This window comes from Pleurodeles waltl, chromosome 4_1 (genome assembly GCF_031143425.1).
Source record: "Pleurodeles waltl isolate 20211129_DDA chromosome 4_1, aPleWal1.hap1.20221129, whole genome shotgun sequence".
Taxonomy (NCBI): domain Eukaryota; kingdom Metazoa; phylum Chordata; class Amphibia; order Caudata; family Salamandridae; genus Pleurodeles; species Pleurodeles waltl.
Window position 1 is genome coordinate 656,126,288 of NC_090442.1, and position 270,076 is coordinate 656,396,363.

Consider the following 270,076-nt stretch of genomic DNA (forward strand, 5'->3'; position numbering starts at 1 on the left):
TCACTGCCTTTGCAAGGCGGGTGTCACGAACTTGGCCTGTTTTCTGATGTCCCTTTGATTCGACCAGCATTTCATGTACTTTTGAATGGAAGTTATGTGGTGCTGAGCGACCAAAGCTGTTGCGGTATGCGATCAGGAATTGCCTACGCAATTTTGGTCTCTAAGGTTGTTATGTGTTATGGACAAGGTTTATTCCCCCCCACACAAGAGATAAAGGTATCAGACATGTGGCCTCACATTGATACTGCTAGTGTAAATTATGACAAGCTGAGCAGACTAAAGGTGCTACTGTTTCAAAAACAAGACGCGTTGACATCAGCTAGAGAGACGTGGACCTGCACAAGAGACTACTATGCACTACCGCTCCATGGATCCGTCTGCCCATCCTGTGATCGATCTAACATCTGACTATGTGGCCTCTTTTCTGAGGTCCATTCCATTCGATGGCTTCGAAGATGCTCTTTAAGATCATGACTATTGTTAGAAAGATTTGATGATTGGCTTATAATACCAAATTCAAAGTTTACATCTATTGCCCTTACTTTGGCCTGCTGTGCTTGTCATGATTGCCATTATGGTGGTTATTATGACATTGGCGGTAAGTGATAAAGTGGCCGAAATACCGCCAACACACCTGTGGTAATTACTGCCAAATTATGACTATGGCGGTGAGAACTCCCATAGACAGCCAATTTACCACACCATCCGCCAGGGTGTTAACACCACTCACCACTGTGATAGCCATCAACAGCCAGGTGGAAGGCAAAGTACCGCCCACCATATTACAACACAGCACACCACCACGTTTTCTGGGACGGAACCAATGCCATCAAAAGCCTGGCGGAAACACTGCACAGAAGACAAAAGACTCACAATCAGAGACACAGAGAAGGTCAAACGTCACCATGGAACCAGAATTCCAAGTCTTCCCGATGCTCTTCTACGCTATGCTCCACCTGGAACACCAACGCCGACAAGATGACGGTGAGTACAGCCGCCTAGCACACAAGAGAGGGAGGGGGGAAAAGGAGAGTGACCTACACACGCACAACACACACCAGACACACACAAACCATACACACAACCAGCTGCAGATGAAAAACAATGGCACATGACACACAGCATAATAATACAAGGACAACAAGAAGGTAGTAATGAGAATATCTGGAGGCCCATACAGCAATCCGTACTGTGGTAGGACCCCATCCATCAATCGCTCCAACTCCTCCACAGTGAAGGCAGGGGCCCTTTCCCTGGTCACACGGGCCATGGTAGGTTCCAGACACAGGTCGCAGCATCACACGCAGTATAGGTGTTCTTCTGTTGAAGGTCAGGAAACAAGTGACGATTCAGATAGAAAATGGCGGTCACATCTGCGGCGGTGTATACCGTCACCACCGGCGCTGATCCCCAATGACCACTGTACTCCATAGAGCCCCATATTATCAAATGAGGAATTGCACGGCGGTGCAAGACCGCTTTCCGCCACGACACCCAACTTCAGTGGAGTTACCTCACTTCCACTTGTCCCTACATACAGGACAGGCGGTCCCCATTTCATGGTGGTGGACAACGATCAGATTCACTTTAACTGCGTCACTGCCTAGATTTGCACATACCTTGTCATTCCCACTGTCCCAACACATAAATGCACTATGTCCACTGATGTGGGGGTTCCAGTGTTACAATTGTGACAGCCTACTCACTCGTGTGTCCCTTAGATGCCTACCGCTTCAGATGAATGGGAGGAGAAGACAAACCCCCATCTACAGATCCCTTGTGGACTTGGCTACACTGGAGGACAGGCACATTATACTGACTTATAGACTGAACAGGGCCACAATCACAAAGCTGTGTGCCCAATTGGAGCCTGACCTGATATCAGCTATCCATCATCCCACTGGGATCCCTCCTCTTGTTCAAGTGCTATCAGTGCTCCATTTCCTGGCAACTGGTTCTTTCCAGGTGACAGTGGGCTTGGCAGCAGGAATGTCACAGCCAATGTTCTCAATCGTGCTGGCAAGGGCTTTGTATGCCCTGGTGAAACACATGTGCAGCAACATTGCTTTCCCCCAGGTGGAAGATTTGGCCACTGTGAAGGCAGAATTCTATGCAATGGGGCATATCCCCAACATAATAGGGGCGATTGATGGAACACATATTGCATTTGATCCCCCTCTGTCAAAATGAACAGATGTACAGAAATCGTAAGAGTTTCCACTGTACGAATGTGCAAATGGTGTTCCTGGCGGACCAGTACATCTCCCACGTCAATGCTAAGTATCCTGGGTCGGTGCATGATGCCTTTTTCCTGAGGAATAGCAGCATTCCAAATGTGGTGGGCCAACTACAGAGGCACAGGGTGTGGCTAATAGGTGAGCCCTGGTCCCCACCCAGTATATGTTGGTCTATGGGAATACTGTGGGCCATATGGGATACTGTGTGGCTAAATGTTGTCCCTCAATATTTGCAGGTGACTCTGGTTACCCCAACCTATCTTGGCTGCTGGTCCCTGTGAGAAATGCCAGGACAGGGGCAGAAGAACGTTACAGTGAGGCACATGGGCGAACCAGAAGGATTATAGAACGGACCTATAGCCTCCTGAAGGCTAGGTACCGGTGCCTCCATCTAACAGGTGGATGCCTGTGCCACTCACCCAAGAAGGTCTGCCAGATAATAGTGGCATGCTGCATGTTGCACAACCTTGCCCTGAGACGCCATGTGCCTTTTCTGCAGGAGGAGGAGGCCGGAGATGACCGTGTGGCAGCAGTGGACCCTGTGGACAGTGAGAAGAGGAGGCAGAGGATGAGGACACCAGAACAGCAGTCATCAGACAGTACTTCCAATGACACACAGGTAAGACAGTGTTACTTCACATTTCATTGTAATTATTTTTAACTTCTGTGACACTGGCATGCTTTTATTTCCCACTTCTATGCCCACTTACTGTACCCTTTGGCAATTCATTTTAGAGATGTTGGTGCCTCACAATAGTTCCTGGTGTGATCACTGCAGCCAGCTACAGGTCATTAACATATGCTCATTTACTGTACAGTTGAATTGCATTGTTTGAACCCGGTTAAATGAATACATATTTGAAAAATTTGACATACTCCATACGCCTATTTTTTCTAAGGGTGTTTAATAGAGTGCTAAGAAAAAGAGGGGCAAGTGCAATGGAATCGGGTGATGATGGAGGAAAGTCCAGGGTATTGTTCCAGTCTATTTGTAGCACAGATGCATTGTTCAAGGGGACATAGGAAGGGGAGCAATGGCAGTTCAAGGTGGACAGGGTGACTGTGTGGGACACAAGGGTGACAATCAGGATTGTCTAATTTCCTGGCGGGCATCTTGGGAAGTGTCTCTGGCTTCAGTCTGGATCGCAGGGAACGTTTGCGGGTGGTTCTCCTTCTGCAGGGGGAGGGGTGCTGGTGGCCTGTTGGTCCTGTGGCGGAGCCTCCAGTCCACTAGCGGCAGTGGAGGTGGAAGGCAGTTCAGATGTCTGGCTAGTGGCAGGATCCCGCTGTTGTGAGACTGCCTCTCTCATAATATTGGCCATGTCTGCCAGCACCCCTGCTATGGAGACCAGGGTGGTGTTGATGGCCTGCAAGTTCTCCCTGATCCCCTGGTACTGTCCCTCCTGCAGCTGTCTGTTTTCCTGTACATTTTCCAGGATCTGGGCATATCATAATGCAGTAAGTAAGATCTCCAAGATGGCGTCTGAGTAAGACGCGCATTAGGCAACACGTTGCCGTTTCATTCAGAAAAGACAACCTTAATGGTATTCGGACCACTATTCAAAACGATGTCATTTCACTGAACATTATACCGCCTTGAGAAAGCCCCAGGTAAAATTACCGTAGGGGGCGAAACACGTGTTGGCTATCACAACTGCATCCTAACCATCGGATTGTGGCATTTGATGGACAAACAGTCCAAATCTGGATAACACCCATACAATTATGATTGTTTAATCTTACTGCATTATGATATGGATTTGTGATTTTCTAAATAAAGACTATCTGGACATATAAAATAATTGATGAAAGTGGGTTATCATCATTACATAGACTTTGGACTTATTCAGAAGTTTTTTTTTTGTCCATACCCCTAAACTTTGAGTTCCCACTTGTTAGAATTGGGTTTTTTGGTTGGCAGTCAGGTTACCCTCTGTCCAAGCAAGAACCCTCACTCTAGTCAGGGTAAGTCACACACAATCCAAATTATCCTGTGCCCACCCTCTGGTAGCTTGGCACGAGCAGTCAGGCTTAACTTAGAAGGAAATGTGTAAAATATTTGTGCAATAAATCATACAATAACACCATATAGCACCACAAAAATACATCACACAGTGTTTAGAAAAATATAGAATATTTATCTGGATATTTGTAGATCAACACAATAAAAGATGCAATAAGAATTTGTAGGAATATTACCGAAAAGTTATATAAAGTGTCTTAAGTCTTTAAAAAGCAAACAAAGGCCCTCATTCTGACCTTGGCGGTCTTTTCGCAAGACCGCTGAGTTACCGCCGCGGTGAAGACCGCCGACCGCGGCGGTGTGCCGCTGTGCGCATTCTGACCGCTGGGAGCGTTCCGCCGGAAAACCGCCAGCAGCCACACTGGCGGTCGGCGGGAAAGTGGAGACTGGTCAACCTCCACCGCCACGCCAGCAGAACACCGCCCACAGAATTACGACCCACATTTCTGTGTGGCGGTCTTCTGTTGGCGGTCTTCTGTTGGCGGTCACGTCCCTATGGCTCCCGTCGCCTCCCGGAGGACCAACGCACAAGGTAAGTTGATCGTCCGTGAGGGGAGGGGGTGGGGGGGTGTTGTGTGATGTGGGCGTGCATGGGGGTGTGCGTGTGAGTGTGTAGAGGGGTGCTGCTGTGTCTATGGGTAATGTGTGCTGTTCGGCAGGTGCGCATGTCGGCATGTATGTGTGCGGGTATGTGTCCCCGTTGTGTATGTGTGTGTAGGGGGTGTGTATATGTGCATGTTGGGGGTGTGTGCATGTCGGGGTACATGTATGTACATGTCGGGGTGGGGGTGGGGAGGGGGTTCGTACCACCTCTGGGGGGTGGCAGGGGGGTGGAGGGTGTGGGGGGAGGACTCGGGTGGGTAGTGGGGGGTGGGGGAGACCCCTATCAGTGCCAGGGAAGGAATTCCCTGGCCCCGATAGTGCTTACCGCCATGGTTCGCACGGCGGTTCCCGCCCGCAAGAAACCGCGGCGGTAGGCAGGGTCATAATACCCTTGGCGGTCTTGGGACGACCGCGGGGCCGGAGTGCGCAAACTCCAGCCCCGCGGTCATGACCGCCGCGGCGGTCGGAGTGGAGAAGTAGCGGTCGGTCGCGGCGGGGACCGCCGCGGTCAGAATGCCATTTTTAATACCGCCGGTCTGTTCGCGGTCCGACCGCCGTCTCTCCGCCGACCGCCAGGGTCAGAATGAGGGCCATACTGTTGAAGGACTTTCTGCAACTGTGAAAGGCAACTTTCCTAACTTCTCTATGTGAAGCATGGTGAAACTCGCTTCCCTTTTAGCCATTGTCTGTTGTTCCTTGGATAATTTTTTTATTTTTTATAAAGAAGTTTTTATTGTTTTAGGAAAAATGAGGAAGTAAATGTACAGCATACACAAATGCTTAAACAAAATTAACATAATGGAAATGATCCAAACAACATACTTTAAATACTTTAAACGCTCGGTCATGATCAACCCGGTCCACTTCAAACACAGTGCACGTTGCCTGTGTCTCATAATGGTAGAAAGCATCTTGGTCTCGAACTCGTTCATGTCCGCACGCGCAGAGAATATGAGATGGGCCGGGGGCCTGGGCCTCATCTCTGGGGCGAGTACCCCAACCATGTGCCGAGCTCTGCTTTACTCTAGTCTCCTGCCAAGGCCTCCCATTTCCCCCATATTTTGTCGTATTTACTTGGGCATCCCCTGGCCTCGTATACCAGTCTCTCACGCTGCGCACACCAGTCCACTCCCCGCCTTCATTTATTCAGGGATGGTGCTGCTCCTGCTTTCCACTCAGTCATAATCTTTTGGCTATTAGGCATGCTATTCCCAGGAAAGTCCGGTCTGCTCTCCTCAGGTCCATGCCTCCCATTACCACCAGTAAAAACGGGAGTTGAGCAAGTGTCACCTCCACCTGCAAGACCCTGGAGATCTGTCCTTTGATTGCTCCCCAGTAGGCCTCTATAATTTGGCATGCCCACGCCACATGAAAGAAATCTGCCTCTGGATGAGAACATCGGGGGCAGCCAGCAGTGGAACGGAGGCCTGTCTTGTGTAGCCTTGCAGGTGTTAGGTATGCAGTGTGTAGGTATAAGGATTGGAAGAGATGGAATCTGGTGGACATCACCAGAGCTCGAGGTGCCATCAGGGCCTCTCCCCACTCCTCCTCCTCGACTGGTCCCACCCATCCCTCCCATCTGTGGCGGAGTCCCTCCAGGGAACCCGAGGTGTTAGCTATCAGTGAGCGATAAATCTGCAAAACTCCGCCTTTACCCAAGTTACCCATTAGTACCTTCGATTCCATGGGGGCATACTCAGGAACGTGTTCACCTACTCGCATGTGTGCCATCAAAGCATGGCGGAGCTGAAGGTATTTGTGGAATTGTGTTTTACTTAGTGAGAAGAGTCCCTGGAGCTCCTCAAAGGACCTCATGTGAGATCCCCCCCAGACATCCCCAAGTGTAGAGATCCCTATTTTATCCCATTTCTGGAACCCCTTCAGTCCCGCCACCTCAGCAAGTAGCTTTCCATGCCATAGCGAGGTCTGCTGGGTGATTCGATTCCACCACCCTGAAACCCTCTGGGTGTCTCGCCACTCCATCAAAATCACTCTAGTCACCTCTGGGATGGATCGGGGAATCGGGCACCCATAGAGAGTGTTGAAAACCCCGGGTAGCCCAGTGTGTGGAGCTCAAGCCGGTACGCAGGGTCTGACCAGCCTCCTCCGACCCAGTCATTGATGACGAGCAGATGTGTTGCAAGGTGGTAGTAGTACATATTTGACATTCCCAACCCTCCATCGTAGACATCTCGTTGACATGTGGTGAGTGCCAGTCTGGGGCGGGTTCCCTTCCATAGGAAGTGGCGAATCACTGAGTCAATTTCTTTAAACCATCTCTTGGGGATTGGGCATGGAAAGTTCTGCAGTAGGTAGAGGAGCCTAGGGAGGACCATCATTTTAAAAAGCGCAATTCTCCCGAGCAGATTAAGAGGTAGGGTTTGCCAACGCTGAAGATCAGCCTTGATTCTAGCAGTGAGTGGTGTGACATTAAGCTCCCACGTCAGTTCTGGAATGAGAGCGACGTGGACCCCCAGGTATTTGAAACTATTCCGTCGGATGGGGATGGTCTGTTGCCAGTCAATACAGTCCCTCGTGGGGTGTAGTGGAACCAGCAGAGATTTGCGGGGATTTCGCGTGAGGCCGGAGGCTTCTGAGAAGAGGTCCAGGATCTGTAAGATACGCGGACCACTTGTGGCCGGATTGGCAATGTATAGGAGAACATCGTCTGCATAGAGCACCACTCGGTCCTCCGGCCAAGCAGGCCAAGACCATCCCTCAATCAGAGGGTCCTCCCGGAGCAGTTTTGCCAAGGTCTCTATTACGAGTGCAAAGAGCAGTTGGGACAGAGGGCAACCCTGACGAGTACCACGGCTAATGTGGAACGGATCAGATACAATTCCATTAACCTGCACCCTAGCTGTTGGATGGGAATATAGTAGTCCCACTAGCCTTCGGAATCTGGGACCAATTCCGTTGCTCTGTAGGACTTGATCAAGATACAACCAGTCCATGGTGTTGAAGGCTTTTTCAAAGTCGAGAAGGAGTAGGGCCTTGCGAGATTGGGTCAAGACTCCACGGTGTGCGAAGGCCAGGTGGAGGCGCCTAACACAATGCCTAGTACTTCGGGAGGGCATAAAGCCACATTGGTCGGGATGGATCAGCGATGGGAGGGCTGTTTTCAATCTGGAGGCGAGAACTGAGGACAGTATTTCAACTTCAATGTTTCGGAGAGAAATGGGCCAGTAGTCCGAACAATGCCGCAACGAAGGCTGAGTTTTGGGGATTACTGCGATCATGGCTTGGTCGATGCCGGGAGGGAATCGACCGTTACTCTCCGCTTCGTCGTACATGTAAAGGAGATGGGGACCTGGTATGTCACCGCATCTGTTGTAGAGCTCCGCTGGGAAGCCGTCTGGACCTGGGGTCTTGCCTGAGGCCAGGGTGGCTATTGCGCCCAGGACTTCCTCCAGACGTATTGCTTCATCTAAGCTATCTCGAACTGCGTGAGAAATAGTGGGGAGAGTGATGTCATTGAGGAGGGCGGACTTCCTCTCTACCGGCGGCTGGGGGCGTTCTTTGTATAGTCGCGCATAGTAAAAGGCAAAGCTTTGCGCAATTTCTCTAGGTGTCTTGGAGAAGGTCCCGGTTACATCTAAGATTTCCGATATGATCCTGTTGGCCATAGGTCGCGTGGCCAACCAGTGTAGGAGTTTCCCATTTTTATCTCCCCAGCCGTACACTCGGGCCGCTGATGCCCTCCAGATGTGTTTGGCGGACTCTAAAACTAGGGTTTTAATCTCCTCACGCACCTTTATGAGCTGTCGCAAGCAAGGGGCGGAGGGAGTGGCGAGGTGCCAGCGCTCAAGGCGTACTGCACGAGTCTCTAGTTCTGCTACTTGGGAATTTCGCGCACGTTACCGCACGCGAAGGAGGTGTTTGGCTTGCCCTCTAACTGTCGCCTTACACACGGCCCAGATCGTACCTGGGGATTGTACCTATCCCAGGTTTTCGTCAAAGTATTGTGTGAGCTGATTTCTCACTGCCGTTTTGTACTCCTCGTCCTGTAAGTACCAGGCATTCAAGCGCCACACTGGGTGGCCGATTGGGTCTGCGCCGCCCAGCCGGATGTGTATTGGTGCGTGGTCGGAGACTCCGTGGGGAAGGATCTAGGCCCCAGTGACGCTGGTAATGTCCAGCGCGGGCGTAAATATGAGATCGATTCGGGCATGTGTCCCATGGGCTGCTGATGTGTGTGTGTAGTGTCTTGCTCTGGGGTGCCAAGTTCTCCAGATCTCGCATAGGCCGAGGCTGTCAGCCCAGCCCCTAAGGGCCGATGCCCGGCTCGATCGGCTAATGGTAGTGTCGCCGTACACGTCTAATTCGGGGTCTAGGACAACATTGAAGTCACCTCCTACTAATGTGATACCCTGGGGGAGATCAGCCACAGTCCGACGGAGGGAGACCAGGAAGGCATCGAATCCTGCCAGGGGAGCATATATGCTTATGAGGTTGAGGGGTTGTCCGTACAACAACCCGGACACTACAACGTATCTATCTTGTGGGTCAGGTTGCGTAGCTATAATCGTCATGGGTAGTGAGCGGTGAAGCAGAATAGCCATCCCCCTGGAACCTCTGGAGAAGCCTGAGTGGTAGACCCTGTCGTAACCTCCCCTAGCCAGCATGGGGCACCTGGTCCCAAGGAGGTGTGTCTCCTATAGCAAAACCACCAAAGGGGTGTGTCTGTGGAGAGTGCTGTATACTGCAGACATCTTAATTTTGTCAAAGAGGCCGTTCACGTTCCAGGAGAGTATTTTTGTCAGTGATGGCCACGCGTGAGAGGAGTAGATATGTCTAGGTGCCAAGATTCATTTTGTGAGTGTCGGGTTGACTACCTTGAGCAATAGGACAAAAAAGGGAAAGAACAACAGTAAAGGAAACTTACAAAAACTCTGTTGCTAAACTTCGGTGTAAACTTGCTACCCCCCAGCCTCCCCCACCCCATACTTCCACCCAAGAAGCATCTGTCGCCCAAGTACCCAACTTAAACAATGCAGCCAGAAGGACTGACATTGGAGTGGAGTGGTGGACCCCTCCTTTGAGACGGATCATCTGCAATTTATGAATGGAAGGCCGAGTCAACTGTAGCGTGCAGCAGCCAGGTCCTTACTTTCGGGTAGGTATTCAATTTGGTCCGACTGCGCCCGGTCAGAACTGGGCCCATCAAGGCTCGGATGTCACTAAACAGGTACAGCAAATCTCGCCAGCCAAGCGCCGGGGACTGGCTCAGTCGGTCGTCAACCGTCACCTGAGCTGGGTCCCGGTCTCCCGGGGCGTCCATCGGCGCCTCCCCAAACCCAGGGCCGGGATCACAGTCTTTGCTCTCACCCGCCGAACTCTCAAGGCCTCTCCGACCTCCTCGTCTGGATCTAGTGTGCTTTCGGCTCCTTCGCTGCTCCGTCTGAAAGGGAAGTCGGCCTCCAGGGGGATCTCCAGCCAGCCCCCTGGGGCCCCTCTGGGACCCCTCTGGGACCCAGGACCCTCCTCGGTCAACCAGACCCAGGCCTCCTCCGGGGTATCGAAGAAGTACGCCTTTCCGGCCATGAGGACCTTTAGGCGTGCAGGGAACTGGAGCTTGTAGGAAAGCTGCATGGCCCTAAGTTTCTGTTTAACGTGTTAATAGGCCCAGCGTCTGGTCTGAACCTCGGGGTTATAGTCTGGGAACACCAGGATCTTGTGGTTGTCCCAAAGGAGGTCGGTTGAGCGTCTGGCCTCTCTGAGTACGCTGTCTCGGTCCTTGAAGTTTATGAAACGTACAATCATCGGCCTCCGGGGACCACCCGGAGGAGGCCGAGGGGCCAGCGCTCTGTGCGCCCGCTCAATTGAAAACCAGGCCGACAAAGTCTGGTCAGGCATCCAGGACCTGATCCAGTTCTCAAGGAATTCAGAGGCCTTGTTGTCCTCAGCTCCCTCTGGAAATCCCACGAATCGTAGATTATTACGCCTTGAACGATTTTCCGCGTCCTTGGCGCGTTGATGGAGCTCCCCGGTTCGGGTTTGTAACTGAGCCACCTTGGTTCTGAGTTCGGCTAGTTCGTCTTCTGCTTGTGAGACCCAGGTCTCCACTTCTGTGATGCGACCCATCGCGTTTCTGAGGTCTTGCCTGATAAGGCCCATGTACTCTCGTACCTCTCCTATTTTAGTTTCACGGCCAATTGTGACAACTGGATAGCCAGGAGAATTGCGCTCACTCCGTCTGGTGCGGGACCTCCGGAGGGCGCGCCGCTGTCCCCTCGGGAGGTCGCCGAGGTGGTGAACTGGTTGATTTTTTGCTGCGAGGCCAGAGGTTGCTTATTTGCTCTATCCTTCCCCATTCTGCTCCCTGGGTGCCCCCCGTATCTCCTCACACCTTGCGGATCCGAGAGGAGACTAGTCTCTGCCACCTCGCAGCCTCGGGTGTCTCTAGGTCCAACAATGGCAGTCCAGGGGAGCAGTCGCCGGGCTCGGTTCGGTTCTTCTGTGCAAGGCGCGCAGGTCGCAGCCCGTGTGTTGAGTAGGCACTCCTCCGTGGATCACCCTCGGATTCTCCCCCTCGGAAGCGGGCGATCCCCAGTCGATCACTCTCTGACAGCTTATTGGTGACCCGGTCCAGCCCCGCCGGGTGCTAGTCACCCTCTGGCACCCCCACAGAGAGGTGTGTCGCCTCAGAGCGTCCAGGGCCAAAAGAGGTTATTCCCCGCCTACCTCTCGTGTCTTGGACTCGTAGCGCCTCGCTTAATATATTACATCTCACCTTCTGATCCCGCACAACTGCCCTATGGTCCACTCCTCCGGGTCTGCTTTCCTCTTAGGTCAGAAAGGGGCTCAGATCTCCGGTTCCCCTTTTATTCTCTGGCATAGCATGTCTATGGCTCGGAGTGTCTGGAGGGATCTCAGAAAGAAGGGGGGGAGCCAGTAGCAGCAGCGGAGCCATCCTTATTGTTGTTTCATGGGACTGTTCACAGCTCAGGGAGAGGACTGGAGGCAGCGCCCCAGCGGCCCGGCATCCTCTCTCCGCGGCCCCGCACGTGGCAATCCGGACCACCAGCCTCCTCTATCGATCGATCCCGGCAGCCAGGACCACAGTCTCCACTTTCTTCCCAACACGGGGCACTATGGCTACACATCCCCGCAGGGAAGAGATCCCGATCAGGAGAGGGGCCCGGGGACCATGTCAGGCTGCCTCGCGATCCACTTGGGTCTCCCTGTCACCTGGGCCTCCGGCTCCATGCTTCAGAAGTCTGGTGTCGCCAAGGCAGGTCTGGCCGCAGCCGCGACCCCACTCATCTCCAGCCGCTACAATGGAGACATCTTACCGCAGGGCACCCTGTCGCACGATTGCAACCTCGGTGACACACCGCAGGGTAGGTTCAAGTTCAGGGCAGCCGCCCCGCCCGGGCCGCCCGCTCTCGTTGCCTTCTGGTTCTTGGGTAGGGCACCGGGGACACACCCGTGGGGCCAGCACTCGGGGTCCGGCAGTGTCCCCCCACGGGGCCCCCACAGAACTCGGCCAGTCTGTCCCCGATGGGCCCACCTCCACTCTGGCCCGCCGCCTCCGTCCCGCGGGCCCCGGCTCCAGCACCGGTCTCAGTCCCGGAGGCGAGGTAGCACCCACGGCCGCAAGTGCGTTCGCTCTCCCCACAGCCGGGCCACCTACTTCAAAGCTTCTGGGAGGAGGCAAGGATGCCAAGCTCTCCCCACTCCGAATCGGGCCTGTCCCCCAGCCACAGTCTTGGGCAGCTCGCGGTCGGATTCTGGCCTCGTTTCTTTTTGTTTCTCCACCCCTCGGGATCTTCAGCAAACGGGGAACACCCGGGGGCCAGCGGGTAGATGTTTTCGGATGAGGTAAGGGTCGGCCTTCTCAGGCGGATGACGGAGGGGACCAGAGCACTCTCAGAGTGCGACTGCCATCTTGACGCCCGAAGCCATGCCCGTTCTTTGGATAAATTAAAGGCTGTGAACAATTCACTACTCTGAATGTACTTCCATGGAACTCAGCCATTTTTCAAAGTCTGTAACGTCCAAACTAACTGCATGATGGAACACAGCTGACTTTGTCCATGATATAAAAAGGGACATGTCTGTCTGAATGATATCAATTGCAGACAACACTATGTTTGTTAGGGAATAAATCCTGTTGGACAGAGTGTTCATGCCGTTATCGACAACAGCTAAAGCCTTTCTAAGTTTTCCTTGTCTATCTGCCTTAAATGCGCAGCAGCTTCTATCTGAGAAAGCTTCCAGGTCTCATTATACATAGCATAGATTAATCTTTTAGAGCGTGGCTTTCTAGGACCTAACAAAAAGTCCTGCAAGTCTACATCTTCAGAAAGAGTGTTAAGATGTTCTTTAACTGTGGCTAACATATTAGTCTGTACCCATTGTTGGCACAGTTTACTCACACTGTATGTTCTAACTATACCCGTGTGTTGACCCGAAACAAAGCGAGGGTCTGGCCAGCTGATCTAGAAACCCACTGAGGAATTCACAAAACGTGCCTGACATCCATTTGTGTCTATTGGCCAAATCAACCACCCGCCGGGACTGGAAAGTGAAGAGTTATAGGTACCAGCCTGAACCTTTGCATCTTCTTCTGTGACATTCAGGAAGAATTGCTCATCATTAAACTTTGCCGGTGTGGGGATACTGGGCGTGTTCATTTATTTTATTTTTGCTAACCCCAGACCGGATGTCTGTTGAATGGTGTTATTTAAAAAGATCATTTGCACAGGTATCCGGCATGCTCTAAATAAAAACCCTGTATTTGCCAATCTTGTGTTCCCCATACACTCTTTAATTCAACAGTGTTCCTCTCGTATTATAACCTTCAACTGCAAGACCGGAAACAAAGAAATCTGAACAAGTCTGCTTTGTATCAGTTAGCAACATTTTCTTAACTTTTGAAGGAGGTAATTTGAAATAGTATGACTCTGGATTTTTTGTGTCATGCCTCAAAAAATAAGTACATTTATCTGAATAACGTTTTGGGCTCCCCATAGGTGGTGTTGAACAGTGTTCCCACTGAGTGTAGTTAAGTACTAGTCTATGGGGGTCATTACGACCCTGGCGGTCATGGACCGCCAGGGCCGGGGACCGCGGATGCACCGCCAACAGGCTGGCGGTGCATCCAGGCCAATTCTGACCGCGGCGGTAAAGCCGCGGTCAGAAAAGGGAAACCGGTGGTTTCCCGCCGGTTTTCCCCTGGCCTGAGGAATCATCCATGGCGGCGCTGCAGGCAGCGCCGCCATGGGGATTCCGACCCCCTTACCGCCAGCCTGGTTCTGGCGGCTTTGACCGCCAGAACCTGGTTGGCGGTAACGGGTGTCGTGGGGCCCCAGGGGGCCCCTGCAGTGCCCATGCCAATGGCATGGGCACTGCAGGGGCCCCCTCACAGGGCCCCACCAAGATTTTCAGTGTCTGCATAGCAGACACTGAAAAACGCGACGGGTGCAACTGCACCCGTCGCACCCTTTCCACTCCGCCGGCTCCATTCGGAGCCGGCATCCTCGTGGAAGGGGGTTTCCCGCTGGGCTGGCGGTCGCCCGCCAGCCCAGCGGGAAACTCAGAATTACCGCGGCGGTCTTTTGACCGCGCAGCGGTATTCTGACGGCGGTACTTTGGCGGGCGGCCTCCGCCGCCCGCCAAGGTCAGAATGAGGCCCTATGTCTGTTAACACGGTGCAGGTAGTAATGTCCCAAGTTGTTATAGCAGAACATTTCCTCATAATTCATTGTATTGGTATATACATCATCACTTTCAAATACTGAATAGTCCTTCATTTCAGTTAACATAGAATCAACTGTCTGGACACCCCAGTCATCAGATACAACACCCGGTGTAATTACATCAGTCATCGAAATTTTGAAGACACATGGAATTTGAATGACCTCAGTAGGCCCCTATATACCAAATGGAACGTTGTCCCACACAATCCTATAAGGAATTGGTACAGCCAAAATGTTTACAAGGGACAAGTCTCTTTGGACCTTATGTGAGGAAAGATATGGAGTTAAGACCTCATCCCAGGCGCAACAGAGAGCGCTAGTGGTAATGACCATTTATGGGCAAAAAGACAACAGTCACGGAACCAATCCACAGAAACAATGCAAAAAATGTGAAGCAGAACCTAGTTCCATGGGTGAATAAAATAGTTATTTTTAAGCCATAGGTACAGCTTACATGTCTTTGATACATTTTCAATTACTGGAGTGGATGAGTCTGAGGAAAAGTCATCAATGTCGATTAAATAACCAGAGGCAGTCTCTGTAAACGCAGGAGAAGGTGCATTACTGGCGGATGGATCCACTTCGCATGGAGACTCATAGTAGACAGTGTCGTCAGTCTGTGTAGTGTTGGTGTGAAATCTGCCAAATCTTGGACGGGTGCTGTTGTTGAAGTGGTAACTGGAATCAGCAAGTGCTCGTTTTCTGCCCTCCCCACGGTCGAGGAGGCATTTGTAGCATCATTGGACATTTTTGTGTAGTCCGAAGTAGTGCTGTTATTCCTTTGTTGAAGAGGTATGTCCTGTTGGGTAGTGAGAGAGGACTAGGAACTACCCAAGGGACCTCTGGGTCTACTGAGCAGGATCAGCCACATGGTGAAGTTTGACATCATCAACGGAAATTAATCTGTTTCCTTTGGAACCAGGCAGCGGTGGTAGGATGACAATTCTGGTACCTTGTACTCCCGGGACTGAGACCGGTGCTCTGTAGGATGTACCAAATTCCTTCCTCACAGCGATCTTCTCACGAACCAGATCCCGACTTTAGGAATCCAGCCAGTGGAAGTTGGTGTTAAATCCCTTATTCCTAAAGTGGCAGCACTGGTGGATGAATTATCATCACGAAATTGCTGAAGCTCCTGTAAAACAGTTAGACGTTCATTTATGTCAAAAAATGTATGTGCTGCCACCAAACCAGGGCCATCAAGATCTGTGACATACATAGGTATCCCAAAGAGAACCTCATAGGGAGTGCGTCCCCCCCAGCACCGTCTTGGAAGATTATTCAGTGTTCTCTGGAACCCATATAGGTGATGCAGCCAACTACGGCCAGAACCTAATTGTGAGAGGAGGCCTCTTTTTGCATGGTTAGCCCCAACTTTTTGCCTGATGTTGATGTTTTCTAGAAGTTGGTAGTGCCCAGGGCCCCTGCTAAACAGGTTCCCTGGGCCAGATCCCTTTCCCTAAAACTGTTGTGATGCTTGGCACCATTGGTTACACTCTTAAATACCCCTGTAAGTCACTAGTAAATGGGTACCCCAGTACCCAGGGCAAGAGATATTAAGAGTAGGCTCCTGGGGCAGCAGCACTGATTGTGCCACCCCTAAGGGCCCTGCACCCAGATGCACCCAGCATTGCCTTTGTAGGCTGAGTGTACTGGCAGAACCCTACAAGGATAAATTTGACATGCCACACTCTCTGTGTGCCCTGTCCACCATACACTGCATATATTATGGGTAAGTCCCCCCTCTAGCAGACCTTTTAGCCCAAAGGCAGGGTGCACCGTACTATGTGTGAGGGCATAGCTGCATGAGCAATATGCCCCCACTGTGTCTTTGCTAAACCTAGGACATAGTGAGTGAACAGAGCAGCAATTTTAATGTATGTACTGGGCACTGGTCAAACATGAGTTCCCCAGCTACATAATGGCCACTCTGCACCCTGGGTTGTTTGGTATCAAACAACTCAGAATATTAAATCCAAACTGATACCAGTGCTGGATGTAACCTTAAATGTACCCAGGGGCCACCTTAGAGGTCCCCCCTACAAAAGCTAACCCTAACTGGCAGAGTTGCTGGCTGGTTCCATCCAGCTGCCACTCCAGACAGCCAATATACAAATGTGGGGAAGAATCCTGGCTCTCTGGTTTGTAAGACAATGCCCTTCCTGTGTGGAGGAGCTAAGTCCCCCTCCCTCAGGAACGTGAAACACCCTGGCGGTGAGCTTCAAAGTACTCCTGCCCCTGAAACACGAGCCTTCAGGGCTTCCCCCTTTGCAAACCCCCGCTTTTGGCAGGAGCAAATGCGGGTAACCAGACAAAGGGTAGAAGGAGTGCTCCACCCCTAAGGGCTTGCATGCAAAGTGGACCATCTGATTCAGATTTCTCCATACTGAAATGGAGAAAAACAGTCGATGAGGTTTAGGGAAGTGGCCCTTCCCACAGGAAGTGGTTATTATCGTGGGTGTAGCCACCCAAGGGTAGATGCCCCATTGGACACTACCAGGTTCCCCCTAACATGCCCACTAAATTGAGTATTCAGTGGGCTCCCTAGACCAAGATTTTAGATTTGAAAAGGACTCAAAGAAGATTCCAAGAAGACAAGAAAACCAGCACCAGAGAAACCACCAGGACGAGAACTGAGGACCTGCTGCACCAGAGTCCCGACAATCACGACAGCGGAGGAGCTGAACACTGGACTGGCCCCAAGAAACCCAGGGGACCTCCAGGCTTCAAGGATCACCCCAGATATCCCTCCTGAGTGAAGGCATCACTCAAGAAAAGCAAGTAAACTGCAAAAGACCAAGAAACCAGTGGAGGACACTTCATTGAATTGCTGATATCTCCGTGACCAGAAGTCACAGCTGGACCCAACGACACGCAAACAGTCCTGGAGTGCTTCCCAACTGTACCGAGTTTGGTGGCGCTGTAACCCCTGGTGGCCGAAACAGAGCAATACCCTGGGTCCTGGACAGCTGACGTCGGACCAGGAGAAAACCAGCTCCCCCAGATTTAACAAAGGATCAGGAGGAAGCCCCAGTCAAGGGATTTCAGGAACACCCCAGACCTCTGACCAGAGTGCCCCCATTGTCCTGCAAGCAACCCCAAAAGAGACTTACCTCCAGCTCCAGAGGACTTTGTTGCGCACAGCACCCAAGACCTCCAAAACACCCTGCACCTGGCCGTCCTGGGCCTTGCATTGCGGGTTCTGCTGTGTGCCCCGGGGTCCCCAACCCCTTGTGACCTCGACAGCCAAAGGGGACCCCCAGCCACCACTTTGAATTTGCAAACCAGCTCCTTTTCCAAGTGGCCCATCCAGGTGGCCCTGTGCCTGTGCCAAGAACTTTGCCAATGCTGCTCCCACCAAAACCGGGAGCTGCCCGAAGCTCTCCAGCTGGCACAAGGTGCCCACCGACCTCTGCAACCATCCTGCAAAAGAAGAGACTGGTAACTCAACCGTACAATTTTTTATGCAGTTTTAAAAGTGACTGCCTATTGATTCCTATGGTGCGTATTTACGCACAGAAAGACTAACTTTGCTAAAACTTTAAAAAGTAATAACAAGAAAAATACTTAACCTTGTCTAAAGATTTTGGTCTTAAAAATTATATAAAAGTCTGAAGTACTTTTATAAATTCTGGTCTCGAGTTATTCATTGAGTGTGTGTGGTGCATGATTGGATTTGTAAGTACAGCAAATACTTAGCACATCTCCTGGATTAGCCTAACTGCTCGACCAGCTACCTTAAAAATTAGAGCATTAGGTGGTCTGATTTTTACCCCTGAAAACTAACATGTGGTTGTTCAGACCCTCTGCATAGTGTAATTGTTTTTTGTACACTACATATAGGGCCAGCCTCCAACATTTGGTGTTTCAGCGGTGGGATAAAGACTTTGGCCCTCATTTTGACCTTAGCGGTAACCACCATGCCGACTGCCGCCAACATACCGCCGCTGCGGCGGATATTGGCTACCCATACTATGACACACACACACCAATCCGTCACTATTCAGCCACACACAAAAGTCCCCCAGCCCAAAGGTCAGTGTTAAACTGGCGCTATCAAAACCCACACCATTACGCCAACAGAACTACGCCCACCACATTATGACCCACGAATCACCACAGCGGGCATTCAGTGGCGGTAAACCATTGGCGGTACAGACCACTGCGCTCAAAATACACACACACATACAAAACAACACCACATTGGACAATTCAAACTACACACATCTGACACCCATACACACACCACACCAACACACCCACCCCACTACAAAACACCCACCCACATTACCCACAACCCCTTATTAATACAATTGGCACAAGACTGACACCACAACCACAGACAAGACCACAGCCACACACCACCATCACCTATACACTACCCATGCACCCCACATCACACACACCAACAAATCACCCTGCAAACCCTCACCCACACCACTCACACTACACTCATTGCACCACAATGACACCCCAGGTTCTCTGAGGAGGAGCTAAAGGTCATGGTGGAGGAAATCATCCGGGTAGAGCTACAGCTATTTGGATCACAGGTGCAGCAGATATCCATTGCTAGGAAGATGGAGCTATGGCGGAGGATCATGGACTGGGTCAACGCCGTGGGACAGCACCCCAGAACAAGGGATAACATCAGGAAGAGGTGGAACGACCTATGGGGGAAGGCGTGTTCTATTGCAGCAAGACACCAACTCGCTGTACAGAGGACTGGCGGTGGACCCCAACCTCTTCCCCCACAACTAACAACATGGGAGGAGCAAGTCATGGCAATCATGCATCCTGAGAACCTGGCGGGACTAGGAGGAGGACTGGACTCTGGTAAGTCAACTCTTTACTACTTTCACCTCTCTACCTGCATGCCATCACATACCCCCACCCTCACCCTCATTCCCATCACTCCACCACTTTCCACACACCCCACCATCACAACCCACTCATCCCAATGCCAAGCCCTGCATGCACCACCAATGCATGGACACCAATCACAGACCTGTATGGACACCTATCACTAAAGCATGCACACTAGAGGGAAACAGCTAGCCCACCAAATAACAACTCACACAAGGCAAAGCTGCCAAGGCAATAACAACCATAGAGGGCAACCCACCCATGCACAAGATGTCACACGCAGAAACAATAACACTGTATTGACATCCCCACAGGTAACCCAGCCAATGTCATCGGAGAAGAGGTGCCAGCACTATCCAGTCCCCCCAAAAAAGAGGCCCACAGTGATGACAGCGACTTTGCTCGTCTGGAACTGGATGACCAACCTAGCCCATCAGGGACCTCCGGACAGTCGGTTACCCAGGCACACTCTCACACCACCACAGAACCTCCCCCCTCAGGAAACACCAGCACATCACTCACCCATCGGGCCCATACCTCTGTTCCCAGGACACGTCAATCAGTAGTGTGTCCACTACTACAGGGACCCCAGGGCACACCACAAACCCAAGACAATCAGGGACCTGGGGTCAGTGGTAGTAGGCACACGGTTCAGGGGACAGAGGCACAGGACAACAGGGAAGCTGGGAGGACTGCTGTGTGACAGGGGGAGGACAGGCCCAGGGAACCGACCCTCCAGGAGGCACTCTCCTGGGAGCATAGCAACATTCCCAGGATACGCTGGGCCAGATCATGGACAGGATGCAGGAGAACATGCAGCTGCGGGAGGTACTGAACCTGGGGATCAGGGAGGACTTGAAGGCCATTAACACAACCCTGGTCTCCATTGCAGGGGTGCTGGCAGACATGGCCAACAGTATGAAGGAGGCAGTGGCACAACGGCGGGCCCCAGACACTAGCCACACTACTGAACAGCCCTCCACCTCCGCTGCCGCTAGTGGACAGGAGGCCCCGCCACAGGAACAACAGGCCACCAGCACCCCTCACCCTGCAGAAGGAGAACCACCCCACAAACGTTCCCTGCGATCCAGGCAGAAGGCAGAGACTATTGCCAAAACGTCTGGCAGGAAATAAGACTCTCCTGAATGTCGCCCTGTCCACCTTGAACTGCCTTTGCTCCCCTTCCTATGCCCCCTTGGACACTGCACCTGTGTTTCAAATAGACTGGACTCTAACTTGGACTTTCCTCCATCATCACCCCAGCCCATTGCACTACCCCCTCTTTTTCGGAGCCCTGCAATAAACACACTTTGATAAAATACAAGTATGGTGTATGCCAAATGATTTCAAAATGTATTTGTTTAACAAGGTTCAAACATTGCAATTCAACTGTACAGTAATGTGTACATAGGAAAGACCTGTATTTGGCTGCAATGAACACACCAGGAGCTATAGTGGGGCACCAACATCTGCAAAAAGAGGTGCCGAAGGGTACAGTGAGTGGGCATAGAAGTAGGAATCCACAGCCTGCCACTGACAATGTCACACATCAAACTGTCTATGATATGCTAAATAACACTGTCTTACCTGTGTCTCATTGGAAGTATTAATGAATGACAGCTTGTTTTCCTCATCCTCATCCTCTGCCTCCTCATCTTCACTGTCAACAGGGTCCACTGCTGCCACACTGCCATCTCCAGCCTCCTACTCCTGCAGATAAGGCACATGGCGGCGCAAGGCAAGGTTGTGCAACATTTAGCATGCCACGATGATCTGGTAGACCTTCTTGGGTGAGTAGCACACGGCTCCACCTGTTAGATGGAGGCACCGAAACCTGGCCTTCAGGAAGCCGAAGGGCCTTTCTACATTCCTTCTTGTTCGCCCATGTGCTTCATTGTAATGTTCCTCAGCCCTTGTCCTGGCATTCCTCACAGGGGTCAGTAGCCATGAGAGGTTGGGGTAACCAGAGTCACCTGCAAATATCGAGGGACAACTGTTAGCCAAACAGTCACCCATAGGGCTCACACCATACCCATACACCAACATCCACTGGGTGGGAACCAGGGCTCACCTATTAGCCACACCCGGTGCCTCTGGAGTTGGGCCATCACATTTGGGATGCCGCTATTCCTCAGGACAAAGGCATCATGCACAGACCCAGGATACTTAGCATTGATGTGGGAGATGTACTGGTTCGGCAGGCACACCATCTGGACATTCATGGAGTGAAAACTCTTTCGATTTCTGGACACCTGTTCATTTCGCTGGGGGGTGGGGGAACAAATGCAATATGTCTTCCATCAATTGCCCCAATGATGTTGGGGATATGTTCCATTGCATAGAAGTCAGCTTTCACTGTGGTCAAATCCTCCACCTGGGAGAAAACAATGTAGCTGCACATGTGTTCAATATGGGAAGACAACACTCTGGTCAGCACTATTGAGAACATTGGCTGTGACATTCCTGCTGCCGAGCCCACTGTCACTTGGAATGAAACAGTTGCCAAAAAATTGAGCACTGATAGCAATTGCACAAGAGGGGGGATCCCAGGGGGTGATGGATAGCAGATATCAGGTCAGGCTACAATTGGGCACACAGCTCTGTGATTGTGGCTCTGTCAAGTCTGTAGGTGAGGACAATGTGCCTGTCCTCCATTGTTGCCAGTTCCACAAGGGGTCTGTACACAGGGGATGTCTCCATCTCCTATTCATCCGCAGCAGTTGCAATCTATGGGGCAAAAAAGTGAACAGCTGGTTATTATCTGTACATTGTAACCACTACAGTGCAAAGCATATTGTGATTGTTACAATATTGTGGTGGGATATGTCCATAATGTGAATTTGTGTACTGTGACGTAGTTAGGATCCATGGCTTGCCCCCCTGCCCTCCTGAAATGGTGTCCGCCTGTCCTGTATGCAGGGACAGGTGGGAATGAGTAATTCCGCTGATGTTGTGCGCCGTTGTGGGAGGCGGTCGAGAACCGCCATGCAACTCCTCATTGGTTATCATTGGGCCCTATGGGGTACAGTGGCCAATGGTGATGTACGCTGGCGGTGATGGTACGCACCGCCGCAGACGTGACCGCTATTTTCTATCTGTTCACTCACTTGCTACCTGACCTTCAACAGGAGAGAACCTACACTGCATGTGATGCTGTGACCTGTGTCTGGTACCGACTCTGGCTCATGTGACTGAGGAAAGGGCCCCTGCTTTCACCTCAGTGGAGTTGGAGCGACTGGTGGATGGGGTCCTACCCCAGTACCGTCTGCTGTATGGGCCTCCAGACCAACAGGTGAGAACACTGTGAGTATGATGCATGGGGCGTGAATGCATGGAGTGCTGTGTGTGAAGGCCTCATGTAGGGGGGGGTGGATAGGCCCTGGAAAGCATGCAGCATGTATGCTGGGCCATGTCTGTGCTAATGGGGATGGATGGGGCATGGTGGGCCATAAGTGTAACAGGCAGGACGGTCGGACTAATACTTTTCCCTGTGAGTATTTTCTCTGCAGGTCAGCTCCCATCAAAAGAAGGGAATATGGCGTGCCATCGCCAAGGACGTGCGTACTCTGTGTCTACGGCAGGCAGTGCATCCACTGTCGGAAACGGTGGGAGGACCTGAGACGCTGGGCACGGAAGATAGCAGAGGCCCAGCTGGGGATGGCCTCCCAATGAGGAAGGGGTGCCCGTCAAACCCTGACCCACCTGATGGCCCGCATACTGGCAGTGGCCTATCCGGAGCTGGATGAGCGCTTGGGGGCATCACAGCAGCAACAAGGGGGTGAGTACAGTGCCCATCATTACAACTTATGCCTGGTGGGGTGGTATCCGGGTGGGGGCCTTGTGGGTGCCCCTAGGCCAGGCCTGACATTGCAGAGTAGGTCTCATGTTGGGCAGGGTTCTTATGTGAAAGTCCTTCAACCAAGCTAGTAGGTAACCACTGCTGGGCAGGGGTCAATGGGTCTCAGGTATGCTGCAATTTGCGTTAGGTGTCCCTATCAATGGGCTGGTGACTAGCATTGTGACTGGTAGTGCATTGCCTAATGTGTAGTGCTATTCCCTGTGTGTGAGGGTGGTGTGTACACCAACGGTGGTATTGGTGCCGCCATTGATCAAGTGTATCCTTTGTCTCTTCACCCCATTTTTGTTTTGTCACCCTTTCCTTCTATGCATTAGCATCATCTGGTGGAGGAGCAGAGGCACCGGCGATGGAGGGAGCTGCATCCCACAGGACCCAGGAGGTCGAATCAACCGACAGTGAGGGCACCAGTGGGACGGAGGGCGAGTGGAGCACCACAGTGGAGACTGGAGGGAACAGTTCGGACACAGATACCTCATCCGATGGAAGCTCCCTGGTGGTGGTGGTGGACACATCTGTGCCCACCCCAGCTACAGGTACAGCCGCCACCCCCGTACCAGCACCGCCCTCCAAGCAGCCCCTCAGCGAGTTTCCCATGCCCGCTCACCCAGGAGGGTGGGCATCTCCTTCGCCCCAGGCACCTCAGCCCCTGCCCCAGTTAGCCCTGCTGCCCTGGGTGAGGAGGCTATTGACCTCCTGCGACCCATCTCTGTTGGGCAGTCAACTATTGTGAATGCCATCCAGGGGCTGGCAGCCCAAATGCAACAGACCAATGCATTTCTGGAGGGCATTCACACTGGCTTGGCAGCCCAACAGAGATTAATCCAGACTCTGGCCTCCTTTCTGATGGCAGCCATTGTCCCTGTTTCCACCCTCCAACTTCCTCCACCCAATCCCATTCCCCTCACCCCCAACCTATCCCAAGCACACAGGCAGATGAACAGGCACCCAGGACAACACACAAGAGTAGACATGGCAAGCACAAGCACCGCACTTCATCCCACAGGCACTCACACAAACACCATCCAGATGCAGGCATACCAACATCCACTGCCTCCACTGTGTCCCCCTCCTCCTTGTCCTCCATCTCACTCCCAGTTGCATCTCCACTCACACCTGCATGCACTACATCCTCATCCACTACCACCATCACCAGCACACCTATAAGAGCACACACCTCACTGGCAGTCACCACCCCCACATCCATGCACACGTCCACTGTGTCCTCTCCCACTCTGTCTGTGCCCCCTCCTCCCAAAGTACACAAACGCTGGCACTCAGACACCCAACAGCCATCCACCTCAGAACAGCATCCAGCCCATGCACCTCCACCCAAACACAACAGACAGACACCTCCTACAACCACTCCCAAACCTTCTCCCTCTTCCCGCCCCAATGTCCCTAAGAAGCTTTTCCTCTCCATCATTGACCTCTTCCCTACCCCTCCTCCACCCCGTCCTTCACGTCTGGCAGGGTGGGTAAAACCCAGGCAAGCACCTCAGCCACCCAGTCCACGGGCCCAGTAGTGTCCACAGCAACTCCTGGTGGGAAAGGATCCCGGGCACCAGGCAGCCACACGGAAAGGGTACCTGCCCCAGGTGCTGCGAGGAAGGCAAAGGAGCCACCCCCACCTGCTGCAAGGAAGGGAAAGGTGCCACCGCCAGCTGCTGAACGAAAGGGAAAGGTGCCACTCCCAGCTGCTGAACGGAAGGGTAAGATGCCACCCACAGCTGCTGAAAGGAAGGGCAATGGTCCTGCACCAGCAGGCAGAAAGGACAAGAGGCCTGGTGCTGGGACTCTGTCGGAGCCCACACCACCAACCAAGGTGGTGCAGCCGCCGAGGCTGCAGGGGATGGGCTGGAGCCTTCCCCCACCACCACCACCAGCTCCACTAGCAGCACCACCACCAGAACCACCAGCAGCAGCCCCAGTGGGCAGCCATCTGAGGCTGCAGGGGATGGGCTGGAGCTCCCCCACCACAGCCAGCACTGCGACCTGCACCACCACCAGCAGCAGCTCCAGTGCGTAGCCGTCTGAGGCTGCAGGGGATGGGCTGGAGCCTCTCCCCACCACTGCCAGCTCCACCGCAAGCAGCACTACTGCCACCTCTGTGCAGCCATCTCTGCTGGTGGACAGTGTGTAGTCCTGCGTCCATGGGCTGTTGTGCGGCCTGGCCCCTGCAAATCCTGTGGGTATGACACCCAGCTGATAGACTGTGACCTTGCACTCCCCAAGATCTGCATCACAGGGCACGATGCCCCCTCCAGAACCAGTGGAGAAGCCTTCCACTCACCCCATTCTCCCCAGGATGAAGATTACAGGGCATGTTGCCCCCTCTAGAGGCAGTGGTCAAGTCACCCACTTGAGAGACTGTGGCCTTGCACTCCCCAGGACCAAGCACAGGGCATGTTGCCCCCTCCAGGACCAGTAGCGTTGTACCATCATCCGGCTGAGGTGCCCCCCGTTCCCCGTCTCCCTGAGGTGCCTGGCTATTTTTGATCTGATGCCCCTGCAGTGTTCTCTTCATGTTGTTGCAGCAGTGAGGTGTGACTTTGTGATGTGGCCCTGTGGCCCACAGACATTGAAGACTGGGCAGTGTCCCTTGATTTGTAAATATGTATATACGTTTTGATTTGGATGCATGTCTTGCTACTACTGAATCTTATTACACTCTTTTTAATCTCTAGTAGTCGTCCTTGCATTATTCCAGTGGGGTACAAGGTATATATGTTATGTTACTGCATCTGCTTATGTGTATGGTGTTGAAGGTGGGGGTGTTGCGTGGAGGTGTGTCACTCTCTTTTTCCTCCCCCCCTCCCCCCTCCCCTGTGTGCTAGGCGGCAGTACTCACCGTGGTCGTCTTCGCCGTCGTTGGTGATCGTAGTGGAGCAGGACGTAAAACACCATTGGGAAGACATGCAACTCACGCTCCATGGTGGCATGGTTGCTCCCTGAGTCACCAGAGGTGAGTCGTTTCCCTTCTGTGCAGTGTTTCTGCCAGGTTTTTGATGTCGTTGGTACCACCCCGGAAAAGGTGGCGGATTGGTGTGTCATTATACAGTGGGCGGAACATTGTCTTCCGCCTTGCTGTTGGCGGTTACCGCCGGGGTGCCTGTTGATTCCGCCCTGGCGGTCAGTATGTTAATGCGTCTGTCTGTATGAGCTGTTTCCGCCGTGGTCATAATTCCGCATGTATTAATGCCGGCCTGTTAGCGGTATTAACGCCACTTTATCACCGACTGCCAGGGTTGTAATGAGGGCCTTTGTGATTGCTGATACCACTTTTACAATTGTGTCAACACATGAATAACTTTCCAAATTGTCTTTTAGATAATTGTTTTTGATTTTTCTAATTGACTAATATTTTTCACACATTTTTTAAAGTAATTGTTAGGGCCCTGGCTAAGTCCCTACAACTTTAGAAAAAGTTTAAGGTGGTCATTATGACCCTGGCGGTCAAAGACCGCCAGGGCCAAAACAACAGGAGCACCGCCAACAGGCTGGCGGTGCCTCCCGGCGTATTTTGACCGCTGCGGTAGCACCGCGGTCGCACCGCCGGGGCCGGCGGTTTCCCGCCGTTTTAGCCCCGGTGGTGATAATCCGCCAGGGCATCGCTGCAAGCAGCGCTGCCCTGGGGATTATGACTTCCCTACCGCCAGCCTGTTTCTGGCGGTTTGAACCGCCAGGAAGAGGCTGGCAGTAAGGGGAGTCCTGGGGCCCCTGGACTCCCCTGCCACTGGCATGGGCAGTGCAGGGGCCCCCTAACAGGGCCCTGTGCAGCTTTTCACTGTCTGCATAGTAGACAGTGAAAAGTGCGACGGGTGCAACTGCACCCGTCGCACGGCCGCAACACCGCCGGTTCCATTAGGAGCCGGCTCCTATGTTGCGGCCGCATCCCCGTTGGGCCGGCGGGCGTAAATTAGGTTTGCGCCCGCCGGCCCAGCGGGGATGTTGTAATGGGTACCGCGGGAGTGCGGCCGCACGGCGGTTACAGCTTGGCGGGCGGCGTTAGCCGCCCGCCAATGTTGTAATGACCCCCTAAGTCTTTGCTTTAGTTGGTTATCCAAAAAGGGGAGTTCTAAATTCCAAAAAGGTCCCAACTTTAGTAAGATAAAAATGCCTGATTCAGAGTCCAGAAACCAGGAGCTCAACCTGGAACCTTATGAGGCATATAGCTATGACCAATTAAGGAAACTCTGCAGACTTTACAAAATTCAAACTGGAAAAAGCCCCAAAACAGAGAAACTTAGGTTTCTGGTGGCCCAGTATGAAAAAGATCATCCCCCAGCTGATGATGATGACTCTGAGGTGGATGAAGATCCTGTGGCAAATGGAGATGAGGGTAGCTCCTCTTCTCACACAAGCTCTATAGCACCCACAGACCTGGAAATTGCCAGGGTGGCCAAAAAAATGGCTTTAGAAAGTCCGCTTTTAGAGATAGAACAAAAGAGAAAAGAGTTGGGCTTGGCACCCATCTCCGGTGGGATCATACAAGTGTTGAAAGAAAAGGCTTTCAACATTAAACTCCGAAAAGGAGTTGTCCCTCCCTTCACTGAAGGGGATAATATAATGAAATGGTTTTCTGCCTTTGAAAGAGCCTGTATTGGGTGGGAAATTGAAAAGAAACACTGGGGCACACTGATGTGGGAGTTATTCTCCGGAAAGTGCAGGGATAGACCCTGACACTGAATGAGGCAGATTCTAAATCCTATGACCTCATGAAGGGTACCCTAATTGATGCCTTTGGATTTAGAACTGAAGAGTACAGGATAAAGTTCAGGGAGGCTCGAAAATCCCAGAGTCAAACCTGGGTTGATTTTGTGGACTATTCAGTAAAAATGCTGGGTGGTTGGTTAGCTGGGAACAAGGCACAAGATTATGATGGGCTATACAATTTATTTATGAAAGTAAGCATCTGTTGAGTAATTGTTCCAATGATAGATTACATCAACATCTGATAGACCTGGGTCCACTTTCCCCTCAAGAGCTGGGGAGGAAGGCAGACCACTGGGTCAAAACAAGGGTTACCAAAACTACCACTGGAGTGAGAGACCAGAAGTAAGAGGCCAAAAATCCCACCCAAAGGAAAGATGAGAGCCAGGGTAAAAACAACAAAGAGTCTTCTCAAGGCCCCCATAAATCTTCAAAGGAGGGTGGGCCCAGAGACTACTCACAGACAAGGGGAGGGCACAAAGGGAAACACTTTGACCCCAACAAGGCTTGGTGCTCAGACTGTAAGACAAAAGGGCACTGAACTGGAGGCTCTGGCTGTAAAAACAAAAAGAATGCCTCTAGTCAACCTGCAGTAAATGCAGTTGCCAATATCCAGATGGGGTTAGAGGTGTGGCCTGACCATGTCAGTGTCCCCACAGAGGCAGCCTTAGTCACTGAGTGTGGGGTAGAATTATCCTGTGCTGCTTGGCCAAGTAATATGTCCAAATACAGGCAGCACCCTGTGATTATTGGAGAGAAAATAGAAGCTTTGAGGGATACAGGGGCTAGCATAACTATGGTGTCTCAGCACCTGGTCCCCAAAAGTCAGTTCCTAGTAGGGAGGTCATATCCTGTCACCAATGCTGACAATGAGACCAAGTCCCACCCCATGGCTACGGTAAACTTTGAATGGGGAGGAGTAGCAGGGCAGAAAGAAGTGGCTGTGTCCTCATCCATCCCTGTAGATTGCCTACTTGGTAATGATCTGGAGCAATCCCCTAGGCTGGGGTAGAGCTAAAGACCCATGCAGCAATGCTTGGAATCCCTGAGTGGGCTTGTGTCAAGACTAGGGCACAGAGCAAACTTCAGAGAGAAAAAGGAAAGCTGGATCCTGAAATAGTGGACCAGCCTCCCAAGAGAAAAGGCAAGAAGACTGGGGGACCAGCTTCACAACAAATCCCAAGACATGACCCTCCTCCTCAGAAGGAGAAAGAGTCACCCACCTTAGAGGGAACTGAGCCTGAGGAGCTTGGGCCTTACCACCCAGAGCTCTTGGGCCCAGGGGGACCCTCTAGGGAAGATCTGTGCCAGGGATAAAGAGAGTGCCCCACTCTTGAAGGTCTGAGACAGCAAGCTGCTCAGGAGGAGGAGCTAGGAAATGTCAGTGGTACCCACAGGGTGTACTGGGAGGAGGGGCTCCTGTACACTGAGGCCAGAGACGTCAAGCCTGGCGCAACTAGGAGGGTGGTAGTGCCCCAGAAGTTCAGAGACTTCCTTATCACTTTAGCCCATGACATCCCCCTAGGAGGGCATCTGGGTCAGAATAAAACATGGAGTAGGTTGGTTAACCACGTCTACTGGCCAGGGATGGCCCAGAAAGTGAAGGACTTTTGCCAGTCATGTCCCTCCTGCCAAGCCAGTGGCAAAGCAGGTGGGCACTTAAAGGTCCCTTTAATTCCACTGCCTGTGGTTGGGGTTCCCTTTGAGAGGGTGGGGGTTGACATTGTTGCCCCCCTTGACCCTTCAACTGCATCAGGACATAGATACATCCTAGTGGTAGTGGATCATGCCACTAGGTATCCTGAGGCTATTCCCCTTAGGGCCAAAGCCCTCCTGGGTATTTTTACCAGATTGGGGTTCCCTAAGGAGGTAGCTTCACGCAGGGGGTCAAACTTCATGTCTGCATACTTAAAACATATGTGGCAGGAATGTGAAGTGACTTATAAATTCACTACCCCATACCACCCACAGAGCAATGGTTTGGTAGAAAGGTTCACCCAGACCCTGATTGGAGGACTCCCTGAAAAACTCAGAAGGAGATGGGGTGTCCTACTTCCTTGCCTGCTGTTTGCCTACAGGGAAGTGCCACAAAAGGGAGTAGGTTTTTCACCCTTTGAACCTTTGTTTGGGCATCTTGTTAGGGGACCAATGAGTCTTGTAAGGGAAGGCTGGGAGAGACTTCACAAAGAGCCCAAACAGGACATTGTGGACTATGTGCTTGGCCTGCGTTCCAGAATGGCTGAGTACATGGAGAAAGCCAGCAAAAATCTTCAGGCCAGCCAAGAGCTTCAAAAGCTTTGGTATGACCAGAAAGCTGCTATGATGGAGTTCCAACCAGGGCAGAAAGTTTGGGTGTTAGAGCCTGTTGCTCCAAGGGCCCTCCAGGACAAATGGTCTGGGCCCTATCCTATTCTTGAAAGAAAATGGGAGGTCACTTATCTAGTGGACCTGGGCAGTTGCAAAAACCCCAAAAGGATCATTCATGTCAACCGTCTAAAACCCTATTTTGACAGAGCTGATGTGACTATGCTCATGGTCACAGATGAGGGACAGGAGGATGAGAGTGAACCTCTCACTGATCTCCTCTCCAGCAATCCACAAGATGGCTCATAGATGGAGTGATCTTATCAGACACCCTCTCAGGACAACAGCAGACTAATTGCAGGAAAGTGCTAAACCAGTATGCTGGACTTTTCTCTCTGACCTCTGGGAAGACCAACTGGTGTACCCATGATGTGGACACTGGTGACAGCCTGCCTGTCAAGAACAAAATTTACAGACAGTCTGACCATGTCAGAGAAAGCATAGAAGTTGAAGTCAAGAAAATGCTGGATTTGGGAGTCATTGAACCCTCAGAGAGCCCCTGGTCCAGCCCAGTAGTGCTAGTCCCCAAATCTCACTCCAAGGGTGACAAGAAAGAAATTAGGTTTTGTGTGGACTACAGGGCCTCAACTCTGTAACCAAAATGGATGAACACCCAATTCCAAGAGCTGATGAGCTCATAGACAGACTAGGGGCAGCCAAATACCTGAGTACTTTTGATTTAGCATCAGGGTACTGGCAGATTGTCCTGAACCCAGGAGCAAAAGAGAGGTCAGCATTCTCTACTCCTAGTGGGCATTATCAGTTCCCTGTTATGCCCTTTGGACTCACAAATACACCCGTCACCTTCCAGAGGTTGGTGAACCAAGTCCTTGCTAGGCTGGAAACTTATAGTGAAGCTTACTTAGATGATATAGCTGTCTATAGTTCCACTTGGCAGGATCACCTGATCCACCTGGGAAAGGTCCTTGAGGCCCTGCAGAAGGCAGGCCTCACTTTCAAGGCCAGTAAATGCCAGATAGGGCAGGGAAAAGTTGTGTACCTGGGCTACCTGGTTGGTGGAGGCCAAGTATAAACTCTACAACCCAAGATTCAGACTATTCTGGCTTGGGAAGCTCCTAAAACCCAGACTCAAGTCAGGGCATTCCTGGCTTGACTGGATATTATAGGAGGTTTGTGAAGGATTATGGCACCATAGTTGCCCCCTCACAGAGCTTACCTCCAAGAAGATGCCCAGAAAAATCAACTGCACAGTGAGTTGTCAAGAGGCCTTTGACACTCTGAAGAAAGCCATGTGCTCTGCTCCATCTACTCCCTAGGGAACAAAAATGGAGTGCTATAGAGAGGAAAGCCTTTGCTGTGGTTTGGGCCCTGAAGAAGTTGAGGCCATACTTGTTTGGCTCTCACTTCACTGTTCAGACTGACCACAGGCCTCTCAGGTGGCTCCAACAAATGAAAGGTGAAAATCCCAAACTGCTTAGGTGGTCCATCTGCCTACAGGGAATGGACTCTAAAGTTGAACACAGACCTGGGACTGCCCATGCCAATGCAGATGGCCTCTGCGGGTTCTCCCACTTAGAAGATGAAGACTCACTAGGGAAAGGGTAGTCTCATCCCCGTTCATTTGGGGTGTGAGGGGTAGTGTGAGAGGAGGCCTCTTTTTGCATGGTTAGACCCCACTTTTTGCCTGATGTTGATGTGTTCTAGAAGTTAGTAGTGCCCAGGGCCCCTGCTAAACAGGTTCCCTGGGCCAGATCTCTTTCCCTAAAACTGTTGTGATGCTTGGCACAATTGATTACACTCTTAAATACCCCTGTAAGTCCCTAGTAAATGGGTATCCCAGTACCCAGGGCAAGAGATAATAAGAGTAGGACCTTGGGGGCCACAGCACTGATTGTTGCTCCTCCAAGGGCCATGCACCCAGATGCACCCAACATTGCCATTGCAGGCTGAGTGTACTGGGGCAACCCGAAATGGATACATTTGACATGGCACACTCTCTGTGTGCCCTGTCCACCATACACTGCATATATTATGGGTAAGTCACCCCTCTAGCAGACCTTGTAGCCCAAAGGCAGGGTGTACCATACTATATGTGAGGGCATAGCTGCATGAGCAATATGACCCCACTGTGTCTTTGCTAAATCTAGGACATAGTAAGTGAACAGAGCAGCCATTTTAATGTATGTACTGGGCACTGGTCAAACACAAGTTCCCCAGCTACATAATGGCCACTCTGTACCCTGGGTTGTTTGGTATCAAACTACTCAGAATATTAAATCCAAACTGATACCAGTGTTGGATTTAACCTTAAAGGTACCTGGGGGCCACCCTAGAGGTGCCCCCTGCAAAAGCTAACCCTAACTGGCAGAGTTTCTGGCTGGTTCCATCCAGCTGCCACTCCAGACAGCCATTATACAAACCTGGGGGAGAGCCCAGGCTCTCTGGTTTGTAAGACAATGCCCTTCCTGGATGGAGGAGCTAACTCCCCCTCCCTCAGGAATGTGCAACACCCTGGCGGTGAGCTTCAAAGGACTACTGCCCCTGAAATTCGAGCCTCCAGGCCTTCTGCTAGCAGCAGAGGGCTTCCCCCTTTGCAAACCCCCACTTTTGGCGGGAGCAAAGGTGGGAAACCAGACAAAGGGTAGGAGGAGTGGCCTCACTGAGCATGGACCACCCCTAAAGGCTTGCATGCGAATTGGACCCTCTAATTCAGATTTCTCCATCTTGGAATGGAGAAAAACAGCCAATGAGGTTTAGGGAAGTGACCCTTCCCACAGGAAGTGGTAACTATAGGGTGTAGCCACCCAAGGGTAGATTAGATGCCCCATTGGACACTACCAGGTTCCCCCTAAAACACCCACTAAATTCAGTATTTAGTGGGTTCCCCTAGACCAAGATTTGAGATTTGAAAAGGACTCGAAGAAGATTTCAAGAAGACAAGAAAACCAGCACCACAGAAACCGCCAGGACGAGAACTGAGGACCTGCTGCATCAGAGTCCCGACAATCGCAACAGCGGAGGGGCTGAGCACTGGACTGACCCCAAGAAACCCAGGGAACCTCCAGGCTTCAAGGATCACCCCAGATCCCCCTCCAGAGTGAAGGCATCCCTTAAGAAAAGCAAGTAAACTGCAAAGGCACAAGAAACCAGTGAAGGACACTTCAATGAATCACCGATATCTCCGCGAACGGAAATCACAGCTAGACCCAACGACACACAAACGACAGTCCGGAAGTGCCCACCAACTGTACCGAGTTTAGGGGCGCTGCGACCCCTGGTGGCCGAGACAGAGTAATACCCTGGGTCCTGGTCAGCTGACATCGGATCAAGAGAAAACCAGCTCCCCCAGAGCTAACAAAGGATCAGGAGGAAGCTCCAGTCGAGGGACTTCAGGAACACCCCGGACCGCCAACCACAGTGCCCCCGTTGTCCTGCAAGCGACCCCCAAAGAGACTTACCTGCAGCTCCAGAGGACTTTGTTGCGCACAGCATCCAAGACCTCCAAAACACCCTGCACCTGGCCGCCCTGGGCCTTGCATCGCAGGTTCTGCTGTGTTCCCCGGGGTCCCCAACCCCTTGTGACCTCGACAGCCAAAGGTGATCCCCAGGCCCCACTCTGAATTTGCAAACCAGCCACTTTTCCAAGTGGCCCATCCAGTTAGCCCTGTGCCAAGAACTTTGCCAACATTTCTCCAGCTGAAACCGGGTGCTGCCCGAAGCTCTCCAGCTGGCACAAGGTGCCCACCGTCCTCTGCAACCATCCTGCAAAAGAAGAGACCGGTAACTCAACCGTACGATTTATAATGCATTTTTAAAAGTGACTGCCTATTGATTCCTATGGTGCGTAATTACGCGCAGAAAGACTAACTTTACTAAGTCTTTAAAAAGTCATAACAAGAAAAGTACTTAACCTATTATAAAGATTTTGGTCTTAAAAATGATATAAAAGTCTGAAGTATTTTTTATAAATTCTGGTCTCGAATTATTCATTCAGTGTGTGTGGTGCATAATTGGATTTGTGAGTACAGCAAATACTTAGCACATCTCCTGGATTAGCCTAACTGCTCGACCAGCTACCTTAAAAATTAGAGCATTAGGTGGTCTGATTTTTACCCCTGAAAACTAATATGTGGTTGTTTGGACCCTCTGCATAGTGTTCTTGGTTTTTGTACACTACATAAAGGGCCAGCCTCCAACACTAATACTCTAGCTGTTAAGGACTGCTTTAGATCACGGTTCCGCCTTTCCATGACCGAATTTCCCTTGGGATGGTATGGTGAGGAATAATGGAATACAACATCCCCGGCGTCCCCGGTGTCCCTGAATGCCCTTGAGGCAAATCCAGGGCCCTGGTCAAAATGGAATGTTGCAACAGCATATGTACCGATAAAGATCAGCAAGTCTTTTATAACAGTTTGAGTGTCAGCCGACCGCTGAGGCCATACCCACAGGAATCTAGAACAAGAATCTACAGCGACTAAGATGTATTTGTATGCACCATCAGGTTGGAGTGGACCACAGTAGTCCAGGTACACACATTGTAGTGGCCTGCTGGACAGGGATGTCTGCGGTGGGCGTTTGATGTTTGAGCCCTTGATTTGCTGGCAAATGTCACAACAAAGGACGTACTGTTTTATCTGTTTGTATAGACCTGGCCACCAGAAACGTTTCTGTAAGAGTGTTACTGTGGCCAAAATACCAGCATGAGCAGAAGCGACACCCTCATGCAATGCTTTTATTATATCTAATCTCTGGTCCTGATTGGAGATCGCTCGATCTCCAACCCCAGGAAGTGTTGCATAGGTAACATTCTGTGCACTGATGTGGTAAGAGTATTTTGTAGGGTATGCTTTTGGAAGAAGCTTGCCTCCAGCCGAAGCTTTCAGGGCAGTCATAATTTCATTATCCAATCTCGTCTGTGAACGGGTGAATGCAGCCACAGAAGCCGTAGCTACTGCATATTTGGCTGCTTCATCAGCCAAAGTTTTGCCGATAATGTGTACTCCTACATGTTGGTGACCCAATGCATATACTACATGGACACAAGGTAGCTTATTCTTGAGATCAGCCACCCTCCCCCACAGAGTTCTGTGTTTCACGGTGTTCCCTTTGGAATCTCTAAACCCATTCAATCGCCAATGATTAAGACAATCATTGTAAGACTGAGCGCAGTAGTATGAGTCACAGACAATTAAAGTCAGCAATCCTGGCTCTGTGTGTTCTAGTGCTAAAATAAGGGCTTTGAGTTCAGCCAGCTGAGCTGTGCAGTCCCTTAAGGTCTGTGTGTAGGTATTGTGAGGGTGGAAGATTCCATCCTTCATCACTCTGCTCACAGCCGCGCAAGCAGCTGAGTATTGATGTTTCGTGCCTACAGCTAGTTGTGCTGAACCATCAGTGTAAATTACAGTATGGTATCTGTCAAGCGGCAAAATATCTAGAGGAGCGGGGTACTCCTGTTCGTATTTGGCAAATTCTTGTGTCTGAAGTTTTGGATCACAGATGTAGTCAACATCAGTGGCAGTCAGGGAGGTTGCCCACTGAATCCAGCGTGGATGTAATGCTTTAGCATTAGGAACGCTTGCTTTGGTAATGGCCTCTAAGGCTGGCACCGGGGTAACGCCAATGATGCGTTTCCCTTGGGCAAATGGCACCTCCTTAATGACAGCCATCTGAACTGCAGTTAGAATTTTTTCTGTGGGTGCAAAAAGTTGTTGTGCATTTGAGTATAAATGTGATTTATATGCTATGGGCAGTGTGTTACCTTCATTAAAGGTGACATAAGTGAACCCAATGGCACCAGCAATTATTCTGATGACAAAATGTGTTTTGTTGTCACAGGTGTGAAGGTGTTTCGCTTCCAGCATGTCCTCTTGCAATTCCCTAAGGATGTGTGTGTGTTTAACTGTCCAGTGTCTGCTAGAAAAATCAGGGCATATTAAGTCATAGAGTGGCTTGATACATTGTGCATAGTTAGGAATGTAAGTTCTGCCAAAATTAAAGAAACCAAGTAAAGACTGTATTTTCTTGAGAGTGTTAGGTGGGTGAAGTTGTGCACTTTTCTCTAGAAAGTGCGACTCTTCCCCTCGTTTGAAAGCTTGTATCACAGGAACAATATGCTGAGAAAGGCTATTTTAGTTTTTCTAAAATTAATTTTATAGCCAAGGGCTGCAAATCCTAAAACGATCCGATCCACCCTGGTCAGATAAATGTTGAGGTCGTCATCCGTGAGATAGATGTCATCCACATAGGACAACGCCTCAGAATCAATATCATGCAGTATTGATGTTACACAGGCTGAGAACAGCCCTGGGCTGTTCTTGTAGCCTTGGGGCAAACAGCAGAAGCGTTTTTGGGAGCCAAATGAGAATGCACTCGGGTCCCGACTTTTATGTGCTAAGTTCTGGCAGAAGAAACCGTTGGAAATATCCAATGTTGTTTTGTACTTTTTGCGCACTATGTTATTAATTAGTGCTGTACTATGTGAATTTTGTATAGCGTATGTACGTGTATGACTGTTTAAGTGTCTGTAATATAGGACAATTCTATATCAATGGTCTGTCTTGGCAACGGGAAATAAAGGGTTATTTATTGCAAAGACACAGGGCTCAATCACTCCCTGGTACTCAAGCTGAGTGAGGATCTCCCTCACTGGAGCTTTTGCTTCATGTTTAACTGGATATTGTGGCTGAGGCTGGGGTGTAGACCTGATAGGTATTGCATAACAGGGAGAGTCCTTGTCCGAACCTACATGATTGCTGTACAACGCAGGTGCCTGCGCCAAAGCCCAATCAACAGCATAAGCTTGTTTTACCACCTCCAGAACAAGATCAGAGAAAGAAGGCAAAATGACATCTTCCCCATGTGGGAGCTTACGGACGTGCTCGGGTGGCCAGTCCCTTTCGGCCAGCAGGATATCATACCAGTGTTGAGCTCTACGTCTCCCTCAATTTGGATATTTAAACCATAAACCCTGTCGGGTGGGAGAACGCGCCCGTCCGCAGTCACAGCCGCAATGAAATCGCTAGTTGCTGTCGCATCCAGACTCTTTTCAAACTCTGGCAAAATATTGTGACCTCTGCTGCGCTGTCTAACAGTGTCACTGCCCACGCCCTGTTCTTCAGCAATGTTCTCAAGTGTTCTGGCATTTTTAATTGAGAGTGCTGCCACCTTTTTCTTTTTAAACTGTGGCTTTTGTTGTGGGGACTTATCTTCTTTTTTGTCTGAAGACTGCGGTGAGCCTTTCTTCTGTTTCAGGTATTCAAGACTTTGACCAGGATGTCCCCCTCTCTTGCTATGTCTATCTGGTGCATCCTGAAAGGAACGAGAGGGACATGAATCAGTATATCTGTCAGGAGCTTTTATATTTTCCCTATTTCTGAGAGTATATGTCTTATCGGAGTTCTCCGGATGTGGAGAATCTGCTCTCTGATTTCGTCTATCTTTAAATTGTTTTTACTTATCCCAGCACTTTTTAGAACCCTCCTGTGCTTGTTTAGTACCTTCCTTAGTGGTGGTACTCTGTAATTCAAGCTTCTTCGGCTTGGCTCCCAAACTATCCAGTCCTATACTGGTATAGGTGTCGGAAATAATTTTCAGTAGCTCTTTCTCCTGGTCCAAATGTGGAATCTCTTGGAGGCACTGGCATATAGCCAGTGCTACCCCTTCCACTTTGATATTACTGAGTATTATTGAGGAGACTGCATCAAAGTTACTCATTAATTTTATCCTCAAATTTAGGGCTGATGCAGCCCCGTGCTCATTCTATATTTGTTTTAACACTTCCAGCAAATTGGCAAGTGTCGGGTGTAGGAGGCTGGCCTGGCTTCTAGTGGGTACTAAGGGGTACTTACACTTTGTACCAGGTCCAGTTATCCCTTATTAGTGTAGAAGAGGAGTCTAGCAGCTTAGGCTGATAGAAAAGGGTAGCTTAGCAGAGCAGCTTAGGCTGAACTAGGAGACATGCAAAGCTCCCACTATACCACTAGAGTCATATGCACAATATCATAAGAAAACACAATACACAGATATACTAAAAATAAAGATACTTTATTTTTATGACAATATGCCAAAAGTTTCTCAGTGAGTACCCTCAGTAAGAGGATAGCAAATATACACAAGATATATGTACACAATACCAAAATTATGCAGTAATAGCAATAGAAAACAGTGCAAGCAATGTATAGTCACAATAGATTGCAATGGGAGCACATAGGTATAGGGGCAACACAAACCATATACTCCAAAAGTGGAATGCGAATAACGTATGGACCCCAAACCTATGTGAGCTTGTAGTGGGTCGCTGGGACTGTAAGAAAACAGTGAGGGTTAGAAAAATAGCCCACTCCAAGACCCTGAAAAGTAGGTGTAAAGTGCACCTAAGTTCAACAGAGAGCACAGAAGTCGTGATAGGGGAATTCTGCAAGGAAGACCAACACCAGCAATGCAACAACGATGGATTTCCGGACGAGAGTACCTGTGGAACAAGGGGACCAAGTCCAAGAGTCACGATCAAGTCGGGAGTGGGCAGATGCCCAGGAAATGCCAGCTGTGGGTGCAAAGAAGCTGCCACTGGATGGTAGAAGCTGTGGATTCTGCAAGAACGAAGAGGACTAGGAACTTCCCCTTTGGAGGATGGATGTCCCACGTCGTGAAGAAGCTTGCAGAGGTGTTTCCGTGCAGAAAGACCGCAAACAAGCCTTGCTAGCTGCAAGGGTCGCAGTTAGGGTTTTTGGATGCTGCTGTGGCCCAGGAGGAAACAGGATGTTGCCAATTGTGGGAGGAGACAGAGGGGGCGCCCAGCAAGACAAGGAGCCCACTCAGAAGTAGGCAGCACCCGCAGAAGTGCCGGAACAGGCACTACGAAGACGAGTGAACTGGAGCTCACCCGAAGTCACAAAAGAAGGTCCCACGACGCCGGAGGACAACTCAGGAGGTTGTGCACTGCAGGTTAGAGTGTCGGGGACCCAGGCTTGGCTGTGCACAAAGGAAATCCTGGAAGAGTGCACAGGAGCCGGAGCAGCTGCAAATCACGCAGCACCCAGCAATGCAGTCTGGCGTGGGGAGGCAAGGACTTACCTCCACCAAACTTGGACTGAAGAGTCACTGGACTGTGGGAGTCACTTGGACAGAGTTGCTGAGTTCCAGGGACCACGCTCGTCGTCCCTTGGACTGAAGAGTCACTGGACTGTGGGAGTCACTTGGACAGAGTTGCTGAGTTCCAGGGACCACGCTCGTCGTGCTGAGAGGGGACCCAGAGGACCGGTGATGAAGTCTTTTGGTGCCTGCGGTTGCAGGGGGAAGATTCCGTCTACCCACTGGAGATTTCTTCGGAGCTTCTAGTGCAGAGAGGAGGCAGACTACCCCCACAGCATGCACCACCAGGAAAACAGTTGAGACGGCGGCAGGATCAGCGTTACAAGGTTGCAGTAGTCATCTTTGCTACTTTGTTGCGGTTTTGCAGGCTTCCAGCGCGGTCAGCAGTCGATTCCTTGGCAGAAGGTGAAGAGAAAGATGCAGAGGAACTCTGATGAGCTCTTGCATTCGTTATCCAAAGAATTCCCCAAAGCAGAGACCCTAAATAACCCGAAAAGGAGGTTTGGCTACCTAGGAAGGAGGATAGGCTAGCAACACAGGTAAGAGCCTATCAGAAGGAGTCCCTGACGTCACCTGCTGGCACTGGCCACGCAGAGCAGTCCAGTGTGCCAGCAGCACCTCTGTTTCCAAGATGGCAGAGGTCTGGAGCACACTGGAGGAGCTCTGGGCGGTGCAGGTCAGGGGAGTGGTCACTCCCCTTTCCTTTGTCCAGTTTCGCACCAGAGCAGGGCTGGGGGATCCCTAAACCGGTGTAGACTGGCTTATGCAGAGATGGGCAGCATCTGTGCCCATCAAAGCATTTCCAGAGTCTGGGGGAGGCTACTCCTCCCCAGCCTTCACACCTATTTCCAAAGGGAGAGGGTGTCACACCCTCTCTCAGAGGAAATCCTTTGTTCTGCCTTCCTGGGCCAGGGCTGCCTGGACCCCAGGGGGGCAGAAACCTGTCTGAGGCGTTGGCAGCAGCAGCAGCTGCAGTGCAAACCTTGAAAAGGCAGTTTGGCAGTACCCGGGTTCTGTGCTAGAGACCCGGGGGATCATGGAATTGTCTCCCCAATGCCAGAATGGCATTGGGGTGACAATTCCATGATCTTAGACATGTTACATGGCCATGTTCGGAGTTACCATTGTGACGCTATACATAGGTAGTGACCTATGTATAGTGCACGCGTGTAATGGTGTCCCCGCACTCACAAAGTCTGGGGAATTTGCCCTGAACGCTGTGGGGGCACCTTGGCTAGTGCCAGGGTGCCCACACACTAAGTAACTTAGTACCCAACCTTCACCAGGTGAAGGTTAGACATATAGGTAACTTATAAGTTACTTAAATGCAGTGGTAAATGGCTGTGAAATAACGTGGACGTTATTTTACTCAGGCTGCAGTGGCAGGCCTGTGTAAGAATTGTCAGAGCTCCCTATGGGTGGCAAAAGAAATGCTGCAGCCCATAGGGATCTCCTGGAACCCCAATACCCTGGGTACCTCAGTACCATATACTAGGGAATTATAAGGGTGTTCCAGCATGCTAATATGAATTGGTAAAATTGGTCACTAGCCTGTTAGTGACAATTTGTAAAGAGAGAGCATAACCACTGAGGTTCTGGTTAGCAGAGCCTCAGTGAGACAGTTAGGCATCACACAGGGAACACATACATATAGGTCACAAACTTATGAGCACTGGGGTCCTGGCTAGCAGGGTCCCAGTGACACATAACAAACATACTGAAAACATAGGGTTTTCACTATGAGCACTGGGCCCTGGCTAGCAGGATCCCAGTGAGACAGTGAAAATACCCTGACATATACTCATAAACAGGCCAAAAGTGGGGGTAACAAGGCTAGAAAGAGGCTACTTTCTCACACAACCCCCCCCCCCCCCCCAAATGAAGGACAATAAGGCTAACCTTGGCCAGTTGAGACTTTATTGTCTAAGTGGTGATAAGTAGAGAGTAGCTCTGCAATAGACTGGTTACTCCCTTTATCATCCACTATATGGTTACTTCCCTGTGGGGATGTAAACCACCCTGTTTGAAGTTTTTTTTAGCTAAACAACAATGTGAAGATATATTTTCAGAGTTTCTATCAGTAAGTTTTAGTTTAGACCAGTGGGAATTGTCCACTGGACCTATTTCTAGTGATGAGAATACCAGACAGGGATGCTGTCTCAGTAAAGCCATAGCTGGGCAAAAACTTTGTCCATATGGCTGGAAGAGAGAACAGGGATGCTGTTTCTCTTGAGTTGGAGCAGGGCAGGGATGCTGTCTTCTGAGCTCCACACTAGGGCAGGGCTGCTGTCCTAAGTGTTGTGAGGCAGTGCAGGGTTTCTGCACTAAAGTTTCTCTGGGAGGGTTGGAGGGATGCTCCATGTTAACTAAAATGGTGCTCTTTTTCTCACCAATGTTAGTTATCCCACAGAGAGGTACTTTCACCTCAGGGAGTACAGCTTTGCCAGCTGATGATTCCCTTGCAACAGGTGCCACCCCAGGAGAGGTTTCTCCCACCACAGGAATGGTATCCTGAATGGCAGGGTGGTTAGGGGATACTGTGATACCCTTTCTACCTGTTGATGGAGAGGGATCCTGAGTTTTCAGGCCTTCTCTCCTTTGATTTTTCATTTCAGAAGAAATGAGAGGGAACAATTCCTCTGGGATGCCCAGCATGGCTGCATGGGCATAAAACTCTACCTCAGCCCGACCTGAGGTCTCTAGGTCATTACCTAAGAGACAATCTACAGGTAAGTTAGGTGACACTACCACCTGCTTAGGGCCAGTAACTCCACCCCAACTAAACTGAATTATAGCTAAGGGAAGAAACTTAGTGGAGTTATGGACATCAATAATCTTATACTGTTGTCCAATGATGTGTTGTTCTGGAGGCACTAGGTTTTCAGTCACCAAAGTGATACTGGCACCTGTGTCCCTATAGGCCAAGGCCTCAACACCATTTATTGAAACTGTCTGCCTGTACTTATCCATTGTAAGGGGACAAGCAGCCAGTGTGGCAAGGCCAATGCCACTAGGTGTGACAGAAACTGTCTTGGGACTGACTACCCCAGTTTCTATGATGGACCCATAAGTGAACCCAACCACACCCTTAGTTTGACTGTTGCTAGCAGTCCCGCCACTAGTACCACTACTGCTAGGGGCACTAGAGCTTGCTGTATTAGTGGTGGTAGGCTCAGGGGGTTTACCTGGACAGGACTTATCCCCTGGCCTATGGCCTTTGTTTTTACACACAAAGCACCAAGGCTTTTTAATGTGTGCAGGTTGTGAAGAAGAGGAAGAATTTGTTTTATCCCCACCCCCTGAAGAGTGTTTAGGATTTGAAGAAGAATCTTTGGTTTTACCCTTATCCCCATGCTTATCCTGAGATTTCTCACCATCTTTCTTCTTGCCATCCTTGTCACCACCTGTATGAGCTTTTCTGTTCACTCTTGTTCTGACCCATTTGTCTGCCTTCTTTCCCAATTCTTGGGGAGAGGTCAGATCCGAGTCCACTAGATACTGGTGCAACAAATCAGACACACAATTATTAAGAATATGCTCTTTCAGGATTAAGTTATACAGGCTTTCATAGTCAGAAACTTTACTGCCATGTAACCACCCCTCCAAGGCCTTCACTGAATGGTCAACAAAGTCTACCCAGTCTTGTGAAGACTCCTTTTTGGTTTCTCTGAACTTGATCCTGTACTGTTCAGTGGTTAAGCCATAACCATCTAGGAGTGCATTCGTAAGAACTGTAAAATTATTGGCATCACTTTCCTTCACAGTAAGGAGCCTATCCCTACCCTTTCCACTGAAAGATAGCCATAGGATAGCATCCCACTGCCTTTGAGGGACCCCCTGTACAACACAGGCCCTCTCAAGTGCAGCAAACCACTTGTAAATGTCATCCCCCTCCTTGTAAGGGGGAACTATCTTGTGCAGATTCCTAGAATCATGCTCTTTTACAGGATTACTATCTGTAATACTGCTGCTGCCACCATGGGGTCCAAACCCCAACCTCTGCCTTTCTTTTTCTAAGTCAAATGCTTCCCTGTCTAGATCCAGCTGTTGCTTTTTAAGCTTTAGCCTGGACTCTTCCACTCTCAATCTATTGAGTTCCCTTTCTAACACTCTGTCATCAGGGTGGGTGGATTGGGCATGCCTAGACACAGAAGAATGGTGTGAATGGACAGAGGGAGACCTGTCCCTAACAGATGACACTCTAACAACTTGGCCTAAAGGAGTAACCTCCCTACTGTGATGAGAACTCACATAAGTACCAGCCCTGCTAGGTGGCCTGCTAAGGGGCAGGTTGGGAAGGTCCCCATCTAACACTTTTACTGGGGCTACCCCAGAATCAGAGTGTGAACCATTAGCTAATTTGTCACCTGATGTGCCAGCTATGGCCTTATCATGTTCAATGAGCATATTAACCAACAATTCTCTAGAGGGATTCTTCCCTACCCCTACACCTGTATCAATGCAGAGACTCCTTGCACCTTTCCAGCTAAGGAGGTCATAAGCAGAGCTGGTCAGATCCAGAGTTTGATCTGTACCAGACATGATAGAAAAAGGTTTAAGGGACAGAAAAAGAAAGAAAAAGTTTCAGAACTTTTTAAGGAACAGGAAAAAAAACTTTTTCAACTTTTAAGAAACTTTTTGAAAGTTTAGAGGTACTTTTCAGCACTTAGCAAATAGAGTAAGAGAAGAAAAGCAAAACTTTTTGGTTAGGTGTACATACACTGAACTTGTTTTGTATATTTTTCTCTTATGAAAAGTACAATATGACAAAGTGGTAAGTAGTTGCAAGTACTTATCCCACCGCTGCACGACCAATGTAGGAGGCTGGCCTGGCTTGTAGTGGGTACCAAGGGGTACTTACAATTTGTACCAGGTCCAGTTATCCCTTATTAGTGTAGAAGAGGTGTCTAGCAGCTTAGGCTGATAGAAAAGGGTAGCTTAGCAGAGCAGCTTAGGCTGAACTAGGAGACATGCAAAGCTCCCACTATACCACTAGAGTCATATGCACAATATCATAAGAAAACACAATACACAGATATACTAAAAATAAAGGTACTTTATTTTTATGACAATATGCCAAAAGTATCTCAGTGAGTACCCTCAGTAAGAGGATAGCAAATATACACACGATATATGTACACAATACCAAAATTATGCAGTAATAGCAATAGAAAACAGTGCAAGCAATGTATAGTCACAATAGATTGCAATGGGATTGCAATGGGAGCACATAGGTATAGGGGCAACACAAACCATATACTCCAAAAGTGGAATGCGAATAACGTATGGACCCCAAACCTATGTGAGCTTATAGAGGGTCGCTGGGACTGTAAGAAAACAGTGAGGGTTAGAAAAATAGCCCACCACAAGACCCTGAAAAGTAGGTGTAAAGTGCACCTAAGTTCCCCAGAGAGCACAGAAGTCGTGATAGGGGAATTCTGCAAGGAAGACCAACACCAGCAATGCAACAACGATGGATTTCCGGACGAGAGTACCTGTGGAACAAGGGGACCAAGTCCAATAGTCACGATCAAGTCGGGAGTGGGAAGATGCCCAGGAAATGCCAGCTGTGGGTGCAAAGAAGCTGCCACCGGATGGTAGAAGCTGTGAGTTCTGCAACAACGAAGAGGACTAGGAACTTCCCCTTTGGAGGATGGATGTCCCACGTCGTGAAGAAGCTTGCAGAGGTGTTTCCGTGCAGAAAGACCGCAAACAAGCCTTGCTAGCTGCAAGGGTCGCGGTTAGGGTTTTTGGATGCTGCTGTGGCCCAGGAGGAGGATGTCGCCAATTGTGGGAGGAGACAGAGGGGGCGCCCAGCAAGACAAGGAGCCCAATCAGAAGCAGGTAGCACCCGCAGAAGTGCCGGAACAGGCACTACAAAGAAGAGTGAACCGGAGCTCACCCGAAGTCACAAAAGAAGGTCCCACGACGCCGGAGGACAACTCAGGAGGTTGTGCACTGCAGGTTAGAGTGTCGGGGACCCAGGCTTGGCTGTGCACAAATGAAATCCTGGAAGAGTGCACAGGAGCCGGAGCAGCTGCAAATCACGCGGTACCCAGCAATGCAGTCTGGCGTGGGGAGGCAAGGACTTACCTCCACCAAACTTGGACTGAAGAGTCACTGGACTGTGGGAGTCACTTGGACAGAGTTGCTGAGTTCCAGGGACCACGCTCGTCGTGCTGAGAGGGGACCCAGAGGACCGGTGATGCAGTCTTTTGGTGCCTGCGGTTGCAGGGGGAAGATTCCGTCTACCCACGGGAGATTTCTTCGGAGCTTCTAGTGCAGAGAGGAGGCAGACTACCCCCACAGCATGCACCACCAGGAAAACAGTCGAGAAGGCGGCAGGATCAGCGTTACAAGGTTGCAGTAGTCGTCTTTGCTACTTTGTTGCGGTTTTGCAGGCTTCCAGCGCGGTCAGCAGTCGATTCCTTGGCAGAAGGTGAAGAGAGAAGCAGAGGAACTCTGATGAGCTCTTGCATTCGTTATCTAAAGAATTCCCCAAAGCAGAGACCCTAAATAGCCCGAAAAGGAGGTTTGGCTACCTAGGAAGGAGGATAGGCTAGCAACACAGGTAAGAGCCTATCAGAAGGTGTCTCTGACGTCACCTGCTGGCACTGGCCCCTCAGATCAGTCCAGTGTGCCAGCAGCACCTCTGTTTCCAAGATGGCAGAGGTCTGGAGCACACTGGAGGAGCTCTGGGCACCTCCCCTGGGAGGTGCAGGTCAGGGGAGTGGTCACTCCCCTTTCCTTTGTCCAGTTTCGCGCCAGAGCAGGGCTGGGGGATCCCTAAACCGGTGTAGACTGGCTTATGCAGAGATGGGCAGCATCTGTGCCCATCAAAGCATTTCCAGAGTCTGGGGGAGGCTACTCCTCCCCAGCCTTCACACCTATTTCCAAAGGGAGAGGGTGTCACACCCTCTCTCAGAGGAAATCCTTTGTTCTGCATTCCTGGGCCAGGGCTGCCTGGACCCCAGGGGGGCAGAAACCTGTCTGAGGGGTTGGCAGCAGCAGCAGTGCAAACCCTGAAAAGGCAGTTTGGCAGTACCCGGGTTCTGTGCTAGAGACCCGGGGGATCATGGAATTGTCTCCCCAATGCCAGAATGACATTGGGGTGACAATTCCATGATCTTAGACATGTTACATGGCCATGTTCGGAGTTACCATTGTGACGCTATACATAGGTAGTGACCTATGTATAGTGCACGCGTGTAATGGTGTCCCCGCACTCACAAAGTCTGGGGAATTTGCCCTGAACGATGTGGGGGCACCTTGGCTAGTGCCAGGGTGCCCACACACTAAGTAACTTAGGGCCAGATGTACGAAAGGATTTTACCCATTCTGTGTCTATGGGAAAAAGCTTTCGTACATATGGCCCTTAGCACCCAACCTTCACCAGGTGAAGGTTAGACATATAGGTGACTTATAAGTTACTTAAGTGCAGTGGTAAATGGCTGTGAAATAACGTGGACGTTATTTCACTCAGGCTGCAGTGGCAGGCCTGTGTAAGAATTGTCAGAGCTCCCTATGGGTGGCAAAAGAAATGCTGCAGCCCATAGGGATCTCCTGGAACCCCAATACCCTGGGTACCTCAGTACCATATACTAGGGAATTATAAGGGTGTTCCAGCATGCTAATATGAATTGGTAAAATTGGTCACTAGCCTGTTAGTGACAATTTGTAAAGAGAGAGCATAACCACTGAGGTTCTGGTTAGCAGAGCCTCAGTGAGACAGTTAGGCATCACACAGGGAACACATACATATAGGTCACAAACTTATGAGCACTGGGGTCCTGGCTAGCAGGGTCCCAGTGACACATAACAAACATACTGAAAACATAGGGTTTTCACTATGAGCACTGGGCCCTGGCTAGCAGGATCCCAGTGAGACAGTGAAAATACCCTGAAATATACTCACAAACAGGCCAAAAGTGGGGGTAACAAGGCTAGAAAGAGGCTACTTTCTCACATCGGGGTACCATGTGGGATAGTATAAATTGCAGTGAAGACTCTACCCCATGTGGAGCAGTAATCCACCGAGGGAACCATCCCAAAGGGCAAGCATATTGTGAGAATTCTATGTTTCTCCTGTGGCCCCGTATGGGGAAACACAGCTTCCAGCTGATCTGTTCTCTGGGCTACTCAGAACGGTATTTTCTCTCATTCTATGCGTACCTTACCCATGATAGTATGTACTGTTTGTGGATTAATCCCAGTAGCCAACTGATATCCAGCAGGTGCTGATGGTGCTGGACGCGCTGGTGTAGTATTTAAAGTTTTCATTAAGAACTGACCAAGTCTTACCAGTTCACGGTATAAGTTTTGCTGGTCTGCTGCCTGTATATTTTGTATACCTGGGTGAGGTGTGTATGTGGCAAACATAGGCCACCTTGGTCCATCATTACCTATGGGACCTAATCTCACACGTTTTATTACATGTGGTAGGGCGCCATTAAACCAGTTCTGATGTTCTTGATAAGTAATCGGAATCTCAAGTTACTGGTATGCTTGGTACCGTTGAGATATGTTTGCAATTATGTAAGTATGAAATGTGAATGATCTTTGGTCCTCCTCAGGAAAGGTGACCCAAGAACAGAATGTTTCTGTTTGGTACGCTTCACTAGCTTCTATTATGAATGTGACATCCCCGCCCTCATCTGTTAAGCCATGCGCTACTAGGTGTAGTGTTAATGCTTGTCTAACATTCTCAGGAAGGTCTTTGGCGTTAGCCATATTGTGAAATGGGTAAAGAGATAGAACACCAAACGAGGAGTAAAGTCCTTTTAAGAGTTCGAGCTCGAACAACCACCAGCCTAATTAGGTGCTTCCTGTTCAGCTGAGGAGCATCTCCCCAAGACCACGGACGTCTCCATATAATGGTACTTAGGGTACCTGCTGTATGTGAGACAGTGATAGTCAGGGTATACGTAAATTAGTGCCTAAACATCATCGTTGGTGGCGCCATGTCGTAGTTTGACTCTTACTCTAGGCAAGACTGCTGGTTTAACAATGACAGTACTTATGTTTGTAGGTGACTATGCCAATCCTACAACAAATCGCAACTGTTGTCCCAACCCTCCCGGCTCACAAGCATCACCTCACCAAAAACCCAAACAGTAAAAGGTGATTTGTGGCAGCCTTTACGCATGGACTCAAGAGTGTGACATCTCGGATAGTGTCTTTGTTTGGTAGTGGTGTCGTTGGCGGCATCGCAGTGGTTTTTCCTCTTGAACAGCACAAAATACATAGTTCCCACAGCTGCAGGTCGAGGAAACTGAAGTCTTTGGTGTCCCTGAGACTTCCAACAGGAGGCAAGCTCTCCTCCAAGCCCTCAGAGAACTCTCTCAAGCAGGATACACAGCAAAGTTCACCCTTTGCACTCTTTTAAGGCAGAAGCAGCAACTGTAGGCCAGTCCGGCAAAGCAGCACGGCAAAGGGACAGTACTCCTCCTCCAGCTCTTCAGCTCTTCTCCTTGGCAGAGGGTCCTCTTGATTCCAGAAAGATTCTAAAAGTCTGGGGTTTGGGGTCCAATACTTATACCCCGTTCTGCCTTTGAAGTTGGCAAACTTCAAAGCAAAGTCACAAGTGTTTGCAAGATCCTTCCTTGTCCAGGCCAGGCCCCAGACACACACCAGGGGGTTGGAGACTGCATTGTGTGAGGGCAGGCACAGTCCTTTCAGGTGTAAGTGACCACTCCTCCATCCCCTCTAGCTCAGATGGCTCATCAGGATATGCAGGCTACACCCCAGCTCCCTTTGTGTCACTGTCTAGAGAGAGGTGCAAACAGCCCAACTGTCAAACTGACCCAGACATGGAATCCATAAACAGGCAGAGTCACATAACGGTTTAAGCAAGAAAATGCCTAGTTTCTAAAAGTGGCATTTTCAAACTCACAATCTAAAAACCAACTTCACTAAAATATGTATTTCTAATTTGTGAGTTCAGAGACCTCAAACTTGATATTTCTATCTGCTCTCAAAGGGAATCTGCACTTTAAAGTTATTTAAAGGCAGCCCCTGTGTTAACGTATGAGAGAGCTAAGCCTTGCAACCGTGAAACCCAAATTTGGCAGTATTTCACTGTTAGAACATGTAAAACACACCAGTACATGTCCTACCTTTTAACTACTCTGAACCCTGCCCATGGGCCTACCTAGGGGCTACCTTAGGGGTGCCTTACATGTACCAAAAGGGAAGGTTTGGGCCTGGCACGTGAGTACACTTGCCAGGTCGAATTGCCAGTTTAAAACTGCACACACAGACACTGCAGTGGCAGGTCGGAGACATGTTCACAGGGCACTCGTGGTGGCAAAACCAGTTCTGAATGCCCACTAGTAGCATTTGATTTACATGTCCTGGGCACCTCTAGTGCACTTTACTAGGGACTTACCAGTAAATCAAATATGCGAATCATGGATAAACCAATCAACAGTACAGTTTATATAGGAAACACGTGCACTTTATCACTGATTAGCAGTGGGAAAGTTTGCAGAGACAGTAAACCACCAAAAACAGACCTGAAAAAACACGAGGAAGAAAGCAAAAGGTTTGGGTAGAACCCTGCAAAAAGAGACATTTCGAGCATAATTCATGAATTCTGTAACCTCCAGTAATGCCGATTCAGTAATGAAACATAACAGAAAACCAGATTGAGAGTTATGCAGCAGGTTATTGGATTCCACAAAATAAGTTAGCTGTCTATTTACCAGTTTTATCCATTATTTTTTCAACCACTGGTAGGAGAGAAATTGGTCTAAAATTATTCAGTAAAGCCGGATCCGCATTAGGTGTCTTCAATAAATGAAAAAGAAATCAACCTTTAAGACACTCTACTCCAAACCCATTTTCAAGGCAGCATCTTTGGTGGTAGGTAGGTTTGAACATGCATAATCCTCACCTTTAGCCCTGACATAGAATGTAAGATTTACTACCAATAGGTGTACAAATTTAAACTTATCTGTATAACAGCTTTAACATGATAAAAGTAAAATAACATGCAGTTGAGATAAAAAAAAACATTTTTTTGAGAGAAATGTGACATGCTAACATTATCTAATGTAGGCCTCAATTTCAAAATGGTCGATGCTGTCTGCAACTATTTTTTCAACATGTAATTCTTTTTGTCCCTGTCCCACCCTGCTCATCAAACTATTCAGGCAGAAAAATCTTTGTAAACACCCCTTTGAGATGTAAAGCCACTTTCCCAGTTACAGACAGATTTTTCTTTTCTTTAGAGTTCTGTAGCACTCTGGTTCTCTGAGAGTGAATATTTCCAAGGCCTCATTGATTGGACCACAGTGAATTCTCATGAGAACTTGTCCTTGTATATTATGTAACGATATTTGTGTTAACAATGTAGGTACCTGAAGGGCACCAGGAATGGAACTGCAATATGTGAATCTGTGGGATCACCCTAAAAAATGTTTACTGCAGAAAATGTATCATCCTTTCTTTAACCTGATTGCTTCAAACTGTGTGCTTCCTGCATGATTGCATTCATGCATGGTTTTCGTTGCATTTTGCATTATAAACGAAGCCCATTCTATTATATAAGAAGCCCATTTCTAAGGGTTGAGGGCTCACTCTCACCGAATTTTTTGAACGTGACACTATGTTGGTCTGACTTTTGATTTATAACTTATTTTTAAAAACCCCAACTATATTTTGTTCTGCCACGTTGTTACTTGCATTTTACTCTGAGCTTTGTGTTTTTTTAAATGTAAATGACTTATTGACTGACTCTCAAACATTTATTTTGTTTCCTTTAATGCATTGAATCTTTTAATAGCCTTTGTGGGTTCATTACAATATTTGTTAGACTTCATTGTAAAGCTTAATGAGCTCTGCATTTAATTTTGAAATGTTATTGAATATCAGATTTAATTGATGACCAAACCCAGTTAGGAGCCACAGAATCCTTAGGGGATTAACACCGCTCCTGGTTCATCAGCAGTGCTTTCATTTGACATAAACAGAAATAGTGCAATTGCTTTTCACAAGGTAAGTTTAAATTCTATTAAGGGCACACATGCGAGGATTATCTCACCCTTGAAATTTAGTTAGAAGATTCTTCCCTTCCTGAGGGTACGGCAGTGACGGTAAACAGGTCTATTATGATTTACTGATTATTTGTGCTGTAGATAAAAGTTTATTAGTGAATGCACTGTACTAACTGAAATAGACAATCTGCCTAAGATAAAAGTTACTCTTATTTTTTTTGAGCTATGATGGTATAGTAATAGTGTTTCAGCAATGTGCTTTTTCATACAACTTTTTTTCTGAAAGAACTGGATAATAGTTTCTTATTGCCTTATTGGGTTCTCATCAGAAGAATTGATCGTGAGGAAAAGGGAGGATAGAAATTCCTCGCAAGGAAGTACAGGCTAGGGAGTGTTCACAGGACTATATTGTGGGCTGGTTACTGCTATTGGGGTACTATTCCGCTACTCTGTTTCAATTCATTCCTCTTTTCACTGGTGTGTGTTAAATGTAGTGTTTATCCTGTTTATTACTGAAGAGAAATCCCTTTGGCTATGACTGCTGGAGACATAAACTGAAGAACGTTATGTATAAACTCATGCATGCCAATGTCAATTCAGGCAGATAACTACTAATTTCTAGAGTAGTATCCTGCCTCTACTTGCAAAAACCTGATTCCTCGGTTGGCTACAGTGGCAGGGACTGGTCTTGTATGACTAAGGATATGCAGACATTAAACTGCTTCTACAGGCCAGTGCACAACATTTTTGTCACGCTCTCTCAGCCTGCTGTAATCTTTTCTCCATGCTCTTGACGGATAAGGAAATTTTTTTGCATTCCTGATATTCGATCCTGCAGCAGCACTCTTGCAAGTATCATACATACCAATACCCGATAAGATTTTACACTGTCTTCCTAAATCTCAGTTACCTCCTGTCTTAAAGCATGGTTGTCGATAATGTATATTTGCATTCTGCAAATGGACATAGTACAGCTACATGTTAAAATGTTAAGTTTGTCGACTATTGCAGAAGGGTATTTCCTAAAAAGATGCCTTCTCACCATACAAACTGAAGAAAACTTAAGTGAATTGAAAAAGTGATCATTAAAACACATTTTGAAAAAGGAATTGAGGTTGTTTACGTACCATGATCATCTATTGACATTTTGTGCATGTACAGTTTAGTAACATGAGTTTGATTTAATAATTTATGGGACTAAAGTTAGGGCAGATTAAAGTGAGAAACATTTACCGGCAACAGGATTAGTAATATGGAAATGAGGGAAATTATCCATTAACTAATAATAAAGTGAAAGACCCCCCCACTGCACGCCATGTTGTACCGCCTCCTATGTAAAGAATAATTTTGTATTGTATTGCAACGTTCATATAACATTTACTATCCCTGTGTGGGCGCTATCAGCTAACCCTCTCATCCACTGGTCTGTAATTGTGTAAATCGCATTTTTCTTCTAGCCACTGTTGCACGGGGCAGTGGGTCAAACCACTTCAGCCAATGGTTAACGTCACTGGCATCATTCTGCCCTTTCACAAATAACGCATTCTCACACAAAGTATTGCCCTTCTGTACCAAGTACAGAACACAGCAATGTGTTCTATTATGAGGCCACAGGCAACCATATTTTTTTCTTGGTCATAAAATGCCACCCAGGCACCTTAACAATTTATCTAAAGACATATGAACATTACATTATAGTTTGTACTGTGCAAGCTTTGCCTTTTGTCAAAATAATTAAATTAGCTCCTAAATGTGAGAATCTGTTGTGCACAGCATTTACACCCAAACATGCAACTCGTTATTAAAAGCATCAGCTAGCAACTTGTAAAAAAAAAAAACACAAGTGTTAACACTCATTCTGTAATGAGCACTGTTTCTCACAATGAGATCACAAGCACATGTGAGATTAAACGGATTTCTACTAGCTGTGGCAGGAAAACACCGAATTATGAGGCAGGGTAGACCAATTTATGTGGCAAGAAAAGTTCAGTTATGAATTTACAATCCCAATAGCTCTAACTCATGCCAACGTGAGACCAATTGCATTGTAAATACTAGTTTTTCTTTGAATTCTGGAATTTGTAGTCTTGCTTATTTCATAAAACAGAACTACAAGTCCATAAATTCAAAGGGAAAACATGGCCTGGGTCAGCATATCACTCACAGGCCTGGGAAACACTGCACCTATGAATCGTTACTCTTCTATAGCTAGGAAAGTTTACTCTAAATTTGCGTCCAATCTTCTATTTTCTGCTTGCCATGCCTGACCTGACACAACAATCATTTTATTTTGAACGGCTTCATTTTGAACGACTTTGCTCATCTTTTGAGTTGAGAGTTGAAGACAACCTTTGGTCTCGTTCCGCTGCTTGAAATGCAGCTGAGCAAGCTCAAGGTGTGGAATGGCACAACTAAAGTCGATGGGTTTTAACAATAAGTAAATCAATATGAGTTGTTGAGGGCCAAATACATTTAAACTTCCCGCCGCGGCAGCCCTTTTACCGCGCGAGCTGCAAGAATCGTTGCCATGGGAATATCCAACCAATCATCGGACATACATTTCTAACGTCGAATCTTGCAGGTCAGGCAGAAAGTGCCCTTGTTATGTTACCAAAGCAACTATGGTGCTTCACACGCTACATCAATAAAGCTGGATAGAGGAGTTGTACCGCCATCTTGGAATTTTCCAATTTTAAGTTTGAGATGCCAATGCAGTAGAACAAGTCCTTCTGAATGCCATAGTACATCTGCCCCATTTCCTATTTTGTGCATATTGTAAACATGAAAATATTTACTAGCGGTAAAAGGAAGTAATTTTCTATAATTATTTTTAAAAAGTGTTTTATGTTAACTAGCGGATATCAACACTTGTTGTGCTGCTCCTATATTTCGCCAGTAAGCGAAGCTCTTCTTCAGAGTCCGACTCACTAACGGCATGTCTGTTTCTGCATCTTTTTCGTCATAGATGGCTGTGCAGACCTCAACCTATGAGCTTCTCCTCCGGGGCTTATAGTCCCGGCTCACATGCGGTGGTGCTATGACTTCCGGAGTAATGGGAAGACTTGTTCCGGTACAGCAGCGGCAGGGTGATACTCTTTTCTATTGAGCAGCAGCAGCGGTTACTTTGGGGATGGTTTAGCCCTCTTGTTCTAGGCGTGTCACTTTTTTTCCTAACCAACCACAGGAAAATCCAGCGATGAAGACCGCCCAGTTCCGCCCACTGGCCCATCAATCAATTTAAATTTAGCTTTCGGAGTACTCTTCCTTGCTTCCCTGCAAAAGGTGCTAGTTATAGTCAGCTCAGCAGAGAAGTTGAGGCAATTGGATGTTTTGTCTTCTCCAATCGGGTGAGTTCAGGTAAATTCCATATTCAGAAAGCTTTCATTTTGCCACGAAAAGTTGTGATGGTCGCTTTATTTCCTTCTTAGGTATGTTTTTTTTACATTCACCCTCATCTATGGCTTTGATTGTTATGCATATCAACCTGAAACTTTTTTTTCACTTACGTGTTGCTTAAACGGCTACTCATAAATGCTTTATCTACCTGATCTACCTGGACTGTAACTGTAGGCATACGCCGCCTTACATCTCAAATATTCTTTCTTTCTGCTAACACATCGATGTAATCATATCCGAGTTTGTCTGGACATATTTTATTGTATTTTGACAATACTCTCTCTCGACGACGCGATGAAACATTTATACAGAAAGCCAGAAACACTGTGTGCGGTGTGCAGTAGAAAGGGTGATTTCGTTTTATGCCTTTATGGGAAGTGTTTTCATGTCTTGTACGATGATGTAATTTATTTTGTGATAAGGACTAAAACTTGTGGTTAGGTACACAGCACTAGTCTGGTCATAATAACAGGATGCTCAGCGTGTGTACCCCAAAATGAGAGAGTAATCAGAGAAGGCCTAGTAATCCATATGGCGACATCTACCAGGCAGAGATGACTTTGGATGAGTAAAAGGTTGCACAAAGGTCAAGAATTGGAATTGGTGGTATGAACAACAGCCCTTCACTTTTCTAAGGACCAAGATACTGCCTGCTGATGAGCACATACACCACATGAATGAGGGATAATGGTGATGAGCAGCCAAGGTTGGCAACTCGAACAGAAACGACGTCAGGTATTTCTAAAGTACTACTTTGAATGGTTGTGATACGTGCCACTACACTCAAAGTCGTTCAGAGAAAGTGTGTGCCCCACTCCCTGGTTTAACTGTTCCAAAAACCCTTAAAAAGCAACATTCTTTATTCAATATTTAGGTAGTATTCTTAATTTCATTTCATAGTGTGTTTATCAACCTATTGTGAAATGAAATAATGTTTTTCAATCATGTGATTTATTGGACTCTTGGATTTCCAATTTGACTTGCTGTATGTTATGGAACACGTTATAGTGATGTGCTGTTAAGTTGTTATTTCTTAGTGTGCCCTTCCCATTTTTCTATGAGAAACTACATAAGGCCCAAATTCCACTACGCTTGCTAGGCCAAAGATAGCACATTTAGAGCTGCCAAAGCGAGGCAGGCCCTAGCCCGGGTCGAGGCTCAGACCCTACCTAGATTGACACCTGGTAAGTGTAAGGGTATGACACAAAGTGCTTGATTGGCTTCTGCCATAACAGTGCAAGAGCTGATCACCTTGTCTCATGTTACCCTTCTGTCCTCACCACTCGATGTGAGTTCCTTTACAAGTTTATAAGGGTGTGGAACTTTGAGGACACTTGCAATATACTTTTCATGTACAGCAGAAGGTATTCTATTTCTTATAATAATACGTGGCACACCACCTCCCTTCCCACAAACTATTTACATTTCTGGTAGTTGCAGACATGAAGAATATAAGTGGAATCTACAGTGCGAAATTTAACATTTAGGATTGTGTTGCAGAAACCAAAATACGATATTGAAATCAGTTTATAATGAGTCAGATTAACAAATGCTGTAACTAAGAATGTGCAGCAAAATGCAGTTTCTTTCCTGTAATGACGTATGGCATGCACACAGTAAACATGTTGCCATAAATATGCTCACTCTTCATTTAAGAAAAGCAAATCAAAAGACAGAAAAGCCAGTTTTGTTTAAGAACAGCTGTAGTAATGCCCTGTGACCTGTCTTTCACCCTGGCTGCTGGGTCTGGCAGCAGGGCACACTTCAGCTGAGCAGTTAAGTTATTGTTTTCCTTACAGGTGACTAGAGATATCACATCTCTACTGTAATAAACAAAAAATTGAGATAGACCTTTATAAAGGGATTTCATGCTCCAACATATAAAAACGTGTAGTGTTCCGGACTATTTTGTAGTACGTTTTCTTGTTTTGAAGAGGTTTTTCGAAATCCCCACAGTGTGGAGACAGTAAGCCTGAGAGCTCCAGTCGACCCAGTTAAAAAAAGTAGTCGTATGTGAAAAATAAAAAGTTAAAGTCTGGGAAAATTAAGACCTAGATTAGTATCTGGGCAAGTCCATAGTGTTAGGTTCTGTTGTATTGTAGGCAGATTTTGTAAAAGGATAAAAAAAGATGATTGTACCGTTCTCATTTGACTTGTCTGTTTTAATGAGGGGCTTTTCATGTTACACCAGGTAAATTGGCCACATGGGATGTCAGCGTCAAGGACGAGCAGACTGGAATTGTTGGTTTCATAATTAGATCCCACATTTCCTTGTTGTCGGATCTACTGTTGCTCATTAGATGGATCAATTTTCATCTCCGCTGCCCCCGACGGATGGGAGAATGGGGCTACCTTCTTCGGACACGGAACTCCAGAAAATGCTAATAGATGAAAGGATGCGGTGCGAAAGTCACAAAACGAACTACCAGACTTTAAAAGCAGAGCACACAAGGTACGTTATTTTTTAGGACCTACATGCTCACCTGACCTTAGTATCCTCAATGGAATATTATACATGATGTAGTATTCACCTACAAGAGTGACACTGGGTCTTATTGTGCTTGAAAATCTTAAAATTATTGCTGTGGGAGTTTTGATGTGGGTCAAATATGCGTTCTGCAACAAACATTTGTGACCTCTCAGCCATATAATTTGACAGTATTGCCCCTATTCACACAGCAATCCTTGTTGATATGTTTTCCCTCTTGCAAAGTAGTAGAAAACATAAACTATAATTTCATAAAATATGCAACCACAATTGTGGCAATAGATCTAGTGTTTTTTGGTACTTAAGAATTTAGGAATTATCCTCATAGTGTGTTTTCTTAACTTCATTGTAGGATCACCAAACTCTTTACCTCTGTAGGTAAAGTATAACTATAAATCATTGATCACATTATTGAGTGTAGACACTGGGCATTTATAGTATTTGAGTATATTTGTACAACTAGCATGTTGAGTAGAGAGACTCTACACAAGTTACATTAAAAGGTAGTTTGCTATGTATGGTAATATAGAGTACCTGCACTAGAGAGAATGCTGAGTGACTGAGACACAAGATGAGGATAATTGGATGTTCAAAGAATGGCTGCAACTCTGTCACAAGATGTTATATGAATCTTGGGAAGCAAACATATCTTAATTTTAGGTTTTTGACCTCCACAAAGCTAAAATACGGAGTCGGGATGGCGGGAATTACATAAATTATATAATCCTTAAAACATTCTGCAAATGCTTTTATATTCAGGCTGCAGGATGAATTTACAAAGTCACAAAATGAATTAAAGCGGCTCCTTGTTGAGAAGCAGACTGTTCAGGAGAAATTTCAGCTTTTGCTTGCTGAACTCCGTGGGGACTTGTTAGACAAGACAAGGGAGCTGGAAGAACTAAAGACACAGGTAATGACGAAACATGGCTGATGAATGATTACCTTTTTCACACAGTCTGTCCATGTGATTTGGCAATTTATGATGCTTTTCTGTACTTTTAGTGTTTTAAAGCGGTTATATTTTCCACTTAAAATTTGAATGATTGTGTTCCCATTCAAACAGTACTTCTAGGTTAATTCTGTACAACATATTTCGTCTTAGTTTCTGTCTCTCTTTCAAATTAAATTTACTTTGATTTGCAATAGTGCAAAGTACACTGTTTGCATTTTTTATATTTGTATTTTGTATTAGATTTCTGGAAGCCTTGCAAAACAGATACAATAATTACACTGTTAAATGTAACAAAATGTTATGCTTAGTATTACCTCTAAATATAGGCCCAAGCAGAGGCAAAAAAGAAAATGATCAAAATGGCAAAAACGTAAACATTCACAATGTAGGGAAATGTGCAGGCTTGAGCATGAGAAATAGTCAAGCTTCCACTCAGTCCTTTACTTTTTGTAATGGCTTTGGGAAAAGGGTCTGAGTAACGCCCATTTTCACAATTAGCTTTTAGATCTTAGGACTTCTCGTAAAAATTATGTTATTTGAGGTTTGCTAATGTCAGCCTGGTCCTCAGAAAATACATTGATAGAGATCTCTGTTTTATGTACAGTCCTGTGAACTTACAATCATATCGTGATGAGACTGAGCTAAGCCTTTCCAGCAAAAAAACATCAACTCCTTTCGAATTTCTAGGCCAATATAGCCTTCTTGGTTTCAAGTATGCTGTCCTTTGCTGAACTCCGAGGAACAAAATATTGAGATTTGGTAAAGCTATTTCTGTTTGATCTCGTATGTGGTCCTGCGTAACTTGATAATACACTCATCTCTGCAAAGATAAGAAACCTTGGAATCAAATTTGACCAGGACTTATCCTTTAAATCTCAGGTTGCTTCAGCGTCCACCACATGATTTGAAAGCCTAAAGAAAAACACTGAACTTCTCAACCTCCATAACTCATAAAACTGATGTACGCTCTGATCCCATCCAGACTTGACTATGGGAAATCTGTATATTTGGGGCTCTCTAAGTAGTTAATTCAACGACTACAGATAGTCCAGAAAGCCTCAATCAGACTTAATTCTGCACCTTTTCAGACACTTCTTTCTCAGATCTCCCAGATCTCTTTCAAAGCGCCAGTTCTTACCTTATGTGCCTTATCAAATAAGGGACCTAAATACCTTCAGAAATTCATTATCTCGTGGCGGCATCTCAGATATTCTAGGCCCAGATTTCTGATGATTTTGCATTTTAAGTGCAACAGAATGGGGGGACACTCCTTTTAATATCTGGTCTCTAAGCAGTGGTACTTCATTCCACAGGACCCTCGCCAGGCTTCCACAGAAGTGTCTTTTTAAAAGTGCTGAAACCTCCCTTCTCAGAGCATAAGGCATAGTCTCTAGCACCAGGACATCCTGGTACTTTGCAACTCTCTCGATCTATGAACATTCATTCTAGAGACCTAATTTTCGTGAATTCACTGGACCCCAGTAAAATTGTTTTCTAATGCTCTTTAATCTATCAACATGTCCTTCTGGTGTGAGAGCTATATATTTTCAACTGCTGGTTTATTTGGTCCCTGGATATCTATGAAGTAGGTGTTTAGGAAGTAATGCTCTGGGTAAGAAACTGAAGTAGAAAATGTTTGATGGTGTTTTAGGATTAGGACATTAAACATGAAAAGGTATCTATATCCATTCCCTGTGATGGTAAACTTGAGCTCAACAGCCTATTCTATGCCCTTCATTTCAATCTATTCATCTGCCGCCCACTATTATATTTGAAATGTATCTAGAAATGTGTAGGAAAGTGCCCCTTTTGTCGTGGTCACCCCTACTTTTTGCCACTGGTACTGATGTTTTTTAACTGATGTGCACTTAGTCCTGCTAACCAGGCCCCAGTGTCAGTGCTCTTTCCCTAAATACAAGGTAAAATTGGTCTAATTGTCACACAATTGGGATACACTTTGGCACCCTAGAGCATGGGTACCAAAGAGGTTCTCTAAGGGCTTCAACATGTATTACACTACCCTAAGGGACCCCATATAAATTGCATGCAGCCTGCCGTTGTAGACTGCATGTCATTGTGCAAACCATGAGTGAAAACGCAACAACGCACACTGCATATAATTAGGGCTGCCGCTTTCATGGTATTTATTTTTTCAACATTTTCATCTTTGATTATCTATATTTATTTTTTGCTAATTTTTTTGTATTTATCTATTTTTATATTTACTGTATAAATGAACTGCAGTGGGTATTGTTGTATTGTTCCACATTTATTTAACTGTAAAATGTATAGTCACACTTGAATGTCTAAAGGGGTTTGGCAGTATACAGTGCAATAGCATTTATCTTATAACACTTGCTTTGTAGAATAGGATATATAACTGTAGATCTGCACTCAATGAAGGTTAATTAGGAAATCTATTGTCTGTTTTTTTTTCATCTCCCCACTTCTCAACTAGTACCCCTACTGACCTGGCATTCATGATTGACATTAGAGAAAATCATCCAAAGGAGGCCTATTTCTGTATTTAAAAATAAATACAGACAGGAAAGTAAACAGTTTTCTGTCTGTATTTGTTAGATCTGGCAGCTTTTTGGCATGTCTCCCCTGTCTTTTTGCCTTCTGACCTCCTGTTTTTAATGGTATATTGGACTCTGTTTTTGCTGGTTCATTGTCTCTAGCAGTGGTAAAGTGTGCAATTAGTGCTAAAGTGCGAGTGCTCCCTATGTTAATTGTATTGGTGATTAGGTTATCCATGATTTGCATATCTGATTTACAGGTAAGTCCCTAGTAAAGTGCACTAGGGGTGCCCAGAGCCTGTAAATTAAATGCTACTCATGGGTCTTTAGCACTGATTGTGCCACCCACACGAGTAGCCCTGTGAACATGTCTCAGACCTGCCACTGCAGTGTCTGTGTGTGAAGTTTTAAACCCACTTGCCAGGCCTAAACCTTCCCTTTTACTACATGTAAGGCACCCCTAAGGTAGGTGCAGTGTATTTAGAAGGTAGGACATGTAGTGGTGTGTTTTACATGTCCTAGCAGTGAAATACTGCCAAATTAGTTTTTCACTGTTGCAACGTCTATCTCTCTCATAGGTTAACATGGGGGCTGCCTTTAAATAACCTTAAAGTGCAGTTTCCCTTTGAAAGCAGATAGAGATTTGGAGTTTGGGGTCTCTTAACCCACAATTTAAAAATACATCTTTTAGTAAGGTTGGTTTTTAGATTGTTAGTTTGAAAATGCCCCTTTTATAAAGTAGGCATTTTCTTGCTTAAACCATTATGTGACTCTACATGTTTGTGGATTCCTTGTCTGGGTCAGTGTGACAGTTGGGCTGTTTACACCTCTCATCTAGACAGTGACACAAAGGGAGCTGGGTTGTAGCCTTCATATCCTGATGAGCCATCTGAGCTAGAGTGGAGGGAGGAGTGGTCATTTACATCTGAAAGGACTGTGCCTGCCCTCACACAATACAGTCTCCAACCCCATGGTGTGTGTCTCGGGCCTGGACTGGGCAAGGCAGGATCGTGTAAACAGCAGAGACTTTCCTTTGAAGTTGGGCAACTTCAAAGGCAGAAATGGGTATACGTAGTGGACCCAAAACCCCAGACTTTTAGAATCTTTCTGGAATCAAAAGGAACCTCTGCGAAGGAGAAGAGCTGGAGGAGGAGTACTGATTCTTTGCTGTGTTGCTTTGCTGGTTTGGCCTGCAGTTGCTGTTTATGCCTTAAAAAAAGAGCATAGGTCAAACTTTGCTGTCTATCCTGCTTGAGAAAGTTTACCAAGGGCTTAGAGTAGGGCTTGCCTCCTGTCTAAGTCTCAGGGACACCAAAGACTTCAGTTTCGTCTGCCTACAGCACTGGGACCTGTGTGTTTTGTGCTGTTCGGGAAGAAAAACCACTGCAATGCCACCAATGACGCAGCTGGCCTGCACCGTGACCTGCCAACGCCTCACGAACTCGCACTGCCCCGCTTCGCACCACAATCCTAGTCTCACTGACGCCACCATCTGATGCTGCCACCAAGCCTCTGCTTGCACCAAGATCTGTGGGCCCCGCACGCAGGCATCGCCTTGCTCACACCGCAGCCTGGGCATCCCCGATGATGCCGCTCCTGCAGACACCGGCGCTGCTGTCTACACCGTGGCCTGTGGACACTGCTTGTGAGGAACACAAAGCACAATCCTGTACTGCACCGCAGCCCCCACCCGCCCACACCAGCACCATCAAATCCAGTGTTGTCAACAGATGTCCCTGCACCGCAACCTGGGGGCGCTGCCCATAGCCCGTCCCATGCTGCACCGCCGACTTGTGCCTACTGGCAACAGCACTTCAGCAACAACGACGCAGATGCCTGCACAGTGACCTGGTGACACTGCACTTCCCACCGCCCGCTTCAATCTGCAGCCCTGGTCTCTCTGACGCCGTTGGATGCCCTGTGACCTGTGGGTACCGCATGTCACATCGTCCTGCATCGCACGCAGCCCCAAAGCCATCCGCACCAGCGCTCCTGACTTCATCAGCCCGGAGTTCGTTCTACAACCTGTGTGGCTTAAAGGGCCCGACGACCTCCGCACAGGGAAGCCATCTTTAGGTGTGTACTGGGCACTGGTCTTTAAGAATTACTTCGCTACATAATGGCTTCACTGAAACCTATGCTGTTTGATATCAAACACATTGTCTTAATAAATCAACACTGATGCCCGTATTGTTTTTTTTATTAGCATAAGTAAAACGAAAGACTGGGAAAAAAAAAAACGTTCTTTCCTTTCCTTTTTTTTTTTTTTTTTGCGCCATGAAATTTGCATGCAGCTCTTTGATGGCAAGATCACTATGCTTGATCACTATTGTAACTTATGAACTGCACAGTTAACAAAAGAATCTCTGTGACAAAAGCAGTGGCACACTGTGCTAGCACTTAAAATACTGTTCTATGCATGTTCATTGTAGCAGGCATACTAATCAACTGTGCTACCTTAGATGAGTCAAAACTGCCACTAGACAAAACTCCCATCTCGCTCCAGCAGGTACATTTAATCACCAGAGTTATCTTGACAACTTTATTTTTCCCCGAAAGTGGCTGGATGTACAAGGAACTTTACAGTGCTGCACAAAGTAAATAATAAAAATAAAAACATGCATGTGTTTTGAGAGGCCCCAGCCAGAGAAGTGCACTCCTCCCAGCCCAGGTCTGCTTCCTAGGAATGTGTCATGAACCACTGGGGGGCTGCGGACCACAGGTTGGGAAGCACTGGCGTAATTAATAAAAGGAAAATAATTCTCTGTCTTTTGCTCGTAATAAGGTTTTAGCTGATGTCTTTAACAAACTGAAAAAATAGAACTCTTATTCAGGAGAGATTGCGTTCTTTTTGGGGCCTTCTGAACTAAATTGAAAGGAGTTGCATTTCACTGTCATTAGTCTCAAACTTCCTGAAACGTTCATATTGTCAGCCTTTTGTTTGACTCCTTCCCTCCCTTCGCTGTGGACTTTTGAGACTGCACTTGGTGGGTCTTTTCTTATCTCTCTCTGATCACCCCTGTGGCACATTTTTAGGAGGCACGTTGTGATACCTTTCACTTTTTGTGAATAACCCTTAAGTGTATTTTTGGGATTGCATTTCTGCTTAACAACTGCCACCTCCCCGTGCCCAGTCTCACTGTTGATGATTCTCTGTGCTTGCTCATAAACCCAGGCATTATCTTTCTCTCCCTGAATGCCCTTCCGTTGCCGTTCATTCTACATCCGGGGCAACCGTGGCTAACCTATGCTACACATAAGCGGAAGAGGCTTCTTTTTTTGTGATGAATGTAGATGGAAACAAATCTAAGTTTAATGCTTAGCAGTAAGAAAAAATAACCAAAGTGTGTTGTGTTTCCTTTACTTCTAGGTGCTCACACCCCAAAAGTTGGAGTTATTGAAAGCTCAGATACAGCAGGAGCTGGAGGCACCAATGAGAGAACGTTTTAACAAGCTAGATGAAGTGAGTGTGGCTAAATATTTCAACCAGTATGTTTGATTTGTGTTACTATTCAATTTGATATCTATTTCAAAATCACTTAAAATGTAATTGCACACACAGGTTTAATTGAACTGTTAGATATGTCTTCACTTCACCACTGTATTCACCCCCCCCCCCCCCAACCCCACCTCACCCCAGCTGGCTCATCACCTGGAGACACATGCCTTGTTGGGCATCTAACTAGCACTGACTATGTCAAAAATAGAGCCCATGTTAGAGGGCCCTAAGCTTGGCATTTCGAAGCTTGGTTCATTACATGGCCAAAGGCACATGGGTGGGGGGTCACATCAATATGGTAAAGTAAGTAAAGTCTTTGGGGCTTGTGCTCAATCTCTATTTACTAAGTGTGCTTGCACCATTCCTTTAAATCCAGTCAGAAACTATAATTGCAAAAACCATCATTTAGCTTGTATAGATTATTTCCATGGCTTGTCCAGGGAATGAGATGGGGTAGGGAGTGGATGGGGCAAGGTAGGCTGAGAAGAAGTGGTTTGAAAAGATGGGGCACAGCACACACACAATCATTAGGAACTAGAACATCCAGAAGGCCATATGTAGAGCAGTCATGTGCCACAGGAAATTCCAACAACTCAATTCTTTAGGTAGCATTCATTGGCTTGTCATAAAATTCAGATTGATATTTAGAGGCCTTGGATAAAAACATAATGCCCCATTCTGTTTTGGCCCAGACTATTGATCCAATTTTGTATTGTGGTATGTGCAGAAACCATGTTTAAGGTGTGCAGATATAAAATAGGCATATTGTTCCTCTTTTAGATGTAAAGCGTTGGGGATGGAGCAGAGGGTTGAGAGTCGTTTCAAGCCAATGTAGTAGATCAGTCTTCCACCTTCCTTGAGGCAAAACTCCAAACTTATTTTTTCAAAAACCCTTGTCATCCCCATGTTTAGGTCGAACATAGGAAGCGCGCAAGCGATGTCTTGAAGACCTGTTTCATTGAATAAAGGACTTTGCTCCTACCTGCTGCTTACCATTGGTTTAGTCCAGTGTCTCTCTTCTGTGCTTCCTCCTAAGTGGTTTTTCATAGAGGAGCACCGCTCAACTACAATTTCCTTCCATTTGCATTCCTCATCTGTTGTTGGGGTGAATTTTCTTTTTTTTTGTGTGTGTAATTGTTGCAGCGCAGCACACCGCACTTTATCTTTAAGTATGGTGGCCTTGCCTTTCTTTTGTTCTGCAAAGCTTGTTTACGTCCAGGCTGCGACAGTGCACACTTTTATTTTGTTGTTTATTTTCACTCCCACCTAAGCCTGATTTTTTGAAGCTACTTTAAGCATGAACTCAACTTGTAGTCTACTCCGAGACTCAAATCCACTTCCTGAGAGCTAAAGCCAGCAGCTCTGGCCTTACCTCCACATCCTTTCCTCTCGGTTTCTCCTTAACTAATCCCCTCTGACCCACCATTTCCCCTAATTGCGGACCACTGATTGTAAAAATAAAGCAAGACAGAGTGTTCGCAAAGAGGGCAGATAGGTTTTAGTCACAATCACACACGTTAGCGGCACTTTACAGTGTTTACCAGTGAAGTGCTACTTTCGTTTTCTTGTCTTTCTTTGAACATCATAGTTTTCCACGGCTGGGGAAGTGCATAATTCCTGGAGACACTGCAATACCTGGTTGATGCGTACAGTGGAAAACGTTTAACTTTGGTCCACTCGCAATAAATCCAACCGATAGCATGGATTTATCTGCCTCACCACGGTGTAAGGGGGCCCCCTTGTGAATATGATGAACACCACCCATCTCCTTCTCACCACACTCATCTCACACCACCCACCTCTCTACAGTGTTCACTTCTCCTGCTCTGCCGCTGGCATCTCTCTCTCTCTCTCTCTCTCTCTCTCTCTCTCTCTCTCTCTCTCTCTCTCTCTCATTGGTTTTATTCACAACCACACACATTAGCGTCACTTTACAGAGTTAACAAGTGAATCTCTACTTTCGTTTTCTCCTCTCACTTTGAACAAGATTGGAGCTTATTTACAAGCCCCTTGCGCCGCTGGTACATCACTTTTTTCCACAAATTAAAAGTGACATACTGGCAGCGCAAGGGGCTTGTAAATAACCACCATTCCTGGAGACACTGCAATACATTGTTGATGCGTAGAGTGTAAAACGATTAACATGATCCTTATCAGCAGTTTTCCTTTTTTTAGTTTATAAAATGTGTACTGCAGCTCTGTATACAGGAATTTTGGTATTTTTAACCCCTTCGCTGCCAGGCCTTTTCCCCCTCAGGTGCCAGGCCTTTTTTTGGCTATTTGAGGCAGTTCGCGCTTAGGCCTTCATGACTTTTTGTCCACATAAGATACCCACGCCAAATTTGCGTCCTTTTTTTTTTTCTTCTCAAAATCCTAGGGATTCTAGAGGTACCCAGAGTTTGTGGGTTACCCTAAAGGAAACCAAGAAATTAGCCAAAATACAGCGAAAATTTCGTTTTTTAAAAAAAAAAAAAAAAAAAGGGAGAAAGGGCTGCCGAAGAAGGCTTGTGTTTTTTTTCCTGAAATTGGCATCAACAAAGGGACAGGAACAGTCAGACTTGAATCAGAAAACCCAATTTTTCAACACCATTTTGGCATTTTACTGGAATATAGCCCATTAATATTATTATTATTTTTTTTGTGTGCTTTTAGCCTCCTAGTTAGTGACAGAGATGGGTGTGAAACCGATCTGGATCCCCGAAAGCTAAACATTTCTGAAAAGTAGACAAAATTCTGAATTCAGCAAGGGGTAATTTGTGTAGATCCTACAAGGGTTTCCTACAGAAAATAACAGCTGGAATGAATACAATATTTGAAATTTGAGGTGAAAAGAACAGCCATTTTCCTCCACATTTTAATCTGTAACGTTTTACTGTGAAGTCAGATTTTGAAAGCTATATACCGTTATGTCTGCTGGACTCTTCTGGTTGCAGTGATATATAAGGCTTGTAGGTTCATCAAGAACCCTAGGTACCCAGAGCCAATAAATGAGCTGCACCTTGCAGTGGGTTTTCATTCTATACCTGGTATACAGCAATTCATTTGCAGAAATATAAAGAGTGAAAAATAGGTATCAAGAAAACCTTTGTATTTCCAAAATGGGCACAAGATAAGGTATTCATAAGCAGTGGTTACTTGCACATCTCTGAATTCTGGGGTCCCCATACTAGCATTTGAATTACAGGGCATTTCTCAAATAGATGTCATTTTTACACACTGTCTTACATTTGTAAGGAAAAAATGTAGAGAAAGACAAGGGCTAATAACACCTGTTTTGCTACCTTGTGGCTCCCCCAAGTCTCCTGATTTAAAATGGTACCTCACTTGCGTGGGTAGGCCTAATACTCGCGACAGGAAACTCAACATGGACACATCACATTTTTATATTGAAATCTGACGTGTTTTTTGCAAAGTGCCTAGCTGTAGATTTTGGGCTCTAGCTCAGCCCACACATAGGGAAACCTACCAAACCTGTGCATTTTTTAAAACTAGACACCTAGGGGAATCCAAGATGGGGTGACTTGTGGGACAGTCACCGGGTTCTGTTACCCAGAATCCTATGCAAACGGCCAAAATAACACTTTTTACTCACATTTCGGTGACCGAAAGTTCTGGAATCTGAGAGGACCCACACATTTCCTTCCACCCAGCGTTCCCCCCAAGTCTCCTGATACAAATGGTACCTCACTTGTGTGGGTAGGCCTAGTGCCCGCAACAGGAAATGCCCCAAAACACAACGTGGACACATCACATTTTCCCAAAGAAAACAGAGCTGCCTTTTTGCAAAGTGCCAAGCTGTGGATTTTGGCCTCTACCTCAGCCGGCACCTAGGGAAACCTAGCTGACCCAGAATTTTCGAAAACTAGACACCTAGGGAATCCAAGATGGGGTGACTTGTGGGGCTATCACCGGGTTCTGTTACCCAGAATCCTTTGTAAACCTCACAATTTGGCCAAAAAAACACTTTTTACTCACATTTCGGTGACAGAGAGTTCTGGAATCTGAGAGGAGCCACAAATTTCCTTCCACCCAGCGTTGACCCCAGTCTCCCGATAAAAATGGTACCTCGCTTGTGTGGGTAGGCATAGTGCCCGTGACCGGTAGTGCACCAAAACGCAAAGTGGACACATCAAAATCATCAAATTCAAAACAACCTGTTTTTTGGGGGGAGGAGAGGGTTTGGCACCTGCGTTTTTCGTCCTGAGCTCAGCAGGCATCTAGGGAAACCTACCAAACCCAGATATTTCTGAAAACTAGACATCGAGGGAGTCCAGGGAGGTGTGACTTGTGTGGATCCCCCAATGTTTTCTTCCCCAGAATCCTCAGCAAACCTCAAATTTAACAAAAAAAATCAAATTTTTCCCACATTTCTGTCTGGGATCACAGCACTGGGACAAATTTCCTACCATCCAACGTTCCCCTCGGTCTCCTGGTAAAAATGATACCTCACTTGTGTAGGTAGGCCAAGTGCCTGTGACAGGGAAGAGCCAAATACATGTTGAAATAGAGGGGGAACCAAATCGGGTCCAAAAGGGCAGTTTGGAAACAAAACATTTGCAGGCTGACGAGTGCAGCCGAATTTTTATTGGTATAGATGAGACAATGTTGAGTGGTAGGAATTTTGTGGATTCCTGCAGATTCAAGAAGGTTCCATCACAAAAATGTGTGAAAAATGTGTGATTTCCAGCAAAGTTGGAGGTTTGCAGGGCATTGTGGGTAAGAAAATGGTGCGAGGTGCATGTGAAGCACATTCACCCTGGAATCAACCAGATGTTTAGTTTTCAGATGTGTCTAGGTCTTGTGGATTTTTCTACATGGCAGCGTCCCAAAGTCAAAAAAGTGCAGCCTTCACCATTCCAAGTGGGACAATTTTGAGAGTTACCAAGCTCTCATGGCCCAAATGTAAAACCAAAACCCAAAATAATCAAATGTCCTCTTGCTTGCCATGGGATAAGATGTTTTAGTGTGCGGGGGAGAGCTGAAAGACTGTTACCCCCTTCAGTTGGGGTGAGGGCATAACCAGGCCCATAATGGTTGGTATTTACCACCCCACAATTATTATTATTATTTTTTTTAAATTCCCTGGCATCTAGTAGACTTTGTGCCCCACCGGGGTGTGGATCAGGGGTAATTGCCCAATCTGCCCACTGGTGGACAGAACAACTTTGGCCCCATTTATTTGGGGTCGGGGTATGGCCATACCCCCACCTTCTTATTTTGAAAAAAAAATCTTCCCTGGTGGGCTTTCTGCCCACTTTGGGGGCAGATGGGCCTTCTAAAAATAGGCCGATCTGCCCCCAAGGGTGGCAGATATGGTCAACAGTAACGTGCCCCCATGGGGAGCTACCCTTGCCCAATGGGCTGTCCCCCCCCCCAAACAAAACACACATACACACACCAATCCCTGGTGTCTAGTGGTTTCTGCCCCCTCTGGGGGCAGATTGGCCTAACAAAAATAGGCTGATCTGCCCCCGGGGAGGGAGGGGGCAGAAATGGCCTAAATACAATTTGCCCCCCAGGGGAGCGAGCCTTGTCTAAGGGGTTGCTCCCCATACATAAAAACATAAAGTAAATAGAAAAAAAGTATATATATTCCTCGTGTCTAGAGGTTTCTCTTCGGCTTAATTATAGTAGGCCGATCTGCCTCCAGAGGGGGCAGAAAAGGCCTAAAAATATTCCCCCCCCACAATGGGGAGGGGCCCTTGCCCAAGGAGCCACTCCCCTTATGTGTAAGCATTTTTTTTAAAAACGTGGTGTCTACTGATTTCTGCCCCCAGGGAGGGCAGAAGTGGCTTAAAAATGATTTGCCCCCCGGGGAGCGGCCCTTGCCTAAGGGGACGCTCCCCTTATTGAAATACACACAAAAATAATCCCTGGTGTCTAGTGGGCATTTTTGCTGCCCGATCGCATCGCGATCGGGCAGCAGAAATGCTTCTGATTGACATGAAAGGAAAGGAAAGGTCTTTTCTTTCATGTCTCTCCCGGCCCACCTCCCAGTCGAAAGAGAAATACTTTTCTATTTCTCTTCTGGGATGATCCGAGGTGACCTCTGGTGAGGTCAGCGTGTGATTTGTGCTCTGACGCCATCAGACGTTACTGGGAGGGGTGGGGAGGTGTCGGTGTGGAATGGGGAAGCAAATCCCCTTCTATTCCCGACAGGGGTGTGTGGGAGGGAGGCCCACGGGGGAGCGCTTGTGCTCCCTCTTAGCTGGGTGCAGGACGAGCTGGTCTCGTCCCAAGCACACAGGAACCGTGTGCCAGGATGAGACCAGCTCGCCCCAGGCACCCAGGGGGTTAAATCATACTGAGTACATTTTGTAAGGATATAAGCAATGGATATTGAAACTGGTCCCTTCTGGGCCCCATAGTCATGTCCTTAACTTTTTAGGCAAAACGCTAATTGATTTCTGAATAATAAATGTTAAAGCTTTATATAAGCATGTTGTTCCTGCTTATATTTCACAGTTTTACTTAATCTTGCATTCCCTGTAAGTGTTTGCGTGTTCCAGGATGTTGTTACTTTTTTTTTTTTTTCCAGCCAGCATATTACTCGTCTCCTCTCCCTCATAACCTATTTCCAATCTCGTTCTTCAGTGCCGCAAGGTCATACGAATGGCAGTAGAGCTATGCAAATATCATCACTCCGCTACATACAAAAGTAAAAAACATTGTTGTAGGAAGCTGCCCTGGGTTGTGGTGGGTACCCAATGTAGTTACACCTTACAACAGGTCCAGGTATCCCCTCTTAGTGAAGTACAGGCAGTATCTAGAAGCCACGCTTTCTAAAGGTAGCTGTGGATGAGCAACCAAGGCTTATCTAGGAGACATGCAAAGCTCATGCATTACCACTGTAGTCACAGAGCACTTACACACATAAAAGAAAACACTCAGTTGTACTAAAATAAAGGTACTTTATTTTTGGAACAAATCACCACAAAATACTAGAGGGACAACCCACCAATAGGAGGTAAGTAATACACTAAATATATACACCAGTAATCAGAAACAGGCATTGAATAGGTTAGAAAACAGTGCAAATAGCAATAACCAATAGTGACCCTAGCGGGAGCACAAACCATATACTAAGAAAATGGAATGAGAATATGGCATCCACACCTAAGTAAGTAAAATGTGTAGAGGGGAGTTGGGGATATCAGAAAACTACAAAGGTAAGTAACACAGTTGCTCCCCCCCCCGCCCACACCCCCCCATCGACCAGGAAACAGGAGGAAATCACTGGATTTTCCCCAAACCACCAAAAAGGAGGAAAAGAAGAAAAATAAGAGACCCAGAGAAGACTGGATCCCTGAAGAAAGAAGATCTGTGGAGAAAGGGGACCAAGCCCAAGAGTCACAGTGGAGTCAAGGGGGAGTAGGAGCTACTACTCACCCAACTGTAGTTGCAGAAGTTGGTCGACGGTGATGAAGAACAGGTCAGCATTGCAGCCCTGGCGCTGGAGAAGAGTTCCTGATGGATGCAGATGATTTCCCACACTGGAAGGAAGATTGCAGACGGGTGTCGGTGCAGGAATTCCACCAACAAGGTTTGGGAAAGGCAAACTCGTCGACGGTGATGAAGAACAGGTCAGCATTGCAGCCCTGGCGCTGGAGAAGAGTTCCTGATGGATGCAGATGATTTCCCACACTGGAAGGAAGATTGCAGACGGGTGTTGGTGCAGGAATTCCACCAACAAGGTTTGGGGAAGGCAAACTCGGGGTTAGTGGAAAAGTGATGCTGCCGGGGACAAGCAAGGCCCAGGAGGGGGAGTCGGAGGGGACCCTCGGCGTCGGAGAGAATTCACAGGAGCAGAGGCAGCACCCACAGGAGTCCAACAGTACGTGGGGCACAGGAGTCGCAGAAGAAGCCCACGCAGCACTACAAAAGAGGATCCCATGCCGCTGGAGAACCACACTGGAGCCTGTGCTTTGCAGGATGCAGCTACACGTCGTCTGAAGTTCCCTTGAAGGAGATCCAAACAAGCCATGGCAGCTTCAAGAGACGTGGTGCACTGGGATACTGTCCTGCGTGGGAAGGCTTATCTCCACCAAAGTTGAACAGCTGGCAGAGAGGACTACTCCGGACCATCACTGTGATGCAGGATCCACGCAGCTCAAGATGAGTGGCGATCCACGCAGCAGCCTGTTTTTTACACACAACAAAATGTAAATGCCTGTAAATGAACTGTATGCATTCACCAGTTAGGAAAGCAAAAATGAAGCATATTTAAATATAATTCAGAAGCGTGCTGGAAACAGAGATTTTAAAAGAATCAAAACAAATAGAGACCCTTTACTTGGTGATACACAGATGGTAAATATTCACAGAAATCCTATCTTCCCACATTATCATTTGATTGCGTGGTCTTTTATAAGTGAAACTGTATGTCTGTGCAAAGCTAGCAGCCATTTCATTAGAAAATGTGCTATCTGTAAATAACAATGCGCTACAGCACAATGTTTTAGTTACATTAAAAAAAATCAACCTTTCTCATGTCCATCGAAGGTAGGAGAAATGCAAAAGTTTGTTCTTCTAATCAGTGGGTTGTAATTGTAAAAAGCTTTGGAATCACTGCCTCAAACCATTAGTCCAGCACCGTGGCTGCTAGCCCAGAAGACCGCCGTAGATGCAAGCTTGACTTGTTCACCATTCATACACCCTCCTGAACCTAAGTGAGACGTATATTTGATGTTATATTCCATTTTGAGGCACAAAGGGCCAATATATTACTTTACAGTTTTTGCAGTAAGGTATCACCCAGGAGTTTATTTCCACAACCTCTTCAGTGTTTCATGAATGCCGGGGCAGACTGGATTTACTAATTATTAATGAGTGCCATGGAATCCATGTCACTTGGTGGTCTGGGCTGACATTGCCTTTGAAGCTTTTTAAGGACATCCTGTGCACTCAGTAAGCTGCAGTTAAATTGGAAATTGCATTTTCTTGTGTCACCAATAAAGCTCTCAATCAAAACCTATGGTTCCTAAGAGTTTGGAAGCAGATGTCTGCCTAACCAATCCACAATAGCATATTCCAGTTTCACACATTAAGGTGTCAGTTTCTGAAATATATTGGTAAATACAACAGAGAATATACCCTTCAAAGTTGCAAGGCCTGTCTGTATTTCCTTGTGATTTTGTTCATCTGTGTTTCTGTATGACCGGTGTCCAGCAGTATATGACAAGTTTGTGTGGTAAATTGCGATTACTTTTGTTGATTCATGGGGTAAGAGCAGAGGTGGCTGTAGAGTTTGGCAGAAGGGTAATTTGTTTATGCGGAGGTATCTTCTTGACAATTTTGCTTTTGGATGTCTGTTTATTTATTGTTTCGTTTAGCTCTGACCATGTAGATTTGTATCCACTTCAGCATACTTGCTGGTGACTATAATCACAAAGTCTCAATGGATTGAAGGCTGAAGAAAGTTAGCATGTTCCAAACAATCCACCTGGTAATTTTATGAGGTGTCAGCTATGGGATGGGTCCTGTTGAGTTATGGGCTCAATCCTTGGATGACAGATGCAGATAGTCCCTTTCAGGTGTTGGTGTGCCTTTCTGAAAGGAGAAGTTTTAGGTCCTTCCTGCGTACTTTATAGCTAGTTTGGTTGGTAAATTTGATAGATTTGCATCCAACCCATCCTGCCTTCCCTGCAAGGTTGATGATAGCATGCAGCCTTAGAATCTAAATTGATGACGCTACAGTGCTGGTGGTGCTCAGACAGGTAGAAGAAAAGAGGCTCTGGTGACCTTAGAAAAAGCTATCGGATGAAGCTTACAGATTCATGTAGTAATGTTTTCGTAACTTTATCAAGACATTTCTATAGTTTATATAGCCTTTGTTCTTGATGTGCTAGGTAATTCTTCAGCGTATACATTGTGATATGTTATATCAGTCAACCACTGCTTCAATGTAGGACTTTTGTCCATTCCACAGTGCATTGCTACCCACTTCTTGGCCACGAGAAGTGCAATAGGTAGATACTACAGTACAGTCACTAATATGCTATTCACCAATCTCAGCTGAGAGGATCCCAAGTGTATGTTGTCATTTCAGGTATTGTAATAATTATTTTGTGCCACAAATCTCGGATCTGGGAGCAGTCCCGCACCAAATGCAGAAAGTCACGTATTTCTTCAGGACCCATTTTGTATCCTGTCTCAGTCCTTGTCTCTGGAGGCTGGTTGGTGTGTAGTAAAGTTGCTGCAGATATTTGACGTGTATTATACACAGTCCATAATTGGAAGTCATTGCCTCTGTTTGCATACAGCACAAAATCTGGGCTTCTATTTTGTTAGTTATTCAGGCAGGTTCTAAATGTATGCCTAGACAACCAAGTTGATAGTAAGGTTAGTGCTTTAAACACTAAAGGCTTGATGGGATAGAAGATGAAGGCAATCTTAGTAGCCTCTGTTAATCTATAATTTGTAAAGATTAATAGCGGGGATCGTACAACATCTTCATTTCTTTCATTCCAATTAATAAATTTGCCGCTTGACAATTTGCTTAATCTTGTTATTTTATTCTGCTTAAGCATTATCTAGTGCTATTGCAATGTGTAGGCCAAGAAGAGGTGGAATGTACCAATACGGAGTGACTGTGCACTTAGGTAATATAATTTAAAATTGGGTGCAGCGAATCCCTCCTGTACATACGGTAGTGTGGTTGTTTCCCAGTCTACTCTAGGCTGTTTTGCTGGCCATACTAGGTGGTCTTATGGTTTTGAAAAACAAGTGATTCAGTATCGTACCTGTTAATTGTCTTTACCAAGGTTTCTTGGTCTGCACCGTAGGAGTAGTCAAAATTTATGGATCTATAAATGACACCACTGGAGGAAATCTCTGATTAATGGTATGTTATTTAGTCAGAGCACTTAATAATGTACTATTAATTAAGTCACCCACTCGAATGACACATACTCTTTTCAGATGTTGAGCTTTTTTCTGTCTCAAAATCTCCTCATCCCTTACCTACAGTCTGTGTATCACATGAGTCTATAAAAGTGGGGGTCCAAGAATCCCAGGGTGTTTTTTTTTTTTTCTCCTGGTTCCACTATTCATTTGTTTCTCTGTGATGGTCTTTCTCTCAACCATGCTGTTTCTTTAAGTCTGTTGATCTCCATCTCTGTTTATCTGCCATCTTTCTTTTTCCAATTCTTTCCCTTCACCTCAGTCCCCCTTGTCCTCTTGTTTACTCTGCATCCATCTTCCTCTTAATGAATCTCTCTTATTTGGTCTTCCAATCCTTCTCACCTTATATAATTTCCTCATGTAAATGTTGCTGTTTGTGTAGTAAGGAATGCAGCAAGAAGAATTATTGGTGAGCTACAGTACCTGGAGTTGCTTTACTGAAGCAGAAAGCAGCTACATTTGCACTATGTAGTGCAATATTCAACAAAACCTGAATGTCTTCCAGCTCTTAAATTCACTATATTTGTTATAGCTTAATTCATGAACAGTACAAACCAATTGTATTTGTTGCAAACATTTGGTGTAAAATACGCTTGCTCCATTGTCATTATGTAAGAAGGAAGTAAGGTGCAAATTAAATATGCTTCATATTTCTTCACCTTTGTAACAAACTAAGCAGCATGATCCTTACTGTATGTTATTTCTAACTTGGGTGTATGCCTCAGGAAAAGCTGGCCATGTAACACCACAGCTGAGTTTGGATCTGCTTTACCTAGCAGGGAAGGTATGATGCATCAAAAACAACTTCACTTAACATTTTAAATAAGAACAAATCATGCTTGTTTACCTATTTGTCTAATAATTCACATTTTTGAGAACTCATGCTATCTTTTTTTCACTTTTTAGGAAGTTGAGAAATATAGGTCCGAATACAACAAGCTTAGATACGAGCATACGTTCCTAAAATCTGAATTTGAGCACCAGAAAGAAGAGCAGCAACGTATATTAGAAGAAAAACGGATTAAGCAAGAAGCTGAGGTAGGTGCTATTAATTATTTTTATTCTGCCATTTCTTTGTATAGGTCCATTTGGTCATTAGGAGTTCCCTACAGCACATGTTATCTAACCATGCTGAGTGCTTTTTACTTAAAGCAGCTTTGGTTTGCACTGAATAATGCTTTAAACAACTGAGTCTAGCATGCACCTTTACTCAGAGTATCCTCTGTGTCTCAAAGCATGCTTCTGCATGCCATGACCAGTGTAGGAAACAAAGCAGAAAGTAGGGGGTCTGCTAGTCATTCAGCCAGGAGAGCAACATACCTATGTGTGTTTGCTGCCCCGCTAGCATGCATGTTGAATACTGAATGTAAGACGCAACTGATATAGACCTCCACACGTGGTCAGCACATGTGCATTTGGTTGGGAAAAAGCAACACAATACCACTCTAAAATGTAATTGCAGTGGTTCTTTACTTCTGTTGTAGCAGCCAATGGTTTAGAATCTAAGTAGGCTGACTATGAGTGGTCATCGTTTAAACCCTCACCCTCATTCCCAGGTCAATGACTAATATACAAAGCCCCCTCCTTCACTAATTGTTGAGTAGTTTACTTCCTGGTATATGGCACCTGAGATTTATTGGAATACGTGAATCACTGACATTCAGTCATTCATCCAGTAGGTGAATGAATCCACAAAGGGGACACTGAACTTAAGCACCTGATTGAGGGTGCCGGAGAAGGCACCATATGCCACTTTACACAGCCTTTCCATGAGCATGTTCACATCCTTAGCATTCGTGTAGCACTGAAACTAAATGATGTTGTCAAAATTCTCACAAGCCTGTTGAATTGTCTGAAAAAGGTTTATTAACAAGTGAAACATGAATAGCCTGTAAATCACAGGTCCAGCCAACTAGTGGTTTCCCCTGAAGTGAAGCATGCTGCTTATACAGAGGCATAGTTGCAACACAACAGGGAGCATGCAGGTGTCTAGAGACTGAAATCATGACAGAGGAATAAGCCAGCCTTCAATTGTACCAAGAATGTAAACATTGAAAACTATTCATATTGGCTTTTGTTAGGATGAGCTGGAAAAACTGGCTGATGCCTGTTATGGTTACTCTAATAAGATCATTAGTTCACATTACCTCTGCGCTTAAGTCAAAATAAGGGAGTTAATTGAGGGACAAACACACCTGCTATGCTTTTTTACTGACTGAAAGACCCACTTCAGTGCCTCGTCAGGGGTTGTAAGCGCTTTATAAATACATTTACAATTCAGTCCCCTGAGTGTGGAGACTCCCTGAGCCCCCTTTCCAAGCACTGAGACCTTTTCTGATATATAGGGCAGTTTGTATTTAAGCCTTCAAAATACTTTTACTACAGACTATATCAATGTAAACGTGTGACAGTTTTTCCTCCCACATGTTTGCGATTATAAACGTACCCAGCGTTTGTAGATTTCCCTGGAAGAAACTGAGAAAGTAGCCAAAATGTAGGAAAGTATGGTGTACCTTTTTTTGTTTTGTTCTTGTTGCCAAAATGCAGTAAAACATAGGGCCTCATTACGAGTCTGGCTGTTCGTGGTGGCTGTCATGACTGCTGCCGGTTTGGTGGTCCAAACACCAAATTAGGTTGTTTAGCGGTCGGACCACCAAACAACCACCGTTGGCACTGAGAACAATGTTCCCAATGGCCTAACGGTGGTGCAGGATGGAATCCGCTAGAGCGACACTGAACTTGGTGCTGCCCTGCTGATTGCAACCTGGTTCTCCGCTGTCAAAGCCAAATTTGTCTGGAAGAGAAATAACAGTCAGTACAGAGTCCTGGTGATAAAACAGAGCAAAGTTTATTTGCTTTAGCCCAAGGTGGAGACACATACACAGTGGCACACTGTGGGGTACTTCAAGATTATCAAGTTGAGAGGAACCTTTTACAGGTTTCAACACTCATTGGTTTGCATTGCAAGCACTATTTCATTATCTACGAGCAGCTACAAGACCTATAATTGACAGAAACATAGTTGCATTTTAAAGAAAAATCTCAATTTCAAGGCCCCTGTGTGGGGCAAATTGCATTTCATATGTAACAACCTAGCCTCACTAAAGGTCACATTCCGGTTACATGGTGTAAAAAGCTATAGTTTTCGAACACATGTCACTTTTATCTTCGCTAAAAGCACTATTTTACAGGGGAACATTCTGTGAGGAATTCCATTTGTGAAATAACCAATTATTTATCTCAGCTTCAAAGGTATCATGATTTGATTTGTGATTGCACAGAGCTGAGAGAAGGCTGTCCCTGCACTGCACCTGCCTTTATAATTAGGAAACGGGAGACGAAAAACCTCACGTTTTATCTCAAGTGGTCATAGAAAAAGAAATGTAAGGTTGTTGCAGTAAGCACCCTTAGAACAAGATTCTAAATGCCTTTGCTGAATACTTGGACAATAGTTCAAGTTTTTATGTTTAATTTTATTTTGCTTTTACACCGCCAGCTTTTTCATGACAGTTTCACTGTACGAGCAGTGGAGGGGTCCCCCTGTCCAGCACCCTCGTAATGCGCACTGTCTGCTGTGCAGACAGTGTCCGTTACGAGGGTACTGGTTCCCCTGCGGGCAGAAGTCTCCAGTAAGGCTGCAACCTCCCCATTAGAAGTTTGGCGGGACACTGAACCTGCAATCAGCCCCATAGTGTTTTCTTTTTTTGAGGGGATGGGGGTGGGGAATGGCATCAAGAAAAGTATTGCTGTACTAAGATCAACCTAACCTATTCTAAGTTTTTAGGGACAGACAAAGGTGTAGTTAATGATGGAAAAAAGTGTTAAACCAGTCAATGAACACGCAAATCTATACACATGTGAAAAGTAGACAAAATTCAGTTAGGGGTTATTTTAGTACATTGCATGTGGTTTTATGAAAGAAACTAATTGTGTCTATCAGAAACTAATGTGACCAGGTTGCAATGTTTTTGCAGGTAATTTTCTTTTCTTGATGGCTGATCTACATACATAATGCATCATAACCTCTGTAAGACTATTCAAGTTATAGGTATATATGGTATTTGTTAGTTGTCCTAAAACATGTGAAGCACAGAGCCATCAGCTGAGCTGAAAGCCCAGTAGATTATCGGGGGGAAAAGTGAGAAAAAGAATGGTGTGTAGCATTGTCTCTTCATGGCATCTGGTCCTACTACTGTGCATTAGATAGTCATTCTGCACCCCATGGGAGGTAGAATAGAAGGACTTACCCCCTTTCTACAAGCCCATATACCAGAGCTACACACAAAGGAATCCAAATGTCTTCTCACTTGCCATCTGGATGGCTGTGCAAGGGCCTGGTGTGGTAGAAAGACTGTTTAAGCCCTCAGGATGAGGGGTTTGGCCCGACAGGACAGATCAGGTCCCACCCCATGTATTTTAACAATGGAGTAAAAAAAATATGGGTCAGATTACAGATTGGACAAACTGTCCCGCTTTGCACCCTGGCACACTCTTAATTAGGACAGTGCACCCGATTACAGATAAATGCTGTCCTCAGCACAAGAACAAACTCCCCAATCTGCCACTCATAGTGGCACTCAAACTGGTGCCCTCTAGAGTTTACAGCCCTATGCCACGGCATTCCAGTCCATGCCATTTTTTTTCAAGAACAAAAACAGTTGTGGGATGTAGTGGGCTTTCTATCCCTTGGGATGGAAAAATTAGGGGTATATCTTCAAAAAAGAGAACATGATGGTGGGGTTTGGGGGAAACATGAAGTATGGGGCAGTAGTAAACTACAACAAGCAGTGGGAGTAGCAGGGGTTAAACAGTGGAGCAGTGGGGGGTGGGGGGGAGTAAAATAACCTACAAAAAAATCAGACTTGTTGGTGATGGATAAAGAAAGCAAGAGACAACAGGGGGACATGGGCACAAAACATTGCACAAGATGTGGGGATGTGAGCGGAGAGCAGCAAACTGGACTGAGAACAAGAAAACTCATTTACTCCCAGGAATTACTGAATGCAAAAAAAAACGTGGTTCCGTGATGTGGAGTTGTGGAAGGAAACAAGTAATTCAATACAAAAGAATGGTAAAGAAGCTAAGCTGCAGGGAAGGGACAAATTCTAGAAGAAGGAACACCACTAAATAACATGGAGGCAAATTAAACTGATATGCTAGCTAACTAATGGTAAGTAATGGGGTGACCAAAAGCCTGCTATAAGTATTGGTATTGACAAAAGGTCTTCAACAACAAATATCTTAAAGCTGTCTGGATGAAAGAATTAAACTTATAAAGCGTAATTGGAATACCAACTTCACACTTAAAATTAATAGTGATTGGAATTTATTCTAAATATGCATTTTTTGTAGCAAAATGTATAGGATTGTAAGTCTTCTTTTACTGTACCAATGCCTGGACTTGTTGCCCAAGTGCCGGACAAAACCTTTACTGATACATTGAGACCATTTAGAATAGTCACATAATGGTTATATGTTTTTGTATTATACATTTAAAATGCAGGCATATAAGCAATAAGCTGAAAGACACCACTTAATGTTATTGTAACCCACAGGAATCATTTTACTCTCAATAGTTGCTAACCTAATCCTCAATCACAAAAATGTACATACTGTGTTAGATTCGTATAAGAGCAAAGAGTGCAAACAAGCTCATCAAGTGGTCTGAGGGTGCAATAATTTGGAATCAAAATGTATTCATCCTCACAAGATTTAATACATAGAAAAGACATTTGTGTTAGATTTGTTTGCTTAAACATTTTTCTTCACTATGTACATATAGTTACATTGTGAATGAATTTGCATACATTTCCATATCCAGGAATGTCTCAATCTGATTTAGTTCATGAAATACCTATTAACTTGACATAAAATCTGATGTTCGAAAACAAATTTTAGCCTAATTTGGAGTACTAGATTCACCCCACTTGAACTAATGGTATTTAGGTTAGTTTATTAAAATTTGTAGAGCTCTCCAAAACCTATGGAATACCTCGTTGTTTTCCTTGTAATGTAGCTACATGTTAAGACTTGTTGGTAGGACATGGAAAAAGAGGTTGACTGAATCTAGGAAAAAAAGTAAGTTCCTGTATTTTCTTTCCCCTGTTGGACTAATTGTTTTAACTTGAAATAATGTATATTTGGTTGGTATCAGAGCATTTATGAATACGGATAATAATTAATCTTGGATTAGATTTTCTGAGTTGAATGTCTGATTATGTTTGCTTATTGTACACACCCTGCGTTAACATATATTGGAGCATAGGGTGGTGTTGTATCTCTTATATAAAGCTTTGGGCCCATGGGATTTATATTTCGGCTAACGGGATATCTGTCACTATTGTGACGGAGTAACTCGTGTGCCAAGATCTAAATCATGCCATTTATCATTGTGGCTAACAGCCTGGACCTGAACCAAGTGTAACTTATCTTTTTTAGATGTGTAAACATTATAGCCAGTGCAATGGAGGAGTGTGATATAACTAAACATCTCTAACATGCTAAAAGATCTTTAGCATAAGCACTTATTGGTCTGTGATCAATACTCCGTAGACTCGTGGTTCACTTTCTTAGTACTATTTAAGGGAGATACACAATGAAGACTGTTTTATAAATAAGTAATATTTTCCTCCTGTGTCTTTGCTTAGTGCCTTACTTTAAGCTTAATCTATCTTGCATTATAACTAGATTGCACGCCTAGAGAAAGATAAAGAGGAGATGCGAAACCAACTAATGACAGTTGATCCAACAAGAGACAGTAAACGTGTGGAAGCACTCCTGAAGGACAAAGCTCAGTTAATTCAGAAATTAAAAGGCTTTGAAGCGGAGGTAGCAGAATTGCGAGCTCAACACGACCATTCTGGCATGCAGGCTGAAAATGTCCATAGGATACAGATGCGGCAGCTGACCGAGGCCCAATCTACAATTCGTTCTTTGGAGGTAAGATGTTCTAAGTTATCCTATCACTAGAAAACATTTATTTGATTTAATATCAATGCATAGCATTTCTCCATTTGACACATTCACTGAAGAGGTGACAACAGTCAATCCAGTGTGATTAATTTACACTATAAGCCTTGATCTAGCTATCGTGAAGTGCCAGTGACTCCGAAATGCACCCACCTTCCTCTGACTTAAAACGAGAGAACTACCACTTTGAAGCCTGCCTGATCATCCTTACCTGGCTTATAGTTTTCAACCAGTCTGCATTCTTGTGCATAGACCTGTTCTGATCCCAAGTGCAGCTATTCTCTTTGACCTTTTACTTCATCTCCATTAGGCGTCTGTAGGTCTTGCACTGCTAGAAAGCTGGATTGAGGCAGATCATTTTCTCTTTTCTTGTGGCTAGTGTTTGGTGCTTCACTGTAAAGCAGTCAAAACTACAGAGCACTTATGAAACCCTATTTGAAGTAAGTTAGCGTATTGTCACCTCTAGGAGTTGTAACCTCATTGCATAAGTCTTTTACATTGGGTGTCACTTCTATGCATTTCTGTTTCTAAACTTAGCTACATGTATGTGTATACGGTTTCCATATAAAACCAAAAAGTCCTTGGAATAACTCTTTTGTGGTTATCTCCCCAATACATAGCTTGCACACTTGTCATGCAAACCATAACTCACACTACAGATGCGGTGCTCATGACCTCACAAATTGATGTTAAAGACGACCTCACAAATTGCATAAATGATCTTGTGAGTGGGATAATATTTTACATTTATGAATGCATGACCAAGAACACAGTTTGATCTCTTTGTGGGTGCTGAAATTTAAAGATGTGGGGGAAAGTCCTCCTATTTATTCTTATAAAAATTGGCCACCAACTTGCTAAAAGCCTGCAGCCAAATTTCATGCACCAAAGTAATTAGCACATAAAACAGTTTTGCCTCTCTCCCCTTTTAACTTTGCCACCACCCCAGTTGACATGCACAAAACATGTTTAACCCACATACGACTATTTGTTAGCTGAATTTCATAAGAATTCTTTAAGGAAGGCCTTAGTGGTTAGAATATTTTTGCTTCCCTCCCCCTTTTACCTGTGCCCAGCCTTGACAAATATTTACACATTCTTTAATATACCATAAGAATGCTAAGCAGCTGCTTTACTTGGTGCTAATATGTCAAAAAGCACTAAAAATATAGACATCAAAACACTTTTCAACTATCAGCATATCTTCATAACATAGACCTTCAAAGCCCACTGGGCACCTTTTTTCAAATGCTAATGTCTCAAACATTACGGAACAGATTTACAACAAACCATTCCTCTGAGTAAAGTTGTACTGTCATACCAGGTTCGGTATATTTCTATTAAACCATTCTCTGCTGTGTTGGAGAGTAAACTTTTCTGTTGGAGTTAAAATGGGAAACTCTAGGTTCGATGGCATCTGTCGCTGTAGATACACATGTTGTGCATAGCCCGCCATCTGGTGTTGGGTCGGAGTGTTACAAGTTGTTTTTCTTCGAAGAAGTCTTTCGAGTCACGGGACCGAGGGACTCCTCCTCTTTGTCTCCATTGCGCATGGGCGTCGACTCCATCTTCGATTGTTTTCTTTCCGCCATCGGGTTCGGACGTGTTCCTTTCGCTCCGGGTTTCGGAACGGAAAGTTAGCTCAAAATCGGAAAATTACGTCGGTATTGTTGCGCTCGGGATCGGGTTAGATAGCATCGACATCGCATCGATACGATAACATCTCCGTTGCCCTTCGGGGTAGTTTTCGATCCCCCGTCGGGGCCTGGTCGGCCCGACCGCGTGTGACATCGACGCTGATGGAACGGACCCCGTTCCGTTTCTGTCCTAAATGCCACAACAAATACCCATATACAGACCAACATTCGGTCTGTAACCTGTGCCTGTCGCCCGAGCACAGGGAAGAAACTTGTGAGGCTTGTCGTGCGTTCCAGTCCCGAAAAACGCTCCGTGACCGCCGAGCCAGAAGACTGCAAATGGCGTCCACGCCAACAGGACACCGAGATTTCGAGGAACAAGAAGAAGTAGAAGCCTTCTCGATCCATGAATCGGACTCGGACGAATTCGACGACCATGAAACAGTGAGTAAGACGTCGAAGATAGCACATAAGAAAACTGACAAGGCCCAGGGGACGCCACTGCCATCAGGCCATGGCTCAACCCATAAACTCGGTGACCGACCATCGGCACCGAAGAAGGCCGAAATAGTGCCGAGATCGTCCGACTCGGGTCGAGACACAGGCACCCAGCCATCTCGGGACCGAGATAGTGCTGCCGGCAAAGATCGACGCCGAGATAGCGGAGCCGAAGCTGCTCGACGCAGAGACAGCGGCACCGAGGAGGATCGACGCCGAGAGGGGTCGACTCCGAAAAAGAGGAAAGTCGCCTCGGAGCCGAAAAAGAGCGTGGACATGGTTTTGGTGCCAAAACGACCCGCAACCGAGCCAACTACCGGTTCCTATTCAGAGGAACAATCACTGTCCTCTCAAATGCGAAAGCATAGATTCGAAGAGGAATTACAATCCACCGAGGTGGACCACACTCAAAAAAGGATTTTTATACAGAGTGGAACAGGGAAAATAAGCACCCTTCCCCCTATTAGGAGGAAGAGGAGACTGGAATTCCAACAAGAACAAACACCACAAACAAAACTGGTGAAGAAGGTAACTCCGCCACCCTCTCCTCCACCTGTGGCTCCCATGTCACCGGCACAGACTCCGTCACATTCACCGGCTCACACCACCTTAAGCCAAGGTGACCAGGACCAAGATGCTTGGGACTTATACGACGCCCCAGTGTCGGACAACAGTCCTGAGGCGTATCCTACAAAGCCCTCACCACCAGAAGACAGCACAGCATATTCACAAGTGGTGGCTAGAGCAGCAGAGTTCCACAACGTGTCTCTACACTCGGAGCCTGTCGAAGATGACTTCCTCTTCAACACCCTCTCTTCCACACATAGCACCTACCAAAGCCTGCCTATGCTCCCAGGAATGCTAAGGCACGCAAAGGACATATTCAAAGAGCCTGTCAAAAGTAGGGCAATAACACCGAGGGTGGAAAAAAAATATAAAGCACCTCCCACAGACCCAGCTTTCATCACCTCACAACTGCCACCAGATTCGGTTGTGGTAGGGGCGGCTCGCAAGAGAGCAAACTCCCACACATCGGGCGATGCACCACCCCCAGATAAGGAGAGCCGAAAGTTCGATGCAGCCGGTAAAAGGGTCGCAGTACAGGCTGCAAACCAGTGGCGCATCGCAAACTCTCAAGCGCTCCTAGCGCGATATGACAGAGCCCACTGGGATGAGATGCAACACCTCATTGAGCATCTACCCACAGAACTACAAAAGAGGGCGAAACAAGTGGTTGAGGAGGGCCAAAACATCTCCAATAACCAGATACGCTCCTCTATGGACGCAGCGGACACAGCAGCAAGAACGGTTAACACGGCAGTAACCATCCGAAGGCACGCGTGGCTACGAACATCTGGTTTTAAACCAGAGATACAGCAGGCGGTGCTCAATATGCCATTCAATGAGCAACAATTGTTCGGACCTGAAGTGGACACGGCAATTGAGAAGCTAAAAAAGGACACTGACACTGCAAAAGCCATGGGCGCGCTCTACTCCCCGCAGAGCAGAGGCACTTTCAACACCTTCCGCAAGACAACCTTTAGAGGGGGGTTTCGGGGTCAATCCACACAACCCAGTACCTCACAGTCAACACCGTCCACCTACCAGGGACAGTACCAAAGGGGAGGCTTTCGGGGCCAATACAGAGGGGGACAATTCCCTAGAAGTAGGGGAAAATTTCAAGGCCCCAAAACACCTACAAACAAACAGTGACTCACACGTCACTCATCCCCTCCACACAACACCAGTGGGGGAAAGAATAAGTCAGTATTACCAAGAGTGGGAGAACATAACAACAGACACTTGGGTCTTAGCAATTATCCAACATGGTTATTGCATAGAATTTGTACAAATCCCTCCAAACATACCACCAAAAACACAAAATATATCAAAACAACATTCGGACCTCCTAGAAATAGAAGTTCAAGCATTACTGCAAAAGAACGCAATAGAACTGGTACCAGATACACAAACAAATACAGGGGTTTACTCACTGTACTTTCTAATACCAAAGAAGGACAAAACACTGAGACCAATCCTAGACCTCAGAACACTAAACACATACATCAAATCAGAACACTTTCACATGGTCACGCTACAGGAAGTGTTACCATTGCTAAAGCAACAAGATTACATGACAACCTTAGATCTCAAAGACGCGTATTTCCACATACCAATACATCCGTCGCACAGGAAATACCTAAGGTTCGTATTCAAAGGAATACATTACCAATTCAAAGTATTGCCGTTCGGTTTAACAACTGCACCAAGAGTCTTCACAAAGTGCCTAGCAGTAGTGGCTGCACACATCAGAAGGTAGCAAATACACGTATTCCCGTATCTAGACGACTGGCTAATCAAGACCGACTCACTGACAAGGTGCTCACACCACACAGATCAGGTCATACAAACCCTCTACATACTCGGTTTCACCATCAACTATGCGAAATCACACATTCTGCCGTGCAAAGTACAACAATACCTAGGAGCGACAATAGATACAACAAGGGGAATAGCCACTCCAAGTCCACAAAGGGTTAAAAATTTCCAAAAGATTATACAACGCATGTATCCAACACAAAGAATACAGGCGAAGATGATATTACAACTCCTAGGCATGATGTCCTCATGCATAGCCATTGTCCCAAACGCAAGGTTGCACATGCGGCCCTTACAACAGTGCCTAGCATCACAATGGTCACAAGCACAGGGTCAGCTTCTAGATCTGGTGTTGATAGACCGCCTAACATACCTCTCGCTTCTATGGTGGAACAATATAAATTTGAACAAAGGGCGGCCTTTCCAAGACCCAGTGCCACAATACGTGATAACAACAGATGCTTCCATGACAGTTTGGGGAGCACACCTCAATCAACACAGCATACAAGGACAATGGGACGTACATCAAAGAAAGCTGCATATAAATCACCTCGAACTACTAGCAGTTTTCCAAGCATTAAAAGCATTTCAACCAATCATAACTCACAAATACATTCTTGTCAAAACGGACAACATGACAACAATGTATTATCTAAACAAACGGGGGGGACACACTCGACACAGCTGTGCCTTCTGGCACAAAAAATATGGCAATGGGCAATTCACAACCACATTCGCCTAATAGCACAGTTTATTCCAGGGATCCAGAATCAACTTGCAGACAATCTCTCTCGAGATCACCAACAGGTCCACGAGTGGGAAATTCACCCCCAAATTCTAAACACTTACTTCAAACGTTGGGGAACACCTCAAGTAGACTTATTTGCAACAAAGGAGAACGCAAAATGCCAAAACTTCGCATCCAGATACCCACACAGGCAGTCTCAAGGCAATGCCCTATGGATGAACTGGTCAGGGATATTTGCGTACGCTTTTCCCCCTCTCCCTCTCCTTCCATATCTAGTAAACAAATTGAGTCAAAACAAACTCAAACTCATACTGATAGCACCAACATGGGCAAGGCAACCATGGTACACAACACTGCTAGACCTATCAGTAGTACCCCACGTCAAGTTGCCCAACAGGCCAGATCTGTTAACACAACACAAACAACAGATCAGGCATCCAAACCCAGCATCGCTGAATCTAGCAATCTGGCTCCTGAAATCCTAGAATTCGGACACTTAAACCTCACACAAGAATGTATGGAAGTCATAAAGCAAGCTAGAAGACCATCCACTAGACACTGCTATGCAAGCAAATGGAAAAGGTTTGTTTGCTACTGCCATCATAATCAAATTCAACCATTACACGCATCTCCAAAAGATGTAGTGGGTTACTTACTACACTTACAAAAATCGAACCTGGCCTATTCTTCCATTAAAATACACCTAGCAGCAATATCTGCATACCTGCAGATTACCCATTCAAATTCACTATTTAGGATACCTGCCATTAAAGCGTTTATGGAAGGCCTCAAAAGAATTATACCACCAAGGACACCACCCGTTCCTTCATGGAACCTCAACATCGTCTTAACAAGACTCATGGGTCCACCCTTTGAACCTATGCACTCTTGCGAAATACAATTCCTAACCTGGAAAGTTGCATTTCTCATCGCCATCACATCTCTAAGAAGAGTAAGTGAAATTCAGGCGTTTACAATACAAGAACCTTTTATCCAACTACACAAAAATAAAGTAGTCCTAAGGACCAATCCTAAATTTTTGCCAAAGGTTATTTCACCGTTCCACCTAAATCAAACGGTAGAGCTACCAGTGTTCTTCCCACAGCCAGATTCCATAGCTGAAAGGGCACTACATACATTAGACGTCAAAAGAGCACTAATGTACTACATCGACAGAACTAAACACATCAGAAAAACTAAACAACTGTTTATTGCATTTCAAAAACCTCACGCAGGAAACCCAATATCGAAACAGGGTATAGCCAGATGGATAGTTAAGTGCATCCAAATCTGCTACCTTAAAGCAAAAAGACAACTGCCCATTACACCAAGGGCACACTCAACCAGAAAGAAAGGCGCTACCATGGCCTTCCTAGGGAATATTCCAATGCACGAAATATGTAAGGCAGCCACATGGTCTACGCCTCACACATTTACCAAGCACTACTGTGTAGACGTGCTATCAGCACAACAAGCCACAGTAGGTCAAGCCGTACTAAGAACCTTATTTCAGACTACTTCCACTCCTACAGGCTGAGCCACCGCTTTTGGGGAGATAACTGCTTACTAGTCTATGCACAACATGTGTATCTACAGCGACAGATGCCATCGAACTGAAAATGTCACTTACCCAGTGTACATCTGTTCGTGGCATCAGTCGCTGAAGATTCACATGTGCCCACCCACCTCCCCGGGAGCCTGTAGCCGTTTGGAAGTTAGCTTCAACTTTGTACATTTGTAAATATATTAAATCTTAAATAGGTACATACTTATTCACTCCATTGCATGGGCACTATTACTAACAAACAACTCCTACCTCACCCTCTGCGAGGAAAACAATCGAAGATGGAGTCGACGCCCATGCGCAATGGAGACAAAGAGGAGGAGTCCCTCGGTCCCGTGACTCGAAAGACTTCTTCGAAGAAAAACAACTTGTAACACTCCGACCAAACACCAGATGGCGGGCTATGCACAACATGTGAATCTTCAGCGACTGATGCCACGAACAGATGTACACTGGGTAAGTGACATTTTCATTTCATCAAACAATGTTAGGTATAAGCCAAACAAAAACACCTTTTAAAAGGAAAGTCAGACCTAACCAAAACTACTGGTCACTGTTTATTGTTTTACATTATGGGAAACAGTAGTAATGTAAAACCTTTAGGGACAAGTCAGGTTTATATTTAACTGTCTTTCAAAATAAATAAAGAACATAGGTAAAATTAAAATATATATAAAAAGTTGTCTGCAATGTAATCTATCTTGTGATGTTATGATGCACCTTCTGTAGTGGCTGCAATAACTGCTAAAGTTGTGACTGGTGATTTAGTGACATACAACCCCACAGGACCGCAACTCCTAGGTTGTAGAGGTTTAAAATGTCTTCCATGATAGCCTACTCATCCTGTGCATCAACATTGACTTCTGGAACTGGAGGATTTATTTTTGGTTCTTAAGCACTGATAAGTCGGAATGATTTATATCAGTGATGCAATCTTTTTTCTGTTTGTCAGGAATTCACAGTTGATTTCTGAGCTTTGCATTGTAGCGCTGGCCCTTTAAAATAGTCCAGTCTATTTGTGACCTTGTGGACTTGTTCTTTCCATAGTTATCAGCACAACTATATGTCTACAGTTTGCAGCTTTCACATTGAGTGTGAATACCCTTGATTGAAGATTGTCTCGTTTTGCAAGGCCTTCACCTTATTTATTTGGATATAATACTCATCAGAGGGCAGTGCCTGCCTCTACTGGGGTAATTGGTACTACTTTGTTACATTCTCTAGAATTGTTTTTACAAGGTTCGATTTTCTGACTCCTGTTAGTAAGGACTCCGCCAATGTACCAACCTGAACCAGTTGAACTGCAACCCATACAATCCAGACTGAGAAATATTTGCGCACAATGTGTTTCAGGTAACGTGCAGTCCCGTGAGACATGACCATGATAGTTAGTTGAACACCATATCCTCTATCAAGAATGAGCAACACTCAAGGATTGCTACAAATTGAAATGTACATCTTAAAATATCTATTTTAAAACTACAATCCTAATCTAGTGTGCACAATATGAATTGTTACCACAAGAAAGAAAATAAACATTAAGGAAGGTTATGAGTAACGTGAACAAGAAACAAATACTCCACCATTATTATTTCTATGTATTCTGTAGCACTAACACTCATTTATTACTCCTAAGCACTGTATTAGTTTTAGCACATTAATAAATAAGACTATTCTGAGAGTTTCAAAGATGGCTCACACCTGCATACCAGATTAAGAACAGTAAGTTTTATTTTCTGCTCACAAAGGCAGCTTTGAGTGCTTGTGATAACCTAGTGAAGACCAACTGCCTTCTAACCTCCTTTAAGGCGATTGGTGACTGCCTGTCCTCTATCTTCTAGCACAAAGATCCTGCCTAACTTATCTCTCAGTTTTTAAAAGATTATTCATAGATTTCTAGAAGATTTTCAGAACAAATATTCAACGACAAACAACTTAATGGCCTTCTAACTATTTTCACACTTTATCAGGCAGTGTTCTTCTGAAAAGACAACATAATGTAACAAACCTTTATCCACCTTCTAGAAACTCCATCATTCCATAATTATGATTTAACATGAAATTATTAACTACCATGATTACATACCACAAATATATTCATGTAAATTTGAATATGATCTATGCAGCAACAGAGCAATATGAAAAGAATGTGCAATTGATTTATCACACATTAATTTTGATTATTTAGTTGGTACATATCATTCACGGAAGGGGCATTCAGACCCTAAATTGGAGAAGAAAAAACATCTAAAACACCTCAGTGGTATACATAGCAGTCTCCCCAGGATTATTTCTTTCCACAGTTTCTCATTGCATAGAATTCAGTCTTTCTTTCCAGTACCGTTCTCCCTGACCACCTTTCTGCCCTGATATGGCATCTATAATGCATCTTATTCCTGAGGGGCATGGTTATTTGCTGGGATTTTGGTATCTGTGTTTGCCTATAGCATGTGTTACTGAAAGATCACTTGTTTTTGTGCCTTTATATATGCAGTCTTGCATAGTGTGACTGTTGTTCCTTCATATGTTCTTCACAACTGCTTTGTTTGAGATGGGTTCTCTTTTATCTTCACGCTTCTATTGCAGCCATCAACATATTTTTTTGGCCCTTCAGTTCAAGTCACTGTGGTTGACTGTTACAATGCTGGGCCTGCAGGCTCAGTGGATTGATGTATTTACTCCCAGGATCTAGATTTGACGACAAAGCCTGGAATTCAAATCCTGTCTGGGAGCTTGGTAGCAAAGATACTTCATGTCACAAGGAATACATCTTGTGTTATGAGTGATCTAGTATGAGCCTCTTCGTTTCAAGAAATAGATTCTAACCATCGTAAATTTGTCTCATGCACTAGAGAACATAGTTCTGATGCATTTTCCAAACAAGTTTGATCAGCATCATACTGTCAGTGGCCACTTTGCATGCCACTCTGCCATGGCTTGTTATCGACCTCTGACAGATTTGCAGCTGTGTCTTGGGAAACGTGAGGAAACGTTGCATCGAGGTAGGGCAGTCTCCATGAAGGATCCTTGCTGAGAAATGTAACTGGCATTCACGTCTTGTTTCAGATGTCTAATGTGTATTACTCTAAAGCAAGTGCTTAGTTGCATAAGTGTTTTGGTTGGTGTGGTGCTTGTTTAGCTTCCAGATAATTTGGATGTTCCTTTTTTTTCTTCTTTTTTTTTTTGCGGTTTTAGAACTGTTATCAGTAAGCGGGGAATGGCTAGAAGTTCTTTGATCTGAACGTACCAAACATTTGCAGCCTTCTTGACCAGGGTATCTCCAAGCATTGCATTTCCAGTCTATTCTAAATATTTCAAGAGCTCCGATTAAAGTGATATATTCAGTTATGGAGAAAAGTGTGTGGTTTTTATTTCGCTTATTGAACCTAGAAGTTAACTTGTTTAGATACCTGATTAATGTTGTGAAACGTAGTTAAATAGTTATTAAATTACTGTAATTTTTCCTTCCCTTCTGATTAGGAATTATTTTACCCAGCAGGCATTTGTCAGAAGACTTTCATCTGAAAAGTATTTAAAACGTTTGTGCTTGAATGTTCTTCTGTATGCATGAGCTCCACCCGTTAACCATGTATCCCTAGCTGCCACACCCTGTTTCATTTAGTCCCCTAGCCTGTAAAATGCAGGGATTAACTCATTTTTGCATATAATTTTGTTTTGTTTTTCAGCAATTTACCTTTCATATATTGAGTTGTGTTTTCATTTAGATTCTAGTAAGTTTTAAAGAACTGCCTCCTCTGCTAGGCATGCTACTTGAGGCAGGTTTTAAGTAATGCATCTGATACGGCCACCTACACAAAGCTTGGGTGTCACGTGTAGGGAACTGTAAGTTGGTGAGCGTTTTGTGTTTTTTTTCAACTGAAATTAGTTATAGTTTGGAAAGAAACTCTTTTTCTCTCAATGTGCTTGAACGACTGGTACCAAAGAAGACTCCACGAGGATGGTGGCAGTTGGGTTTAGATGAAAGGAGTTCTCTACTTGTAGTTTGTCACTGATTCAGTAAGCCTTACAGGCACATTTAATAGGCTCTCCTCCATCCTTCTTTTGCCCTGCCATACAAGCCATATATCACTTGTTTGGGAGGGGGGGGGGTCCACTGGCTGTACACAATAGCAAGTAGTTATAGGAAGGAAAACACCAAGAGGGTCATTCTGACCCTGGCGGCCGGTGGCCGCCAGGGCCACCGACCACGGGAGCACCGCCAACAGGCTGGCGGTGCTCCAACGAGCATTCTGACCACGGCGGTTCAGCCGCGGTCAGAAGCGGAAAGTCAGCGGTCTCCCGCTGACTTTCCGCTGCTCGTGTGAATCCTCCATGGCTGCGGAGTGCGCTCCGCAGCCATGAGGATTCTGACCCCCCCTACCGCCATCCTGTTCATGGCGGGAAAGCCGCCATGAACAGGATGGCGGTAGGGGGGGTCGCGGGGCCCCTGGGGGCCCCTGCCGTGCCCATGCCAACGGCATGGGCACGGCAGGGGCCCCCGTAAGAGGGCCCCGAAAAGTATTTCAGTGTCTGCCTTGCAGACACTGAAATACGCGACGGGTGCCACTGCACCCGTCGCACCTTCCCACTCCGCCGGCTCGATTACGAGCCGGCATCCTCGTGGGAAGGTCGTTTTCCCCTGGGCTGGCGGGCGGTTTTTCAGCAACCGCCCGCCAGCCCAGGGGAAAACTTGTAATACCCGCCGCGGTCTTTTGACCGCGGCGCGGTATTTTGGAGGGCGGCATCCCGCCAGGGTCATAATGAGGCCCCAAGTCACTAGGCTTAGGGCTCTGTTTTACTGGATTATCCCTTAATCTGTCATGGAGTTTTGGAGATACCGCAGAAGGGTTCTCCAGGCTCAGAACACGGAGGTCAGTGGGCCATTGGGGAAGGTTCAGCTTGCCTTCCTGTGGGTCTGGGTACTGTTATGTGGGACGGGGCACAAGCTGTGGTGCTAGAGAACCTGAAACATCTTTTGAAAAGTACAGTTCAGTGGCCGGAGAGCCCACCACCTTTGTTCCAAGGGCTGATGTGGGGAATTTGAAGAATGAAAAGAACAGGAATGAGCTGCAGCAAGAGGTTCGAATTATTAACTGGATCGTTAACTTTTTATGTTCATTTTTCAATTTTTTTGAACACTTTTGCCTTTTCTTCTGAAGTAATGTAATTAAAAATGGCACCCCAGCCTCCAGTGTGTCTTATAACCAAAGCAAAAAAATATTTGCTCTTGGAAATTTTGAATAGCATAGCCTCTGAGCCATTGTTCAGTACTCCAAGTAGAGAATGTGAGTATTCTTTCCCAACAAGCTGTTCTCCTTATTTGGGTCACACTACTTTGTTTAGTGAGGCCCTTCACCACCTCTTCCTCCAAAATGTGGTGAACTTGTACATGTGTTTTTAACATATGTGCCCAGGCTGGTGGTAACCAACATCTGTGTGCAAAATGTGAATACTGCTCCCTCTCCAATACCCGAATGTCTTCTTTGGAAGAAACTTACCAGCAGGATTATTCGGTGTGCTTATGAAAAATAGCACAAAGTGTCATGTGATAAATGTTGTCTGACCAATTTGGTGATTTAACTCCCCCTTTATAAGATAATATTCTTGCTTTCGTGCCAGGCCCTTAAAATATTCTGTAGTGTAATAGACCAGAGCTTTGTTAAGAACCAGAGGTTTTATCCTGTAGAGAGGAATCTATTCATCTTTATCCACCTAAGAGATACAAAGTGACTATAATTATGGTTTCACCTGAGCCAGACAATGAACATGAGCCCCTAAATCTTGCTGAGCAGTTGTATACAGACAGTTAAAAAGCAATGAAAACTTTACATTTACTCACTGCTTTCAAAACCAACCGTACTGTTGTCGGGATTTTTTGTCATAGTCGAACACTCATTATGTGTGTGCATCAGGACATAGGCCTGTCTCACGGATTAAGGTCTTATTGGACCCGGAGGTGACCCAAAGCACTACCCTCATGGTGGTGTAAGGTTACCGCCTGCACCAGGAGTTAAGCAGCATGAGCGCAGTGTTGGCAGCATACTGCATAACGATCAGTAGTAGTGAACAGGACATTTTTACCCTGTGTCACTAGACTGAGGCCTACAGACACACTCACCTTTTAAAAAAAAAAAAAGTTCCACTGCTGTGTGCTTAACTCGCCCTTTGCCTGCACCAGGTAAGTTGTAGAGTGCTGAGCAGCACCCGGAGTAGTGACGCTGCGCTAGTTTTATGTGTGCCTGGGAAGGGTACAGTACAAGAATGGAGCAGTACTGTGCAGTGCAGGTGTGGTTAGTTGTACTGGGTGTGTGTACGTGCAAAATGTAGTGCCGTGCTGTGCATGTGCGCATAAAGCATGTACTGAGTGTATGTGTGCATGAAGTACAATACATGATGGGTGAAGAGTTGTGCAGCGCACATAGTGTGTAAGTGCTGGCAGTGCGTGTGTTTTAAATAACACACACTGGTTAAAGATAGAAAAACGACCATGCACGCAGACTGAGTGTATGTGCTGAATGCACGTGCACATGTGAGGGTACAATGCATAGATGTATTAGTGCTGAACAGAAACTGTGCTATGAATGTACACTGAGTGAGTGTGCCACAGTGAGTACATTGTATTGAGGACCCTGATTTCCATTTTGAGAAAATCAGGTCTGCATGGTAAGAACATGAGGAGGAGAGTAATCCACCCAGACAGATTTGTGTATTGCTGCATGCCTGTGACCTGGGTGGGGACGTACTGGAAGAGACCCTCTCTAGATTTCAAAAGACTGCTCTCTGGACATCACCCAGGGAAGCCAAGCCCACCTGCCCCTAAGCCTGGAGCACCAATGTCTGCGTGCTTGCCAAGACCACTGTGCCCATGAGGAAGAACCGGGCATTGGAGGGAGTGAGGTCCAGTGGAAAGGACTACTGCGAGGACTCCCTGTGCGAGGATTTCTTCTGGGCATCGATCAGACTAGCCCGTGTGGAAGACTGTTTTCAGTGACCACTGTATACCAGAAAAGAGGGCCACTGCAGACTGTGTCAATTAATGGGCACTGTGTGGAGGGAGTCATGGGCTTGTTGGGAGACCGCATGTGCCAGAGGGAGCCCCAGGGTGGGCCGTTGTGTGACCAACGAGCCAGGACTCGTGAACACCTGTTTGTGAGACGTTGTGTGACCCCATATGCCAGGAGGGGTTGTAGTGGTGTGGAGTCTACGTTGTGTCCGAAAGGTGCTGCAACAACCCTGTATGCCCAGGGAGGCTGCTGATACCAAATCCTCAAGACTTCTGCCCATCGCCAGGGACAGAAATCAGGCTGTGACCGGTGGTAATAGCCTCACTAAAGGATCTACCCTCACTGACCACCATGAAGCAGGAGGACGCCAAGGAGGACGATGCACCGTCCTGGGACTCCTGTTGGGAGCGGAAGGACTGACTTCCCCCACTGAGGAGAACTTTTACTTACTGCATCGTATTGAGGTGGAAGCTGCTCCGATTGCTGGGGATAGCGGTCACGCCATTCTGGAGAGAGAGCCTGTACCTGCTGACGCTACAACGCATACTTACTTCTTTGAGCAGGATCTGATCTTGTGAGTGCCCATGTTAAAGGCACCTGCAGTAAGGCCAAATTCTTCCATGCTACAGGAGCCGGCAAGACTTGAATTAGGGTCTTTGGGGCCCAGTAGGAAACACTGCTAACAGTGCTGTTGTACCGTTGACCCTTTTGACATAAATCCTGAAAAGTCAGACGGGAACTCCTGAGTTAGCCCTAATAGTTTTCATTCCCTGATGTAGCCACAAGTGAATGGGGAATAACCCTGAACATGTAACGTGAAAGAGGTTGGGACAGGGATTCGTCTGACAGCTACTAGAGACCGACCTCCAAGGGGATTGTGTTATTGTAGACCCACTCGCTTAGGCTAGTCATATTTGATCAGGTTGTGATATTTTTATGACCAACTCGTCCCTTCTGGCAAGTTGACAAAGAACAGGTGTTCTCTTCAGTCAGAAAGTAAAGGAACAATAAAGACACATTTAAGTCTTATTCTTGTTGCATTTGCTCTGTGTTCGGAGACACTGGTCAAAATTCAGTTTGTGTTACCATTAATTTTCCTTCAGTCTGCAGAGTTCGGGGATTTAGTCAGGTTTTTTCCTAACACACAACATTTAAATAGCTATATCAACAGTAAAAGCATTAAAAAATATATTTCAGTAGTTGTGAAAGCCCATTGTTTGTACTTCTGTGTGATGAAAAAAATATTTTAATATGATGAAAACAAATCAGAACACTTTACTTGGTGCTGTGCAAAGAATACATGTTTTCCGAAACCCGATTTTCACAGATTGTTAATACAGGGGTGTGGACTTTATTAAAATATCTACTTGTCCAGTGGACAGGTTGATTCTCAAATCTACTTGTCCTGTAAAAAGATCTACTTGTCCCTTTGGTGCCATGTAGTGTGGCGACAAGTTATGGCAGCAATCTCATTATGTAAGTGCTCTGATAATAGCCTCTCTGATTATGCCAGGGCTACTACCATAGTAGGGCTTGAATACTTGCAGTTTCAATCCCTACTGTAGCAATTTCCTTATTTTGCCACCTTTCTGCAGATCTGCATACTGGGGCTGGAGGAAGCAGTAAGCAATAGTTCTAGGGCTGGAATGCCTTTGAGTCTGCAAACCTACTAACCTGCATGTTTTAAAGATTTTTACCAGCTTCTCTCTAATATTTTCCCATAATAAGAAAGATTGGACATTTACTCCTGACAATGGCAGAATTAGAACTTCTTCCAGGGTTGGGAAGAAAGTGGCTGGAGGGAAAATGAACTTGCAAATGCTCAATAGATTTTTACATGAGCAAATCTACACATCGTATTTACCCATGCTAAAATACAGTTCACAAATATTTTATAGGGTAAGACATATACCATGGGTGCACTTTTGTGACTTTCTTTAAGAATTTGGGGCCACATGTAGGTAGGTTCAGATTTGTAGGATGGTGTCCCTGACACCATCTGTGATTCGCAAGGGCTTCGCAAATGCTCACCTCATGAATAATCATGAGGTGGGTCGCAATTTGCGACCCCCTCGCGAATGGCGGCCCTCACAGGGATGGTGGCCTGCTGGAGACTTCAGACCGACCACCATGTCTGTGACTGCTTTTCAATAAAGCAGTTTTTTTTTTGTAATGCAGCCCGTTTCCTTAAAGGAAAACGAGATGCATAACAAAAATGAAAAATGAAACATTTTCGTTTAATTTTTTTCAGAGCAGGCAGTGGTCCACAGGACCACTGGCTGCTCCGAATTTTTTTTTACAGTGACATTCACAATGAGGAAGGGGTCCCATGGGGATCCCTTCCCTTTTGCGAAAGTGTTAGCACCCATTTGAAATGGGTGCAAACTGCGATTGGTTTGCGCCCGCGTTCGCAGTCACAAAACGATCCTACATTGCACTGCGAGTCGCATTTAGGAAGGGAACACCCCTTACTAATTGCGAGTCGCAAACCCGTTTTGCGATTCGGTAACCAGGTTACCGAATCGCAAAACTGGGTTTGTGCATCGCAGTGTGCTTTTTGCATGTCGCAAACAGCGAAAGTCGCTGTTTGCGACATGCAAAAAGCTACCTACATGTGTGTCTTGGTCCCTAATTAGGTCTGGTGTTAACAAAGACATTTTGTTTTTATTAAACTTCTATTTCTCTCTTTCAGCCGGCTTTACTGTGAGTGATCGCATTCTGCTCTTCCACAAGGAGCATATTGCCACACACAGTAGTTTTGTTCAGTGTCAGGAACTACAGTGGCAATCAGTGATGTAACTAAACTGGAGGGTGCCCCTTTGTAAAGAACATGGAGGAGCCCCCTCTCCAGACTCACTCAGGGCAGGTGCTGTGCTGAAGGGCCCCCCTGGAGGGCGGCTGCGGGGCCTTTGTTATGCCGCTGGTGTGCTTTTAGAGAGTTCAAAAAAACTTTTTTTGGGGGGGGGGTTTGCCAGTGTTTGTTACAATGTTGAGGGCCTGGTAGCTCCCACAACAATAAAGTGTTACAAAAGCCATGTCAAAACAAGACACGCATTGATGAAACTAAAAGACTTATAAAAATATGTCAGATCAGTTGGCTTTGTCAGTGTTTGTTTATTTTCATGCTTCCCATAATCGTGTTGAAAATGTTTACACTGATTTTCCATTAGAAATATTTTTGGGAAATACTAGCATGCATCAACACATTTTACTAAATGACACTTCATTTGCATATATTCAGAGAGCATTCTGGGAGCATTATACTTAGCCTTATAGCCTAAACTTTTCAAACATGTGTATACACGTTTTTTTTTTTGGTACTGGAACCAACGTCAGTAGTGAAGTGTGTCCTTAAAACATTTATTTACAGCACTCACCCTAATAATGAAGGCTTTCAAATAATGAACCATAAATACAAGTTCGAACAGCATTATCTTTAGGAAACACATTACCTCAACTGCAGAGAGTTCCACTCTCTGTAATCAGGCAGCCAAATGGTTTGTGCTGCAGGGGGTTGGGCCTACTTGTCCCAAGGACAAAGTAAACATAAAAACTTGTTGCCCTTGACCCCAAACAAGATGTCCCGGGCGATAGGAATTCCACATCCCTGTAATACATTTAATAGTTTTTATCAGGAAAGCTGCAAGTGAGTGGGAAGGTTTTGAACATTTCTTGGAATTTGTCTGTCTGTAAATGACAGTGTGCAAGCACATCATGTTTTAATAATATATTTATTAAAAGTGAGTGTTTAAACATAAACTTAGAAACACTCCTACCCTGGTACCAATGCTATTAGTAAACTAAGAGTTGAGTAATTGATCATGTGTCCCCTATATGTTGGCTAGATTCTTTTTATACATGGAGCAAATGTTTAGTCTATTTAATCAAAGAAGTTTTTTTGTACAGCAGAAATGCTGAGCTCACATATTTGTGGGGACATTCATATTTGATAATGAAGAAAACGGTGAGTCTGTAAACTAAAATATTTGCCTAGGATCACACAATTTGAGACCTGTTTATGGGCCAAGTACATTACAGTTATGGTTGGGTAGATCATTCAAGATACTCGACCTGCCGGTCTAGCAACATTTTTATGATTTTTCGAGGCCTTTATTGTATTTGAATGTCTCATCTCCTTGCATGTGTAGAGTTAGAAATAAAATACCACATTTTCTTATGAAAGCAAGTATTTGGCTGTACATATATTTATTGTTTATACTGTTTGCATTTTGTGTCATCTGTTGTATTCCGCTCACCCCACCTCCCCGAAGGGGCCTTGACCGCTCGACCACAGCTACCCCCGAGAGCCCAGTGAAAAAGGGGTACTTGGCCCAGTTGAGTGGGATCCATAATAGGTTGAGCCCCAGGACATCAGGAGTAAAAGGCTGCAACTACCACAGATGGGCCCAGTAGGCCCTGCATTACTTGTGGCTCTCTGAAAGGGGTTTTGTCATCTTCTTTATTTCTAGATCTACTCCTCCCATTCCTATGTGCCTTCTGTTTCAGTAAATACTGTAAATTACTATTCTACCTATTGAGCAGTTAATTGAGGGCACTTTAGGGCTATTTTGAATTAATCTATGCCCACACCCCTAGATCTGGAATGTAAGACACCCAAAGACAAGTATGCTCTTTTCACTGTCGAGCGATGAAGTAGTAGCAAAGTGCATAATGGGCATTGTGTCTACTTAATCATTTGATCCACTTACCATAGCACCACCTGCTCTTTTCTGCCATTTCACGGCTTCAAGATTTCAAAGGTAGAAAGCTATCTAAACTTGTACGCGAACTTCAGGCATATGTTAAATCCAAGCCAGCCATGTTATCTTGTGCTCCACAGCTTCCTCCTAGTAACCATCCTGGCCCTAACCCTACCTGGTTTTTAGCTCATCTTTAAACCAGTAGAACCTTAGTTTATTTGTATTTAGACTTTTTCACTTGGAAGGCAACCTTCTTAATGGCAGTCATGGAGAACTGAAAGTTCTTTCTCCGGCAGAGCTTTGCATGTCTTAAGAGGACAGGGTGTCTTTTTGGTTGTTTTTTTCTTCATAACGCAGATAAGATACTTTAGTTCAAATCATAATCTTGTCCTGATTTTACAGCCAAAACCGCAAGTTTGCCTTGGGAAATCATCCACAACTTAGATGTGGATTATCCGGCAAATTTATTTTCTCATAATTTTATATATATTTTTATATATAATTTTCCTGGCACCATGCCGCTGATGTCTCTGTTTCCGGTCTGGGTGCCTTATAATTCCAAATCCTGTGACATCAGAGGAGTTCAAGCTCCAAAACTCTGTTGCTCATTTTATCAGTGGAAAGGCAGCATGTTCAGTATTACAAAGATACGTTGTGCTCTCTTCTACACAACACCTTGCACAACCACCCACTCAATTAGCATTTCCTGTGCTACAGCCTTGCATGTTAGAAAAAACAAGTAGAAACTTGGCTTGCCTGTCAATGCACACGTAAACATTGAAGTTCTTTCTCTCATACGGACTCTTAATTCATGGAGAACTGCAGATTTGTGGCAATTTGGGAAAGAGGCAGTAAAAATGCTAAGTTTATTTATTATTCAATCAAAGCTATAACCCACAAAATAATTAGGTTAACCATCCATTTTCAGTTTTATCCAGCTGTCTTAAATCATAGATTGATAATATATTTTTCAGTCAACCTCTCATTCAGTCCATCGGCTGATGCAATGGAGATGCGAGTTTTTAAACAATAAGAACCGTTATCGTATCTGCTCTAGGCGTAGGAATAATTTCATCCATATATACAAATTCTTACTTGTTTCCACACAACCTTTCTCAGAAAACCAGTGTTGAAGTTACTGAGTACTGACCAAGGCTGGACTGGCTGTACCGGTCATCGGGCATTTCCCCAGAAGGGTAGGGGGCACTTTTGTTTTTGGAGGGACGGTTTTTGTAGCAGTGCAACAGTTTTGCCCACATGTCTGCAAATCCACACAGCATACCATAGTCATGCATACAAAAAGACTGCTGTGAAAAAGAAAGTGTTAACTTGGCAAGGATCCAACATGTTGATGGATGTGATTGTGTATGAGAAACATAGATCGTGTAGTATTTTGTTTGTAAAGTGTGTTTTTTGTTTTTAATAGGCTGAAAGGCAGTCATTTCAACCACAGATTGGCCGTCTGGAGAAAGAGCTGCAGATGACTAGTGAGCAAAATAATTTTCTAACCAGCAAACTTCATAAAACTGAACGAGAAGTGAATGCCTTGAATACCAAAGTAAGCACTATTATTGTCAGCTTCATGTTTTTCCGGTAGAGAAACATTCTAGTTACCAGTTTGCAAAGCATTTTTTTTCATACCAAATAACTCTTAGCAATAAAAAAAAAAATCCTTATGATAAAAATCATTAGAATTTTTTTTCAGGTTTAGCAGTCTGTGGCTTGCTTTTGCTTGGATACATGTTCCACTGCATACCAACGTGGTAAAAAAATGATAAATGCTTACAATATCAGTTTGTATACATGGAGAATGTTTCACTGGCTTATAAAATTATATATTGTACAGTGGTGTTTTTTCTTTTTGCAGCCAGAGAGTGTTCTAGCCATGTTACCAGCGTTGATAATATCTTTACACCGAGAGAATCAAAAGGGCACCCTTGTCAGCCGTTAGTTGGAAGCATCATTCACATGTATGAGCCCACATTCATCAGTTTTGGCTCTGCACTGGCAAACTGCCATTTAATTGTTGCAGCAGAAGGTTGAGTGTATGGGGGTTGCTTTCTTTTTCTTCTCTTTATGCAGCTCAATCAGGGATAAAATGATCACCTGTCAAGTCCATTATTAATGACTAACTCATTGTCCATTATTACTTCTTTAATGGACATCTCTGTCATCTAGTTACAGCAGGCATGGGCCACCATTGTGCTCACCACCAACCACTTGAGTGGAAACAGTCAAAGGCTTTAGGCAAAAACATTCTAATGCATTTGGGAAATGTGATGACCTTTAACTAGTTTGCTTCAACTTTTATCAGATTGGCTAGTGGAGTTTTTGTTTCTGATAGCCTGTTTGGCTGCAGAGACCATACTGTGGTATGGGATAAGCTAGGGAAACCCGTGGCATTTGTTGACTTCTAAAGAGTGCACATGCATGCCTTCATGTGCTGTGCTCGCTGATTTATTTATTTATTTATTTATTTTTTCAGTGACCGGGCTTACTGGTCCCTATCAAGAAGCCTATGCCCAGATCTAAAGGAGATGAAACACCCTAGTAAAATTAACAGCATCAGTATTGTTGAATAGGCTTTTCACCAAGACAACCAAAGTCCCACTGCACTTTGACTTGGCCCTGTAGCAATAGCCTCAGATGCACTGGATGCAGCTAAGAACCAAAGACCTGCATCTGTGGCTCAAGTGAGCACTGTTTTGTGGCTCACACCCTCATAAGCATTGTAACTCCATTCCCAGGTCCAGTACTGCTGCCACAGTGTGCTTCAGAGGTTTGACGGTCTCTCCTGGGACTGGTATTTGCACAAAGTATTGAGTTGCAGAAATATCGGAAAAAAGGGAAAAAAAATATTGTGTTACACATAGATATTGTGATGCTGTTTTTTAATATATATATATATATATATATTCCATGGCATGTGTAGCTGCAGATACACATGCTGTGCATATCTCGCCATCTAGTGTTGGGCTCGGAGTGTTACAAGTTGTTTTCCTTCGAAGAAGTCTTTTCGAGTCACGAGATCGAGGGACTCCTCCCCTTTTGGCTCCATTGCGCATGGGCGTCGACTCCATCTTAGATTGTTTTCTTTCCGCCATTGGGTTCGGACGTGTTCCTCTTCGCGCCGTGTTTCGGTTCGGAAAGTTAGTTAAATCTCAGAAAATTCGACTGTATTGTTTGCGTTCGGTATCAGGTTAGTTATAGCAGATCGACACCGAATAAAAGAAGAGCTCCGGTAGCCCTTCGGGGCTTCTATCCCCCGGCGGGTCCTGGTCGGCCCGACCGCGTGCGTCTTCAAGGCTCATGGAACGGACCCCAATCGCTTCTGCCCCGAATGCCACAATAAGTATCCTTACACAGATCAGCATTTGGTCTGTAATTTCTGTTTGTCCCCCGAACACAAAGAGGATACTTGCGAGGCCTGTCGGGCATTTCGGTCGAAGAAGACGCTACGGGACCGGAGAGCTCGAAGGCTTCAAATGGCATTGACGTCGTTAGGACACCACGACGTCGAAGAAGAGGACACTTTCTCCATTGTAGACTCTGACTCGGACGAGGCCGAAAGTGAGCAGCAGGCGAAAACCGTGAGTAAACCTGCCCCGGCCAAAACTCACACCAAAATCATGAAGCCCAGGGGACGCCACCGCCGGCAGGCCATGGCTTAACCTGTAAAATCGGTGACCAATCATCGACACCGAAAAAGGGCACACACGTGTCGAAGTCATCCGACTCCAGTCGAGATACCGGCAGAGAGTATACTCGGCACCGAGATACTGGCTCCAACCAACCTCTACATCGAGATACCGGCTCCGAGCAAACTCGGCACTGAGAAATCGGCACCTCGAAACCGAAAAACGTGGCTTCGGAGGCGAAAAAGACTGTGGAAAAAGTTTCGGTACCGAAACACCCAGCATCGGAGCCGAAAACAAGCTCTTATTCCGCAGAACAAGGCCTTTCAGCACAACTACAAGGCCATAAATTTGGACAAGAGTTAGAGATGGGGGAGCCAGACTATACACAAAGAAGGCTCCATATTCAAAAAGACACAGGGAATATAAGAACTCTTCCCCCTATTAAAATGAAAAGGAAACTTGCTTTCCAAGACAGAGAGAAACCGCCAAAAGCAAAGGTGGTGAAAGAAAAAAACTCCACCACGTTTTTCACCACCATCGCCACAACGCTCACGGCAACTGGCACCAATTGAAACACCCCCTATGATGCAATCTCCAACGCACACAGGGATGACTCAGGACGACCCAGATGCATGGGATCTATATGATGCACCAGTATCTGACAGTAGCCAAGACTGCCACCCGGCAAGACTGTCACCACCTGAAGACAGTACTGCTTACATGCAGGTGGTGTCCAGAGCAGCAACTTTTCACAATGTAGCACTGCATGCTGAACCTGTTGAGGATGACTTTTTATTTAATACTTTGTCGTCAACACACAGCCAGTACCAGAGTCTGCCGATGTTACCAGGGATGTTAAAACATGCCAAACAAGTGTTTCAAGACCCCGTCAAATGCAGGGCCATTACACCTAGGGTGGAAAAAAAGTACAAGCCTCCCCCTACGGACCCTGTGTACATCACGCAACAACTAACACCTGACTCAGTGGTAGTAGGCGCAGCACGCAAAAGGGCAAACTCACAGACTTCTGGGGATGCACCACCACCCGACAAAGAAAGTCGAAAGTTTGATGCCGCGGGGAAAAGAGTTGCAGCGCAGGCAGCCAATCAATGGCGCATTGCCAATTCACAGGCTTTATTGGCAAGATATGACAGGGCTCATTGGGATGAAATGCAACATTTTATTGAACATCTTCTTAAGGAGTTTCAAAAGCGTGCACAGCAAGTGGTGGAGGAGGGCCAAAGTATCTCCAACAACCAGATACGATCGGCAATGGACGCAGCGGACACAGCCGCCAGAACTGTAAATACAGCGGTCACTATTCGGAGACACACATGGCTCCGCACCTCCGGATTTAAGCCAGAGATCCAACAGGCTGTGCTTAATATGCCTTTTAATGGACAACAGTTGTTTGGGCCGGAGGTGGATACAGCTATAGAGAAGCTAAAGAAGGACACTGACACGGCCAAAGCCATGGGTGCGCTCTACTCCCCACAGAGCAGAGGCACCTTTAGAAAGCCACACTTTAGAGGGGCGTTTCGAGCTCAAAGCACAGAACCCTCAACCTCACAAGCCAGACCCACATACCAGGGCCATTTTCAAAGAGGAGGCTTTCGGGGACAATACATAGGTGGACAGTTCCCTAAAACCAGAGGGAAATTCCAAAGCCCAAAGACCCCACAAACTAAACAGTGACTTCCATGTCACAAATCCCCAACACATAACACCAGTGGGGGGGAGACTCACAGATCATTACAAAAATTGGAAAGAAATAACTACAGACTCGTGGGTCCTAGCCATTTTCCAACATGGTTATTGCATAGAATTCCTACAATTACCACCAAATGTGCCACCAAGAACACACAACATGTCCAAACAGCACTTGGACCTACTACAGCTAGAAGTTCAAGCGTTGTTACAAAAAGAGGCAATAGAACTCGTACCCAACCATCAGAAAGGAACAGGTGTTTATTCCCTGTATTTTCTAATACCCAAAAAGGACAAAACTCTGAGACCCATCTTAGACCTCAGAACACTAAATCTTTACATCAAATCACTTTCACATGGTAACACTTCAAGACGTGATCCCCTTGCTCAAACAACAAAACTACATGTCAACATTAGATCTAAAGGATGCGTACTTCCATATACCCATACGTCCTTCACACAGGAAATACTTGAGGTTTGTAATCCAAGGAGTACATAACCAATTCAAAGTGTTAACATTCGGGATAACAACAGAACCAAGGGTATTTACAAAATGCCTTGCAGTAGTAGCAGCACATATCAGAAGACAGCACATGCACGTATTCCTGTATCTAGACGATTGGTTAATAAAAATCAACACTCAGAAACAGTGTCTTCAACACACAAAATACTTCATAGAAACCCTTCACAAATTAGGGTTCTCAATAAACTACCTAAAATCACACTTACAACTGTGTCAAATACAAAAATACTTAGGAGCGACAATCAACACAAAAAAAGGGATTGCCACTCCAAGTCCACAAAGGGTACAAGCATTTCAAAATGTAATACAAGCCATGCACCCAAACCAACAATATCAAGTAAAATTAGGGATGAAACTTCTAGGCATGATGTCTTCATGCATAGCCATTGTCCCAAACGCAAGATTACACATGCGGCCCTTACAACAGTGCCTAGCGACACAATGGACACAAGCACAGGGTCAATTTCAGGATCTAGTGTTAATAGACCACCAAAAACACACCTCGCTTCAATGGTGGAATCCTATAAATTTAAACCAAGGGCGGCCCTTCCAAGACCCAGTGCCTCAATACGTGATCACAACAGATGCTTCCATGCTAGGGTGGGGAGCACACCTCAACCAACACAGCATCCAGCGACAATGGGACACTCAGCAAAAACAACTTCATATAAATCAACTAGAACTACTAGCAGTGTTTCTAGCATTAAAAGCATTTCAACCATTAATAGCCCACAAATACATTCTTGTCAAAACAGACAACATGACAACAATGTATTACCTAAACAAACAGGGAGGCACACATTCAACACAGTTGTGTCTCTTAGCACAGAAGATTTGGCACTGGGCGATTCACAATCACATTCGCCTAATAGCGCAATACATACCAGGAATTCAAAACCAGTTTACCGACAATCTCAGTCGAGATCACCAACAGATCCACGAATGGGAAATTCATCCCCAGATACTACAAGCCTACTTCCAAAACTGGGGGGACACCGCAAGTAGACCTATTCGCAACAAAAGAAAATGCAAAATGCCAAAACTTTGCATCCAGATACCCACAGCCTCACTCCAAGGGCAATGCGTTATGGATGAGTTGGTCAGGGATATTTGCTTACGCTTTTCCCCCTCTCCCACTCCTTCCTTATCTAGTAAACAAATTGAGTCAAAACAAACTCAAACTAATACTAATAGCACCAACTTGGTCACGACAACCTTGGTACACAACACTACTAGACCTGTCAGTAGTGCCTCATATTAAACTACCAAACAGACCAGATCTGTTAACTCAACACAAACAACAGATCAGACACCCGAATCCAGCATTCAATCTAGCAATCTGGCTCCTGAAGTCTTAGAATTCGGACATCTAGACCTTACACAAGAATGTATGGAGGTCATCAAACAGGCTAGAAAACCTACTACAAGACATTGCTACGCAAATAAATGGAAACGATTTGTTTATTACTGTCATAATAATCAAATTCAACCATTACACGCGTCCGCGAAAAATATTGTAAGCTACTTACTACACTTACAAAAGTCTAAGTTAGCTTTTTCATCCATTAAAATACATCTCACAGCAATTTCTGCCTATCTGCAAATTACACATTCAACTTCACTATTTAGAATCCCAGTCATAAAAGCGTTTATTGAGGGTCTAAAAAAGGATCATTCCACCAAGAACACCACCAGTTCCTTCGTGAAACCTCAATATTGTATTAACACGACTCATGGGTCCACCATTTGAACCCATGCACTCTTGTGAGATACAATACTTATTCTGGAAAGTAGCCTTCCTAATAGCTATCACATCTCTCAGAAGAGTAAATGAAATACAAGCCTTTACCAAACAAGAACCCTTTATACAAATACACAAACATAAAGTGGTTCTACGCACAAATCCCACATTTTTACCAAAAGTTATATCACCGTTCCACTTAAATCAAACAGTGGAACTCCCAGTGTTCTTCCCAGAAATCAGACTCTGTAGCTGAAAGAGCATTACATACATTAGACATAAAAAGAGCACTAATGTATTACACTGATAGAACCAAACAAATTTGCAAAACAAAACAATTGTTTGTAGCTTTCCAAAAACCTCATGCTGGGAATCCAATATCCAAACAAGGCATTGCCAGATGGATAGTTAAATGTATTCAAACCTGTTACGTAAAAGCAAAGAGAGAACTGCCTATTACACCAAAGGCACACTCCACTAAGAAGGAAATATACCAATGACAGAAATATGTAAGGCAGCCACATGGTCTACGCCTCATACATTCACTAAACATTTCTGTGTGGATGTGTTAACAACACAACAAGCCACAGTAGGACAGGCAGTATTACAAACATTATTTCAAACAACTTCAACTCCTACAGGCTAAACCACCGCTTTTGGGGAGATAACTGCTTACTAGTCTATGCCCAGCATGTGTATCTGCAGCTACACATGCCATTGAACGGAAAATGTCACTTACCCAGTGTACATCTGTTCGTGGCATGAGAGGCTGCAGATTCACATGCGCCCTCCCGCCTCCCCGGAAGCCTGTAGCCGTTATAAGTTGATAAAAATAAACTTGTACATTTGTAAACTTGTAAATATAACACTTTTAATCACATTATGTACATACATACTTACTCCATTGCATGGGCACTATTACTATATACACAACTCCTACCTCACCCTCTGCGGAGAAAACAATCTAAGATGGAGTCGACACCCATGCGCAATGGAGCCGAAAGGGGAGGAGTCTCTCGATCTCGTGACTCGAAAAGTCTTTTAAGATGAAAAACAACTTGTAACACTCCGAGCCCAACACTAGATGGCGGGATATGCACAGCATGAGAATCTGCAGCGTCTCATGCCACGAACAGATGTACACTAGGTAAGTGACATTTTATATATATATATATATATTTATTTTTTAAAGGTAAGTAAAATTAATATTTTTAAATATAGTTTGTAATTTAAGTGATTTGTATTTTTTAATTTAATTGCTAATAGTAAATAATTTACAGTGTCATAGCCGATTGCTGGTTTTGTAGGGGTTTCGGTGGGAAGTTAATTAACACATTACTTTTTTAATTTAATTGACTATGTAAATTGTCTGATGATTCTATTTTTAGTTGTTATATTGGGTGCAGGTTGCTGAGTTTATAGGGGTTTAAGGTGGGAAGTTAATTTAGTAATAGTTATTAATTTATTAATCCTTTCATTGATTGGTAATGATGTAAATTGTTTAATAATTATAGTTTGTATATTATATATGGGCTCCTGGGTTTGTAGGGGGATAAGGTGGAATGTATGAAAGTATTAATAAACTAATTTATTAACTATTTAATTTATTATTATTGTAATTGTTATGCTTATCTCATTTTAATTGTTATGCTTATCTATCTTAGATATGTTTTAAGTGAAGGTTGCTAGGTTTGTGGCAGTCTAGGAAGGTAATTTAGTAAAAAAGACAATGTATTGATACTTATTAAATTGTTAGGTAAATTGTTTAATTGTTTATTTTTATGTTAGCTATTTTTTGGTTAATTATTTTTTTCTTTTTTCTTATTAAGAGTTCTTTATTGGTTGTTAATTATTAATGTTATTTAGGGCCACATTATTTACTATGAGTTAGGTGGCCGGACGAGCTGACCGCCAAACATGCAGGGCGGACACAACTATCATACAGGAAAGGCTGGCGGAAAACTCAGTTGTAATCAGCCAGGCGGGCATGAGTTCAGCGCCGCCCTGACTGACTACAATTCAGACCACAGTCAACCCCCGTCAGAAACCATGTTCCTGACGGTTCCGCCCGCCTGGGTTATAATGTGGCGGTCGGTCCTTGAACTTGTTTTATGTTTAAAGCAAAGTACTTTCCGTTCTGTTGCATAGACTGGAGTGGGAATAGTAAATTTTACCCCTGCGAAGTCCAAAGCTTTCCTTACAGTTGCACATACTGTAGTGCCAATAGTAAATTGTACTCCTCTGAAGTCCCAAATGCTCACACCCTATATCATGTAACACTGCCCAAGTACATGACTACTCAGTAATAGTGTACCCAGTAACAAATGACATAATTTTTGTGTGACATGATGCATGTTAAAATCGCATGTGTAGGTAAGTATATCACAGATGCAATTGAAGTCATGTAAGGCAAAATGAATTCCAAATTGCGGGCAGCATACAGTCAGTGAAAGAGTGGCAGCCAGAATGCAGATATAAAAAACTTATATATATCACCACAGTGGTGTGGTAAATCAATGTGGTCAGAATGCAAGAGGGAATCATATGTCACAGTCCGTGGGTGTCAAGGCACAGTGAAAGTTCATGTGCATTGGCAGTGATGGGTGAACAGCCCCGGGGACTGGTGCAGACGCGTAGAGTGATGTGCACAGGTATCGGACTGAGTGCATGGTAAGGCAGGGTCTCTGGATGGTCCCCATGTGTATTGTATACTGTCCATGGCAGGCAATACTGGGTAAGTGCCCAAACACAGAAGACCTGTCGGGTACATAAGTCCCAACCATCGTTGATGAACACCACCCAAACCAGTGAAACTAAAGAAAAGGGAAGGGAAACCTGTCCCGCTGACTCCACAAATCATATTCCAGAACCCCATATTTTCCTGTTGTAACTAAACATATTTGATAGAGACTTCTAGCTGCAAAATCCTTACCTTAGAATTTCCTGGCGTCAGCTTGGAATCCAAAATTTTCGGCTGAGCAGTACCCTGCGCATGCTGTCGGGTGACGTAGTTCGGATCTGCGTGTGTCGCTCTGATCTGCGTGGTGTCGTCAGCGTTGTTGGAGCCGCCTCTGTCGTCACGGTCACCTTTAAAGGCACCACCCCGGCGCGTGTACATCAGTTCTTTTCCTTCCGTGACGGTAAAGCACAGGTCCGGATTAGAGATTCGAGCTGCCATTTTTGGCAGTCAAGTTTTTCGTAGTCTGTGCGAGGATGACATCAAGGAAGATGGGATTCAAGCTGTGTTGTGCATGCCATTGCACCATGTTGGTGATGGACTCTCACCAGGTATGTCTCTGATGCCTGGACAGAGACCACGACTCAGTCACGGTTTCGACTGCAGGGCCAAGACTCCTAAAGCTTTGAGAGAGCGGTCTCTGAAGCTTATGGCGGCCCGGCAGTCGACATCGGTTGGTGCAGCTCCTAGAAGGTCACGGTCCCGATCGAGGAGGAGGTCGCGGGACCGCTCCAGGAGCCCAAAGTCCTCTTCTTCGCCCTCAAAGACCTCTGGGGACTCAGTGAAGAGGCAAAAGAAGAAGATGATCCAGAGCCGGAACGGCATCAAATAACATCGATTTATATTTCGGCACCAACAGGGGCCAGATCAATGTCTGAGGCTTATTACGATCAGCCAGACACAGGAGGGGAGTGGGAGGGGTCTCAGGACCCTTTAGAATTTGGTTTGGAGCATATGGACTGGTATGAGGAACTACGGAAAGCGGACTGGATACCTCTCCAGATGCTGCCATGCTCTGACCTCCTACTGTGGCTACAGAGGAGGGTGCTTCAAATGCTGTGGTGGTACATAGGACTGCTGAGGTCGTGGACCTAGATTTGCCTACGGTGCCGGTCAGGACTAACCCCCTGACTAAGGTGCTTCAGCAGGGGGATTCTACAACGGAACCAATGTTACCCTTCAATGAGGTCCTCGCTGATGTCCTGCTGGGGACGTGGTCCAAACCCGGCACTGGGGCTCCTGTTAATAGGACAATTGGCGGCTGCCATCGACCAGCTCCTAATGATCATAGTTTCCTAACTCAACACCCCACCCCGGAGAGCTTGGTGGTCAAGTCCTCCACTTGCCATGGTGCCTTCCCTTGTGCTCCCCCAGATAGGGAATCCAAGAGGCTGGATCAGCTTGGAAAGAAAATATTTTCTTTCTCCAGCCTGGCATTGAGGTCAACACACACCTCATGCCTATTGGGCCGTTTTCCCCATACTTTATGGGATACGGTGGCACAGGTGCTGCCCCAGGTCCCGGAGGGCGTGCAGGACACTCACACAAGCTGTAAATGATATGAGAGATGCAGCAAAGTTTACCATATGGTGTGGTTTGGACATGACCGACTCGCTGAGTAGTACGATTTCATTGACTGTGGCCCTTCGTTGCCATGCCTGGCTCCGTATGTCTGCCTTTTGGGGGATGTAGGAATCTGGCCTGGTGAACATTGCGAGGGTGCTGGGCAGAGGGGCCCCTGCCCATGCCAAGTGCAGGGGCACACCTGTGGCCCCCTGCACCTGTTCTCCACCAGGCTGGCGGAGAACAAGGTCTTAACCCACAGGTCACATTCATTGCATTTATCACAGTCACCTATACACATTGCTTTATCTGATTAAATTGAAACTGCATTCAAAGACTTACATTTGAAAGCATTCGAGTTAATACACCAAGCCAGCTAAGATATTATACTCGAGCAGCAAGTGACAGGTAACTATCCCACTGGATATGAAACACTCCTCATATTTTCCTCAGCATCCTGAGAGGATTCAGAGAGATCCATGTGGAGCACAAGCCATGTTTACTGATCCAGCTACATAGCTAATAAAGGATTGCCTTGGCTGAAAGACACCTTTTAGTGTGTGGCAACTCACAGTACTGAGAACGATCCCTGAATTGGTGGTGCACTCTCAGGACTTGTTCTATAGCTGTGGCACTGCTCAGTGGGTCTCAATTGATCCATCAAATAAGTAGTCTATTACAAAGGACTATGATTGTGTGCGAAATAGTAACAAATACTAAAAATTGTTGTTCTGTGTACTGTCACTTGTTTGATTCTATGTGTTTTTTTCTCACTGAGTCACATCACACTTTTATGTTTTTTGCCTGTCCTTCATAAATTGCATCCTATGGTTTGCTAGTAATAATGCCAACAGCGGTATACCGCCTGACTCCTTTAATAGTTCTTTCACATATCCCAGTAGTGCAGGGAGGTGAATGGATCAAATATGACCCCTAACATGATGATTAGGATTTCAAATGTCTGTTTCCAATAATCTGCTGTTATTGAATTTGACTGTTGCCAAGTGTATATAGTCTGTCTACAGCAGGCATATCTGGGACATTCAGAGTCTATGCCTAGACTTTTGCTCTATAGTCCCACCAGTGTGTAGTGATTCTGTGCTGGAATCTTTAGTTTAACAGCTTGTGGTTGCTATTTGTTTTCAGTTTGCAAACAATGGTAGAGCCTCTGTCATGCTGTTATGTATTTTTCCTATGTAGCCCTCGCTCGAGCAGTAGTTATCTGTTCATATTCAGCCATTATTTGTATAGCTTAGGTATAAGGCCATACTGTGTGTGGTAGTAATGAAATTAGTCCTTGTCACCTGGGACAGTGGTTCTTTGGGAAACATAAGGTATCTTTCTCAGAATGAATGTTTACTTATGTGATATAGAAATAAGCTACTGGAAAAAAAAACCTCTTCTACATTAAGAGCTAAATGTGTCCTCTCGGTATAGGTCTCCCAGTTTAATAAATTTAATCTGTGTCAGCTGTGCCTGGACATTACTCTCCATAGTAACTGCAAATGATTGGTAGTTTAGTAGGAGAATATCCGATGAGTGTAGATTATTTAAGCCAACAGCCTGTGTTAATTTATGCGTGGCCATTGTTTTGCAAGCTGCTGTGTTAATTATTGTCTTTAGTCTCGTAAGAGCCTTGGACACTGCAGTTTTCAAAAGAAAGAGTTCTATTATGCACCTTTAACCCCCTAAAGGTTGAGGTTGGGAATCTAAACATGTTTTGCCTGCCTATTCAGTAGTTATGCTCCATACCAGGAATGGAGAATCTGTCCTTGGTATTGAAAGTGTTATCGAATCCCAACTCGGATGCAGTTATTTGCTAGCCCACACAATTTTTATTAAAATTGTGTGCAACTTTTTAGGGGATTCTTTAGTTAAGAGGATTGGTACATTGCTAAAGTGCTACAGTACCTTGGGAAGGCACAGCATTTTTAATAATGCTATCTGCATAACTAATGTTAAAGGAAGGGCCTGCCATATAGTAGTCGCCTTGATTGTAGTAATCAAAGGACAATAGCTCTCCCAAATTATAGCCTCTGCTGCATGATGTGTACTAATAACTGGGTATCGTACCAGTTCCTTGCCCCTTTGTATTGGGAATTCCAGTTGTGGTTTTCTTGTGCAGAGAGTAAAGAGGAGTCCCTCAGATTTGTTACAGTGTATTTGTAGCCCAGAGAGTAGGCCACATTTCATGAATTCCCCCACTATTTGAATCACGTCATCAATGGATCTCATTTAACTATAGCAATTTAATTGGCTATTAGTGCACCAGATACTTTTTTATTTTTTATTGATTTTTTAACCATTTATTCACATGTCTCTGCAGGTCTGATGCTCTCTCAGGGCACTTGCCAATGGTACCACTGCAATGGCAAATAAAGGTAGCGATAAAAGGCACCCTCCTCCAGAGTCCCTTGCATTGTAAATAGTAGGCATGAGCTTAGCATTGATCTTCACTCAGGCTCTAGAGGTAATGTCAGGAGAGTTACCTACCTAACCATCCCTTCTCCCAGTCCAGGCCTTCTCAACACAACATGTACAGCCATTCTAACGAATCGAACACCCTTTCTGCATCCTATAGGTATATCTTGGTCATTTTGTAGTGGTGAAAAAAAAGTGTGAAGATTATCCGATGTCAACTGGTCTGGTATAAGTTCAGCCTGCTCCAGTATCTGGTAATACTAATACCTGCATACACTGCATTAGCCAGGCTGCAGTCACCTTGGCCAAAATGTTTATATCCATACTAATTAGTAAAATCGGCCTGAAAGAGGCACAGTTAGTGGGGAACTTACCTGGCTGAATTATAACAATTATGATGGCCTTCCTCAGTGTAGTGGTGAAAGAGAGGGGCAAAACTTCTGTGCCTTCTGATAAACTGCAAGTAGATGATTGACAAGAAAGTCAAAATACCCCTTGCCGAACAATCTTTATCTGGGGCTCATTTAGAGGTTCTCTCATGTGGATTGTAGCCAATTTAGGGTGACCCTCCCATGATATTCAGTTAATCTGCTGCTAGAAATGTCTTTGCTCGACTATAGTATTTTGGATATATATGGAGAATCTCCGGTTTTACTCCACGCTTTGATCCATCCTCCCCCTCCTGATCTACTATGTCATGAACTGCCCATTCAGTATGCAAGAGTCTACGCAGTGTCCGGCTTGAGTGCTGGCTCCCTCCGTGTTTCTTGGCTACCACTTATTTACCAAGGAATTTAATCTCTTGGTCTGCTTCTTCCTTGCATGCATGCACCTTTATTGTAATTTTGCCCCAAGTTATGAATTGTACTACATTCCTTCTCCTTTTGTTTTGAGCTCTTGCTTTAGTCTCTCAAGTGGTATGTGTTGATTTAAGCATTCCGTTTGTTTGAAAATGCTTACACCCAAAGCATCCAAAAGATACTGCTAAAGTAGGTTCTGCACCCTCAATACATCTAAAGAATTCAATTATGCCGGCACCACCTCTTCTCTAAATACTAAATCCAAAGGCACATTAGTTGGGACCACTCGAGGTCTCTTAGCAAATGTTATAATAATTAATGCTATGATCACTGGAGATTTCTCTGAAAAAGTGTGGGGATGAGGTCACAATCGCGAATGATCAGGTGCACACATCTTGGTCTGGCAACTTGAAGTAGTAAAAAGAAAAAGAAGAAAAAAAAAGAACTTGTAGGTGTATTCTCTTTCCGGTATCTTTCTATCACCAGCAGGTGTTACAGGGCCTGATGAGTCTTCAGAATTATTGGGGCAAAAAGGGAAACGTATTGGAGAATCAATGGAAAGTTCTTGCAGAAATGGAAACCCCAATTGAGATTCCCATAGAGGTGTCCCGAAATTAGGTCCAAAGACCGACTAAAGTCCTGTGCCATCAGTCTGATAATCATTGTAAAGAGGAGTGAAAAGAATAAGTAACTGCAGTCCCTCAGTCGTGGGTCTTGCCTTCAGCTAAAAAAAATACTTCAAGCATTTAGTCTAGATGCAAAAAGATCTGGCTCGCAGAGCCCCCATTTGTCCTTTAGTCTCTGGAACCTGTCCAATCTCTATTGTTTTGGAACTGTTGTTTCAATCCACCACCGTTCTTTGCCTACATGCTAGGTATCCCATATTCACCAGGGCCTCCGTGCTCAGGCATAAATGTCATATTTATTAACCCCTCACCCGCAATTGCTTGTTTCATCTGAAAAACTCAGAGATTTTGGTTGTCATCTGTCTGTGGGTACCATAAACATTTATATGAAATTTGAGTCTTTTGGAATACACAAGCATCCCCATTTACTGTTTACCAGTTGTGGATAAGCAACGTCCGATCCCACCCCCACTTATAGTTAAGAAGAAGGGTGAATTTCTATCTTGAAATCCTACTGTACTGCAAGCAGCTCCTGGGGGGCTTCCTCTGTTGCAGTGGCTCGTGACCCCTCCTCTCGATCGGGGGTGCGGGGGGGTAGCTGGGCCCAAATTTCTTGCCCTGCCAAAGGTTGCATATCGTTATGCCCTATCCTTTTAAGAGTTATCCTCACTGATAGTATCGCTCAACTTTAGCTCACTGAGCACCCTCTGCCTTAACCAACCCCGACAAAAATCTAGTGTTGAAAAAACATAATTAGCTTTGTCCAAAAGATGTAAGTGCAGTAATGAACATGCTTTCGGGCTAGGCAGCACTTGGCCAACTTCCAACATGGCAAGACTTCACTAACTCAGTCTGTCTTGATAAAGAAAGAGTGGTGAGGCCCTGAGGGGCGAGATGGAGAACCAAGATAGTGCAGTGAGGCCCTGCGCACAAGCAAAATGGCAGATGCCCCTCTTTCCCATCTCTGAATAACCCTGCTTTATGATCCCAGAGACATTGTGTAATGTTTTTCCTGGTACTTACGGTGTGTTATAGGCAACAACCAGCAACTTAATTTAGGCTGGATTGGTCTATCTTCCCTTGCCGGCTCTAACGCTGCTTTCCCCCACCAAAGAAGTGCACTATTATGGCTGGCCGCGCCATTGGGCTGTGACGTCCTTACAACCTGAAGGCTCAATGCCCCGTCCTAGTAATGGGGGAACAAAGGGTCTCCAGTAGTGCCCCCTCCTTGTGTGCTACTTGCCCATGCATGAAGGCATAGACTGTCATGAAAATTGCAGCCCGCAAATCTGCAACCACTGTTTTCAAAGGGCAAGTACTGGCAGACTTAATTCGGTCACTTGGGAGTCCAGCCTCATCCGAGCCAGGAAATTTATGTTTGCTCTGCTTCTAAACCTACTAGTCCAGTATTTGTCAATTTTGCATTTACTGCCCTCTGTACCGTTACGTAGCTGCAAAAATGAATCCTTGCGGGTAACTGTGCATCATCAACTAGAGAACTCTGCTAACACTGTTTTCGATCACATTAATTAGCCTTTGTCTAGCCCCAGTGGAATGATCCGCAAAGTGTTCCACTCTCCTCCAGTAGGTGGTAGGACCTAGCTACAAGTGAAACGTATTATTGTATGCCTACAATAGAGGAATCCACTATAAATATCTCGGAGCATGGTTTGCATGACTCCTCAGGTCCGTATGTCTGGGCCTACAATGGACCACCTACCCTCCAAACCAGCCACCCGTGCTGGTTGTCTAACTCTCCAAGAGAACTTTGAACTGACAGAGCATTTTTCTCACTGTCAAGAATCTTTAGAGCAGGGTTCTGACTATGATACAGGCTTCTATGTAGAAGGCTCTGAGGGATAGGTAACATTCACACTGCAGATTGCAGATAAGATTGCCAAAATGATCACATTACAAAATATGCAGGGCCATTCATAGGGGGGTGATCTTGTTGAGAACGTTAATCCTGATTCTAGCCTAGCATTAAAAGATTATAACCTTAGTGACAAAGGGGAAGAGGTCTTACTCTGGGATTATACAGCAGATCTGATGAACTCAAGCTCCAGATGACACTCGTTTGCAGTCATTTTACGGAAAGTCACTAACCAGATAGCAACCTTTGGTCCATGAATGGGGACAGTGGAAGAGTGCATAGTCAGCCGGCAAGACCCTACCAATCAGAAACAAAAATGGTTGCTGGAATAGGAGATGTCAAAAGACTTAGTCGCGAAAGTTGAAGATGTTGAGAACCTAATGAAACAAAATAATGTTTGTGTATTTGGGAAATCATAAGATGCAGAAAGGGATAACCTCATCTTTTTCAGGCTGCTTTTCCTGAGTTGGTAGGCTGGGACATAGACTTGCCACTACAGCGGGCATACCAATTTCCATTTTAGCGGACCATGCTACTAGAAGAAGTCTTACCCGTGCGCAATTCTCATTTATCTTTATTTTGCAACAGTTGATTTATAAATTATCCAGCCCTTCTAAGCCGGCCGAGACGGTTGTGTACCCATTTTTTTGTCCTCTGAGATATCTGCCATGCTGACAATAAAACACCAATGGGAGCTACAACAGCAGATGTCTTCTCTCCAGGCAGTAGGTGCACAAGTCACTATATAGTGGCCTGTTTGACTAAATATATATAAATCACACACTTGCATTTGAAACTCATAAACTTTGGTTATGGCTCTTTCCGGTAACTAAGCTCATTGAAATACATTGGATATTGATTCAAAGCAATTTGGGGCATATTGCTTATTTACTGATTCAAAACATTTTGGGGCTTTTCACTTATTTAGTCCCCTAAAATGTTTCATTTTTGGGATAGAGGATTAAAAAATTGTTTTCTTTTTCTCTTTATAAGGGGCAGGAGGGGGTGAATTGTATCCAACCTACCTCTCCTTGCTTACCATTTGTGGGGTTCTAGCTACCACTGAGGGGGTGCTCCCATTAGTAAAGGGGTTTTTCAAAAACCCATTTGGGGTTGAAGGGCCATGTAGGGTTTTGGTATGGAGATGCATCAGAATAAATGGTAAGGAAGACTGACATCAGCAGCAAAAAATGTTTACGTATGACAGACAATTTCACACAACCTTCTAATGTTTTACCGAAATGCATAGGAGTGTTATCATGGAATGTTAATGGTCTGTGATCATCTGGGAAGCTGCTGAGTGTGTGGGATGAGGTTCTATATATTGCCCCAGAAATCAGTTGACTGAAAAAGACACATATGACAAAACACAATAGACGCTTAGGGCCTGATTCAAATTGACAAGACTGCCCATATGTTTCAGGAGGGACAGCCAGATAATCTACAATACTTGGCCAATCACTGCACTCAGTGAAGTACTTATCTAGCTGTTATTCACCAAAGAGGAAATGAAGGATTCCTTGTATGTTTTGTAGCATGTGGTGTCCTTTTACAGGTCTCATCTGTCTGGGGGACCTTCAGAAAGTTGACCTAGGAATGCATTCCGCTCGTTGATTACTATAGGCATTGATGTTTGTAACTCATCACTTTCTGGCTTTCTATTTGCTGACTTTATTTGCTTTAGGCTTACCAGGTTCACTTTATCCCTCCTGTTGCCTAAATCATGTTTACTGTATTCTTCCACAAGCTTGCTTTCTGTTAACAGGCCTTTAAATCTTGTTCTTATCTTGTCACTTTTGCTGCACATTCAAAGACGGAGGTTAAATATCCGGCTCTTTGATCCAGGGATCTTGGTGTTTATTATTCTTTCTCTAACTTCAGTGTAAGAGAGAATGTAAGTGATATCCTGTTGAGTAACCGTGTAAGACAAGAAGGGATCTTCTTTTTTTTTTTTTTTCCTATCACAGAATGAAAAAAATAGACAAACTGTGATGATGTTTCAGAATATATCAGAATTAGTACAAAGTTTGGTGGAAACAAATACTTGAATACAGTACACTGTATTTCGATGCAAATGTAATGGTCATTTCAATTAAAATGTGTTTCTGTAATGGCAGTGCTCTACTACACCATGCATACTCCACACTACGCCATTCCACTCAATCTACCACAGCCAATCCTGACCCCAGTCCAGTCTACCCCACTCTATCACAATCTACTGCACTCCACTCAAAATCTACCTCATTCCGGTCCTATCTACTCCACTCCAGTCTACCCCAGCCCCCCCCACTTCAATGTACCTCAGTCCAACCCACTCCAGTCTACCTGACTCCACTCCAAACTACCCTACACCAATCTGACCCATTCCATTCCAGTTTACCCTACTCTAATCAACCCAGTATACCCCGCTGTATCCAACCATAATATACCCCACTACACTACACTCTTCCCCTCCTCACTCTTCCCCAATTTATCTCCCTACACTCCAACTCACTCCAATGTACTCAAACTATCCCACTCCACCCTGATCTACCCCACTCCATTCTACTCTACCCCACTCCACTTCACTATAATCTACTATAAGCCACACAAATCTGCCCCACTCTGGTCCAGGATAATACACTCCAATATACCCTACCCCACTCCAAGATATCTCATCCAATCCGCCCCATTCCAGTCTACCCCACTCCAGTCAAGCCCAGTCCACTTAATGTCCCAGTCTCCAAACTATCCCACTTCTATCTACTTCACTCCAATCTACCACACTCCACTCTACCCCACTTCCCTCAAGTCTACCCACTCCAGTCTACCCCAATCCACTGCACTCGACTCTTCCCTAATCTACCGCACTTCGCTCTGTTATACTCCAATATATCTCACTCCACTCTACCCTGATCTACCCCACTCCAGCCTACCTCATTCCGCCCAACTCTACCCTTCTCTACCGCAATTCAGTCTACCCCACTCCAATTTACCCGTCTAATCCACCCACTGTACCCTACTGCACCCCACCCTAATCTACCCCACTGCCCTCCACTCCAGTCTACCCAACGCGACTTCACTCTAATCTAATATATGCCACTCCAATCTAGCCCAATCCAGTACAATCTAACCCACTCCACCCCAATCTCTCTGCTCCAATTTACTGTACTCCAATCTATCCCACTCCACTCAATCTACTCTGACGATGCCACTCCAAACTATTCCACTCCTATCTATCTCACTCCAGTCTACCCCACTCCAGAGTACCCCACTTCACTCCAATCTACCCTTCCATAATACACCCAATCTATCCCACTCCAATCTACAGCACTCTACCCTAATCTACCCCTCTTCACTCCAGTCTACCCTACTCTATTCTAATCTGCTCTTCTCCCACTCCAGTCTACCCCATGTTGCTCCAATTTACACCACTCCACTCGATCAGGAGATCCCCGCTGGGCTGGCGAGCGGAAACCTTGTTTCTGCCCGCCGGCCCAGCGGGGATCTCTGCCGCAACACAGGAGTCGGCTCCAAATGGAGTCGGTGGTGTTGCGGCCGTGCGACGGGTGCAGTTGCACCCATCGCGCTTTTCACTGCCTGCATGGCAGACAGTGAAAAGCTGCACGGGGCCTTGTAGGGGGCCCCTGCACTGCCCATGCCAGGGGGGCCCTGCACTGCCCATGCCAGCAGCATGGGCAGTGCAGGGGTCCCCAGGGACCCGCTACTCCCCTTTCCGCAAGCATTTTCATGGCGGTGCAAACTGCCATGAAAAGGCTGGCGGGAGGGGGACTCGTAATCCCCTAGGCAGCACTGCAAGCAACGCTGCCCTGGAGGATTACTCCCGGCAGTGAAGCGCCGCAGACGTAATACCAGGGATTTCACTGCCAGCCTGCAGGTTGTAATGACCCCCATAATATTTACAAAATAGCATAAAATGCAATGTACACTGGGTAGATCTGCCATCACATGGGCAACAAGATAGATTATTGATATAATTGCCTTGTGTGTGATAGGTGACTGGGAAATAGACAGTGTTTCATCTTAATCTCAACGACTGGAACCTTTGTCAAAACAATTTTACCCGAGTTAAATAAGGCTCTATTGCAGTGCATGTAGAAATTTCAACAGGGCCTGGACAGTGCATTTTGTGGCCTCTTCCTGCAGTCTCTAATCAGTGCATTTTGTTAAAAACATGTCTTTCAAGGTCTCAAAACTAGTCGAAAAGGTTTCAAGAAAATTAAAAAGATCAGCCGGTCCATGCTGTTGCAGGTATTGTAAATATATCTAATCCATGGGATTTTCAAGCAATAATCGAATTTTAAGCAGCCCGAAAGGACTGCACGATTAAAAGAAGTTTTAGACTTTGCCCAAATTTTGAACCATAAAAACATTGGTTGAAGCTTTATAAAATCATATACCCTAACCCTATTTCGGAGTGCAAGATAATGGAACTGGTAGATTAACACTCCACTCAAATCTACCCTGATCCACTACAATCTAACCCACTCCATCCCAGGCTCCCCCACCCCCACCCCACCCCACTCTACTCGACCCCCCCCAATCAGCTCCACACCAGTATAGCCTACCCCAGCCCAAACTACCTCTCTTCAATTTACTCTAACCCACTTAACCCTCCCCACCCTGCTGAAATCTATCCCGCCCCACTCTAACTCCACTCTACACCACTCCGCTCCAATCCATCCCACTCAAACTACCCAACTGCAAACTGCCCCACTCCAATAATTCCTCTTCAGTCTACCCCACTCCAATCCACCCCCTCCATTACAATCTACTCTTCTCTAATCCACCCCACCCTACCCCACTCCTGTCTACTCCACTCCATTATACTCTACCCCACTTAACCCCACTCCATCCCACCCTGCTGCAATCTATGCCACCCCACTCTAACCCCACTCCAATCACTCCAATCCACTCAACCCACTCCAAACTACCCCACTCTGCACCATTTCACCCAACTCAAACTACCAAACTGCCAACTCCAATCATCCCTCTTTAATCTTCCCCACTCCAATCTCCCCACCTCCTTTCCAGTCAACCCTTCTTTAATCCACTCAGTCTACACCACTCCACCCTAATCTACCTCACTCCACTCCACTCTTCCCCAATATGTCTCACTTCAGTCCAGTCTGTCCACTCTGATCTACCCACTCCAATCTACCCAGTCTACCACACTCCATTGTACTCTCCCCAATCTACCCCACTTCACTTTGCTCAGTACTACCACATGCCACTCAAATCTACCCCACTCCAGTCCTGTCTAACTCACTTCACCCAAATCCACCCCACTCCAGTCTACCTTACCCCTGCTCCAATGTACCCCATCCATTCCACCCCTCTCCAATGTACTCCACTCCAGTCTACTTCAGTCCGCTCCAGTTTACCCAAAATTAACAGAGTCTATCCCACTCTGGTCTACCCCATTCCTCTTTCCAACTCCACTCAAGCCTACTCTACTCCAATCCACCCCACTCCACTACATTCTACCACAATCTACCCCACTCCTATCTATCTCATTCCGATCTACCGCACTCCACATTAATCTACCTCACTACACTACATTCTTCCCCAATATATCTCACTCCAGTCCAATCTGTCCACTCCGATCTACCCACTCCAATCCACCCAATCTACAACACTCCATTGTACTCTCCCCAATCTACCCCACTTCACTTTGCTCAGTACTACCACATACCACTCAAATCTACCCCACTCCAGTCCTGTCTAACTCACTTCACCCAAATCCACCCCACTCCAGTCTATTTTACCCCTGCTCCAATGTACCCCATCCAATCCACCCCTATCCAATGTACTCCACTCCAGTCTACTTAGTCCACTCCAGTTTACCCAGAATTAACAGAGTCTACCCCACTCTGGTCTACCACATCCCTCTTTCCAACTCCACTCAACCCTACTTTACTCCAGTCCACCCCACTACATTCTACCACTATCTACCCCACTCCTATCTCATTCTGATCTACCGCACTCCACACTAATCTACCCAACTCCAAACTACCCCACTCCAGTATAACCCACTCCACTACAATCTACCCCACTCTAATTTACCCACCCCCACCCCCACTCTAATTACCCACCCCCACTCTAATTACCCACACCGCTCTAATGTGCCCACAGTAATCTACCCCACTCCCACCTAGACAATTCCAGTCTACCCCAATCCACTGCGCTCCACTCTTCCCCATTCTACACCACATCACTCCACTACAATCTACCCCAATATATCCCAGTCCAGTCTGCCCCATGGCAACACAATCCACCCCAATTCAACCTAACATGCTAATCTGCCCAGCTCCCATACTCAATCTACCCTAATCCACCCCACTCCATTCTACCCCACTCTGCCTCCACTCTGCTCCTCAGACTACCCTATTCCACTTTACCCCAGTCTACCCATGGCACTAACTTTTAGCCATGGTGAACAGCAGCCATATTTACATACAACATTGCTAACACAATTGCATAGGCAAGACCTTTTGGCTTTGCCATTGCTTGTTGCTGCTTATGTCATGCAGTTCTTTGAAATGTAGTTTGAAAGTGGTTAATGTTTTTAATTGCTGTTGACTGGAGAATAAGCATAGTATTAAATTTTGTTTTTTACCATCAAATTCTGAAAATGGTAATGTGTCCCTTGGCAGTTTTGGTCCTCGCACTGAAGACTGACACTGTCCAAAACGATGTTCAGGTCATGATTGTTTGGCTCCCTTTTCTCCAGTTTCACAACTATAACCATGCCAAGGTAGCATGACTTTTTGATAATGGCACTGTTAGTTTCACTTTCACTCTGAAATTAGGGCAAAACTGTGAGTTATGGATGTGGTATATTTTGGGTAGGGGATGCTGCACTGCTCCTTTAATTTTTTTTAAAATAAATTAAATTTCATTATTTTGGGGAACAAAAGGGCACTTGTTACATATCCAAGTACATAAACATGGTGAAGATCATACAAAAGCGCAATACATTATAATGAAAACTAACTGCAGTTTAGAGCACCCCACAGGATGCTAGCCCCATATCTTCCTCTGTTTCTTAGGTCATCCTCTTTGTATATGAAGACAGTTTCTTCCTTTTTGGTGCACCAGTACATCGCTCGCTCATAGAGAACCAAGGGAACAGGAGACACTGCCTTTCAGAATTTAGCAGTGTCTGGTTTGGCTATCACAGTTCCAATCCCCACCAGGGTTTCGTCCTCAACCATGTTGCTGATCCCTTTTGTGACTTCTAAAGGTGCCACTGCAGGAGAGATATCTATCGGGCTCTAAATCACTCTAAATAGTTTAGTAAAGGTTGTCTGCCTATATTGGGTGATAATGGGGCATTCCCATACAAGTTGGTAAAAGTGCACATGAATTTCCAGACAGTGCCAGCATGTTGGTACATCTAGTGTGCCTGCATGCCATAGTCTCAGTGGTATCAGGTAGGCCATGTGTAAGAAGTTAAGTTGGAAGAATCTGAGCCTTAAGGAGATGACCAGCACCCTGGGTGACAAGCAAGCATCCCTCCAGTCTGAGTCGTCTAGGGGGCCCAGCCATTCCTCCCACCGGGAACGTAGAGGTGTGACCAGGTCTGGGAAACTGTGTAAGATTTTGTAGATCCGGAAATGTCCTTCCCTTCAATAGGACCCATTAGGATTTGGGATTCAAGGGGACTGGATTCAAGGATGGTCCAAAGGGTGGAGTGTGTTGTTTGATTGTGTGGCATAGCTGCAGGTGTCTAAAGAATTGTGATCCATGTAAGTCATGTTGTTCTTGTAGGGTTAGGATTGTTCTGATGTGAGATCCTGCCATATGTCTGCAACTGTGGAAATAACAATTTTACCCAATCTCTACACACTGGTCACACTTTGGGCAATCCCGGGTGTCTGGGTATTCTGGAAGAGGCACAAGGGGATAGTCAGGCAGTCAACTTTGGCAATGACCGTGCCCCCTGGTGGCCCTTATGTCCTCTGGCCAGTGCCTGTCTGACCGCAAGACAGACGTTCTGCCCCCTTGGTGTCCAGCAGATAAGCAGGTGGAGGTTCACCTGTAAGGCCCACAGTGGCAGCAGCAGCCATGCCTCTCTGATCGCAGCAGCGCTTATATGGTCCTGGTACCAGAGCTCTTCAAAGACTATGGTGGTCGGCAGAGGACAGTGGCCCAACGCTCTCTGCATTGTTCCCTGGACCACAGCGGGCTTTCGCAGCCATAGACTTTGGCCCTCTCGCGGCCTGTGCATGAGGCCACGTTTCCTTAGTAAGGGGAGTGGGAGAAAATGTTGCCGTCCGCCTCACCGCATGGAGGGTTAGAGGGATTTTCTAGGTCATTCCTCTGATGGGCAGCTGTGGCCTGCGGTCGGGTGCGGCTTCTGAATCCTGTTTAGAGCCATGTCTACCGATATCTTTGTCTCTGCCATAGACCCATTGCGGCATCCCATTATCTGTCAAAGCGGTCTTTGAGCGGCAGTGGTGCTCTCCCTGGGTGCCCATAGCCACCACTGACAACGAGGCTCGGCTCCTTGGACTGCAGGTACCCCGTCAACACCTAGGATATCACCACTGTGGGCAAGGCCAGTTAGAAGCTCTATCAGAGAGCGACCACCATTTTGGCCCTCTAAGCCACACACCAGTACTACTTTATTTAAGGGTATTTTATATCTAGTTATCCATAATCCTCCCTGATTGTCATCAGAATGTCACAGGCACTGTTCTCCAATATTAAACAACCTTTTTTTACTATACATCTTTAGGTTTGACTACATGGCAATTTCATGTGCCATGGAAGATGAGACCAGGGAATTGATTTGTAGACTTGATGTAAGGAAATGCCTCCTTGGCATGGTTACCCCCTGACCTTTTGCCTTTGCTGATGCTATGTTTTGAATTGAAAGTGTGCTGAGGCCTGCTAACCAGGCCCCAGCACCAGTGTTCTTTCCCTAACCTGTACTTTTGTTTCCACAATTGGCACACCCTGGCATCCAAGTAAGTCCCTTGTAACTGGTACCCCTGGTACCAAGGGCCCTGATGCCAGGGAAGGTCTCTAAGGGCTGTAGCATATCTTATGCCACCCTGGGGACCCCTCACTCAGCACAGACACACTGCTTGCCAGCTTGTGTGTGCTAGTGAGGACAAAAAGAGTAAGTCGACATGGCACTCCCCTCAGGGTGCCATGCCAACCTCACACTGCCTATGCAGTATAGATAAGTCACCCCTCTAGCAGGCCTTACAGCCCTAAGGCAGGGTGCACTATACCATAGGTGAGGGCACCAGTGCATGAGCACTGTGCCCCTACAGTGTCTATGCCAAACCTTAGACATTGTAAGTGCAGGGTAGCCATAAGAGTATATGGTCTGTGAGTCTGTCAAACACGGACTCCACAGCACCATAATAGCTACACTGAAAACTGGGAAGTTTGGTATCAAACTTCTCAGCACAATAAATGCACACTGATGCCAGTGTACATTTTATTGTAAAATACACCCCAGAGGGCACCTTAGAGGTGTCCCCTGAAACCTTAACCAACTACCCGTGTAGGCTGACTGGTTTTAGCAGCCTGCCACACTCGAGACATGTTGCTGGCCACATGGGGAGAGTTCCTTTGTCACTCTGTGGCCAGTAACAAAGCCTGCACTGGGTGGAGATGCTATCACCTCCCCCAGGCAGGAGCTGTAACACCTGGCGGTGAGCCTCAAAGGCTCACCCCCTTTGTTCCAGCACCGCAGGGCACTCCAGCTAGTGGAGTTGCCCGCCCCCTCCGGCCACGGCCCTACTTTTGGCGGCAAGGCCGGAGGAAATAATGAGAATAACAAGGAGGAGTCACTGGCCAGTCAGGACAGCCCCTAAGGTGTCCTGAGCTGAAGTGACTCTAACTTTTAGAAATCCTCCATCTTGCAGATGGAGGATTCCCCCAATAGGGATAGGAATGTGACCCCCTCCCCTTGGGAGGAGGCACAAAGAGGGTGTACCCACCCTCAGGGCTAGTAGCCATTGGCTACTAACCCCCCAGACCTAAACACGCCCTTAAATTTAGTATTTAAAGGCTCCCCTGAACCTAAGAATTTAGATTCCTGCAACTTACGAAGAGGAGGACTGCTGAGCTGAAAAACCCCTGCAGAGAAGACGGAGACACCAACTGCTTTGGCCCCAGCCCTACCGGCCTGTCTCCCTCCTTCAGAAGAAAACTGCTCCAGCGACGCTTTCCCCAGGACCAGCGACCTCTGAATCCTCAGAGGACTGCCCTGCTTCCAAAAGACCAAGAAACTCCCGAGAACAGCGGCCCTGTTCAACAAAGACTGCAACTTTGTTTCCAGAGGAGCAGATTTAAAGACCCCTGCAATCCCCGCAAGAAGCGTGAGACTGGTGGAGAAACAACACTACAGGGAGGACCCCCCAGCGACTCCGAGACTGTGAGTAACCAAAGTTGTCCCCCCTGAGCCCCCACAGTGCCGCCTGCAGAGGGAATCCCGAGGCTCCCCCTGACCGCGACTGTCTGAATCCAAAATCCCGACGCCTGGAAAAGACCCTGCACCCGCAGCCCCCAGGACCTGAAGGATCGGAACTCCAGTGCAGGAGTGACCCCCAGGAGGCCCTCTCCCTTGCCCAGGTGGTGGCTACCCCGAGGAGCCCCCCCCCTTGCCTGCCTGCACCGCTGAAGAGACCCCTTGGTCTCTCATTGAAACCTATTGAAAATCCGACGTGCGTTTGCACACTGCACCCGGCCGCCCCGTGCTGCTGAGGGTGTACTTTTTGTGCTGACTTGTGTCCCCCCCGGTGCCCTACAAAACCCCCCTGGTCTGCCCTCCGAAGACGCGGGTACTTACCTGCTGGCAGACTGGAACCGGGTCACCCCCTTCTCCATGGAAGCCTATGTGTTTTGGGCACCACTTTGAACTCTGCACCTGACCGGCCCTGAGCTGCTGGTGTGGTAACGTTGGGGTTGCTCTGAACCCCCAATGGTGGGCTACCTTGGACCCCAATTTGAACCCCGTAGGTGGTTTACTTACCTACAAGAACTAACAATAACTTACCTCCCCTAGGAACTGTTGAAAATTGCACTGTGTCCACTTTTGAAATAGCTATATGTGTTTTATGTAAAAAGTATATATGCTATTGTGATTATTCAAAGTTCCTAAAGTACTTACCTGCAATACCTTTCCAATGAGATATTACATGTAGAATTTGAACCTGTGGTTCTTAAAATAAACTAAGAAAAGATAATTTTCTATAACAAAAACCTATTGGCCTGGAGTTGTCTCTGAGTGTGTGTTCCTCATTTATTGCCTGTGTGTATGTACAACAAATGCTTAACACTACTCCTTTGATAAGCCTACTGCTCGACCACACAACCACAAAATAGAGCATTAGTATTATCTCTTTTTGCCACTATCTTACCTCTAAGGGGAACCCTTGGACTCTGTGCATACTATTCCTTACTTTGAAATAGTGCATACAGAGCCAACTTCCTACATTGGTGGATCAGCGGTGGGGTACAAGACTTTGCATTTGCTGGACTACTTAGCCAATACCTGATCACACGACAAATTCCAAAAATTGTCATTAGAAATTGATTTTTGCAATTTGAAATATTTTTCTGAATTCTAAAAAGTCCTGCTAGGGCCTTGTGTTAGTCCCTGTTTAGCATTTCTTTTAGAGTTTAAAAGTTTTGTGAAAGTTTGAATTAGATTCTAGAACTAGTTTTAGATTCTTAAAAAGTATTCCAACTTTTAGAAGCATAATGTCTAGTGCAGAGATGAATGTGGAGGAACTCGACCTCACACCTTACCTCCATCTTAAGATGAGGGAGCTAAGGTCACTCTGCAAAATAAAGAAAATTACAATGGGCTCCAGACCTTCCAAACTACAGCTCCAGGAGCTTTTAGCAGAGTTTGAAAAAGCCAACCCCTCTGAGGATGGCAACACAGAGGATGAAGATAGTGACTTGGAGGAAAATTCCCCCCTTCCAGTCCTACTTAGGGAGACCAGGGCTACTCCAGCCCTGTCTCCAAATATACTAGTCAGAGATGCTGTTTCCCTCACAGGAGGGACCGACATCCCTGAAATCACTGAGGATAACTCCAGTGAAGAGGACATCCAGTTAGCCAGGATGGCCAAAAGATTGGCTTTGGAAAGACAGATCCTAGCCATAGAAAGGGAAAGACAAGAGATGGGCCTAGGACCCATCAATGGTGGCAGCAACATAACTAGGGTCAGAGATTCTCCTGACATGTTGAAAATCCCTAAAGGAATTGTAACTAAATATGAAGATGGTGATGACATCACCAAATGGTTCACAGCTTTTGAGAGGGCTTGTGTAACCAGAAAAGTGAACAAATCTCACTGGGGTGCTCTCCTTTGGGAAATGTTCACTGGAAAGTGTAGGGATAGACTCCTCACACTCTCTGGAAAAGATGCAGAATCTTATGACCTCATGAAGGGAACCCTGATTGAGGGCTTTGGATTCTCTACTGAGGAGTATAGGATTAGATTCAGGGGGGCTCAAAAATCCTCGAGCCAGACCTGGGTTGATTTTGTAGACTACTCAGTAAAAACACTGGATGGTTGGATTCAAGGCAGTGGTGTAAGTAATTATGATGGGCTGTACAATTTATTTGTGAAAGAACACCTATTAAGTAATTGTTTCAATGATAAACTGCATCAGCATCTGGTAGACCTAGGACCAATTTCTCCCCAAGAATATGGAAAGAAGGCGGACCATTGGGTCAAGACTAGGGTGACCAAGACTTCCACAGGGTGTGACCAAAAGAAAGGGGTCACAAAGCCTCCCCAGGGGAAAGGTGTTGAGACATCCAAAAACAAAAATAGTAAAGAGTCTTCTACAGGCCCCCACAAACCTGCACAGGAGGGTGGGCCCGAGCCTCTTCACAAAACAATTTTGGGTACAAGGGTAAAAACTTTGATCCCAAAAAGGCCTGGTGTCGTAGCTGTAATCAGCCTGGACACCAAACTGGAGACAAGGCCTGTCCCAAGAAAAGTACCACTTCTAACTCCACTCCAGCTAACACTGGAATGGCCAGTCTCCAAGTGGGATCAACAGTGTGCCCAGAGCAAATCAGGTGTCACACTGAAGCTACATTAGTCTCTGAGGGTGGGGTGGATTTAGCCACACTGGCTGCCTGGCCTCCTAACATGCAAAAATACAGGCAGCAGCTCTTAATTAATGGGACAAGTGTAGAAGGCCTGAGGGATACAGGTGCCAGTGTCACCATGGTGACAGAGAAACTGGTTTCCCCTGGTCAATACCTGGCTGGACAAACTTATCCAGTCACCAACGCTGACAATCAGACTAAAGTACATCCCATGGCTATGGTAACTTTAGAGTGGGGAGGAGTCAATGGCCTGAAACAGGTGGTGGTCTCCTCAAATATCCCAGTAGACTGTTTGCTTGGAAATGAACTGGAGTCCTCAGCATGGGCTGAGGTAGAACTGAAAACCCATGCAGCCATGCTGCGTATCCCTGAACTGGTGTGTGTCAAGACAAGGGCACAGTGCAAGGCTCAGGGTGAAAAAGTAGAGCTGGAGTCTGGAAAAAGGGCCCAGCCTACCAAGAGAAAAGGAAAGCCAGCTGGGAAACCAGCTGAAACACAACAACAGAAAGAGAACCTCTCTTCCCAGGAAGAAGTTCTGCCCTCTGAGGGAACTGAGCCTATGGAGTTAGAACCTTATCAGGTTGAGCTCTTAGGCCCAGGGGGACCCTCAAGGGAGCAGTTGTGTAAGGGGCAAGAAACCTGTCCCTCTCTTGAAGGCCTTAGGCAGCAAGCTGCTGAAGAGTCCAATGGCAAGAAAACTGGAACACATAGGGTCTATTGGGAAGATGGACTCCTGTACACTGAGGCAAGAGCTCCCAAACCTGGTGCCACTAGGAGAGTGGTAGTGCCTCAGGAGTTCAGAGAGTTCATACTGACCTTAGCCCATGATATTCCCCTTGCTGGGCATTTGGGACAAACCAAGACGTGGGAGAGACTAGTCAACCACTTCTACTGGCCCAACATGTCCCAGAAAGTTAAGGAGTTTTGTGTCTCCTGTACCACCTGTCAAGCCAGTGGTAAAACAGGTGGACATCCAAAGGCCCCCCTCATTCCACTTCCAGTGGTGGGGGTCCCCTTTGAAAGAGTGGGTGTGGACATAGTGGGTCCACTTGAACCTCCCACAGCCTCAGGAAATATGTACATCCTAGTAGTAGTGGATCATGCTACTAGGTATCCTGGAACTATTCCCCTTAGGTCGACTACTTCCCCTGCAGTAGCCAAGGCCCTCATTGGTATCTTTACCAGAGTGGGCTTCCCTAAGGAGGTGGTGTCTGACAGAGGTACCAACTTCATGTCAGCATACCTGAAACACATGTGGAATGAGTGTGGAGTGACTTATAAATTCACTACACCCTATCATCCACAAACTAATGGCCTTGTTGAGAGATTCAACAAGACATTAAAGGGCATGATCATGGGGCTCCCAGAAAAACTCAAAAGGAGATGGGATGTCCTCTTGCCATGTCTGCTCTTCATTTACAGAGAGGTGCCTCAGAAGGGAGTAGGATTCTCACCCTTTAAACTTCTGTTTGGCCACCCTGTAAGGGGACCACTAGCTCTTGTGAAAGAAGGCTGGGAGAGACCTCTTCATGAGCCTAAACAAGACATAGTGGACTATGTACTTGGCCTTCGCTCAAGGATGGCAGAGTACATGGAAAAGGCAAGTAAAAACCTTGAGGCCAGCCAACAGCTCCAGATGTTTTGGTATGACCAAAAGGCTGCACTGGTTGAATTTCAACCAGGGCAGAAAGTCTGGGTTCTGGAGCCTGTGGCTCCCAAGGCACTTCAGGACAGATGGAGTGGCCCTTACCCAGTGCTAGAGAAGAAGAGTCAGGTCACCTACCTGGTGGACCTGGGCACTAGCAGGAGCCCCAAGAGGGTGATCCATGTGAACCGCCTTAAGCTCTTCCATGACAGGGCTGATGTGAATCTGTTGATGGTAACAGATGAGGATCAGGAAGCTGAGAGTGAACCTCTCCCTGATCTTCTCATCAAACCCTAAAGATGGTTCAGTAGATGGAGTGATCTACTCAGACACCCTCTCTGGCCAACAGCAATCTGACTGCAGGAAGGTCCTGCAACAGTTTGCTGAGCTCTTTCCCCTAACCCCTGGTCAGACACACCTGTGTACCCATGATGTGGACACAGGAGACAGCATGCCTGTCAAAAACAAAATTTTCAGACAGTCTGACCAAGTTAAGGAAAGCATCAAGGTGGAAGTCCACAAGATGCTGGAAATGGGAGTAATTGAGCACTCTGACAGCCCCTGGGCTAGCCCAGTGGTCTTAGTCCCCAAACCTCACACCAAAGATGGAAAGAGAGAGATGAGGTTTTGTGTGGACTACAGAGGACTTAATTCTGTCACCAAGACAGATGCCCGGCCCATTCCTAGGGCTGACAAACTGATTGACAAATTAGGTGCTGCCAAATTCTTAAGTACCTTTGACTTAACAGCAGGGTACTGGCAAATCAGAATGGCACCTGGAGCAAAAGAAAATACAGCATTCTCCACACCTGATGGGCATTATCAGTTTACTGTTATGCCCTTTGGTTTAAAGAATGCCCCTGCCACCTTCCAAAGGTTGGTGAATCAAGTCCTTGCTAGTTTGGAGTCCTTTAGTGCAGCTTATCTTGATGATATTGCTGTCTTTAGCTCCAGCTGGCAGGATCACCTGGTCCACCTGAAGAAGGTTTTGAAGGCTCTGCAATCAGCAGGCCTCTCTATCAAGGCATCCAAATGCCAGATAGGGCATGGAACTGTGGTTTACTTGGGACACCTTGTAGGTGGAGGCCAAGTTCAGCCACTTCAGCCTAAGATCCAGACTATTCTGGACTGGGCAGCTCCAAAAACCCAGACTCAAGTCAGGGCATTCCTTGGCTTGACTGGGTATTATAGGAGGTTTGTGAAGGGATATGGATCCATTGTGACAGCCCTCACAGAACTCACCTCCAAGAAAATGCCCAAGAAGGTAAACTGGACTGTAGAATGCCAACAGGCCTTTGACACCCTGAAACAAGCAATGTGCACAGCACCAGTTCTAAAAGCTCCAGATTACTCCAAGCAGTTCATTGTGCAGACAGATGCCTCTGAACATGGGATAGGGGCAGTTTTGTCCCAAACAAATGATGATGGCCTTGACCAGCCTGTTGCTTTCATTAGCAGGAGGTTACTCCCCAGGGAGCAGCGTTGGAGTGCCATTGAGAGGGAGGCCTTTGCTGTGGTTTGGTCCCTGAAGAAGCTGAGACCATACCTCTTTGGTACTCACTTTGTAGTTCAACCTGACCACAGACCTCTCAGATGGCTGATGCAAATGAAAGGTGAAAATCCAAAACTGTTGAGGTGGTCCATCTCCCTACAGGGAATGGACTTTATAGTGGAACACAGACCTGGGACTGCCAATGCAGATGGCCTTTCCAGGTTCTTCCACTTAGAAAATGAAGACTCTCTTGGGAAAGGTTAGTCTCATCCTCTTTCGTTGGTGGGAGGGGGGGGGAGGGGAGGGGGTTGTGTAAGGAAATGTCTCCTTGGCATGGTTACCCCCTGACTTTTTGCCTTTGCTGATGCTATGTTTTGAATTGAAAGTGTGCTGAGGCCTGCTAACCAGGCCCCCCAGCACCAGTGTTCTTTCCCTAACCTGTACTTTTGTTTCCACAATTGGCACACCCTGGCATCCAGGTAAGTCCCTTGTAACTGGTACCCCTGGTACCAAGGGCCCTGATGCCAGGGAAGGTCTCTAAGGGCTGTAGCATATCTTATGCCACCCTGGGGACCCCTCACTCAGCACAGACACACTGCTTGCCAGCTTGTGTGTGCTAGTGAGGACAAAACGAGTAAGTCGACATGGCACTCCCCTCAGGGTGCCATGCCAACCTCACACTGCCTATGCAGTATAGATAAGTCACCCCTCTAGCAGGCCTTACAGCCCTAAGGCAGGGTGCACTATACCATAGGGGAGGGCACCAGTGCATGAGCACTGTGCCCCTACAGTGTCTAAGCCAAACCTTAGACATTGTAAGTGCAGGGTAGCCATAAGAGTATATGGTCTGGGAGTCTGTCAAACACGGACTCCACAGCACCATAATGGCTACACTGAAAACTGGGAAGTTTGGTATCAAACTTCTCAGCACAATAAATGCACACTGATGCCAGTGTACATTTTATTGTAAAATACACCCCAGAGGGCACCTTAGAGGTGCCCCCTGAAACCTTAACCAACTACCCGTGTAGGCTGACTGGTTTTAGCAGCCTGCCACACTCGAGACATGTTGCTGGCCACATGGGGAGACTGCCTTTGTCACTCTGTGGCCAGTAACAAAGCGTGCACTGGGTGGAGATGCTATCACCTCCCCAGGCAGGAGCTGTAACACCTGGCGGTGCGCCTCAAAGGCTCACCCCCTTTGTTCCAGCACCGCAGGGCATTCCAGCTAGTGGAGTTGCCCGCCCCCTCCGGCCACGGCCCCACTTTTGGCGGCAAGGCCGGAGGAAATAATGAGAATAACAAGGAGGAGTCACTGGCCAGTCAGGACAGCCCCTAAGGTGTCCTGAGCTGAAGTGACTCTAACTTTTAGAAATCCTCCATCTTGCAGATGGAGCATTCCCCCAATAGGGATAGAAATGTGACCCCCTCCCCCTGGGAGGAGGCACATAGAGGGTGTACCCACCCTCAGGGCTAGTAGCCATTGGCTACTAACCCCGCAGACCTAAACACGCCCTTAAATTTTGTATTTAAAGGCTCCCCTGAACCTAAGAATTTAGATTCCTGCAACTTACGAAGAAGAGGACTGCTGAGCTGAAAAACCCCTGCAGAGAAGACGGAGACACCAACTGCTTTGGCCCCAGCCCTACCGGCCTGTCTCCCTCCTTCAGAAGAAAACTGCTCCAGCGACGCTTTCCCCAGGACCAGCGACCTCTGAATCCTCAGAGGACTGCCCTGCTTCCAAAAGACCAAGAAACTCCCGAGAACAGCGGCCCTGTTCAACAAAGACTGCAACTTTGTTTCCAGAGGAGCAGATTTAAAGACCCCTGCAATCCCCGCAAGAAGCGTGAGACTTGCAACACTGCACCCGACGACCCCGACTCGACTGGTGGAGAAACAACGCTACAGGGAGGACCCCCCAGTGACTCCGAGACTGTGAGTAACCAAAGTTGTCCCCCCTGATCCCCCACAGTGACGCCTGCAGAGGGAATCCCGAGGCTCCCCCTGACCGCGACTGTCTGTATCCAAAATCCCGACGCCTGGAAAAGACCCTGCACCCGCAGCCCCCAGGACCTGAAGGATCGGAACTCCAGTGCAGGAGTGACCCCCAGAGGCCCTTTCCCTTGCCCAGGTGGTGGCTACCCCGAGGAGCCCCCCCCCTTGCCTGCCTGCACCGCTGAAGAGACCCCTTGGTCTCTCATTGAAACCTATTGAAAACCCGACGTGTGTTTGCACACTGCACCCGGCCGCCCCCATGCTGCTGAGGGTGTACTTTTTGTGCTGACTTGTGTCCCCCCACGGTGCCCTACAAAACCCCCCTGGTCTGCCCTCCGAAGACGCGGGTACTTACCTGATGGCAGACTGGAACCGGGGCACCCCCTTCTCCATTGAAGCCTATGTGTTTTGGGCACCACTTTGAACTCTGCACCTGACCGGCCCTGAGCTGCTGGTGTGGTAACTTTGAGGTTGCTCTGAACCCCCAATGGTGGGCTACCTTGGACCCCAATTTGAACCCCGTAGGTGGTTTACTTACCTACAAGAACTACCAATAACTTACCTCCCCTAGGAACTGTTGAAAATTGCACTGTGTCCACTTTTGAAATAGCTATATGTGTTTTATGTAAAAGGTATATATGCTATTGTGATTATTCAAAGTTCCTAAAGTACTTACCTGCAATACCTTTCCAATGAGATATTACATGTAGAATTTGAACCTGTGGTTCTTAAAATAAACTAAGAAAAGATATAACAAAAACCTATTGGCCTGGAGTTGTCTCTGAGTGTGTGTTGCCTCATTTATTGCCTGTGTGTATGTACAACAAATGCTTAACACTACTCCTTTGATAAGCCTACTGCTCGACCACACTACCACAAAATAGAGCATTAGTATTATCTCTTTTTGCCACTATCTTACCTCTAAGGGGAACCCTTGGACTCTGTGCATACAATTCCTTACTTTGAAATAGTGCATACAGAGCCAACTTCCTACACTTGATTTATGGTTCTTCCACAGAAGTTGGAAAGCTTGTCATTCAGAAATGGAGTGTAGCATTTCTAAATGGTAATACACTTCCAGTTTTCATTGCTGGCCCACTGGTGTGGTAGAAACATGGTGCAGTTTGTAAAGAGAACATTTTCAGGGAATCATTTGTTGTGGTAGTTCCATGATCCATGCCTTCTTGCAGATAATGTCGTCCTAAGGTTTAGTGGCTACACCACTTGCTGCATTACAGTGATTATTACAAGTCTGCAAATGTCAGCAAGGAAATGTAATAGACTCAGATTGCAAACACAGAAAAACTGTGTGTAGACGTTGACATTTTTTCTTTGGTGTAGTTAAATGATTACCAGTTAATTAGCGTGAAAGCAACACAATGACAAACAAGCTCCAAATATTTGTTTAACTTAGTAAAAGTTCTCAAATGCAATCCATATTTTCTAATAATTTTTCATCTTCTAGTTATCAAGGCATACTTGGGGCCCAATTTATAATTTGGCAGACAGAGTAATATCTCTTCTCCTGGCAGAGGACTTAACATCCTCCAGGCAGAGACTAGTCTAGCTGCCAAATTTAGAAATTACTACCAATACATTTCCAAAGTATTGGCAGGAACCGCGGTAATGGCTGTTCCTGTGTGTGCTGTTTAAAGCTTGGTGCACGGCTGCATGAACAACACTGAGCTCTCCATCAAACTTTTGTTATTTTATTTAAAAAAAAGAAAATGCTCCCCTCTGAAGGGAGCATTTAGGAGTTTTCGCTACCTCTTACATCCAGGCCTTTTCTGGCGGTGACAGGGACTGAAAACCGATCTCTATGTCCGCTCATCTAAATTAGGTGGGCAGGCATATAGGTCAGTCTCTGCCGCTCCTTACTCCATTGGACCATCTGAAAGGTTTAGTCATGGCAGAGACAGAGCAGTCTCTGTCATGTTTAAACCTAAGGCCCACCCACTTCTAAATCTAGTGGTCAGATATTTATGTTGGCGGTGGAGTACCCTTAACACCAACATATAAATCTGGCCTTCAGTTTGGTTAAAAGCAGGATTATGAAAATATTAGCTGGCTTACTCCGTGTTTGTGGAGTGCAATATCTGGTTGTGGCTTTTATTTTTAGCAAACGCAGTTCAGTCTCGGAGTTGTATCTTCATTTACTTCAAATAACCAATATATAGTATGACCAGCATTTGTAAATGCTTAGTTGAGGGCTGTATGCTATATTTGGTATACCTGACATCAAACCCAATTTTTGTAGGTTAAAGAAATTGATTTTTCTTACTTTCACAGGCACATATGTATCATTCCATCTGAGAAGCAAAGCACGTTGTGTGAATGCAGATAGTACTACTGTGTTACAAAATAATAATCACTCGAAGGTTGAAAAAGATTGATGAGGCAAGTAGACTGAAGTATTCCATCACCTAGTACAAGTGATTTCTCCATTGAGAGGCCAGTGACTGACACCATCCTTTCCTCTGCCTTAAATTTCATTTCACCAGCAAAAGATCTAAGGGATAAGAGGACAAGAAACCAGCATCATTCACACGTTCTATCCATTCAGCTCCCTCTTTGCTCTTGCGTATGTGCTGTGTGACTGTATGTTTGTCTCTGTCTTAGCTTCTGTGTTTCTTTTTTTTTTATGTACATGGGAACCTGGATATTCCGGTTGTGCCTTGGTATCCCGCTAATAGTCTTCCAAACATTCCTCCCTTAATTCCTGACATTGTTTGCTGCCATCACCTTGCCTGATTTATGCCACCTATACCGTCCTGTTTTATTTCCTCCTTGCTAACCAAACCCCTATGGTTAGCTGCAGATTGCTGTTCCTTCTTGGGGAAGATCATTCCTTTCCCTCATTCATTCTGTTTCTTGGTTCCTCCATTTAACTCTTTAAGGTCTTTTAAGAAGGCTTTAATGCAGTCTAAAGAACTATGCAAATAAGTAACCAACCAGAGTAAGGTAGTGTCTCTTGCTCAATGTATATGAGTGGCTGTGTGTCAGGTGGTCTCTGTTTCAGGAGGGATGTGTATTTGTGCATTGTATTCTAACTGCAGACTCTTATCTACACAAGCACAGGGGTGTGGAATTCCTATAGCTTGATGCTGAAGACATACTGTTTGGGGTCAAGGACAACACATGTTGATGTTTATTTTGTCCTTCGGACAAGTAATAGCAACCCCTTGCAACACAAACTCTTTGGCTACCAGTTTACAGGGAAGGGAACTGTCTGTAGTTGAGGTAATATTTGTGTTCATATGATAATGCTGTTTGAACTTGTATTAGGGTTCATGAATGCAAAGCCTTTATTATTAGGGTGAGCACTCTAATAAACGTACGGTCACACTGCACTACTGACAGTGGTTCAAATAAAAAATAAATGTACATGGGTTTCAAAATTGTAACAATATGAGGCTACTTATAATGCTTCCAGAATGTTCTCTGGTTAGATGCACATTTTTCAGAAGCTTGTAAGCAAGATTAATAAGTCTTTGCCTTCATAATAAAATGTTCAGAAAGAAAATGCAGGTCGGAAAAAATATTTTGCTAAATTACTGGGAAATGTTGGGTACTATTTCTTTGAAGCATCATTTAGTAAAATGTGTTGATGCATGCTGTTATTTCCCAAAAATTATTGATAATGGAAAATCGGTGTAACTATTTTCAACAAGATTATGGGAAACATGAAAATAAACAAGCACTGGGAAAGCCAACCGATCCGACATTGGTGGTCAGTCTTTTGGTTTTGTCAATGCGTGTCTTGTTTTGACATGGTTCTTGTAACCATTTATTATTGTGGGAGCAGCCAGGTCCTTACCATTTTAACAAACACTGACAAAAAGGCCCAAAAAGTCTTTTGGTCCCAGAAAGCACACATTGCCACAGTAGTTCCTGGCACTGAACAAACTACTTTGTGTGCCAACTTGCTTCCTGTGGAAGAGCAGAATGCCATCACTCATAGTAAAGCCAGCCAATAGATAGAGAAATAGAATTTTAATAAAAACAAAATGTCTTGGTTACTGCCAGACCTAATTAGGAACCCAATTCTTAATCACAAATGTGCACCCATGGTATATGTCTTTGAATTAATGCCTTTCATGACTTCACAAGAAGTTACCGAAGTAGACCAGGAAATCGTACTCTGAGAAAATATTTGTGAACTGCATTTTAATACACACAAATATGCAAGTGTAGATTTGCTCATGTGAAAATCTACTAAACGTTTACAAGTTCACTTTCCCTCCACTTTTTTCCCAACCCTGGAAGAACTTCTACTTCTTCCTTTGTCAGGGGTAAAATTCAAACGTTTCTCAGAATGGGAAAAGATTAGAGAAGAGCTGATGAAAATCCTTAAAACATACAAGTTAGTAGTTTTGCAGAGACTCGCAGGCATTCCAACCCTGGATCTATTGCTTACTGCTTTTTCCAGCCCCAGTATGTAGATCTGCATAAAGGTGGCAAAATAAGGAAATTGCTACAGCAGGGTTTGAAATTGCTAATATTCAAGCCCTACTATAGTATTAGCCCTGCCATTATCAGAGCTCTTACATAATTAGATTGATGCCATAATTTGTCGCTGCACTACATGGCACCAAAGAGACAAGTAGTTTTTTTAATTTTTTTTACAGGGCAAGTAGATTTAAGAAGCAACCTGTCCCATGGACAAGTAGATATTTTATTAATTTCCACACCCTTGCATACATGACTGTAGGAATCAAGGTCTGTGGGTCTACAGGTGTGCTTATGTGTGTTTCGGGCTTCATCTTTGCTTAAATCGGTTAGCTATGTGGATGTGTTAATAGAAGTTGTACGCGTATGGGCACCAACTGGTGTTGTCAGTGTTCGCAATCTAAATATCAGATGTCTTTTCCTACTTCTTTAGTTTTCATATGATAGGAAAATAAGGACAACAATGAAATAAGTAAATAATAATAAAGGAATAAATGAATAAGGAAAATAAAGATATTCCAAATTTGTATTAACAGGTGGAGGAGCTTATGCATACCCATAAAATCGAAATAGCAAATGTCAAACTGGAAGCCGCTAAGAGTAAGAGTGAAAGTGACAGAGGGAAGGAAAAGATTCAAACTGAATTAGACGGTAACATTTATATTATGCATTGTAACCGTTTCAAAGACTTAGATACATTTGTTTGTTTATAAGATGTTAACAGCTTTCCCTAGCTGTGTTGATGATGGACATGTATCAATGCTTTTAATGCTATTAACTGGAATCTTGGCAGAATATGCATATCATAGAAGGCAACCTTATGAACAAAAATGTGTTGCAGTATTTTTTGAGTTATGTTTGGAATTTTTATGTTCATAATTCACAAAATCTGGATTTGAGAATTTTACTGTTCTAAATCTCACTTGCTAAATGTTGGTGTGGTAACATTACTGACAATAAAACTGCTACAAGTGAGCAGCCATTGCGGTATGATGAACTCCCATATAGCCTTATATTGAAGCATTTCTCATACTTTCACAATGACCTTTAGTTTCTATTCTGTACACTGAAATGCTAAACATGGGAACAGTGTACATTGGGTAGCCCAAGCACCCCATCTTGTTGACAGAGTAGGAAAACAGATCCTATAAATGCTGCAATAATTGTATTTTTCTATGTGTTTGCAAAAAATGTTAAACTATGTTTGCAATGTTTACCAACCCAAATTTTACAAATTTTCACAGGTGTAAAAAACATTGCTTCAGGGTTATGGAGACTCAGAGTAATCTACTATCCTTGTAGATTTCCCGGCAAACACAAAGTAATTTTTATGAACTACCAAAAATGAATATTTTCATTTGAACCAAAGGCATAGCCCTGAGACTAGTAGAGTTACTCATTGTTCGTTGGTTGCTCACATTGTCTTAATAATGGTCATTGAAACTTTCTTAGTTTTAGTTGTATTGGTAGTCCGTAACTTGATTTTCTCAAATAAGACAAATAAAACAGTCACCATATTAGGAATGTCCCTTTCCTGGCATAGCAAGTCAAAACACAAGGCTGCACTATGAACATCTTTAGTATGGAAGTTAAAATTAATGAGATCACTGTATTAATGAGATCACTCTATACAACAATTGACATGTAAAGATTTTCAAACAGACCTATTTCTAGGCATTTTCTCCTGTGCAAATGCTCCAAGTTGGCCAATAAATGTTATGTCAGAACATAGGAATATTGAGAAGGCCATGGAAAACAATGGTGTGGCATTGTGATGTAGGTGCCACCATAAACTGTTGTCTTTATCATTCCAGTTTCTCACCCTACAGACACTCCTTACTGCAGAAGTTGTTCTCCTGGAAAGTTAAAGGAGGATTTGCACTTCTTTCTCGGGCCACTGCTGTTGTTATTATTGTGCAATGATGACAGTGGCTGTAGACGGTGGAATCGTCCACAGACCCCATGAGTCTCTCTGTTCTGCCAGAGGCAAAAGTAGTGTGCACGTGATAAGAGAGAGGCAAAAAGCTAAGTATACATCTAACTTCCACAGTCCCCACCGTACATGGATCAGTTGCTGCTGTGACTACAGCTGATTCTGGTATTTACTGACAACAGGAGCAGCAAGAGGAGGAAGCAGCTAAGTGTTGCAAACGTGTAATACATCTCTGTCTCTCAAAAAGTGTTTTTCTTCTTCGAGCAAGTCGTCATGCTACTTGTTTTGCTTTTTAGCACTTCGTACCAAAGATTTGCCTTTTTCTAAGTTCTGTCAGTCACGTGTTACTGTTCTCAATTTATTTGTACTGAATTTGCCAACCTCAGAAGCATGACAGGCTGAATATTCCTTGGTGGTTTTCATTTTCATAACCTGCTGATCGTGGAAGATGTCAGAGACAAATCTTTAACTTGATGAGATCTTGCTGCCATGCTGTGGGTGGCCTATCAAATCGGACTTCTTAGAAGACTTGCATTAAGTAACTGCTGTTTGCCTGCCTTGTAGTATTAGTGTCAGGGACATGAAGCAAATAGAGACCTTTGGCGTCTTTAAATTATATTACCTTTTTGGTTAGACTATGGGGTCATGGGTTTGCCACTCTCTGCAAAGGGCAATAACTGCTGTTTATACCACTTTTTTGTTATGTGTCTGTGGCTCTGTAAATAGCCCTTGCCTTGGCATATTATCAGTGCAGGAGTTGTAAGCATGATAGGGGTATTATACTGCTCCTCTCAAGCAGTTGTTTACTCCTCCACTTGTTTTTAACTTACGGACAGGACATGCAATGATATGAAATGTTATCTTCAATATATCTTCCATTCGTAAAGCTGAGGTAAAGGTTCGGCACTTTGAGAAACAGAAGTATTTAATAGTATGCAAAAAACAGGAAAAGATTATACACAACCTCTACACCAGTATTAGCTATCACTTCCACCTCAGTTGATTCCATGCAAATTTGAATTGATCATTACACCGTATACACATCACAGGGACTTTAAAAAGCATTCCTTTAATCAAACACACTTTTCTACCTGCACCCCTTCAAACAGAAAGCTCACACATAATGCAGACATTAACGTGCCATGCACAACTCTCCATAGCAAGACCCATCCAAACTGCATCTAGCTATCAAATCTGAAACACAGGCTACTAAATGTTTAGCCTCAAACTTTCTTAATGTAAAACGTGCATTTTCCATCTAATACAGAAATCCCGAATGGCTGAAAATTAGAATCCCACCACATAACAATTTACACCTATTATTAGCAGTATTCAAATGCACCTTCCAGTATGTACCTCCACCTGTCCTGCAGCAGACTCTGTCAAATGTGGAAACCTGTTAAAAAAAAAAAACTCACCGCCTTGCCTTCGTATTTAGTCACACATCCCTGTTCCTTGAACACTCCATTCTCAAATTTCTGCGCACCACATTTTCCATTCCATATTCAACACCTAGATACTCTTAAGATTCCAAGATAGTCTGTGCTTTTCCTCTGTTTCCCAACATGAACAAGTTTCAAAGGAGAACAGAATTTTGATTCCTTTTTCACTTCAAATGACCTGGTTTAACTTTTTCAACTGACCTTTGCCCTAGGAAGTGTACAAATATGGCAAACAATGTTTATTAACTAACTGTGGTAAATACATTTTTCAAATATTTTTTGATGTGAAAATATTAAATTTGAACCATCTTGTTCTTGATACGCATTAGAGAAAGATAAAATACATTGTGCTCTTGAACTCCACACGTTGCTGAAATGTTTGTAACACAGATACCAACACCTCACAGTTAACACTCTTGATGCATACACTATGGGGGTTATTACAACTTTGGAGGAGGTGTTAATCCGTCCCAAAAGTGACAGTAAAGTGACGGATATACCACCAGCCGTATTATGAGTTCCATAGGATATAATGGACTCGTAATCCGGCTGGTGGTATATCCGTCACTTTACCGTCACTTTTGGGACGGATTAACACCTCCTCCAAAGTTGTAATAACCCCCTATGTTTCTTCACCATTCGGACTACAATACTGGCCGTAAGTTAGATCCGCATGCATCACCCATAATATTTCTGTTAATGTCAAAATGTCTTTAAGTAATAGCCTTTATATTATCCTGTATAACCAGTCCAAACAAGTCTTCCTCGTGGATTTCCCCACTGAAATTGCACCCCTTTATAAAGTATCCTTCTTTTTCTTCATTTTCATTACCATGTTACCCAAAATTTGCATGCTAGTCACATAAGCCCCCCAAAAAATTATTATCCTCTGGATGCAGTCCATGAAATTTCTATAATTAAAGATTGTTTTGGGTTGATGGCTTACTTTCACTTGTATGGCCTAAATATTTTACTTTTTTTCTGTAGAGTTGACACTATTCTTTCATGAGTGATGGATCTTTATTCACAAGCCACTTCATATTTCTTTTGATATCAGTATGTGTTTCGTCCTCCTTTGTAAAACATCAGCATGTCTACATCTAAGCATTACTCACAGTCTCTCAGATTGCACACCAAATGGTGCACAACCCTTTCAAAATGGAGAATGCTGTTGGTGAAGGCTGTTGCTATTCCCGTAGGGAAATGGAGAAAGCTGTTGCTTACCCCAAAAGGCATCCAATTGACTAGAAACAACCCAGCTAACATTGCAATGAGCAGATAGTGTCTCAATTGTGGGTGCGGTTCAAGTTTTTGATAGGCTGAATTCCAGTACAATGTTACGATCATACTAACATACTGGCAAGCTCATTATTATTTGTTCAAAGGTGACAAGGTTATTATGCTGCCATGCAAAGTGCTCATATGCAAAATCTTTTCAGCCTTCTTAGCCAAAATTGCTAGGAATCACTGGGATATTCATTTTTCTAGTGACTCCTTCTCCTTAGCTATGTCCTTTTCATACAACTTAGCATGCATTTCAAATTCTTTCTTTTGGGCACAGGAAAACATGACTTTAATGTTTTAGCGACTTAGGACCATTTTTCTTTCTTATTTTGTGATGGTCCAGTCATGGTTTCTGAGTGTCTGTGAGAAAATCTCTGCATATTGTGTCACAGCGTCCCACCTTTCCCTTCCACTACTGTCAGGACATATTATTTGCCACAATTTGGCTGATGAAACTCACCTGAATGCATCTGAGCGCTAGCTAAAAGTCTTAAAACTAGGTGGCCAGTTGCAATCTCAATAGAGATCTCATGAAAACAAAGTTCACCCTAAAATTAATCTGCCTACAAATTTAAAAATGGATGGTTTACTGACCTTGTTAACTATAAATCTCCTCATGCTAAACCGTGCCAAATTATTTTCAGTCTAAACCGTGCCAAATCCTTTTTAGTCATCTCGAAAACCTGGAAGATGGTGCAGATAATCAGTTAAGACTACTAAGACCTGTTAGAGTAGATTACAGGCAGTTAATCTTGCCTGATGTTCCTAAGGTTATATTTGCTCCCCTGAAAGTGGTCTTTCATGTGGCGGCCAGTCCTGTGTTGGGCTCCAAAAATGTGGCTATTTTACTAGGCTCTTGTCACCTCAACATTGGGTTGCTTCGGATCCCCACTATATCTATAGCCTGCAACACATACAGCTATCTAATTCAACTCCCAGAATATATGGCACTCAGGATTTACCTTACCAGCACATGGTTATAAGCAAAAAGATCCTCAAGCTGAACCTAGCCAGGTTTCACAGAAAGGATGCTTTCACAATTGCTTACAGGCTATGAAGTGCTTTTCACTCTGAAGTACCTTCACCCATTTCGTTGACAGCTCCACGGCATTAGCAGTGACTATCACACCTCAGCTAAAATGGGATCACTAACATTATTTCCTGTATTTTTTTTATTATTTTTAGAGATCGTTATCTGGTCCCACAGTATCACCTCCAAGAAACCACTGAAGATAAACATAGAGGGTAACACAGCAGCGAGGTCCTTGATCTACCAACATTTTTCCCAGTGATCACTGGTGCAGAAATCAATTGCAAAATGACTTATCTGTGGTGTGAAATAAAATTCCTGTGCACTTGCTGAAACCTGCCTAACACGTCACCTGTTTCTACTTGCACCACAAGCAAATATGTAAAATGTTCTTCACTCTCAGAACTTAAGCAGTGTAACACAATTGTTTCCCCTTGTTTCTACATCTTTTACTGAAAGTCCTAAAGGTAGAATATTCCAGCTTGCGCATGTAAATTGAAAAATCATCATCCATGTCTTGAACTGGAGGTAAAAGGCGCCATTTTCTTAAGGACAGGACCAACCTCCAGAAAACAAGCATGCCAGTTGTTTCCAAACATGTTCTTTTTTGGTAGTACCCACCTAAATACAATACAAAAGGCAACATAACAGCATCTAACAAACAGTGCTGCGGTGTTTGATTTGACCTTCTACACCCCTGTGTGGTAGAGCAAGCCATGAAGGAAAAGTGGCTTGTCGGGTTGAAAGTATACAAAGATTTAAAAAAAAGATGCACTGTTTCTTTAATGTCTCCTAGGATGCACAGTACTGGCAGTGTGCTTCACAGCCTCAGTTAATTTTGAAGGAACTATGCAAAATATAAAATTAATGGAAATGTCTTTTGCTGTTGTAATGTTTCACAACAGAGGAGGAAAGAAAGTTGTTTATAAATACATAGTTCATTGTATCAAGTAATCATGTTATGTCTCCAGTGAAGGTACCTACGATGCAGAACTAGGATTACATGTATGACATTTCCTTCTGCATGATAAGAGCTTCACTTATAGTCATAAATGTGAATAGAATAGCAAGATTATCCAAAAACATTTGGTTGTCATAAACAGTAGCAAAATACACACTTGGGTAGGGTTCACTGACTGACAGTCACATTGATATTCCATTGATTTAACTTGGCCTTTGGTAACTAGCTGCAATAATTTAATCCACCAATGACTGGACACACAGAGGAGCCTCTAGGAGGGAGGCGAGTTATCCTCATTCACCAGAAAATGGAACAAATCTGTTTAATTATGAAAGTTTATGTGATGCAATCACTAGCAATGAAATTAAAACACTGTAGTATAACTAAGGAACACTCCCAAACAACCCTGACTAACTCTGAGTCCCTGAAAAGGTCAGGGATTTTGTCAAGAGACCAAAGGGGTCACATGATGTTTCCAAACTAGAGGTGTTCGAAAGAATGAAGAAAAATAGAAAGATCATTCTCTGTGCCAACGTATCTTATACTAGGCCATGTGGGTACATAGACAGAGATTGTTACAAACCTTAGCCCGTATTGTTTTCCGAACAAACATCAGATTACACTAATTCAACATTGCATTCATTGGTCAACTTTGAGCATTTCTTGTAATTTTTATTATTGTAATACCTTGTAACATACATCAAAAATATGACAGAAAAAAGTCAGATGCTAAGAAAGGTGTTATAATACATTGACATATTACCTTGCCCCGAGGATTAAGTAAATTTTCCGGTATCCAGTTCATAGAATAAATGGATATTTGGGAATCTGTTACAAATGTTAAGCTAAATTCTGGTGTGATTGTTTTAAACACATTTTAAGCAGCTTAGTCCCTGTCAAATCTACCTTTATGGTTCACAGTTGTTTGTTAACAAACAGGCAATGTACTGCTCTGATGTGCAAACCTCCAGCAGTGCAATAAAGAAGCATGGTCTCAAAATGTGCCTCTGCCAGCTACTAACTGCTGAGAAATGGCTTAGGAGAAAAACATCTGAAAAACTAGACTTCCCTCTTATTAGTTGTCTGACAGTTGTAATTCTGCTTGGAGATCCTGGGCAGTTTGATGTCACTGCACAGTTGTTATAAACTATTCCTGTAGAATAATGATGCTATTTGTGTATTACAGTAAATAGAGATGTCACAGTCACACTATAATAAGGAAATTGATTACAACAATTTTATAAAGGTATTACAGAAATCCATGTTTTTTATAAAATGTGTAAGTGCTATTACAAGGACAGGTATATGCTTGTAATACATACTCTCAAAATGTGCATGTTAAGTTGTCCATCAAATTGTTGTATTAACTGTTTCTTGTAATCAACATATTAAATACCTCTAAAAATAGTACTGAGGTCAGATAATGACATTCTGAAGGCAACACTTGATCGCCATAAAGAGCTCTTGGCTGAAAAGGATCGTGAGATAGTACGAAAAGTGCAAGCAGCCAATGAATCCGCCTTCAAAACCATCACAGAACACCAGGAAGAAAAGTAAGCAATTCCTTAATGCTCTCTCACAGTATAGTTTCCAACCCGTCTTAAATATTTGTATTTTAACCTTTTGATTTAATCTATGGTTTTCATTTGTGCTCTGCAGTTGCCTTTTGTTGGGATGAGCTCCATGAATTTAAATAATTCATTTGGTATTATTAGAAATTATAAGACTTGATTTGAAACGTTAGTCTTTCATGAGAAAGGTTGAACATGATGGCACTTCTGTGCTCCCGCACTCGAGATGTGCTGTATGTTTTGTAAAAATGTTTTTGATGCATTAGCAGACTGATGAGATCAAAAATGTGTAGTGCATATGATGGCCAAGTATCCTAATTTAAATTTTCTGCTCTTATGATGGATTTTGTTTATTTTAATTGTAACATTACTTAAGAGCGTTCCAGCATATCCATGCCAAACATTTTAACCTTTGTATCAAACTGTAAAACGTCTTTAAAATGGACCTGACTGCACAGACTCCTGAGCAATCAATCCTGAGAGGGAAGATTGAACATAAATGCAATAGTTAAACTCAGTAATATATTTGATGAGCTTGGGGGGGTGGGGAGGAGAGTTATAATTGTTTTTTTTTTTGTTTTTTTTTGCTTTTTAGATTCACCTTGCAAAATGAAAAATTTTGTTATCTGCTTCCCCTTCACGTACATGTTGCTTTTGCCTCAGAATTTGTTCTGTTCAGTTGGTAAAACACACCATTCTTGGAATCACAAAGTTGCAATTTCTTTGATACTCCAGTCCCAGCTGAAAAGTAGGTTATTGCAGTTGAACCTATTCCCTTATTGAACCAATGTATAGGGATAGCACTTGTAGTTTGATCTTAGTTGATCTGAAAATCTAATGGCATTGGTGGTATTGTCCCTTGAACGTGATCAAGTGGGAACCCTATGGAGGCCATCCCTAAAATGCCAGCAGAAATCCATCAGTGTACTTTGGATTCTTCAAGAAAATGTCTGCACTTAACTCTTCTGGAGCTGAGGATAGTGTAGCTATCTCCCAAGGTTTTTGTCTTGAAATTTGGTGGAACCAATACAGATACTGAATGAATAGCTATGATTACTTACTTTTACCCAAATGTAGGAGCTGAATTGGGACTGCCAGAAAGCACTAACCTTGTACTCTGGATCTGACAGTAGTGATGCACTGTTCCATATCTTACCACCTCCATCAGTGACCACATAATACAAGAATATGATGGTCAGTAGTAGAAATTGGGAAAGGGATAAAAGAAAACAGGCACTGAAACCCAGCATTCTAGCTCCTCACATCTGCTGAGAACTGATGTCTGTGGGGCAAAGGCAGTAGGAGATATCTTGGTAGCCTGCCTTGAAAGTCCTACCTTTTTTGTGACAGCAAAATTGTATACCTTACCTGTCTCTTTGTATCCACCTCTTTGTGTTTTATTATGAAACTTGCTATCCCTGAAACATAAACATAAGAGATGAGTACCTTTTATTTAAGCTTTGTAACCATCTGCTATCTGGTGAAGGTAAACTTAGTCTGCTCAACTCTTGTGCCACAGTTAAAGGAGTTCTGTACATTCTGTTGATCACATACTATGACTGTATGCGCAAGCATATAAACACATCCTTTGTAACTGTTATCTTGACCTGAGAATTCTTCCCTTTCTGTTACATCGTACAGCAACTGATACAAAGAACAGTTACTGAAGTTTTATCAGTGTTTAAAGTCATTTGTTCAAAATAGTTCAAAGTCTGTTTCTCAACATGTCTTGGTTTTTCATAATACTTCTCTACATTCACAAACTGTCTTCCAGCAAATACTCGAAAAAGGAACTGTTCATTGCAAAACAAAATCCAGAAGCTCAAATCTCAGGTTCTTGACTACAGCATCCTTTTAGCATGATTGCCTACGAGGATGCCATGAAACATGAAAGTTGACAACAGATGATCTATGATGGCACCACTGTTTCTAAATAAAGGGATCGTTAAGAGCTGCTGGAAAATGTAGTTGGTTATCAGAGTGCCATTGGGTAGTGCTTTCTCCACGTAGTTAAAGCCTTGCCCCAGGCAGCATAGACACTTTCTTCCATGAAAGGGCCTCGCCCTGAGCAAGTTTGGAGTAATGCGTCCCACTAAACCATAAGTGGTAAGCAAGGCCTCTTGATTGAGCCCTCAGCATAGGGGCAAAATGAAATGTGCTTATAGGTCATAGACAACAAGAGGAATATTGGCAGATCGGCTAGTAGGATCTCGTCCCAGAAATGAGGTGAGCTAGTGCTTCATCCCAACGTTAAATGGAACTGCTGTTCTATAGTCAAGTTCACTGTGAAAGAATTAATAACTGTTTTTGGAATATTCATTAATCCTTCATTATATATTTCCTGCCATTGCAATAATAATTCAAAAGATATTGAAAAACCTTGATTGCTGCAGATTAATTTAAAATCTGAGCTTAATTTATTTCAGGTATTCACCTTCATTTTCAATCTTGTGGATAAAACAACAAAGCTGTCCTACTCCACCCAGCTCTCCTGCTTCCAAGTCTGCATACTTTGAGTCTGTGTATCTGGAAAGTAAGATTAGCTTACGTCAGTACTCTTACTCTGACTTGATCGACTCCAGTTTATCTTTCAGAAATATTGTGCACTACGATTCTGCACTCAAGGCATATTCTAACGATTGTGATAAGTCAGTGGCTCCATACCCATGTTTGTGGTGGAAAGGTCTGCAACAGTCATCAGTTTTGGGACACACCTTTGATACTTATTTGGATGTCTGAAACAAGCTCACTCTGTCTAGCTTCTTAAAATGCTTAAAGACCTTTCTGTTTCTAAAATAAAATCATTTTGCCTCTGTGGTGCTAATTTTGTATCCTCTACTTAGAATAAAGTAGTTGTTTTCTAAAGATCCTTTAATTACAGGTGCCTACAGTAAGGTGTGTAACATAGGTGAAAGTAAAATGCTCCTCTTCAATAGACTAGATATCCCTCTAGCAGCTCGGAGACCCACAACAAAAGCATCATATTCCATTAGGTATTTTCTAGATGGCATTGTGACTGATCTCTAAACACTCTAGAGTTGTAAGTGGCAAGCTTCCTTTAGTTTACTGTTGTGCTTGTGGGTAGTTGTATGACTGTAGGAACAGTAAAATGATATTGCATTGCTCACTGAGGCCTGTCTATAATTCCTGGGCCAAGCCTTTATTTTTCTAACACTGGTAGGTAGACTTATAAGTCCTTTAGAAAAAAATTCTCATGGTGTGTTTTTCTGGTCTCTCTGAGGGTCTTGTTTTTAAAATGAGTACGTCGAGACATACAATCTTAATTCGGAAGATAGCCTTATTGTTGCCCATCACTTCAGCAAGGAGATTGGGAGCTCTGCTTTTGCTTTCAGATTTGTCCCCTGGTTATCTCGGCTCTGTTTATAATATTAACTAAATGCAAAGTAAAGTTGAGTCAAAACCTCCTTTCTGCTGATAGTCATTTTAGAGTTCCAACCATCTCAAGTTCATCCATATCCAGCCGTCTAATGAGGAGCAGGAAGCATGAATGGACAAAGCCATCCAATCATGAGCAAAGGGCAGATGCGAACCCACTTTTTAGTATATGTTCAAGTATTGGTTGCAATGCTGCCTACAACGCTCCGCAAAAGTGGTCTTAGGGAGACTGCAAAATTATCTCCACGTGGCAGCACTCAAAACATGACTGGCACTTGCCAAAAGCCTTCAACTTTGGGTTTCAAGTTGATCACGACTCATTATCCTTCCCCATGCATTTTATTCAATTTGGTCTATTTTAGCAGTTGCATTTCTTCCAGTGAAGTTAAGTTGATAACTATTCACTCTTCATGAGCTCTTTAATTTAACTCAACTATATTTAAGGGATTTAGGCATCAACTTCCATCACACTGAACAGCACTGATAGGGATATACCTTGGTTTTGGCAACTTTAATGTCTGCACTGTATAAACTAAAGCTACTCAATGTATGGCATAGCGGTCGCTTTCGACCTTCCCGACCTTCACATTCGACTCCCTGGTGAACAGCAACACTGAGCTGCTGTTTACCTGGCACTAACATTCAGAAAAAAAGGTAAATGGCAAAGCATTTCTCTACACATTACCTGAAGTAAAGGAAAAACTCAGATGGTGTGCTGCACCACTTATTTTTAGAAAAACATTTGCTTAAAGATGGCCTGCAACAAACATATAAAAATAGGATAAGACCTCTACTAAAATTAAAAAGTTATTTATTTGACGTGCAGAAATATTTCAATTTGATAAATAACTTTATATCAGTGCATTGAGAGGCATTTATTAAAAGTGATTGTCTTCAAACATGAACTTAGAAACATTCATGCATCCCCCTGTCCTGACTATGGTGCAATTTGTGAACCAAGAACTAAGTTAGTTCTGATGTTCTCCCTCTGTGTGGCCTAGGTTGTTTTGTACGTGGAATAGCATTAAGGGCTATTAACTCGAGCACAAGAGAGGGGTCTGTACAACACACATCGTAAACTCATATATTTCAAGATGTTCTAGTATGTGATAAGGAGAAAAATGAAATAAACCTATGGTCTAGGATCACAGTTTGTTCAAGCGAGGAAGCCAAAAACTTGACATTTTTTGGTTTCACACTGTACAGTTTAGCCACTAGATTGGTATCCCTTTCTTTCGGTTTACATTAAAATAATTCTTTGTTTTAATTATTGGCACATGAGGTTAGAATATGAGTGGTAGACCGAAGCTACATGAAGGTGTGGCTTATTTTGGGTTTGAGGATTCAAGAGAAGCTCGAGCTGAGCCAAAGCCCTGCATCTGGATCGAGCTTAGCTCTTGCCTTTACTGGTTTGCCCACCACCATCATATAGTGTCAATTAAGGGTAGAAAGGCATATAAAGGACATGATTTGACCATTATAAAAGAGTTGTAAGGAAGGAGCACTAAACCACACCGCAGGACTCTTTAAGGTCTATGGACTATGAGATTGGGTGTTCTCTCTTCCGTGGGTAAAATCAAATGTTTACTTGAGTTACAATACCGTTTTCTTATTGCATACTTACTGACAATGTTTAGTTTGATTTAAGTTTTTCCTATCACTGTAAATATAAAGGAGCAGAGAAATGTATCGGTGGTCCCCAAAGTGGGTTATTTTAAACAAATTGGCTGTCCCACTGGAGGGCGACAAAAGACCTAAAAAATTAAGTAAACTTTGGCACTGCAAAGCTACTGAAGGGAAGAATTGACACGGTAGGCTACTAATTCCATCATGCACCAGTAACCCACTTGGGGGCCCACTGGAGGGCAAGATTGACATTGTGAAAAGCAATCAGTAATCAGCAATAGTTTGTTAGGGTGCACAAAGCAATTACCTGTGAACAAGGACTATGACAGTACTAAACGGGTCAGGTGAAAATGGTTGGCAAGGGACTCACCAGGTTTATTTTAGCCTTAATAAATAAAGTGCCTGAATGAACGTGCATTTCTATTTTGGGGCAATGTGGATGATATATAATATTACCATGTGGCGGTCCAAGATTGAGACCAAGATTCTATAGAAAGAGTGTTTTTTGTTTTGCTAATAACTTTGGCTCCGCTTGACGAATCTTCACATAATTTTCCAAGAAACTTCAATGCTCACTTGAGCTGCTATGTGGAAAGCTTTGGGGTGATCAGTCCAGGGGTGGTCCCCAAAACACTTTCCCCATGCATATTTCCATAGGGAAAATTGAACAGCGATAGCGCTGAAACTACGGGATGGAATTATACCAAATTTGGCAGAAAAAAGTAGGACCTGGTCCAGAAAGTTACCCTTTTTTGTTTTGATATAAATCCATTCAGTAGTTTTTGAGAAATTAAAAGGAAAACAAGTTTGTATATTTAGGGACGTGAAGGTTTCGTGACCCCTCCTGATCTCACCTGAGATCTTACTGGCTGTCAACACTTCAACCAGAAAGTGTTGGCAGCCATCTTGGGACTCAGCATTTGAGTCCCAGAACAAATTTATTTTGCCTGCTCTGCAGCAGTTCAGGTGGAAAAAAAAATGAAGAGCAGGGTCCTGGGGGCATTCTTTAATAGTAATGAGGGGTTGCAGCCTGGCCTCCCCGGGGCAAAAATAATCAGTGGCGTTGGGGGTGCCTCTTGGCCTCCCCCACAGCCCCTGGGACCTCCACTTCCATGGGGCTTCAATCAAAGAAATAAGGGGGGGCATCCGGCCCACCCAGCTGCCCTCGGAACCAACACCTGTCTGATGCTCTATGAAATAAAAAGGGGGGGGTGACTGCCTCCTGCCCCAGGGACCACCACCTCCCCAGGTCAAAGATGAAAAAATAGTTAAGCCCCTTAAGCCCTGGGGACCACTACCTCCCTGGGACTATAATTGTAGGACGGGCGCCGCACTTCAAGGAGCCATTGATGGCCCTGGAGACCGCCATCCCCCAGGGCTGGCTCCTGCTATGTCCTGGTATTCCCACCCACGGGGCTTAGTTGTTTGCTGTGGTTTGGCTGCAGCTTTGACTGCTGCAGCCAAGTCACAGCAAACACTCCACTTTTTGACAGCAGGACCTGTTTTCATCTCTGTTCTCTATACACAGGTATACATGCAGGGAACAGAGATGAAAGCTTTGCTTCAGCAAGCACGGAGCTGCCTGCTGAAGCAATGGGACCGGAGGGGAGGCCTTGAGGCTCCCCCCACGGTCCCACATAGCCCGTAAAGGGCATATATCCAAATGAATAAAATAACAAATTGGTCAGGGATCGCAGGGGAAGCCTTGAAGCTTCCCCTGCGATTTACCCCTGCGTTCACAGACATCCCATAAAGGGCTAAGGGAAAAAAAAGACTAAAAAAAATAATAGCTCAAGTGTGAAAGCCATAGACCTTAACACCTCACTTTGAGGGTTCGAGTCCAGCCAGACTTGTTTCTCTCTCTCTTTTTTATTTTTCAACTACAAATCTTTAAGGCTCATACTGAAAGGTGATCTTACTGTTTTTTAATTTACAAATACATTTCTTTCAATTTGTGCAGAAATCTAATTCTAAGTATATCATCCATCAAAGTCTAAAAACTATCTGCATCTCTCTCTCTCTCTCTCTCTCTCTCTCTCTGTCATTCTCCCACTCAAACTCTCACATACCCACTCACAGACCCACTGACACCCTATGCAGCCACTCATAGACCTGTACTGACACACCCACTAAGCCACTGATTCACACACACTCAGAGTTTCTCACAGCCACTCTCACCCCCAGATACACCTTCTTACACCTATTCTCAAACCCAGAGGGCCATGTGCAGAGTAGGGTTGGGTTGTTGGGGGTGGGTGTGGGGTGGAGAGAATCGGCAGCAGGGACTGGCTGCATGCCTGACCTTGCAGGCAAACCCTGCTGCGCACAGGCAAAGGCAGAGTATATTGTGCAAGGTTGGGTGCTTCTAGAGGATTGGACTCAGGACCTGGCGCAGGCCAAAGTCCATGTACTTTGGTGGTAAGGTTAACATATAGTAATGAAAATTACTATATGTTAAAAAAAAAACCATAGAAATTCACTGAAAAAAGCAAAGGTTACAGGGACGTTATAGTTAGGCTCACATTTAATCGTACAAAACCATAGAAATTCACAATTATACTTTGAAAATTACTATATGTTAAAAAAAAAAACATAGAAATTCACTGAAAAAAGCAAAGGTTACAGGGACGTTATAGTTAGGCTCACATTTTAATCGTACAAAACCATAGAAATTCACAATTATACTTTGTATAGTATAACTTGTGCCCTAGGATAACTATAAATTGCACCCTTGTCATTCACTGCTAATTACCCCTTAAATTACAGCACTTATGACATCTTTGATAACATCATTAATAATATTAATTTAATATTTGCACTAACATTTTTGAGAAAAAACTGCGCATGGCGAGGGTATGAGTTAGTTACCTTAGGGCATGAGTTATAGTTACTTGAGGTAACTATAACTGGTGAATTTCTATGGTTTCATATGTTTAAAATGTGAGCCTAACTATAGCATCCCAGTAACCTTTGTTTTTTTAAAGTAAAAATGTATAGAATGTGAGCGTGCAGTAACATTGATCCTATTAAACTATGTAATTTCAGATTAGAATTGGAAAACAGAATAGCAGTCTTGGAGCGAGAGAAACTGGAAAGAGACTCAATGAGGATGGCCGATATAAACCAACTGGAAGAAAAAATACGTTCTGCTCAGAATATTGAAGAGAATACCAGAAAGGAACTTCAGACCCTCAGGTTAGATGTTTGTGGAGCAAGTATGTTGAGAAAGGACCAAGTAAACAATATGTCTTGTGTGGCACAATAATAGTAGAAAGAGTTTGTCAAAAGCATTCCTTGACAACTATTCAGTAATGTGCAAGTGAAAATTACGGGATTCACTTTCTAATGATGTACACTTTACATCTTGTAGGTCTAAAGTTCAACAACAAACTATATACATTGAACAGCTGGAAAAGGAGAGGAATGAGGATGAAGATCTTAAACAGGTGAGTGTGATTGGATTGTTTGCGCTTTTAGATTTAGGGCCTCATTTAAAGTTTTGTGGACTGACTTCCAGACTACTGATGCAGAGGAGATCTAACTTTAGCTAGCTATTCGTTTGGAATTAAGCACAGAAGGTTTGTGAAAGTGCTTTCACAGACACAGCAGGTGACACCCATTTGGAGAAAGTGGGCAATGCTGGTCAGTCTGCCAATATTTTTTTGTTTGTGTTTCAGAAACAAAACCCATTTACATCCTTTTTGTTCCTAGGTTGACAGTACATTTGCCATTAGTTTGGTAAATTTTGCACAAATGAAAGTTTTAATTGACAATATCTGTTATTGACTGACTGCTTCGTATTGTTTTTCTAGATTAGTTTTTAACAAGTGTTATATTTTTGATACTACGGTCTGTAGGAATATTGAACACAAGTACCTTACAGGTGTGGTGAACTGCAAAGCACATACGGCCCAACATTGATGTCCATTCTAGATTGTGCATGAGACTGTTGCATGGAACAGATGTTGCTGGACTGATTCAACAATGCATTTAAGTGCTTAGATATGAACCAGTGAAAGTCTATAATTGTGTGTGTGTTTTATTTAGTGCTTGGGTTTCTGTGATTTTTACCACTTTGTGTTGTGGTGTGGTGTGCTTCTACATAATCTCCCCAAAACAATGAATCTCTATAAAGATATCATGGCTCAAATCTTTATATGTGGTCGCTGTAAATTGTTGAATGTAATGGAAGTGTCTACATTTTTTTCTAACATTTGATGTCCTGTCCATCAGTTTACTAAACATAACTTAAGCAGTAGATTTAGATAAGCTGGTTTACGTTTTTAGCATATTCATTTTTTCTTAACACACATGCCAGTTCCACTGTTTAAAACAAGTAGGGATCCAGGACTGTGTCTTTAACAGATAACCAAGAATATGTAACATTAAATTGTCAAGATTGCATCTAATATTACAAAGTTGGCTCATCATTACTTAAGTTGTGACAGTGAATGAGAAAATGGATGCTGGAGAATATTTAGTGATCCGTTACTCTCCACACTAAACGCTGGGTGACTTCCCAACACCTGACAAATCCTTCTCTGCTAGGAACTCTGGTAATTCCCTGCTTGTTTAAGAGTCACATGGTCACTCTCATGGTCAACCCTAATACATCTTGGTTGCCTTGACTTTGTGACTTGCCATTGGCCCTAATCATGCGCTAACAGCCTGTATCTATAGCCACTTGATTCCCATGAGCAGTAGGTGGTTCAGTACTTGGTCATTATTGCCTCTGTTCTTCAGGAGGCACAGAGGAATTAACTTTATTGAGAGCATTACTGTATCTCTGCTAACTATCACATTGACTGAGCAATAGCTCATGACACTGAAGGCAAAAAAATTGGTCAGTGTGGACAGCTTAGAGGCAGACAATAAAGCAGGTCAGAGAAGCTCCTGATTTTTTTATTGCTCTGTAGTGTCACTTTTGAAATCTCCGGAATGTAAAAAGTACTCTGTTAGCTTACCTTTATTCTGCCACCTAGTCCACATTTGTAATGCCACAGGTGCCATCCTTTGTTCTTAATTTGGTTGCGTATTATATGTACAGTTTGTTTTGAATATTACTTTAAAGCCTGTATAAAAATATAATTGTGAATCTCCATTTGTGCTGTGGGTTTTCAATGCAGAACCTTTACTCGTAGATAGATTTCACATTTCCTAAAGTACATGTGCATTGCTAGACGTTTTCTACATTTTCTGTGCAAATGGAAATGTTCTTGGTGGCTTTGGTATTCAATCTCTGACTTTCTTTATTTGAGGGATTAAAAAACCCTTGAAAAATAGCTTGTTGCTTATTTGATTATTTTTCCTTGGTCTCAAAAGGCTGGTAGTCATTTAGGGCCAGATGTACCAAAGGATTTTACCAATTCTGTCTCTATGGGAAAATGCTTTAGTAAATATGGCCCTTACAGTCTTGCAACAGCAAATGTGTTTCACTTCATAGCAATATTGATGGAATCATTTATTGACTACCCGAACTGCTGATTTGTACATTACTTTGACATCTTCTATCCACAGCAAATCAATGACTTACAGATTCAGGTGGCTTCTCTTTCCGAGTCTGAATCTAACTTGCTGAACATCAATCAGAAGCTGAGAGAAATGATGGATATGTTGAAGCAGGAAAATCGAGATGCAAGAATTCAAAGTGAAAAGGTTCAACAAGATGCAGAAAGGTATGTGTTTATCCTTCTTACAGAGTCACACCAAATTATTATTCTGTTTTAAATGTGTTGTATATCTACCTTACGAAAATTATCTTTAATATTCAATATATTTCATTAAGGATGAGCAGAATGACCACTTCAAAACAACCAAAGGAATTAGAATATTTTCCCCAATTTGCACTTTTTGGGTCTGTTAAATTGATGAAAACATCCTGTGATCATCCTGCAATGTTGCTCTAGTTTCCAAGCTCCTGCAGCGTCTGATCCTTCTGATTCCTACATGGTCATTATGGACATTGTGCTGGCAATGTTAGTGGGTGCAGGCCCTTCTTTCTTCTTTCCTTCAAACTGGTTTTATGTGACATGCCGTTTGATGAGCTTTATGGTGCTTTTAAACCTGGAAATCTATCCAGCAGTGAGAAAGTATGTTGCATCAGACCACAAAATGCACAACACACAACATTCTGCTTTGGGAATAGGGCCGAATTCCTTTGGGGTTCTTCCTGTGTGTTTTTTTTTTTTTTCTTCTTCTTTTTTTTACCCCCAGTGTGCTCTTTTATTCATGTATAAATTTGTCTAATGGTTATCTGCTGGGCTAGCTGTCATGGTAAAAATGCAATGTCAGATCCTCACCTCGTTCAGGAGGTTCACCTCATATGAGGAGTAGAGTGTTGCAGTGGCATGGCGCCAGGTGTGACTTCTGGTTGGTGAGGGAGAAGTGCAGTATCTTTAGTTACAGGATCCATGTTGAACTTCAGCTGTGAATGTCCTAAACTCAGATAGCTCTATGGGACTGTGACAGAATAGAACAATGACTGCAGTTCTTTGCAGTGTTAAAATGGGGAGGGGATGGGGTCTTGAAAGATCTGAGTCTTTGTTTCTGGGGCTGGTGGAGCATCAACACCATAAACCCAGGCCACAGCAGGTTTCCCTTGCCTGGCACTGTGCATGGTGCATTTATCCATTCACACAATCAAGATCCTATGTTAATAAACCTACCGAATTATGTAAACTGCCCCATCTTTATATGTAAATTAATTCCCCATGAAATCACAACATAAACGTCATAATACAGCTTTCTACTCAACATCAAAAAACCAACCAACGTTTTGTATACAGAGACACAAATAAAGTGTTTCACAATACCCATCTGATAAACCTGTATACCAAAGTACTCCAAGACATTAACATACAAAAGTACTATCCTGTGCCAAACTGATTTACAATAATTTAGAGGGATTGTGGAGTTGGAATTATAAACTACAAGACAAGATTGGCCATTATGTGATATTAAAACAATATAAAAAGAAATTAAAGCAAGCTCGTAGCAATCATTCTGCCAACTAAACTGAGGACACAACGTGTTTTCTATATGCAACACTCCACATCGGTCGACCTTTATTTTCCCTCTCAATCTCTGTGATACGTTTTCTCTTTTCTTTCCTGATAAAATGGAAAATCTCTCTTGTATTCACTCAATTTGATGAAAAGATCAACTAATTAGCAACTTTAACTCATTTTCTTCTGCTCTCCATCAAAGCTACAGAAACAACCAACCAAACCAGATTCACCCTTAGATCTTTGCCCTCCACATATTCTCCACTTAGTAGCTAAAGAAGTGAGTCCTGTCCTGGCGGATATTTGTCACACTTTCCTTCTGCCATTATCCCTAGAATTTGGAACCAAGCGCTATTAATACAACGTTTAAAAAAAAACTTCCCCGATACTCTTATGATTCGCAGTTTAAGGCCCATATCCCTACTGCCACTGCATGTAAAATGTTAGAAAGAGAGATCTGTAGACAATGTTCCCACTATTTTGCAGCTAACAACATACTGGGCTCTTCCCATTTAGGATTCAGAGTGTTAAACAGAACAGAGACTGCTTTGATAGCTGCCTCAGAGTCCTTGCGTAAAATTTTAGACTTATGCATGAGCGTAGCTTTTGATTTTTATTGGACCTGAGCACTGCATTCAGCATGCTGTCCCACTCCATCCTAGCCATGCCCAGTACTCAGCGGAAAGTACTTGGGTGTGGCACTTCTTTTTTTGATTTCTAGAACTCAATCTTTTTATTTCTCTGCCTTTGGCTCTTCTTCCAATCCCCTCTTCTAATCCCCTCTTCCATGGTGTCCAGAAGGGATTGTCATGAAGTCGTTTGTTGTTTAATTGATAATCAGCTTACTATTTTTTTTCTCTTGAGGGGACATAAGTGGTAGCTGAATTTTAGTAGCTGTATGTCCGATGTTGCTCAGTTTATGTCAGCCAATTCTTTAAAACTGAATGGAGATAAAACAGGTGTTGATTTCGGTGGACCTGATTTTGCTTGGTCCTCTTTTTTCAATGTTCTCCTTAATTAAGACTTATCCCCTCCACCCTCCCACACATCCCAAATTCACCTTTCTCACCCACCCCTGTAGACTCGGCTAGAACACTGGGGGTGATTTTAGAAAGCAAGCTGGCCTTTCAGACTCAAGGCAATAAAGTCAGCTTCAGCGGCTTTTCTTATCTGCAATCACTCTGCATACAGTTCTTCATTTGTTACCACTTGCCCAACGCCAAAGAGTAATTCAGGCAGTGATCTTGTCTTGATTTAATTGCTGCAATTCTCTGCATGTTGGACTTCCTATAGCATTAAGGAACAAACTGCAGCTTAGTGCTGCCAGGTTGCTTTTAAACAGTCTGTGGCATAGGCCTATCATTAAACCGGTTTGCGATCTTGATGTACATCTCTCACATAACCTTAGCAAACAGTGGCACATTTGACAAAACTCCGATCACTCCTTACTTCCCTTCACAAATGCTTCATTCCCCCTCCACTTAATTTGTAGTTGGCCCGCATCGGAGATAGTTTTTTTTTTTTTACCTCTCTGCCAAATGTTGGATTGCTCTCTTTCCTAACCTCAGATAGAAACCCAGATATTTAGTCATCGGGCAGAAAATCAAAAGTTGGCTATTCAGTCACTGTCATTGTTAAGTATTAATCCTAGTGAGTGCAAGGACGCCCTTTGAATGAATAGCGTATTTATAAAGGGAGATAAATACTTGTCAATTAGAATTTAGCAACTAAAACATTGATTAAACAGTTATGGACATATACAAACAAAGCCACAGTTCTATACAGAACAACTACAATCAAACTTGTATTCACACTTTATCATTGCCATCTACTATCAGTGTATGTCAGCACAAAACAATCATATGTATCTACACAGCCACCATTTAACAAGGCTCTACAGTGCCACTTATCAAAATTATTCAAGGCATTATACAATCTTTCAGACACAAATCAAAAAGAAAAAAAAAAAAATTGTACAACAAAATGTATTTAGCTCCTGATAAAGTAATCAAAAAGTTAAGGTTGACCTAATCAGTCATGGTTGGTTCATGAGATGAAGGTGTCATCCCAACTTTGGATTTTATTTTAGTTATTGTAATGCTACATATAGCTTATACTTTATTAGTTAACTTTAACAACCATTCATCCTTTTTTATGAAATGAATTTTTTAAATAAAAAAATAATCTGTGTTTTTGTGTAATTTGCCACTTTGTATTATGGTTTATGTATTTGTCCCTTAGAAGTAATTTGTCACGCAGACTGAGAAGTGCAACAGTCAGTTTGACTTGCGATCAAACAAGGCAAAGAATTGTATTTTCCATTTTTTTGTTTACTGCACTTAAAAAACATGGACAGTAATGGCCACAATGCTGGTGGCTCGATTAACAGCCGGCGTCAATATTAAGCATTGTTTCCCGCAAGGCTGGCGGAAAATGCTGTTTCAGCCCGCCGGCCCAGCGAAAAGCTTGTATTAGGGCCGACAGTGTTCTGGCCGCACAGGAGGTCAGATGGTGGGCCGAGTTTGAGGGCCTAGGTGTCATACATTAGGTTGCAGTGTTACAAAGTTAATTTGAATCTATATATTACTGAGATAGTTTCAGTTAGTTTCCAGAATGAAACCAGAAGAGATTCAGACCATTCGTTGCATAATTGGATCTCAAATTCTTTGTGCTTCTACCGTCGGGACTGGTTTAAATGATTGAAATTTCCAGACCTCAAAGAGAAATTCATGTTCAATGGCATGTATGGCTGTAGATACACATGCTCTGCATACTCCTGCCATATAGTGTTTGGTCCAGAGTTGTGCAAGTTGTTTTTCTCAGAAGAAGTCTTTTGTATCACAAGGTCGAGTGACTCCTCCTCTCTGTGATATCGCACACGGGCATCAACTCCATTATTAGATTGTTTTCTCTCCGTCATTGGGGTCAGATATGTGTGCCTCCGCTCTGTGCTTTCAGCCCGTTCGGGAGGCTTCAAAGGCCTTAACGACACTCCCGACCTCATATAGGCTGATCTTCTTCTCCTCTTATTTCTTCTCCATATTCAGTTCTTAGGAATCAAATACTTCCCTCACATGCTGAGGTACGTGTAGCACATATGAGGTGATCAGACTCACATACCCTATGTGTTTGATGAAATACTTCATAGTACATTATTGTTTTTCACACAGGTCTCATCTCTGCCAAGACTATACACCCACGAGTACTCCAGCTCTTCCTCACTGCCACCCTACCAAGTGGCAATCTGTGTTTCTTACAAACATACTCATGTTCCTTTCAGATTGTCCTTAATAGCCCCCGTCTTGAGGGGACCCCTAAAGAGCAAAAGATCGAAACAACACTTCAAAGGAAACAGGACTACTAAGTATAACAAAATAAATATCTCCAATGCCATACAACCTTCATGAATCAACAAAAAGCCCTAGAAGTTAATGGTGTGCGCACCCTTGATTCACAACATTGAAAGTGGAGTTCTATATTCTGTTCTAAAGTTCTTGTGGAGTGCATGACTAAACAAAGGTCTCCCAGGACTAGAACAATCATCATAGTTTACCAGATTGCTACACCAGAGGATAGCCATGTTTTCAGGGTCTTACAAAAGGAAAGGTTGTGGGTCAACCAATGTACTTCAAATAGACGGGATTTCCAGACAGACTATTGAACGGCTTCCCCAGGGAAACCTACAAATCTTGGGAACCTTTAGCAAATGTGCTGAAGAGGATCTAAGAGACCAACCAGGAATATATGGGGTGGTTAAACATCTTGGCAACAGGGGGCCTTTCTTATGAAGTGATCTGTGCAAGATGCATAAGACTTTTTAAATTGCACTCGCTGCTCCACCGGGAGCCAATGTAAATCTTTCAGATCCTCTTTGGCAGATTGGTGTCTTCAGAGATTCATAAGAAGCCTCTCAGCTGCATTCTGGATGACCTGCAGCTTTTGATCTCCTATTGAGGTGAGATGAGGTATAAGGCATTACCATAGTCCATTTGTGAGATTGTAAGAGCCTGGACGATCAATCTCCTGGCTAAAAGAGAGTGAAGAATTAGGGCTTTTCTTAGCAGGATACCAAAACAATCAGCAGCATGTTTTTTGACTTGGTGATCCATTGTAAGGCTGGATTCCAGCCACATTCTTAGACTCTTTAACACACTTTTTGACCAAGGGAGCCTGTCCAGGCAATTCGACATACGAGTCAGGGACACTGTTGCTGAAATTTTTTACTGAGTAGCATAACCTCTGGCTTGTCTTCATTAAGCTTCAGTCTACAGTTAGCCATCCATAAGCCTACCTTCTGAAGACATGGGACAAGACTGTGATTACATGAACTGGGGTCAGGGAAGATTGACTTCACCTGCTGAGTTTCAACAGCACAACAAACCAATGACAGCCCATATCAATACACAATTTCAGCCATTGAAAAAAGTGGAACTTCGGGAGGACCCCTAAGGTAAAAAGTGGTTTGACCACTGCACGCTTCGATTGTAGGGGGGAACCTGCCTGCTAATAAGGGAAAGATTAAGCAAGTCTGCCAAGACAGGGGTGATGCTGTCAGACCCTTGACAAAGAATATGAAGGGGAGCTGGGTCAAGAGGGAGCCTGATTTTATTGGCCTTAAAAGATCTGTAAGAAGACTCGCAGTGAGATTCAGAAAGGCCGTGAGACTCCCTACTGGGTGCTTTGGATGGGGCTTTCTAGATGGAGGGCATCCAAGATTGGACAGTCAGGGAAGGAGTAATAGATATCAATTACATTCTTTTTGAAGAAGAAATTATTACTATATTCTATAAATGCTTCTGGGGTTGGACCGGCTGATTTAGGCTCTGTGATATGTTTGAGGATCTGGGAGATTTCTTTAGGAGAATTGGAAGAGTGCTCAATTTTTAAGGAAAAATAAGATGATGGAGAAGCTTATATTTCCGCATGATAGAGCCAAATGGCGCTCTTGTACCTGGATTTACTGACTTCGTTGTAGGACTTTCTTCATCTTCTCTCCAGGCGCTTGCCTTCCTTTTCAAGGTCAATAAATGAGCATTGAACCAGGGGGATTTAATACCTCACTGAACGTTTATATGCCACCTTGCCATGTCCAAGGAATTAGTATTCAAAATAACTTGGTCAGATAGGTTCGGTCTCGTTGCCTCCTGGGCAAATGACCAGTCATCGAGATACAGCTGCAAGGAGCGTCTAAAGAGTGCGTGCTCAGTGCTGTTGCCACCTTCAGTAATGCCTCCAACCTATTTTAGTTTGGTTCAGCAATTCCAATCACCCCAACAACAGTTAAAAATTCCACCGTTTCCACAACATAAAAATTATTAAACATTTTGTAACAGAGATTTCACGTGTACTACAAAAAAAAAATTAACCACCCCCACTGCAAAGTCTGGCGACTGTTCACGAGTATGCTATACTGGCTTTGCCAAACTCTCCCACATGACTTTCTCAATTAGTGGATTGAAAATCAATGACGTCCTTCTTTAGAAAACAATTATTTATGGACCACAATTGGTTGATCTCTAAATGCAATCATGTCAACTCCGAGTTAACCCAACATTTTTTAGTAATTTTCTTTCACTCACTCTATTCACACTGTTAAAGTTTCTCACAGCTTTTCCATTTGGAATGCCATAGATCGCTTCATCTAATAATTACACTGATGTGTTTGTACAATACATGAAAAAAGTATGCATTGTGCTCGCTTATGTGCAAAAATGTAATGAGACAAATGAACCAAGATAGAAAATGTGATTGTGATTATTTCGCTACATAATATAGATATGCATTTATTGTGCACATATTATTGTGAAACCAAAAGCAGAAAACGCACACTTTTCGACATGAGAGAAAATGCACCCAGTGCCTTGAAATTAAATGCCACTTGTGAACTTCTGCACCTATTGTGCCATCCAGTACAGTGGCAATTTAAGCATGACTACTTACCTGCCCTGTGTAGCCTGATTACTGCAGTATCAAGGATGTGGAAGATAAAAGATCTGCTTGTCCATGGGACAGGCTACGTCATAAATCTAGTTGTCATGTAAAAAAAAATCCACTTGTCCCTGTGGTGCCAGTTAGTGCGGTGACAAATTATGGCAGCAATTTCACCAAATAAGAGCTCTGATAATAGTGCCTATAATTCTGCCATTGCACATACTATAGTATGCCTTGAATACTAGTAATTTCCTTCTTTTGACACCTTTCCACAGGCTCGAAGTAACAGTGAACAACAGTTCCAGGGATGAAATGCCCTTTTGAGTCTGTGCAAACATACTAACTTGCATCTTTTAGGGATTTTCACCAGCTTCTCTGATCTTTTCCCCATACTGAGAAATTTTGGAAATTTACTCCTGACAAGGGCAGAAGTAAAACTTCCTCGGGTTGGGGGAAAAAATTGGTTGGAGGAAAGTGAACTTGTAAGTACTAAACAGGTACTCACATGATCATATCTATGCATGCATATTTTCTTGTGCTAAAATACGGTTCGCTAATATTTTCTAGGCGTACGATTTCCTGGCCTACTTCTGTAAATTCTTGTGAATTAATGAAGGCCATAAATGTGCACTAGTGTAAGGGCATATACCATTGGTACACTTTTGTGACTTTCTTTAAGAATTAGGTCCCTAATTCGGTCTAACATTAACCAAGAAATGTTGTTCTTATTAAAATTCTCTCTCTCTATCCATCCATCTATTGACTGGCTTCACTGTGATTGACAGATTCTGCCCTTTTACAAGCAGCATATCTGCACACAAAGTAGTTCTATTCAATGTCAGGGGTTACTGAGCAATGGGTGCTTTCTGAGGCCAGAAAATATGTTTTCTTTTTGCCAATGTTTGTTATATTGGTGTGGGGCCAGTAGCTCCGACAACAATAACGTTTTACAGAAACCATGTCAAAACAAGACACGCATTGACAAAATCAAGAGGCTGACCACTAATGTCAGACCTATTGGCTTTGCTACTGCTTGTTTATTTTCGTGTTTCCCATAATCTTGTTTAAAATGATTACACTGATTTTCAGTTGTGAATATTTTAGCATGCATCACCACTTTTTACTAAATGATGCTTCAAAGAAATGTTACCTAAAATTTCACAGTAGTTTAGCAAAATGTATTTCCTAGTTGCATTTTTTCATGAACATTTTATTTTGAATGCAAATAATCCAACTTGCTTTCAAGCTTCTTCAAATATTTGCATCTGATCAGAGAGCATTCTTGGAGTATTATATGTAGCTTCATATTGTTGAACTTTGCAAACATCTGTGCACATATTTGTAATGGAACCACTCTCAGTAGTGCAGTCCAAGTTTACAACATTTCCTTAGAGCGCTCACCCTAATAAAGGCTTTATATCAATGAACCATAAATACAAGCTTGAACAGCATTAACATATGGACACAAATATTAGGTAATCTGCAGACAGTGCCCTTCTCTGATCCATAATGTGGTACTGTAAAGTGGCAGCAAAAGGGTTTGTGCTACATGGGGTTGGGCCTACTTGTTGCAAGGACAGAATAAACATGAAAATGTGTTGTCCTTGACCCTAAACAATATGTTCTGGGTGTTGGACTATAGGAATACCACACCGAGTATAAAAACCTGCAGTATGAGCTTCTCAACCCATTTTTGACTGATTAAATTCTTGCTTTTAAATATTAGTAAGTCACAACTTGTATCCCACAAAGCAGGGTGCATAGTATTTAAAACCAGGACATGTAGAAAATTAATATTACTATGCCCCCTCCGGTTATAACGCACAGGAAAACTATTTTTTCTGTGTTAGAACTAGTTGTCCTTGATAGAAAGCCAGAGTACAAATTACAATACTAATGCTTTATCTCGGGAATGTGACCAACTAGAATAATAATTAAACCACTACTTTTAATAGCTATTAAAATTCAATTCAATTGTAAAGTAAGATTATCATAAATATTAAGGAAAAGTAACTTTTAAAAAGTTACCATTGCTCTGCTTAAAGCAAGTGGAGACCAAGTTGCATTAATTCTTCAGCAATGCCCAGCCTGTACTTGGTCTGAATGAGGTGTGAACAAGGTGTAAAAATCCTTATAGGAGCTACATAATAGGTAGCTTGATTGACAGGTCAACGTGAATGGGCATGGATGGCTCTTCTAAGCTCAATAGTATTTTTAGGGGGAGTTATGGTTGTGTTGTTGGCACAACAGTATCAAATCTAGCAATGCACATCTGTCTGCTCACATACAATTTATTTAGGCTGTGAAAGGGATCAGTCAGGACAACAGAACAATTATTGTGTATATCCGGTGTGGAAATTGAGAGACCCTGCTTTGTTTCACTAGATTTCTGAATCCTGGTTTCATGTGAGTCCAGGGTCTGCTTCAAACTGGATTTCAGTGTTAGATGTTGGAAGACACTAGTAATTTCCCTGTGACATTCCTACATACACTCCAATCCTCAAAGCCGCAGTTTATTGTTGCCAAAGACTTTCGCCATCATGAAAATGCCCTGACATATAGGATTTTGTCATACTTGCACTAAGGAAAACATATACTACTGAAAATTGAGAAGAGTTGCCCCCAGGAACCTTTACCCCATTAGTTAGGGAGTGCTGCCGAGTCACCTCCACCCACTAGCTGGTGTCTACCATAAATGTGCACTGCAAGGTGTCCACCTCAGAGCACTTTATGGACCTACAGAAGAGGACTTTGTCTGCTGCTTGTGATCTGGAAAGAACCCTGATTGACTTCTTGACCTTAATAGAATTGAAAATTCTTGACGTGCAAGCTAGATTTCTTTTTTATTCTATGTCAGGACCGAAGGCTTCGGATTATGCTAGTTCAAAGCTGATCCACAACATCAACAATAGGTTTATGATAAAAAATCTTAAATGTTGAGTCTGATGACCAATCAGCCGCTCTCATAGTGTCCTCTAAACGAGAACCAGCAGAAAACGCCTTAGAGGCCATAGCTCCTCTAACTGAATGTGCCTCAAACATAGAAACATCTGTTCCAGCTTCCTCCAGTAAATACTCTACCTTCTAGATCCAGTGCACGCACATCCATCACCTGCTGATAGGACAGAAGACAAAGTAAATCACTTCGCTAAGAGTTGCTTGCGTGAAAGATCTTCATTACACGACCAAGCTTTCAAAAACCGTAAGACTATATCCACATCCCAAAGAGATGAATATCTGGATTGAGGTGGTTTAATCATCCTGATACCACGCAAAAGTTTACATACTAATGGGTGTTCCCCCACAGGTTTCCCTTCTATATGGGGATGACCCGCTAAGATTGCCGATCTAAAATTGATAATGGTTCTGTAAGCCAAACCCTGTGAGGCTAATTCGGAAAGGAAATTAACAATCCTACTAATAGATGTCCCCAGGAGATCAACACATTGTTCATCACACCAACATACCCATCTTTTCCAAGAAGACTGATATCTCCTGTGCGTGGAAAGTGCCCTAGATTGGGACAAGAAAAAACAGCGCCTCGTCCGAAACTCCAGGCACTTGCCATCTTTTCCAGAAATTCTCCACACCTTAAGCGATCAGGGGATGTGGAGACCCCACTGGGTCCAGCAACAGTCGAGGATCCCACGGGATCACAGTCGGATGTGCACATGACATTGACATCGCGACTGGAAACCACGGTTGCGCTTTCCAAATGTGTGCCACCAAAATCAATTATGCCTTCTGTCTCCTCACCTGAAAGAGTACTCTGAATCATGGCAAAAGGAGGAAACGCATAAAGAATCCTCTTCTCCCATGATTGCAGAAATGTGTCCATTCCCAACGCCAAGGGGTCTGGTCTCCAACTGAAAAAGCAGGTCATATGAGCCTTGAGCCTCGAGGCAAAGAGATCTATCAAACAAGGACCCCACAGAAGATTCAACTTGTGGAAAACATGAGGATTGATTTTCCAATTGCTGCCATCCCTGAAGAAGTGGGAGTTCCAATCCGCAATCAGATTGGCCCAACCCAGAATATATTCTGCAGTCACAGAAATGTGATGTTGCAGGAAAAACTGCCAGAACTCCTTCGCAATTTCCACCAGAACACAAGATCTGGTCCCTCCTAGATGGTTTATATACTGGACAGCTGAAATGTTGTCCAGCCGAAGAAGAATGCAACATTTCACTTGACAAGGAGACAGGGAGCGAATTGCAAATGCCCCCGCTAGTAGTTCTAGACAGTTGATATGGAGGCTCAACTCATCTGGAGACCACCGACCTCCTGTCTGGACTGAACCACAACGAGCCCTCCAGCCCCATCGACTTGCATCCAACTCTATATTCATCTCCGGAATTGTTGCAAAGATGGCTCTACTGTTCCATGCATCCCTATGTGCTAACCACCAATCGATCTCTGCTCTGGCTTCCCCCCGACAGAACAATCTGTTCCGCGTAAGTTAAACCTTTGCAAAGACGTAAGATCTTCAAGTGCTGCAAGGCCCGATAATGAAGCAGCCCTGGAAATATCGCCTGGATGGGAGAGGCCAAACGACCCACTAAGCGCGCTAAAGTCTTCAATATAGTCTGAGAGGCAAGGGCTCTCCTCAACTCTTTCTGATGGACATCCTCTTTGTCGGAGGTAATAACAATCGGGCCTTGACAGAGTCCACCAGAGTGCCTAAGAGTTCTATGATTGTGGAGGGGGGTCATCACTGACTTGTCCGAGTTGATAAGGAACCCTAGATCTTGAAGGAGCTGGACTGGACAAGATAGATGTAATAAGACTGACTCTTCTGGCTGAGCCATGATCAGAATATCGGCCAGATATATGATGAGGCGAACCCCTCTTTCTCTGAGGAACTGTACCACTGGTCTTAAGAGTTTGGTAAAACACCAGGGAGCAGAGGACAAACCGAAAGGTAGAACGGCAAATTCGTACCATTGATCTCTCCAGTGGAATTGGAGATAAAGTCAGTGTGGAGCGAATATAGGGACTGTAAGATATGCGTCTTTGAGATCTAACCGCACTAAGTAGTTTCCCTCTTGAAGAAGATCTCTTAAGAGATGGACACCCTCCATCTTGAAATGCCGGTATACCACCCATGAACTGAAATCTCTTAAATTGAGAACCAAGCGAGACCCGATGCCTTTTTGCTGAAACAAGAGAATAGAACTGACAAACCCTGCAGGGTGGGGACTCGAACGGAGGATAGCTCGTTTCTGCAGAAGCCACGCCACCTCTTTGTCTACGAAAGAACTCTCTGTCTGGGGAAAAAAGAATGGGACTAGGCAGAGACCTCTGCTGAGGGGAGGCGTAAAACTCAATTCTGTATCCCCGAACCATCTGAAGCACCCAAGGGTCTTGTGAAATATGTGATCCTTCAACCTTCCTCCCCAGACAAACCCCCAAGAATGGAATAATTCTCACCTGTAGAAGTTCCTTCGGAGTGTTGAAACCATCTCTGTTGCTGCAGAAACCACGACCTCTACCTCGTCGGGCTCTCGTTGGATAGAACCCCGACCTAGAGTAATAACCTTGGCCCTGCTGATTGCAACTTCCAGAGGTGTGATAGTATCTGCGGCCTGGCTCTTGACCCCTGTAGCGTCCGGCCCTGAGAAAAAGGCCCTGTTAAACATCTTCTTCATTAAAGTTGTGCTTTGTCCAGCTTAGAAAAAGTGGCAACATATTTCCCCAAACCCTTGACGAATTTGTCACCAAAAAGCAAACCATTCGCCAAAGAACCAGCTTCATTAGGAGCTAATTCCGGTAGCTTAGGATCTATGCGCATCAAGAAAGAGCGTCTGCGTTCCGTTGACATAAAATAGTTTGCGTTACCTAAGAGACAGACCGCTCTCTGAGCCCATTCCAATACGGATTGGGGATCAAAAGGAGCATAAGATTTGGCCTGGACAGCCAATTCTAAGATTTTAGTGAGTGGGCCAGATATATCTAATAATTTATCTTGGTAGCCTTTCCAGGCCCGGTCTAAACCTTTCTTTGGGTCTTTAGAAAATCTTTTTATTTAAGTTCCCATGTTTTGGGTCCAAATCAGGAGTATCAGGTACTTTGCCCAGTAACGAAGGGCAGGAACATTCCAGAAGCAAAGTGTTGCGTACTTCATGGTCAAACCCTTTCTGATACGGTCTTGGACATAATGAGCTACCTCCGCACATGGGATCCATTCAGTTGAGCGAGGATGGATTCTGCTTTCTGGATCAAATGATAATGTGCGAGAAATTCGACCACTCTCTTGTTCATTATGAGATTTGCATTTGCTTTTTCCAGACGGTTTAGGTGCATCCTGATCATGGTTAGAACCTGAAGATTGAGAGGCAGATGAAGGAACACTGTCTTTCAGAATGGAAGAGTCCATACCGACCTCAGGAACCTCCAGGCTAGGTAAAGAATAATATTCATGGTCTTTTATCACAGACGCAGCCATGTGCGCCAAGATATCCGCAGATTACGCTGGTCCCTTTGAGGCTCCTTGGGCAAAGCCCACATCAGAAGGCTGGTCTTGTTGAGACCCAGATTCAAGAAGAGAGCGCCCTCTCCATTCACGTTGGCCAAATCTCACAAGAGGCTGAGTAAAGGGTTTCAATGCTTCAATAAGAGCCTGATTCACGGAGTCCTGGACATGATACCCTAGGGCCTCCACTAATATGATGTTCATCAGTTGCCTCAGGAAGATCCTGATAGTACTCATCCTCCTCAGAGTAGTACGCAATGATTAAATGAGGATGTATGAAGAAATTCAAACTGAGGGTAACCCCAGCAAGGAAATTTTCACAAAGTGAAAAAAAAAAAAAATCTAAAAAGATATATATATATATATATATATATATATATATATATATATATATATATATATATATATATATATATATATATAATATGCAAAAAAACAAAAGAGAACTCTGGGAAGTTCCCAATTTTAGGTGGAGAGCTGCTCTAGTAAGGAGCACCCTGCAACCCCAGCGACACTCTAGATTTGCTCACCTCAAATATCTGCTTATCTAGCAAAGTCTTTAAGCATAGGATTAGCACAGTGCTATCCTCGCCAAACAAGCTAGATAGTGACAAAGTCTTTTGCCATTTGTACAACAAAATCTTTAAGCATAGGATTAACATAGTGTCATCCTTGCCGAGCCGTAAAATGACAAAAGCCATTTACCACTCCAGGCACAGTATTACAGCTTTGGACTGGTCAAATACCGTCCAAGCCAACCTGGAATGAGTAAAGCAACCCCTGACACGTGTTTCGCTCTCATTAGAGCTCTTCACAGGGGTATAGCTTTGTCCAGATATATCTCTTAAACAACAGCCTAAAGTGTGGCGGGATCCCCTGCAAATCCCCCTGAGGCAAATTCCCCTGAGACAAAGCCTTAATGCGCTTAATCTCCCCATCGGGCGTTCGAGGGCTCGAGAAAAAAACAGTGGCCTAAATATAAACGTGCGCACTGAGGAGGACGCATCCGCGCTGTAGCCATAGAAAGAGGATTAGTCCCCTTTGGCACGGTTGCGATCTAGGAGTCCTAAGTATTTACCTTGAGCAGCTTCCGCCTCTGAAACATGTCAAAAGACGGTTCAAACCGCCCTCAACAACAGAAGGCCTGTAGCCTAACGCTGGCAAAAAACGATTGCGTTAGAGGCGATCGATCGCACGGCGAAAGGCAATGACTAGCACCGCAGCATGTGTAGAGAGGCTCCACGCTGTTAATGTGACACACTACAGTATTTATTAAGACAAACGTGTTATAAACTCAAGAAATAAACTTATCTGTAGGCTGCAAGCAGCAAAGAAAGAGGAAGGACTGTGTTAACAGGGACAGATATACAGGGGTCAGACCTGTGATTGGTGGATATTATGGACTTTAGAGGTTCATAGGAAAAGTAGTTTTTTGTTATTGGTGTTTTGATTGGCTGCTGTTTGACTTGCAGTAAAGAGAGAACCATAATCCGAAGCTTTCGGTCCTGACATAGAATTTCTTTTGAAGGTGGCATGTGTATTTCTCTGTCTCTGTCGTTAGTGGATTTTTTGCTCTCAGCTGAAATAGAGCCAAATACTTTGCTGGAAATTAAAACTGCATCTTATCCTCGGTTGTGTCTCTTCTCTGTCTGGAAATGCACGCTGACTTAGGTTTTTGTGTTTTCTGTGCCCTAGGTTTATTTTTGCAACAGTGCACTAAAACTATGCCAAGTTCTTAATTGTAAGATACAACTTCACACCCCATTCATTACTTTGTTTCTTAGGTAACATTTGGTTAGATGACATAAGGTTGGTTCTACCAGAGCGGGCCACGCAATCTCCATTTGAATGTGCTTTCAATGTTGCATACCTAAATAAGTTGGTGAATTAATTTGTAGAGTTAAATGTTCCACCCTGCATGGTTGGTTTGGTGTTTGCAGACCTTTGACCTTTCAGACATTTTACAAAATATACAGTTTGACATGCACCCTAGAACCTTACATTTTGCCTTGTAAAACATATATATCCAAAATGTGTGAAAGTATTTCCTCCAAAAAAGGGACGCAATGACTGAAAAAAGCAACGCCATAAATATTTGATCAGCAGCTTTGGCATTACAAGAGTAAAAATAAATCCTATGTGAAAGACGTTGAATTAGGAAGTAAAAAAGTATTTTGAGACTTAGAAACATTTTCAACTGTGCTGCTTCAAATGTGACTATCTAATTTCTTATACATTATTTTCCACAAGTATGGCACAAGTTGTGCCAAGGGTGCCAAAGTTATTGTGAATAGAAAAATTATATTTCCTTAGGAGTGGGGAGTCACTCTTAAATACAGATGTACATAATTATTCACTGCAAAAAAGCAAAGGTTAAAGTGACGTCATATCTATCAGTGGTAATATGATCTTAGCTTATGGAGAAAAAAAAAACCTAGGAATTCACTGTAAAAAAGATAGTGACGTTATAGTTAGGTGTTTAATTAAGACAAAAACGAATGTTTGAAAAACAGAAAAAACACTGAAATTCACAATTATAGTTTACTGACCTAAGAATAACTTGTGTCCCTCCCTTACACGACTTAAAACGTCCAACCTTTATTTTATTTTTTGCAATACTCCTGCTGTTCCAATGTTCATGCTTCACTCACCAATGGTACAGTAGCATAGGGGGTGATGCCTGAGTGTCAGTCCCCTACAGTGTACAGCAGTACCTAATGGAGATCATATTAAGTCCTAAGGGACAGCCATGGTGCTTGTACCACAGATTTTGGGGTGGGGGGCTTCTGGCCCACCCTGCAAAAGTGCAATAGGATATGAGTGTCCCAACAATACCCCATTATACATTATTTGAAAAACATTTTCAAACCACTGTGACCGAGCCCCTGAGTCTTGTAGTGGCAGCCAAAACATTTTCAACTGTTTTGTGGCCAGCCAATCAGATAGAAATGCCAATAGGAGGAAACTTTTATTTTGCCAATCAGAGGGCACTATTTTATTAACTGTCTGTGCTGCATGCCTCCATCTGGACCAATACTCCAGGTATACCTAACTGTTTAACCCCTTGGGCTCTAAGGACTTAATGGTTGTCCGTGGCTGAGAAGCGCTAGCGCTCCCTCCCACCCCCCAAATAAAGGGCCGTGCCAGCTCTCCCCTCCTCCCCCCCCCCCCTCCCCCAATGGCAGGGCTGGAAGGGAAATCACGATTGCACGCTAACATCATCAGAGGCCGCCCCACCGCCAATGCATTTCTCTTCCGATCATGTGATGGGGGGGCCTGAGAGTCTTCAAAGGGAAGGAAAGGAATTTCCTTCCCTTTGATGTGTCTCAGAGAATTTCAGCATCCGGATCGTGAAGCGATCTGGCTGCTGAAATGCCCACTAGACACCAGGAATATTTTTTCAATTAGAAATTGGCATAAGGGGAGCGACCCCTTGGGCAAGGGTCGCTCCCCCGGGGGGCAATTGTTTTCAAAGCCTTTTCTGCCCCCGGGGGGGATCTTTTTTTTTGTTTGTTTTTTGTTTTACAGACAGGGAGTGACCCCTTAGGCAAGGGTCACTCCCCGGGGGAAATTTTATTTTAGGCCATTTATGCCCTTCTTAGGGGCAGATCGGCCTATTTTTCTTAGGCCAATTTGCCCGGGGGGGGGGGTGTCAGAAACCACTAGATACCAGGGATTTTTTTTTTTCCGACAATTTCACACAAGGGGGGTGACCCCTTAGGCAAGGGTCTCTCAAATTTATTTTGGGCCATTTCTGCCCCCCTTGGAGGCAGATTGGCTTATTTCTATGAGGCCGATGGGGCAGAAACTACTTAGGCACCAGGAATTGGTGCGTGTGTATGTGTGTGTTTTTTTTGGGGGGTGCAGCCCCTTGGGCAAAGGTCGCATTACTGTTGGCCATATCTGCCCGCCTATTTTTGGAAGGCTGAAAGCCCACCAGAGTCCAGGGAAGATTTATTTTCTAAATAAGAGGGTGGAGGTATGGCCATACCCTCACCCCAAATAACTGGGGCTAAAGTTATTCTACCCACAGGTGGGCAGATGGGGCAATTACCCCCGATCCACACCCCTGGAGGGGTGGGGGGGCAGAAAGTCTACTAGATGCCAGCGAATTAAAAAATATATATATAAATTGGGGTGGTGGCTACCAACCATTATGGGCATGGTTATGCCCCCACCCCAACTGAAGGGGGTAACACTCTTTCAGCTGTCCCCCCCACACTAAAACATCTTATCCCACGGCAAGCAAGATCAAAATCCTCCCACTTTGAATGGTGAGGGCTGCACTTTTTGGACTTTGGAACGCTGCCATGTAGAAAGATCCTCAAGACCTAGACACATCTGAAAACTAAAGCTTCACATGCACCCCGCACCATTTTCTTACCCACAATGCCCTGCAAAGCTCCAACTTTGGTGGAAATCACACACATTTTCCACATTTTTGTGATGGAACCTTCCAGAATCAGCAGGAATCCACAAAATTCCTACCACCCAGCATTGTCTCATCTATACCGATAAAAATTCTGCCCCACTTGTCAGCCTAGAAATGTTTTTTTCCAAACTGCCCTTTTTGGTTCCCGCTCACTTTCAACATGTTTTTGGCTCTTCCATGTCACAGGCACTTGGCCCACCTACACAAGTGAGGTATCATTTTTACTGGAAGACTGAGGAGGAACGTTTGGTGGTAGGAAATTTATCCCAGTGCTGTGATCTACTCAGAAATACAGAAGCACCCACCTCCTCCCCCGCAAAAACAGGTAGTTTTGTATTTGATCATTCCGATGTGTCCAGATAGTGTTTTGGGGCATTTCCTTTCGCGAGCACTAGGCCTACCACCACAAGTGAGATACCATTTTTATCGGGAGACTTTGGGGAACGCTGGGTGGAAGGAAATTTGTGGCTCCTCTCAGATTCCAGAACTTTCTGTCACTCAAATGTGAGGAAATAGTGTTTTTTGGCCACATTTTGAGGTTTGCAAAGGATTTTGGGTAACAGAACCTGGTGAGAGCCCCACAAGTCACCCCATCCTGGATTCCCCTAGGTGTCTAGTTTTCACAAATGCACAGGTTTGGTAGGTTTTCCTAGTTGCTGGCTGAGCTAGAAGCCAGAATCTACAGCTAGGCACTTTGCAAAAAACACATCAGTTTTCAATGTAAAAATGTGATGCGTCCATGTTGCGTTTCCTGTCGCAGGCATTAGGCCTACCCACGCAAGTGAGGTACCATTTTTATCGGGAGACTTGGGGCAGCACGGAACAGAAGAACAAGTGTTATTGCCCCTTGTCTTTCTCTTAATTTTTTTCCTTCCAAATGTAAGACTGTGTAAAAAAGATGTCTATTTGAGAAAGGGCCTGTAATTACATGCTAGTATGAGCACCCTAGAATTCAGAGATGTGCAAATAAACGCTACTTCTCAACTCCTTATATTGTGCCCATTTTGGAAATACAAAAGTTTTCTTGATACCTATTTTTCACTCTTTATATTTCACCAAATGAATTGCTGTATACCCAATACAGAATGAAAACCCATTGCAAGGTGCAGCTCATTTATTGTCTCTGGGTACCTAGGGTTCTTGATGAACCTTCAAGCCCTATGTATCCCCACCACCAGAAGAGTCCAGCAGACATAATGGTATAGTGCTTTCAAAAATCTGACATCGCAGGAAAAAGTTACAGAGTAAAACATGGAGAGAAATGGCTGTTTTTTTTTTACCTCAATTTCAATTTTGTTTTTTATTTTAGCTGTTATTTTCTGTAGGAAGACCTTGTGGGATCTACACAAATGACCCCTTTCCTAATTCAGAATTTTTTCTACTTTTCAGAAATGATTAGCTTTCTGGGATCCAGCATTGGTTTCACACCCATTTCTGTCACTCACTGGAAAAAGGCTAAAAGCACCAAAAAGAGTAAAAATGGGGGATGTCCCAATAAAATGCCACAACTATGTTGAAAAATGTGGTTTCCTCATTTTAGTCCCCATATTCCTGAAAGGTGGAAAGATGGGGATTTTAGCACCGCAAGCCCTTTGTTGATGCCATTTGCAGGGGAAAAACTGATGCTTTCTTCTGAAGCATTTTTTTCCCAATTTCCCCCCAAAAACCCAAGTTTTAGCTGTATTCTGGCTAATTTCTCACTTGGGGAATCCACAAACCCTGGGTACTTTTAGAATCCCCAGGATGTTGGGGGGAAGAAAGGACGCAAATTTGGCATGGATAGCTTATGGAGACAAAAAATGATGGCGGCCTAAGGGTGAACTACCCCAAAAAGCCAAAAAAGGCTTAGCGCAGGAGGAGGAAAAGGCTTAGCATAGAAGGGGTTAAGACTGTCAGTTATTCCCACTTTTTTGTTTTCCTGGACAGCTTGGAGGGAACATTAACGACCTACCACCAAAATAGCTTCTTGGAAAGCGACTTTGTTCATCACCTTCTAGACTCTGGCCTGCATTGCATTCTAGAGAAAGGAACTGCTGAAACTCCTCTAAGAGGAGGGAAACTGGTTACCAGGATATGTCCTCCAAATTACAAAGGACCTGGCCGCTGTTGGTAATTCCAGAGTGAGCTGATTTCGTCTTTGCAGGGATAAAGCCTGAAGGCCCAATTGAAGCTGTGACAGTCTGCCCTGCTGCTGCAACTCCTGTTGATTATTAAAAGAAGCAGGGGTCCCTTAGCAGCCAAATAGAATTAACAATTTGTGTATAGAAATACAATGAGTTCTATGTGTAATATCCAATTTGCCAGGTCTGGTGGCTTAGTGGACTAATGTGTCCACTATAGGGGCCTGTGTTTGACCTCATGGTCACAGGTTCAAATCCCGGCAGGTTCACTCAGCCTTTCATCCAAAATTCTGAGGTCGATAAAATGAGTACCATTGAGTTGGGTAACAATAAACATCTGTTATTCAGCGCCAAGATGCCTACGGGTGAACGTGCGCTTTACAAATACACATGTTATGTTATGTTATGTTTAAATTATTTATTGATGAATCATGAAAAAAACAAAGGAACGGGAACATATACATAAGAGAGTAACATTAAGTATGCAACTTCCAAACCTAACTGGTATAATGAGAAGAGAGCAAACTAATTTGTCTCTCGTTCAACAATTATATATATGAAAGTTTGCCATCACAAACAGTAGGTAATAAATAATGATCCTGGCATATTACAATAACCAACAGTTAGAGTCAAGCAAGACCAGGTGACACTAGCCCTGGAGTGAAGTGATGCAGACACAGGCTGCGGCATTTGGTGATTGAAAATAGTGATGAGTCACAAATACAAACATGTAATTGAAACATGTGAGTTAGCTTCACTATCCTCTTACTTTCTTTCACTGACTGACCCACCTGTATTCAACATTTCACTCCCTGCCTTCTGTCACTTATCCATTCACTCATCCACATGAACCCTTTAACTGCTGGGCCTGTTCGATCACAACATTCCAAATTCACAAGGGGTCATTTGTGTAGACCTCTCAAGGTTTTCCAAAAGAAACCGAGGCCCTCATTATGACCCTGGCGGTCTCAGCACCGAGGGGCTGGCGGTGAAGACCGCCATATTATGAGTGTGGTGGGTTGGCCTCTGCCAACCCACCACTTCCCCGCTTGTACCGGCAGGGCGGTTGGACAGCCGGCCTGGAGATTAGCATCTCCAACCCGGCGGTCCACTAAGACCGCCAGTGGAATAAAATAATAATTTTTCATTGTGCACTGAGTATAGACTAATTCAAATGGTGAAATATGTAGAGTGAAAAATAGGTATCAAGGTAACATGTATTTCTGAAAGGGGCGCTAGATATGGAATTTAGGAGCAGTGGTTATTTGTACTTCTCTGAATGTGTGGGTACCTGTAGGAGCATGTGATTTCGAGGGGATTTTTCGAAATATCTTCTTTATTACACTGGCTTACATTTTGAAGGCACAAATGCATCAAAATCCAATTGGTATTAAATATTCTACTATTCTATGCTCCCACATGTCTTCTGATAAAAATGGTACCTCACTTGGGTGGGTAGGCCTAGTACCCGCAACAGGGAACTGCTGAAAACGCAACATGGGCACATCACATTTTTTCATTCAAAGCATACCAGTTTTTTGCAAAGTAGGTAGGTAGCTGTGGATTACTGGCCCTAGCTCAGCCGGCACCTAGGGAAATTTTGCAAACATGTATATTTTTTAAACCTAGACACCCAGAGGAATCTAGGATGGTGTGACATGCATGGCTCTCACCAGGTTGTTTTAACCATAATCCCAGGCAAACCTCAAACTTTGACTTAAAAAACACATTTTCCTCACATCTGTGATGGAAAGTTCTGGAATCTGCAGGAAGCCACAAACTTCCTTCCGCCCAGCATTCCCCTAAATTTTCTGATTAAAAATGATACCTAACTTGTGTGGTTAGCCTATTGCCCACAACAGGAAACGGCCCAAAACAAAACATGGAGACATTGCATTTTTCCACTGAAAACTGACCCTTTTTCCCCAATGTGGGTAGATTTTGGACCCTAGCCCAGCTGGCACCTAAAGATACTTAGCACAACTGTACATGTTCTAAAACTAGACACTTAGGGAAATCAAGGATAGTGTGACTTGTGTAGATCCCGTGAGGTTTTGTTACCCACAATGCTCCACAAACCTCAAACTTTACCTGAAATCACACATTTTCCTTTCATTTCTGTGATGGAAACTTTTGGAACCCACTGGAATCCAGACAATTCCTACCACCCAGCATTACCCCACATGTATCAATAAAAACGCTGCCCCACTTCTGTGGCTGGGTCTAATGCCCGCAACAGGAACAGATCAAATCAAGGTCAATGGGAGCCCTTGCATGAGGGCTCCTATTGACCTTGGTTGGATCCATTCGGCTTGCTGACGTCACCCCACCCTTTGAGGAGATAGGAAAGAGTGGAGTAATAGCAACTGATTGACTTGCAGTCTAGAAAACCCCAGGCTGGATAGCAAAATGCTGTACGCTTTTTTTTCTATTGGCGCTCATGCTGGAGGAGATAAGCTAGGAATGTCACTGCATCATAAGAAAACATAAGGTCTGTGTGGACAAGCCCTGTCCGCAGTGCCCTGTCAGCCCCATGCTCACACAGGCGCAGCGTGGCTTATGAAAGCGCATGATTTTTACTTAGACTAAAGGTCAGGCAATACGCTGTCAGCAGAATGGTTTATTTTTAAAATGTATTTCAATAACTGCTTCAATAAAAATGCTACAAAAGAGGAGAGGCACTGCCCCATAGCCCTTGAGCACCAGCCGCCTCTGGACACAAGACATAGGGGGTCATTCTGACCCTGGCGGTAAATACCGCCAGGGCCGGGGTCGGCGGTAGCACCGCCAACAGGCTGGCGGTGCTCCGCCGGGCATTCTGACCGCGGCGGTACAGCCGCGGCCAGAAGCGGAAAGCCGGCGGTGTACCGCCGACTTTCCGCTGCCCATGGGAATCCGCCATGGGGATTCTGACACCCCATACCGCCATCCTGTTCCTGGCGGGTCGCCCGCCAGGAACAGGATGGCGGTATGGGGTGTCGTGGGGCCCCTGGGGGCCCCTGCAGTGCCCATGCCAATGGCATGGGCACTGCAGGGGCCCCCGTAAGAGGGCCCCACAAAGAATTTCAGTGTCTGCTTTGCAGACACTGAAATTCGCGACGGGTGCAACTGCACCCGTTGCACCTTCCCACTCCGCCGGCTCCATTCGGAGCCGGCTTCCTCGTGGGAAGGGTGTTTCCCACTGGGCTGGCGGGCGGACTTTTGGCGGTTGCCCGCCAGCCCAGTGGGAAACCCAGAATGACCGCTGCGGTCTTTTGACCGCGGTACGGTCTTCTGGCGGTTCCCGCTTGGCGGGCGGCGGTAGAATCAGGCCCATAGATGCCTTCTTTATCCTTCACTAGAGGCTAGAGGGGGAGCACCCCTGAAGTCTTTCCCTTCAAAGCACTGTTGAGGTGAGCTGTGACTTTCCATAGTGAGCACCCTCCCTGCACCAGCTTGTATTATTTTCCTTATTCTTTATTGGCCTCTCCATTTAGGTATTCTAACACCCGTTTGACTTTCCAGCGAACAAATCAAGAAAGACATTTGTTAACCGATTTTGCTCTTTGTTACCTTTGGCTCCCCCTTGTGTTTGTAAAGGCCTGTCAGTGGTGTCACCTTCATCATCATTCACATTAGTGATCCCTGCATGCCACCCAGAGCCTCCTGTGCTCCTAGACAGCGAGATATATGCATTTTGGGTAACAAAGTGACTTCCCATAAGCCAAGGAGGTATTGTTACTGTCCTTCAGCAAGTAAACATTTTTTGTCTATCTGATAGAGACTTCAGACTGCAGATTCCATACCTTTGATTTTTCCCAAGCATCAGACTGGATCCAGAAAATTTTGCTCAAGCAATACCCCTTGTGCGCGGCATTGGGTGACTCCATTTGGCTCTGCGTGGTGTTGTTGCAGTCACCTAAATAGGTGCGACCCAGGCACGTAGGCGTCAGTTCTTTTTTTTTCTGTGCCAGTTAGCGCAGATCCTGAGAGAGCTACCCCTCTGTTGCTTTTTGACAGACTTTTTTTTTTTAACCTTTTGTTGAGTTTTTTTTGTGTGTCGAGGGTGTCATTGAGAAAAGTTGGGTTCAAACTGTGTCATTGCACCATGTTGGTTACGGACCCTCCTCTCATTTGCCTGTAGTGCCTCGAGCATAACCATGACTCCAAGTCCTACTTGAACTGCAGGGCCATGGTGCCGAAGGCTTTGAGGGAGCGGCCCCTAAAGCTGCTTGTGGCCTGGCAGTTGGCAACACCGGCACGCACAACTCCGAGCAGGTCCCAGTCGAGAAGGAGGTTGCAAGACTTCTCCAGAAGCCCCAAGGACTTCGACTTCACCTCAGGCGATGAGACGAGAGGGGAATATCAGCGTTCCTGGCATGGTTCTGCAGAGCCATTGCCTAGCGTGACTCCGCACCTCCCCCTCTTTCCGGGAGCCGGATCAACACCTGTTCAGATCAAAGAGCTTTATGAGGCCAGGTGCCACATATTCAAGCAGGCCAACCCCTCTGGTGTGCATTCGGGCCCCTCGGGGTCGAAGGAGGCTCCAACCACTTCCACGCTGGCAGCTTCGGGCTCTGCTCTGGGGGAGACTCCTGAATCAGATTCTGGATCCTGACCAGTGCCGTTCGTCCCCAGGCACCTTTCTCTGGTGCCAATCACGACGTTGATGGTCCCGGCGCTCACTGATGCCACCAGCCCCATTGTGATTCCCAATGACCCGGAGCTGGTATGACATTGCACAACTCCGTTTCCAGCACTGACGGGCACCAACAGGTGCCAGATCGTTGCCTGAACCTTATTGTTCACAGCCAGGCCTGGGAGAAGAGTAGGAGGGGTCATTGGATCCTTTGGAACACCAGTTGGAGAGTATGTTGAACTGATAGGAGGAGCTAGGAGAGGCCAGTGGTCTGGACACTGTAGGAGGCTGGATCAATATATGGTGTACACCTATAGGTGATGCACCCTGCACAGAGTCAAGGCAACCCTTAGTGATAGTGTTAGAGGTTTGCTAATGAACAAAGCTCTCAAAGGGTAGATGTGGAGAACAGCTAAGGCTTATCAGAGAGTATGTAAAGCAATTGCAATAACTTCAAAGTCAGTAGATGACTTACACACAAGAAAGAACTACACCAAGTGTTAGAAAAATAAAGTATTATTGATTAACACACAGGCATTAACCTAACTGTGGTATCTCTCCGAACTGGAGATATGAACACATAAAAAATATACTTAAAAACAGGTAGGTACAAGCATTAAGTAACTGGGGCCCCTATGGGGTGAAACAAACCATATACTAAAAAAATGGGTTGATAAAGACACAGCTAACCAAGACTAATACTCAAGAATCCTAAGGACTGGGGAAGTGCTAGAATACCAGAGGTAAATAGCAGGTATTCCCCAGGAGCCCGTGTGCGGAGGTGTTACCTAGTGTCGGGTGTCCCATAGGATAAGATTGGGTAAGTTGTGGTTAGTGTTTTTGTGTTTCAGGACCCTTCCCGGATGGAGACGATGATGCCCTATAGAATGAAGAGACTTCAGATGATGACCTACGAATGACTACCCTCAGGACACATGGACCGGAATTTAGGAAGCTATGTGCATAGGGCTGGAAGTGTGTCGGAACCCTGTAGGAAACAATGGAGGAGGTCGTGGTCAGGAAAAGGTTGGAAACTGACTCTTCCCAGAGGACCCCAGAGAAACCCTTTGGGACAAGAAAGGTTCAAGAGTGCCGGCACCCGTGGAAACCCAAAGAAGAGAAGTGGAGTACCTACACCAGGGAGCCCAGGTGCATAGGGATGAAGTTGTGTTGGAAGCTCCTGTTGAAGTTAGTGGGGACCTTGGCTGTCGGCTGCTACAGTGACCTGTGGTTGTTGAAACCCAGCCGTGGATTCTGGGCAAGTATCACCTGTGAAGAGAGGGGACAGAGTCCAAACCACCCAGAGATGTCCAGGGGGATGCAGGAGGGCAATGCCTACCCTTCTCATGGCTACTTCTCTGTTTGATGGGTGTCGTGAAGATGCAGGTGCAGCATGCAGGCGATGCAGAAGGATCCATAAGCTGTCTGACAACGGTTGTCGAATGCAGAGGGGTCAGTGGTCAGCAGGACCCACCAACAAGCCTTGGCAAAAAGAGTGTTGCACAAAGAGTTGCAGTAGTTGGGACCAGCAAGGTCCGAGGGACCCAACCTTTACTGGTAAGTCAGGACCAGCCCTCAGCAGTGAGGAGAGCCAGGAGGAATCAAAGGAAACCCCAGGAGGACCCTCTGGCAGGAAGCACATGGAGTAGCGAAAGGCCTCAACAGCACAAAGAAGATGGACGCCCACGTCACAGAGGTTGCAGGGAGGACATCAGTCTTGGAGCTGTGTGATGCTTGAGACTGGGGCTTCTTGAAGCTAGGAGATCTTCAAGCTGAAGAGCCTTGGTGACGACAACAGACATGGTGCACAGGGGTTCTGTCCCAGCAGATCTAAAGAGGGACCACCGTTTTCCCATTTGCGACGAAGACAGGTCAGATCTCTAGAGAGCTGCAGAACTACCACGTGTGTTGCGGAGCCTTGACGAGTCTGTGAGACAGCAGGATCCACAAACCAGTCGTCGACATTGAGGTGACTGTGGTTCACTCCAGGGGAGATTCCTTCTGGATGCCCTTAGTGCAGACAGAGTCCTTGTAACTCTGGAGGATGCGCAGCCAAGGAAGTTGCAGAGTTCTTGCAATACTCGGGGACAAAGTCACAGTAGGAGCTCTCTTACCAGTTGCAGTCTTGTCTTGGTTCCCGGCAAAATCCGGCAGCAGAGTTCAGTGTCCTGGTAGCAGAGGAAGTTGTGAAGGCAAATCTGGGATCCCACCCTCATGGGAGCCCTTAAAAAAACCCAGGAAGGGGGTTGGATGACTACTGCAGTGACCCACCTATCGGGCTACACCCAAAAAGAGCGTTGTCTTTGTACCTCGACCACACAAAAGAATTCCGGGTGGATGATCAACTCTTTGTGTGGTATGTGGGATCAAAGATGGATCAGGCAGTACAGAAACTAACCATTTCGTGCTGGGTTGGGTTCCCATCCATCCATGCAGACACCAGAGGGATTTCCTTCTGCCAAAAACAGCCTCGGGAGCTGGGCACGACACGCTGATGTCATTTAACTGAAAACTAAAGAGAAATTAACCGATCGGCTCATGTCACTTTCTCTGCCTCAGTGCTCAGGTGGCTATCACAGCAACCACTGAAAGCACTGAGACAGAATGGAGAGGTATAATTGGAAAGGGGGGAATCGCCCCTTTCCGATGGTACTCCTCCATGGTGGATCCGTGCTTGGGGATTGCCGCAGGAGGGTGATCCCCAAGCAGGGATCCACTACACTAACTATCAGGGAGGGGGGAGCTGCCTCTTGGGCATGCGCTTTTAAACCCCCCCACCCAATATCTACCAAATTAATTCTTTCTGCCACCCACTGGCCCCGTAAATGGGCGCAATAACCCCAAATCTGCCAACCAAGTGGACAGAAAGTCCAATAGGCAACAGTGATGAGATTTATTTAATATATAGGGGTGGTGGCTTGCCAGTGCCCACACCCGCCCCCATAAACAGATGGGAACAGTCAAATTGGTATTACCCCCGATCTTTCCATAAAAGAGGGGTGGTGGCTGTCCACAATGTTTAGGGCTCCACCTGAACTAAATGGGGGAATAAAGTATTTCTGCCACCTGCTCCTGCATCCTGGCTGTGACCTGCGGGGGGAGTGCTAGCACTCCCCCTGTGGGCCACCCAGGGAGATTCATGTTGGCTGTTTCTACCCCCCTTGGCCATTGTTTTACGCCGAAACCCACTAGACACCAGGGATTTATTTATAAAATTATTTTGGTTATTGGGGACCGGCCCCTTAGGCAAGAGTCGCTCTTCCTTGGGGGCAATATGTTTAGTCCGTCTCTGACCCCAGATCGGCCATATAAATCCATTAGACACCAGGGATATATATATTTTTTGTTTATTTTACATAAGGGAAGTGGCCCCTTAGGCAAGGTTCACTACTCATTATACTTTAGGCTGGCCTATTTTTATTAGGCCCATCTGCCCCCAAGGGAAGCAGAAGCCACTAGACACCAGGTATTTTTTAAAATTATTATTTTATATACAGGGAGCGGCCACTTAGGCAAGGGTCCATCCCCATGAGGGCATAATTGGTTAGGCAATTTCTGAACCAAGACCGCCTATTGTTATTAGGCCTATATGCATTCAAGGGGGTCAGAAACCTCTTAGGCACCAGGGATTGTTGTGGGTGTGTGTTTTGTTTTGGGGGTGCCGGCCCCATAGGCAAGAGTCGCTCTCCAGGGGGGCACATTACTGATGGCCATTTCTGCCCCCCTTTGGGGGCAGATCAGCCTATTTATATAAGGCCTATCTGCCCCCTAGGGAGGCAGAAACCACTTAGGAACTAGGGATTGTTGTGTGTGTTTTGTTGGGGGAGGGGGCCCTTGGGCAAAGGCTGCTCCCCTTTTGGGGGGGGGGGGGGCATTCGTTTGGCCATGTCTGCCCCCCCTTGAGGGCAGATTGGCCTATTTTTGTATAAGGCCCATCTGCCCCCAAGAAGGGCAGAAAGCCCACTAGATGACAGTGAAAAACAAAATAGAGGGGTGGGGGCTGCCAACGACTATGGGTATGGTTATACCCCCACCCCAACTGAAGTGCTCAACAGTATTTCCGCCCCCCCCAAAAGAAAATCATCTCATGCCAATGGTAAGCAAATTGACATTTGACTCTTTTGGGCTTTGATTTTACATATGGGCCAATAGAGCTTGGCTAGCTCCCAATATTGCCCCCACTTCGAATGGTGAGCGGCTGCACTTTTTGGACTTTTGGTACACAGCCACCTAGAAAAACCTACCAGACCTAGACACATCTAAAAAGTAAACATCTGGGTGAGACCAGGGTTGTGTGCTTCACAAACATCCCACACCATTTTCTTACGTAAAATGCCCTGCAAACCTCCAACTTTGCTTGAAATAACACATCTTCCCTACATATTTTGTGGTAGAACCTTCTGAAATCCTCAGGAATCCATATAATTCCTGCCACCCAGCATTGTCACATCTATACCGATAAAAAGGCACTTTGCTCCACTTTGCAGCCTAAAACTGTATGGAAAAAAACTGCCTTTTTGAACCCGCTTTGGTTCCCCCAAACTTTTAAAATGTTTTTGGCCCTTCGCTGTCACAGGCACTTGGTATAATTTTTATCGGTAGACCGAGGGAAACTCTGGGTGGTAGGAAATTTTGCGGGTTTGGTGGTTCCAGATAGAAATGTGAGGAAAATGTTTTTTTTGTATTTTTTTTAGCTAAACTTGAGGTTTGCAGGAAATTCTGGGTAACAAAACGCTGGGGGACCAAGCAAGTCACATCTCCCTGAACTCCCCCAGGTGTCTTGTTTTCAAAATGTCTGGTTTTGGTAGGTTTCCATGGATGGCTGCTGAGCCCAGGAATGAAAACGCAGGTGCTCCCCTTGCAAAAACAGGCAGTTTTGTAATAGATAATTTTCCATGTTGGGTTTTGGGCCCTTACCTGTCACGGGCACTAGGTCTGCCCACACAAGTGAGGTACCATTTTTATCAGGAGACTTGGGGGGAATACTGGGTGGAAGGAAGTTTGCGGCTCTCCTCAGTTTCCAGAACTTTGCCTCGTTGAAATGTGAGGAAACGACTGAAGGATCTTTGTGTTTCTGAATGCGAGGAGGCTCTATCAGACAAGGGGAGGCCTGGAAGGTATGCCAAACATTTTAGTCATTGGATGCTTTAGATCACGTGTTTCAGGTGTGTCAAAATCACAGGCCTCACTATGTCTCAGTATGCATTCTCACTGTTGGTGCTTCTGTGCACAAGTCTCGTCAGGTGGACACGTGGACACTCTGCCCTGTTGTCTCTTATACAGGTTCCACTACGAGAGGCTTCTTGATCCCATGTGGGTATTTTCATAGTTATGACCGTCATTGAGTTATCTTTTCAGATGTTGATGTATTCCTTGGAGGGGGAGCTGCAGAGTGTGTGTCCTATTTTGAGTGACCTTCTTGCCCTTGTGTATGCATGATCTACTGAGTGTCTCTGTTCCAGTGTTCATGTATTCCATGTCCCAGAGTTAACTTCTTGTTATTGTGTTTGCCTCTTTCTTCCCTAGATGTTATTAGTCTTTGGTTCCTGGCTATGATATTCTGGGACAGCAAATACGCAACGTTAGTGAATTCCTTGCGACATCTTGGTGCTCTTGGCACCCCCCACATTAGTGGCATTCCTGGTTCCAATTTTATGTGCTGTTTCTTGTCTCTGATCATTGCATCTTCAATCCCATGCTATTGTCCCAAGTATGGAGAAGTGTATGCATCTTTGTGTACGTTTCAGTACAGAGGTCTGTACCAGTTTGGTGAACCTGGAGATAGTCTTGCGATGTTACTAGTAATGCATGCAGGTGTCATTCTATGCAGACTAGACGCATTTACCCAACTTTTGAACACAATGAGTGCACAAAAAGGAAATACCTCATGACTTGCTAAAATCAAGATTTCAAATTCAGATGGCATTTGCTTATTAGTCTCTGTGGCACCGACAATTCCTGCATCAGAGTGGTCACCCAAGGTTCTCACAGTCCTTTTTTTTTTTTTTTTTTTTTTAATTTACTAACCGTTAGTCTCCCTACCCAAAATTGTTAGTCTTTTATTACACATGCTTTCTACTGCCACCAATTTCCGATGAGTTAACATAAAAAAAACTGCAGAAGCAAAACAACTTTTGTATAATTATGTATTTTGCCACTCGTTGCATTCATTTGCACTTTGTTCAGCTGATTGTCAGATTGTGATTTAGTTACTCATCTCCTCCTTTCACCCTTTTCTCTTGTCCTGCTGTAGCTAATTAATTCTCAATTCCTGTTTACCCTTTCTCTCTTGCTGCTGATTAATTCTCACCAGACACCTCCACACTCACCCCATCACTTACCCATGTTACTCCTTATCCATGCTTTCTCGCCCTAATTTTTACAGTCACTCTTTACTCATACCCCTGTCCACATACTCTTCCCTTTCCTGCCCCATCACCTCCCCATGCAGCTGTGCTCTACACACACTCTTACACCTTGCAGTTGTTCCCAAATGTATTTTACTGTTCTTTCTCCCTTCTTGTACTTCCTCCTCACTCATTAAATTTTTTTCTACAGGTCTCTGGAAGATAATCGTCTACAATGGTTTGAAGAGAAACACAAGTATCAGCAACAACTTTCAGAAATGACAGACAAGTACAGCCAGGTGAAAGAGAAACTGAGCCGCGCTTCTCTGGCTCAAAAAAAGGTTTGTTGGGTATTTGTCATTTAGTAACATTGCAAGTAACTTTATTACTTCCCAGGACTGAGATCCTTCTACTACTTAGCAGTAGCAGAAAAAATCTGTGTTAAAGTAGCTTAGAAAAAATAAGGCTGTAAGATTGAATAGCACGCTTTACTCCCCTATTCTCCCCCATGTTCCATGCTTCAGGACCAAAAATGACTTAAACAGGAGTTAAAATTAACTTAATTTTGTGCACCCCTTTCTAACAACTCTGTTTGTGCCACAAATTCCTCAAATTGGGGATGATTATAGTTTGTGACAAGCAGCCATGTTGGCACAGCACTGCACTCAGTCCCAGCATACAGAGAACCGCACAAATGCTATTTTGTTTAAACAGTTGAGTGGTGATGTTTAGGTTTTTTTTTTAAGGTAAAACAAGAAACGTCACTTTAGAAGTTCAGATGAGTTTTCCCCTTCTTATTTAAGAATGTAAGCAAAAGAGATCTGTTAGACTTTTCATCCTTGGCGTGGTCTCCCTTAACTTTTTGCCTCTTTTTCACAGGTTGTTGATGTGTGTTGGACTCTGATTTTGCTGTTTTTGTTACTCTGGGCACTTCACCACTGCTAACCAGTGCTAAAGTGCAAGTGCTCCTTTACAAAATGTGTATGTAGTTGGCGTATCCATGATTGGCATATTTGATTTGTTAGTAAGTCCCTAGTACAGTGCACTAGAGGTGCCCAGGGCCTGTAAATCAAATGCTACTAGTGGGCCTGCAGCACTGGTTGTGCCACCCACATAAGTAGCTCTGTCATCATGTCTCAGACCAGTGTCTGTGTGTGCATTTTTAACTGTAAATTCTACTTGCCAGGCCTAAGCCTTCCCTTTTCTTACATATCAAACACCCCTAAGGTAGGCCCTAGGTAGCCCCAAGAGCAGAGTGCAGTGTATGGTTACGGTAGGACATATAGTAATGTTTTATATGTCCTGACAGTGAAATATTGCTAAATTCATGTTTCACTGTTGCAAGGCCTGTCCCTCTCATAGGTTTACATGGGGGCTACCTTTAAATCTGATTAAAGTGTAGATTCCCTTTGGGAGCAGATGGACATGTGGAGTTTGGGGTCTCTGAGCTCACAATTTAAAAATACATCTTTTAGTGAAGTTGATTTTAAGATTGTGTGTTTGAAAATGACACTTTTAGAAAGTGAGCATTTACTTGCTTACACCATTTCTGTGACTCTGCCTGTTTGTGGATTCTCTGTCTTGGTCAGTTTGACAGTTGGGCTGGTTGCACCTCACACTAAACAGTGACACAAATGGAGCTGGGGTAGAGCCTGCATATCCTGATGAGCCATCTGTGCTAGGAGGAAGGGGAGGATTGGTGACTCACACCTGAAAGGGCTGTGCCTGCCCTCACACAATGCAGTCTCCAACCCCCTGGTGAGTGTCTGGGGCCTGGCCTGGGCAACGCAGGATTTCACATTCAAGAGAGACTTTGCTTTGAAGTAGGCCTACTTCAAATGAGAAATTGGGTATAAGAAGGGCACCCAAAACCACAGACTTTAGAACAGTTCTGGAAACCAAAAGGAACCTCTGCCTGGAGAAGAGCTGAGGAAGAAGAGCTGCCCTGTCTGTGACTGTGCTTTGTGGAGCTATCCTGCAGTTGCTGCTTCTGCCAGAGTAAGAGGGCAAAGACTACACTTTGTGTGCCTTCCATCTTGTGAAGATCTCCAAGGGCTTGATTTAGAGCTTGCCTTCTTTTGTTGAAGTCTCAGGGTCAGCAAAGACTTCACTTTGTCAGCATCTGGAGTCTCTGGAGATACTCCTACTCTGCCCTGTGGTGCCCATCCAGTTCCTGGGACCCTGAAAGGAGAAGCTGGCAGCCTAAGAGGAAGAAATACACACACAGAATGCTGTGTGGGGAAAAAATTGACACAACTCCGATCTGCGTCAGAAGAAATGACGCGCCCCCGCTTCGCGGCTGAAAATCGATGCTTGCTGTAACGCGACCGAAGAATCGACGCATGAAGCTGGAGAAACGACGAGCAGCATTGCTGACAGAGGTTGGGAGATCGCAACTCGCGCTGTGTGATTTTTGGATCATCGTGCAGCGGGATTTCTGACGCAAACACTACTGGGCGTGTAAAAACAACTCAAGGCCTGCCCGGACCTGAGTGCTGACCGGATCGGATCAACGCATCGCTCTCCTGCGGAGAGAAGAAACGACACACCCGACCCCACGAAAGGAGAAACAACGCAAGGTCTCGCTTGTCAGTGAAATCGACGCATGACAAGCCCTTTTTGACGCACAGTCGCCCATGTGGGGTTATTTTTGACGCACCCAAGGTAAATTTTCACGCTAACAGTGTTAGTGTGTGTTTTAAACTACATAAAGACTCTTTTTCCTTTTTAATTGATAACTTGACATGTGTATTGTGAATTTTCGTCATTTTGGTCTTGTTTTGTTAAGATAAATATTTTCTATTATTCTATACTGGTGTTGTCATTCTGTAGTGTTTTCATTAAGTTACTGTGTGTGTTGGTACAAATACTTTACACCTAGCACTCTGAAGTTAAGCCTACTGCTTGTGCCAAGCTACCAAGGGGGTAAGCAGGGGTTAGCTGAAGGTGATTCTCTTTTACCCTGACTAGAGTGAGGGTCCTTGCTTGGACAGGGGGTAACCTGTCTGCCAACCAAAGACCCCATTTCTAACAAGATCACAAACACTTTGTATTAGCTTGTATTCATCATGGCAGTTGGATTCTTTAGTTCATATTGTGTCCATTTTGCCACTTTTGTAAACTTTATAAAGGCCACATCACACTGGTGAGATTAAATGCTCTTATGACCTACATCTGTAAGCTGTGGTTGTAGTAGCACATCTCGATTTCTGTAGGAAAGACCTTGCTTCTTTATATGTAACCACTGTTGCATTGCATTGGCCTACACATGGCTTACTATGCACTTTGGTTTACCTCTTGTGGGTCTGCAGGCAAGAATGTGAAATTCCTAATAACTGTATACATTTTCAGCTAGAGAATAATTACCCACCCAGACTCATGTTGTAGCTCAAATGGGGACTTTTCATCATTTGTCTTTTCTCATGGAAGAGCTGTTCCCCAAGCATGGCATCCTGTAAATCCCAACTAAAGTGCTTGCAAAATGAAAATGTATGGGTAGAATCCAGTGCCACAGATCATTCCAGGGTTGCAGAGTGGTTTAGGCACTGTCAATAGAAAGTCTTGATTGTTCTAGGCATAAACAGTTAAAAATGAAACAGGACTACAGCTATTACAGCACGCTCCATTGCACTGAATGCAGGTGAGAGGTGGGAGTTTCTAAGATGTCATTATATATATATATATATATATATATATATATATATATATATAGTTACAGTTAACCTTAGATTTAGATTAGCTAACTATAATTTATGCCCCATGCAATGCACTGCTTATGACTTCACATATTGCTTCACTGATCATGTGTAACTGGGTGTGTAAGTGCCTGCCTGACTGTGTGAGTGTGCTCAAATTACATACTATTAAATTACATACTATAAGCAAGCACCCACATCTAATTTCAAACACATTCATTTATACCCACCTAATAAAATAACTATACGTTGAGTATGGCAATTCCTCTTCCTCCTTTGCTGCTTACTATCGTTTACCTAATGGTCTCATCTTACCTCCCTTCTAGTTTGTCCTTTACTCTAGTGTCTGGAAGCTACACTTTTTCTTATGTACACATATAGGACTTCTTTAAATATACTTTTTTCATAGTACAACCTAATTAAAATACCTGTGAAATCATTTTGCAGTTGTCCAACTTTTTGTAAAATATCTGTTAAAATCTGTTTTTCACTGCAAATCTCAATTTAGAAATATGTCTCCACTCTCAGTAGAAAAGTACCAATAATGACTACCCTTCCCAGTGTGCTCTCATTCTTACTCCTGTACTTAATGATGACGACGAAGGCAATTTATAGTGCACACAGCTACTCCCAGGAGTGTCCTGGTATGAAACCGCAAGGTCACACAGATGAACCGGCACAAGTTTTTTCACCACAGTCTTGTTTTGAGTTTTTTCCTGAAAAGCAGTGTGTCCTATACTACATGCAGCTCCAGTGGTAACTGATTCCATAGGTGAAAGACCTTCCACTTGCTCTGGCACGCTGAATTCTAGGAGTTATAGCCTTCAGTTTATTCGAGGATCACAAATTTTGAGTATGAGCTTTGAGATAAGATGCACCTGTTTAGTATAGAGCATCATGGACCAAACAAGAGCTTTGAATTTAATTCTCTTCCTAATGAGTAGCCAATGTAGCATCCGTAAACAGGGGGAAATACATGTTCTAACTAGGACATTTAACAGATGGTGGTCTGCCGCATTTTGGACCTCTTGGAGCTTGTCCAAAAGCTGCTCTGCTAGTCCCAGTTATGACATTACCATAGTCTATTTTAGAAGTTATTAGGGCCTGCTCAGCCAATTTGTTTGATTGATGGGACAGATAGGTGAGAACCTTTCTTAATGACTTCATAATTCCATAACAGCAGCCTATCAAATCTTTAATTTGGGGTAGAAATGATAAATTGTTGTCGAATTTGATGCCTACGTTTTTAATTACACCCTTCTGGGGGTCCTTGAGGAGAGGCTGAAAGCTTTACCAAACGTCAGAAGGAATAGTCCCCAAAAAATGATTTCTGTTTTATCTTCATTGCATTTCGATTGATGGAAAGCAAGCCGGTAAAAGACTGCTTTCAAACAAGATTTCCTTTTAATCTTAATATAATCCAGCTCTTCACCTGTGCCCCATGAGAAGAGCAGTTGTGTGTCATCTGCATAGGATATCTCTTTAGCTCCCAAATCTTATTCTATCTGGGCCAAAGGGGTTAGGTAGATAATGAACAGGGTGGTACTTGGGGTCGGGCCCTATGGGACTCCCACCAACAGTTCCCGTGGATTGGCAGAGCAAGGAGGAATCCAAACTTGTTGACTCCTATTTGTCAGGAAAGATGTGAGCCAGCTTCAAGCCAATCGTATTACCTCGATATCTTGAAGGCGCTGCAGCAGATTGTCATGGGGGACTTCCATCCATCTTTCATTTTTGTTACTTCTAAATTGTCACTATTTTTTTGTTTTAACCCTTTCCATGTTTCCTGTAAAGAAGCCCGATTGTTGAGATTTTTATGGATTCGTGGATGCGCCGCCGGGCTCAGCATGCTCCCTCCCCCATGTGGTCCACAGTGGATCTGCAGATCCACACAACAGCCCTTAAAAGCATTCAAAAATCTGCTTCCAATGCTTTTCATTTATATTTTATTTTGTGAATTCTTAATATTCTTAATTACAAGACATTCACTCGCTACTGAGCAATTTTTGTACACCAATCCGGTTGTCAGTTTCACACTGTAGTCTCTTTTCTTCCCTTCCCCCACACTCTTTTACCTCAGTTTCTATAATAACTTTATTTTCAATAGACTCTGCCTACCAGTAGGGCAGAAGTTCTAAAGACTTTCTCTCAACAGCATACTAGCTTCACATTAACTGAAGCAGGTGTAGTTGACTGTTTGCAATTCCAAGCATATCCCAAACAGCATACCTTTATTTTATTTTTCCAAAGTCAATCACAGAATTAGTTACTTTCTTTCTTAAAGTTACTACCAAATTTTAGTTCCCTGCACACCTCCACCATCCAAGCAAATATGTTCTTTCATATTTAACTTGCTGCCCTCCATTGTAACAGACTTTCATCTTCCTAACTGCAGCCTTTTCCTGTGTGGTACTCCTGCTAGTCTCCAAAATGGTCAGAGTCCAAATTGTGGGCCATAGTTTTGTGTTCAGGACAGGGACCTAGGTTTAGAGAATGTAGACATTACTTGAGTTGACCAGAGAGGGTTAAAGTGGCATCAGTTGGTGCCTTTGATTGAAAGCACTGCGGATAGCCAACATTCAGACCTCATGATTTTGCGCTGGTGGCAATGACCTACGCGCATATGCTGGGGTAGGACTGGAAATCCTAAGGAAGGATACCTTTGCTAAATTAATGAGACTTTCCCCACATACTGCTTTGGTGTTCTCCTATATTTGCCAGGGCAGAAGTGGTAGTGGTTTACTCAATTTTGTCCTTGGGCAGAGAAATCCAGGAACAATGTCAATAAAGCTGTTTCTACATTTCTCCGAGACCTCAACATGGGCTCTATATACCATAACAACTTACCGTTGGATAGAAACGCAACATATCAGAAAGTTGGAGTCCATTTCACAGACTCAGGCTACAAGGTGTTCCTCAATAACAATGCATCCTGTTCTATGTGTAATTCTCTTCTACACACCATAAGCACAAAGGCTCTTTTCAGAGCCAACCCTTTTCCAAAACACTGGTTCTTTTTGTTTTGAAATCCTTTTTTAAATATTTCTCACTCTGATTTGCTTATCTGTGGCCAAATAAGGAGTCTGCCTGTTATATTGAGGGAGTATTTGTGGATCTGTTCCCAACCAAAAGCACACATTCAATACAAAACAACATGTTTAATACAAACATATCCTATTACAATTTATATAACTGTATAACTGCTATGTGTGGGTGTGTACGTAGCTGTGTAAGTGACTTTGTGGGTTTGTGAGTAGCTTTGTAGTAACTTTATGGGTTGGTCACTGGCTATATGGATCTGTAAGTGGGTGTACAAGTGGCTGTGTGCGAATGGTTGTGTGGATGTGCAAGTGGATCTGTGAGTGGGTGATAGTGTTTGTGTGGGTCTGTGAATGGGTGTGTGAGTGGTTCTCTGGGTCTGTAAGTGGGTGTGTGAGTGGGTGTGTGAATTGGCTGTTTGAGTGTTTTTTTGGGTGTCTGAATAGATTTGATTGGTTGTATGGGTGTGTGAGTGACTGTGGTAGTGGTTGTGAGAGTAGGTGTGTTAGTGCCTATGGTGGTCTATGAGTGGGTGTCTGAGTGGTTGACTGGGTCTCTGAGTGGATGTATCAGTGACTGTAATGGTGTGTGAGTGCCTGTGTGGATCTGTGAGTCAGTTTGTGATTGGTTCTCTGGATTTCTGAGTGGCTATATGGATGTGTGAGTGGGTGTGTCAATGGTTTTCTGGGTCTCTGAGTGTGAGTGGTTGTGTGGGTCTATAATTGTGTGTGGGGTGGGTGTGTAAGCGGCAGGTTGGGTGTGAGTGGGTGTGTCAGTGATTTGCTGTATGGGTAAGTGAGTGTGTAAGTGGCTGTATGGATGTGTATTTGGCTGTGCAAGTGGATGTGAGTACCTGTGTGGGTCTGTGAGTGGGTGTGTGAGTGGTTCTCTGGGTCTCTGAGTGGATGTGTGACTGGGTGTGTGAGTGGCTATATGGGTTTGTCAGTGGTTTTCTGGGTCTCTGAGTCGGTGTGTAAGTTGTTGTGTAATTGGGCATGTGAATGTATGGGTGGGTGTGTAAGTGGCTGTTTGGGGTTCTGAGTTGTGTGTCAGTGGCTGTATGGGTGTGTGAGAGGGTGTGTCAGTGATTTACTGTATGGGCGTGTGTGTGCCTCTGTGAGTGGGTGTGTGAGTGGTTTTCTGGGTCTCTGAGTGGATGAATCAGTGACTGTATGGGCGTGTGAGTGGCTGCATGGATGTATTAGTGGTTGTGTGGGTGTGTTAGTGAGTGGGGTATATGTGAGTGGGTGTATGTTTTTATAATTGGGATCTGGATTCACAGATTCATCACGGATTCACACGGGGTCCACACTGACCACCACAGTGGATAAGCAGATCCTCACGCGTCCCCAATAAAACATTTGTGGGCAATAGTTTGCCCATTAGGGGTCCCACACAGACCCTTCCATCAGTCCCATCAGGTCAGGGTACCTGTACCCTAACCCCTTCTATCAGTTTTCAGTTTTATTCTCACCAACCCCCTGGGAACGAGTCCCAGTACACAGAATGGTGGCCGCAACTTTCCTTTTAGACTGCGGCCAGCCAATATCGGCATTGATGTTGGCACACGGATCAGCTGCTGTGGATCCACAACTCTATAAATCTTTTTTCTTTAATATCTCTAAAAGTACTGAACAGATTTACACCAAATTACAAAAAGAGACCTTTCTGGACCAAAATCTGGCTTTATGCCAAATTTGGTGTAATTCTGTTTAGCGGTTTGGGCTGTAGCTGTGTCTAAATTCCCTATGGGAATTCGCATGGGGAAAACGTATTCTGGGACCCCCTCCTTTTTCCCGATCCCCGCTTGACTAATTGCCCTAAAACTTTCCAGACAGCAGCTGAAGTGAGTGGCAAACTAGTTTTGAAAATTTCATGAAGATTCATCAAACGGCGCCAAAGTTGATAGCAAAACAAAAGACGCTTTTCCTATGGAAACTAGGTCCTAACTATAACTGCCTACTGGCGACCGCGGTATGATATATGTCAAAACAAAGCCCTTTCAGAATTAGAGTGATGCTTAAATTATGCACACAAAAAAGAGGGAACTCTGGGTAATTCTCAAGTTTAGCTGGAGAGCAGCTCCAGTAAGAAGCACCCTGCAACACCAGCGACACTCTAGCTCTGTACACTTCAAATGTCTGTTTATCTAGCAAAGATTTTATAGGATTAGAACAGTGCTATCCTTGCCAAGCTAGATAGGGACAAAGTCTTTTGCCATTTGTACAGTTAAATTGTTAAGCATAGGATTGGCACAGTGCCATCCTCGCCGAGCTTTAAAATTACAAAACCCTTTCACCACTCCAGGCACAGTATTACAGCTTTGGACTGGTAAAATGCCACCCAAGCCAACCTGGAATGAGTAAAAGCAACCTCTGACACTTTCAGAGAGGTTTAGCTTTGTCCGGACACAAGGGAGCACCAAGTATAAGTCAAACCAAAACCCTTTCTGGATTAGAGTGACGCATACTTTATGCAAAAAAAAATGCTTAAAAGCTCTGCATATATGCGTGTGTGTGTGTATATAAATATGTATGTGGATATATATATATACTGTGTAGTTACAGTTAGGTCTGTGTTTCCATAGGAAAAGCATTTTTGGGGTTTGCTAATAACATTTTCTGACAAATTGCTCTGAAACTTTCAAAGAAAAAAAGTTAGTCCACCTTACCTCCTTTGTGGAAAGGTTCAGAGTGATACAAGTTTCACCTGGAGAAAATCTTCCTGCATTTTCCATAGACTTTTTTGGAATGCAATAGCTGAACATAATTACACCAAATTTGGCAGGAAGTTGGATATTGGTCAACAGAACATGCTTTTTGTAATTTGGTGTAAATCTGTTCTGTAAGTTTTTGAGAAGTTAAAATTGAAAAATATTTGTATATCAGGATGGTTGAGTTTGAAGGATTCCCGCTAGAGTCCTGCAAGTACAATTTCAAAAATTAGGACAGTCTGATTGGCCTAGGGGGCATTTTTCCCCTTGGGCCCTCTAACTCCTGTGGGAATGAATGAGCCAGATGCCAGAGTGAACTCTCTGAGTGGCTGGCCACAACATAAAAGAAAATGTTGTGTCAGCCATCACAGGACTCCGGGGACTTAGTTCCCTGTCCTGAAAATCTATTAAAGAAAAATAATAGAAGGAGGCAGAGTAGGGATACCCTGTTCCCCTAGACAGTGTGAGGAGCCTCATAGGGACCCCCAGAGTAAAATAATAAAATTAAAAAAAGGTTTTATTTTGCAGCACGGGCACATGACCCCCTTCTTTGAGCCTCTGTTGGCTCTGGGAACCCCATCCCTGTGGGCCAGCTCACTTCTTGTCTCCTGGGGAGTCTACACTGTTTCCCTGTCCAAGGGATCAGCGCCACTGGCTTTGACCTCATCGCCACCCATGATTCCGATCTCGATGCCATGCTCACTGCCAATATGAACATCACGATCAATGCCACTGGCTCCAGTGTTGACGATGGAATTGGGCCCAGTATAGCCATCCTTTCAGACTCAGAAGCCCATGCCCTACCACCCAGAACTCAATTTGATTATTCGGAACCCGACCCTCGTGCTCCACACTATGATGTGAGAAACACTATTATGATTGACAACCAATATGGTGACAATGGTAACTTATTTGATGACTTTCAAGATGCTAACAGTCTGGATACTTCACCAGATTTAGGCCTTTCCTCATCTAATTATTTGGCCACTGAGTTGAGCTTCCTGTACAACAGGCATTCAATGGGTGGCTAAGGTGCTGGGCCTTACCTTGCCCTCATAAGAAGTTAAACCAGTGTCTGGAAAGATGTCCTCAACCTCTCTAAATCCAGCCATAAGTCTTTACTTCCCTTCAATGAGGCCTTGCCTTAATTTATATTTTGCTGGGCACATGGGTCAAGCCAAGATCTTTCCCGACAGTCAACAGATAAGGTGCATGAAGGCACAGTCCTGCTTGTGGACATCCAGACTTGTTATTCCAGCACCCTTCGCCAGAGAATTTGGTCGTGCAGGCATCTACCATTCACCAAAACACCAGTTCCTTTCCCAACACGCACCTGAGAGGGAATCTAAAAGGATGGAGACATTCGCGCATCAGATGTTCTCCTCATCAAGCCTCCCCATCAAGCCAGGGAATATGACTTGCATCCTGGACAGGTATTTGCATGTGTTAAGGGACAGAGTGGCAGAAATCTTGCCAGTTGTCGAAGAGGAACTCCATCCAGCCTTACAGAAGCTTATTTAGAATGGTTAGGATGCTACAAAGTATTCAATCAAATCTGGTCTGGGCACTACTGACTGCAAGTGGTACCAGTGCGGTGCTTAGGCCCCATGCCTGAATGCGTCCCACAGGCTTCTCATCTGATGTTCAAAAGTTCCTCATGGACATGTCCTTCAACAGCTCTAGGCTGTCCAAAGGGAAGGCAGACTCAGCCTGCACACAGTAAGGCCTCTGCCTGCTTTCCATTCTAAGCTCCTCCAGTTTAGCAGTTCCCCAGCAACAGTGCCCCTTTTGAGGATTCGGTATGGGCTACCAGCAAAAGCAGAGACAATATGCACCTCATCAACAACAGGCCTCCCAGTTCTTTTGAGGGCTAGGCCAGGCAGCAGGCTGTCACTGTCCAGGTCCAAGGGGCAAAGAGCTAGCCAACCCCGAGCTCCTCCCCTCTCAGCCACTGTTGCAAAACAGCTTTATTTGCCCTTCCACCTCCCCTGCTGGAGGAGCATCACATCCAATTATTGGGTGCTGCAGATCATCCAAGTGGATACCACCTATCTTTTCTATTCCACCCCCTAATATGCCACCCACACCGCAGCATCACCTGAAGGACCACTTGCCCATAGTCTAGGTAGATGTTCAAGCTCACTTGACCAAGGGAGCATTACAGACGATGCTGGCACCAGAAGTCGGGACTGTTTGCTATGCCTGTTACTTTCTATTGCTGAAGAAGTATGGAGGTCTCTGCCCTATCCTAGATCTTCGCTCTTTGAAATTCTTCCTTCTGCAGGACAAGTTCAGAATGCTCACCCTGGCCCAAGTTGTGTCTGCTGTAAATTCGGGAAACTGGATGGTAATGCTTGTCGCATATTTTCACATCCCTGTACGGCAGTCCCACAGACATTACCTGCGGTTTCAGGAAGGGCCAAGAGCACTGTCAGTGCACCATGCTTACCTTTAGCCTGACCAGAGCACCTCTGGTGTTCACAGAGATGATGGTTGCTTGCAGGCCATCTGCAGAGGTTGGGCATACTGTTCTACCCATACCTTGACAACTGGCTGTTGAAGGCGGGTTTGTCTCAAACAATCGCAAGCCATCTCCAGACAACATGCCAAAGTCACACCTGACTCCTTCACAACAGCTCCCTTTTTTGGAGCTATCAGTGTTCTTCTGAGTCACCCATATACCTCAATAAGTCCAGGGCATTCAGGTGATGATCCCGATGTTTCAGTGCTTGACTTGGCAAGTGAGCTCGGCCCTGATCCTTGTTGGCCTCTTGACTTCCTGCATCCACCTTGTGGCCCACGCCAGGTAGCACATGGCGAGCACTGCAGTGTGATCTGAAGTCTCTGTGAGCCCAGCACCAAAGGGACCTATTAGTGACCATCCATGGGTTGGAGGAGACTGCAGAAGATCTGGCGTGGTGGCTGATGAACCTCTATAGGACCAGTAGCAGACCTGTCTTCCTACCCCACCCAGAGCTCATGGTTGTGACGAATGAATCATTGCTTGACATTGTTGGTGATTTTCCTCAACATGCCAAAGTTATACCGGAGGCTTTCACAACAGCTCCCTTTTATTGGAGCCATCTTGGATAGGGTGCTCTTCTGAGTCATGCACTGACCTCAACGAGTCCAGGGCATTTGGGCTATGATACTGATGTTTCAACCCTTGATTAGGGACTCAATGAGAGCGGCTCTGAGCTTTGTTGGCCTCTTGGCTTCCTGAATCCTCCTTTTGGACCATGCCAGGTAGCACATGGTGGGCTCTTCAGTGGGATTAGCTGTCTCTGAGGGGCCAGCATCAAGGGGTCCTATCAGAGGCCATTCAGGGATCTGAGGAGACTGCAGAAGATCTGCTGCAGTGGCTGCTGAACCTTGATTGGGCTCGTAGCAGACCCATCTTCGTACCCCACCCATAGCTAATGGTTGCGACAGATGCATCATTGCTTGGTTGGTGAGGTCATCTGAGAAAAATGGAGATTAGAGGACTATGGTCTCTGGCGGAGGCTCGACTCCACATCAACTTATTGGTGTTGCAAGTGATTCGCTTGACAGTGAAGGCGTTTCTGCTGACTATCTAGGGGAGCGGATACAGGTGATCACAGAAAACACAATTGCCATGTGTTATTGCATCTAACAAGGTGGAGTAGGGTTGTTAGTCCTGTGCCTGAGGTTATGTGCCTCTGGAAGTGGCAGAGCGCTCAGGGCATCTCCCTATTTGTTCAGCACCTAGCGGGATTTTTACACTCCAGGGCAGACAAACTCAGTTGAGTGTGCCTAGTATGTCACAAACGGCAGTTGCACTCACAGGTGGCACTGGGTATCTTCCAAGACAGGTGAGAACCCCAGCTCAATGTATTCACCACCAGAGAGAATGCCAAGTGTCAAAACATTTGTGCATTGGAGTTCTCAAGGCCCTCTGAAACGCCTTCTGCCTACACTGAGGATAGAGACTCCTGTACACCTTTCTGCCCCTCCCTCGCCTGCCCAGAGTAAAGAAGATCAGGAGAGACCAGGTCCAAGTCATTCCAGAACTTCTGACCATGAGCATATGTCTTCCAATTTGGCTGCCTAATTCGGAGTTCACACATTCTACACCTCCATGCGTGGAGTTTGAGTGGCAACAGTTGATGGCTTTCTGTCTTCCTCCCAAAGTGGTTGGTGTCATCTTTGCGGCCAGGCATCCATCACCCAAATTGATTTATGCAGGACTCTGGGAGACGTTTGTTGTCTGGTGTTCTTCCCAAAGCATACAACCTCAGAATGGCCAGTTATCAGATGCTTCCCTCTTGTGTTTGCCATTGGCTCAGCAGGGCCTTGCTGTGGCAACAGTTAAAGCTTACCTCTTTGCAGTTTTTGCCTTCCTACGCTTACCTGACCAGCAATCCCTCTTCAGGTCACCTGTTCTGATACATGTTTTTGAAGGACTGATCCATATGTTTCCTCTTGACTCCATTTGTCACAAAGCAGTGGGACCTTAATTTGGTACTCACTCACTTGGTGTGCACTTGCTTCAAACCGATGCACAGTTGTCTTTGTCATCTTGCCATCAAAATAGCATTACTTGTCACCATAACATTGGCCGGGCGAGTGCAGAGACTCCAGGCATTGTTCATGGTTCCCCCATATACATCTGTTTTCTCTGAGAAATTCGTCCTCTAGACAAAAGTGATGTTCTTGCCTAAAGTAGACATGTACTTCCCCATAAAACATTTCATCATCTTCCAGATATCTGTCCGCCTCATCTCTCAAAGGAGGAAGAACAGCTTCATTGCCTGGACCCTAAACGAGCATATAGCTTTTGTGTGGATCAAACTATGGACTGACCACATGAGCAGCTTTTCGTCAGTTTCTCTGGAGCTAAGAAAGGCAAAGCAGAGCAAAAGATGGATCATGGTATGCATCAAGACCTGTTATGGGCTATCCAAGAAGCAGCCCCCAGAAAGCGAGCACTCATTCCACCAGGGTGACAGCTGCAACCACTGCATTGGTGCAGAGTGTGCCAGTCATTGACATTTGTGAGGCTGCTATGTGGGCATCCCTTCACATATTCACAAAGCACTAAAGCCTGGATATTCAGGGTGGGCAGGACAGGCATTTCTATTGATTTGTTCTCCAGGGTTTTCCGGTCTTAGCCATTCCACAGACCCACAACCTGGGGAGGTACTGCTGTGGTATTTATTCACAAGGTAAGGAAGTTACTTACCTTCACTAATGCCTTTTCTGATAGAGACTCTAGCTAACCGCAGATTCCTCACCTACTCTGCCTTTTCCCCATTCTGTGAAATTGACTCATATAGTCCATTATTAGGATTCCACTCTAAAGTTTGCACACTGCCATAAACTGATTTCAAGTGGGTCAGCAACCTTTAGCATGGACGGAGATCAGAAAGAAATTATATCAGCGTGTTTAGGTGATGCAGATATAGTAGCTTCAAAGTCTTGCCCGATGTGGGGCGGATTCAGGACACCACCTGTCAGAATACTTGGGAATTGCTACAACAGTTTCCTGACCTATTCTGGCACGTGGGGGAATTCTTAAGGTGAGGAATGTGAGGAGTCTGCCGTTAGGTAGTCTGTGCCAGAAAAGTTGTTACCGACTGTAACTAACTTGTCCTTTAGTTCTACCCACCCTTGAACACTAAAATAACCCTTGCCTCCCTTTACCTCTATTCTCCCCTAAACCCTAAACATTTTCATTACTTTCACCTGCGTTCTGATTTCATGCGTTGTTAAAGCATGTGAACACTCAATCATTGTAAAAAGAAATTGGTGTGATTTTATATTGTAACAGATGGATTGTAAATGCGCCATTGCTTAGTAGAACGTGCAAGAAAAATCAGTAACCAGGAAAAACAAGCATTTGCAATGCAACGGGTCTCGCGTTTGCTCATGTTCGAGCTGATCGCGTTGTAAACTCGTAACCCGACTTTTCATCTATCGGCAAAAGTGCTTTTATGTACGTAACCCGAAAAAGTTAAATTAACTGTGTAAAGCGCTCGACTTCTGCCAAGCGAAATCACGCTAGGAAAATATAGAAAAAAGTAGTCCACGATCTGACAGAAAACAGCTAGCCTCGCATGTTTTCTGTACTTGGTCGCTGCGCTGGAGGAAGGCTAGCCTCCGGAAAAGGCATGACGTGTACATGCCTTCCACTAATGAAAGCAAGCAGATTTTACTAGGCAAGCCCACGAACCAATGAAACACACTGACGTGACGTCGACAGGGCTCCGAGACCTTTTCTAGGAACTAAAGCGTCTCGCTGCGATATGCATGCGCGAGCGCATGCAACGCAGGCTCGACCCTAAAAAGTTCAGTAAATAGCAAATGCAAAAAACAGATCTACAGTAAGTCACCATTTTGCTCGCTGGGTTTCATTCTTAAGTTGCAACTTACATGTCAGAGCTAGCTTTGGGTCCTCATGCCAGCTCCCTCCTCAACAGGTCTCCCGACACTGCTGTCAGCTGACCACACTCTGCACACCATCTCTCTTCTGCCTTCTGTCCCTGTTTGTCCTCCATCACCATTTTTCACAGTATTTCTGTTTGGCTTTCTGCCTCTCCATTCCGTTTGCTGCCTCATCTTATCACTGTTTGCTTTTCTGCCTTTCTGTCTTTTTTGCTGCCTCTGCCTTATTGTTGCATCACTCTTTTCCTTTCATATTCTTGTTTACCTTTTTTACTTTCTCTCTTTCTGCTGCCTATGCCTTATCATCTCATCACTGTTTGCCTCTTGTATTCCTGTTTGCCTTTCTGTCTTTTTTGCTGCCTCCCATATCTTTTCATCACTGCTTGCCTTCATGCTTCTCTGTTTGCCTTGGCAATTTCTGTTCACCCTTGCCTTTTTTGTTGCCTTATTTCTCTGCAATCCAATCTCGCTTTGCTCGCTCTCCTGCCCAGCTTTCCCTCCTGATTCCTGCAGTTTCCTTACTCTCACCACATAGAGCTCCCCCCCACCCCAACACCACCACCAGGTCTACTCACTGGAGACTGCAGCATGACTCCATTGAGCAGGTTCTGTATGCCTTTCTGTCTTTTTTACTGCCTCTACCCTATCTTCTCATCACTTCTTGCCTTTATGCTTCTCTGTTTGCCATGGTATCTGTTCACCTTTTTCTTTTTCCTTGCCTTATTTCTCTGCCCTCGAATCTCGTTACGCTCGCTGTCCTGCCCATCTTTCCTGTCTGATTCTTGCAGTTTCCTTCCTCTTACCACCCAGAGCGCCTACACATCACCACCACCCCCCCCCAGGCCTACTTACAGGAAGCCGCAGCATGACTCCATTGAGCAGGACCTCGCCAGCTCCCCTCCCCTCCTACCCCCATGTGACTGGTTCCCGACACTGCCGTCAGCTGTCTGCACTCTGTGCACAATCTCTCTTCTGCCTTTAGTCCCTGTTTAACCTCCATCACCTTTTTTCACCGTATTCCTGTATGCCTTTTTGTCTCTCTGTTCATGTATGCTTCCTCCGCCTTATCTTCTCATCACAGTTGCCTTTCTGCCTTTTTTTGCTGCCTCTGTCTTATCTTCTCATCACGGTCTGCCTTGGTAATTTATTTGTTCAGCTTTTTCTCTTTTGTTGCCTTATTTCTCTGGACTTAAATCTTGCTTCGCTCACCTCCCGCTCCTATCGGATTCCTGCCATTTCCTTCCACCTACCTCCTGACCCCACACCTCTCATGGAAGACCAACTTCCAGCTTCAAACCAACACCAAGAAATGGTTGGAGGCACCCTTGTATACAGACCCCCGAGACCTTGACCGACCTTCTGAGACGCCATCCCCAACATCATCGCCCCTCTAGCCATCAGCCCCAACAACGCCAACTCCACCACTCTCCTGGAGAACATGAGCATCATCAGGCTCATCTAACTGGTCACCGAACCCACGCACAGAATCAGACACACACTTGACCCCCCATCTTCACCTCCAGCAGCAGACACAAATTCAGTCACGTTACAGAACTGACATGGCACAACACACCGTTGTTCACTTTTCCATCACCGGCACATAGCATACCATTGTCAAGCACCACAGCTTCAACCACCGCAGGTGGGGCAAGGTAACAGAGATACAGTGGACTGTGGCCTTTGGCACCTCCCAACCTAAGGCCTCATTAGATATAGACCAGACAATCCAGACCTTCACCTGGATCACCAAATGCGCCAACAGTCGCCCCACTGAATCTTACAAGAACCAACAAAACATCAGCACAAGCCGGCTGGTATACCCCAGAGCTCAGTGCCACAAAGAACAGCTCCTACTGACAATCCACCAGGAACCCTCTGACAGAGCCGCCCACAAAGCTGCCCTCAGCGACTACCACAGGCAGATCATGGAAGTCAAAAGAGCTACCATCACAACCCGCTGTGATGCAGCAGTCAACTGCATGAAAGAACTATTCAAAATAGTTAAAGAATACTTCAACCCGGCAGCAACAGAGAACACAATTCACCTTTCCCAAGAATTCTATAACTCCCTCTCAGACTACTTTCACAGCAATATCACCACCATATACAGCAACCTCGACCCCCTCCAACCCACAGTCCTCAACCTCAGTAGCCTCGACCATCCAGCACACAGAAGCCAGACGATCAGCACATAGACATCGCTCACCACACAATCCCCCTCAGCCATCATGTTATCCATCCACTCCAGAGCACCCACTGACACATGCCCCCACCACCTGTTCAACCTTTGAACCAAGCACATCAGCACAGAACTCACCAGCATCTTCAACACCTTCATCACCATGGCAGTCTTCTTGGACAAATAGAAACATGCAGAAACCAGACCCTTCCGAAAGAAGCTATCTGTTGGTCCCAGCAAACTCAAAAACTACTAATCGATTTCTCTGCTCCCCTACCCTGCCAAAGTACTCAAGAATGCCATCAACCAACAGCTCACCAAATACTTGGAACAAAACAACCCGCTAGATATCTTCCAATCAGGATTCCATGCCAACCACAGCACTGAGACCGCATTTATCGCAGCCACAGATGACATCAGAACACTTCTCGATCAGGGGGAGACTGCTGCCGTGATCCTTCTTGACCTTTCTGCTGCATTCAACTCCGTCTTCCACCACACCCTTATTCACAGACTTCACAACTTCAGAATACAAGAGAACGCCCACAAACGGATTGCCTCCTTTCTGACAAGATGTTCTCAGTGCATCCGACTGCCTCCCTTCACCTCCATACCTGAGAACTTCGTATGTGGCATACCTCAAGGACCATCCATCAGCCCCACACTATTCAACACCTGCAAAACCCCCTCCCTTCCCGACATCGTAAGCTCCCACGGTCTCAGCATCATATCCTATGCAGACAATACAAAGCTCATCCTCTTGCTCACCAAAGACCCCTCCGCCACCATAACAAACTTTCACAACGCAATGACTAACATAGCCAACTGGATAAAAGCAAACTGCCTCAAACTGAGCTCTGGCAAAGCAGAAGTACTTATCTCCGGGAGTTACTCATTAATAGGGGACCACATCTGGTGGCCAGCCTTACTTGGACCCACTCCCACGCCTACAGACCATGCTTGCAAACCTCAGAATCTTCTTCGGCATCGACCTGACCATGAAGCGGCACATCAACGGAGTCGCTTCTTCCTGTTTCCAGACTCTCAGCATTGCTCCACAGATTCTTCAGATGGATCCCAGTCAATACCAGGGAAATTATCACCCATACCCTCATTGCCAGCCGCCTCAATTACAGCAATGCATTCTATGCCGGCATCTCCTCACAACTCCTCAAAAGACTGGAAATTATACAGAATGCGATGGACAGACTCGTCTTGGATCTCCCCAAACGGGCCTACAGATACCACCACTGGCTCCCCATTCAAAAGAGATGCCAGTTCAAGATCCTCGCACATGCCTTCAAGGTCTTACGTGATCAAGGACCAGCCTACATCAACCTCCGACTGAACTTCTACCAACATGCCAGACACCTACACTCATCCTCACTTGCTCTCACACACACACCCGAATCTGTTGCTGCTGCAGCAGCAGCCGTTCCTTCTCCTACTTCCCTGCCAAAATCTGGAATGACCTACCCCTCCACCTCCGAACAGCTCCCTCCCTTGCGGACATCAGAAAGAAACTCAAGACTTGGCTTTTTGATGTAGACTTCGGACCCCAGCACCCAGAATCCCCTCCCCCCACCCCCACTTCCACCAGAGTGACAGTGCTGCACTTTGCAAATACTGATTGAATTATTAAAAGTCAATTTCAGTTCTTCCAAATCTGGATTGGTGTTCCAGGTAAAGCCATTGACTGTTTGTGCTGTAACAACAGAAGCAGATGCCGTCCCTGCGGTTAAGTGTCCTTATACACATCTCCCACATCCACAAATGTGAGCTCCAGTTCCTTCAACCAAGATGGTATTCTGTAGTGTTTTGGTATTTAGACTGTGCTTAACATACCAGTTGCAAGGCCAAAAGTGCTAAACATAACAATAGGGTTAAAAACGTATTTTCTGACCACCACAAGTATGGTTTCAGTCGCATTGTGTGATACGGGCGTCCTGCCTCCCCATGGACTGATACATTGTTTACATTCTTAAATGGAGCAATAGTAGTCTCTTGCATTTTTCTTGTTTCAGAAAAAAACGCAGACCTCTGCTCGACAAACATGAGTACACTCGGCTAAAACTAAACATTTGCAAACGTTACCATCTAGTGCAATAGTTTTCAGATAGAGGGCTGAGCAAAGACCAGGCACAAAGAAAATACTTATATTAGATTTGCTGCTGGTCTCTGCCTCCTTTGAAGGATCTCCTTTGATATTTGTGAACTATCTCTTTCATTGCAGGAAGCGGTGTGCACACTCCCAGTAACTCTGTGCGCTGAAAGAGAGAATGTTGCATGCACAGTTTACAGGGAAGAAAGTTTGCTCCTGAATGTCAATTACTGGACATTGTGGAGTCTTCCTCAACATAGTTTTAGCCTGTCTGAGATGTGGGTGATTCCCTCCATTAAACACTAATGCTCCGCACAGCATGGAGATACGAAGAATGCCTTTAAGCAAGAATCCCAAAAGGGGTTAGAACCAAAGGGCAAAAAATCACCTGGAATAAGCAGATGGAGCATGAAAGAAGTAATGCAATCATTGCTGAATATAGGTAGGAAGGTAGCCCAGGAGGGACTGAAGAAAGCAGCAAACTGAAGGCCATTATTCCCAGCCAGGTAAAGGAACTTATATATGAGGCAAGGGAGCTGTGGAGTACGGGAATTTGACTGTGCTGTGCAGTTCTAAATCTCTTTATATAGAGCTGAAACATTAACAGGAAGTGAAGCCATTATGAGCTGAAAATATTAACAGGAAATTGTCAATAGGAATTTCTTCCATCTAGCAATGAACATTCTGGAAGGTGTTTAAGAATGGTATTGCACACATTATAAATCCCCCTGGAGCATTTAAATTCATGTCTCCCTTCAGGAAGTAGTATTCTAGCTCCACAGTCAGTTACAAATCAGACCCACCTGTGAAAAACTCAGTTGAGCTGAAACACAGTTGGCTGTACGAGGTGCATTGCTGACAAGCCAATAGGGCTGCAATAATGGCAGTAACACATTGGGCCACTGTTTGGGAACAGGAAAGCAGGAACACAGTCAGTCACACACCATGCCTTTCAGGCTGGGTTAGAGTCAATCACTTGATGAGTTCACTGTGCAACTCAGAAGAACAATAGGACAGTCAGGAAATTGTTCGGTATCCATATAATCTTTCTCTACTTAGCTTCCCTGCCTTAAAGTGTATTGGAAAACCATGTAGTTTGTATTCTGTGTAGTGAATTAATACAAAGGGAGACTTGCAGGGCAAGACAATTACAGGCTTCCATGTTAAAACACAAACCAACATGAGTTGAGCAACCTCTTTGTTGGCCCAACAAGTGCTCGTCCTACAGTAGTCTTCTCTTTCTTGTGCCCAGTGCTTATCCCACCATTTTGTACACTACACTGTTTCTCCTCTTTTATAATGCAAATTGCTTTGGCTTTTGTATAGTAAAAATGGATTCACCAAGTCGACTAATAAATAAGACCGACACAGCATGAGCAACTGCAGTGCATGATTTCCAAACTCAAAGAACACTTAAAGGACGAGTGATTCCAGTGTATGCTTCCTCACAAAAATAGAACAGTATAGCAGCAGTGAAAGGGTCTATGAAAGGTTATGTGTGTTTCAGAAATAAGCTTTGTTACCTGCTTCTCATGCACAAATTGACAGCTATACCTTATTACTTTGTTGTTACTTCCTTATATATGGCAGTACATACCTCTTGCTGAGAGCATACAGAACCTTTTCGATTGATTCTTCTTCCTGCAGACTCCTCCCCTACTGAATATTCCAGGTTCCAGAAACTTTTCATCTGGAGCACTCCTCGCAGCCCTAGCGGGCAGAGAATCAAAGAAGCTAAAGGCATTTGGCAAGAAAATGTTCTCTGCAGATAGTCTGGCTTTGCTATCCATGAATGCAGCATGCATTATCACTTATCGCTATGGGACATGCTATCATTAGTTGCCTCAAATTTGGCAGACCATCTACAAGGACACTTAGCCGAGCTAGATCAAGATGGGCAGTCGGCATCAAGGCAGTTAATTGAGTCAGAATTACATTGCTTTCACTGGGGACTGCATGTTCCAGGACGCTCTTCTGCCCAAGAGGTGCTTGCTCAGGAGGAGGGAAGGAGGCACCCACACCCACAGCTGTTATAGCGCCACATACCCTCCCACACCGTGGGATGTTGTTTTCACTGGGGACTACATGTCCCAAGACGACCTGCTGCCCACGGGGTGCTGGCTCAGGAGGGAGAGGAGGTAACCACACCCCTAGCACTTATATCACCACAAACTCTCCCGCAGCACGGGCAAAGCCTGGGCCAAGGGCGGGACCCTCCTGTGCCCGTCAGTGTTAGGAAGGGACGGGGCCACCACACTTGGGGGTTTACATGTTATTTTTTTGTGTTCCTTCAACGTTTGGTTGTGGGTTAGCTGTGTTTGGTGTTGAGGTTTCCTCCCCTTTGTGTGGGCTGGGGCTATGGCTCAAGGTCGTTGCAGTGGTTTGACTGTGCGTTTAGTGCCCAGCCGTGAAGGTCTGGTTTTGAGGCAAGGGTAGCTGGGGGTCAAAGGGTGTGGACACCATGGGGAAAAGAAAGGTGTCCCCTTCCGAGGTACCACCCCAATACCCTCCCTCCCACCACCACCCCACCGGCAGCCCAGTTCCAACTCATGGTAGTGTTGGGGACAGTGCCTCCACCCAAACTGCCGATATTTCCACGGGGCAGGTGAGAGGCAACATTTCTTTTGCAGAGTTATTGGCTGAACCGAAGGGGCTTTTAGTTGCAAAACGTGATCCAATTTTGTCCGGGCTCACTCACCTTGAGTTGCGAGTGGTGAAGATCCTGGCCCTTGCAAATGGAGGTAGCGGGAGGGTGCACGAGCAGTATGCCACAATAGTCTAGTCGATCTCTGGCATTCCTGCTCATTTTACCACTGGTCCATGTTCTAGTTCTGGGGGGACGGCTACAGCCCCTAGTGCCCCTAAGACACAGGACTCATTTGGGGAGTCTCAGGTGGCACGTTCCAGCTTAGCCTCAGGGAGAAAGAAGGTCAGCCCAGCCATCCTGAGCTTTCGACCACGCGGAATCCTGGTGTGGTGCTTAACCTGCCCCGGAGGTAACTCCTTATATGGTGGTCCTAGGGAATGTCCTGCAGTGCTCCAATTCGGATCATGAAACTTATTCAGAGTTAAATAATAAGGTAGTGCACTGGTTTAATTTGCATTCTCACAGAGGGTGGGGGGCCACTGGAATCTATCACAATAGCTTGGATGGTTGATTGGGTGGGCCCAGCCAGAAAACTGTGGCAGGGGACTGTGTGGTGGTAAATTTTAACAATCCTCAGTCGGTGGGAGCGGTTTTGTCTGCAGGGGTTGTTGATCTCTTTGCCGGGCTTCCCGCTATTAGGTCTAGTTAACTTTTATAATTCTGGGGGTGGGAGGGAGATGTGATTCGACCACCAGTATCTCGTGCCTGGGTTTGTCTTTGAATGAGTTGAGGCAAAAAGGTCTAGGGAGTGAATTAATGGCCCTCTTGGGGGCTTCAATTGTCATTTATGTGTTTTCTTGCTGAGGGGCTTCATTTCTCCCATTTAAAAGGAGGGTGCTTGGGGTAATTTTGGATACCCATAATCTTTTTTTTTATTTTTATTTTTACCATGGACATATTGGTCTATTCACCCATTCCTATCATTTTCCCTACCTTGAAGGAAAGGGGCTCTAGGTCTGTCACTGATTTTATCTTTGTGTCTGCCCCCTTGTTTCTGTTTATTTCTAATTGTATCATTACCCAACGCCTCTTTAGTGACCATAATGCCCTGAGTTTGACCCTGGAGGCCCCTAGGGCTGCTCGGTCAGAGCAGGGGATGGTTCTCAGGGGGCTTTTAGCTGTGGATCAGGGTAGAAGGCTTAATTGGGCTCAGGTGGACCCTCAGCTCTTTATAGCCTTCCTTTCCGTCAGGTGTAAGCAAGAGTTTGCCATTTGTCTGGATATTGCTGCTGCTGGAAGGCAGATCTTGCAAGCTTTTGATGTCATAGCTCAGGGGTGCCCGTAACCTTCGGTTTCAACCAGTCTCCAAGAAGGACCCTCAAGCTCTAAGATGGTTTGATGGTGGCTGCGTGAGGTCCCTTCAATAGCTAATAGCTGCACTTAAACAGTCCCATTTAGTTGCGGAGTATAGGTTGGCATACAAGAAACCTTTAGACAGCCGTAAGTACACTCTAGGGGAGCAGGCCTGGGAGGAGCTTTGTCACGCTTGTGAGAGTGGAGACCGCTCCCTTTTTAGGAAAGTGGTAAATAGACCTTGCCTTGAAGATGGCTCAGGTCTGGGTTTGTCACCACATCCCAGAGCAACAGTGGATTAGCCACTTTGAAGGTGTTTACAACTGTGAGGAGGGCAGTGACTGGGTTGTGGGTGTTCCCGCTAGTGCCCAACTGGTATTTTCTCAAATCAAAGCAGGGTTTATAAAGCGCAACTACTCACCCGTAAGGGTCTCAAGTTGCTGGAGGAAGTCCATCAGGTTATTGTTGCACTATCTTGCAACAAGGCTTCTGGCCCTGAAGGAGTTCCCCCGGACTTGTTTAGGTCGGACTTGGAGGTGTGGGAGTTTGTTTTGGCCCAGATTTTGATTGCGGCGGCCCGGGTGGGGATTACCCCCTCGTAGTCCACTACGGTGAAAGTGACAATCTTTAAGAAGGGGGACAAGGAGAATCACGATTGTTACCGCCCCACATCATTAATAGATGCTGATGTAAAGGTTGTGGGAAAGGTTATTCTAAATAGGTTGTTGAACTGGGCAGAGACTAACAATGTTTTGAGTGATGTTCAATTTGGTTTTAGGTCGGGTAGGTCTACCCCTGACCAGTGTCTGAACTGCATTTGATCATCAACAACATGGCATGCTCCGAATCTTTGCTTTTAGCGTTCATTAACTTGACGTCCACTTTTGACAGGGTGAACCTTGAAGCCTTGGTAGTGGATCAGCACTCTAATGCATCTGCCTCAATGCGTTTTTCTTAGGACGGCGCATGTACCTGGCCCTTTCCCACTAGTAGAGGTATCCGCCAGGGGTGTATCCTTGCTCCGTTCCTTTTCACCCTATATATAAATGGGCTGGAGGAGGCCCTTCTTTCCGCTCATGCTGATTGTCCTAGGGTTGGTGTGAGATTTCTCCCTGTTTTTGCTATATGCAGACGACGCAGTGTTTATGGCCTGCACAACCAGGGGACTGGAACGTCTCTTGGACAAGTTTGTTTCTTTTACGGAGGACTTGGATTTTGCTGTGAATTTTTCAAAATCTTACAAATATAGCTGTTGCTCCAAGGTCCACCAGTTCAAATACTTTTTCAGTGGCAGATCATCGTCTGGACAATGTTTTGGCCTTTTCTTACCTGGGGGTTTTATTTGATGCACAAAATAGCTGGAAGCAGTTCATTGAGTGGAAAAGAGCAGAGTTTTCTCAAAACTATGGGGCAGTTTTTAGCTTTGAACGTAGGCTGGGGTCTTTTCTTTGCCTAGAGTACTCCTACTAAAGATCTCCCAGGCAAAATGTGTTTCACAATTGCAGTATGGAAGTGAGGTGTTGGGGGTCATGTAAACTTGGCCAAGCTTCAAACTTTGGAAAATCAATGTCTGCGTCAAGTAGCACAGGTACCTCAGTGCACCTCTGCATTCTTGGTCCATGAGTAATTGGGGCTTGGTCATGTGTCTGATATTGTGGCCCTTCGCCCTCTTCTTTGTTGGATCAAGGTCTGGACCAGGGAGGACTTCAAGTTAAATTGCTTGATACTTGCTGATTGTCTAGTCCTTGACCGGGCATATAAAATCCATGGGTAGCTTATGTTAAGGTAACATTTGCTTCCTTGGTGAAATTGGACATTTTTACTGACCCTAATTGGTTGACCTCCCATGACTCAAAATCCATTAAGAAGTTGCTTCTGAAGTGGGCACATTTGGATAGAGAACAGAGGAAGCTTGCAAAGCCTTCAATGTGGGGTCACATGCTTCTGAAGACCGTCCAAAGCATGGAGCCTTTTCTATCCCAGGGTCGCCGAAAGCAAGATAGGTTTTTGTTGGCCAAGTTTAGGTTCAACCTGCTTCATCACCTATTGGCTTCTCTACCTGGTTGGGCCCCATCGGATTGTAGGTTGCCCTGCAGTTGCGATAATAGGTCCCCGCAATTTTATTATGTTTTGTGGTTATTTTAGTTGACCGAGAAAGCAATTTCTAGTGCCCTTGCTGAAGGTGTTGAACTTTACTCAAGCTAGGCCAGCCATGGCTTATTTACAGATGCTCCCTAAAGAATTTGTTATGTTCACTGTATCATGTTTTTTACGTGCTGTCTTGACGTCTTTCATGCTTTTATGGTTGAGTGTGTCAGCCGACTAAAGATTTATGAATGAGTCTGAACTACATACTGCACTTAGTGGCAAGGGCAGTGGGGTCCTGTGTAGCCCTTCACTGCCATGCACGATTTAATTCTTCAGCTTTTTCCCTAGATGTCTAATATACATTGATTGGTCTACCCTTTGATGGATCCAGGCAGTTTGGTGATAAAGCCAATCCTGCCCCTGTGAGTCTTAAAATGAGCTAGGCAACAGCTCGGTTCCTAGGACTCAAGCTCCCTCAAAAGAATTATAAACAGTTTCAGAAATTACAGGGCTTCGCATGCGGCTTTAATTTCGAAAAAAGGCCCTTAACAGAGCCCCAGCAATAGTTGCAAAACCTGCTGCTTAGGCAGTATTAGGAGAGAGGAAAAAAGCTGAGACTGCACCATTCAGCAAACAACGTTTTCCTTCTCCTATTTATGCAATTCTAAAATAGTTGTGAATTTGAAATGCAAAACAGGCTAGTAAGGTGAACTGGAGATATGATTTTTTTAAAGGTTTTAAGTAGAAATAGCACCAAGAAACACAAAGTGCCAATGATAGTCCGTGGTCTCTTTGGAACAGGAACTAAGTGCTATTTGATATAGACTACAACACCTGGCCTGTTAACATCGGCATTGCCCGAACCCAATTTTCGTTGTATGTTGACATGACTGTTATTTCCACTGCTATCCTTCTCTTAAGTTTATTGCTTGTGTCCTACTATTATGTTATCAGCACTTTTTGAACTTTCTACTGCTCATTGTCAGTCCGTATAAATTTATTTTCCCTTACATGATCAGTGCCCTCATGCATATATTTTTTTTTATTTTAAGTTCCGATGATGATACTTGTATGACTAAAAGGATCGAAAAGTCGTTGACTTTGACACCTTGACCCCATGTGAATTGCTCATTACATGTATAAGGGCTATGTTGTGCCTTTGTTGAATTGTGACTTATCAGATATATTTATTTTTGTCAGAAATCTGCCTGAGTCTGTTCTTATTGAACATGTTTTCCCACTTACATTTATGTGTGTAGTTCAGTTGATAATAAAATCCATCTTGTGTTGTTTGGACTGTGTGTATGGGTATGACTGTTCCCCCAAATGCACATATTTTTATTTTTTTTATCCATTAGGGACCATTGTTTCTTTAATAATTGCAGACTGCAAAGGAGCGCATGTTGGATAACCTAGCCCAGGCTGCCCTGATTAAAGATTGTATCTTCTGACTTTAGTTTTAAATCCAACTCCACCCCAGGAGTACTCTTCTGAAGCTACCAAGGACCTCAGGGGAGGTTTAGAGATTCACTGTGTGTAGGGCAGAGTCCAGTTGCCACTGATCATTCGGACGTTTTCAGGACAGGTCTTTTGAAGCTTGTTTTATCCCTGTAACTTGAACAAGAGGTTAGCCTGATGACCCTTGGAGTACACTTTTTTGTCCTGGGTACAAGAGCGAGAGCAGGTGCAGTCCATCAGGGCTCTTCTCAGGTTGTAGACAGCAAGGGTCAGTACTCTTATCTTCCTTATGTCTTGGAATGTTCTAAAGTGTGTGCCAGGAGATGTCATATTTATGCCTGGTGCAGGCTACTGAGTTGGAATTACCTCCTGGAGATCCCTAGCCAATAGGTCAAAGTTCCTGTGGCTAGCCCTACTCACTTTTGGCATTAGCAAGTCTTTGGTCACAATAAACTTGGGTTCTAAGGGCTGATGGTGTATGTGGGAAGTGTACTGTTGCAATTGGAGTCCTCTCACACCTAACACCAAAATTCAATTTGAGGCAGTCCCTATGCCCTCAACAGCCTCAGAGGCAGCTATCTGGTAGAACAAAGACGAGTTTTCGGGAACCAGACATAGGATATGCAAGAATTGTTTTGGCATCCATTCTTCATGCATTGAAGTGCACCCAAATGTTATATTTGAAATCGGCAGACCTGTCAAATCGGATATGACACTGTTATGTCAAAAAGAAACCTGCTCTGAATATGGCCTCACTGGCTGGTGAGACAAAAGAAGGGCACTGCTTAAGTGTTATTTAACATTTGCCTGTGACAGAGGAAGGCTCTTTAAAATGCACCTCAAGTCTCATCTGAAAATCCCCAACAGATCTCTCCAGCAGGATGTGATATTCAAGCAGGACTTCCCACTTTAATGTCAGAAAGGATCCTCCCAGCCCCCTGCATATTTAGTCATGGCTGGATGGGTTATCGCTGCCCATTGAGGTCAGCCGGTTTACCCTTGGGAACAAGTTCACACCTCATTCATGCCTATTCAAGTGCTAATAAAATGCAGATTTAGCTTCCAGAGACTTCAGACAAGGTAAAGGTAACTTTCTAAAAGTTCCTTTTCCATAGTGTTTAGAAAACATCTGCCTTCACCATTGAATTAGATTTTTAATAACTATAAAAAATATCTGTTTAATTATTTTTGTAGTTAGTCACAGTCCCGAGATACAGTATTAGTGTAAAATGTTGCATTCCTGTGTTTTCCTATGGAACAGCCAGCCCTGCTACATTGAAAATAGCTTTTTGAGGCTTTTCACTGTAAGGACGTTTAGCGTTAAATTCATACATGTCCTACTTTTAAATTCCTTGCACCTTGTCTTATAGGCAATAAGGCCTACTTTAAAAGGAAGGTTTTGACCAGTCAAAAGGGGATATTTTGACACATTGAATTTGCAGTATTAAAGCTGTAACAATTAGGCCACACATGGTAGGTATGCCGTCATGTTTGCATTGTCACTGGAATGGATGGCACAATGGGAGCTGCAGTCCACAAGTGAGATTTAACTTATAGGCCTGTGTACAGCTTGGTACCATTTACTGGGGACTTGTAGATAACTTAAATATGCCAATCCAGTAGATACCAATTTTAACATGCTAAAAGGTGGAGCATAAGCACTTTGTAACTGATTAGCAGGGTTAATATGCAGTTGTGTAGCATGGAAAAACAGGGTTCGACCAAATGGCAAAAAATAAATCTGGAGTGACCCTGTAGAAAGTGCAAATTTCCAACACCATTCCTCCCCCCCGGCGGATCTGGAACATTTACCTTATATTTCTGATTTTTCTGGACGAGCTTTGAATTGCAGTCCCGATTGTTTTGCACCTGCTAGGTCGGCTGGCTTTTCATCCTCCAGGCCACGTACACATACTGCCACATAAGGGTTCGCCAGTGGTGCTTCAACAGTTAGTGGATCCAGCTTGGGGCAAACTTGTCAAATTGTAATTTCCCAGGATGCAGCACTATTGACCTTATGGTCAGTGGTGTAGAACCTTGCAAGAGATGTCCTTCCACTCCCCGCATGACATTGCCATGGTTGTGATGGATGACCCCCTAAATGAGAGATGGGAAAATGCATCTGCAGGACCTGGAGATCAGAGACCTCTGGTCTCTGGAGGAACATTCTCTGCACATCAACCCCCTCAAACTGACGGCGATTTGGCTGGCACGCAAAGCCTTCCTCCCTTCCCTTTGTGGCCAGTCTGTCCCGATCTTAATGGACAGCACAACTGCGATGTGGTATACCTACACACATGGAAGAGTAGAGTCTCCCCTCAGTCGGGAAGCGTTGAGACGTGTGGCTTGGGCGCACCAGGATGGGGTATGGCTAGTAGCCAAACTTTCTGGCATTGTCTCTGATCTTTAGTGCAGATAGTCTAAGTCAGTGTCACTTTGCCGACCTCCACCTGTAGGTGGTCCAGCACAACTTCTGCCTGTGTGGCTTCTGTATATAAATCGGTTTGCCACTCGCAGCAACGCCTATCCTCCCTGTGTCTTCCCCTCTAGCTTCCTATCATTTTCCTCTCAGGACAGTTCTCCTCTCCCCAAACCAGAGGGGCAAGTACTGCATGCAACCTCTACAGCCTCCATCTCTATGCCTGGAGATTGAGTGAGAAGTAGTGAATGTAATTTTGTCTGCTCGTCTTGATTCCACCAAAACAGTGTACTCTGGAAGGTGGAACAGATTTGTCACTTGGTGTACCGATATCGTTGTGGACCACTAGAGGGCTTACCTATCAGACATTTTCACGTTCACACTCTTGGTAACCCAAAAGAGTTGTCCTGTAAGTATCATCAAGTGATATCTGGCTACCCTGTCTGCTTTTTTTCTCCCTTTTCAAATAAGCTTTGCATGTTACGTGAAGCTCTTTGTAGTGGGTGCATTACTGACTGAGGTATTTTACCAACACTGTACAAGGTAACAGAAGGATCATGCAACAAAATCAATAACCCAGTGAGCTAACTTACAGTACAAATCTGTGACCTACACTCGCATACAGTCCACAAACTTTAAAGCGCTCAACTTTTTATGGTGAGTCAAACGTAATCGGAAAGTGAACACAGATCTTCCTGCAAATTCATTCAGTGCCAAAGTTATGTTAACCAATGGTATACCCTGAAACCTGCTGGATATAGACAGATCTCTGCAGCAAGTGCCTTACCCCACTACTTTAACCCTCAAACCTAGCTTGAAATAGTCTGTCTGTGGTCAGTTAATCCAGAAAAGCTTTACTGTCACATTTTTCCTTATTGTCATTTTTTTAGAGAGCCAGTATGCATAACATAATATATAAGTTGACATTCACGCACTCTGTTCATCATGGTGCTAAACCTGATGACTTGTAATTATATATGTGGGTGCTTTTATGATTGGTTCTTAACATTTTGACTTGCCACTGAATCACTACTGGGAGCCAGGGACCCCTGCCTAAACAATTTGTACGTTTTGAAACTCAAAACAATACATACAACTACAGAAAAAGTATACATCAAACAAATACACAAATTAAGTGATATGTTCTTTCATTCAATAGCAAAAATCGTTTTTTGGGGGGTTTTTTCGGAGGTTTGGAGTTTTTTTAGAATGTGGGTTTATTTCTCATTAGCTTACCAATATATTTGACTCCACCATATTGTTTTGTCTTTTTTTTTTTGTTCTAATGCATCCACTCTTTGTGTCAAAGCATACTAGTGCTTCAGTTAAGGCCACTAATCGTCTATTCTACTGTTTGATGTACTTGCACTGTTCCAATAAATTAAGAATACCAACTTCATTTTGAACCTCCTTATTTCAAATTCCTTTAAGTTTACAGAGTGTTTTACAATTTTAAATTTTGCTTTGTTAAGTGCATACATGTTATCAATCTATTAATATTATTTCATTTTCTAGACTTTTGCGGACCACCCTAGGTAGGTATCGTTTCCCCCAAGGGGTCAGCAGACCATGGGTTAAGAATCTCTGATCTAACTTAATATAATGTGCTGACTTTCCCTGAAACCCCCCTGACAAATATCACGCCCACCCTCTCGGTTTTCCCTCTGCCTTAGGCTACACTACCCCTCACTTTGAGAATTGCTACAAAGAACATAATTTTGTAATAATTTGATACCAATTCTGCCACATAAATCAGATGCTGCTCCACAGAGAGACAATCCTAAGTACTGTCCCCCCACTGGACATATTCTTATTAATACTTATTCTACAGTGATGGGGTTTGTCATTAACACTTCTATTAAATGCAATTTTAAATGCTTTCCAGGTGTTTTCCACAATCACTTAAGCCATTAAGTCTCACAGAGATCATCACACTATGAAATCCCCAGTGAGTTATTGCCAATAACAGTCCTCTTTCATCTCGAACTCACATGCTCTTGCTCCTACCTCTACCAAGAGCTCACTTGTGCTACACCTGCAGGTTATTGCATATTCTATTTGGTGACCTCTTTAATGTGAGTTCTAGTGTCAAAAACACGCTATTCATGCTCTGATTCTGGATAATCTCATTTACTTCATCATCACAGATGCATGATTCAATAACATCTCTGCACAATGTACAGCCAGTCTCCTGCCCTCAGGCCACAGCATTAAGACTAAAATGATTAATGCAAGACGAGGGATGGGTAGGTGGAGTTGCTTTAGTTCACTCAGTGGTTTTCAAGAAATGCAAGGACCTTCCTGTGACTGAGTTTAGTATGTCCTAGCCAGCGCTGTCATAAGCTCTTCTGCCTTCCTTGTTTGTGCCGTCATTTATCATCTCCCCAACAAATACATTCATTCAGATCACCTTAATCATGTTGCATATTTTCCAGCTACCTCTGATAGATCCTTTACTCTGGATGATATGAACATCTGGGAAGGTGTACCAACCTGATACTTACAGCCAAAACTTTATTGAAGACAAAGATTCCCTTGGATTTACCCAGTTTGTCAATGAACCCACTCATTGGGGTGGCCATACACTCCACCTCCTATTCTCTATACATGCCTGAACTCAAGTGCTTCTGTAGCTCCCCCAAACCGACCATTATTAAATTAAATTCTACATTGATAGTAAGCTGGAGCCTTATCCTAAAAACTCCAATGCCATTAAATGTTCCACTTTATATAGAAGCAAAATCGAGCCTTAACTCAAATGCTTCCTCTCACTTAGAATCTCCTGCTGGTATTCTAGATCCCCTGACATTCAAACGAACTAAAGATGTGGCCTCAACCCTTGCATTTTCACCAGTAATAAATGCCCCTTGAAATCTAACAAAAGGTACACTGCTGCCCTCCACCAATTGAAATATCTACAGAGAGTGCAGAAAAGAAAGTTGCAAAAAACAAAATTACTCTTTTGATGACCGAGCCTGCCAGGCACAATTCATCTTGTTCTAGAGAAAATTATTACTTTCAGTCTTGCTTTGAGAATTCACCAAACGCTGCTAAAAAAACTTCCTCACTGTGAGATTGTTTTTTCTAGCTACACATGTGGCATGTCAGCCTGACAGTTTGGCGTTTGTGAAAATATCCTGTCATATATCAAGTAGAGACACTGGCATTGCATCACTGCTACCATAGAATGTGATTCCTAACCCTGCTACACCCACCTGTGCAACCCAATTCTGTAAGTTAACACCAGCATTGACAATTTCAAGCTCTGATATCAGTCATCACCAGCCTAGTTAATTCCTCCCTCCAGTGGCACCACCACTTTGTGTCCTCAAACATGCAGTCATCAGCTATACCATAAAGAAGCCCCATTTGACACAGAGAATCTGGCCAACTGGATGTCCATCTCCATCTACCTTTTGTTGCAAAGGGACTTACAACCATTGTCACCTTCCAGTTGCACTCCAATTACACCTTTCAATCTTAATTTGAACTCGGACAATCTTATAAACATCTGTGAAGAACTACTTAACCCCTCTCACTATGGTCAACCCTATGCATTGATCCTACTGAACCTGTGAGTCACCTTCGACACCATCAATGTTTCAGTGATACTGAAAAGACTGTACTTCAGGTGATATATGAGAATCTGCTTGACATAGTTTCCATCATTATTTTGGAACTATTCAATCCATGTCAGACTTGGTCATAGCTTTCTAGGATGGAAAAGCATCAAATGTGGTAATTCTGATAGCTTTGATTTGTCACCAATGCTATTCACTGTCCACAAGGTTCCTCTATATATGTGGATGAAACAGTTCCATAAGTTACCCCAAATTAAATGTTATCTCAAAAGTGCATTCTACCATTGTTAGTCTGCTGACATGGGCTCTGCAATTGCTTTCCAAAAATGTCTATCCTTTACTGGGGTGATGGCTTGCCAGGATTAATGAAGTAACTCAGTCACAGGACCCCCCAGTGCTTCTCTGTCAAAACTTCAAATAGTTCAAAACTTTACAGTGTGCCTGGTGTTCGATATAAAATGATGCAACCACTTCCCTCTATTTGCTCTCAGTAGAAAAAAAAAAAGTAAACTTCAAATTGCTCTCTTTAAAACAAAAGGGGCTCCATGGCTCCAATTGAGCACCGAGCCACCTCACAAAATTGTTAGACCCTTAGCCACAAACCAGAAGCCTACAATCTGCCAGCAAATGTCCCATGACTGCCCACCCAACTGAATACAGAAGCTTTGGTGGTCGATTTTTTTCTGGTCTCCTTATTATAGAATTACCCACCATTACATCAGAGACATCGAAATTACCATGTCAAATTCAGAAAATACTAAAACGCATCAGTTCTCCTTGGCATTTGAAAATTCAGTCCCCTTTGCCTGACCTCGTAGTCGTGGCTGGTCAGGTGCCTTAGACTGACATGCATTATTCACCCTCTCTTGTCAGGAGTGTGTTCTTTAAAGTTTTGTCTTCTTAGTGGGTCTTACTTTTGGCAGGTATCCAGGCAGATTCCACCCTTACCTGTTGATCTGTTTCATTCTATACTGCCAGGCTTCTAACGTACTTGCATGCATCCTGCCAATATTTATATGTGCCTGTCATAAAAAGCAATCTGAGGCCCCCGAATAGTGTTTGGAAGTGCTCTACAAAAGCCCAAAAGGAGTAATTAATTGCTCATCCCCCGTCTGCCACCAAACCCAATTGATGGATTTCCTTGCTGGACTTTTTACCATTTCCAGCAGTGATTGCTGTACAGGAATTGATCTCAAACATTTTTTCCAGAGCAAATTATAATATAAGATGGTAATAGAAATTGCATGTAAACATTTGGTCTCTTTTTCTTTCAGAGAAAGACGTTGACAGAAAACAAGCATAGAAGACTTCAAGAGAAAATAGAGCTTCTCCAGGCGAAGAATGATGAGCTGCAAGCGGAAAGGCTTGCTTTGAATGGGTACCTTTTAATGATTAGACAGAATGGGCAGTGAATTGGTTGAAAACAGTATTCTGCTTAACATGGGAATGAGTTCTGGTTTAGAGTAGGCCTTTAATTCACTGTGACCCTAAGCCCCTCTCTTCTTTTATTTGGCACAGTTACGTTTTGCGCAAATACTTTTGCAGCGTACACGAGCACAATTAACACTAACCATTGAAAGAATATACAACTTCATCAGCCTTTGCTGCTCGTTGGTTAAACAAACATGGTGCCCAAGAATATACTTAGCCATTCCTATAGTAAAATCCTGACAACTGTATTAACTTTCCTTAGGTCTTTCAGAATCTTCCTAGGGTAAAGAATGAAGAATATGCAGTTTTCCCAAATGGCACTTGATGTGCTGAAAACATAAGTGTATAAAATCCTTCACAACCCAAGAACCAGATAGCCACCTCGCCTAAATTCTCAATAACCGGCATAACATTTTGCACTGTTCAGATTTCTGGTGTTTTATATATCTGAACGCCTGAAAGTACTTTGAGATTCAAGGCTGTTTGTGGCTATTGACACCCTATGAAAGTGTTAAAGTGCTTAATAACATTTTTCCTGTGCTTGTGTTGAATGCACAGTTTTCTAATTGTCTCCTACTGTCTTCAAGATTGTCTTCAAGATTGTTTATCATTTTCTTATTTGGCCATTAAAGTTCAGGCTTGTAAGGTAGTGTTCTAAAATGGTGTGCATCAAAATAGTTAGGGCCTTATTTAAGTTTGGCGGTTCAGATACTCCGTCAAAACGTGGCAGCTATCGCACCTGCCATATTACAAGTGCCATACTTGTAACATGGTGGATAGGACAGCTGCCTTGTGTATGACTAAGTATCCCGTCCGCTGAACTCTAAAGGATGTCCCCAATCTGTAAGCATTTTGTTACTGTTTCATAATGAGAGGTAACTTCTCTACAGATAGATGTGAATTTGCACTTTCTCAACTTATCTGTTTGCAGTATAAGATGACCATAGGTTTAATCCTATAAATGACGTTTACTTTATCGGTCTGGCTTGAAACTTAGCTGTCTGATCCTGTTGTTTACATTAAACCTATTGTGGCCTGTTTTACAAAGGTAACTTTGAACAAGTAGATTTACTTATGTGTAAACTTAAACTACTGTACCTAGTAGCATCCTCAAAACAGGGGGCTGAGCCTGGTAGAACAAAATTTTCACTTGTTCACAGATAGCCAGAGGTCCTCCCCCCGGGGCTAAGATCTGTCAGCAGTAAAGTGTAGGTAAAAATAATAAAGTTCAGTCATTATGCTAATGTAAATTTGTCTAATATAATTATTAACTAAGAATTTAAAATATGTTACATAACATTAAACTAATCAAATTAAATGTCTAATAAATTAAGAAAATGTGTTAGTTAAATGTAGGATTATTTATAATTTTGAGAAAAAGCCACCCTCACTGTCATTTTTATATTTAGTAGTCTAGAACGTCTTATCAAAAAGTTTTTATTTAATTTTAATAACTTTTTTTTTTATTAACCCCTTCGCTGCCAGGCCTTTTCCCCCTCCTGTGCCGAGCCTTTTTTTGGCTATTTGGAGCAGTTCGCGCTTAGGCCCTCATAACTTTTTGTTCACATAAGCTACCCACGCCAAATTTGCGTCCTTTTTTTCCAACATCCTAGGGATTCTAGAGGTACCCAGACTTTGTGGGTTCCCCAGAAGGAGGCCAAGAAATTAGCCAAAAAACAGTGAAAATTTCGTTTTTTTTCAAAAAAATTGGGAAAATGGGCTGCAGAAAAAGGCTTCTGGTTTTTTCCCTGAAAAGGGCATCAACAAAGGGTTTGCGGTGATAAAATCACCAGCTTCCCAGCTTTCAGGAACAGGCAGCCTTGAATCAGGAAACCCAATTTTTCAACACAATTTTGGCATTTTACTGGGACATACCCCATTTTTACGATTTTTTGTGCTTTCAGCCTCCTTCCAGTCAGTGACAGAAATGGGCATGAAGCCAACGCTGGATCCCAGAAACCGCAACAGTTTTGAAAAGTAGACAAAAATCTGAATTCAGCAAGGGGTCATTTGTGTAGATCCTACAAGGGTTTCCTACAGAAAATAACAACTGAAAAAGAAAAATATTGAAATTGAGGTGAAAAAAACATCAATTTTTCTCTACGTTTTACTCTGTAACTTTTTCCAGCAATGTCAGATTTTCGAAAGCAATATACCGTTACGTCTGCTGGACTCTTCTGGTTGCGGGGATATATAGGGCTTATAGGTTCATCAAGAACTCTAGCTACCCAGATCCAATAAATGACCTGCACCCTGCAGTGGGTTTTCAATCTATGCCGGTTATACAGCAATTCATTTGCTGAAATATAAAGAGTAAGAAATAGCTATCAAGAAAACCTTTGTATTTCCAAAATGGGCACAAGATAAGGTGTTGAGAAGCAGTGGTTATTTGCACATCTCTGAATTCCGGGGTGCCCATACTAGCATGTGAATTACAGGGCATTTCTCAAATAGACGTCTTTTTTACACACTGTCTTACATTTGGAAGGAAAAAATGTAGAGAAAGACAAGGGGCAATAACACTTGTTTTGCTATTCTATGTTCCCCCAAGTCTCCCGATAAAAATGATACCTCACTTGTGTGGGTAGGCCTAGCGCCCGCGACAGGATATGCCCCAAAACACAACGTGGACACATCACAGAAAACAGAGGTGTTTTTTGCAAAGTGCCTACCTGTAGATTTTGGCCTGTAGCTCAGCCGCCACCTAGGGAAACCTACCAAACCTGTGCATTTCTGAAAACTAGAGACGTAGGGGAATCCAAGATGGGGTGACTTGTGTGGCTCGGACCAGGTTCTGTTACCCAGAATCCTTTGCAAACCTCAAAATGTGGCTAAAAAAACACATGTTCCTCACATTTCTGTGGCAGAAAGTTCTGGAATCTGAGAGGAGCCACGAATTTCCTTCCACCCAGCGTTCCCCCACGTCTCCCGATAAAAATGATACCTCACTTGTGTGGGTAGGCCTAGCGGCCGCGACAGGAAAGGCCCCAAAGCGCAACGTGGACACAGCCAAATTGGTGAAGGAAAACAGAGGTGTTTTTTGCAAAGTGCCTACCTGTAGATTTTGGCCTGTAGCTCAGCCGCCACATAGGGAAACCTACCAAACCTGTGCATTTCTGAAAACTAGAGACCTAGGGGAATCCAAGATGGGGTGACTTGTGTGGCTCGGACCAGGTTCTGTTACCCAGAATCCTTTGCAAACCTCAAAATTTGGCTAAAAAAACACATGTTCCTCACATTTCTGTGGCAGAAAGTTCTGGAATCTGAGAGGAGCCACAAATTTCCTTCCACCCAGCGTTCCCCCACGTCTCCCGATAAAAATGATACCTCACTTGTGTGGGTAGGCCTAGCGCCCGCGACAGGAAACGCCCCAAAGCGCAACGTGGACACAGCCAAATTGGTGAAGGAAAACAGAGGTGTTTTTTGCAAAGTGCCTACCTGTAGATTTTGACCTGTAGCTCAGCCGCCACCTAGGGAAACCTACCAAACCTGTGCATTTCTGAAAACTAGAGACCTAAGGGAATCCAAGATGGGGTGACTTGTGTGGCTCGGACCAGGTTCTGTTACCCAGAATCCTTTGCAAACCTCAAAATGTGGCTAAAAAAACACATGTTCCTCACATTTCTGTGGCAGAAAGTTCTGGAATCTGAGAGGAGCCACGAATATCCTTCCACCCAGCGTTCCCCCACGTCTCCCGATAAAAATGATACCTCACTTGTGTGGGTAGGCCTAGCGCCCGCGACAGGAAACGCCCCAAAGCGCAACGTGGACACAGCCAAATTGGTGAAGGAAAACAGAGGTGTTTTTTGCAAAGTGCCTACCTGTAGATTTTGACCTGTAGCTCAGCCGCCACCTAGGGAAACCTACCAAACCTGTGCATTTCTGAAAACTAGAGACCTAGGGGAATCCAAGATTGGGTGACTTCTGTGGCTCGGACCAGGTTCTGTTACCCAGAATCCTTTGCAAACCTCAAAATGTGGCTAAAAAAACACATGTTCCTCACATTTCTGTGGCAGAAAGTTCTGGAATCTGAGAGGAGCCACAAATTTCCTTCCACCCAGCGTTCCCCCACGTCTCCCGATAGAAATGATACCTCACTTGTGTGGGTAGGCCTAGCGCCCGCGACAGGAAAGGCCCCAAAGCGCAACGTGGACACAGCCAAATTGGTGAAGGAAAACAAAGGTGTTTTTTGCAAAGTGCCTACCTGTAGATTTTGGCCTGTAGCTCAGCCGCCACCTAGGGAAACCTACCAAACCTGTGCATTTCTGAAAACTAGAGACCTAGGGGAATCCAAGATGGGGTGACTTGTGTGGCTCGGACCAGGTTCTGTTACCCAGAATCCTTTGCAAACCTCAAAATTTGGCTAAAAAAACACATGTTCCTCACATTTCTGTGGCAGAAAGTTCTGGAATCTGAGAGGAGCCACGAATTTCCTTCCACCCAGCGTTCCCCCACGTCTCCCGATAAAAATGATACCTCACTTGTGTGGGTAGGCCTAGCGCCCGCGACAGGAAACGCCCCAAAGCGCAACGTGGACACAGCCAAATTGGTGAAGGAAAACAGAGGTGTTTTTTGCAAAGTGCCTACTTGTAGATTTTGGCCTGTAGCTCAGCCGCCACCTAGGGAAACCTACCAAACCTGTGCATTTCTGAAAACTAGAGACCTAGGGGAATCCAAGATGGGGTGACTTGTGTGGCTCGAACCAGGTTCTGTTACCCAGAATCCTTTGCAAACCTCAAAATGTGGCTAAAAAAACACATGTTCCTCACATTTCTGTGGCAGAAAGTTCTGGAATCTGAGAGGAGCCACGAATATCCTTCCACCCAGCGTTCCCCCACGTCTCCCGATAAAAATGATACCTCACTTGTGTGGGTAGGCCTAGCGCCCGCGACAGGAAACGCCCCAAAGCGCAACGTGGACACAGCCAAATTGGTGAAGGAAAACAGAGGTGTTTTTTGCAAAGTGCCTACCTGTAGATTTTGGCCTGTAGCTCAGCCGCCACCTAGGGAAACCTACCAAACCTGTGCATTTCTGAAAACTAGAGACCTAGGGGAATCCAAGATGGGGTGACTTGTGTGGCTCGGACCAGGTTCTGTTACCCAGAATCCTTTGCAAACCTCAAAATGTGGCTAAAAAAACACATGTTCCTCACATTTGTGTGGCAGAAAGTTCTGGAATCTGAGAGGAGCCACGAATTTCCTTCCACCCAGCGTTCCCCCACGTCTCCCGATAAAAATGATACCTCACTTGTGTGGGTAGGCCTAGCGCCCGCGACAGGAAACGCCCCAAAGCGCAACGTGGACACAGCCAAATTGGTGAAGGAAAACAGAGGTGTTTTTTGCAAAGTGCCTACCTGTAGATTTTGGCCTGTAGCTCAGCCGCCACCTAGGGAAACCTACCAAACCTGTGCATTTCTGAAAACTAGAGACCTAGGGGAATCCAAGATTGGGTGACTTCTGTGGCTCGGACCAGGTTCTGTTACCCAGAATCCTTTGCAAACCTCAAAATTTGGCTAAAAAAACACATGTTCCTCACATTTCTGTGGCAGAAAGTTCTGGAATCTGAGAGGAGCCACAAATTTCCTTCCACCCAGCGTTCCCCCACGTCTCCCGATAAAAATGATACCTCACTTGTGTGGGTAGGCCTAGCGCCCGCGACAGGAAAGGCCCCAAAGCGCAACGTGGACACAGCCAAATTGGTGAAGGAAAACAAAGGTGTTTTTTGCAAAGTGCCTACCTGTAGATTTTGGCCTGTAGCTCAGCCGCCACCTAGGGAAACCTACCAAACCTGTGCATTTCTGAAAACTAGAGACCTAGGGGAATCCAAGATGGGGTGACTTGTGTGGCTCGGACCAGGTTCTGTTACCCAGAATCCTTTGCAAACCTCAAAATTTGGCTAAAAAAACACATGTTCCTCACATTTCTGTGGCAGAAAGTTCTGGAATCTGAGAGGAGCCACGAATTTCCTTCCACCCAGCGTTCCCCCACGTCTCCCGATAAAAATGATACCTCACTTGTGTGGGTAGGCCTAGCGCCCGCGACAGGAAACGCCCCAAAGCGCAACGTGGACACAGCCAAATTGGTGAAGGAAAACAGAGGTGTTTTTTGCAAAGTGCCTACTTGTAGATTTTGGCCTGTAGCTCAGCCGCCACCTAGGGAAACCTACCAAACCTGTGCATTTCTGAAAACTAGAGACCTAGGGGAATCCAAGATGGGGTGACTTGTGTGGCTCGGACCAGGTTCTGTTACCCAGAATCCTTTGCAAACCTCAAAATGTGGCTAAAAAAACACATGTTCCTCACATTTCTGTGGCAGAAAGTTCTGGAATCTGAGAGGAGCCACGAATTTCCTTCCACCCAGCGTTCCCCCACGTCTCCCGATAAAAATGATACCTCACTTGTGTGGGTAGGCCTAGCGCCCGCGACAGGAAACGCCCCTAAGCGCAACGTGGACACAGCCAAATTGGTGAAGGAAAACAGAGGTGTTTTTTGCAAAGTGCCTACCTGTAGATTTTGGCCTGTAGCTCAGCCGCCACCTAGGGAAACCTACCAAACCTGTGCATTTCTGAAAACTAGAGACCTAGGGGAATCCAAGATGGGGTGACTTGTGTGGCTCGGACCAGGTTCTGTTACCCAGAATCCTTTGCAAACCTCAAAATTTGGCTAAAAAAACACATGTTCCTCACATTTCTGTGGCAGAAAGTTCTGGAATCTGAGAGGAGCCACGAATTTCCTTCCACCCAGCGTTCCCCCACGTCTACCGATAAAAATTATACCTCACTTGTGTGGGTAGGCCTAGCGCCCGCGACAGGAAACGCCCCAAAGCGCAACGTGGACACATCACATTTTTTCATTGAAAACAGTGCCTACCTGTAGATTTTGGCCTCTATCTCAGCCGGCACCTGGGGCAACCTACCAAACCTGTGCATTTCTGAAAACTAGAGACCTAGGGGAATCCAAGATGGGGTGACTTGTGTGGCTCGGACCAGGTTATGTTACCCAGAATCCTTTGCAAACCTCAAATTCGGTCTAAAAAAACACATTCTCCACACATTTCGGTGACAGAAAGTTCTGGAATCTGAGTGGAGCCACAAATTTCCTTCCACCCAGCGTTCCCCCAAGTCTCCCGATAAAAATGATACCTCACTTGTGTGGGTGGACCAGGTGCCTGCAACAGAATAAGGCCCAAAACTTGTAGAGATAGAGGGGATAGCACAGCAAGTTTATAAGGACATATTCTTTTATACATCTTTAGACTGACTCTGCTTTGGGGACCCACATAAGTGAGGTGTCATTTTACTTGGGAGGTTGAGGGGAACACTGGGGAGTAGGAATTTTGTGCTGGAGTGGTGATCCTCCGAAGAAAAGTCAGGAAAATATGCTTTTTTTAAGCACATTGAGGTTTACAGAGGAGTCTGGGTAAGAAAATGTTGGGGGATCCACGCAAGCCACAACTCCCTGGACTCCTTGGGGTGTCTAGTTTTATAAAATGTCTGGGTTTGGTAGGTTTCCCTAGATGAAGGCCGCACACAGGACCAAAAACATAGGTGCCCTCTCCCCCCCAAACACAGGTAGTTTTGTAATATATCGTTTTGATGTGCCCACATCCGTCCGTGATGTGCCAAACACTAACATTTTGAAAAGAAACACAGTTAGGTTATGTGAAAAAGACCCCTCACCCACCAACCAAGTTGGTGGCATGCTTCATCATCGGGGTCCCACCTGAGGCACCTAGCGTGTCACAGGTGTGCTGCGACGCCTGATTACAGCGGAGCAGGTTTTGTCATTTTTACCACACATACTGGTTGGATTTGGCACGAGGGTGAGTGATGGTTGAGTGGATCAAATTTTACTAACAAGAGCTTTCACAAAAATGAAATGCACTGTTAGTAACTGAAAGGCAAACAACTGAACCAATGACTCACAGCTCGTGAGCTGTAAAGCCGCGACAAGGCACCAACCGCTTTACAGTCCATTCACACAACTTTCATACATGACACACACAAGGCCATTCACACCGCCAGCCACGGGCCCAGCACATTACAACACTCACATCGACAGACAGCGACACTCAAGGGCCCATCACTTAAGCCCCACTCCACCCACAATGGCATCATTTTTTTTATTTTTTTTTTTTTAACAGAGGAACCCCTAACTAAGTAGAAAGAATTACAAAACTACATCACAAAAGCTCTAACTAAGAACATGACAGAAATGCTAACCATGAAACTAAACACATGAAAATACAAAACAGACATGAGTTTACACTCATGGTTGTTCCCAGAAATTCTTCTGGGTGTGGTAATTCTTAAAACAAGCCCCGACACACAGCCCAGGCTTTGAAGGACAATCCGGGCAGTACATTCGAGACTCCCTCCGGATACCTCTTCGAAAACACACTCTACATTTCTTAGCTGGAAAGTCTTTTTTGGGTGTGGGAGGAATGTGCTCAGCAAAGTGGCGATCTTTCAATCTAGCCACATCCTCCACCACTGCTTCTCTAGGAACTCTGGCCTGTTCCACCACAATAAGGCTCTCTATCACTGACTCCTGAAATTTCACAAATGTCATCTTTGACTCTGGAGACCTATCCCTAAACACAATAAAAGCATTGAAGGTTGCTAAGTGGAAGAGGTGAAGTGCTAACTTCTTATACCAAACGTAAGACTTACGAATAGCAGTATAAGGTTCCAACCTCTGGTCAACTCTATCTACACCTCCCATGTGCTTATTATAATCTAAAATGCACACAGGTTTGCGCACTTCAGCAACCTGGCCCCAAACAGTCACAGGGGAAGTACTCTCATCATGGATGGTACTTAGCATGTAGACATCCCTCTTATCTGAAAATTTCAAAGCTAGCAGCTCCTCGTTCCGCAAGGCACAGCACTGTCCTCTCTCAAGTTTTTTACAGACAAGCTCCCTTGGATAGCCTTTCCGGTTAGAACGGATTGTGCCACAAGCAACTGTGTCCACTCTAAACAATTCCTTGAACAATTGCACACCAGTGTAGAAGTTATCTACATACAAATGGTGGCCTTTGTTGAACAGTCATCTACCAAGATCCCACATAATTTTCTCAGTAACTCCAAAAGTGGGAGGACAACCAGGGGGGTCAATATTGGAATCCCTACCAGTGTACACACGGAAACTATACACATATCCTGTCCTACTTTCAGACAGCATATACAATTTAATTCCATATCTTGCCTTTTTGCTAGGAATGTACTGCCTAAAAACCAAACGACCCTTGAAGAGGACCAAAGACTCGTCCACACTTAACTCTTTGCCTGGAACATAGACCTCCGAAAACCGATCTACAAAATGATCAAGGACAGGCCTAATCTTAAAAAGACGGTCAGAATCTGGGTGATCTCGTGGCAAGGCTAATGCATTGTCAACAAAATGCAGCATCCTAAGAAGAAGCAAATACCGATTACGACTCATGGTCGCTGGAAATATAGCTGTTGCCATCAAGGGACTAGTAGACCAATAAGAAGCCAGTGACGGCTTCCTTATCAACCCCATCAAAAAAGTCAAACCCAAAAACTTTTTTAACTCCAAATTAGTGGGAATCCACTGGGCAGCTCTAGAGTGTGGCCTAAGTCTAGCAGCGTTGTCCCTCAAATGCTGCTCCGCATACAAATTAGTCTGCTCAACAGTCTCTTCCAAAAACACATCATCCATGAATAACTCAAAGAAATTGATAGGCATAAAGTTCTCTGTATTGGCGTTACACCCCGGGAGACCAGTAAAGGCAGGCAACTCTGGCTGCTGCATGTTTGGGGCAACCCAGACATCAGGTCTTATAACGGGAAACCTTTCAGCCCCAGGTTGCTGCACTATTGGCACATCAATGTCCTCCTCTACAACAGGCCCTTCATCTGCACTGAGTGTGGCTTCATCATCAGAAGATTCCCCTCCAAGAGAAACATCACTGCCAGAATCTCTGACTTCCTCCTCTGCCTCAGATGCAGAGTCTGTCTCATAGTCATGATCAGACTGTGACTCAAAAAGCATACCAACCACCTGCTGAGCGGTCATCCTGCGGCTAGCCATGATATCTCCTGCTAAAATTAACTGGACAAATTCACCACCAACAACCAGCACTGTGTAAGACAAGTGACAAAGTGTAGCTTTGTTAGTAAGAGTTATAAACTCAAAAACTATACTGCTCACTTGCCTGAAAAAGCTTGATTCACCAGCAACTACACAGCAATCACCAATGATATCCCACTAAAAATAAAGAAAGAAAGGCAAATTAGAAATAAGACAAAACAAATATCATTGTGCACAAACCTAAGGACAATTTCACACACAATCCTGCATTTAGTACACCCCCTACAAACATGTCATTCATGCATGGCAACAATACTCCTTTGGAGTAAATTGTTTTTACTTACCTAAAACATGCAACTGTGCAAACTGCAGGTCAACCACCGCCAAAACCGCAAGGAGCCACAGCAAATAAAGCAAAAGCTTTGAACTAGAACAAAAAGGAGGAAAACATTTTTTATCACAAATGCAAAGACTTCTTCAGTTGACAAACACCCCACCATCAAACATTTAGAAATTGGTGCCTAAGTGGATTCTGCCATGGGGCAGATGGGCCTACTAATAAAATAGACCTGTCTACCCCAAGGAAGCCAGAAAATACCTTTAGTAGTGTGTCCCCATGGAGAGCGACCCTTGCCAAAGGGGACAGCCCTAAAAAAAAAAAAGCAAAAAAATAAAAAAAACACACACAACACTATCCCTGGTGCCTAAGTGGCTTCTGCCCCCCTTGGGGGCAGGTGGGCCTAAGAAAATAGGCCCATCTGCCCCCAGGGGGTGTAGAAATGGGCAACAGGTCAATGCCCCCCTTGGGGGGGTGCCCCGTGACCAAGGGGACGCCCCCCCACAAAAATAAACAAATAAAAAAAAATCCCTGGCGTTCTAGTAGTTTCTGCCCCCCTTGGGGGCAGACCAGCCTAAAAATAATAGGCTGATCTGTCTCCAAGGGGTGCAGAAATGGCCTGGGTACATGTGCCCCCAAAGTGGGGGGCGACCCTTGCCCAAGGCCCCACCCATCCACTAACACACACACACACACACACACACACACACACACACACACACTATCCCTGGTGTCTAAGTGGCTTCTGCCCCCCTTGGGGGCAGGTGGGCCTAAGAAAATAGGCCCATCTGCCCCCAGGGGGTGTAGAAATGGGCAACAGGTCAATGCCCCCCTTGGGGGGGCGCCCCGTGACCAAGGGGACGCCCCCCCCACAAAAATAAACAAATTAAAAAAAATCCCTGGCGTTCTAGTAGTTTCTGCCCCCCTTGGGGGCAGACCAGCCTAAAAATAATAGGCTGATCTGTCTCCAAGGGGTGCAGAAATGGCCTGGGTACATGTGCCCCCAAAGTGGGGGGCGACCCTTGCCCAAGGCCCCACCCATCCACTAACACACACACACACACACACACACTATCCCTGGTGTCTAAGTGGCTTCTGCCCCCCTTGGGGGCAGGTGGGCCTAAGAAAATAGGCCCATCTGCCCCCAGGGGGTGTAGAAATGGGCAACAGGTCAATGCCCCCCTTGGGGGGGCGCCCCGTGACCAAGGGGACGCCCCCCCACAAAAATAAACAAATAAAAAAAAATCCCTGGCGTTCTAGTAGTTTCTGCCCCCCTTGGGGGCAGACCAGCCTAAAAATAATAGGCTGATCTGTCTCCAAGGGGTGCAGAAATGGCCTGGGTACATGTGCCCCAAAGTGGGGGGCGACCCTTGCCCAAGGCCCCCCCCCCCCCATCCACTAACACACACACACACACACACTATCCCTGGTGTCTAAGTGGCTTCTGCCCCCCTTGGGGGCAGGTGGGCCTACAAAAATAGGCCCATCTGCCCCCAGGGGGGGCAGAAATGGCCAACAGGTCAATGCTTCCCTTGGGGGGGCGCCCCGTGCCCAAGGGGACGCCCCCCCCCCCCACAAAAATAAACACATTAAAAAAAATCCCTGGCGTTCTAGTGGTTTCTGCCCCCCTTGGGGCAGATCAGCCTAAAAATAATAGGCTGATCTGCCCTCAAGGGGGGCAGAAATGGCCCTAAAAGACATGCCCCCCAAAGGGGAGCGACCCCCCCCCCCCCCCACATAAATACACATAAAAATAAAAAATCCTGGTGATCTAGTGTTTTCTGCCCCCCTTGGGGGCAGATCTGGCTAAAAAGTAGCCAATCTGCCCTCAAGGGGGGCAGAAATGGCCCGAAAAGACATGCCCCCCAAAGGGGAGCGACCCTTGCCCAAGGGGGTGCCCCCCCATCCACTACACACACAATCCCTGGTGCCTAAGTGGCTTCTGCCCTCTTGGGGGCAGATGGACCTAAAAAAAATAGGCCGATCTGCCCCCAAGGGGGGCAGAAAAGGCCAACAGTTCTCTGCCCCCTTGGGGGGGGCGCCCCTTGCCCAAGGGGGCACCCCCCTCCACATAAATGCACATAAAAATATAAAACCCTGGTGATCTAGTGTTTTCTGCCCCCCTTGGGGGCAGATCTGCCTAAAAAGTAGGCCAATCTGCCCCCAAGGGGGGCAGAAATGGCCGTAAGTAATTGCCCCCAAAAGGGGAGCGACCTTTGCCCAAGGGGCCGCTCCCCGCATGCCAGAAACACAGAAGTAAAACAAAAAAAACAAATCCCTGGTGTCTAGTGGGCATTCCTGCTGCCCGATCGCAGTGCGATCGGGCAGCAGGAATGCTCAAAGAGACACCGGGGAAAAGGAAAAGCCTTTCCTTTTCCCCGGTGCCTCTTTAGCCCCAACCCCCCACCCACCGGGAAGAGGAACTCACCTCTTCTCTCGTCGCCGCACAGGAAGCAAATGGCTTCCTGTGCGTCGATATCCCCATAATGAAGTCAGCGCGAAATCGCGCGCTGACGTCATTGTGGGGGGGATCGGGGGTGGAAGGGGAAGGGCTTCCCCTTCCATCCCCGACTTTGGGGGGTGGGAGGGAAGCACACAGAGGGAGCGAGAGCGCTCCCTCTGGGCTGTATGCCGAGGACGTAGTGGTTACGTCCTCGGCACAGCAGCACTGTGCCGCAGGACGTAACCACTACGTCCGCGGCACAGAAGGGGTTAAAAGTTGAAAATGTATATTTATTTTTAATGAACAAAATGTTAATGTATTCAATTAAAAAAAATTAATTGATTAACTTCAGCACTTAAAATAAACATATATTCATAATAAAAAAATCGAAATAATTTAAATTATTTAACATTTTTTCTATGATGATGTGTTTTTAAGTTCCTGCCTCCATTTTTTTTATATGGCAGTGTGTTGCAATTGCTTTGAGTGGCTATATGTGGTGCTGGGCTTACTGCTAGGTTGGGCTGGAGTACATTTACGACTGTTCTGGAACTTTTCAGTTGTAGTAACTTTAGAAGAGCAGTTTGCAAATAGCATAGGGCTTACTCACTAATTTGTGGGTGGGTGTTTTTTGTATTTGCATTACCCTCCCTAGACTGCTCCTTACCCATCCATACACTGCTCGCATGTAGTAGTACTAGGGATTCCCAATTTTGCAGCCGTTCTCCCAGGTTCCTCCCACATTTACTGCTAAAACATATTCCAGAGACCTCCACTCTGGGGGTGAAGACATCCACATAGTAAACATAGGAGAGGCAGGCGCATGAGTAGTCCTATCTTAGTACTGCTAAATGCACTACAAAGTGCAATTTGTGAATAGGCACCATTATATTCTTGAGCTTACCCCTTTGAATAATTAGCTTGTTTGGATCAGCTCTCTTTACATATTGCTTCGAAATGGTGTCAGTGACTTGTTGGATCAGCTCAGAGAAGTATCCTTTTTTGTTCTTATTTTCCATTTAAGGAAACAATAGTCTACTCTACAGCAAAAATGTGAACCTCTAGGAGTGTCAAATGGCCATTCTTTTAACGTTGTTCATTAAAGTAACGAACCTTGGTTTCCTGAGCAACCACCATTCTTCTGCCAGACTGTTGATAAAAGTCGGTGCACCCATCAGTTCTACTCCTACCACTGTGCTGCTGCTGAAATAGAAATTCAGCATGTCCAACAACTTTGGCAAAGCTATTGTGACAGAAAATGTAAGCCAGACATGTTGGCTTTGTCAGTGCTGGTTATTATGGTGACCCAGGGAGAAGTGATAATAAGTTGAGGGAAGGGGAATTGATTGACTTTGAAGGTTGGGTTGGTGCAGAAAACTCCAAGGAGAGATAGGACAAGAGATTATGGTTAAACGTTTAATCTTTAGTACGCCATGATTTTAACAGATTGATACTAAGGTGAATTACTTATTCAATTTTCAGGAGTTATATTAAAGGGCATATAGTGGCCTTATGCCACTTCCACCCTCTTCACCACCGGCAGTGTGTGTCGTGAACGTCTGATAGACTGCTCAGTAGTTGTATTCTCTTTTGCAAGGAGTTCCCTCACACTCACTCAAAATCAATGGGTCACGATATTGCTGTTTTCAAATACTATTTAACAAAAATACCTTTGTAACAATTGGAAAGGGAGTCACCTAATACCTACTAATTTTTTTAAAACTTGAAGGTGTGGTCACCTCTGTCCACAAAATGGCAACTTTTGAACTTCTAATATGGATAAGAATGTCATACACATGCTTCTTAAGCCTATTGTTAAACCATGCTCACCACTGTTTTTCCCAAATGGGGTCCATCAAAGCATGAGAGGTTTGGCAAGTGTTCTTCTATAAGCACTGACTTATGATCGATAATCCTTTCGTACCATCTTCTTTGCTAGTCTGTGATAGAAAAAACACTGCTGGAAGGTCAAACATTATTTTAATCCTATGTAATTTTAGTACAATATAATGGGAAAATAATTTTGTGAAATGTAAAAGCACATTTATAACCTCTCCATCCATTCAGAAACAAGATTTTTGTGAATGTTGTTCATTTTTGCAAATGTTTTTGAGTTAATACCCATTGCTGTTGAAACTCGGGTACTGCAAATCTGTTGGCAATCAAAATAATGTTGAAAGCCTAATTTAGAAATCTTGCCAGTAATTGGCTTTCACATCCTATTGTTTAGGAATACTTTCGATATCTCTGACAAGCCACAGCCAAATATTGCAGCTAAAACTGGTTATAGGAACTTATTGTCATTAACAGTAGCGTGTTTTATTCATATTGGTATTTGCAACTATCATGTCATACAACATTGAGACATCATAATTTTTCAATAGGGCTCGATAAAAATTAATGAAGTTATTAAATAATGTCAAAGGTTCCTGTAAATGCACTATGGATCATGATGTATACTCCACTATCTTTAAAAAAAAAAACATTCCGCTGTTGTTGACCTGTCCTTGTGGTTAATCTGCTCATAACAGCTCTCAGTGCCGGTATATATTATTGGGAAGACTCTTGTCTGCTTTTAGACAACACTGAGTATGCCATGGTCAGTTTGTATTCGAAGTTACTTGCAAGTAAGGATTGTTAATTGAGGTGTATGTTTGCAATGCATCGTACACCCTGCTCACAATTGCAGATTCCTAATACTATCTTGTTTTTGTTTCTTTTTAGAAAAACAGTTCCTGCTGAAGAGTTTGCTAGGCTTCAGAAAAGGCAGAAGGATCTTCAGCGCAGACTCAATGAATTTCGTAGCTTAATTCTTGGGCCTAGTGTTCCAGTTGCAGGAGCACTAAACCAGATTAGTTTTCTCTCATCTACAGTTATTCCAGGATCTGAAGTAGCTTTCCCTCTTCAGGTAATACGCGTTGAAATGATGTAACATTCAATTGATCTGAGTTGCTCATTGCTGTCCTTCAAATAGGAGCGCTGTTTCATATGTGTTTATGTAATGTGTTTTGACCCAAATCAGTTATCTTCCTGTAGACTTATGGCCTAAGTGCAAGTGTTGCATATTGCAGTGAGAGATTAGTGAGCACGTCCATTCATACAGCCTGTATTACAAAAGTGAACTGCATCTTGGCCCTGTTGGAGAAAGAGGTTTTCCAGTTTATGAGATGTTTGGCAGCTGTGCTGCTGAGACTGAGAGACTGCTTCAACCCAGTCAGGGTCTACCAGGCCCAGCCAGAAGTGAGGCTGAAGAAAAGGCTCTTGGAGTTGGTTAGGACTCCCACACAGGGATCTAGTCTGCCTAAAGTCTGTAATTCAGACTCCAGTTGCATCTCAAAAAGGTGTCTTAAGTTGTGGATAAGCATGCCCCATTGACAGCTACATTAGCCTATAAGCATAAAAAACAGGCCCCTTGGTTTAAAGAGGCACTGCCGTGCACAGTGGCATTATTATACTTATAATGATCAGTCAAAAGTAGCATATAAAAAGGCTGTGCAAGAATTTCCACTGTCCAAAGCCTATCCACAGAAAGTGTTTTAGACACCAAATAACTAAATGATAACTCGTTCTTCTCCCCTACTGTTGTCCCTCCCAAGAACGCAGTGACTCACCCAATGAGTGTTTTGTCCCAAACAACCCTGTAACAACTGAGTTTATAGTGTAAGAGTTAAAAGCTGGGAGATCAGAGATGCAAAGCAAGACGTAAAAGTCACTGAGCTGACTAGATACTATTTAAACGAGGACATGTTCATCTCCATTTGTTTTAAAAATCACCAAAATTGTTTCACCACTTTTTAGGAAGAACAGCACCAAAAAGAACTGTCCCTTCTTCGCAAGAGACTAGAAGAATTGGAAGCTACACAGAGGAAACAACTTGAAGAGCTTGGGCCACCAGGAGACCGTAGCCGTCTAGAAAACCGTGCCTTTACTGACCGACACAGAACAGTGGAAGAAGATGCAAGTGAAATCAGCGACTCCAACACTAGACTGAAACTGTAAACCACTAAGTTGTTGCAGCTTTGTTTACATCTGTGCCGCCATTAGTGCACCTGAACAAGCCTTAACAGTAAACCAATGTGGGCCAACTTTTAGATCTTCCAGATTATTTATATAGAATGGTTAGTACAATTAACAAATGAAAACATATTTTTGTTGCATACTAAACCACTTTTCTCTTTTTAAAAACGGTTACAAATTAAGTTATTTATTGTACTATATTTTTAAATCTGTGACTCGCAGAGCATTTGCACATGCACATTTTTTGTGATCTCTATACAAGAAAGTATTTTATTTACAAGCACATCAGAGTATTTCAATTTCTGCCTTTAACTATACATGTAAGTATATTTGTTTGCTGTTTCTAAATGTAAACCAATCAAACATGCAAGATTAATCTATGTTTTTTTTTTAAAATAGATATTTTTATACTTTTGATTGTCGTGTGATTTTTTTTTTCTTTCATTGAAGTGTGCATTTTGTAGGAGGAGATTTGTATTTGCAAAAGGATGTTTACATAGCTGACAGTTTGAAAATTGAGCCAGTTATTGAAATGAATAAAAATGCAAAAATAAGTAAAAACACGTATTCATGAAAGGGACTGTCAAAATATAGCTACTGTAACGTGTAAAAGTACACTGTCTAACTATCCTGTGGTGTTATATGATGACATATCTGAATTTCATCTATTGAACAAGTTTCTACAATAGATAACTCTCTCATCATGTGCTAAATACCATGCACAAATTTATTGTTGTTATAATTACATGAAAAATCCACCCTTTTAACATCTTATACCTGTCAAGGTTCTGCCACAGCATCTCAATTGTGTTGAGGTCTGGACTAGACTTGGCCATTTGATACCCTGACTCTTTCCTTTTGCAACCCTTTAGTCGTGGGTTTATGGGTGTGCTTTTGATTATTGTCCCATTGCATGATCTATTTTTGGGTGAGCTTTAAATACTGGACAGGTGGCCTCACATGTTGTTCTGGAGTGCACTGGAATAGAGAGAGCTTAATTATGGGCTCAGTGATTGTGAGGCATTCGGGTCCTGCACGTTTAAAGCAGTCCCAACTCTTTATCTTGCCAATGCCATGTTTGACACTTGCCATGTGTTGTTTGTGCTTATACGTCGTATTTGTTGTTTGCAAACATGGGGATTACAGCAGGACAACTCAACTTTGGTCTCATCTGTCTAGAGGACAGTGCATCAAAGGTCTTGTGGTTTTTTTCAGTTGCTGTTTTGCAAACCAAAACCATGCTGCAATGTTCTTTATGGAGCGAATGATTTACTCTTCAACAAAAGCCATACCTGCTCAGTCTTTTCATAATGATAGACCGTATTCACAGAGGACTGTACATCTTTGAACATAGCTTTGGTGTTCTTTACAATCTCTAGAAGCAATATGCAGTCTGATCGTGGTGTTAATTTCTGTGTTTGAAAACAATGTTTGGAATGATGGCCTTGATTTTGTTTACAAATGACTTCATAATACTCCCTAGACTGAAGTTGTTTCACATAGGTCTGATGTGTTATCACATATATGGATTATGCACAACAAAATTACATTTTGTTTTTTAATTTTATATACAGTTGGTAGCACTTCCTGATGATCAAGTAATCAAGTGCAGTTATTTAGCACCACCTGGTTCTAATTACCTTTTTGGCTGATATGGAAGCAGTAAGAGTGCACATATTTTATTTTTTTACACTAGACTTATGAATGTTTGCAGATTGTTTATTCAAAACTTTGAGATTGCCGGTAAAGATAAGTTCTGAATTCATTTCTTGTTTCAGGAATCTGCTAACATATGCCCTGTAATATAGTGTTCCTCAAGATTTCTGCCCCTTGACTGGCGTACTTGATTAAAACACTTGAGTTATATTAATTGAATTCACCACCATTGAGTTTCCCTAACTTTCTCTTTTTCAACCTTCCACGGTACGTTCTTAGTAGTATTTATTTTTAATTGGAAAATTACAGGAATTGAGACCCTAGCACTAATTAACTAAAATAAAAACAACCCATCACAAGTTACACGTTTAAATAAAACAAGACTATTCGGATTTTATACTTTGCCTTTTAATGTAGCTTAATAATTGATTTGCCCAACCATATATTACACAAATCTTTGTATTTTCTTTTAACTGATCCCAAATTAAATCAAATGTTTTGAGTTGCTCCTTGCTTTTATAGTAAATATACTCTAACTTCGTGACTAATTTTAATTTATTAATCCAGCCTACATGGGAGGTTGGTTTGACTAATCATCATTATTGTACAATTTATAGTCGACCAAGTAATGACCTGAAAAACACAGAATTTCTTTCAAAGTGAGTCATGGACGATTGTTTACAGTAGTAAACCAGCAAAGCCACTGAGGTATTTTGCTTGATTTATATTGTGTATGTCTTGGTTACATTCCCCAAGCATCAGACTGGATCCAGAAACTTTTTTGAGCAGTACCTCTTTGCGCCGGTAGGTGCTCCTAGTCTATGTCATCCGTACCAGATGTGACATGTGTGCACCCATATAGGTGTCACCCATGCAAGTTGACATCAGTTCCTTTCTTTCCGAGCAACAAATGCAGATCCAGAGCTATCTTGGCTGCAAAACAAGATTTTCTAAGTTTTTTATTCAAAATGTTCTTTAGTGCAAAGGAAATGTCCCCTAATAAGTCCACAGGCTTTAGGACTTGTGGGTATTTTCACAAGCAGATGCCTATGACTGATCCCCCACTTGGTCTGTCTCTGGTGTCAGGATTCAAGCCACCACTCTCAGACTTGCAGTGACTGTACTTCCATGCACTCGAAGGCCATCCAGGTGCTACGACAGACCACACATAATCCATGATCTTTTTGAGGATGTCTCAGACAGTGGCTATTATAGGGATAATCTATTCTCCCCCTTTACCCCTGCTCAGGAAGATCAGTGGTATCAGGCACTCCAGACTGCTATATGGCCTGGCCTTGTCTCTCTCTGGGGCCAGGACAGAGAGAAGTCTACGTCCTTCGCTACGGTCATGCGGAAGGCAGCGGACAACTTGGACTTACAACTACCAGTCAAGCAAGTCAAAACGTAGGTCTTCACTTATGATCTTCAGCCAGGCCAAAACAACTCTGCACCACTCTTGCACTTTAATGAGGCCTTGATAGCCAGGCCAAACCAGCTCTGAACCCATCTTGCCCTTTAATGAGACCTTGTTTGATGTCCTTTATGGGACTAGGGCCAAGCCGTGCTCTGGTCAGCCAGTCAGCAGACAAATTGCCCATCATCATCCTGTGCCTGAGGACCCAGACTTTCTGACTCTGTGGCCTCCCCCACCTCCTTCTATCCAGACAAGTTGGTTCTAAGAACTCATGCTTCTTTCTTGCCTAACGCTGTGAAGGTTGTGACTCTTTCACATTGAAAAAAACGGCATTCTCCTGGCGTTCTTTGCTCTGCCTCACCCCTTAGGGATGAGGAGGGATACATCGGCTGGACCCCAGAAGTACTCCAAGCTTCTGTCTTAATCGCACTAGAGAACACTTGGTGAATGATCAGCTCTTTCTGGGTTTTCAGGAGCAAAGAAGGGTAAGGCAGTGCAGAAACAAACCATCCCATACTGGATAGTGCTCCACATAAACATTTGCTATGCACTGGTGAAGAAGCAGCCTTCTGAAGGCTTGCAGGTTTACTCCACCAGGGCCAAGGCCGCTACCACTGCCCTGGCACTCAGAGTGCCTGTCTTGGGCATTTGCCAGGCAGCTAAATGGGTGTCACTCCATACAACAATGAAACACTACTGTCTGGACAGCCCAGTCTGTCCAGAAAGGCATTTTGCCTGCTCTGTCCTGCAGGACTTTTGATTTCATCCAGTTTGTGGAGCCTCCTCCTGGAGGGTATTACTTTGGTATCTATTCTAAGGTGAGGAACCTGCAGTTAGAAGTCTCTAAGAAGAACAAGTTACTTACCTTCGGTAAATCCTTTTCTGGTAGACACTCTAACTGCAGATTCCTCACCGACCTGCCCTTTCATTTTGTGAACTTGTCACTACATCTAACAAGGTCCCATTCTTGGATTCTGCACACTATACATTACCAATTGTTTTTGGCTCCAAATCTGCTGGTGTGAAAGGGTACAAAACCAGTTGATGTCAGCGTGCGTGGGTGGCGCCTATATGGACACGTGCACATTACATTGAGAATAAACAACGTTGACGTGGAGCTGTCTGTGCCACCTACTGGCACACAAAGGCACTGCTAGAGTATAATACCGTTGATCAACTGAGAAATACTGAACGCACCTTAATTTGGTATTAAACAAGCTAAGGATGCAAACTCATTCCAATCTTTTGCATACAATCATACCCAGTTCTTGTGCCCAATTATATTGAATGTTCTCAGGCCAGTAGTTTCAATAAATATAACTCATTATAAAAATGTCCAGTATCTCATTTACTGGACGGCTTTCTGAAGGCCATCACAAATAGAGAATAAGACCTGGATAGATTACTTCTGAACTGGAGAAACATTAAAAAATATGCCCTGAGTTTCTCTCTGTGTTTCCCCTGCAGACTGGGAAAGGGTAATACTCCTTCAGAACACGAAGTTGTACAACCTCCCCTTAGTCCCTTTCCTCCTCTACCTTGCTATATTTTGTTTACTTCAGTGATAATGCAGGGTCTTCTAAAGAGGCACACATCTTCTTTTCCTAATAAGGCACAATTTCCTCATTCACACCCGTGCACAGATAGGCGGCTTGTATCTTAAACATGTTTTTTAAAGGAGTGTGTACCTTGAAATGCAGCTGCAAAATCAGGCCCTGGGTGTCTTCCCCGTGGAATGGTGCCGGCCATTCAGGAGTGCAAGGGTGCCTGCATTGGCACTAGGCAGGCACAAGTGTGCCAGCACTAGGAGACAGAAGAAAGCTGCCATATCTTAGTAGATATGGCTACTTTCTTTCACGTAGCTAAGGGTAGCAAGTTGTCTTGCTGCATTGCGTTGAATATTGGTAAATCTGCCCCCAAGTTTTGGCAAATTCTGGGCTCAGAAGACTTATTTGGAGCATGCATAATTCCTAAATAAATTATCTTTATGAACATAACTGTCCACCATACCCCCAATCTAGCATTTAGTACTATTTAATATTTTTAGGAAACTTATGATTCAACAAGTCAATTTGACCCGATTTCCCAAGTTGGAAATAAAAAAACTAATTCCGAATTAAATTAAATGATCCAAAACGGTACCTACAGTTGGGACAAGTTACACCCAACAGGGATAGCCCTGCGTCCAATTGATATTATTGGCTACATGAGCAAATTTCTTTCCAAAACTTGTGGTCCTTTAGCTAATCACCCAGACCTTAGGTATAGTAAGTATTCACCTGAAACTTTCACCACTTACAGTGTGGCCAACAATAATCAGCCCATTCCAACCGCATGGCTGCGAATGAGCTTCTATCCACAATTAGTGGAGCAATGGATTAAGTTGGTTCCCCCGGAGTCCATATACAGACAAAGTTAAACATTTCCTAGTTGTGGCGTATTATGCAATCTATAATATAATGCAAAGATACTCAGAAAAAGAAGCAGCTGATAGGATTTGAGAAATTGACGTGGAAATTATGCAAGATACAGAAATTCAGGGCTAAAAGGAAACCACCTATACCCTATTAAGTCTTGAGGAAATTGAAAATGCTATGTTTTCTGTAGCAGAAGACTAACATTATGGGGGTCCAGCTTGGTGGTCATTTATAAACTTGGCAGGTGGAGAAGTCTTGTCCTGGCAGACGTAAACTTCTTCGCCAGAGATTAGTTCGTCAACATCAAAATTGAGCCTTTAATTTCTTCACTCAGCAAGTCAGCATCTTTCTTGCCATGGATTCTAGGGTGCTCCACTTTTCTTGCGCCCCCCCTTGCCCACCTTAATGACACCATGGTTCCACTATTTACAATATGGTGGACCATGGCAGTCGTTACGACAACAGCATCAAAACTGTTGACGCTGTTGTGGCACTTTTCTGTCTCAGCATCAAAAATGTTGTCGCTAGTGCAGCAAAACTCATGGAGGTCCATAGATTATTATGGGTGTGTCACTTTAACGCCTGCCTTGAGCAGCCATTAAAAATGACAGAAAAATGGAACAGTGAAATCTTGTAAATTTAAAATAATGCCTTTTGGACCCCCAGTATTACTAATACTCTGAATGCTGCAGTGCATCTAGCTGTCATAGTACCTATCGCTAAGAAATGTTATAAGTAGGATACCCATTGCTATAGACTCATATCTTTACTGAACTCATTGGTAAAAGTAGTTGGCAGGATTATCCTGCACAGGATAGAGTCCTGGGTCCAGCAGGTAGTTACCATCAGCAGGGTGCAGTATGACTTCAAAAAGGAAAGGGGTTTGGGAATGCAGGAACAATGTTTAAATCTTAGGGAGTTATTCTAACTTTGGAGGAGGTGTTAATCCGTCCCAAAAGTGACGGAAAAGTGACGGATTTACCACCAGCTGTATTACGAGTCCATTATATCCTATGGAACTCGTAATACGGCTGGTGGTATATCCGTCACTTTACCGTCACTTTTGGGACGGATTAACACTCCTCCAAAGTTAGAATAACCCCCTTAGTCTTATAATAGGCAAATATATGATTGCTAGAAAGGGCTATATTTTCCTTGCATTTATGGACTTAATAGTGCCTTTGATCAGGTAAATAGATCCACATTGTGGTCTCTTCTAACTGAGGTGGGCTTTCAAGTCCCTGGTCAATTTTTTAATGTACATTACATTGTGGTGCCTCTGCTATGGTTAGGTATGGCACGAAAGGAGAATGTACTGATACCTTTGGGTTATCTCGAGGTGTATGACAGGGGAGTATTTTCGTCTTTTCATGAAAGTAGGTACCTCTGTGTCCCTTTAAGACAGTTTGATTCAAAGTCTATTTTGCTCTGTCCATGTGATGATCCTCTCCTCAGTCACTGGTCCGTTTTACCTTTTTCTGTCATTCTTACCAAACAGCTAGGTGTAAATATCTGGTACTCATACTGAAAATGTGTTTTTTTTGCCAACACAAACCTGCTTTTTATTTTCTCTGTGTCTTGTCGGTCCCATTAGTCTGCTTTGCAGAAGTAAGCCTTTTGAAAAGTGTATATAAATTGGCGTATGTCCTCTCATTTGTAGTCTCAACTTATTCACTATTGCACTTTATACTCTTTCGGGATTCCCAGGCAATTTAGACTGAATGTAAGCCAGCAAACTTACTTTAAAAAAGTGATTTTATGGTCTGTGATTTCTAGGTCATATGCTTTTATCTAGTTTTTTTAGGCCTATCATGCATTTGGTGATTTTCTAGATATATTACTATATTGTGTACTTAATTTTGATGGCACTCATGACAGTTGACCTATTTTGTAGAGATATTTTATGGTATATTTTACCTGAAGGGATTGTAATGCAGTTCTTGATTGCTAATGTACTGTGTTTTCTTTTATAATTATTATTTTGTGATTATATGTGTAGAATCAAATAAAGTCAATTAATCAATCAATACATAATTTAACATATGCACTGGATACTAACATTGTGCTTTGTACCTCCAAATCGGCTGAATGGATTTTCACCAAAGCAGGAGGCTGTCTAAGGTCTGTCACTTCGATTTTGGAGCAGTTCCTGTGCATGAAAATAAAGTCCAGGGTTGTGGAAAAAACATGTATTTTACAATTTCTTCTCCCACAGAAAGTATTGCTTGTGTCTGAAGCAGAAACTGACGAACAAATTCATACCTAACTTGACTTGATAGACGAACTTTACAGAGCGTGACTTTGTTGCTTTGGTGTTAAAGGTTATTCCTAACAGGACAAGATAGTAGAACTTTACTGCGCATGCCTTTGTAGGTTTTTGCATAAAGCACGTTTATTACTTTTTGACATAAAAAGCATTAAAAAAATTACCCAAGTGGGCTTCAAAGGAATAACAATTTTCTAGTTGCAGATTCCTTACCTTCGAGTTTCCCCAGACGCCCATCTGGATCTGGAGATTTTTCTCGAGCACTAGCCCTGAGCGCCGTTAGGTGACGCTGATCAGCTCTGCGTCTGTCGTCCGGTCCAGATATATTGTGGGTCCTGTATAGGTGCCAGCCCAGCACACTAACGTCATTTGTTTTCTGTCTGCGCCAGCCAGCTCTGGTCTGAAGAAAGAGGTACCCCTCAGTCATTTTGTGACTATTCCTTTTTGACTTTTTGTTGAAGTTTTTTGAGTTGTTTAACTCTTGGTGCGTCGAGGGATGTCTTTGAGGAAACCAGTTTCAAACCCTGCAGTTCCTGTCATCGGGCGATGTCTGTGACGGATCCACACCTCATGTGCCTTTGTTGTTCGGAGCACAACCCAAACTTGTGCTCTGAGTGTCTGGCCTGGCATTTAAGGCTTTGAGGGAGCAGTCCCTGAAGCTGATGACTGCCTGATGCTCAACTCTGTGCAAGTCGAGGGCCCGGTCGACAGAAAGTTTCCAGGAGCAGTTGTGGAGTCCTCCATCATCGTCGTCCCTCTCCCTGTCATCAGGATGATCAGGTAAGTTGAGGCATAAGAAGAAGTCGAAGAAGACAAACATTCTTTCTCTTCACCTTGTCAGTCAGCCGAGGAGACAAGGGAGCGGCAGTATAGTCACTTTAGACCTCTGTCTGTGGAGTCTGTATCTGGGCCGACTCCACGCCTTTCTGAGTTTCCGGGAGCCCGACTAACCCCTGCCGAACAATTTAATGAGGCCATGCGCCTCATTTTTGGGCAGGCTGACAATGCTGGCATGTCTTTGGGCCCTGCAGAGTCCACACAAATGCCTTCAGCTTTGAGGGGCACCCAGGGATCCATGCTTGGATCCGAAACAGTGTGGATCGTACCACCTGGACCTTCCATAACACCTGTCCCAACATCGACACTCCTGGTGCCGCCTGCACCTCAGGTGGGCCATCCCCATCGTCATTGCCGACTGACATGGAGCCGGTTGGGCGTCATGCGACGCTGACTCCAACTCCGACAGAGGCCTTGCTCTCCATGTTGGAGCCTGAGCCTTATTCCTATGGGTTAAGTTACAGTGAGGAATGGGAGGGATCGCTGGACCCCTTTGGAATAGCAGCTTCAAGAATCTGTGGACTGGGAAATGGACTCGGTGAAGCCAGTGGTCTAGTTACCTCCCCAGATACTGGCATGCTTTCTCCTCCTACCATAGCTATGGAGGAGGAAGCATCCTACCTATGGTGAGATGAGCGGCAGAGGTCCTGGACCTTGAGTTGCCTTCTGAGGCAGTTAGGACTAACCTCCTGACAGAGGCTCTTCAATCTGGAGCTTCAGACTCTGAACCCTTGCTTCCATTCGGTGAAACCCTTATGGATGTCCTACTGGGTACCTGGTCCAAACCCAAAACAGGGGTTCCTGTGAACAGGACAATTGCCCGCTGCCATCACCCTGCTCCGGGCAACCCAAATTTCCTTATGAATCACCTTCCCCTGAGAACTCGGTCGTCCAAACCTCCACCTTCCATAGAGTGTTCCCTTACCTCCCCCAGCTAGTGAATCCAAAAGGCTGGTCACACTTGGAAGAAGATGTTTTCACCAGCCTGGCATTGCGGTATGTGTGCACTGCATGCTTTTTATTGCTGTTATTCCCATACTCTGTGAGATACTGTCACGCAGGTGCTGCCACAGATCCCAGAGGAGGCCTGGGCTGTACTTTCCCAAGCAGTTGCTGATGGGAGAAACTCCGTGAAATTCACAATCCGATGTGGACTGGACACGACCGACTCACTGGGCAGAGCGGTTGCATCAACAGTAACCCTGAGGTGCCATGCCTGGTTGAGGACGTCTGGCTTTTTGGGGGATGTCCAAGATAGCCTTATGGACATGCCCTTTGATGGCACCTTTCTCTTCAGAGAAAAAGCAAAATCTGTGCTCGAGAGCTTCAAGGATTCTCATGCTACGTCTAGGTCCTTGGGCCTCATGGCAGCTCCACATCCACCTCACTCTGCTTTTCGCCCCTTTCGTGACTACTAAAGGAGTACCCAGCCACACTTGTTCCTGTCCAGCCACCGTACCATGCATGCTGCCTGGCCTCTGCATGGCCAGGGACGTGGGATCCACTGCCCTCATGGAACAGGGAGCCAGCGGTTCAGTCAGTCCACTGCTACCTTCTCTGCAGCTGCCTCCAAACCTTCCTACTCTGACTCTTCCCCACCTGGGACTTGTCGGAGCCAGGATCCGCCATCTCCTGCTTCGCTGGCAATCCATAACATCAGATGGGTCGGTTTTGAAGATAGTCTGAAGGGACTACTCCCTCCCCTTCGAGACTACCCCTATATCCATGCCACCATCCTACAATCGGATGATGGAGGATCACGTGGCAGTTCCCTGAGAGGAATTTACGGCTCTCTTGGCCAAGGGAGCCATAGAGGGTTCCTGTGCCAAAAGTAGGTCGTGGTTGCTATTCCATCTACTTCATGGTACCCAAAAAGGACAAGAGCCTCCGCCCTATCTTAGACCTTTGTCCCTTAATCTCTTCTTCAAGAAGAAGTTCAAAATTGCTCACTCTGGCTCAGGTTCTTTCTGCCCTGGACCCAGGAGACTGGATGGTAGCTTTGGACTTGCTAGGACGCTTATTTCAATATTCCCATCCTGCCTGCCCACAGAAGTTATTTGCGGTTCATGGTAGGCTGTGACCACTTTCAGTTCACGGTGCTCCCCTTTGGTCCTACTATTGCCCCTCGAGTGTTCACCAAGGTGATAACTGTGGTCACAGCTCAAATGCACAGGTCAGGGGTTTCAGTCTTGCACCACCTTGACGACTGGCCGTTGACGGCGGGTTTGCATTAGGCTGTTGTCTCCCATCTCCAGATCATGGGGGACCTCCTGCACTCATGAACATGATGAAGTCACACCTGACTACCTCTCAGATGCTCCATTATATCGTAGTTGGACACTGCAGTTTCTGGCTTACCCTCCTGAGTGGCAAATCCAAGATATTCAGGCTATGATACTGATGTTTCAGCCTCTATCCTGGATTTTGGTGAGAATGACTGAGGCTGCTGGGCCTCATAGCCTCCTGCATCCAGCTAGTGACACATGCCAGATGGCATATGCGGGTTCTGCAGTGGGACCTGAAGTTCCAATGGGCACGGCATCAGAGGAATCTCTCTGACATGGTACAGATCCCTCAGGAAACTGTGCAAGATCTGCAGTGGTGGCTAACCAACCATAATTGGGTCAGAGGCAGATCGCTCTCCTTTCCCAAGCCAGATCTGACAGTAGTGACAGATGTGTCACTCCTGGGCTGGGGCGGCCATCTGGGAGAGGTGAAGATCAGAGGCATCTGGTCTCCGGCAGAGTCCAGATGCCACATCAACCTGTTGGAACTCTGTGCAATCAGTCTAGCACTGAAAGCATTTATTCCCTCTCTCAGGGGAAAGGGGAGTGCAGGTGTTCATGGATAACACCACCACCATATGGTACTGCAACAAGCGGGGGGGATGGGGTGGTGGACCCTATGTCGGGAGGCTCTGCATCTCTGGATGTGCCTGGAACATCAGGGCATTTCCCTGGTGGTTCTGCATCTTGCGGCCTCTCTGAATGCCAGAGCGGACAGACTCAACCGACAGTGCTTAGTTGATCATAAATGATGTCTCCATCTGTAGGTTGCATAAGGTCTCATCAGTGGGAAGAGCCTTGGTTAGATCTGTTCGTCTCCCTCACACAACGTAAGCAGTATTGCGTGTTGGAGCTTCCAAGGTGGCAAAATCGCTCTGAGACGCTTTTCATCTCAAGTAGAGCTCAAACCTCCTGTACACCTGTCCGTCCATACCACTTCCGCCCAGACTTCTCAAGAAGATCAAGAACGACCGGGCCCAAATAATCCTTGTGACTCCGGACTGGGCACAAAGAGTGTGGTATCCCAAGCTACTAAGCATGGCCATCGATCCTCTGATCAGACTGCCCCTGCGGGAGGATTTTCTGTTGCAGCAGCAGTGGAGGGTTTTCCCCCCAAACCTGTTCAGTCTTCCCTTTTTGAATGGAGATTGAGCGGCAACAGTTGACAGTTTTTGACCGTCGACCTAAAATCTGTAACATATTCTTGGACGCCAGGCATCCCTCCACCAAAACGGTACATGGGTATATGCCTGTCATTGTAAGACATTTTTGACATGGTGCACAGGCAAGTCTATTGACCCTCTTCCACCCCCTCTCTCTGAGGCCCTATTGTTTATCCTTTCTCTGACCCAGCAGGGCTCTGCTATGGGCACTTTCAAAGATTATCTGTCTGCCATTTCTGCTTTTTTGCGGTTGCCTGATCAACCTTTCTTGTTTAAGTCTCCTATTGTAAATAGCTTCCTTGAAGGCCTAACTCACATGTTTCTTCCATCTTCATTCAGTATGCCCCAATGGGATTTTAATTCATTTTTGACATTTCTGATGTGCGCTCCTTTTGAGCCTCCTCACAATTGTCCTCTCAAGCTTCTCACTTTGAAAACAGATTTCCTTGTGACCATTACATCTGCCTGTAGGCTGAGTGAGCTGTGGGCATTGTCGTCTAAGCTGCCCTACCTTTCCATCTATCCTGACAAAGTGGTACTTGGTACTGGGGCCTTCTTTCTGCCAAACGTGGCTGTGCCTTACCATGTAGGCCATTCCATCACCTTGCCTACTTTTAACGCACCCCTATATCCTTCTAAGGGAGAAAAGAGACTACACAACGTGACCCAAAAAAGAGCATAGGCATTCTGCCTTGATCGTACCATAGAGTTCCAGATGGATGATCAACTCATTGTTGGTTTTGTGGGTGGGAAGAAAAGTCAGGCAGTGCAGAAGAGAATCTTCTCCAGATGGATAGTTCTCTGCATCAAAATGTGCTACGAATTGGCTAAGAAGCAATTTCCTGAGGGTTGGCGTGCTCATTCTACCAGAGCTAAGGCAGTGATCCCTCTGTTAGCATGTGGAGTTCCAGTCCTTGACATATGTCAGGCGACAACTTGGGCATCTCAGAACACATCTACTAAACACCACTGCTTGGATAGTCAGGTCCACAGGGACGGACACATTGCCCTTTGGTCCTGCAGGACTTTCTAGTTTGACCTTAGTTTGCAGACCATATTGCTTGGGTATGTATCTAGGGTATGGAATCTGCAACCAAATGTCTCTATCTAAAGGTCAAGTTACTTACTTTTGGTAACACCTTATCTGGTAGAGAAAATATCTAGTTGCAGATTCCTTACTAACCCACACATCCTCCCCATTTTGCAAACTGATTTCTAGGGACAGGAACTCCCTTTCAGGGCCCTAGTTTTGACTCACCAGTGGTCAGTGTTCTTCATGGCTCTGTGCTTCTGGCGTGGAAAGTTATGAAAAGAAATTGACCTCAGCGCGCCGGGGTAGCGCCTTTATAGGACCCGTGACATGATGTACGGCGTAGACACTGCCGCCGACGGACGCAGAGAGAAAATATCCAGAGCCAGACTGATGCCTGGGGAAAATCTAAGGTAAGGAATCTGCACATAGATATTGTCTGTATCAAGTAAAGCGTTACCGAAGGTAGCTTGTCCTTCAGGAACATTTGATTTTATTTTTTGTCAAACGTAATTGGCTGAAGGAGACATATTTAAAGGAATAAATATATATACGAGCAGAGGAGCCTCACTCCATGCAGCCAAAAGACGTGCACAGGAGGGTTAAGCTACCTGTGAAGGATTGGGTGCAAGGCCTGGCTGAAAAACATAGGGACATATTTACAAGAACAGTGGCACAGGGGAGCGCAGCAAGTAACCTTGCTTCCCTGCGCCACAGGGAAAGGGCAGAAATCCACTGTGTTTACAAAATACAGTTCATTTCTGTCCTCCCCCGCGCTGGTATCGCTTTTGGCTGCCTAGCACTGGTGCATGGGTGCTTGTGTTGCATGCAGGATTGTTTTTGTTCAAGAAGGGATGCGTTCCTGCACAAAAACAATCCATGGATGCGTTTTCCTCTTAATATGTGTGCTGCCCTTTTGGGGGGGGGGGGGGGGGGGGAAGCTGTTAAAGGCTGGACCAGACCGGCACAGAAGCAACAGCAATTTAATAACAGCAGAACTGGGTTGGAAAATGTATGGAAACTCCAGTAACATGTGCCAGGTTGGAAATTCCATCCTGTGCCAAACTAAATTTAGAAAAACCTCAATCTGTGTAGGCAGAGGAAAGCTCCACGCAAAACCAAAATCCACTAAACTGAAGCCTGTGGGAGAACACTATGCCCAAAAATCCGGGGATAGAATACACATATTTTAACAGGGACACTGTAGCCCACACACAAAAAGGTGGCAGTTGCAGGCCTGAAATATTTGCCATCCCCGGGACTTGGTACTGGAGAAATAAAAACTGCTCTTGAATGCCTTTCCAATCTGGATCAAAACTAGAGAGAGTCAGAATTTATGATGATTTAAGATTTACATTTGATGTTTTGGGGTCTGGTATGTAATAAAAACAGGTGAGGCTTCTGTCCAACCAACCGATTAGGCAATGGTAAGAGAAATGGTAATGGCAGTAATGGGCATGACCCCACTGAAATACTAAGCTATAGGGCATATTTACAAGGAACATGCACATTGGCTTTAATGCGCTAGTTTCCTTGCGTCACCCTGCACCCCCTAATGACACCATGGTAACGCTGTATTTACAATACAGGGCACTATGGAGCACGTTAGGACAATAGTGTCAACATTTTGTATGCTATTCTGGCGTTTTGTTGGACTAGCGTCAAACATTTTGCCACTACTCCAGCAAAGCACATGGAGGCCCATAGTCTAATGTACTATAGTCACTGAGCAGGCATTCAAAATTATGCTAGAATGGAGCAGTGAAATCTTGTAAATTTCACTGCGCCGTTTTTTGGGGCCTCCGGCGGGTAAACCCACTCTTGCATACATTATACCTGGCGCAGGTATAATGTGGCGCAATGGGTTACAATATGGCGCAAATGCTTTCATTGCGCCACTTTGTAAATATGGCGCAGGGTGGGGGAACTGGTTAATTCCGGCTTAGCTTCAGAAAAAATGATGGTAAGGTGGCGCTAGGGGCCCCCCCCATATGTTTTAGTTGAGGTTACTACAAACTTAAAGGCAGACTTTTCTAATATGCCATAAATGAAATGTGTGAGACGGAGCATTACTGAGTAGTGCCCTGGCTGAGGTGCATTAGGATTGCAGTATTTTTTTTTGATAGCCCAGAGTCAGTGGTGGAAGGGAATGTGGTATGGGTAAATGAGGATTACTGAACATCCTAAATACATCAGATACTCACCGCAGTGACAAGTAGCGTGCTGACCATGGATTACTTAAGGCAAGACTGCGGTAAGACAGTCTAACAATGAAAAAAGACTCCTTGATGTGACAGATCTGTATACCGAAGCATTAACAATTATATCACGACATACCCCGCCTCACTAACGCACACAAAAAATCCTTACAAATTATCACCCATAAACCTCATTGTAACCAAAACACCCCTCAAACAACCATCTCCCACCACAAACCGCATACTCTTCATTCAAGTCTGCCTCCTTTTCCTAACTCCTTACTCGTGCCCACCTATCCTACCTATACAGCATGCAAATCCCCGTAGCACCCCACTTCCAACGCTCCGAGCTGAAATCATCCATCCAGTAACAATCCAACCCTACTGAATTATTTGCTCTACTTCCTGTCAGCCAAGAATACCCTAATGAGGTGTCTCCCTGTCCCTCTATTTCCCAGGAAAGCGTTCCATTCTCCCAACTACTCCCCCGTGGCGTAGCTCAGCCAGAAGGTTGACCAGCTACCAACAGTCAGAACTACACCTTATCGTTTGCAATCTCTAAAATTCTTTCCATTAATTCTAACAAATAGTATTCATTGCCCAGCAGCGGCGATGAGTGAACCCATCTGAACGAAACAACATATGCTGCTCCTGCCTGATGTTAGTGTGCTGGTTTAGGTCAATGGCATGACTCTTTCAGAAACCTCTCTGTGCAATGACATTATGTTGGAAGTACCTTGCCACACCTTTTTCTGTACCATCTGATTCCACAGGATGCCAGTACCTGACCACAGATGCTTATTTTGTAATAGATCAGCCTTCATCGCTTTTAGCAATGTTAGGTCGGAATGCTGCACCAAATCGCTGACCCCTGAATGGATGACCCGCAGGTCCACGGATGGTTGATCACCAGGGAATTAGGCAAGCATGGGTTATAACTGACCCCACCGCATTCTGCGCTTACCCCACCAATGGACCACATTTTTACAGCCATCCAGCTTGAGTAAATTTTCTGAATGTCCTGGTCTCAGCTTGCATCATTGGCCATTTCACCATGGAATGCTCGATAATCCAGATGGTAGTCGTACTCACCCGTGGCCTTTAAACACAACTTGTAACTAAAACCGAGCAACACTTAAACCAAATAATGATCAGAACTAACGTACCAGGCAGACATTCAGCACCAAATGTGTCGTATGTGTCGTATTTGTGCTCTAAAGAAGTCCAATCTGTCTTTCTCTGTGGCTGGCCCTATACTAAAAGAACAGGTATTAAACTGCTAAACTGGCAATCCTCAACGCTTCACCCAGCACCTGTAATGCTATCAGCTGCTCCATACTTCGTGGCACAATACCTCACCCTGGAATTCACTCCTCAATTGCAGAAAAGTTAGCCATGTTGCTATCTGGCATAAATAGTAGTCCTCTATTGCAATGAATAAGATCCTCATTGGTCTATTTTTGACTGCTGCCACCATATCACTAGGCCATCACTGACCATTTTCTGACCTCATGTAACAATCCAACCCTAGTCGTGCAACCCAACAATTCAAAAATCCTAAATGCGCCCAAAAAAAAAACAGTTGCATGCCTTTCTCCATAGCTCAACCATCAAGTATCCTTCCTCAGACTCATCTCCGCAGACGAGGTGTTATAACTCAAAAAGAATTTCCCATGAAGTGCAATACTCTCCAATATACCAGCAATTATCACTGCCAATAGGTTAAAACTTAGTAACATAATAAATGTAACTATATCATCTCTCCTATCCAGTAGTTGAGAAAGTGAAACCCCTGCTTGTGTGTGCAGCACTAGCCAAAAATTATTTCCAAGCTTGTGCTTGCCAATTTCTCCACCACGGCTAGTAATCTTCATTTTCCAAAGCTGCCCAGTCTAACTAAGCTCTGTACCACGTGGAGCTCCGAAGGCTGAGTGAAGGTAAAATTATAGGCCACTCCCCTTGACAAATGTGTGACTACAGGGCTTGCCCCCTTGGAGTATGCGTGATATAATAATTGATCTACAAGGAAGGACTTGAGTGGAGTTGAACAAAAGAACCAATACATCTCAAATGTATGGAGACAAGGTTGTAAGTGATGCTGTGAGAGGTTATTGAATGCCATAGTGTGCATACAAAAAACTGGATCTGACGAAATCCATTCTGACCTTTGGCAACTAAGAGAACATGGTTGAAACATGTTGACCCATGTCACGGATGTAGGAGGTCATGGTTTCCTTGACACACATCCATCACTGTTTTAAATCGTTGTCCACGTTTACCATAAATAAAGCATACCAATCTGGTAAGGTAAACGATAGACAATCTTAACTTCACTTTTTCACTCAAAAAATTCCAGCTCTGCTGTAACCAGTCATTGTAGCACACCCATGACACACTATATGTCAGGGGTGGGACCCCTGTGATGAAGCCTGCCACCAACTTGGTTGGTAGTTGCAGGGTTGTTTACAAAAACTTAAGGGGTTGCCACAGTGCAGACCTAAAGATACTACTCATGACTGCCCCGTGTGAATCGAGCCCTGTGTCTTCAGAGGCACCCATTAAACATTAAACACACTCCAACAGCTTAATTATATTTTTCTACGAAAATTAAAGTCTTCTCTTGAACGTGTCAGAAGCAAAGCTCTTTGATCCTATAAAGCAGCACCTTAATATTGTGTCTGATAATATAGGCCCTAATTATGACATTGGCGGCAAATGCCGCCTATCGCCACGGCGACGGCCACCAACATACCGTCGCCGTGGCTACCGACCGTCCATGGCATTATGACCGTAGACGGAATACCACCAGAAGGCTGGCAGAATTCCGTCAATGGTCATGGCGGCGGACGACGGTAAGGTAGCAAAGCAGCAAAACATCGCCTACTGTATCATGTTCCATGATCCGGCCTGGCGGTGTTTTGCTGGTGGACGCTGCTTCTGGCAACGGCGCCACGTCCCGTCTCCTGCCGGAGGACCCCCTGCAAGCAGGTAAGTCTGGTTCTCTGACAGGAGAGGGGGTTGGAGGGTATTGTGTGCGTGAGTGGGGGTGTGTGTGATTGTGTGTGAAATGCGTGTGTGCATGAGTGGGTGTGAGTGTACATGCATGTTGTGTTGTGAGATTGCGTGTGTGCCTGGATGTATGTTCGTGAGTGTTGCTGTGAGTGTGTATGAATGTATGGATGCGTGAGTGAACGTGTGTATGTATGTGCTTGTATGCGTGTAAATGTGCGGGGGGAGGGAGGGGGAAGGTGGGGCAGGATTCTGGGGAGGGGGTGGGGGTGACCTCTATCAGTGCCAGGGAAGGAATTCTCTGGCACTGATAGTGCCTACCGCCATGGTTTCAGTGGCAGTCGGTGTGGTACATTGGCGGTTTTGCTTTGGCCAAAACGCCAATGTCATAATAGTGGAGGTAGGTACCCCCAGCCTGTTGGCGGTAATACCTCCACTATTCCACAGACCGCCAGGGTTGTGATGGGGGCCATAATGTTTTTAAATATCATTAATCAAGTTGTGTCATCTTATTAATTACACAGAATGGCCTTGTCTTCCATATACACAAATTAATGATGAGCACGTCATAATCCTTTGCAAAGAAATACACAAATTACAGAACACAATAACATAGTGATTCTCTATGCCCAAAAAAACAATATATGACACAGAAACTAGAACAAGAAGAATTATTTATATTTAAACCCACAATGTCCAGAGTCCAATATTACATTAAATCATGAAGAGGTAATCCTTGACCGGATCCCTAGGAGTGCCCTGTGGGCCAAACTACAAAACTGGGGTATTCCTCCAGTTCTCCTGGGTGCCATTATGGAATTACATACAGATACTTGGGTCCGTATTAAACTTGGCAATGGGTGCTCTCTTTCCAGAAAAATTGTCACTAGTCGTGGTGTGACACAGGGTTGCGTGCTTGCACTCCTACTTTTAAATGTTATCGCAGATTTGTCATCGTCTTTTGACGCAGTTAACTCTCATCCCCCTAAGATTGGTGGTCTTAGGTTTAGCCATTTGCTTTACGAAAATTAGTGTAACCATTGTAATATATTAAAATCAAGTAATCAAAAATATATATATATATATATATATATACTCCATAAACAAAATATACACCAAGCTTAGTAGTCCAGGTAGTGCTCCAATGAAGTCCGTGGGCAAGGCCCAAACAAGATCCCCGACCATGACGGAGAGAACACTGCAGGGGCATCAGAGAGCAAGAAAACAGGCACCTCAGGGGGAGGGAAAGGGGGGGCCCTCAGCCGGTTGAGTGCACAACGCATAATCCACAAGAGGGCCACATGCCCACTGTCCAATCCTGGGGAGTGCAAAGCCACAGTCTCTCAAGTCTATACAGTGGGTGGGTTGCCCACTGATCAATCCTGGGGAGTGCAAAGCCACAGTCTCTCAAGTCTCTACAGTGGGTGGGTTGCCCACTGTTCCATCCTGCGGAGTGCAAAGCCACAGTCTCTCAAGTCTATACAGTGGGTGGGTTGCCCACTGTTCAATCCTGGGGAGTTCAAAGCCACAGTCTCTCAAGTCTATACAGTGGGTGGGTTCCCCACTGTTCCATCCTGGGGAGTGCAAAGCCACAGTCTCTCAAGTATATACAGTGGGTGGGTTGCCCTCTGTTCAATCCTGGGGAGTGCAAAGCCACAGTCTCTCAAGTCTCTACAGTGGGTGGGTTGCCCACTGTTCCATCCTGGGGAGTGCAAAGCCACGGTCTCACAAGTGGATGACAGTCTCCACTGGTTCTGGAGGGGACTCTGTGCCCAGAGTGCTTCCTCCTGCTAAGGACAGAGGTAGTGGATGACAGTCTCCACTGGTTCTGGAGGGGGCTCTGTGCCCAGAGTGCTTCATCCTGCTAAGGACAGAGGTAGTGGATGTATCTCTCCAATGGTTCTGGAGGGGGCTCTGTGCCCAGAGTGCTTCATCCTGCTAAGGACAGAGGTAGTGGATGTATCTCTCCAATGGTTCTGGAGGGGGCATGGTGCCCAGAGTGCTTAATCCTGCTAAGGACAGAGGTAGTGGATGACAGTCTCCACTGGTTCTGGAGGGGGCATGGTGCCTAGAGTGCTTCATCCTGCTTGTGACGGACTCAGTAGCGTCAGTACCCTTGGCACTCATGGGCCAGCGATGCTTGAGGCGGCGGTGCCCTGTTCAGCGGTGCTTGAGGCGGCGGGCTCCTTTGCAGTGACTCAGCTGCTGGCGGTCCTCTCTGTCCCAGCGGGGCTTGTGCTGGCGGTCCTCTCTGTCCCAGCGGGGCTTGTGCTGGCGGTCCTCTCTAGCTCAGCGGGGCTTGTGCTGGCGGTCCTCTCTAGGTCAGCGGGGATGATGGCGGTGGCCTCCTGGCCAGCGGGAGATGATGGCGGTGGCCTCCTGGGCAGCGGGGATGATGGCGGTCTCCTCCGCCGTGCTGCTCTTCCCAGACTTTCCTGCTTTCTTGTGGCCCTTCCCCACCTTGGAAGGTGTCGCAGTTGACTCCACACTCCCACCGGGACCACAGGGAGCGGCCTTGGTGGCTGGAGTCTTCCCCCTCTCCCGCCGGGCACTGGACAACTTGTGATGCTTCAGAGGTGGGGGACTGTCCGTGCTGTGACTCCGTGCCACACTGGCTGCCCTGGTGGCCATGCACTACAGGCACCACTGGTCCCAGAGATGTTGTGGCTGAGGTGCTAGTTCGGGACCTAGGAGACGGACTGGGTGGGGAAGGTGTGGGAAAGAGGTCAAGGTTGGACAGGAAAAGCTTTTGGGAGACACTGGGACGGGTAGCTGGAGGGGGTTTGGGAGTGGAGGAAGAGGTTGTGGTTGTAGGAGGTGTTCGTTTGCTGACTTTGGGTGAAGGTGCATGGGCTGGAGGCTGTCGTGAGGTGGATGGCTGTTGGGTGGGTGTGTGCCTGCGTTTGTGTATCTTGGAAGGTGGCGTCACAGACACACTAGGAGAGGACACAGGGGACGTGTTAATGGTAGTGGGGGTGGTGACTGCACGTGAGGGGGGTGTTGTGGTGGGTGGCTGTAGATGTAGTGCATGCAGGTGTGAGTGTAGACGAGACTGGAAGGGAGGAGGGAGACGAGGAGAAGGGGGACACAGTGGAGGCAGTGGATGTTGTTGTGTCTGCATGTGTCTGATGCTTGCGTGAGTGCCTGTGGGATGTGTGGTGCTTATCTTTGCCAGAGCTTCCCTTGTGTGTTGAGGTGTGTGCATGCTGGTCTGTAGGTGTGCTTGTGATAGGCTGAGGTACAGGGGATTGGGTTGGGGTGGAGGAAGTTGGAGGGGGGAGGCTAGACACAGAGACAATGGCTGCCATCAGTGCTGAGGCCAGAGTCTGAAAAGCTCGCTGAAGGGCCGCCTGACCAGAATGAATGGCCTCCAGGAATGCATTTGTTTGTTGCAACTGCCTTTCTACACCCTGGATGGCATTCAAAATGGTAGACTGCCCAACAGTGAGGGACCTGAGGAGGTCAATGGCCTCCTCACTGAGGGCAGCAGGGGTGACTGAGGCAGGGCCTGAGGTGCCTGGGGCGAAAGTGATGCCCACCCTCCCGGGTGAGCGGGCACGGGGCAAAGGCTGAGGGGCTGCTGGGAGGGCGGTGCTGGTAGGGGGGGTGGCGGCTGTACCTGTAGATGGGGGGGCACAGATGTTGCCGCCACCACAAGGGAGCTCCCATCAGAGGACGAGACCGTATCTCTGGTCTCAGCTCCTGTCCCCGCCGTGGAGCTCCCCTCACCCTCGGTCCCACTGGTGAAGTCCGAGTCCATAGTGTGGCCCTCCATGGCCATGTGGGATGCAGCCCCCTTGTGCTCCGGTGCCACTGCTCCTCCGCCTGATGATGCTAATGCACACAATAACAGGGAGACCACAAAAAGGGGGGGACGACAGAAGAAAGACATGTTGAGTGCATGCATTACCGCTACAGTTGGCGGACACAACAGACACAGAAATCCCCTGCACTACGCTGCGCTCTTGGGCTCCACTGTTTAATCCCTGGGAAATGGCCTACTAGGCTATGGACGACATCTGCACACATGGATGATACAGGGGCATGACTAGGTGTACTTGGCACTGTACAGAGGTTGGGTGGGGTGCCACATGACCTACCTTACAAAGGGACCTTGCCTACGAAACTCGCCCTGGCCTAGGGAAACCCACAGCTCACCTCCCCCACCCAGACACCGCCACTGCGCGCGAAATCAGCAGGATGAGAGTTTACTCACCCCATTGTGGCTGCTGTGATGCCCTCAAGCGCCCATCCAACTCGGGGTACGCCATCGCCAGGATCCTGAACATCAGGGGGGTCATGATGCGACGGGCACCCCTCCCACGCTAGGAGGCCATCCCTAGCTGGGCCTCTGCCGTCTTCTTGCTCCAGCGGCGGATGTCCTCCCATCTTTTCTGGCAGTGGGTGCTCTGTCTGTGGTAGACCCCCAGGGTCCAGACGTTCAGACGTCCTTGGCGATGGCACGCCAAATATATTTTTTCTGGTGGGCGCTGACCTACATGCATTGTTCAGGGGGAAGAGAAACTTATTACCAACTGCACCGTCACAGTCATTGGCCCCCATCCCTACCCTTGCCATGTGGCACATTTACTCACCGTCGTTTCATGCACGCCGCAATCTCCCCCCCTTCTTACATCCACCCCACTCCACACAGGCATAGCCCATACAGCATGCTCCCAGTGTACTTACTTGTTTGTCTGGAGGACTGTAGAGTAGCGTGTACTGGGGGAGGACCCTGTCCACGACTTTCTCCAACTCCTCCGATGTGAAGGCAGGGGTCCTTTCCCCAGACACTCGAGCCATTGTCTCTTCCAGACCGAGGTCACAGCAGCGCTTGCAGTGTAGGTCCTCTCCTGTCGAAGATCAGGTATCGAGTGACTGAACAGATAGAAAATGGCAGTCACGTCCGCGGCGGTGCGTACCGTCACCGCCAGCGTACATCGTCATTGGCTCATGGGACCCATAGTGTCCAATGTTAACCAATGCAGCATTGCGCTGCGGTCTTCGACCGCCTACCGCGACGGTGTACAATGCCAGCGCAGTTACCTCACATCCCATTGTCCCACTTTAGAGGTCAGGCAGCCGCCCACATGGCTTCATTTTTAACTGCGTCACACATACCTCGGCCTAGACTCAACACACATACAGGCCACTTTTTGGATTATGATTCGTGTTCGTGTAAGCTGTGGGTACGTACCTCTGAGTTGGTTGACTCTGTGCTCGCTGTTGTCCTTCATAGGCACTGTCCTCTGTTGACATGTGAGGAGATGGCGGCATCCTCCAGTGTACCGACCGTTGGTGGACCTGTCGACAATGGAGGAAAGGCATGTGATCATCACCTACAGGCTTGACCGTGCCACAATCCAGGAACTGTGTACCCAGCTAGAGCCGGACCTGATGTCAGCTATCCGCCATCCCACAGGAATCCCCCCTCAAGTGCAGGTGCTGTCAGTGCTCCATTTCCTTGCAAGTGGGTCATTTCAAACAACTGTGGCCATTGCATCAGGGATGTCCCAGCCTATGTTTTCCAACGTGTTGTCTAGAGTGTTGTCTGCCCTGCTGAAACACATGTGGAGCTACGTCGTTTTCCCTCAGGTGGAGGATTTGCCTACAGTGAAAGGTGATTTCTATGCCTTGGGACATATCTCCAACATCATAGGTGCCACTGATGGGACCCATCTGGCTTTGGTCCCCGCCCCCGCAGGAGTGAACAGGTGTACAGAAACTGGAAGAGTTACCATTCCATGAATGTACAGATGGTATGTTTAGCAGACCAGTACATCTCCCATGTGAATGCCAAGTTCCCTGGCTCAGTGCATGACGCCTACATCCTGCGGAATAGCAGCATCCCTTATGTGATGGGTCAGCTCCAGAGGCACTGTGTGTGGCTATTAGGTGAGCACCTGGAAGCAAGACAGTGGGAATGGTTGTCTGTGTCTGTGGATGTCCCTATGAGTTAGTGTGTGTCTAACAGTTGTCCCTCGCCATTTGCAGGTGACTCTGGATACCCCAACCTGTCATGGCTACTGACCCCAGTGAGGAATCCCAGGACAAGGGCAGAGGAACGCTACAATGAAGCCCATGGGCGAACACGGCGGACCTTCGGCCTCCTGAAGGCCAGGTTCCGGTGCCTCCATATGACAGGTGGATCCCTATTCTACTCACCAAAGAAGGTGTTCCAGATCATCGTGGCATGCTGTATGTTTCACAACTTAGCTTTGTGACGACAGGTGCTTTTCTGCAGGAGAATGGTCCAGATGGTAGTGTTGTTGCAGCTGTGTAGCCTGTGGACAGTGAAGACGAGGAAGCAGAAGAAGAGGACATGGACAACAGGAACTCGGTGATCCAGCAATATTTCCAGTGACACACAGGTAAGAATACAAACCTGCCCACTACGTGTACTTTAACACTACTACCTCTCTACTGTCTGTCATTTTCACCCAGTGTATGGTCACTGAGTTGTCACTTTCCCTTACGATTTCACAGATGTGGGTCACACAGTGTGACATCTGCTTTTATTCCTCATGGACTACAGCTGTGTGACATAGGTATGTTGACATTACAAATGAAAGAGCTTTTTGACACTGTAATTGCTAATACACTATTCCGAAATGACAGACTGACTCCAGATTGTTTTGTGCTTTAAGGGTGTTTATTTTAGTGCTCAATATTGGAGGGGGTAGCAAAATGGCGAGGGGTGATGGTGGAGGAATGTCCATGGCAGAGTCCAGTCTATTAGTCTCACAGGTGCATTGCCCAAATGGGCATAGGAAGTGGAGCTGGGGCAGTTTAAGGATGGATAGGGTGACAAAGTGGGACAGAAGGATGACATTCAGGGTGGTCTCATTTCTTGGCGGGGGTCTTGGCATCGTTCTCTGTCTTTGTCCTAGATCTCAGGGACCGTTTGCAAGGTGGTTTTCCCTCTGCAGGGGGTGGGGTGCTGGTGTGGTGGTCCTGTGGCGGTGCCTCCTGTCCACTATCACCGGCGGAGGTGGTGGGCAGTTCATCATCTAGGCTAGTGTCAGGGGCCCCTTGTAGTGCCACAGTGTCCCTCCTGGTGTTGAGTACTTCCTTCAGCACCCCTATGATGGTGCCCAGGGTGGAATTGATGGCTCTGAGTTCCTCCCTGAAGCCCAAATACTGTTCCTCCTGCAGGCGCTGGGTCTCCTGAAACTTGACCAGTACCGTTGCCATCGTCTCCTGGGAGTGGTGGTAGGCTCCCATGATGTTGGAGAGGGCATCGTGGAGAGTGGGTTCCCTTGGCCTGTCCACCCCCTGTCGCACAGCAGCCCTCCCAGTTCCCCTGTGTTCCTGGGCCTCCGTCCCCTGGACCGTGTGCCCACTGCTACTGCCCCCAGGTCCCTGTTGTTGGGGTGGTGGGTTATCCTGGGTTCCCTGTAGTGGTGGACACACTGCTGATTGACGTGTCCTGGGGACGGAGGTATGGGCCTGCTGGGTGGGTGCTGTGCTGGTGTTTCCAGAGGGGGGAAGCTCTGTAGTAGCCTGTGACTGTGTGATGGGAACCGACTGTCCCAAGGTCCCCGATGGGCCGGGCTGGTCATCTAGATCCAGTTGGACAGAGGTGCTGTCATCACTGTGGGCTCTTCTGTTGGTGATGTGGACCCTCCTGTCCGGTGACGTTGGGTAGGGGTCCTGCAGGGGTATAAAAGGATGTTTATTACATCTGTGTGTGGCATGGTGTGCAATGGGTGGGTGACCGTATACCCCAGTGCTTGCATTCCTGTGTGGGACCTTGTGTGAAGATGGTTTAGGGGGGTGTATGGGTATGTGCAGTGGACATGCTTTAGTGATGGGTGTCCATGCTTTGTTGTTGCATGCAGGGCTTGGTGTTAGGATATGTGGTTTGTGATGTTGGGACATTTGTGAGGAGTTAGAGTGATGGGGTTGAGGATGAGGGTGGGGGTATGTGATGGCATGCAGGTACGGTGGGGGATATAATAGTTAAGATAGACTTACCAGAGTCCATTCCTCCAGCTACTCCTGCGAGGCCCTCAGGATGCAGAATCGCCAAGACCTGCTCCTCCCATGTTGTTAGTTGTGGGGGAGGAGGTGGGGGTCCGCCGCCAGTCCACTGAACCGCAAGGTGGTGTCTTGAGACCACGGAACGCACCTTCCCCCACCTCTTCCTGATGTCCTCCCGATTTCTTGGGTGCTGTCCCACTGTGTTGACCCTGTCCACTATTCTTCGCCTTAGCTCCATCTTCCTTGCAATAGAGGTGTGCTGCACCTGTGATCCGAATAGCTGTGACTCTACCCGGACGATTTCCTCCACCATGACCCTGAGCTCCTCCTCCGAGAACCTGGGGTGTCTTTGCCGTGCCATGGGATGGTGTGGGTGATGTGTGGGATGGTGTGTGTGGTGATAAGTGTGCTGATATGTAGTGGGGTGTTGTGTGAGGTGCGTGGAAGTTATGTGGGTGATGGTGTTGTGTGCCTGTGGATGCTAGTATTGTTGATGGTGGTGTCTCTCTCTCGGTGCTTCTTTCTCAATTGTGGTCGTAGGGGTTTGTGGGTGATGTAGGTGTGTGTTTTATATTCTATTGGGTGTGTGGGAGTGGTGTGTGTATGTGTATCAGGTGTGTGTATTTGGACTTATCCAATGTGACTGTGTTTTGTAAGTGTGTGTGTATTTTGAGCGCGGCGGTGTGTACCGCCAATTGAATACCGCAGTTGAAAGACCGCCGTGTGGATTCGTGGGTCGTGATAGTGTGGGCGTATTTCTGTTGGCGTGAC

General features: G+C 45.1%; 1 protein-coding gene across 4 annotated transcripts; it reads left to right on the plus strand.

Moving 5' to 3' along the window:
- The first annotated feature begins 54,627 nt into the window (after positions 1–54,627).
- Positions 54,628–243,464, plus strand: CEP83 (centrosomal protein 83). 4 transcript variants are annotated; one of them, XM_069229113.1, is made up of 16 exons: positions 54,628–54,760; positions 57,001–57,261; positions 58,057–58,207; positions 64,139–64,231; positions 76,076–76,207; positions 81,857–82,108; positions 102,095–102,226; positions 141,514–141,628; positions 149,036–149,180; positions 157,266–157,415; positions 157,591–157,666; positions 159,738–159,895; positions 191,356–191,485; positions 226,037–226,140; positions 241,755–241,938; positions 242,829–243,464. In XM_069229113.1, exons 2-16 carry the CDS (start codon positions 57,110–57,112, stop codon positions 243,027–243,029), a joined length of 2,175 nt encoding a protein of 724 aa, XP_069085214.1. In that variant the 5' UTR covers positions 54,628–54,760; positions 57,001–57,109; the 3' UTR covers positions 243,030–243,464. The 4 variants fall into 4 exon arrangements, with proteins under 4 accessions (XP_069085214.1, XP_069085215.1, XP_069085217.1 ...); XM_069229114.1 differs by having other exon boundaries at positions 54,664–54,770; positions 242,829–243,176; XM_069229116.1 differs by lacking the exons at positions 241,755–241,938; positions 242,829–243,464 and having other exon boundaries at positions 54,664–54,770; positions 191,356–191,484; positions 226,035–226,140.
- Positions 243,465–270,076: the final 26,612 nt, after the last annotated feature.

Excerpts from the sequence above, each read along its gene's own strand:
- CEP83 (XM_069229113.1), top strand. The coding sequence starts at position 57,110 with ATGGATCAATTTTCATCTCCGCTGCCCCCGACGGATGGGAGAATGGGG. Across the intron at positions 102,227-141,513 it reads TGAATGCCTTGAATACCAAA|GTGGAGGAGCTTATGCATAC; the intron begins GTAAGCACTATT and ends TTGTATTAACAG. Across the intron at positions 157,667-159,737 it reads AGGATGAAGATCTTAAACAG|CAAATCAATGACTTACAGAT; the intron begins GTGAGTGTGATT and ends TTCTATCCACAG.